General features: G+C 45.7%; 1 protein-coding gene across 30 annotated transcripts; it reads left to right on the forward strand.

The window, feature by feature from the left end:
- Positions 1-7,103: 7,103 nt before the first annotated feature.
- LOC146772278 (uncharacterized) lies at positions 7,104-226,503 on the forward strand. 30 transcript variants are annotated; one of them, XM_085636720.1, is made up of 20 exons: positions 7,104-7,342; positions 28,892-28,992; positions 30,905-31,960; positions 65,796-65,918; positions 90,387-90,821; positions 94,586-94,694; positions 110,748-111,286; positions 111,686-111,800; positions 116,511-117,382; positions 124,589-124,786; positions 125,152-125,349; positions 131,947-132,144; positions 134,369-134,566; positions 145,307-145,504; positions 145,824-146,021; positions 196,289-196,492; positions 199,499-199,581; positions 206,079-206,191; positions 216,271-216,375; positions 226,294-226,503. In XM_085636720.1, exons 2-19 carry the CDS (start codon positions 28,899-28,901, stop codon positions 216,338-216,340), a joined length of 5,001 nt encoding a protein of 1,666 aa, XP_085492846.1. In that variant the 5' UTR covers positions 7,104-7,342; positions 28,892-28,898; the 3' UTR covers positions 216,341-216,375; positions 226,294-226,503. The 30 variants fall into 30 exon arrangements, with proteins under 30 accessions (XP_085492846.1, XP_085492850.1, XP_085492849.1 ...); XM_085636724.1 differs by having other exon boundaries at positions 196,331-196,492; XM_085636723.1 differs by having other exon boundaries at positions 145,349-145,504.
- The last annotated feature ends 46,204 nt before the right edge of the window (positions 226,504-272,707 follow it).

The following is a 272,707-nucleotide window of genomic DNA, read 5'->3' on the forward strand; positions in this document are numbered from 1 at the left end:
TTCAATAAAGGTTTCTTTCCCTATATAGGTACAGTTACCAATAGTAAGCTGATACGTAGATTAACCAGAACCCTTGAAGCAGTAGTGAACGAAACTATTTCCGCCTTAGGCAATTTAACAGAAGAGCAGTCTGCTATGCGGATTGTTGTGCTTCAAAATAGTCTTGTCCTTGACGTTATCCTGGCCGATAGGGGCGGAGCTTGTAGGGTCATCAAATCAAGCTATTGCATTTTTCATACCAGAAAATTCGCCATCTGTATATAAAGCCATAACTCGCCTTCATAAGATTGTAAGCCAGATACACCAGAATCCAGGCACCTGGACTTGGTCCGGTTGGTTTTGGAGTGTATTATCTACCTTTGGATGGAAGGTCCTATCCTTCCTAGGTATTGGCCTTCTCATACTATTCAGTTGCTGCTTATGCCTGCAATGTGGACCAGCGATTTGTGGTCTGTGTGCCACATCGTGCATTCCACATCAAGATTTTCATTCAAGATCCCGGAAGAAGAAAGAAGAACAAATGATGCTATATGAACAGATCAATGGATCAATGAAGATTGATATCTCTTGACGGGCAAGTAGGGGACAAGGAGGGAATGTGGAAATATGGATTTTTCTGGTCAGTTATGTCCCCTATCTTGGACCCCAACGGTTCTATGTGCATGTTACAAGTACATGTATGTTCCCTCCAGTTCCAGTTATGAAGACGCAAACACATGTGCGTCCACCGTCAACATGTCCTCTGTCAGATCCGCCATGAATAGGCCGGATATTCCATTCCTAAGTATGAAAGGCCACCGGCTTTATATGGTTCACTTATGCCATTTTACAGTCCAGGCAAGTAGGCCCTGATTCTGTCATCAAACTCTTCTTGCCTTCTGCCTCTGAAAGCTCCAGTCCGAGCCTGCATCTGTGACCATGAACTTTGTCTCATTCTCTGCGCGGCTCACGAAGCCTGACATCAGCCTATTCTCTGCCAAGAACTGTATTTCACCTTCGAATTATCTGCTTCCCCCTCAGCCGATGCATTCCTGCCTAGTAGTTTAAGTAAACATTCTTCCAGTTACCAAGCAAAAGGCCCGGCTTCTCTGTCCTCATGCAAGTAATTCATAGCCCTGTTACCATGGAATATTCCTACCCCCTCGCATTTAGTGTAGACACTTAGACGCTTGTACACGCACGCACAGGCAGTATAGAATAGATTCTGTCCGAGAGTCCTTCTTTTGTGGATAACATAGTTCTTTAAACATAGGATATTAGATATGATTTGGGATTAGGTTGACATAACCCCAGACTTTTGTCTCCACATGTAAAGCTAAATGTCAAGTCCCTTTCTCCCTCTAGTTGCACGTCTATCACACGTCATGCGACTGCGCACGCATCTCTGCCAAATATTTCTGCTGACATTGCAGGATTCTCCAGGTATCCACCCACACATGACAAATTACCCATTATCATCAAGTGGACGCCCACATGGACGCCCACCTTCACGCCTACTTACACGCCCACATGCTCTTATCTCATTCTCTCTTGCTCTCTTGCTTACGTACAATTGAGAAATGTATATATACTGTACTGTGTGAATAATGTTTTGAGAATATTGAGAATACTTTTCAGCCCCGTCCAGATCCAATTTTGGTGATGGAAATATTCTCCCTTTGACTCGAGTTATTGGAATAAATCCCTTTATGAACCTGATACCACAGACTCAGCCTCTTGCTTTATGCATGATCTTATTGATATCTGAAAAATTATGACAGCGTGATATTTTATTTACCACAAAAGAAAAGAAGAACGTAACAACGTTCCAGAAGCACTCTCGCCCACAAAACAAAAAAAGCTATATCCGCTACTAGAAATGGAAACCAGGGAAAATCAATTGTCGTCAAGCTAATCATACAAAGGCCCTTCAGCGTCACTAATGAGTTCCAGCAAAGAAGATGGGTGTGCGCTGATTATGTCTACCAAAGGACGGCGTGCACATGTGTGGTTGGCTGCCTGTAAAGATAATCGCAATAAAAATTGTTTTTAAAAATAACCAAACAAAGCAGGAAATTTCAGTTGGACCTCACTGAATGATCACCCAATAACTTTTATCAGAGACAGTAGTCCGTCGATTAATATCATGTATGTGAAAAAGTTTTACGGATTATCCCCTGTGCCTCACCTCACTCAATCATGCACGAAGGCATACACCATTCCTCTTCTGAGCCACTCCAAAGTCGAGGGTCGTTCATAGCTACCATGTGACACAAAAACACATCTGTGCAAGACAACATTCTTGTTCTACAAGGGACTTTGTTGAGCTCCTGTTTGCTGAGTTTTGTCACTGCTGCTGACCTGAAGTTAATATCCATCAACTACAATCTCGGTGCTCAGTCTGAGATCACAAGCCAATACCCACCTTTGTTGCATGGCATGGGAAAACTCAAGAAAATGAAAGTACAGCTTCACATCAATGAAGACATTTGTCCTGTGGCTCAGCGACACCATGGAGTTGCTTTCCATTTACAAGAAGCTGTAGAGAAAGAGTTGGAAGTGCTTTGAAGGCATGACTTTATTGAACATTCCACAGGCCCCATGCCATGGGTTTCGCCCATTGTAGTAATACAAAAGAACAGTAGTGGAGCACTGCGCATCTTCTTTGGTATGCGCCAGGCAAACAAAGCCATCGAGAGGGAGATACATGCTGGTCCACACATAGCAGACATGATCAACCAATTGAAAGGAACCAAAGTGTTTTTCTGCTTCGACCTTAATAAAGGATACCATCAACTTTAACAGGAAGAGACTGAGTTTTGAAGTATCCTTGGCTGCTGAGATATTTCAGAATGTTATTTGTCAAGTTATCCAGTCTGTTACTCATGCTTTCAATTACAGTAATAACATACTGATGTTTGGCAGAACAAAAGAAGAACATGATAAAGCCCTTACCCAAGTATCCCAGTTACTTGTTGATGCGGTCTCGCTCTGAATACTGCAAAGTGAGAGTTTCACAAAACCAAACTAAAGTTCTTTGAGCACATACTCTCTCATGGGGGAATGACTCCTGATCCAGACAAGGTGCAAGCATTATCATCCTCATGCCCCCCCTGCTCCCCAAGATGTTACCATGCTGTGATCCTTTCTAGGCACAGCCAGTTATTGCTCAAGATACATTTGCAACGTTGCTACAGTGAACGCCTCGTTAAGAGACTTGACAAAGCAAGATGTATCGTTTCAGTGGTCTCCAGAATGCGACAGGAGTTTCCGATACATTAAACATACTATTGAAAATGAAAGTGAAAGGGCCTACTTCTACCCAAAGTTGCATACTGAAATACAAGTTGATGCAAGCCTATGGCTGTGGCCAATCCTTGCTCCACACAATGGCCATCCAAACGCTCAGACACATTGTGGCCTATGCTGGTCATAGCCTGTCTGCGACACAACATGTCTAGGCTCAGCCGGAGAAGGAGAGGCTGGCTATGGCGTGGGCCTTTGAACATGTATTCCTCTACGGAAAACGATTCACTGTCATCCCAGATCACCAGGCGTTACTCACAATTTTTGGGAACCTGAAGGCTAATATGCCCCTTAACATAGAGAGGTGGGGGTTAAGACTACAAGAGTACGACAATGAGATTGTGCACAAACCGGGGAAGGATCAAAACCCAGCAGATTATTTTTCACGCGTGCTGCTACATTGTCACAATTTGACATCTGAAACGACTGAAGCATATCTCAATTTTATCATGAAATCCAGCACACCAGCAGCTCTAACAGTGGACATATCATTGCTGCCACCAATGCTAATAAAGAAATTACCATTGTTAAAGAACATATTGGTACACAATCATGAATGGGAAGTACTCAGCTTCTTGCTGATGATGCTGAATTCCAAAAGTTCAAAAATGTTCAGAACGAGTTAGCCGTCACCCAAAAAGGCTTAACATTGAGAGGCTCAAGAATTATCATACCTGAAAGCCTAAGACAGAGGGTCCTCGAGCTGGCCCATGAAGGACAGCATGGTATCGTAGCCACCAAACGAGCCCTACAAGATTGAGTGTGGTTCCTTCAACTAGATGAGCGAGTTGAGAAGGAGCTAAAAATGTGCCACAATTGCAAATGCTTGTCTCCTACGGTTACGCAACACCCAGTGACAATGTCTGACCTTCCTGTTCATGCCTGGTAGAGAGATGCAGTAGACTTCTTTGGAACTTTAGGGAAAGGACCCCATCTCATACTAGTCATTGATGAATATTCACGTTTTTCTTTGGTGGATGACCTATCTTTGACAACCCATCACAAGATCATAGAATGACTTGGACATATTTATTGTTGTTGTAGTAACTTTATTCGATATAAAAATATCATAAAAGTATAAAACATTATAAAAACAGTGTTTAAAAAAACCAAAATAAAAAGGCACATTACAAAATGTTTTACAACTATACATCATAATTCATTACCCCCAAAAAAGGAACATATATTGAAGTAGGGGTATCAAGGGAGGGGGGGAAGAGTGAGATAATAGATGTTATTACTAGGGATTGGGACAGAGGTGAAAAGAAATGATATTCAGCTCAATAATTGATGCTTCTTGAGGATCCTCTGCCTTATCCTCCAAGCCCCCCCCAAAAACTTAGCGGTCCCATAAATGACACTGGGGACTGTCGTCTCATAAGTTAGGATACGCAAGGCCACTCTGTGCGACCTGCATCCCAGGTTGGCACAAACTGGTTTCAGCCATCTAGATCTCACTTGCTTATAGGCCCGACAGGCAAACAGAAAGTGGCTGATAGACTCCGTGGGAGAAGCATAGCCTGGGCAACCTTTAACATCCTCCTTCCCACCCCTCCATCCTGTTGGAACTCGTATAATGGTAGTGTACCATACCTTAGTTTAAGGTAGAGTGACCTAGCACTAGGAGATTCAATAAGGTCCAGAAACGCCTCCAAACTGGGAGCGGGTTTAGCATCTAAAAAAATTTCAGTGAGGATGCCTCTCTGGGAGCTTAGAGTAGCAGCGTTGACCCAGTCCCAATAGATGTTTTTCACAATGGATTTAGATGGTGGTTGCTGATTCTCCCATGCCTCGCCCAAGCCTAGCGCTAGTACCAGTTTTTGTAAGTTAGAAACCCACGGTATCTTATGGCTTGCTCCAATTTATAATATGTCATTCAAAGCGGCAGCATATTGACTTAGAACCGGGGACCTTCTGACCCTTACCCGATACAATAAAGGGTGCAACCTGGCCACTTCATTTATGGGGTGTCTACCAAGGTCACTACGGAGAGGAACTAATGGAGTGGACAGAGGAAGCGAGGCTATGTCTCTAAAGAACTTATTTTCAGATTTAGTCAACTCTGTTAGATTATCAAATCCCCATAGTTCCGCCCCGTAGAGGGATGCTGGTAGGGTCTTCCCCTGATAAACCTTGGTTGCAGCGGCTATTGGCTGGCTGTATGATAGCCTCTGATGTCTAGCTATGGCTCCTGCAGCTCGTTTGTGGTTCAGAAGCATTTTGGACAAATGAGGGGCCCATTTCAGCTTGTTATTAATCCTCACCCCAAGGTAATCAAAGGCTGCCACAAGCTCCAGATTGCAATTGTACATCCTGATGTTCCTAAATCTTTTAGAGGGGGACATAGCCATTAGCTTGGTCTTAGATGTGTTGATCTTCAAGCCCCTGGTGTTGCAAAACTCAGTGAAGCGGGACAGAAGTTTTTGGAGACCCATGGGACTCTTTGAGATCAGCAGCGTACCATCTGCAAAGAGTAGAGTGGGCGATTTTTCCCCGCTCAGTGTTGGGGACATATTTGCAACGTGAGGCATTCTCGAACTCCTAAAATCTGACAAATACCCCCCCCCCCCCCCCCCCCTTAACAGCAAAGAGTTTCTTGTCCAACTCAACATCAAACACCAAAAGAGTACACCTCTCGGGCCCCAAGCCAATGGTGTAGTTAAATGATTCATAGGCACCCTCAAGAGAGTCCTCTAAAGAGCGCCCATGGAAGGGATTGATTTTAACCAAGCCATGTACCAGGCCCTCCGGGCCTATCGATCAACTCCTCACTCCACAACTGGTGAGAGTCCAGCCACCTTGCTATTTAAGGAAGACATCAGAACAAAACTACCTCAATGAACCTCGGATCAATCGGTGAATACTGGACACGTTCATGAGTGCGACACAACTCTGAAAATGAAACCTGCCAATCCGAGTTGTCGTGCCCAGAAGACAGTCTTTGACAAAGGAGATTGGGTACTGGTTAAATGGAAACAAACAGAATACTGGCACTCCTTTTGCCACTGATCCCCCTACAGGTAGTGGTGAGCAAGGGACATACGATAACAGCACATAGTCCTGGACAATCTATCATTCTGGACATGTCACATTTCAGACACCTACTGCGATGCTAGTCAAGTCCTAAAACCATGAGTGAAACAGTTCTATTAGCTGGCCCAGCTCAAGCACCTGAGCCTATAACACCGTTGTCTGAGGGTGGACCTCAATCATTTCGGATCAACTGGTCTGGACGACAAGTAAGAACACCTCGCCGACCGATGGAAGAAATGTGATGTTCACCACCTTTTTAATTTAAGGAGATGCAGCATATTGACCCTCGTGGTTCGGGGGTGCACTCTGAACAGATACTATATCCTATGCGGGAAGGTGTTAGGGTGTGGTTAATGTTGAGTATGTGCTGTGTGTAGGTGTATGCTGAGGAATAATAAAGTTTTTGACTACAGCTCCTGTGTGGTGTATTTCATTCGCATGCTGCAGGGCTGGAAAAGACGGTATGTCACCCATAACGCAGTACTCCAGTGCTGTGCCTTCATTTTACATATCAGATGTCCTAGCTGAAGTAACAGGACTACATCCCCCAGAATGCAGCAGAAAGGAAAGAAGCACCCCTATGGTCACTCCCGGCATTGTTGACGCTCTTCTCTGAACTCCCTGGTCTATTCTTCCACATCTGTAAGGGTAGATGCACCACCTTCTTCCTTTGGACGCTGTCGGCTCTGCGCCTGAGGTGGCTGGCCCATCACTTCCAGGTAAAAGAGAGCTATCTCCCTTTGCTTCTGTAGGAAAGAGTGATTACTTCCGGGTTGGGGGCCGCTGCTTTTCCGGGTCGAATGCTTCTAACCAATCGCAGCGTTCTACGGGGGGGAACACTACAGCCGATCGATCTCGTCTGCGCCCCTTAATCTGCCAATCAGTGTGAAGGCGCTCTCCCATTGGCTGGCCCCAACTCCTCTCCGGAAGTGCCGTGGCCTCCTTCTGGGGGAGAGTCGGTTGTAGTCGGTACCTGAGCAGATGGTGTGGGGTTATTGACCGGATTAATTTGTGGCTGCGGGAGGTAAGAGCCGCTTCCGGCAACATAACTCCAACCCGGCACGAGAGTATTGTGTTAGCAACACGCATCGCGAGATGCTTGGTTCTTCGAACAGGATCGCGCGAACAAAACCTCACCGGGCAGCCCCTCGCAGTCCTACACATCGCTACTTATATTTATTTTTGGTAACTTTATATTCCTCAAACATTATCCAAGGGCGTTAATAAAGTAAATCATGACATAAGGCCTACAAATTAGATCACCCAAGCGTGTTGAGGCATTGAAATAGACAGAGTAGTAAAGTACCGTATCAGTTGCGGCAGGGGTCCTTTAACTTTTGATTTCTGGAGACCCCCACTGAACCAGTACTGTAAGCCGGGGTCCCCCGTCCAAGCGATTTCTATGATTTGAAACGCAAAACAATACACAAAACATGATATATTTGAGTTAATTTTCCAGCAAAGGGAAAAAAATGTGTGTCTCTATATATGCACACACACATAGCCATTTCTATTTTAATGGTAATGTTGTATATTTCAAAATGTAGTTTTATTTCTAAATGTGGAAGCGCTATGCCAGACTAGCAGATGGGTACTCGCAAACATTATCCCAGTGGCCACACATTTGGTGTGATGTGACCTAGGGCCTCATTGATACCAGCAAGGTGGCGGTCTAGGTTTGTGATGAGGTGGGTGTATAGGAAGCTAGGTGTATTCATCTAGTGAATGACATTGCACATTATGAAACCACAAACTTGAGATTAATCCTGGCCTCTCCTCTTAACCAAACTGTGCGATCCCAGGAAATTATTTCATTTAACTTTCCCTCCTTTTTCTTTATTAGCACATAAGGACCTCGAAATACATTACTTCAGGGTGTGCGCTGTACAAAGCCTTGTCGAATGTTTGGTTTAATAAACTATAAGTTGTTTATGTATAGAAGCCCCAGCCCACTAAATGTGCACATGACCACTGACTTACCTCTTCGTACACTACTGAATTGTTATTAGGATGCAGAGAAGAATGACTTTCTCAATTTATGTTTTAAAACAATAAATAAAATAAAAAATACTTCAGTTCACTGATAATCTGATGTATCAAGGTGAAATGGTTCAGCATGTTAATGAATTATTATTAACAGACTTTATCATACTTTTACTTCAAGATGTTTTTATAAAGGATGGTGCTCCTAAAGTTTAGTGGTTTAGGACCCTCTTTCTTACTTCCTTTCTTTAATTTCCATTAACCTTTAAATAAATGCTTGCCAGTTTATTTAACATATTTTTTATGTTCGTTCTGAGTTACGTAAACAGTAGCCCAGTGCAGCTCTTAACCAGGGGGCCTCACATAAAGATCAGGAGTCCCCCGGGCCATACTTTAAGTATCACTGCTCTACTATATCACTTTTTATTTATTTTTGCAGTTTTACAATAACGCAAACCAAACTTAAAGGTATTGGATTACTTTACAAAAGCACCAGCTGCCTTATTCAAGGACATACATAGAAAATAGTTTGTTGGAGGAAGTTAAGTTATTTGCCCAGAATCACAGGATGTTTAGTCACTGCGGAGACTCAGTCTGCCTTTTTTGCTGTTAATGCATGCTCTCTTTTTGTCCATGAGTAGCAGTGCCTCAGTTGAGAGTGCCATTTGATCATACAGGGCAGCAGCAGCCTATGATTCCGCTGCACCTGGTCTGTGTACATTCAAAACCTTTCCGAAGAGATTGGTACCTCTCTGCCTGTTTAGAGCATATTTTCTTAGGCTGCTTCCAAGCACTCTTAATAACAATGACATAGTAGGTGACGGCTATTATCTATACACCGAAAAAACACAAAATCTACGCAGACACCAGATCTCCAAGAGACAGCAGCAGAATTTTCAACATATAGATTTGAGATTCCACTTAAGCGAGAATGGTGTTTGAACTTGCATATTCACTAACTCATCCACCTATACACTCATCTCAGTGACTTAAGCACGCACTCCAGAGCACCGTTTTAACCAACTTGCCACTTGTGACTTAACCGGCATGTTATGTCAGAGTTGAAAGCTAGCAGTAGTCTGTCCTGCTGGTTCTTTTTTGTGGGAAATTGTAGATGCCTGTATGGCCTTCTGTGAGAGCGGGACACTTGCTTTGCTTGATACTACCATACTGTACATCTTCCGTGAGGATATATAGTTTGCACTAATGCTGCCCAATTTGTACATCTCCTGAGATGGGAGAAACTTGTGCTGATGCTACTCTTGCTGTACCTATTCTCTGAAATTGGGAAGCTTGCACTGTTTCTTTCCAAGGTGTACCGGTTTTATGAAGCGGCTGTTCTGTGATATTCCATCTGCCACCTATCATTAACTTATTTTTGTGGGGAAATGTTAAGCGGCTGGTGTTCTTGTTATACCTATATTGCATTGTGAATTTATTTATTTGAAAAGTTTTATATAGTGCGAACATGACCCCTGGGGGTATCAGGGCGCTTTACAATTTGGCAATCACGAAGGTACAGCAAGTAGTAACATTAAACCAACCGAATCTTAGTATAAATCTTTCCCCTAGTCATAACAACGAACAATTCATATTGCCAATGCTTGTTTTAACAAATTATGTAAGATCGAACCCTTTGGTTTTACGCATGAAACAAGCAGGTTTTTTTAATAAAGTAGGTGACTTTGTAAACTTTAAACACATAACTGACTAGTGGCTCCCTGTCTTCCACAACACCTAAATTAACGGCCCTGTGGGTGAGAAGGCAAAGGTAGCCAATCGGATGCAAATGCCAGCATATCTCTGCTATTGGGTTAACATTAACACTCCCTGTTAAACAAAATAAGATGTTATGTTCTAGACCAATGCAAGAAGCAGCATTTAGAATGTTTGGAGACACAGAGAAAGGACAAATATTACCTTGTCAGCCCCTGTTTCCAAGCACATCCTCCGCCTAGAAGTTGTTGCAGTTTAGTTAGCAAGCAAACAAAACCACTTACAATGCTTTAATTTTGCAAGCAATCAAGGACCCACTGAGTAGACTTCTCAGACCCCCCTCACCAGCCACCGACTACATATTAAGAAACATTGAATTACAGGAATTATAACTATTAGTGCTATGATATGGACAGCTGCTAGATGCAGCAAGTAAGGTATAAGTGACAGTAATCCTCAATATTGAGTGATAGGATGTGGACATGTGCAGGAAAGTGTGTAATGAAATTGAGGGAGAGATGTAAGTGCCATGTCAGCGGTCAGTGCAAAACGTAAGCCATCTAGGTGTGGTAAGGAGAAGAGAGATGAACTAAAATGCCTTTCATAAAGAAGGGTTTTCAGTTCAGATTTAACGATAGCCTGCCAAGTAGTTGGGTATAGGTTCGTAGGTAGGGAGTTCCAGACCTGGGATGCCATATTGTCTGTAATAACACTTGCAACATTTTCCAAATTAACAACATTTCACATTATGCAATTGTGCATTAATTTTTTCCGTTTGGGGGATTTTTACAAGCAGACAACGTACTGTCCAAAATATGTTTTCTGCTTGAAACAGTCTGCAGTTGCTGCCTGATATAACTTTTTTGCTTAAGTTATTCTTCCACTTGAAAATTTTGCATATGTTACTGGTAAACCATATTTCGTTGCATTTGTGTATACTTGTTGTATAAAAGGCCTCTAACGGAAGCGTTGTCTTTGACATGGTGTAAAGTGACAATCCCAGCTGCGTCCATGTGGACTATGTGTTGTGTGAAGCTTCAGATGCACCTGGTAGTTTAAAAAAAAAATGTTTAATCTAACAGCATTTTACGTTCTGTGAGACTGTGTTTTACATCAATAGGTACATCAATAGATGCAGTCAGGTTGAGGGTACCTGCTGTTTTGAGGTCTCGCCTGGCGTTGCAGGGCGCATGCGCTGCTTGCTCTTCGAGTGCTTTTTGGAATCGATACGGTTTGAGAAGGGGACTTTAAGCCACGCCCTTCTTTTTAATTGGCTTGCGTCAGCGTTTGTTAAACATTGGTGTGTGATTAGCGATTGGGCTTTTTGGTTACCGCCTTGTCCTCTTTTAGTACGGCCCATGTCGACAGGCCGACGCCATCTTTGTTCCCGTGACGTAGGAGGGTGTGCTTCTACTTGTTTAGTTAGGAACATTTACGTGCAGCTGTTAGGAACATTAGCATTGCGTAGGGATCGGCACGAAAGGTACACAGGTGAAAACTAGACAGTCATGGATGGCATGTCTTCAGTGTGCTGTTGTCAACTGCATTGACGTTGGCGCAGATGAAGCGATTTAAAACTGATTTTGGCCGTGTTTTAGAAGCTGCAATACTTCTGAAATCACTGTTTGAGTGCTCAAATTTGGTTGTTTTTGCCAAAGGGATCAAAGGCTAAAGCTCGCCTTTTGAAGGGTTCATCCTAATAGTTAACTAATTACGCGCTTTCAGATAGATTAATGCGTTACACCTTTGACACAGACCACCGTCTGGACTGTGGTGGAGCGAGCTTCTGCGCGCCATCTCCTGAACTGCTTGCATTTTCTGTGCGCCCCCACGCCCCTCCCCAGCCGGGCAGGTTCTACTTCTTGTCCTCAGAGGGGCCACTGCCCCCTCCACCCCCAGAGACTGGGAGGCTGCCCGGTATCTGAGGCGGGCTGCGGAGACAAAGGCCTCCTACTCGGCACCCCCGGCCTTTCCTTTCATCCTGCCGGGGACTTCACACCTCAGTCTGGGGCATTGTCTGGGCGAGAGCGGGAACTGACGGGGGCCGAGACAAAGCGCCCGCCATAAAATGCTAAAGGCAGCTCTTCCTGCGTCTTTCTTCTTATCTGTCGCTCTCCCGTTCTTTTTTTTCTATCTTACCTTCTCCTTAGTTTGCTTCTCAATCTTTGTCTTGTCCTTTCTTTTACATGTACTTTATCTTTATATGTTTCTGTGGTTCTTTCTTTCCAATATTCTTTATGTATTTATCTTCATTTGTTGTTACTTTCCTCTCTTTTATGCCATATTTCCCTCCATTGTTCCTCTTTGTCTCTTCCTTGCATCTCTTTTGTGTCTCAGACTCGAAGGTGAAAGCATCATTCATCTTATCATTGACTTGTGTCAGTCTGTCTGACATGCTGACTTCTGATTCGAAAATAGGACTGCTAGTCTCTTTAGTACCGCCGCCTCTTCATTTGTCACCTCCCATGGCGACGGGCACCTTTACTTCGTTTGTTACAGGGTGCGTATTATTTAGACTGTGAGCACTATTTTCTTCACTTTCTTTTACTGCAGGCAGGACGTGCTTTGGTGCCTTGCGCCCCTCCTGTTGTCCGTGCCTTCTGCCAACCCCAGCCCCCTGTCGTCGGTGCCTTGCATTTGCAATGCGATGGGTCTTGCATTTAAGCCAGTTTGAGCTAATGACAATGCCTTTTATTTATGTGTTGGCTTTTAAAACATATATAAAACGCATTGTCATATCCAATGCCAATAGCTTAAACTCGAGAAGAGGCGTGACCTATTGCATTGCAAATACTTGTTTCATTCGAAATGAATACCTCCACTGTTTAGAAGGGGTTACATACTTTTAATCGGCGAGTACCAGCACTTCTTGTTGGTAGGTAATCTAGGATAGTGAGCACCTGCAGTATATTTTTCCAGCGCATTCCTGAGATTTGAGGTTTGAAGTGGAAATTTGGTGAGTTCTACAAAGCTCCTCAGTTTCTGATCAGAGTGGAATAGATGTGGTTTCAATGTTGCTCTGAATTTCCGGTGTTCTGGTATCTGGCGTCATGGTACAAATAGGCATACTAGTTTCCCGCAGTTTGATAGTAGATAAGGGAGTCCCCCAGGGATCGATTCTCAGTCCCATGTTTTTTTTTTTTTTAAAACATGTTTTATTTGTCGATTGCACATAAGTTACAGGACCCTGAATATTAGAGTCGTCAACAAAATCGCATTGCAGCATATCACTATAGAAATCTATTTGTACGCTTGCCATCCAGCAATGCCACCAGTCCCATGTTTTTTAACCTCTATGTGGCTCCTTTGGCCAAGGTAATTAGATCTTATGGATTTTATATAGTGTCATATGCTGATGACACTAAGTTGTTCATCACTCTCGGTCCTAACCCAACAGATACTAAAATCGGATATAAAAGTTGTATGACACACACAAACACCTGGATGCAAACTAACCATCTTCAGCTCAACGCCAGTAAGACCAAGATAATATTATTTGGAAAAGCACAAGAACTCTGGTCCAATTACTGGTAGCCTGCGAGCCTAGGCCCCCTGTCCACCTCCTAAGTCCATGGTACGTAATCTTGGAGTAAAAATAGATGACAAATTGTCCATGAAAGACCAAGTAATACATGTCATGTGCACCGGCTATGGAAATAATGCGAGCCCCACGCAAAATCATCCAATAGATTCCAGTGGAATCAAGGAACCCTCTTGTCCAGACGGCTGATTATTAGACCCTGAACTATGGAAATGCACTGATGCCTCCTATCCATGAAGAGCTATAAACCAGACTCCAGGTGTTGCAGAACACCGCTGCCAGATTGGTTTGAATCTCCCATCGCGGTCTACGTCCGCCCCCAGTTTAAAAGCTCTACTTGCTCCCTATTAGGTAATGTGTTAGTATAAAATCATCTGCCTTGTACATAAGACCATGCATGGAAATGGGCCGATCTACCTGGCCAAGAAATGTAACTGGTATATAACAAAAAGGAATCTTGAGTCAGGAACAAAACATCGACTCACCCTTTTCAGAAATGGCAGAAGATCCTTTTCCCATTTAGCGCCCCTCTCCCAGAATGAGCTTCCAATGCAACTCTGAATGATCACAAATCACAAGTTGTTCAGAAAGAAGCTTAAAACACAGCTGTTTTGAATGTTTACCCCCCCCCCCCCTTTTTATGCTGTGAACCTTTACGTTTATTTGAACTCACTATAGTGCCCCCGGGTGATATGTGCGCTCAATAAAAACCTTATAACTTAACATCATGTCATGGGGAGGTGGACAGGAGTTCTAGTCTGCAGCTTTGGGCTCTAATGATGTTCCCTTGTGTAGCTCATACTTCATTTTATGGAGGAACTGTATATTAAGTAATACTGACCTTGAATGTCTGGTCAGCTAACACTGGGGGATTATTGGGGGGCTTGAACAGTAGTGCTTTGATTTTAAGTTTGAGCTTCTCCAGTTGGTATCCAGAGTCAACAGAAGGACCCTCCCCATCTGTAAAAAGAACTTTTGATGGACAGAATGCAGAACAATGTCATACATTCACCCCAGTACAGAGATCTGGGCCTCAATCCATCGTTTTTTTGCTCACCATGCCATTCCAGTTTGGACCAAGCCATATGCAAATCAGTCTTGACCCTGTGCCCCATGGGAACAGTCCAGCCCGAACTGCCAGGCCCTCCCTGGTCTGGAAACAAGCATACTAGGACCGTTTTCGGGGTTTCCCTCTCTTCAGCCAGGATAACTTGATTCCAGTCGCATGGAGAGCACGGGACTCACGTCTGAGCATACCCGTCCCACTCGGGGTGACAAATGCAAAAAGAACTATGGATGGACAGACATGCTTTGGCCATTGCTTGGAAGGAGGCGTATTACCCTTACAGAAAATACTGAGCATTACAAAGTAACTGCTGGGTTACAATATGGTAGAATACAAAACAAATGGCTAGTGCCAGAAATTCCATCTTTCATTTCTGTTGCTAATGCACTGCATTCGGAGATGGGATTAAGCTTTTAACTCTGGTGGTTTGTCAGTTTTCTAAGGGATTTGCGTTATCGCTGTGTGCATCAGAAGAGACTACTGTTGAAGCTGCAGAGGAAGGACTTTTTATGCAAAACCCACAGGAAGAAGAGATTTGGGATTGAGTTGTAAACATGAGTACCAAGGATATGTTGGCGATGAAAAAAACTCAATCCAGGTTGCATACCTTCTGTTCTGGTGACTGGTGATATGCCTGAAGGATGCACGTGCTTAATGACACCGTCGTGAGTAAGATCTCCTTTGTACAGGCGCTGAAACTATTTTGTTCAGTGCCCAGTGCTGACAGCTGCATTTTGACCCAGTATTGCCCCATGATCAAAGAGCTCACCTATTAGCTGTGTTTGAGGACATAAAGGAGAGGGCTGCTCCTGCTCTGTGCGTTAACCGCACATTGTCAGCAGATAATCACTGTCACTCAGGTTATCATTTTTAATGGCCTGGTCCAACTAAAGATAACGCAAGTTAAAAACCAAAACGTTCAATATCCTGATAACTCAACTGACTTCGACAGTGAAATAGTTAATTTCAGTACCACAGCTCAAAACCCCAGAATAGTTGCATGCTTGTGATAGGCACTCCTAGGTTATCCTGAGCAGTGACGGTGTTTATTGTCAGCATGAGGAAAATCAGCGCATAGTGTCCATGCTTCCTGGTAACCCTTATGATTTACAAATCTGTTATTTATGCCCGTTCTTCCTGCTTCTGCTTTTGAACTCTCCATATTACTGCCAGGAATCTTCTTTTAAGTTTGCTTTGCTGTTATTCTACATTTATTGGTTTTTTTACAGAGGGAAGGGGTGCTGAGTTGGACCTAGCAGTAGTGCATGGAGACCCACACATGGGTTTCTTAAGGAAATATTTCGGTGGTTGTACAAAAAGGGTTTATTGTTTTGTGAAGTGTGGGCCAAATTACCCTGTACAGGCCTGCAAAGCCTTCGGACTACTGACTAGGTTTCACTATAGAATTGCCACATACATACAAACCATTAATGTTGAGCTCTGGGCGCGTCTAGAGGCCGGCTGTGTAAACTACTTTCCATTAAGCAAGTAATTGTACTCACATTTTAGTGCCTCTTGGCTAGGGGTTGATTATTGATACTTAACAGAACTTTGTTAAGGTTCTGCGATATCCTGTCTTTGTATGGCTTAAATATGATAGTTTTTGCTTCAAATGAAAATTCTGTAAAAGTAGATGTTCCTGGTGGCTCATTTCCAGCTTCTGATCTTATTGCCTGCTACAAACCGCACTGAACTTTGAATATTGAGGTGAAAAGATTGCCTACAGATTGTAGTATTTGAGTAACTTGTGCCTCTTGTTTCCATGTCATTGTGAAATCAGTTTTTCTACAAAGCATGCTTGACTGCAAGGATGATTCACTAAAAGTACATGTAGCTGTATTTTTTGTTCTAATCCACAGTGATGTTGTCTTCCCCCATTGTGCGACCTGATATTAGTTGTGTGTGGCTGAAGGGGACACTGTGCACACTTGTTTCTGTAAGGAATCCTTGGCTTATGCTGAGTCTTGCACAAGCGGATGGGCTTTATCCAGCGAAAGGACATTTGGTAAATGAACAAAAACAACGCTAAAGCTAACGAATAATTACAGTCGAATTCTCAAACCATGTATTTTGTAGCAGTTCTGATGTAGGAATAAGGAGATACTCAAAGAATGGATGCCAATCATTTCTTGTGTTTATACCAGTTTCTACTGTAAGAATTTAGACACAAGTTTTTTTTTTTAATGGAGTTTTATTTAGTTTGAACTTGACCCGAAGGCATTGGTTGTCAGAGCGCTTTATACGAGTGCCAGTTGTGTTACATGAGGACAGATTCATTTTTGTTAGGCATGGGGAGATTACTTTATATGCCCAGAAACACAGGATGTTGCGCGTCCTTGCCTCGAACCCGGTTCCCCATATTAGAGGTCAACCGCCCTAGCCGTTAGGCCAACTCAGAACAAGTGCTTTAGATGTGCTGTTTGAAACTGTCACTGGTGAACAGGAGAACATTAGTTTTTCAACTTGAAGAAAAGAACTCAACGCAACTGTCTCCGTAATCGTGGTTTGTCAATAGGAATGATTAGTCATCCCTAGGACTGCACTTTCCTGAAACCCCTTTTCTCCCATGTTCTGTTTGTCGTTTTGAGTTGCCTAAGGACCATATACACGATTAAGGAAGAGAGTACGAACCCTTTCCCGATCTGTACCTTATTCCCTTCACTCCCCCCCCCCCCCCCCCCTTTGTTTTACCTCTTCACCGTTCTCGCCCAAAATCACCTGTAAATACAAACACCCTCATAAGAAAGGAGGGAAGCACAATTCTCACGTGGTGTTGCGGTGATGGGATACAACCTTGGCACATACCATATACGTTACTGACAGCCGTCTTTTCCTCTCTCCTATGAGCCTCCCTGGGACGAATGTGGGTCCGGATATACAACTAGGAGAAGAATCTCCCAAAGGACTCGGAGCGGTCGGAAGGGGCGGAGAACCATCGGTCGAAGGACCAGTAACAGAAGAAGAACCACAAGGGACTGTTGAGACATTAATACCACCCTCGTGTGGCCCAGTACCTGTCATTTCGAATAAAACTCGCAGAGCATCTCACTATATACAGCCTCCTCGTCTGATTATCCGACCCGCCCTCCCACACCCTATTACTGTCATATGACCCAACATACGCCGCTAAAACATATGTGCCAAATTGAGGCATCCCACTCGGACCCGTTCAGAGATCCAAGGGTAAACTCCAGTTCTTATATAAAAATAACCTCACTCGATCCCCCACCACTATGTCTGCCTCAGATGATTCCAAGCCACAGCTTAAATGCATTCTTCTCAACTGCTGAAGAGCAGTACAACATTGCTGCCCTTATCCTTGCTCATGATCCTGACCTCTTAATGCTGATGGAAACCTGGTTAAACAATTCATCTGCACCTATTCTCGACACACTAGTGCCTCCTAGCTACAACATCATTAGGCTAGATGGATCTAGTGGACAAGGTGGAGACATCGCATGTATACATCGTGGCAATTTATCAGTTAGACAATTACAGTCTGCTTCCTTATCGTCATACGAATGAATATCTGTGCACTGATGTTACATGTAACGGGCGAGCATGCAAATTCCACGCGCTCTACCGCCCTCCACAAGATAAGCTCCCTTTCTTAGAACAAATCATGTTAATAATCTCAACTAACGCAGTGTCATGGCACCCAGATCTTCCTCAGAGATTTTAACCTCTACTGGAATGACCCGAATGACTCTGCAGTTAATAGCCTCAAACCCTATTTAGTAGACCTCAACTAAATATGTGACAGCCCTACTCGCATCAAGGGAGCTACCTTCTTTCATCTGTAAGGTCAACTCCATTCATCTTTTATCTGTTGTTCCTTGTTACTGGACTGACCACCATTGCATCACCTTCCTCATCACAGAATCTGTGAGAGTTAATAAAGTTCAACGAAAGAAACCAAGGCACTGGCAAAGAGGTCTGCATAACATTAACTTGGATGATCTGACTTACCTCAGTGATAACCTCCTGCCCACTCCAGTGGACATATTTGCTGTCCATGACCTTACAGACTATTACTTTCTCTCCATGGCAAACATTTTAGACTCAATTGCGCCTCTACAGTTAAAAAGAATGCCCTCCAAAATCTCATAACCTTGGTATAATGGTAGTCTAAATACAGAAAGAAGAAATCTGAGACTAGCGGAACGATTGTGGAGATCCTCTCCCTCCCTCAACCATCTCAATCAGCTGAGATCTTTGAAAAATATATATAACAAACGCATTAGATGCTCTAAAGCTAGTTACTTCAGAAACCAACTAGAACTATCCAAAAACCGACTTAAAAGATTGTTTGATCTCGTCAAACTTCAAACAGTCAATCTAACCATTCCTCAATGGAACTCTGTCCGCAGCCTAACTGTGAGGAATTTGCCGCTTTCTGTGAAAAGACAACAAAGAGCAAATTGGAACTGTGGTTAGCTTTGGAGAATCTACCAACTACACCACCTAACACCCTCCCTCCATCCCGGTTTGGAGTGCCCCAATGGCGGTGGTCTCTCCCCCCCCCCCCCCCCCCCCCCCCGCCCCCAAACCATGCCTCCTGGAGACTATTCAGAACTTTGGATGAAAGCACTATTCTCACACCTCTGGCTGCAATAAAACCATCCAACCACTTCAGTGATCCCCTGCCATCGAAATTATTTTATATGTTTATTTTTTACGGAGTTTCATCTAGCGTGAACCTGACCCAAAGGTATCAGAGCGCTTTACGTAACACCAGTTGCGTTACATGAGGACACATTCATTTTTAGGTCTAGCCTGAGCCAGCGCCCATGCGCTGCTCTGCGAGACTTTTTGTAAGGGGGCTTCATAATCTGACCACACGCTTGTGCGTACGTGTGGTTTGTTTTTGATCAGAGGCTATTCGCCTTTGCGTGCGTCTTTGTAAGAAAGAGAGCACGCAATTGGGCAAAAGCGGGTGCATATCCTGCCTTTGCTCTGCCCACAGCCTATTGCTTGTGGTTACCCGCACAGGCACCGTCTGTTTTGAATTATCTACCCAGACGCGTGCTCGATAATTCAAAACAGATGTCTTGCTGTGGCACGCGCTCACCACTTGCATGCTTGTTTTTGTTGGTGACGTCTTCCCTTTCACGCCGCTTATTCTTTAAATGTGTTTCAACATGGCGCGCGGTTTAAATCTCCATATTGGACTTGTTTGGAAATACTCAGGGACGCATCTGACTAAGTTAAGGATTGGCCCTATACGGATGCGGCTTCTGGTCATTAGATCTACGGTATTTTGGCACTCTGCAGTGTATGTGTTTACACGTAGTACGTAACGTATGTTATTTAACATATGGTTACCTATGGCAACGCTGAATAAAGTGGCTTCATATTTGGGATTGTGCAACACTTCATAGCATGCCGCATTTCTTGAGATTTAGCCTTCCCTATGTTTGTGTGCGCAGTACGCCGCATTACGATTTCCATTAATGGGTACTATTTCTTCCGTATTCGGATGCGGGGTCTTATTTCCATCATGCCGCATCTCTTAATGAGGAGCCTTTACTACGGTTACGTGCACAATATGCCGTTTGTGATTGAGCACTGACTACGATCCTCCCTACTGGGGATAGCCTTTAATTCAACTGCTGAGCACTGTGGTCACCCTAGCTAAATATAGAGCGTTACATCTATGTGCTTGAATAGATTATATCACATTTCTTAATATCAACTTGCTAATGGTGCTTTCATCTTTTTTGTCTGCCTCTCGTATTCAGCCCTCATACCGCCTACCTCCCGTTCCCACCCGTGTCCGTTTCTTCCCTCGTTTCTCGCCCTGCCTTCATCTCTCTTCCACCGGCGCTTTGTTTGACCTCTTTCCGCCATCTCACATTCCCCCACCACTACCACTCCTTTTGTTCTTATGTCAAGCCTTTAGTCCCCCTCTTCTTGACTTTTGCAACCCACCTCTCACCCGATCATTTCCTCTCCCCTCAAATCCTGCATGCCCTCTTACCCCTCCAATATAACTCTTCCCCAGCTTTATTTTCTCTGCCCCTCCCCATAACTATTTTCTACACTTCTCCTCCAACTACCTTCAGTGTTGCCTCTCCACCTTCCTTCTCTTTTCCCCTTTCTTATCTCCCATTCTCTTTTTTTAACCCCTCTCCACCACCGACTCTTTCCCCTTCCCTCTCATTCTCTCTCTTCACTTCTCCCTCTTATACACTTCTTTCACCTTTGCCTCTCTACCAACCTTCTCTCTCATTTACACTTTAGCTTCTTGCATGTCCTACCCAGGAAGTCCGCCTCCCTCCACCATCCCTTCTCTATGCCCTACTCCGCTTTCCCTCCTCTCCCCCTTCGTCCCCATCTATCCCTCTCTTTTTTTCTAATACCTCAAAAGATTTCTAATGTATGATGCAATGGCTCTTTCTCGTAATATAAACTACCTAATCTTATCTCACTCAGCCCCCGCCCTTCCACACACTCACCTATTGCAAACTAACATTGGCAAAAATAGAAAAGTCTTTGTAATAGCTCCCGTCAGTCATACATATTTTAGGTGTGTTGCAAAGCGCCTAATGGCTCCTTCCGGTACCTTCTGAGCGCTAATATCTACACATATACGTGTATTTCAACGTTACCAGGAAACAGTGGCACAGCAAGGAAAATTCCTCCCACTGCAGCTGTTTTGGTCGTAAAACAGGCCTGATTGGGGGTGCTGTGGGCCCCTCACGCACCATTGCCCCAGGGCTGCAGCACCTGCTGCACCAATGAAAGCCGTGAATCCGTTCAGTATTATGAATGCGCTCCGTCGCTCTAATGGGGTTTCGTGATCTGGGGCTTGACCTGTCGTGGGTGCAGGGGACTGCTACAGGATACAAGGCTTTGGTGTGGTTTCACTGTCACTAAAGCAGCCACGAGCAGCCATAACTGGCGGGGACTCGACTGAGCAGTCATGATGTGTCGGGATAGACTGACCAAAACAACCAATAGAACAGGCAGGAAATAGTTGCCAACATCCCCCGCCCCCCGCCCCCCCTCCCTCCAAAAAGAAAAAAAGAATCATTTTTATGTTCTTTTTTTTTTTAATAAGGTTGTTCAGTTATATATATCATCTTAATTATAGAATAGGTAACAAAATACTTACAACACTTTTTACTATAACTTCGCTACACTCAAGCCACACTTATCTACAACATAGCTTAAACATATTAGCAAAGCGAATAGGTCTAGCTAAACACTTACAAGGTCCCAAAGGTGAGACCTATTGGCTATGCCAATGCTTGTTTTGTTAGGCACGGGACAATTGACTTGCCCAGAATCACATGATGTTCAGCATCATTGCCAAGACTCGAACCCGGTTCCCCAGATTCGAGGTCGACCACCCTAGCCGTTAGGCCAACTCCTCTCCCTATTCATGTGAAATACACAAAAGCGAGTGTGGATAAACACGGCACGCAGCTAGCCACATGTGACTGGCACTGTTCTGATCAACTCACCTTCTTGACATTGAGTCTCACAGTCAGATTTTCAGTCTCCAATCTTCCCCGTACTTTCGCATCATCGAGATCAGATCATCCAAACTCCCACTTTGGATGAAGATAATTAATGCCTCTCTACTTCACTGCTCTATTCCAGATTGCCTAAAGGCTGGGTAGGTCATGTGAAAAAGTGCCCTCTTTCTGCATGGTTGCCCCCACTTTTGCTAAACTGCTGATGTGCTTTGACTAAGTGTGCCCTGGGCTCCTGCCAATCAGGTACCCAGGGCCTATGTTCTTTCCCTAAAACTGCATTGAAAACTAACCCAATTGGCATCTCTGGCCACAGGTCAGCCCCTGGTAAATGGTACCACAGGTACTCAGGGCACTGTGACCAGGGAAGATCTCTAAGGGCTGCAGCACTTATTGTGCCACCCTAAGTGGCCCTGTACCATTACACTCTCACACTGCCCTTGCAGGCTGCATGTTTTGGTGCAGAACAAAGTGAAGAGTTGGCATGGCACACATCCCTGTGTGCCATGCCTACAACCCACTGCCCTGGCATAGACCAGTCACCCCTCTAGCTGGGTGCACTATACCAATGGTGAGGGTACAGGTGCATGAACCCTGTACCCCTACAGTGTCTAAGTCCATTCTTAGACATTGTAAGTGCAGTGCTGCCATTAAGAGTATATGGTGCTAGGAGTCTGTCATTATGAACTCCACAGCACCATAATGGCTACACTGAGAAGTTTTGTATCAACCTTCTCAGCACATTAAACCCACACTGATGCCAGTGTGGGATTTAATGAAAAATGCACACAGAGGGCATCTTAGAGATGCCCCCTTAAAAATGACCTACCACTAGTTTCCAGGCTGAGAGGCTGCTTTCAGCTGCCACCAACAGACATGTTTCTGGACCCCTGGGCCGAGAGCCTGCTGCTCTCGGGGGCCTGAAACAATGCCCATCCTGGGACGAGGTACCAAGCCCCTCCCCCCCCCCCGGAATGGGCAGGCTCCATAAAGGGGATTTGTGAGCTTCCCCAGGCCACTTGCTGCTTTCAGCAACTAGTTCCCACTGGTTCTGACCCCACTTTGGGCGGGAGAACTGGCGGGAAAAACAAGTGAGGAAGAGAGGTGTGCCCACCTCTGCCAACTCCACTTCTCAGGTGGGGGAGGTGAGGTGAAGCACAACTCTTAGCCCCCGCCATCTTGCAGATTCGGGAACCCAGCCAACGAGGGAAAGGCTGATGCCCCCCCCTCCCACTGGAGGATGGCATAATAAGGGGTGTACCCACTGCAGGGAAGGGACCCATTGGTCCCAACCTTTTACTTACTTGTATCGACCCTAAATCTAGTATTTAGGGACACCCCTGAACTTTGCTTCCTCAGACAAGAAACCAGAAGAAGAAAAGGAGGGCTGAACAGCCGGGCCAAAGCTAACAAGAGCAGAACTCCTACTGACTTGGCCCCAGCCCTACCGGCCTGTCCCCACCTCGAACCTGCAGAAACGAAACTCTGGTGTGTCCTGCAGCCAGCAGCCTCCAGAACCCCGAGAACCTGCCCTGCCTACAAAAGAAAAGACTGTCTCCCGTGAACTTCGGATTTGTTCACCAACAGACTCCATGTCTGCCAAAGTCTGCACCCGACGCCCACGGCCAGCGTTTGAGGGGCCCAACACCAAGAGGAAGTCTCCCCAGCGATCGTGGCCCGAAATCCGGCAACCCCTGACCTGCCTCAAGCCTCCAGCCGACGCCTGCAGCCTCAAACCAGAAGGTCCCCCCAACCGCGACCAGTAGCTGGTTATACGATCCGACCCTAAAAGGCACCCCTGCACCAGACGCCCCACAGCCTTGGGTGGCCCAACTGACACTGCCTAACCAAACCCAGCATCCCAACTTACCTCACCAAGTGGTGGACGCACCCAGAAGACCTTTGTCCCCGAGCCTGCAGTGTGTTTGCTAAACAGAGAATCCCCATTTAAAGCTACAGCGCCCCCAACGCCAAAACAGCACTCTACACTCTGCAGCTGGCCGCCCCAGTGCTGCTGAGGGTGCACCATTTGTGCTGGCCTAAACCCCTATTTTCCCTGTGCCAGGAGTTTTGCTCCCACAACCTAGTGGCCTCCTCGTAAGCAGCCATCAACCGGAGGCAACCTATTGCCTTAGCACTCTGCACCCGGCTGCCTTATTGCCGGTGAGGGTGTAACAAGAGTGCATCCTTGACCCTGGGGTCACCCCTTGAGTCTAACCCCAGAATACCAACTCCCACAACCGAAAACTTACCTGTGAACCGATAACCCTATTTTTCTCCATAGGCTAACATTGACTGTTTTTCTATGAAAGGTTTCTAAGTGTAGAGTTGAAAAATCTATAACTGTCTTTAAAACTGTCACTAAATAACAAAAAAGCTTTCTTACCTGTTTACAGGAAATTTCCCAGTGCAGTATCCAAGTATACTGCATTGTGTAAGAAAAGCAATCTACTTGACATTCTACTAAAAAGCCAATACAAAGTATATGTACAGTATATCAAAAGTATTGCATTACTCTGCAATTCAAATTGTTTACGAACTGCATTACTACTGTAAAGTGTTTATTGCTTACTTGTGCCAGGCTTGCTTGGTTCAAGAAAATAAAATAACTAAAAGAATATTTTTATACAAAACCAATTGGTCTGAAGTTCAGTCTTTGAGTGTGTTGTATCATTTACTGATTGTGTACAGCAAATGCTTAACACTACCCTCCTATGCAGCCTTACTGCCCGACCAAACTACCACAAATAGAGAGTAAGGTGTTATCTACTTTTACCTCTGCCTACCTTTGGGGTTCCACTGGACTCTGTGCACACTATACCTCACTTTGGTATAGTATATACAGAGCCAGCTTCCTACAGGTCACCCCTCTTCTGAAAAAACGGACTCCGGATCTCACTAACCTTCCCAATTTTCATCCAATTTCCAACATTCCTACTCTGGCAAAGCTCCTTGAAATGTGTCCACACCCACCTATGCAACCACAGAGAACAATTCCGACTGCTAGACTAATTACAATCCGGCTTCCGTCAGGGTCACAGCACTGAATCTGTTTTCACTTACATTGCAGATGATGCGCTAAGAATACTGGATCAAAATGAATCGTGCCTTTTGATCCTCCTCTACCTATCGTCTTATTTTGATACTGTTAAACATGACAGCCTAATCGATCTACTGGAACACAGGATGGGGCTATCGGGGTCTTTGCTAAACTTGTTCTCCTCATTTCTACTCAATAGAACCCAAAGATTCAAGGTGAATTAGTCTTTGTCTAATCCCTTACCGCTCACTGTGGGGGGTGCCACAGGGGTCCAGGCTCTCACCCACTCTTCAACTTGTTTATGGAGCCTCTAACAGCAATTCTGTAACTATCCAACATCCACTATCACATGTATGCTGATTACACCCAACTATACATGAAAGTCTCCTCCCTGGAGGACCTCGGGTCTCAAATCAGAATTCCTCTTAATCGTGATAATTTTCACTGTTGGTTCGACCTAGAATACTAATCATTCTAATTATCAAACTTCATAGGCTTACACACGGTGGACCGCACCATTACGGGGGTTTCGCCGGGTGCCCTTCTCGCTGCACCTACCCTAGACCATGTGTGCCCGATTCGGGACATTAGAACGATTAGAATTCTAGTTCGAACCAGCAGTGATAATTATCTTGTGTAGGTACCACCCCATCAGAGGGAGACCACATGGGTTTGACTCACTATCGACTCACATTTCGTCTGGTCCTGATGAAGCACCGAGGATCATTTTGACCATTTTAGGCCCGAAACATGTCGACTTTTCTTTTTAGCTAATAGGGGTCATCATTACCCCAATAGTAACACTAATCTACAGTTTTTTTTATTCTGACAGGGGAATCCATCTATTAAAATCAGTGTGATATCCCCTAGCCAGTTTTACTTATTTAGCTTCACTTTCACTTTTCACTACCCCACTAGGACACACTCGCACGCAGCAAATGGATCTCAGCCAAAGTGACACTTCTGTGGGGACCCGTAGGGCATTGCAGCGCCGACACGACTAGGAGCACCCGCCCGATGGTGAAGCATGACATCCTTAGGAATGTGTGAGGGTAACAAGAGACAATCTTGTTGTCTGTCCCCTAACAACTGGTGCAGTACCTAGTAACTTATTCTCTTTTCTTTCTCTTGACACCCTCAGTGTCTTATTAGGAACAGTAACTGAATTAGATATTATCTTTTGGACCACAGGTACTGGACCTTTATCAGCTCCTTGTCCCCCTTCTTCTTTATACAATAGACTCAACCATATAATGCTAGGTTGGAATTGCCCTACCATTTGAAGCGCTGTAGCCAGTTCACTTTAAACCATGTCCCGTATTTAAAACACCGCAAACAGATACTTTTTCATCATGTTCTGTTTGTAAATCCGAGTATTTTCCTGCCAGCCTTTAGCACTTCATGGCTGACTTACCTAATGGCAGTTTTACTATTTAATGTTTCATTTTCACATTCCAACACCGAGACCTAGGCCAAGATGTGGTCCATTTCCTTTGTTTTAGTCACCTGTGTGGGTGGCAAACAAACTGTGGCCTACATGGAGAATCTGCTTTTGTGTCACTTCTGCAGTTTTCCGGCACTTTAGGTTGGTCAAACATAGGATGCAAACATGTCACTTTGGATAACCAAGTTTATGGGTGAAAAGCACTTGCAGTTTCAACCTCTTTCAGACCAAAAATCCAAATTGCCTGTAATCTAGGTCTTAAAAACTCCTAGGAAAAACACAAAAAAGCGTGATTTCTGTGAGACTCACAGCAAAATCCAAGGCGGTTCTAGGTGCAAGAAAATCTAGATGACAGTAGGCGACTATTATGTCATTTCAAGCTATAAATATGGAGCTAAATGTAACGTGCGCTAAAAACCAAGCCTAACAAAAAAACTTTTTAGTGCAGCATTAGGAATTTGGATGGTCTTTTCTGACCTTGATCAACCAACTGATTTGACTACCACCCACAAACTTTCACTAAAATGCTCCAAGTATAATATCCTTGTGCTGGTACCGCATCCTGTAGTTCACCACATACAGTAACATTAACTGTTCCATGTTACAGATCGGGGGTATTTTCTACCCATAGAGGCGAAAGTTACAAACATAAAAATTTGAAGACACATGAAAAAAGTTTTGGATCTTGTAAAGCATTACAATAAAAAAGGTGGGCACTTTAGTTGATCGTTCCAGAGAGAGGGAGAAACGTTTTTTGTAAGAGCTTCTTACAGTTCTTCTCACTCATCATTCATTTCACAATGGAGGTAATGGTCTTGTGGGGACTTGGCAAAATATTTATAAGACTAATGGGGAGGCATTGTGTCCAGTTCTATTGCGAGCTCCCACTCTTGAGTAACAAGAATTCACTAGTACTTTCTACGTGGACCATAGTCCAGCATCCCGGCCTCTCATAAATGGAGAACAGAAGGGACTCCACTTTATAAGGGAAGTACATTCCCTTTAACCGGATACACATATGGGGAGAAGTCTTGCCTGTTTTGCTAGTGGGGCAACTCCTTGAATATGCTTTCTCTTCAGTGGCATAATATAGGTCCCCGCAGCCCCAGTGGTGCGGGGGTGCCCAAGCTCCAGGGGGCCCCCTCAGCACAGTACCCTGGCATGAGAGCTTCAGACTGACTCCATGTACTTTGCAGGGGGTCCCCCTCAACTTTTGTTACACCACTTACCTTTTAGATGAACCCTTTCCCAAGAGTTTTAACAATGGGTTTATGATGATGTTTTCCTTTTTGCAAAAGTATTTCTGCACTCCAAGGAGAAGCCAGAGCAAGTATCTGGAAGTTCAAGCAAGCTTGTTACCCATAATCCACCAGCAGCCTGCCGGTGTCCCAGAATCCTTGTGCTATGAGCATCCTCTCACCACCTGGGAGACTTCCGCACCAGGAGGCAAGAACGCCTAGAGAAGGACCTCTGCAAAGGGGAAAGGGGCATCATCTGTGCGTGACAAAATTGGGTGCTGCACCAGAATGTTGAATAAAAGCAGGGCCAGATAAGGCTAAATGGAAGACGCGGAAGTTGCTAAACTAAAGCTGGAGAAATGGGAAGAAAGACCAATTACAAACTAAGAGTGGGGGTCCATAGGTCCTGATTTCATTTTGAGTTTTTCATAGAGACAAGTTGTCTCTCACTCAGATTTGCATCTTTGGTTTCAGTGTCTGTGTCAATTAATTGCCATTTGTGATTAGTCACCTAACCTACCCACAGATGTCCAGTCACTGCTGATGACTGATAGGACTCTGTTTTTCCGTCACCTATTTGTGAGTGACTCACACAGAGCTTCTGCTCTGCCCTTGCTGTTTAAGTGTGCTGCCTTGGATCCTGAATGGATAGCTCCATATCTCTGAGTGTCATGGCATCCGGGTCAAAGCTTGCTGTCGGATTTAATTATGTCAGCTTTGGGGGGGGGGGGGGTTCATTTCTCGATGCTTTTATCACTTGCTCCTCTTCTTCCATTGGTTTGAGTAGTTCATTCTTCAGTTTGGTCTCGTTGTGGGCTTGTCAGCCTGTTTTTATTGAACTCACTTCCAGCAGCGATACATGGACAGTGGCCGTGATCCTTTCACCCTGAAGTGCCTCATGAGTCCCCCAAAGAGCAAGGTTTGGGGAGCTTTCTTTCTTCTTTGTCCATTTGAAAGCCATTCAATAAGACATCTAAAAGCAATCCAGATTCCTAACTAACCATATTACAAATATTAGTAGTCTAGCATTTTTTCTAACTTAAGTTGTGTTTATATTTTTCCAGGTGAAAAATGGACCGCGTACCAGATGACATTTTCAATGACTTGATGTTGGATGTGAGTGGAAGTAAGAAATGGCCAACAATGGCTGCTTCGGACCTGCAAGGTATTGTCACTGAGGTGACCGACTACGTGCAATCAAACAAGACAGATTAATGTTTTTTACTTGTCGAATACAGAGTATGCTTGATGCATATGTTGAAAGACAATGGAGAATTTCATATCCTAACACATTTTAAATATTCACCGTGAAATAATATTTAGTGATGAAAAGGGTCCTCTCAAGTGACGAGAATAGAATCCTCTTACAGAGCAGACGAGCAAACGCCTTAGTAAGCATTGCCATACATTAGTTGCCCTGAGTAAGACCTACTGCATATAGCTTTAGTTTAACTGTTGAATATTATTTCTCTGCAAATATTTTTTGGGATAAATTGGATATGAATTGCTGAATGAAAACCACATACTCAACTGTGTTTTGTTCTATTGTCGTCTTATATTACATTTTAGTTGTTGAGTTTTTACAAAAGTTTTGTGCGTGAGTCATGCATTTCAGTTACTGTCCTAATCCGAAATAGGCGTACTGAGAGGGGGTTTCTATCAAGTCCATGACTTAGAATTTACTGCCCTGAACTCGCTAGTTGGTCTTCGAATCTAAACATTGAATGTTTCAACACACGACATATTAATTGTTTAGTTAGAGAAATTGTTTTAGCAGTTAATTTAGTTGTGTCAAAGACTATAGAAAACAGTGGTATCTCTAATCCCTATGAGGAAGAAACTTAAACTGTGATTGCTTATAGTTTATTCCATGTACAAGACTGCCATGTTACATATAGTTCTAATATGAATGGCCATAGCAATTTATTTGTTAACCTGTTTTAGCTTAACGGCTTACTGGTAAAACCTTCTTCAGGGCAATCACTCAACAGCTCTCATCATTTAGCTCTGTGCAGACTATTGATGGACCTGAGCGGCTTTCAGTCTGCATTCATACTCATCACTTCTTCATCCACCTTGTGCTCCCTAGATGTAGGATTTTTGTAGAATGTCTGAGTTTTTGTGCATTTTCCCGAAGCCATTCTAGGTTTGGTTCACCGGTCCAATATGGCCACCATATTGTCTGTCAACTCCCCAGGCAATAGCTGTAAATAAAGTGCTAGTGCGTCTGAAAGCTCCATTGATCTGTGTGTCTCAGTTTGTGATCCAGAGGAGGGCTTCCTGCCTTAAGCCTGGATTTATTGGCCAATTCTCAATGTGCCATGTGGTCAGAGGCAACAGTGATGTAAATGTCTTTTCTCATCATCCTCCAAGCAATAGCAATAATTTAATATCGGATCATGGGTAAACTTTCTCCTCTAGCATTCTGGCCTCAGTCTGACTGGCGCTGTTTAGTAGGCCACACTCCACTTAGGCGTGGGATAGGGCGTCCATAAATCTTCCAGTAAGGCCACCATGGGAGTAGGTTGAGAAAAACAAAATCGGGTCCCTGTGACTCCTAGCTTTCCAAAAGCGTCATGGAGGGTGCACAACCCCTCATCTCTGTAAGTTTCTGGGACCCTTCTGTAAACTTAGGATCGCAGAGCAAGTGGGGATAGTGAGCCCTGGAGAAAGGAAGCAATCCTGAGAGATTGCAAGGTATTCCTCCACCCACGGTATTCTTACAACCTCCGATAACCAAGCTATACAGATCTCTTGATCAGGAATATTCTCCTGCTGAACAGGAAGCTGGAATCAGTGACAGAAGGTTGATGAACATATATGCTCATGGCAAAGAATACCTGATGTATCCACTGTTGAATAAAGCATCTCTCTTCTTTTGGTATGGCCTACGTTGTGACCCTCTACTCTGGACATTGTTTGCGCCAGACAGGGAGCTCTGTTTAAGTCCTTCAGATAACTTATTTCCCGACCAGGGATGGGGTATCCTTTTCATGCACTGCTTTCTTATTGATTTTTTTTTTGTTAATTTTTTTTAATTATTAAGCCTCATCCTTTATTGTCTCTTTTACCAACAGGCCTATCAGGACCCCAGCTCCAGGTCTGCAAGTCAGATTTTCTGGGTAAAGAACAGCGTCCTTCAGTTGCAAACAGGGGCCTGGTTCATCAAAACGAAGGCTCTACTTCATATGCACTACGCATTGACAGTCAGCGGTCTGGCATCCATATGAAGAGTAATGAAAAAGTCTCCAACAGCCAATCACTAGCATCAGCTAAGGATGCCAAAAATGACGTAATTTTTCTAGGGTATGCTAGTAGGACACAGTCTGGAAACCCTTCTGAAAATATCAAACAAGCCCCTATCAGCCCCTCTGTGCCCTGGCGCGTGGGGTCTAAACAGAATGCTCGTTCCGTAAAGCTTCCTGTCAACCCACAGTTGGGATTTCCTTCTCTGATTAAGGACCAAACCTCCAGCTCCATTGAAAGCAGCAAGCAGGTCTCCAGCGGCCACCCTCCACCCTGGCGCCTGGATTCTAGACAAGACCCACCTTCCCAAACACATACTGGCTACCCAACATCGGGCTTTACTGCCATCAGTAAGGGACCAACCCCCAACATTTATTCAACGCCTTGGAGTATGGATCGCAGTAAAGGGGTCTCTTCCACACAAGATACCCATTTTCAGAAATCTGGCTTTCCCGCTATGAGTAAGGGACAAACCTCCACAACATATCCTTTGTCCTTGAGTGGAAATAAAGGGGCTTCTTCCATACACGTCACCCACATTCAGCACTCCGTTATGCCTCCTGGGAGTAAGGGGCAAGCCCCCAGCAGTTTCCCAATGGTTATGGGTTTGGATAGCAGTAAAAGGCCCTCTTCCATAAAAGACACCAATGTTCATCAGGTTGGCCTCTCTGGTGAAAATAAAGGACAATCCTCATTGGCTTTGAGCTTGGCAGTAGCTAAACAGTTATCTTCAATAAAGCAAGCAGTACCTCTGCAACCAGGCACCCTTACCAAGAGCTTGACACAACCTTCCAGCAGTCGCACAGAGTTGAAGGGCAAGGATCATGTTCAAGTCACGTCGTCTTCTGGACTCACTGACCACCGAATATCTGATAGCCCTGCACCAAGTAAGATTAAAAGCCTCTGTTGCTTAGAGAGAATGAATACGATGAAAATCCATGTGTTTTTGAGACGGAAGTCACTTTGAATGTTTAGGTCTCGCCTGGCAAGTTACTGACTTGCTTCGGAAGGGCGACAGGAGATGGGCACGCGCAGGGGCGACTGGAGGTTGTGAACGCGTCTGTGAACACGCACGTACAGACAGGTGATGTGCACATCTCCTGTCCCCCTTCCGTCCTCGCAAGCCTCATGCAATTTAATTTTTTTTAATGCGCACACGCGCTCCAAGCGCGGCGCGCTTTACACGTACAGCATGCCCCACTTACCGGCTCCTGTACATTGGCGCTGCAGATCTGTACGATGCTGTTAAAATCCCGGGAGGGGGAGCGCTGCGGGTCCAAGTGCCCGTACATGGCGGCGGTAGTGTGTCTGCTTTTTCTCGCTGCTGTGAAGGCTTCCCAGGTGCTACCTCCTTCGATCCAATACGGTGATCTGACTTGCACCGGTACTGCTCTCAAGCCCTCTCCACTGCTCCGGCCTGCACCCTAGCGTTAGGTCCCTATAGTCTGGTCTTTGAACTTGCCCCAACTGTCAGCCGCGTACTCAAACACCCATACCACGCATGCGCCACACGCAGAGCAAGGCACGCCTTCCGGCGGGCGCACTCGATCCTTACGTGCTACGTCACAAGGGCTTGTTAAAGTCCGTTAATTCGCTTACTTGTGTAGTCGTGACTGTGATTTACAGTTCTTTGTAGCATTTTCTATAGGTGAGATCGTATCTTCTACGTTTGTAATTAATACACCTGTTTGTACAGACACCAGCAGGTGAGTTCTTGGACTCGAGGGAGGGCAGCAAGTGGCTCTTTTGTTCACCCTGCTCTGAGATGGTGTCCAGTTTGGCAGGAGATATGTTAATAATTTTCATGCGTGTCAGTGCGTGCCTGCGCGTGGGTCTGTGTATTCACATGCACTGTGCACACACGAGAGAAGACCGTGCTGAGTAAGCACGTTCTGTTCACTTTCGAGCTGTGTGTTCTTGGTCGCACAGAAGTTCTCACCTCCCCACAGCGCTACTATAAACTTGACATTGTTTTAATCTGATAACGAATGGCTCTCAGTCCAGGTTCTTTTCAGGGGCTGGCAGCACATCTAAACCTGTGCTTTTTAGGTCTCGCCTGACCCAGCGCATGCGCTGGTCTGGCGAGACTTTTAGTAGGGCTTCAAAAAATGCTACCGCCGGCTACAGCTTGCAGTGCATGTGCGCTGGCGCGCCATCACAAGCAGAGGCGCCATATCGTCATGCTCAGTAAGTGCGCGCGCACACACAACTCTCGGCCGGGCTTGTCTCTATTATTTCTTGTGTCCGTTGTTTTGGTGATGCAGTTTTTGAGTTCTGAAATGTTACGCAAAACCCTTTTTCAGCATGAACCCGCTGTTGATTGATTTGCTTAGCACACGCCTGCCATCTAGTGGGTTCATCAACTTTAGTTTTACATTTTTTTTAAACCTTGCTCTGCCGTGTCTGCACCACCCTGCAACCTGTCATTCCACCCAGCCGTCATTCCCTTTGTGACCTTGCACCCAGCTCTTGTACCAATTTTCATCACTCTGCCGCCCTATTCGCTACACAACTGCCACCCTCTGCCATGACCCCCTTTGGCCCCTCCTCCCTTTTCCGGATGTTCTCATTGTCTGCACCCTCATGTTGTCACTCCTGCGCCCACCTGCCAGTTCACCCTCTGCAGGGAGACCCATCTTTGACCCAGCTCTGTTAAAGTGCATCACCAATGAAGATAAGTAACCTTCATTTCGAAGGACGGAGTTGTCACGTCACCTTGTTGAAAACATATCTATCTATTCGGTGGAGTGAGGAAATCGCAGTTTCTCTTTGGAATATATGCATATTTCGTGAGCCCCTGGTTACTTTAGGTGGAGTTTTGCCTTTTGATGCAGTTTTGCGGTGGCCCCAGCCGCTGAAAAATGTCGGACTTGTGGGTTCGGGAAGTTGCAGAGTGATTCATATGGCCTGCTCGTGTGTTCTTGAATGAATCCTTGTCTCAGTTCTTTGCTCTCATCCGTTTAGTTTTTAATTTATGTGGGTTGTGCGAAGGTTCCATAAAATTGCTACATAAACTGTTTTCATGTCTTCCAATCTTGACTAAGGACAAAACATCGCTAATTACTGGGTTTTGCAACAGTGAATGTGTGTAAGCTCTGTCGGTACTTACATTAGTCACAGAACGTTATTTTTGTCTTCTGAACTAAGTGAGCAAGTCATCCAGATGCCTCTGGGTATGAAATGGGCACCAAGTATTTTTTTCCAAATGATTTAAAATGTTCAGAAGGCAGGAAGGTCGGAAAGATGGCTTAGCTCGTTTTCTGCATGCTGTAGACATGTGTTGGCCTGTTTGGTTTATGGTCAGTCGCTTAATTTATAAATCCCGGGTAACACTTTCATTAGTGGGGAATGGTGGTCACTGAAATGAGTATCACTGTAAGGCATTAACGTCTATTATGCGTGTTTATTGTGTGACGACATAAAGCTCTTTCCTAAAGCTGGGTGAAACCACAAGACAGGCGGCCAAGTGGTTTGTATGTATTATACACTTATTTTAGGACAGTTTAAACAGGTTCATTTTTTAAAACGGGAAAATGTTTATTGAAAATGTAAGAAGAATAGTGTGCCATTTTTTTGTGGTTCTTTTTGTGTGTAGTAAAGCAAGAGCTAATTACTGGATATATAGTTAATAATTTCAGAAAAGAAACCAATCCTTTGCTAAAAAACAAATTCTGTATTCAGAAGGGAGACTTTAATACAGGTCTTGCAGCCAACCAACATCACTTATCAGAATGAGGGGGCGAGCGCCGAGCTCACTTTAGGCGTCATAATAGGGCCATAGCGAACTGGGATCTGTCGCCTCTAGCCCAGTTCCTTGTGGCCTGGAGTGCATTGTTAAATGCCACCGGAGCTCTGGCTCGGGGCTTATATGAGGCATCGCTTATGTTTCTCTGAATGCAGCGAGAGCATGGCTGCATTGATACTCTAGGGGGCCATTGCTACACCACACCCGCTGCCAGATCTTACAGCTGTGGCGTTATTTCATTTCACTCAAGCTGTACAGTTATTGCAAGGTTTGTTTTAGTAGTAAATTTGTGTCTTTTTCTAGGGAGTTTAAGGTTTTATTTAGTAGGCCACCTTTTCCTCGCTGAAAATGCAGCACTGGCGGGCTTTTCGTCCACACACAATATTCATGTTTTTGTGATGTGCAGTACTGAATCAGCTGTTCACACTTCATGGCCAGTGGCGGGTTCATTGGACAGTAGCGGTTGGAAACGAGCTGCATAGCCCACATTAGGGCCAACTTGGACCGCATGAAACCAGAAACCTGTAGCCGAGGTTGTTAATTTGGCGCACTTTTGAACCGAACAAAAGAAATGCATCGTATTTTGTTATTTATGTGTAAATGCTGGCTTTGCGGCTTATTGGCGCTTGCAAGCTGATATGAGGGTAATCCCTATACAATGAAAATTACCATATCCTTATATGTTACTTATCTTGTTTGCCAAATACGGTGCTTTTCAAAATCGAGCTACAAAAATCGATTTGCAAATTAACATTTTTACACGCTGGTGAGTCAGTATGACAAGTAGGTGGTGGTATGATCCGCACCCTTCATAGTTCCTGTCATGTCGGGCCCATTGAAATGTACTTTTGTAGCTCAATGGGCGTCTACAAAAATCATTTCAAGGTTGTCGTACGGATGTAAACATATCATGCTGGTAGGTGCTCCATGGAGCTGCGCTGAGCAGGCATTTATGGTACCATAGCTAGAAACATTCTGTTGCAACTTCGAGAAAGCTTTGAAGTAGATGAGAGGATGTGGCCTAACAGCAAAGCGGTCGACCTGGAAGCTAGGGAACCGGGTTCGAGTCTCTGCAGGGACGCTCAACATCTTGTGATTCTGGGCAATCCCTTAATTTCCTTGTGCCTACCATAACAAGCATTTTTGCAATGCAACAGGTCTCGCATTTACATGAGTTTTAGCTATTGGCATTGTAAATGACCATGCCATTTATTTATGTTTTGGTTTTTGAAACATAAATAAAACGCATTGTCGTTTACAATGCCAATAGCTTAAACTCGCGTAAATGCGAGACCTATTGCATTGCAAGTGCTTGTTGAGGGATTTATGATGCTAAATCGTGCTTTGGCAATCTCGGCGCATCCTCGAGAGAATACTTAAAGAGCGATTAATCACTGTTCCGCACTGAGTGTGCAGAAATGAATGGGGAAGCTGCGTGTCGCACCTCCCAAACAATTAATCTCACAACCCCCCTCCCCCCCCCCCCCGTATTCTAGCCAGGTTTGTCTTGTAGATAAGTCAGGGTACAAAACGGCCCCTAATTTATCAATGTATGCATGCCATGCAGCATAAAGGCCCCATTTATTTGTGCTGCTCGCTCGTCGGCTGCAGCAAGGCGCGCCAGGGGCTGCGCCGTCTCCGGATCCTCTGCGCCTCGGCGCACAGATTAAAGACGGAAGCCGCTTTATTGGACACGTCTGGTGCAGTCACCGCGCATTTCCTCATCCACTCCCTGGCGTTTTTAGTGATTCTGACATAAATCAAGGCGCTAATCATAAGTCTAAGTGACGGCAAGTCATCGCCTTGTTTTGAACAATGACAAAACACATATGGCTCCGGAGACAGGAGGGTGCTGCTCCGCTATTTATGTGGCATTACAGCCTCTATTCCGAATTTCATATTAATTGCAATGGCTTGATGGGCGGCGTGCAGCGCCCCGGGTTTACGGCCAAAGGATTTCTTTTATGCCTTCACCGCTGCACGTGCTCTGCTTATTTTTATAGCCCACCTGGATCCGCGAAAAGCTATTGGAACTCTCTTTCTTTTATGGTTTTCACTTTAGAAGGGAGGGCTGCAAGATTGGGCGCGTTTTCACTTTCTGTCCGGCAACTTTTGGCGCATGGGCGTATCGTATGTGCTAAGGTGCGGCTTCAACCGTTTCCATTGGGGGTGTGATGTGTGTGGAGTGGGGTGGCGGGGCGGGGCGAGGGTGTACTAGCTTAGATTTACAGACTCCTTGCACAGCTATTGGTGCAGCAGACTGAAACCAATCACCCATTCATTGGGACGTGCCTGGCACAGAGGACGCGCCACGACAGGAGAGAGTGGTAGACACCAGCACCAAGATGGCACAGTGATGACGTCGTCATAGAGGGAGTGTTCATATCATGGAAACCTTGGCGAGGCCCAGGCATCCGTGTAATAGCTGATGGGCATCGCAAATCATTCTGTGATTTACAACCAGATTTTGGTAACCCCCATACCCGGAAGTGGATTTACCGTCCGCTACCCGGAAGTGGAGTTCTCGCCAGCTACCCCACTACTTACAGGGTCGGCTAGATCACCAGCCAGGAGACCCCACACAGCCAGTAATCCATGCATTACCTACAGACATGGGGGTGAGGGGGCATGAAAAGGCATGGTTTTGGGCCTATTATTGGACAGAAATGTTCACGTCAAATACCATAAGCTAAAAATCTGGAGCGAAAACCGACTTGAATATTCAGAAGAGGAATGGGGTGAGTTGCGTAGAAGGCATTAGGGGCTGCAGGTAGCGAGGGCGACGGTGATTTTTTTTAACATATCGCATAAATGGCGTTGCGATATGTGCATCAAGGTTGAGCTCACCTTGCTAGGAGTACTGGAGATGTAGGCGACAGGATACTGACAGTACATATCCGGGGGGGGGGGAGGGGTGCGTCAGATGGAGTCGCTACTATGAGAATCTGAAAGAGGAGGGGGGGACACCTATAAATTCACATATAGCCTCACTCCATAACATGTCAGGCCAGAGGTGGCCTTTTCACCGATAGCACCCTGGCTAAAGCAGAGTATTGTGCCTCCTCCCACCTGCTGTGCTGTCTTTGTGTTGGAAGAACGGAAGCGGTGGGGAATCTGATGGGGGGCACGAGGTCAGAGCGCCAGGAGAACAAAACCCCCCAAAATGGAGTACAGGTGCCAGCGGCCTTGAACAGTGGCTAGCAGACGTAATTTAGAGCCAGATCAGAGGTAAACTGCTGTAGACCGCCCCTGTGCTCTTCCGCAGGTCGGCCCCCTGGGCATGGGCCCAGCTCACCCAAGCTGAAGCTAATGTGCCAGACATCTCAGAGGGGACCCTGAGGAGTTGAAGATGGTTCTCTGCATCGATGGCAGCATTGAAAATTGTCTTCCAGAGACCACGGAGAACTGCTGGAATCCCAGTTTATGATTCATGGCGCATGGAAATAGTTGACATTTCCACATTTTAAGTGGATCTTATGGCTAAACTACCAAACGCTCACATTTGAGGAACTATGGGGTCATTTTTAGGTTTCGCCTAGCGACGCAGCTCATGCGCTGCTCGCCTTGGCGAGATCTATTGTCGTCTGGTTTTTCGTCAGAAAGGGGACAGGAGATGTGCACTCCGTACGCGTGCACATCTCCTGTCCCGCGGCTCATGGCGTTTTCAAGACAACGCGCGTATGGCACGCTTTCACTTTCCCTCCCTCTCCCCCGTGATCTCCTCCCCGTCAGAGTCTTTTATGCCACTTAATCTTGTTTTATTATCTGCGCGCCGTGCGTGCTTTTACTTTCCTTTTTAGGTCTCGCCTGACCCAGCGCATGCGCTGGTCTGGTGAGACTTTTAGTAAGGGCTTAAAAAAATGCTACCATGGCCGGCCTACAGCTTGCGTGCATGTACGCGGGCGCTTACGAGCAGAGGTGCCATATGGCTTTCCTCTTGCTCTCCAGCGCGTGCGCCTCGCTCTGCCTATCTGTCTTGCTCGCCCCTCCCTCTCCACAGAGTGCGTCTCGCGGCCGGTCGTCTAGCGAAATCGCGGCCAATGGTTGTTTGTTGTTATTACATGTAGATGGTTTCTGTTTAGTCAGTTGCTAAATAATACACCTACAGGAACTGTGCCAACCTCCCCAAGCACTAATTGCCATATACTGTTTACAGTCGCAAATGATCGGGCATGGAGGTGGCGGACGGACTGTAATCCTATTTAACCCTGGCAACCATTGTTTTCATCTCACTCAACAAGTAACATCCTATAAATGCAGGCAAAGTCACGCACTCACACTTTAATGCTATTAAACAGAGATTCCACTAAGGTAATCCTGGTACCCTTTATTAAGTACTCACAGCCCTACCGCCCCCAGTCCACTTAGGCTCGCAAATGAAGCCCAGATGTGCCCAATACAAGCGATGAGATGTAAACAAAGAGCAGCTAAGGGACGGTGGCCTGCAGTATTTATGTTCCTCCTGCTCGCCCTTCCGTGCGTTGTCTGTAAACCGCGTCCTTGAAAAGCGCACCTGTGCCACTATTTTGGCAGTAAACAAGCTCACTCTCGCAGCAGATGTGTTTGCGACTCTCTAGGGTCGTTGATGGGCGCCGGGTCGAAGGCATAGTGCAATAGCTATTCAGGAGGTGAATGGAGCCGTGTGACTGGCTGGGTGAATGCTGCCTGTCACTGGTAATCAGATGTACATTTTTGTTGAGTTGAACCTTTGTTCTTTTATGCATAGTAAGTGTGACGCAAGATTCCCCCTGTGTCTTTGTCCAGTATTGTGTGCCCTACACGATGCTCTGAGCCCTTTAACAGCAATGACTTGGTCAGTGACCTTGGACTCCCCTGCCTTTCTTTCTTGTTTTGATAGTGGGGTGAGGGTCATTTATCTTTGAAAGCGCAGCACACGCAGGGTTAATAGTTTGCTGGAGGCTATCCTTGTTATATCTAACGCTGCACTTCCCATTCCTACTATTGGCTGTGCTGAAAACAGAACAGTCTTTAAATGTTAACATACATACTCCCGCTTTCCACTGACAAACATTTCATTGTTATTTCTACTCTACCTCAAAGTCTAACTGCTTTAAAAATGTAATAGCTTGCATCTCATCTCCTCCACCATCATCCCGTTCAAAATTTTGGAATGTAGGTTATCAGGTACTTGTGTAATCTTCTACTCGCCCATATATCCACAGAACAACTCCTTAGGCATTAAGACACAAGGTAACCCTGAAATAGCCAATAGAATAATATTTCTACCACACAACATGCAAGCCTACATTCTCCTCGATGTTCTCTCAATGAAAACCCCATCCCATTTAACATGCATACGCCAAAATGTATTCTCTGAGCCTTTGAGACGGGATGTCACCAATATTAAATACTTTCTTTTAGCCTTAAGATGAGGGAAAATAATCAGCTAAATGTTAACCTGGCAAAAGGCATGTAAGGCAAGTGGGTCGTCAGCTTGTTTGTCACCGGTCATGTGCATATGTACATCATGTTTCTGCTGACTGGTATAGACACATCAGCCAGTGTATTGATGGCTGACGTACTGATAGCTGTGGTACTCACTTGTAAACTAGCCAGCATAATGTCTTCTGGCATGTAGGCCACTGCACACTTGGCTGGAATGTCAACAAGTGTGCTATCATTTGATAGATTGACTAGTGTGTGGGTGGTTTGCAAATTCCCTTGTGTCTTATAATCAGCTCGATGACTAGTGTGCTGCCGACTGGCAAGTATGCCAAGGAGCTGGAATGTTAGTCCACATGTTATCCCACAACATGTTAGCTAGTGTGTAATTGGCCGACATGTTGGCTAGCTTGCAACAGGTGAAATGGCAGAGTGCTACAGGCTTATATAAAACAGAAAGGTATGTGCTTTTGAATGCTATGGAAACAAGCATTGGCATAGCCAATAGATCTCGCTTTTGGGACCTTATAAGTATTTAGTTATGCAGCACAATATCCTTGGTGCAACAACATCAACTGTTGCATGGCTAAACACTTATAAGGTACAAGGTTTAGCCATGCAACAGCAGATGTTGTTGCACCAAGGATATTGTTCTGCAAAACTAAATACTTATAAGGTTCTAAAAGCGAGACCTATTGGCTATGCTAATGCTTGTTAACAATGGCGGCTGCCACCACCACACCATCCATGGGATGCTGCCCTTGAGATAAGTGACTATTTCTTCTATTTATTTATTTGTATTATCGAGGGTGTTTTCACCGGGTCTCTCACTTGGCCACTTCTTTGTTAGTCTCAGGGTGCCGGGCAGAAGAGTGTTTTCCTGGGTCTCTTCCCCTGTCTACTCCCACACTGTCTCTTTGTATCAAGCTGGAGAGTGTTTCCCCAGGTCTCTCTCTCTCCCCCACTACTCTCACACTGTCTCTTGGTACTGAGCTGGAAAATGTTTTACCCAGGTCTCTCTCTCCTATGTCTACTCTCGCTCTGTCTCGTGGTACAGAGAGGGAGAGTGTTTCCACTTGTCTCTCACTGTCTACGCTCACTCTGTCTCTTAGTACTGAGAGTGTTTCTCGAGGTCTTGTTCTCCCCTCGTTTCTTCCTCTTTCTCTTGGTGTTAACCTCTGTTTCTTCCCTGGCCGCTCTGCTCCCCGTATCTCCGAGTAGTGAGGCCGTGCTGCACCTTGAAGACCGTGAGAGTGCAAACAGAAGAAGCTGCAGTTCGGGAAGCACTGGCCGCTGCAGTTTCCTGAGGCTCTGGGGTCCAAAGCACACATAACGCAGTAACTAGTTCTCTAGAGCCTATGATGGCTAGAGGGATCAGGTAAACCTTTAATGTCTGGTGAACACAGGCCTTTTTAGGACCTTGACGCTTGACTGCAGCGGCACAGGCCGCTGCAGTTCCTTGAAACTGCTTTAATCAAGGAGCACAAGCCTTGGACAGCTCACTGAAGTCCTTGCTGCTCATAAAACATACACTGCTGCAGTTCCTTGAAGTTCTTGTGGGCTAGAGAGCACAGGCCCCTTACTCCTTGTGTCTACCAGGGAGTACAAACCGCTGAAGCTCCTCGAAGCTTTTACTTCCTAGAGAGCGCAAACCACGCAGCCTCTTAAAACCCATGTTGCAGAAAGAGCATAGGCTGCTGTGGCTCTTTGAAGATCGTGCTGCCAGGAGAGCACCAAACATTGCAATGCAATAGGTCTCGCATTTACAAGAGTTTGAGCTATTGACATTGTAAATGACAATGCCTTTTATTTATGTTTTGAGAACCTGCAAGCGGTGCGTAAATACGGACTTAAACACAAGTTAAAGGTATTGTCATTTACAGTGCGAATAGCTTAAACTCTACAAAATGCGAGACCTATTTTATTGTAAATGCTTGTTTTGTGTACTGTCTGAGTTGCTCCTTAACTGAGTTTGTAAGGAGCTGACAGGCTTCTGATGAAAAATTTGAATCAATTGTATCTGTTTGTATGTGCCTGATATATTAAGGGATGCTGAGAGCAAACACCCCTAAGTGAGTTTCGGCCAAACTGGACTAGGTCTTTGAGACGTTTCTTCAATACTGAGACACAGCGAGCAAAGGATCTACGGACAAGATGCCGAATTTCACTGACGGTGTCCATTGAGGCCAAAACGCTCCTAGGGATGCTGGTGTCCTGTGCAGAGGGAGATGGGCAGTAGTTTGGGCCAGGCTGCTGCTTTTGGGACATGTTTGGAATGAGTTGTCATGGGGTATTTTCATGTCTACTGGGATTATTCAAATCTACTGCTACGGCATTTTTCGCATAATTATGTATTTGCTACATTTGTCACACAATCCATCATCTTCTGCATAATCTTTAGATTTTAGCAAAATGGATCAAACGTTACTAAAAAGAGAGCAACACACGATATAGCGTAGTAGGCGGCCCTTTGCATATATCGACTGGTATCTTTTATGATGCTTATTGCTGTGTGGGTGTTAATGTGGAAGTAATGAAGTGAAGAAGTGAAACCTTTGCCCAGACAGTGTTAACATGTGTACAGATGACAAAAGAATGAAGTAATACAATTGCAAAATGTGTCACATTATGCTGCATAATTAGCATTTTGCTGCTGCATACCTTAATATACTTCAATCAAGACTGCTGTATACTTTGGTCCTTACATGGCATGGTCAAGGGTATTTTCAGTGCTTTAGAAGCATTATCTCATGGTTCCTCTTGACGCATATTTTCTTGCGTTGCAGCTGTTGTTTGTGTCTCCATTAATTGTTACCCTTTACGCTTTTGTTATTTTTGACATCAAAGATGCAGATGCGGCTATAGTATGACAAATGATGTAGCAAGTGTCACTGGTGTTTCTGCTTTCCTTATGGTACAAGAAAATGTGGAAGGTGAATGTAGGTACATTTTTGGCAAACAGTGTTCCTTTTGGTCACTTCGCTAGTGGCTGACGGATCTGGGCCAGCCCCCTTCACCCTTCTCCATGGTGAGGAATCTAGGTAGAAGATTAGAACAAAATCTGTCTTTTGCTTCCTAGATTAACCCAGATTCTGCCACATTCTTTACTCTTCTCAAAGCACGTAGGAAAATCCTTCCTCTGTGCTGTTTCGTCTCAGAAGACAGTTGTCAATGCCTTAATTAGATTTTGGTTAGACTACTGCAACTCCTGTTAACTGAAGCTTCCACATTACCTGTTGAAGTGGCATCAGGTAGTCAAAAATTCAGCTCTTGGCCCAGCAATCTGTCTCCTCTCACTTGCAGGCGATCCACTAGTTTCCTATATGCAAGCGATCTATCTTCCAGGGACTTTGATGTTGATATTTAAGGCCTTGTCCAGTAAAGGTCCCACTCACATTCAAAAGCTCATCCAGCCTGATTTGCCTGTTTAATCTGATCCTAGAAATTTCCGGCTCCAATTCAACATGTACCCCCACTTCAGACGGGCACGAATTGGTGACTGTTTTAATCTGCTTGGCCTCTAAATATTGTAACACCTTCCCACTCTAATTACATCAGTCATTATCAGGTAGACACTTAAAATCTGTAATTCTAAAACACTCTAGATCATATGCACAGCCTGGTAATTCTTCAGCGCTTGGACACCCACTTGGGTAATAGCAGTGCCTCCAAGAAATAATTGCAAACAAGTTTCCCTAACATCTCGCTCGTATCTGGTCTCTGTCTTCGTTCCTTGCATAAACTCTGTGCCATCGAGTATAAATAGGAAAGTGGGCAAATGTGGTAGCAGTGGGGTAACATCTGTGTTCATAGTGTTTCTATTACCACTGCACAGCATCCATTTTGTAACCTTCAACATTTTGGTCCTATTGATTGGATCATGGAAAGGCTGGTGAAATGCATGCATAAATCGATAGCAAAAGGGAATTGTGGCTGCTTTTGCATATCAGCTTTCTTGCATACAGTATGAGTGGCTACGGGCTCTGACACAGCATCTACATTGGTTGATTATGGGAAGTAGTTGTGCTTAGATCAGGTGAAGAGTTTCCTGAAAATGATTTCAGGTTAAGACTTTCCTGAAAGAGATCTGGCAACCAGACTCTTTTAGATAATCAAAGCTTTTTGTCAAATCGGGTAGCGTTCAGCTGTGCCTTTCAATTCTTTCAGAAACGCAGTGAACAAAAATGTACATTTAATGACATTTTACTACATTACAAATAAAGGAAGGAGTTACTTGTCCATGGTACCCAAACAAAAATAATGAATTTGACAGAGTAAGGAGAAAACCATCAAACATATGGCATCTGTAAGGTATTCAGAATATATACTGTAAACCTACAAAGTTGACAATTTCTGCATGAAAATGCGCTGTATGTTAAATCTTTCACCGGTTGGAGGAACTCTATACACACACTAGAGACCTAGCAAAAACCACCAGGAAACACCAAAGTTCTTACCTTGCCATGGTGCACAATATAAATTGTATCTGGTGCAGTAATGCTGATTTGTTGAACAGACGCTCAAGTTTTTTCTGAAAAGGCAAGACATCAGCAGGATCGTTGACCAGTCTGCTGGGGTTCTTGTGCCTGCCAGTCTTGATGTTTGGCTGTGAGCTGTGTTCCAGACTTGCCTTCAATTGCCTGAACGATGTCACTTCAATACAGGTAATTGGAAACCCAGGAGCACAAATGAGGATTTATTCAACCCTTTTCCTTTAAGAAAACGAAAACATCACAAATTGATTCTCCTGCCTTTGGGGGGAGAATTTATTCTGTAGTGTTGGGAGTTTGTTGAACTAATGACTGTCTCACTGTCTCTTGGTGCTGTTACAAGAGCCGCCTGCCCACTCAGCCAGAGTTGTTCTATAGCTACAACCAGAACCAGAGAAAAAAGTGTTGGACCTGCACTCTTTTGCCATTCCTTGTGTCATTTTTTGCGGTTGCTTTCTACTGCTGCTGATGCACAGAGAGACGGTCCTTTAGGCAGGCTGGAGCTGGTACAGGCATCCTACAGATCTTTAACTGCAGGGTGGTTTCTCTCTTCCTTGGAGTCTACCAGGTAGGAAGTGTATTTCCCTCCTTGGATTAGTTCATTTAAAACTTGCCCTAGTTCTAACTGATCTGGATCCAGACACCATCCAAGCCCAGCCTGTATAAAACCAGAAGGAGATTAGGAACAAAGAAGACTGCCAGTGGCTCTCTTAAAAGTATAATCCTAAAAGAGAGACGAAGTGGCCCGCAGCTGTCCTGCATTGCCAAACTTACCTCCCCTCCTATATATCACCGTTACCGTCCTAGAATTTGACATGCGCTTAAAGATAAAGGAGCACCAGCCTGCTGAGAATCCCGTCTGAGCCAAACAGAAGTACGCCGTGCTATCCCCCACCAGTGCTTCAGCTTGGTAGAAGAGGTTTATAGACATGATCTCCAAAAATTATGACCCAAAAAGTAAGACTTGCTGAGGGCAGGTATATGTATTACTCTGCCAAAGTAAATGTAATACCTAGTCTGTAGTGTTCTACATTCTACAATAATTAGTAGAGATCGGTGAAGTTGTATGGGGTTTCAGTCTTAGTACTTGGAGGCCCTTGATTTTCAAAGCTTTTCCCTTCGCTGGTGGCAGAGCTCTTCTAACATTGAGGTGTGAGAAATAGGACAATCATTTTTTAAGTCCACTCTGTTTTCAAGTGCATCAAATAAAGCTCAATGCGTTACCAAGGAGTAAACATTTCACTAGTGTTCTGGACTGTTTTATTGATGACTGTAGCAGTGTGAGAGCTTACCTCTACTGCTCTGCAAGTACGTACCAACAGCTCTTGTATTTGAAAGCCTTTATTGAAGCTTATAATCTCAATTGCATCTCACTGGCCTCTGCCCCCACTATTTTGCTTCAGTTGTTCCTCCAATGTTTTCTGGTTCGTAAGTAATACCTTTTGATCTATGTACGGTATTTCTATACTTAAGCTTTAAGTGGAAAAAAACATACAAGCTTTGGTTGAGTTTGCCTTCAGAAAGAAAAATGTGGCTTTTGTACTAGTTCTACCTGAATCCTTTCATTATGTGTATTTTTTAATGGTACCCGGCCCAGGGGCGAGGCTTATCTGAAGTGACATTTTTATGGCCACCCGAGTGGAAGTTCCAGAGTGGAAAGAAAGAGGATCACGTGATCTGTCAGCTTCTGGAGGGAGGGTGTGTTTGCCGGGTGGAGTTAACTCACTGACCTTGAACCTGGCTGATGAGTTCCACCAGTACTTTCCATTGTTGCGGGCATAGGGATAACACATCCCTACTGCCTGTCGAAGTGAACTCTGGAAATTCAAAATCTACCTAACTCAGGAAGGGAACATTAAACTCTTCTGAATCTTGTCCAAGATGTCCAGCACCGTTGAATTTTTGTTCCAACAATCACAATTTAACGTTCAGTAAATTAATAGCATTGGCAAAGAACATTGGTCTTCCTTCAATTTTCAGTTACATTTCATACCAAGAGCTAATTCTGGTCCAATGTCCGTGCTCCAATGTAGACTGTTAAATCAATGAGGACATTGTTCCGGGTTGGAGGTGAGAGATACTATTATAAACACCTGCTCAACTAGGAGATAGAAAGATCAGAGAGTTGGAAGGAAAAAGGGGGGTAGAGAGAGAGTGGAAGGTGGAGAGAGGTGAAGGTGAAAGAGACAAAGAGGTATCCCCGGTATCAAGGACCCAGTCCCGAAGGGGAAGGCTCAATATTGCCTCTCAATTGCCCTCACACACCCCGAAGGATGTCATGCTTCATCATCGGGCTTTTTTTGCTCCTCGTCGGGCCGGTGCTGCAATGCCCGACGGTCCCCCGAAGGGTCTCTTTCACGGAGATCTTTTAAAGAGAAAAGCCGATAGGTGAGTGCGAGTGTGTGGGATAAAAAAGGGAGGGGGTTGGTCCAAAAAGTTAGTGATTACGTGCGTGCAAAGGTATGTGGATAAAATTACCTAGGGGAGTCCAAATGAAGTTATTTAATATAGTGGGACCCCTGGTTGAATAAAAAGTCCCGGTGGTCAGTGAGTCACTCGTGGGCGCAATGTGCCCGTGTAACTCAAAATCAGGTCGACATGTTTCACGCCTGCTTAGCCTAAAAAGATCAATGGCGTTTCTTCAGGACCTAGCTATTATGGATGGTTGTGCACGGTGTAAATGGGGGTTCCGGGTTTAAGTAAGGTAACCCGTGTGAGTGTGAAGGTGTGCTTGGGTGGAGACTGCGAGGTTCAATGACCTAGTGTGCAGTCTATGTCTAAGTTAAACTTCTTAGAATGACCCAAGACTCGTGATACCTGGTAGGGATATAAAAGAGCGGAAGGGAGGAGACAAAGATAAAAAAAATATATATATATATATATATTCACAGAAAAAACCATAGGTTTCAGGCACGTTATAGTTAGGAATTAGCATTTAAAAAACCTCCGAAATTCACTGAAAAAACCATAGGTTTCAGGGGTGTTCTAGTTAGCTGGACTTTTCACTTGTACAAAACCATTGAAATTCCCCCGTTATAGTTAGTTCAGCTAACTATAACTCGCGCGCCCGCAATGCACTGCTGATGACGTCACATATTACATCACTCATGACATGGTCAGTGACATCACTCATGACATAACTGATGACATCTCAAATGACATCACTGATGACATCACTGATGACATCATACAGTGAATGTGTGTTTTTCTTAAAATTAAATATGTTTTATATATGTATATCTCAAGGTCGATGGAAGAATAAATCGGTATATAAGTGTCTAAATGGATGATTTGTTTTTGAAAAATTGATTGTGTAACTGACTGATTAAGTGTATCATAGTGAATACATGGCTTAGTGAGTAATGTTTAAATATGTAAATATCTGTATCAGTCTCTCACTTTGTGTATAAGTGGCTGCATGGGTTGGTGAGTAGCTACATGGGTGTCTATATAGGTTATTAGTTGGTTTTTTGAGTATCAGTCTGAGTGTCTGCATGGTTCGGTGGGGGGTATTACGTAGTGCATAGGTGCATGAATGAGTGACTCACAGTTTGTATGTGTTGAAGACAGCATGTGTGCAGGACTGTATGGGTGGATGAGTGTGTGTATGGGTGTGTTAGTGAGTGAATGACTGTCTCAATAGTGTCTTTATGAGTAACTACATATGTTTTAAACTAATATATGTGACTATTGGTGTATATAAGTGAGTATATGTGAGAGTTAGAGATTGAAAGAGTTCCTGTATGAATAAGTATGTGTTTCTATAAGTGATTGTTTAAAGACTAAGTATGTGTAAGTTTCCGTAGAAGTAAGTGTGGTGGTGTGTGTATAACTGTATATGCAAGTAAATGTATGTTTGATTCTTTATTAGCATGAGTGACTATGTGTGTGAGTAACTCTATGGATGAGTGGCATTGTGTAACAGGATGTATAGGTGTATGAGTACATATGATGAGTGAGTACATGTATGAGTGACTGTATAGGACTGTTGGTGAATGAGTGGATGTGTATGTGGATCTTAGAATTACTGAAGAGGTTATTGTAACTGGTATTGGTATGTCCATTGTTTTGAAAATTTTAGTCTCTATTTTTGAATGTGTGTATCAAAGGTTATATTAGGGTGAGAGGAGGTCTGCCACTCTATCACAAGGATGATGTCATCAGTGATGTCATTTGAGATGTCATGAGTGATGTCACTGACCATGTCATGAGTGATGTAATATGTGACGTCATCAGCAGTGCATTGCGGGCGCGCGAGTTATAGTTAGCTGAACAAACTATAACGGGGGAATTTCAATGGTTTTGTACAAGTGAAAAGTCCAGCTAACTATAACACCCCTGAAACCTATGGTTTTTTCCGTGAATTTCTGAGGTTTTTTAAATGCTAATTCCTAACTATAACGTGCCTGAAACCTATGGTTTTTTCTGTGAATTTCAAAGGTTTTTTAAATGCTAATTTCTAACTATGCCTACAGAGATAGGACATGTGAAGAAAGAAGAAAAAATGCACAGAAAGAAAAAAAAAGTAGTGCAGAAAGAAGCAACAGAAGTCCTCAAAGACGAAGAAAAGTGCAGGAAGAAGGATAACGTGCAGAAAGAACAAAAAGAAAAGCAGAAAGAAGCCTTGTTGCAAAATCATCCTGTACCCTCAACTTTTTCAGACGGATACTGGTGGTAACTGAGTCTGACTAACCAGTCCTAGAGCCAGTGCTATGTTAAAAGACACTTAGAATACAGTGAAAACACCTACATACACTAGGAAACATTATGCGTTGGGGTCCCCCTGTGATTAGCATGACCTCCTCTGTAAGCCCCTAGTATATAATAGGGCAGGGGGATTAAAACTACCTCTTAAAACAGCCCACAGGGCGTTTTTGCACACGTTAACTCAGGCCCCGTCCCCTCCCTTCACCACTGTGTAAACACGCCCTGTGTCCGTTTTTAGTTGGGAGATTAAGTTCATTTGAATCCTGAGGGTCCCTAGGGTCCAACTAGCCCACTAGGTACCTCCAGTAAGTGCCACAGAGCTGCGTTGCAGAGAGGTGTAAAAAGTGGCACGGCCTGGACCACCTCTGCAATGCAGCTCAGTGGCGCTTACTGGAAGCACTTGGTGGGCTAGTTAGCCCCCAGGGGCCCTCAGTATTGAAGGGAAATTATATCCCCAATTTAAAACGTGCCATAGTGCGTGTTTGCACACGTCACCTCAGGCCCCGTCCCCTCCCTTCACCACTGTGTAAACGCACCCTGTGGCTGTTCTAAGTTGAGAGATTAAGTCCCCTTGAATCCTAAGGGTCCCTAGGGTCACACTAGACCACTAGGTACCTCCAGTAAGCGCCACAGAGCTGCGTTGCAGAGAGGTGTAAAAAGGGGCTTGGCCTCAGAACACCTGTCTGCAGCGCAGCTCCCTGGCGCATACTGGAGATGCCTGTTGGGCTAGTTGGCCCTCAGGGACCCTCAGTATTGAAGAGGAATTAATTCCCCAACTTACAATTCGCCAGGGGGCGCGTTTGCAGAGTGCTGCAAGGAGGGGGCGTGGCCTCCGGCAAGATGCCAGTCTTTTATTTATTTTAATTTTTTAAGAAGGGGGGCTGTGTGGTTCCCCTTCTTATTTTAATTTATTGGCCCTGATGACCCCATCCCCCAGGGCCTGTCTCCTAATTATATTTTTTTGACCCCAATCCCCAGGGCCGGCCACTGTTTTTTATTATTTTTAAAAAATATATATTTATAGACACACCTAGGACATGCTGGACAAACCGTACGTACCTATCACCATGACGATTTGCGTGATATTCATTAAAAGGCGACTATGCATACAATGAATCCACGTGGAATGTATTTACACCACTAGTGAAGCTCTGACATGTCTGATGCCCTACCGTGCCTAATCCCGGTAGACACCCTTGTCGTTTATTTATACAAACATGGGTAGCTATTGACGGGCACATTTAATACACATGCACACCAAGCCATTCAAAGGGGATTCGACAAAAATTCGACCAAAACTATGCAAGAAACCCCCCTCACGGTTAATAAAACACACATCCACTGCCGGATGTGTAATACTTTTTATTTTACTCTCTGGAAAGGGGACGAACATCACTTGAGAGTCACAGCGCGCTCCTGGTAGAGCCCAATGCTGTGTTACACCCACCATTGCCTGCTGAGTGCCACACACCTCTGTGTTGTATTCCACTAGCTAGTGCATATGCTATGACACTCTCTAGCCCATGTGCACTGTAACACCACCCCGTGAATGTCATGCCACACTTGTCTTCGCACGGGTTATATTGCCCCATCTAACGTGCCTTCCTCGATGCCTATGTTATAACGCACAGTGCTATGCCATACATATTACAATCTGGGATCCATATCTTTGTCACAGTGCATATGCAACGTTACACTCCCCAGCACATATTTTATATTACAACTTTAGAGACTAGTTAGGTTACACAACACTGCCCTGTGCATATTACACTCCAAGGCGCATATCGCATAGCACGCGCTAGTGCCTGTGCTATCTCGCGCTCTCCAATGAATCTGTAATTGCGCACAATGTATTGCATATTATATTTCATGCCGGTTTATCTTGTATCACACTTTTTGGTGCATAGTTTATACCATACACTATATCTAGTTTTCATTTTCAATCGTGCGCTCAGGACTATGTTCTATATAACACTGTGTTCACCTACCCTTTTCACGGGCATTACATTTTGCGATAGGGGGTGGAGGGTCAGGGGGTGTTTCTGCCAAGTGAGCCCGGAGTCACAGTCACAAACGTCCTCTTCTTCCTGAATAAAAGTGAGATTATGCTGCATACTTGTTCATATTTTAAGTAGTTCGCGCACACACACGTTTTAAAAACAATAAAGTTCCTAATACCCGCCTTCTCTGAACAGTTAGCTTGCTGCCCCATCCCCCTCCTCCCTATCCTCTGTTGTGTGAATCCATGGATTAGCCTCCTCCCTCCTGCCATGCATGGTCTGATGTGCTGCCAATGCCCTCAATTTAGTATGATGTACCAGTCCACTCCTCCTGCCCTCCATTGCCCAATTCTATGCCCCATCATTGACCTCCTGCTTAAACTCTGTGCTTAGCTTGCTGCCCCTATTCTCCTTCCCCCTGCCCTCCGATGTCTTTGTGCATGCCCCTGCTCCATCCTTTTTGCCCACCATGTTCCATGGACCTGCCACTCCTATCTACTCTGAGTGTTCTGTTGAGCTGCCACTCCCCTCCCACCTGCCTAGCATTGTCAGATGACTGTAACCTGTCCCTGCCACCTCCACCCTGCCTGTCCACATGCCATGCCCCTATCCTCTTCCTCCTGTCCTACATGGTCCATTGTACTGCCACACCCTTCTGCCCTCCCTGGTCTGTTGTGCTGCAACTGCTCCTCCTGCCTGCCCCGTGCGGTCTGTTGTGAGGCCCCTTCCCCTGAACTTTCTTGTCTGTGCACAGGTCCTGACCCTCCCTTCTATCCTCCATCGTATTTGTGCATGCCCCTGCACCCTCCTTCTTGCCCATCATATCCATTGTGCTGCCACTAACCCCCTCACTTGCCATGCATAGTCTTCTGTGCTGCCAAGACCCCTCCCACCTTCCCTGTGTGATCAGTTAGCTGCCCCTGACCCCCTCCCACCTTCCCTCCATGGTCTGTGTGTATGCCATCACAGTCTCAGTGTTGCTCTTCATGGTGTGTCTTGCTTCTAGTGCCCATCCTGCCTGACCTCCATGGCAATCTTGCTGCTCCTGCCCTGCCCCCTTGCCCCCAGCCCTCTGTTTACATGTGCAGAGCCCTACTCCCTCCCTCCTGGCTTGTCTGTTCCATTGTAATGCCCCTGATCTGTCCCTCCTGCCCTTTATGGTCTGTTATGCTGCAGCTTTCTCTCCTGTCTGTCCATTATGGTCAGCTAGCTACCATTGCCTCTTGCCCCTCTGTTCTCTGTTGTCCATGTGCATGGTCCTGTCCCCTCCCTCTTGCTTTCTATGGATTGTTGTGCTGCACTCCCGTCCCGCATGCTCTGTGTGGTGTATTGTGTTGCTGCAAACCCTGATGCCTGCCCTGCAGGGTCAGTTTGGTGCACCTCTCCTTGTCCCTCCTGTCCTCTGTTATCCAAGTCCATGTCCCTACCCCATTTCCTTCCATGATCCAATGTACCATACTTGCGAACATTTTGAACTTGGTAAGAGGGAGATTTTGAACAAAAACTGGGGTATTGATTTTCCCCTTTGAGTTACATTGAAAAAGAGGAGATTGTAGACAGGAGACAGATCAAATAAAGCCCATTTGAGCTTAAAAACATTGGACGTTTCCTGGCTGAATCGGGTCTGTTGGCATGTATGGTTGTACTACCATTGCCTCTTCCTTCTGCCCACAATGGTCTATTACATTGCCACAGCCTCTCTTGCAAGTCCTTTATTGTTGGTTTGTTGCCCCTGCCCCCCTTTCCACTGCCCTCCATAGTCTGTTGTGCTGCCACGGCCCTTCCTGCCTGCCCAGTGTGGTTAAATTGTTGCCTTTGCACCCTCCTACCTGCCTTCAATTTTCAGAGTCCGTGCCCTTGGCCTCTGCCTCTCAACAGTATCCTAATGAACAACTAGATTGCTAACATTCTATATTTATTACAAAAGTGTGGAACGCCTGACGTCATCTTGATGTAATCAAAACTGTAATACCTAGAGCATTTCCTTTAGAAATTACATATATGAGAGGGTCTTATTGGCATCAAAATTATGGTTAGTGCTCTAAAAGACTAAAATAAGGACATATTTTCTGAGTTTTCAAATAGCGACAAAGCACTTTTAAATTATTTGTTATCTTTATGTTTTTTTATCCAGTTGACCACTTGATTAAATGTTGCACTTAGGGGAGAGGATGTGGTGTTACTTCCAGAACTGCAGACTTTGCAACTGGGGAACCATGTTGGAGTTTCTGCTTCAGCTTGACATTCTGTGATTCTGGTCAAATCACTTGATCTCCCCATGTCTACAACCAAAATGAATTTGTTCTTGTGTGATGTAACCAATGCTTATGTAAAGCACTCCAATACCTGACAAGTCTGCACTATATAACACTGCAAAAACACAAAATAATAAGTGTTTTGCACACTTCTGTCATTGGGCTATATTTGGGCTACATCTGGGTGATATTTGGGCTACATTTGGGCTCTTTTGTCTCTGGTGGCCATCTTGGGAGACTTATTTGTTATGAAGTTTCCTAATTTCCTCATTTACTGCAGTCTCCTCAGTAGGAAATACTTTCAGTTTTTTACTTTGATTCCATCAAGAAGGCATTCAGATGTGTCACACATTTCCCATAAATTCAGAATGTTAGCACTATTTTTGCTCATTAGATCACTGTAGTAAAGCTACTGCTCACCAGGGAAAACTGCTGCTGGTATTGAAAGTGCATGTTTCAGTCTGCATGTCAGAATTTTTTAATGAAATAGAAGAGGATTTGAGAAGTCACTCAAAATGTGCCCTAATTTTTCTTTCTGCAGCACTAATCATACTTTTTATGGAAAAATGAACCCCCTCATTTTGTTCCTTTTTAAATTAAATGTTTTAAGAGTTACCACTTTAATCCAAGCAAGATGGCTTCAGGTGTGCCATATGTTTATCATAAGTAGGACTGTTAGCGCTCTAGTTGTTCTTTGGAACACTCTGGGAAGCTGCAGTAGAACACAAAGGAATCAACTGACAGTCTCTGCCCTTGTTGGATGTACATGTTTTACTGAGAATGTCAGACTTCATTCTCACATGACTGAGAAAGATAATGTGAATTTACAGAAAATAAGCTCTCAGTTTAGCTTATAGATCACCTTCCAAACCTCTGTGGGAAAAGCATGAAAAAATACTTTTCTCTCAATCATGATATCCCAGCAGAAGGCTTTTTCACATGGTGAAATCACCTTAGAACATACCACAATTCCTAAAATGAGTATGGTACCATCAACAAATGATTCATAATGTAACTAAAGTCTTAAAACCTTCTATTAACTGCAATGCATTTTAATGAGGTGCTATCATGTATATTGGTCCCAAGATTTCTGCCAACACTTCTTGGATGAAGTGCTGACAGCCAATCAGATCTCAGGATGAGATGTGTGGTTAGGCTCCGCCCACATATATATATGATTTTACTTTTGATTTTCTCAGGAACTACTGAACAGATTGACACCAGACCTGCAAAAGGCACTTCCCTGACCTGAGGACTACCTCTCTGCCAAATTTCAAGTAATTCTGTTCAGCCGTTCGGGCTGTACCTTGGACTAAAGGTCCCTATGGAAAATTGCATGGGGGAAATGCGTTTTGGGACCCCCCTTTTGTCTCAGCCCCCGCTTGACGAATCCCCCCGAGACTTTCAGGGTAGGAGCGGAGCGGAGCGCCCCACCTATTTTGAAAATTTCGCGAGGATTCGTCAACCGGCGCCAAATTTATTCCAAATAGAATGTTGCGGATTTCCTATGGAAACACGGTCCTAACTATAACTATCTACTGGCGACCGCCAGTAGATTATATATATATATATATATATATATGACCACAACAGGTAGAGGGGGTTATAATCATGTATCTGGTGACGTGTGGCAAGAGTTGTCCACACCCCTGACTGCCATCCATACAATGATGTCCCAGTCAGTCACATGATGGCTTAAAAAGTAAAAAAAAGAAAATAGTACCACATAGAACAAAAGACATACATACCAAACATAAATTGCCTGATGATGAAGCATGACATCCTTCGGGGTGTGTGAGGGCAATTGAGAGGCAATATTGAGCCTTCCCCTTCGGGACTGGGTCCTTGATACCGGGGATACCTCTTTGTCTCTTTCACCTTCACCTCTCTTCCCCCTTCCACTCTCTCTACCCCCCTCTTTCCTTCCAACTCTCTGATCTTTCTATCTCCTAGTTGAGCAGGTGTTTATAATAGTATTTCTCACCTCCAACCCTGAACAATGTCCTCATTGATTTAACAATAGCTTAAGTATATCCCATCTGTCTTTGTGACCATTGCAATACAGGATCCCATATTGCCAGTCCTTTTTTACGTGGCCCTTTCTTTTATAGATGGCTACCTCTAAACTACAAGTAGCCAACAATCGAGATCTCTATTGTTGAAACACCGGCGCATTTGTATCCAGCCATGCTGACGCAATACATATTCTAAAGGCAGCCATTGAAACAAATATCAGCCCTTGCATGTATTTAGGTCTTTCAATATTAGCTACACCTAGCATAATCTCCTCGACGGAGATTTCTATTCTTGTATTAAATACATCCGATAGAAAGGCTGAGATATCGTTCACTACCTTCGTTAATTCCGTGCAAGTGGCGAAAATATGAATGCTGTCAGCTTCGACTAAATCACATCTGGGGCCTGTGGTTCCTTTCCCTGTCCCCCATTTAGCAATCTTATAGGGAGTATAGTATAAAAAGAAAAAGGTTTTATAAAATTGAGCCTGCAACTTAGTAGCCATTAAACTAGACTAGTATAATGCGAAGGATTGATGGACGATTTCAGCCGAAACCCCGAGTTTAACCTGCCATTTGGTTATATATTTATCCAGATCATCAGGGTAACAGAAATTAAATTGTTCGTAAATTCCTCCAGTTTTAACATTAGTCTTCTTAGACAAGTTCTCCATTAATTGAACCATTTGAAATGTTAATCCCCCCCCTCTTTAAGAGGAAATCCTGAATTTGCAAAAATTTGTAAACATCCAGATGTAGATTATATTCCATCTGTAATTCCCCAAAAGATTTAATTCCTAATATCGTATAAAAACATCCAAGTTGTGTGATCCCATTCTGTAGCCACCTTTCCATACATGTCATTAAAAATCCCAGGAAGGTTACTTTTTTTATGGATTGGGGTGTAGTAAGATAGTCGTCCAATACCGATTAATTTGCGCACGGAATTCCAAACCTTATAGATACCAAATATAGACTTAAATTTCACTTTTTTAAAGTAGCTATCATTGAGATGATGCCATAAGCAACGTCTAGATTCATTTCCTAATAAGAGCTCTTGTAGTGTTGGAATATCCCCTTCACTGCTGACTATAGTAAATAGTAACCTAATACAGTATTTTAAGGTGGTAATGATTCGTAGGGCTCTTCGTGGTTTCTTATACCCCCATAAGAACCTAGAAAACATACTATCCATATCTTGAAATAATTGCGGTGGAAATTCCAAACAAAATGATCTAAAAAAAAATATAAAAATCTAGGCAAAAAAAGCATTTTTATCAAGTTGCACCGGCCCCCGATAGATAGATTAAGATAGTTACACCGAATCATATCCTTTTTTGTACGTTGCATTAATGGAGCAATATTATCACTAACTAAATTCTCTATTTTGGCAGTTATACTTTTCAAATGTAAAAGAGAATTATGCAATTGTGCAGCCGTGGCGATTTGTTTCTGCATAAATATGGATTGTAACAAAAAAAATTGTTTCTATCTCAAACGGTTTAAAAGCTACTAAAAACACAATGACTTGTGTTGCCGCGCAATGAAACAGCCTTTGCAAAGTTGATTGGTTACCTTTCTGTTGTTTATTGCTCTTTTTGGGTGTTAGCCTGGTACTAATGAGCTGCAACAGATGCCCAGATGGTGTTACCAAGTGTAAAAATGAAAAAAGAATGAAGTAATACTTTCACAAAATGTTGCATGCAGCCGCATAATTTGCCTTTTCTTGCTGCATATATCACTCAACCCTACTACATAATCTTGCTGTGAGAAAGTGCCATCTTCCTTGCATGGTATGCCCCCACATTTTTCTGAATTGCTGAATGTACTTTGACTGAGTGTGCCCTGGACTCCTGCCAATCAGGTGCCCAGGGCCTATGTTCCTTACCTAAAACCCAAATCGGCAAACCCTGGCCACATGTCAGCCCCTGGTAAATGGTACCCTAGGTACCCAGGGCCTTGTGACCAGGAAGGGCCTCAACGGGCTGCAGCACTTATTGTGCCACCCTTAGAGGCCCTGTACCGTAACACAAACACACTGCCCTTGCAGGCTGAGTGTCTAAGTACAAGACAAAACAGAGAATCGACATGGCACACATCCCTGTGTGCCATGCCCACAATCTACACTGCCCTGGCATACATCAGCCACCCCTCTAGCTGGGTGCCCTATGCCAGTGGTGTGGGCACAGGAGCATGAGCCCTGTGCCCCTACAGTACCCGCGTGTGGTGCGCGCGCACTACATGGAATGTTAAGTATGCAGCTGGCACCCGGCTGCGCTGCTGCTATCTCCCGAGAACCCTAGGCCATGGGAGTCAACATTTAGAGAGAAGGCGGGACATGATCCTGCCTTTGGCCAATTGTAGGCTTTAAATTTTTGAAAGCCACAAGCAAAGGCCAATGGAATGTGTGGGAGGAGGCCGACCCACACGGAGAAGTCTCTTGGAAGCTGGAGTGATTCCAAGAGGCCCTCTGCTTAGGGCAGCGCATGCGCGCTGCGCTAGGAGAGACCTAAAGATCATGTCGGAGGGAAAAAAGAAAATTGTAAACACAATTACATGCAGATCGGTAGTATCATTTTATGGTCATTATCTTTATTTTTATTTTTACTGTCATTAAATAGAATAAGACAGAACAAAAACAAAATAATCCCAAATGACCCAAATGCGAGCCTGACTGCATTCACAAAGTTACACTGCACCATCAAAGAAGAGTTATGAACTCTAAACAGAAATAGTAAGCGCGGAATGCGGTGAAGTTTACATGCACAAAATATTGCATAACCAAAGGCTTGGAGGGTGATCTACCAGAGCTGGGGATACCCCAGAAAGTGGGAGAAGGTTCGGGGCCAGAGGATAGCGTACAGAGGACTAGAACTGGGTACCATAGAGAAATTAGTGTTAAGTAAGAGAAGGGGGTTAGAGCATATTTTGAATTGTATCCTGTAGTGACAGTTGTACACATGTATGCCATGAATGATAAATCGAGAATGTTTTAGGCTTCTCTCCTTAGACTATCAGTCGTGACATTGACTGTATGATCCTGTCCGTATATGCTGAGCAACTGTTTATTAATGCAAAGTTTTCAAGAAAAAAACAAAAATATTGCATATGAAATACTTTTGAGGACGAGCCAGGATTTTTACTTTTGCTTTTTAAGAAAGCGTGCACATCTTCACTTTGAGATTTAGGAGAACAAAAACAACTATAAATACAGCAGCATTTCAGGACAGCAAATAAAGGCGAATGAAGGCACAAGGTTGATTAGTGCAAAGCGTAGTGTTTTAATTTTGTGACTTAGGCATTAAAATAGTAATCGGCAAAGCCATAAATCAGCAACCTAGATGCTACTACGCTACGTTTTAGTTTCAAGCTGCACATTTCACCTGCAGTTAAATCAAGCATTGGCAAAGCCAACCAGTCCTTTGTTACTCATTGGCTTTACCAATGGTGTTTAACCATGCAGCACAGCATGTTTGATGCAGTGCTGCATGGCTAAAGTAAAAGTATTACAAAAACACCACCTTTAACACAGAAACCTGTGTCATTTTGTAGACGTGCCCAACTAAATGACGCCTATGGTTTTTTTCTGAGTTGGATCAGTAACTAAAAATGGAGAAAAAAATACCACATAGAAGAGCCTTGCTCAGTCTTTACCCAAGAGCAATAGGGTTTTCCCACTTGCATCTAAAGAGTACCAGCACAGTAGGAACACCCAACAGTAGTAACTCAATATTTAAAATGCAATTACCAGGTGCAAAGTATGAAAATTCAGTACACATCCAAGTATTAAACAGCAACAAGACAGTTTCCATCTCATAAACCCTAGGATGTCTAAATGGGGGCAGCCAGGTAAAGCCAAAATCTAAGAAGCTGCTTGAGATGCCAAATCAAGAGACATCCTTAGGCCTTTTATAGTCTCTTTTTACAATGGGCATCCTATATGCATTTCGCTATCTCCAGAGTTGCAGGATGGGTAGGACAGCACACGCCACTGCCACCTACACCCATTGCAACATTTCCCACATTAGCTCGTAAGAAACGGATGGCACAGAACTTGCTTTTATACTTTTATCTAGATCTGTAGAAAATCAAACCCATTCAGTACAAGTTATCTTTTACTACCAATTCACGCAGCCCAGCAGACTGAGGCCCACAAGCAACCTATCCAAGAGCAGAGTTATCCGTTCATTTGATAATATGCAAAATAACTATTGGATTTCAGTAGACAAATTTATGACTTGGACCCTACTTAGATGAGCTGCCTCATTGGCATAGGGAGAAGAAACGAACGAGCCACCAAAGGCAGTGCAATTACACCTTATATTGGCAGATGGCATAGGCAGGAGAGCTATAACCCTGTTCAATGGGACCCTGCTCCTGTTTCTATGCAGGTATCAACACACTAAAGGAGTAGCGGGAAGCTAAGTTAGGCAGGGTTATTGCCAATAGGGAATGGAAGAAATAGTTGTGATACAGGAAAAAAAAGTCTATGGAAACTCCAGGTTTAAATTCACCCAATTCAATTACCTGCACCAAGCTTGTCTCTGAAGCGACTTAGTAGCATATAAACGGGTTTGACTGACCTCTGCCCTAACTACCAAACATGGGAGGAGGACGTTTATCATCTGGCGTGGGAATGACTACAATTGGGGACTACTGGAAGGAGGTAGTGACTCGTCTCATAATTGACGGATAGGCGTGTTGCCCGGGTTGCACTCACTGCCTCTTGGGGCTAATGTTTAGGTCTAAGAATCTCCTAGTGACACATAGATTTGTTGACCTTGCACTGGCAATGAGGAAGACAACAACTAATTGGAAGGCACTACTCGTGCCACTGGTTGTCTGTTAGTGACTTGAGGAAGGAGCCACTGCTGAGAACAGCACACTCCGAACCCTGCAGAAGCAGCGACACGGTAGAGTGCAACACGTGGGAAACGATCTGGTGGTCTACGGTTGACAAAATAGAAGATAGTCCAGCATGGAAGAACTGGCAGACTCGCTTCCTGTTTATAACTGCAAGTTGACACCGCTTAGGGGCCTGGGAGAGCTGGGTAGCTATGGCTGTTACAATCAAAGATGTTCCTCTGTAGGTAGGTCATGTTGGTTTATGATTACATTTATTAGGAGATAATACATGACATCTGTAACCTATAACGGAGAGTAACTGCCATATCAATGCCCCACCAGGAGTCGCCTCCTGCTGCTCTGCCAGCTCTCTCCAATTGATCCCTCAGGTACACATAAACATACTATGACATCACACACAGAGGCGGAGCAGCAGGTATCATGGCAATCAGGGAGAGAATGCATTAAATCAAATACAGGATATAACACATTTCCCCCCTTAAACATACATAATGGGCATCTTTCAACCCTAGTCCAAGAAGTCAGCAACGGGTATTTCTCAACCCACACGCATCTCAACGTAGGGCATCTTGTGAACAAATAAAAGGGTCTCTTTCAACTATACAACAGGTGGCAGAGGGAAACTACACCCCCCGCTCATCCTTACATTGGGCACTACATAAGCTAAGAAAATGTCTCTTGCACCCCTCCCTCAAGAACTCGGGCAGTAGGCAAAGGGTATATTTGAACACTCGCTAGTCCCTAAATCGACAGGACACTACTTAAACTTATAACCACTCATCCCAATCTAAGGTACCTTCTCGCTACAACAGTAAACAACGCAGGACCAGAGACACAGACAGACAGACCCCCCCCCCCCCCCCCCCCCCCCCAACCATACGCAAATTAAAAAACTACAAATTCCTCACGGCAACAGACATTATCAGTAACCTCCGCATAGCATTGCACAACTTGCCACCACTATATAAAAACTCCCTACTAACAATTTCTTTTAAACTATAACAAATGGTAGCCATCTCTTAAATTTGAACAGGAGAATGGCAGCAACCCAACATGGCATAAAACCTAAACATAGCAGGTAATACAATGTCAACTGGTGAGTGATATCACACCAGTTCCTTTCAGGAGACAGGCAAGAACCCCACGCTGCAGAAAATGAACTTAGCTGTGCTCTCATGTGACTTTAATGCTTCTTGAAATTAACCCGATGCCTCCGGTAGTGCCGCTCATCCTTAAAATGAGTGGCAACATACACGCACTTCCTGGTGATAACGCATCACCATCAGTGCACCGGATGCTCTGCATCATAATAAAAGTCTTGCTAGAGCACACTAGAGGAGTACATGTTCCGGCCTTCCTTTCCCACATATTAAATATGTAATCTTTGTCACGTTGCCATGACACCAGCCACACTCTTTAAAGTTTTACGACTGTGACGTCACAAAGTCGGCTTGAATCCTTGGACGGAGAGCACGGCAGCCTCTCGTCTCTTCTAAAATGCCGCACTTCGCAGGGGCTTGAATCGCTCCACCAATACGGCAACAGGCATCCGTCACGCGCACCATAAATTCTTGGGGGAAATGCGGCACATGGAAGCCTCGCAGGCCCGTTCAAATGGCGCAGGACTCTCTCACTTCAGGCTTGCAAGTCTACTGGAACGCCGCACTTAGTCCTCACACTCTAATTGGCGGTAATCGCACATGGCAGCCTCGCAACATCCCTTGGCTGTATGAAATCAAATGCTGCAACACATAGTCGTGTTCCCATAGTACATTATTTCAGTCTTCCCCGCCAAAGCATTACACTTGGCCGGCACACAAACACCTCCCTTGGCACCACGCTTCACAAACAGTCCCTGATAATGTTAAAACAGCTGACCTCCAATCGTTTAGCATGGGGTGGGGTTAAAAACACCCATATAAAGATAATCACAGTGGTGGCATACATGCAAAGAAACAATATCCTTGCCCTTCGAGTGTTTTGCCTCCTATACGCACTGTCGGTACAATTTTACTTGCTGCACGAAAGATAGCATACACTTTAAAATCACGCAGGTAAATGCCCTCTTGCCACCAGTTCATTCCTCTATGAAATGTACTGCAACACAATGAAATGCTGAATATGCCAAGTTCTCCTGTGTTGGCACACAGGTCCTAGAGAATCACAGACCCTTAAATAAGGCTGATGACTGCAGGCTCACTCACCAAAATGAAAGTCCCAAACAAGCGGCATAGGAAATCCATAAAGGAAAGACAGATGGCGCCTGATAGGGAAGTGAATCGGCAAAAGTGAACGTAATCACACTCCAGATGGCGCCTCGGGTGCTGAAAGCTGGCGACTGCGTGCGTGCACGCGCTCGTGACCACAAGTGATAGGCCAGTAGAAGCCTGGGGTAGCACTTTTAAAAGCACACTACTAAATGTCTCGGTGCAGCGCATGCGCTGGCTCAGCGAGACCTAAAAATCTTACCAACTGTGAAAACGTAATTACTTACCTGTCTTAGATAGATGTCCCAGTACTGAGCCTAGGAGCCCAGCACTGGATTACAAAAGTAACTTGAACATACTTTACCCGTAACTCGAATTTTCTTCCATAGGAAACCATTGACTGTTTTTTCTGTGAAATTTCTTTTAAGTGTCGATTTTGTAAACTTATAAATATTACTTTAAAATCGCCTGTATAACTTAAACGCAGTTTCTCAACTGCTTACAGGTGGTACACTAGTGCTGGATCCAGGATCCAACACTGACCTAGAAAAAGTAACCATAACCCCACTTACCTACTAAGTGAATTTCCTTCCATAGAATAACATTGGCATCTTGATCAGAAAATGTTTCTGTCAACTTTTAAAATAGCAAAATGTTGCTTACAAATCACAACAGTAACTAAAAAGTATTTACTCACTTGTTTCCGAGAACTGTCCCAGGGCTGAATCTAGGATCCAGTCCTGGAGTTAGAAAAGTAATCCTGAGAGTAATCAATTGCATATAACTTAAAATTCCCATTGAGCTCAATGTATTATTGTGTTTGAAATTGTGTTGCCTATTGCAACAAACTGTAACTATTGCATTCCAAGTCAATAGTCTTTCGCAAAGTATTTAACTAAAGCATCTCATTCTGAGAAAGTATATTTTGATACCTATTGTTGGTTCTAAAATAAAACAACCATATATTTTAATATATAAACCATTGGCCTAGAGTTCAGTTCTTGCGTGTTTGAGACCATTTGCTGACTGAATGTGCACAACAAATGCTTTACACTGTCCTCTGATACTGCCTTACTGCTTGACCAAGCTACCACTTTGGAAAGTAAGGTTATATCTAACTTTAGCCTCTGCCAAACCTCTGGGGACTGTGGACTCTGTGCACACTGTACCTATTTGGGAACAGTATATACAGAGCCACTTTCCTACACCTGCCTATATTGCATATCGATGGAAGCATAGTGGTGGGACTGTACTACTCTTCTGAGCTGATCTGTAATGCAGCTGACAAATTCTTAACGCTATGGCTGAAGGGCGTTCACCGAAGAGGGCTGATGTAAAGCTCCCTCTGCAAGCATTTAAGACGTGGTTGGCTGCGACAGACCTAACAAAAATAATTTTAGCTAAGAATGTAAAATAAGCATTGCACCAATGTTGTTTGGTGTAAGTTTTGATTTTCTGGTAATGCTCCGCGCGTTCCACTGATATTGGCACAGGTCTATCAGAGGTTCTGCTTAAGGCTAAGTGAGCGTCTTCTGGGTTGCTTTGGGAGCCATGTAAAAGTATGTTGGGCTGATGAAAGGGAGCATGTTTGGAGGAAAGGTGCTATATAATTGTTGGGTGCATGTAAATGTTACTTGGGAATGGATAAGTGTCAGTTGGGGTGGATAAATATAATTTAGGGACTGAGTAAATGTCTTTAGGAGCTAGTTTAATACCTGACCTGGGTAAATGTCTGTCCAGTAGAGGCAGAGTAAATGCCTGTCGGGGGAGGGAACTGGGTAAATGTTTGTCAGGGGAGTTGGCTGGGTAAATGCTAGTCAGCAAAATGGCTGGGTAAATGCCTGTCAGGGGATCAAGCTGGGTCAATACTTGTTGGAGGAGACTGGGTAAATGTCTGTAAGGGAGACTGGGTAACCTCCTGTTGAAGGGGCTGAGTAAAATGTTTTTAGTGACTAGATGAGGTTACTTTTGGGATGTTTTAGTGTCATTTGCATGGAGAGGGTGAAAATCATTTGAACAAGGCTGTTTAGGCACAGTCTGTTGGGAACCATGGGAGAAGATGGAAACTTGTAAATGCCTATTGAAGAGACACAAGAGGTTGGTGGAGGCTATATCCATGTCGGGAGGAAGCTATCTGAGGATCTGTATGAGGTATTGCAAGCCCTGTGTTGAAGGCTCGGAAGATGTCTGTTAGAGGCGCTGTGGTTACCTCGAGGCTGTGTTAGAGGGCATTGAAAGCTAGATGATGAGGTGTTGAAGACTACATTAGGATGTGTTAGAGCAGTGGTCTCCAACCTCTTGTGTAATAAGAGATACATATGTTCTGTGAAATCATTGCGAGCTACTAATATTACGAGTGTTGTCGTAGTGAACCCACCAGACAAGATGACATTGGTTGCCTCCATACATAGGATTACTAGCAACGATCACCTTAGTGCCTCTGACAGGGTTCCCAGCTGTAATGTAAAAAAGGCTTTGTCAAATTGGACTGCCTCCACATCGGTAATACTTAACAGCCACCGCTGAAATTCTCCTAGCGCAAAACTAACAATAGTAGTAATAAGTCTCGCCACATGATTTATCACTCAAAATCAGCTTTAAATATATTTTGGAAATCTTGCTATTTTTCTCAGAACATCAGCTTATGTGTTCTGAAAATACACGTTTGCTTTGAATACACAATATTGACATATGTACATTATTTCAACCAAGCAGAATGGTCTAATTTAGTAGGCTGGGCTGCACACAGGAGAGCTGCTTACAAGTAGATGGAGACCTACTAGTCGGGCACAAGTAGCCTATGTTAGCAGTTATGTGGGGTGAGTTTGAGGCTTTTTGAGGTTTATTTGCTGCTTTCTTAGGGTATGTGGTGTCCTGTATTTGAGGTTGTCGGGGGCTGTGTGAGTCTGTTTCAGTGCAACATTTTGCAGTCTGTGAACTGTATGTGGAAGAAATTAGAAATGTTTCGTTATCACTGATTTTTCTGAAATCTTTAAAAATTAAATTCTATTTTAATATTCCATTTCCTTTGTAGGAATGGCAAAAGCGGGACTAGCGCATGTGATGTATGAGACGATAATGCAAGAAATGGTGGGAAGTTATGAAGTGACTGAGGAGAGTTTGGCAAAGATGACTATTCTAGGAATCCCAGAGCCAGGTAATGATGTGTTCCTTTGCCAAGATCACTTGTCACTGTGGTAGCATGAACTGAGCTGATGCCCTTAAACTGGTGTAGAATTTCAGATGAGTAAATGCCCTGTAGTGGAATGATTTACTTCAAACTGCCTCAGTAATATGAATGACCCCTGCATTGAGATGATTCAGGTTTTACTATATTACAAACCCCTTAAGTAAATAAAAGTAAAAAATAGATGTGGTTTTCTTATCAATGGCTCCTCAAAGTGTCCCTAGACTGCAAATATCATTTCCAGAGTATATATTTTGTGAATTAGTGTGCGCTTCCCGTTGTCCATCCTCCTTTTTAGGTCGAGCATTTGAGACCTGTTGTAACTTCTCTTGTGAGCTTAAAGCCACCCCCTACTTTTGATTTGCTTTTTTCTGTGTCCATTAAAAATCCTTGCTCGCTAGTGGCGAGTACTGTCTCTTTGTCCCTCCTTTTTCCTTCCGTTCCTCCCACGCAGCAGGCACTAAGTACTGTCTCATAACCTTATGGTTCTTCATATGTTTTTTGGGGCAGTATTTTTTTTTGGGGGGGGGCGTTCCTGCTCTGTTACTGTTTGTCTGTGTTCAGCTTTGGCACCATAGCTGTTGACATTTAATTCTAATTAAGCCCTCCCACCTCATCTGAAATGCCACAGTTTTGTTACTGCTGCATCCTGTGTGGTGCCTCCCTCCCCTTGCCTGTATTTGTTTGAACCTTATTGCACTTTTTGATGTCCACCGTCAGTTGGGCTTCTTTTTGATGGGGATTAGGCTTGTTGAAATGCTCCTGGGGCACTGGTTTGAAAACAGCAAAGTGCTACACACGACGATGCTTTATTACATTGAAAAACTGTCCACATCATAACAATTAAAACTAAGTGGGGCGCAGACGTTTGTCATACTAAAAAGAGTGTCAAGACTGGCTGATGGCGAATTGGTATTTTGGTTAGTAGCATAGGGTGACCAGATTTTGAGGACCAAAAACCGGGACAGTCTAGAAATAGAAGTAGGACTAAAGCCTTTAGTCTTACTTCTATATTTGGCCAGTCCCGATTTTTGCATACCCTTGTAAATATGTGCCTATATACAGTAATACAGTAGACTTGTAAGTGTGTGTATGTATATATGTGTGTGTGTGTGTGTATATATATATATATATATCCTCACACAGTGCAGATTTATTGCAGACACAAACGTCCTACGCGTTTCGGAGTGGAACACTCCTTCGCCCGTGACGAAGGAGTGTTCCACTCCGAAACGCGTAGGACGTTTGTGTCTGCAATAAATCTGCACTGAAATAGAGGCCACGGCTCCTGTGTGATTCCTTTGATCTACTTGGGAAGGATTGCGCCGGACTGTACGTGTGAGAATTTTGGGGGTGGCTACCCCAGCCGTGAGCCCGCCGAACCAGAGGCTTGGGAACAGCTACAAACTTTGTGTTCATATATATATATATATATATATATCTATATATATTACACACTCGCACACAATCAATCAATCAGGGGAATTGTAAGCTCGCTACTCACCCGCGAGGGTTTCAAGGGGTGTGAGGGGGGGGGTCCGCCGTTCTGTTTAGCCGAAGAGCCAGGTCGAGAGTCATCCTGAAGGTGTTCAGGGAGGGGTGGTGTCTGATGTCTGCCGGTAGCTCGTTCCAGGTCTTTGTTGCAATGTGGGAGAAGGATCTTCCACCTGCTCTGGCTCTGTGGATGCACGGGATTTCGGCAAGTGCGAGGTTGGAAGATCGGAGGTTTCTTTTGGGTACGTGGAAGTTGATTCTGTTGTTGAGGGATTTGGGTCCGTTGTTGGGTAGGCATTTGTAGGTGTGGGTGAGGATTTTGAAGGTGATTCTTTTCTCCACGGGGAGCCAGTGGAGCCTTCGTAGGTGTTGGCTGATGTGTTCTTGCTGGGGGATGCCAAGGACGAGCTTTGCAGCGGTTTTCTGTATGGTCTGGAGTTTGCGCAGTAGGGACTTGTTGATGCCGCACACATTCAAGGCTCACTCCCTTTAAAGTGCAGAGCAGGGTCACACTGGTGGCTCGTTGTTGAAGAAAGAGAAGGGAAATCCAGAGAGAAAAGTCTCTCTTTGATAGATTTCCCTTCACGGTACAACGCTCACCGAAGTGATGTCACAACATAACGTATCCTTCTGCAACATGGGCTACAATGGTATGCTCAATACAGGCACTAAACAAAACAAAAAGCGGAATATTTCTTTGCTTCATCCAGGCATTACACAAAAACTGGGAAATGTTTTGAATTTTTGGGAAAGCTTCAGGACTCCGGGACACTTCTCCAAAAACCGGGCTCGTCCGGGGAAATCCAGTACGTCTGGTCACCCTAAAGTCTCATGTTCCTGAGCATGCGCAGCCGTTATTCAGTAAAAGTCATGGGAGAGAGCAGTACCTTATTACTGTGCGATTGGTTAACCATCGCACGCTTCACGCAGCCCGCCTCCAATTGCGGTGCATGGATGCACTTCCCAGTAAACAACCGCACGAAAACACCACTGGTGTGAGCAGCACCTACTCATGTTCTGGCAGTTAGTGTTAGTACTGACCACTTGCACAGTGGCCTACGCCACTGCACTTGCGGTAACATTGCTGCGCACGGTGGGTAATTAAGCGATGCTGCGTAATTTATGGGGTTTGCCTACCAACCATAACGCCTTAACCATACCTTAAACATTCATCACTTACTGCCCATAGATATTTCACTTAACCAATCGTTGTCGGTAGTCCCACCCGCTTTACTCTCCCCAACCACGGGACACGGTCACTTTAATCAGCCATTGCTTCGCCCATTTCACGGTCTGCACCTCCGCAGAGCCATTTCAACAGTCACTGTTGAAAGACACATTCACATCTATTGAAATGTTGCTTTGTGTGATTTTGTGCACTTTCACCTTGCTGGCAGTTGTCACTATTCACAGGCACTTTCACCTCCCTGTAGGGTGAGGACAAAACACTCCCTCCTTACCTGTCACTGTTCTGAGACGCTTTCAGACTCTCTGCATCTCTCTCCTTCCTCTCTCTCTGTCTCTGTCTTGCAAATTCTGGATAAATATCGGTATAAGGCGCTACAAACCAGACTTCTGCCCTTCCCTCCTATAGTTTGCGCCTCAAGGCGCTTTCCCTGGGCCGGTCTTTGTGTGACTTGTTTACTGAGAACCCTGACCTTCCGCGCTTTAAGGCTCTGTGTCCAGGGCATGTGACTCTCGATGTAGCCTACTGCCCATGCGCCCTCCGGCTGATGACTACCAATCACCTAAGTTAGTGCTCACAGGCAGCCGTAGATGCCTCGAGGCGCGTGACATACGCAGTCACCTCTATAACAGGACAAGGCGACACTAGGCCAGTGCGGCCCGCAAGGTAGCTCTGGGGACTAATGTCCTCACTGCAGAAAATTATCGGCTCAGTCTCATATCCCCACCCCTACCCCCAAGGACAGGAAAGGAGCAATGTTGGATTGTGACCTTAGTCAAGAAAAAGCCTCCTTATCACCAAAACATTCAGACCAACACACCTTTCACACCAAGGGGATGAGGATGGACAGCACAAGCATAAAAACCAATAAGAAGAAATAAATCAGACAAATTTATTAGACAATGTATAAAATAATATACAGATACAAAAGATGTACAGAGTCAAATAGTTAGTAATGAAACAAAGACAATGTCATCATATCAATATACAATAGACAGTCTAATCTTAGTCAAAGATAAGAGAGACCTATACAGTAGTAGACAACACAGCACATAAAATTGGGAACAGCATAAAAGGAAAAAATAATAATAATCCTATTGACTTAAGGAAATCACCAAATCAAGAAGTTTATCAATTGTGACCCAGATTAATATCCCTTTCGAATATGTGTCACACAGACCAATAATCATAGATTTTGAGTGGTTTCCTTTTTTAAAAGCATCAATTTTTACAGCACCTTGAGTCTAAGCTAATAATTGGACTCTGTTACAATACTAATGAGACATCTCCGTTACCTATGAGGGGGAGTGCTTCTCCTATCTACCTAACCCGTCAGTCTACCTATGAGGGTGAGTGCTTCTCCTGTCTACCTAACCCGTCAGTCTACCTATGAGGGTGAGTGCTTCTCCTATCTACCTAACCCGTCAGTCTACCTATGAGGGTGAGTGCTTCTCCTGTCTACCTAACCCGTCAGTCTACCTATGAGGGGGAGTGCTTCTCCTATCTACCTAACCCGTCAGTCTACCTATGAGGGTGAGTGCTTCTCCTGTCTACCTAACCCGTCAGTCTACCTATGAGGGTGAGTGCTTCTCCTATCTACCTAACCCGTCAGTCATAGTCTTGTCTCCTTGCAGGGCTGTCTTACCCTTTAGCCTTCTAAGGTCGATAAAATAAACACGCTAAATTCTGATAACATGTAACACTGAACATTATGATTATTTTGATTGTAAGCTGGAGATGTCACACAGACTCTAAGACAACCCGTTTACCAGTGGAGGGGGAAGTCAGGACTCCATGCATTCACCATCATAGCGTAACATGTGCTTATCTGCATCATACTTTACTTCACCCTGCAGGCACAATTGCAACCCACGCCTTTGTAGCTCCACAACCATTCACTTGTTTTTACAACCACGCACACCGAAAAGGGCAGGCGTAACTGATGTGAATTAGAGCGCCTCTTATCTCCTAAGGCGATATAAAGCGCTATATACATTTTCCAGTAGACTATATATTGGGTTACTTCAAGAGTTAATACCAGAAGTTTGATTCTTTGAAATTCTAATAAACGAAAGAGGGGCTGCTCTGCACGTTTTGAGAATGGGGAAGAACAGGAGGGTCTGTGCTTAGTAGGGTGGGTTCAGTGCCACGGTGCACCCATTCCTGCGCAGAGGCAAATCCCACAGCAGACGCTCTAGTGTAGGAGGCGGGTCTAATAGGTGCGTGGCTGACTTCAGAATTAGGTGCCTTAAAAAAAACTGCTGCGCATTGTGTGGTCCTGGTCAATCTACTGAATATTACTCCTGTACTTCTTTTCGCTGCCGGCGGCTGATGCAGTTTGATCACAAGTGAAAGGAGTGCTTCAAGGCCTGCATCCCTACTCCTCCACTGTGATATCTTAGCTGTTGTTTTGTCTCAGCCCCCTCACCCCCTCCTCTTTCATAGATGGGATCTTGTTGCTGGCATTGGGTGCCTGCCTCGCTTCTTTGCTCTACAGCCACTGGAAGTCGGGGAAACGAGGAAAGCTCCCATCAGCAAACTTCACATTGTAGCACTGTACTGAGAAGTAATTATTCAAAGTGATCATTTTTAAACATGAACATAGAACCATTGTGCCCTCGCCCCCATCCTGGCGACAGTGCCATTATTGAACTACCAGGCACATGGCTGAGTGTGGCCCAGATTCTTAAACAAAGAGCAGCCATAGGTTTTGTGCAGCTTGTAGTCTAAACATGCACATATATGAAGGTGCTTTCATATGCAATACGGAAGAAAAAGAATCTCGGTAAAGCACATTATTTGCCAAAGATCACACAGTTTTGTTAAGCACGGAAGCTGCAATTAATGCAGGTTTTCTGGTTTTACTTTGTACAAATCCGCCAGACATTGGTCTCTTTTTTTTACCTCACAGGTTAATTCTTTATTTTTACCTCTGTGTATGACGGTAGAACGAGGGAAAGGCAGCTTTGATAGCATTATCAGCACCCCAAGGAAAGTCTTGTTTTTCATGTAGTCATCCTTCCATGTTAAGTGGCCTGTTCTAGGACTCCTAAAGAAAAAAAAATGGCTGCAGCAGAAATGGCACTACTACTGCTTCTTGCTTTTTAGGTCTCGGCTAGCGAAGGCTGCGCTTGCGCAGTCTCGCTCGCGAGATTTAATGTTTTTAGGTATAGGACTTGAACCCGCCCCTCTTCTCCATTGGCTGGTTTCCTAAACGGAGGCCAGCCAATGGAGGAGAGGGGCGTCTGTCCATTTAAGCCCTGTCTTTTTCGGATTCGGGGCGTGTTTTTTACTTTCTTTCTCTCCTCTGGAATGTAAACATTCCAGCCAATGGCAAGAGGAGAGAAAGAAAAACACGCCCCCGAATCCGAAAATGCCGCTGCGTTTCTCCGATGCATTTCTGCTTGACCTCGGGGAAAGGCGGCTGTGTTCATGGCGATTCCCTCAACGACTGACGTACTTCCCTTGACCCGGAGCTGCACGCAACCCGAGGATCTTGAATGGAAGCTGCCTTTCCACCAGCCGTCGCTAAAATGGAGACTCCAAGCCCACTGGCAGCGCTGCCTCCCGAGGACGAGCTTGATGAGGACGATGACGAGGTAGGGAATGTACAGGAATGTACAGGAGAATACACGGTGTCTCTAATACACAAGAGAGGAAGGACTGCCACTCAATAAATGAGAAAGGCATTGAACAATATATTGGTTTTGTGGTCTTCGGTATGACGTTTTTTTGTCATCCGAGTCAGTAAAATTGTTTTGTGGTGGCTCCGCTGTACAGTGCCCGTTGTGTGTGGTCGTGCAGGGCCTGCAAAGTGTTTTATGATAGCGCGTGGCTCAGCAGTGTAGCATTTGGCAGTGCGAGGGCAGCACGGGTTCGGTGTTTCCTTTGTGCAGTCTCTGGGCAGTGTCTTTAAAAAGTAATACCTGTACAGGGTCATGCAATGTCTGTCTGTGCAGAGTATGTGAAGCGTCTGTGCAGTACGCGCACAGTGCGCGCGCAGTGTCCACGCAGCGCATTTGCAGTGACTGCCAGTTTCCATTCTGTGTTTTTCATGCTGTGAAACTCTCGGTTAACGGAAAACCCCTGGCAGGTCTTCCGTCCTTCCTCCTTCACGCTTCATTGTTTTTTTTAGAGCATTCTGCGAATCATCATGTTTTTGAGCGATCTGTCAAAGTTTAATTTTGTCTGTTAAGTGATAACATATTGTCCGAGCGACAGCTAAGACAAGAACCGAAACGTTTCTTTCATAGCAAACCGAAACCAACAAACCGACCCACTCCCTGGACTCCCACGGAGGGGTGAAAAACAAACTAGGGGAGAGGGGGGGGGGCTGTAACGCGCCTGCAAAGAAGGGGCCACCGTGCCCTTTTGAAGTCTCGGCTTTAGAAGTGTGCTGCAGTCAGGCTGAAGGAGAGAGGGACTTCACTCGGGCGCACGTAGGCCTGCGGGGGCAGCAGCGGCGGTAACGGCGGCAGCGGTGACAGGTTCCGATCCGACCGCCACCGGCGACCCCCCTCCTCCCCACTTTTTTTTAAGCTTAAGCTTTTTCCTCCGCTCCACACCGCCCGATGCCGCCAGCCACCCCCCAGTAGGGGCAACAGCTCAGCGCCGCCCGGCATGGGCAGCACGGCGATTCCGAGCCCTTTTGTACCTGTGCTGTGTCCGCACTACTCACGAGAGGTCCTCACATCCTGGCCGCTAACCCACGAACATGGGACTGTTACTCTGCTTCTAAGGACGTTCTTGGGAGTAGAACTACACAGTGTAAATGGCATTTGTCCCTACATACAGCATACATGCCAACATTTCAGAAGAGCAAAGTGGGAGATTTTAAAAAAAATCGGGAGAATGGGGCCTTGAATCGGGTTACTGTCATGTATGGGCTTTGGAAGTGTGCTGCTGCAGGACTGGACATTTGAAACGCAAATGCACATTTATTTCTTACCTTTCAGAAGCATGGAGCGCAATGGCAGGCAGAGAGAGGGTGATGCAAGTGTTGTGCACTGGCCTGGAAGGTTGCTGGCAGTGCATACACCAACCCCCTCCCCCCACCGTGTGTGGCACCCCGGGCACACACAGAGCCACCCCCGAGTACTTCACAGGTCTTTAAAAGACCATTCTCTTGTTAATGGGGCTTTGTTGGTTTTTCACCCCTTTTAGAGCCCCTGCATCGCCACTGACTATTGCTGGAAGAATTAGCACATTACACAATACCAAGCCCTGGCTGCTGAAACCCCGAAATCGGTAGTCTCCCGCTCCAGTGTGGGTGGCTCTGTGTGTATGGCTTTGTGTGTGTGGCTCTGTGTGTGGGTGCAAATGCAATAGGTCTCGCATTTGAGAGAGATTAAGCTATTGACATTGTAAATAACAATGCCGTTTCTTTAAATGTTTTAAAAACAAAAACATAAAAAAAATAATGTCATGAGCAATGCCAATAGCTCTAACTTTAACAATGCCGAGACCATTGCATTGTAAATGCTTGTTGTTTAATGAATTTCTTTTTTGTCTTTTTTTGTTGTCTTTTATTCGTGATAGAGCACATAGTTATGTTGGATGTCTGTTTACGGTATCTCGCTAGATGTGCCAGTGTTGTTCCTTAGTGGTTTTAAGGTCTTCTTTTCATCCCTGCTAAAAACAAAGCACAGTTTATTCGAGTTTGGATCAATTTATTTTTTGATCAAGATGTGTACTCATTATACATGCAAGGTATTGCCAGGTAACTGCGTCAGATGAAGTTGGTGTTAAGTTGTATAAATTCTAGAGTGTAGTCATTTGGCTTGATGAATTATTTTTTTCCTCTGAGGTCCACCTCCATTGGTAAGATGATCTGCAGCTTTTTTTTTCTTTTAAATTCGTTTATTGACATTTTCAACAATACACTTTCAGCTTGCTTTATCAACTCTGAATATCGAAAAGGCAGCATTGTTCCAAATGAGTGAGTGATCAAACAAAAAAACGTAACAAAGAGAACCCTGTTTAAAACGGACAGGAGGGTTAATGCATATCACCGCGTTGGATACAATAGACAGTAGGCCGGGCTTCGCAGAGAACACAGCACATCAAAATTCCCAACTGTCACTCCCCCCGACCCTGCCATGTTCAGTCTGCATATGCCAAGTGTCATCAGCCATGTAAGAGAGTTGATCTTATATGAGTACTCCACTACATGTGCTTCTAGTGCCTGTGTAGTGCCAGCTGTAGCTTGGACGAGATTGGTTGGATCAACTTCCTGCAGTGTTTTTAGCCAGTCTAAGAATGGCCACCATATATCTTTTGGCCTGGAGGCTGCAGGCATCAGCTCCCAGTAAATCAACAGTTGAGTATGACTGAAAGTGACGTCATGAATCCAAGCCGTTACCGCAGGTGATCTTTTGTTCCCCCAGTGTATGGACACACTGCGTTTAGCCATCAATAGTAGCAATGCGTGTAATTTACGGTGCTCGGCCTTAGTGTCTTTTACATAACCTAAAAGCCCAATGATCGGTTGTGGCTTGCTGGGCACATCCAATGTGTCATAAATCTTACTGAAAATGGCAGTCCAGAAGGAGGCAATGAGTGGGCAGTGCCAGGACATATGTAAAAAGGTGGCAGGGGCATGTCCACAATTCCATCACCTCTTATCTGGTCTCAACCCCATGCGGTATAGTTGGGGTGAGGTTCAATAGAACCTGTGCAGGTATTTGAAGTGTATTAATCTCAATTTATAATTGGGTGATAGTAGCTGGAGTTGGCCGCAGCAGAAGACCCATTTGTCGTCCATCACCTGACAGTCAAGCTCTTCATTCCAGTCCCGCTGGGCTTTGGGTATGAACAAGGGTGATGTGGTTTGCATAGAGCAGTACATCCTCGTTATTCGCCGACGGGAACCTGCTGTGCTTATCAACTTCTCGAGTACTGGTAATTGATCAGGGGGTTTGGGAAAGGTGGCATGTATTTGCCTTCAAGTAGCTCTAATTTTAAAATAGAGAAATGGCGCTGAAAATTCCTTTGAACCCTCGGCAATGGATTCAGGTGGAGTACAGAACGTGTTTATGGGGTACAGGTCCACGAATGTTTCGAGCACCATTGATTTAGCCAATGCCACGTTTCCATCGTCAGCCAAGGCTGGGAGCTGTGGATTATGAGTTAGAGGGGCAGATGAGGCTTATAATGTCTCCAGGCCAGCTCAGATGCGTAACCTGTCCCAGGCCCACCACAGAATTTTTAACTGTATCCATCCCGTCCCTGGGCCTACTGTATTTTGTATAGATGGCTACCTGAAGGGGAACAGGGGCTGCTATGTCTGCCTCGACAGCCACATGTGGCTGAAATGGGACGGGGTGCACCCAGAAATGCAAATACTGTGCTTGTGCACAATATGCATATAGTGGTATTTCCGGAGCTCCTAGCTCACCCTACTCGGAAGAGTAAGTGCCTCCCAGGTTATGCATGCTTTTTTCTCCGTCCAGAACAGGGAAATCATGAAAGAGCGAAGGGTCTTAAAAAATGCTTGGGTTAGTGGAAGTGGTATATTGATAAATAAAAAAATGTGGTCAACACGACCATTTTCACGATGGTTATTCTACCGGCAAGAGAGATCGGCAGTCTAGCCCACACCTTTATTTTCCCTTCTAGCCAGGAGATAGCCAGGCCGAAATTCAAGCTCCATATCTCTTGCTCATCCCCGCTCAACCAGATGCCCAAATACTTGACTGGGCCATCCGCCCATTTCCGCGGGTATTCCTGGTCAAAGGACTTAGTTGCCAGTGTGAGAGTAAACATGGTAGAATTGGACCAATTTATAAATATGCCTGAGAGGCTGCCAAATTTTGTGAGTTCCCGGAGTAGTGGCGGGAGTTTGACCTCTGAGTTATTAATATACAACATCATATCGTCGGCATATAACGAGATTAATAGCCCCCTGGTGCTGAACCTCAACCCTCTGCTGCGTGGTGTTGGTGGATCCTGGCCGCGATCAGTTCCATTGCTATAGTGAATAAGAGCGGGGCACCTTTGTCGTGTCCCACTAGAGATGGAAAAGGGGTTTGAGATTATGCCGTTCATACGCAGTCTCGCCGAGGGTTTTGTGTACAATAGTCTTATTGGTGCTATGAAATTTGGACTGAATCCTATCCTCCCCAATATGGTGAACAAATAGCGTCCAGAAACGCCACAAGCGCCTTGGCTTCAGGATTCAGCTAAAGTAGTACTGTGAAAAAGGTGTGGATCTGCCGGGAATAAACACGGACGGATCGGGTCTCACGATCAAGGGAAGTAGGGCCTGCAACCTATTGACCAGCAACTTAGCATAGATTTTGGCATCGATATTGATTAGAGAGAGTGGCCTATTAGAATCCATCTCCTGGTTAGGTTTCCTGGGTTTCAGCAGCATCAAAATTATCGCCTCACGCATTGAAGGGGGGAGGTTGCCAGTATCTTGAGCTTCCTGGAATACCGCCTGCAGATGAGGCGCAAGTAAATCCGCGTAGGCATTACCCGTCTGACCCAGAGGCTTTGTCTGCAGGCAGGCTGCCGATCACCTGCAGTATGTCATTGGAACTGAAGAGCTCAACCAGATATTCCCTATGTGCTCTACCCAGCCAAAGTAGCTCTATAGACTCAAGAAAGGGTTGGAGCTCCTCTGGCACAGTTCGATGCGTGGCAGTGGATAATTTGGTGTCGTACTTTGTGAATTCTTCTAGAACCATCCGAGGGCCTCTTATTACTGACAAGTCGTCACCTATAATTTTGGGGATATACGTAACTGTGTTTGGAGTCCGCAGCATATTTGCTGGTGTTTTTCCAGGCCTGTCACCCTCCCCGCCACCTAGCTTGTGAGTATTTTCACATAAATTTTACCTCACGTTGATCCTCTTCTTCAAACTCAGTGACGAGCTCCCTAATAGTAGGCAAAGTGGTAGGGTCTGCTGCGTTGTAATAGTTGGTCTCTAGATCCCTTATACAAGTTTCTAAAGAGGCCAGTGTGCCGCTGATGGCCTTGAGCACCCCTGCATGGTGTGATATACCCTTTCCCTTACTACCACCTTAAATGCCTCCCAAAGTGTTGTGTATGTGGACACAGATCCAGCATTTGTTTAAAAATATTCTTCAATGTCCTTACGTGTCTCTTCTCTAAAAGTGGAGTGGGCCAGTCTCCAGCTAACCATGTGTGGTGGGGAGTCAGGGATCGTACATTTTAACAGGCAAGGGGCGCGGTCCGACAGCGTCCTGGGGAGATGCGTGCTATCAGATATCCAGGTAGCGATATCACGCGACACCAGCCAGAAGTCTAACCGGGACCATGTCCTATGATACGCCGACACACACGTTCCCTCCATAAACTTTGGGTGTTTCGTCCTCCAAATGTCTGTCAACCCTCCGTCCTGCATCCGCTCAGTTAGAGTCTTAGGGGGTATGCTGCGAGATGCACCCTTCCTGTCTAGTGTGTCGGTCAACACACGATTAAAATCCCTTCCCCATATTATCGTGTCGCACCCCACTGTTGTACTTTTGCCCATACATTACTGAAGAATTCAGGGCAGTCTGTGTTTGGACCATAGACTGCAAACAGCATCATTTTCACTTCTCCCAGCAGACCATAGAGTATCACTTATCTGGCGTCAGGGTCTAATTGCGATTCTAACATATTCCAGCATAGCCCTTGTCGAATCAGTATTGCTACGCCTCTTGCATAGTTAGAATAGATGGAGGAGGTGTGTCCCCAGTGCTTGTGGTGTCGTTTTGCATGTGGCAAACTGTTTAGATGGGTCTCCTGAATCATGCATATATCTATGTGATGCCTATTTAGGTACGCATGGACTAGTCAAGTTTTCCTACTATCATTCATGTGAATCATGCCTTCCATGAATCAAGGCACGTCCGTAACCGCTCCGTCGTGCAGCTAAATGCGACGGAGCAGTTACGGACGTGCCTTGATTCATGGAAGGCATGATTCACACAAATGGTGGATTTTCATAACAATTTATCGTTACTCTTGAGAGTCTCTCGCCGCTAGATGCAAGCGGCTATCTGGGGATTTACTCCCTACTTTGTGGACGTTTTCATTACGACCAATTGCATTTGACTTCGGAATTGTGATCTGCAGCACACCATTGACGGGTTGCCCACCTTACCGCCGGGGGCGCCACATCCTTGAACTTAGGTTCCCCTATCCCTGTCCTGAGGAAGACCCGTAGCGGAGGAGACCACTCATTTCTTTTGCGTCTGGGTCGAAACGTCGCATTTCCCCCCCCCCCCCCCCCCCCCCCCCCCAATTGGCCTGTACTCTATGTACCCCCATCCCCCAACCATGATTACGCATGAAGTATCACTGTAATCGGACTGAAAATAAGAATAACTAAGCTTCTGAATGACATTAGGGGCAGGCCTATCAATCCTAAGGACTTGGGCCTTAGTGGATGTTCTTAGACAGTGAAATCATTGTATTCTCAATTACTTTGACTCTTTCCTTTTCACACGAGCACCAATCCTTCACCATCTTCACCTTACCTGGGAGTAAACTCCTTCTTTTTGAATTAATTGGATGTTTTGAATTGAATTAAATATTACCTCGGCATAATTACAAAAAAGAGGGTACTGTCTCATTTTTTGAATGTATTTGGCTTTGTGTCTTCTCTCTTTTTTTTCAGGATTCAAACATGTTATGAATAAGAAAGATTACTATCATTGATTGTATTATGTAAGAATATGGTCTAGGACCACTTGTTTTCTGTACTAATTGATACCCAGGTCCTTTTGACTTTTTCAGGTCACCCCATTTATATTAATGGTTTTCCATTTTAGCAATGGCCGTTGTCTCAGGAATTCCCATTATGCGCACATTATTACGCCTGGACCTGGCTTCTAAATCGTCATTTTTGGCTCTGATCAGTGTCAAGACTTTGTCCATTTGCAACAACAGTTCTTTGGCCTCCACCTAAAAATCAAGGGCATCCGAGGAGTGATTCTTTAATTGGTCCAGACTAGTTTCATGCGTGTCAACCTGTTTCTTGACCTGGTCCAGTTGTGAGGTAAGCACGTCAAGTTGGGTGTCTTATGGTCTTAAGGCTGGACCTCATTTCCAGACGAAGCGCGCATAGGTCCTCACCTCGATCCTCAGAGTCTACTGTGGGTTGGTTAATTCCTTCGCCTTCAGTCCCAGAGTCTGTTTGTCGTCTGTTGTCTAATTACAATTTTGACTGTTTGGGATCTGTTTTCCCCATCTCTGTGTTGGGCTGTGGCTCTAGTTCAATATTGGCGATAGTCTTTTCCACCTGAACAGCACACTGCAGGATGTTCCACGCGGATGTCCTGACGTCTCACTGCCCGGCAGAGTCTTCAAAAGTAGCTATGCACTTCTACATGCGGTGCTGCATCCCCCCTAAGCGCTGTAGGATCATTGGTGTTTGGGCATGGGAGGGGCCCCGGTTATGCCCGCGAGCTTAGTTTCAATGAGGGTGCAATCCTCCAGCACACTCGTTAATGCCCACTCCCAAACGTGTTGGCGCCTGCGGTGTCTTACGCCGCAGCAAAGGGGTTGCCCTGGCCTCACAATATTGTACTGTTCTGTAGTAGGGGATCTCTGTGTATAGTCATAATCTAGTGAATAGTCCCGCCCATGTGCGCGGACCCCGGAGCAATAAAAATAATCTCTTAAGGTGTCAAATCATGCAAACCTGCATCCACCTTTAAGAGAGAATTTAATTTAAAGACAGATAATGCAGCCTATACCCACAGGCTACACTGTCCAGTACTTCAACTAGAATTCCTCCAACATCCACAAACAGCACTGCCTGTCCAGCTTTTCTCCACACAGGAAAAAACCCTGCCTCTACCAGCAAAAGCCTCTGGAATGATAGAGAGGAAGGAATGGACAGACAAGCCCCATAGGCTGCCATTATGTGGCTGAGAACAGGATACTGTGCCTTTAAGAAAACTTTCCAGATTTCCAGAACCTTCCCAGTATCCCAGAATGCACAGCAGGTCCCTTCTACCTTCAGTTCTTTTTGAAGGCGTAGCACGCCAGACCTGTAGCATTCCTCACATGAAGAATTATCTCTCCACCGGGGAGGAGGGCGGGCGCTTATGACTATCACAGAGATACCCCTACTACAGAACTGGAGTTACAGAAAAGAAACTACTCCTTCTGTAGTAGGGGATCTCTGTGTATAGTCATAATCTAGTGAATAGAATGGCAAGCCCATCCCCACACAAAAGCGGTGGAGAACACACAAGACACTACCACCACTGGGCGAACAAATTCCGCAGCGAAGCCTGCCCAACCTGAGCATCTGCCCTGGCATCCGTGTCCAGACAGTAATGCGCAGCAAAGGTATGGACCGACTTCCAAGTGGCCGCCTTGCAGATTTCCGCAATCGGAACATTTCGCAGCAAAGCCGTCGTGGCAGCTTTGCCCCTGGTGGAATGAGCCTTAGGTTTACCCCCTAAGGTCTTATTAGCCTTTTGATAACACAATTGTATGCAGGACACAATCCACCGAGAAATGGACTGCTTAGAGGTCGCAAGACCAGTCCTGACTGAGCCATAATTAACAAACAATTGGTCAGACCTACGAATATCCTTGGTCTTATCCAGATAAAATTTCAACACCCTCCGAACATCCAGGGAATGGAGAGACCTTTCCGCTGGCGAAGAGGGATTCTGAAAGAACGTAGGTAAAGTTATGGTCTGGTTGACATGAAAATCAGAGATAACCTTAGAAAGAAATTTAGGGTGAGTACGCATCACAACCTTAGCAGCATGAAATACAGTATAAGGTTCTTGACAACATAATGCCTGAAGTTCACTCACCCTACGGGCCGATGTAATGGCCACTAGGAACGCCGCCTTCCAGGATAGGTGCTGCAATGAAGCCTTGTGAATGGGTTCAAAAGGCTCCTTCATCAGTCTGGACAGCACCACATTCAAGTCCCAGGAAGGCGAGGGAAGTCTGACAGGAGGAAACACTTTCTTCAACCTTCCAAAAAATCCTTGACCACAGGGATCTGAAAGAAGGAAGTCTGTGAAGGGCATTTCCTGTAAGCAGTCAAAGCAGTCAGATGAACCTTAATGGAATGGAAATTAAGGCCAGACTGCGCCAGATGTAAAAGGTATGGAAGGATGACATCTTCCTTACATGTTGTCGGATCAAAGTTCTTGGACTTACACCAGATACAGAACCTCTTCCACTTGTAAGCATAGGATGTCCTAGTGGAAGGTCGCTTAGACTCCTTCAGAATGTCCATACAATCGTCTGGTAGCTTCAGATGGCCATATTGCACTATTTCAGGAGCCATGCCGCCAAACTCAAAGACGAGAGGTTGGGGTGCACCATCCGCCCCCCGAACTTCGTGAGAAGGTCCGGCCTGCACGGCAACCGCATGTGAGGAAGGAGAGACCGGTGAAGAAGGTCCATGAACCACCACTGCCTGGGCCACTCCGGGGCGATCAGGATCATCCGCGCCCTGGACTGGGACAGCTTGATGAGCACCGCCGGAATCGGGGGAATGGGTGGAAAAGCGTACAGAAAGCAGTTCGACCAATCGATCCATAGCGCATTCCCCAGCGTCCCCCGCTGGTAGTACCTGGATGCGAAGTCTCGGCATTTGCTGGTTTCGGCGGTGGCGAACAGATCTACGTCTGGAGTCCCCCACCTTGCGAAGACTTCTCCTAGTACTTCGTCGTTTATGACCCATTCGTGGTTTTCCTGAAGCAGCCTGCTCAGTGCTTCCGCCTGAGCATTCCGCACCCCTGGCAGATGCGTGGCCGTAATCGTCAGCCCTCGGGCCAGAAGCCAGTGCCAGATCGCCTGCGCCTCCTGCGACAGAGTACGCGATCTCGAACCCCCCCCGCTTGTTGAGGTAATACATAGTGGTTGTATTGTCCGTCCGTATCAGCAGCGAGTTGGTCTGGAAAGACGGCAGGAAGGCCTTCAGTGCCAGGAAGACAGCTCTGAGTCCCAGGAAATTGATGTGGTACGTCGACTCCAACGGGGACCACGTTCCCTGAATCTGCTAGTCCCCGGAATGCGCTCCCCAGCCTTGGAGAGACGCATCCGTCACGACACCTTTCGTGGGAATGACCTTGTGGCAGGGAACCCCCTGAGGAGGTTTTCCACCGAACACCACCACTTCAGAGACTGAAGAGCATGTAGCGACAGCCGTATCTTGTCGTCCCAAGAAACCTGTCCTCTGATCCCACCGATCCTCCAAGCCCTCCAGCAGTGGCCTCATGTGCAGCCATGTGTGAGGAAGATACATGACGCCATCGATCCCAGCAGCGAAGACACCTTCCTCACTGTTGTCGATGGAGCGGTCATAGGGGCCCGAGTCTTCCGAAGGAGTGACACTCGTCCCTCCTCCGAAGGAGACACGCTTACTGACAGCGTAGAGATGGAGGCCCCCACGTACTGTATGCCCTGGACCGGCGTCGGGACAGACTTGGACACGTCGATGTGCAACCCCAGCTTGTTCAAGAGAACGCACGTCTTCTGGAAGTGCGCTTGTGCTTCCGAGAAGGAGTTTGCCTTGATCAACCAATCGTCAGAGGCGAGACCGGCCCCACCGTAGGGGAGGGCATGATTATGAGAACTCGAGCCTTCCGAAGGATCGAAGAGTGTCTCCCCTCCGAAGGACACACAGTTGTTGAGCCAAGACAGACCTCGTGAGGTTGGTGCGGCGGCCCAAACGAAGTAAGAGAGAGAAAGTCCGAGTGAAATGCAGGCGCGCTACCTGAAAGTAGCTGCCTTGATCAACCAGTCGTCCAGAAACGGATAGACAAAGACACTGTTACTCTCATATGCGCAGCCACTACGTCCTTGCGTATGGAACATTCCGAGGTGTTGGCTTCAGGCCGAAAGGAGGCACAACGCAAAGATAATGGTCGTTGCCCACTGTGAAAAGCATGAACTCGCGATAATTTCCCCGCCAGGGGTACGTGAGAATCTGTGGCCTCCAGATCTAATGCGCATAGTACGTCTCCCTGATGACGTTGAGGGGAAATCTAATGCAGGGACCTCCACCGGAATTTATTACTCTTTGACCCCACGAGTCGGCTTGTCGCCCGCCAAACACGGGTCCAAACTCGGTCATGTCTCCTTTGCACACTAGAAGGAACAGCGAGTACCATCCCATTCCATTCCGTCCCCGAGGAGCCGATCCTATCTTCCTTTACTGGAAGAGGGTGGTGGCCTCCTTCTACAACTCGCGCATCTAGCGCGATTGAGTTGGAGGGGCTGGAGGAGAACAGGAAGAGTCGCATGACATTCAGCACCTGAATGATTCAATGGCGGCCCGAGACCGCAGAAACAAAATCTGGGAGGCATAACGCCGCTGGAGAGGGCAGGCGGCCTTAAGCCGTTCTCCATGCCCCTCCCCACCTACAGCCTTCAAAGCCTCTGCCTCGGCCTTCATGCGGGCCACCTCGCTATCCGCATGGGAGCACAAGAGTTGTGGCAGAGAGCGGGAGATTAGAAACACCCTGCTGTGCCGCAGGCTTCAGAGATGTCAGACAAAGAGAAGTATGTCGCCGTAGAACAAAACCATGGCGACGCCCAGGTTTCGCCTGAAGCGAAATATCTGCTGCAGAGCCGAAGAAGATATCCCATCATGCCCTCTAGACTATCCCTGTCTCTGGGCAGGAGATCCACCCTCTGGGGAAGGACCTCACACAGGGATTTAGCACAACGGCCCAGCAAGAGGTTTCATCTGTAGAGTCTTACGCATCACTGATGTCAACTATACAGGCGGCTCCGAAGCCAGAATCCACTGGCCGGTGACCGCATACGAAATTTCCTGTACTGGAAGTCAAGAACCACACACCAGTGAACAACCCGCTAAGGGGGAAATTCGTAAGAGCAGGAGAGCCCCTCTCCCTACTCACGTAAGATGCATCCCTGGCATGCCTGACCCGAGACCTTCCATAACGGTGACGACGGGATCATATGGAAGACAGCGAAGTCCATGGGACCGATGCCGGCTGAGGAGCCACAGGCCCCTCGGAGAATGGGAGATGAGCCGGAGAGAATTCTGCGGCATCCCCGTGGTATCACCCGTGGGGGCGGAGCAGGAGGCGACCTAGATGGTGAGCCGGTACGCAGACACTCCCAACTAAGCGAAGGGACCAAAGTCCCTCGCTTCTGAGCGGACCACGTATAAGTAGCCCCCGACTCCGAAGGGTTCCTCTGCGTCCAACCCCAGCTCAGCGTCGAGAGTCGACGTTGCCGGGAAAACGAAGTCCCCGCCTATGATGATAGGCTCCCTACGGAGCGAGGTCCAGAACGGGACCTCCCCATGACATCACCATCACTGCGACGTCACCACCACAGCGGTGTCGACCCTCACTTCACTGCGCCTCGACGCCGAGCATCACTGCGCCTCGACGTCAAGCATCGCCTCGACGTCAAGCATCGCCTCGACGTCAAGCATCACTGCGCCTCGACGTCAAGCATCGACGCCAAGCGTCGCATCGACGTCAAGCATCGCCGTCAAGCATCGGCGTCGACGTCAAGCATCGCCGTCGACGTCAAGCATCGCCGTCGACGTCAAGCATCGCCGTCAAGCATCGCCGTCGACGTCGACGTCAAGCATCGGCGTCGACGTCAAGCATCGCCGTCGACGTCAAGCATCGCCGTCGACGTCAAGCATCGCCGTCGACGTCAAGCATCGCCGTCGACGTCAAGCATCGCCGAAGTCGACGTCAAGCATCGCCGACGTCGACGTCAAGCATCGCCGACGTCGACGTCAAGCGTCGACGTCAAGCGTCGACATCAAGCGTCGACGTCAAGCGTCGACATCAAGCGTCGACGTCAAGCGTCGACGTCATAGCATCGACGTCGGCGTCAGGCGTCGACGTCATGCATCGACGCCCTCGACGTCAAGCCCTCGACGTCAAGCCCTCGACGTCAAGCCCTCCTTGACGTGGGCTTTTTCTTGGGGCGACGGAGAGCCTTCGGTGTCCTACCTGCTCTCGACGTCACCGTCCTCGATGCTGACCACAGCATGGGACGTGGTAGAGGAGCTACCCTCTCCTTACCCAGAGGCTGAAGAAGATGCCTAGACAGGTGTCAAAGACAGAAGACACAGGCAAGCACAGAAGACAAACTCTGTGAGCTTCAGCTGTGGCCTTTATCTCCTACCGCAGTCAAAGCCCTTGTATAGAGGCAAGACAACTGCAGAAATTCTGCTAAAAAACCACAGCAGAATGTAGAAAAAGGCCAAAGACGTCGAGTGAAACTTCAAAATCCAGAAAAAAAATCACTAAAAATGAATAAAAGCTCCAAAAAATGAAGAGCTAATGCTCCAGGGTCCTGCTAGCAGGAGCCGGAAAAAAGAACTGAAGGTAGAAGGGACCTGCTGTGCATTCTGGGATACTGGGAAGGTTCTGGAAATCTGGAAAGTTTTCTTAAAGGCACAGTATCCTGTTCTCAGCCACATAATGGCTGAGACTATTCACTAGATTATGACTATCACAGAGATACCCCTACTACAGAACTGGAGTTACAGAAAAGAAACTACTCCTTCTGCGCCTTTACTGGTGGCCAAATCCCGAGTGTCGCCGCCCACCGCAGACGGACCTTTATTTCGGCCCGATGTGCCTGCAAATAAATAACGTGCAAGCTTCAGCTGGACCCTCGCACTCGTCCGCCACCCAGGTGAGGCCAGCAATCAACTAGCCTCCCTCGTAATAAGCTCTGCGGGGGACTGCCGAGAAGGGAAGGCCCACGCCAGGTCCAGGGTGTTGGTCAGAAGGGGCCGGCCACCGCCCCCCCTACTCACCCACCCACCGCTCTTATCCCACCCCCGTTACCTGTTCTTGATGCTAGACTCTATTCGCGGGGCGGTTCTAGCCAGCCAGCGCGATACACACTTGTCGTATTGCCTGCTACCTCGTCATGCCCCTTCACGGCGATCTGCGCTGCTTGGTGTTCGTGCCTTCCTCTTTTCCGCACCCCAAGATGGCGGCCTCAGTCACGGCGAGAGCTGGATCCACTATATTTCGTCCAGACCATCGACACGGCGCCCCGGTGCACACAGCAGGGCACTCCTCTTAGTGCCTGACACTAAAACCACGCTCCCCGGGATGTCACCACAGACTGTGGCTGTAGCGTGATCCGATGTTGTCTCCGTCGGAGTTCACGGCCAGCGGGTCTCAGCACTGGGTCAGTTTCAGCGCCCACTCTCCGCAGCGTGTCCTGGTCTTTTCTCTCTCAAAGCGACATCCATATGTTCCGCGCGAGGTCAGGAAACTAATGTCTGATTCAGTTAGCGCCACTGGTGCAGATGAGGAATGGGATCTTATAGGATTCTGTCTCTGCGGGCAGAGCACACTCAAAGAGCGGCCATCTTGCTGCTTGGGGAGACCATGCCCCTCAAGCTCTGCAGCTTTGAGAGGTTTTGTTACACCCTGGGCAGAGGCTGGCTGCATGATTGGCTGAAGCCATCTCTAACCAGCTGCCGTTATAAATGATTGTTGAATGTTCTGATGTTGTCAACAGTTTCGCTTTGCTAACATTTGTTGTTGTTTGTTAACATCCAGAGAGTAGCGCCTAACTACTGGTAGGTTTCAAACGGTATGTTGAAGTGTTTGATCTGGGAACTATTTTCCTTTTTCCATGAGCATGTCGAATGTGTATGTTTGGTATGCAGCTCCTTACTTTGGTCTGAAATTGACAACACATTTATGCTTTTGTGAAATTTTTCAGTGGAAGCAATGTGTTTTAGTTTTCAGAATTTGTGCGCAATGAAAGGCCACCTTTCTTTGTAATTATGTTTCATCATTAGGGCTCGCGTAGCGAGAGCCCTTTTGTGTGGAGTTCAGAAACCGAGCCTGGAATTGCACATGGTCGTGCGTGTTCTTTTCCTTTTGTGGCCCGCTATTGGCCTTTGTGTGCATGTTTTTTACTAAGACAGCACGCAATAGGCCAAAGGCAGTCGCATTGCTCCGCCCATGGCCTATTGGTGTCTGTTACGCGCACCAAAGGCCATGTGGTTTCAATTATCATGCCCAGACACTGGCGCGATAATTGAAAACACATGTTCGCGGAGGTGCGCGCGCACCACTCGCAGGTGTAAAGAAATAGATGTTTTTTTCTATTTCTTTACTTTTGGTATCATCGCGGCACCCGCGCTTTACTTATAACATTCAAAGTAAAGCGCCGGTGCCGCGATGCTTGTTTTTTCTGCATTGTCGTATAGCTCAAACTTGACCCAAAGGTATCAGTGCACTTTACACGACCACCAGTTACATTACAGACGGACACAATACATTTTCAGGCTGGGCAAAGGCTGAGACTCTAATCTGGTTCTCCAGCTTCAAGGTGGGCCGCTCTGTTAATTACGCCACATCCAACCGATGCTCCCTCGTCTCCTGTTCCCCCCTCTTTCCTCCTCACGTTGTAACTCCCTGTGTCCGTCCATGTTTCATTTGCGCCTTCCATAATTTGCCATAGGATGGTTCAAATCCAGTGCACTTTTAAATATTACCAAATTGGATTTACTGCGTGCTTGGGTGTTTTTTTCTTTTTGCCCGTCCACGTTTCATTTGTGCCGTCTATCTTTTGCTGCCCATGGAGAAAGGCGGAGGCAACGGGTCACGGCGGCAGCGTGGTTTGCTCGCTCTTTGACTGCTCGACCCGTATCCATAGAAACGGCAAACAGTTTCAAGCGAGACATAAGCACATGCTAGAGAGGCTGCGCAAGATTCCAGGAGTATACACAAAAACAACAGACTAGAGTTGTGGCCATTTTGGAACAGGGGATTTAGTTCATGACAAGGCGAGCATCGGTTCTGCAGTAACTTTGCAATAGGATGTTCCAAATCCAGTGCTCTTTTAAATATTAACATATTGGATTTACTGTGCTTGTTTTTTTTTTTTTTTTTTTCCTGTCCATCATTGGCTGCACACGGAGAAGGACGGGGGCTACGGGTTACGGCGGCGGTGTGGTTTGCTATCTCTCTTGGGCTGTTCAACCCCTATCCATAGAAACATCAAACAGTTGCAAATGAGTCAGAAGCGCAGGTTAGAAAGGACACCAAGACTCCAGGAGCATACACAACAATAACAGACTGGAGTTGTGGCCATTTGATATGGGGGATTTAGTTCATTACAAGGCGAGCATCAGTTCCTCAGTAACTTTGTGATCGGATGCGTCAAATCCAGTGCACTTTTAAATATTACCATATTAAGGATACCCACCAGCACAGGATTTGCTTAATAATCTGGCACAGTTTATCTTTTCAGACAGTATCATGCCTGAGATTGGGGAATGGCTTTTATTTTTATTAGAGTGCATCTGATTAACGATAATCTTGTTTTTTCTGAATCGCATTGCATACCATGTGAATTAAAACACAAGCGATGTTTTCAATATACCATATTTGAGAAGTTTTATCCTAAGTTCTCGCTTAAAAAATTAATTTCTTAACCAAAACCTGGAATATAGTCATAACAACACTCCTGACCTTTTGGGTACCTCTGAAAATGTTCGTGTCACAGTCCCATACCATTAATCATGTATCCATAAATTCAGATCTTTCAGCTGATGTATGAATGCTGACTACTCCCAAGCAACTCCTCACTCTCTCCTCTCCCTGTATGCATCAACTTCCTCAGCTCTTTCTTTCATCCATTCTGCTATAGTCTCTTCCTTATGAATTCACAACTGCCCTCTGTTCCTCACTCCCTTTCCCCTGCCTCATTCTTCTCTAACCATCCCTTTCTCCCTGTCACTCAACTTCTCTGTAAACCTTCATTTGCTCTCTCTCGCGTACATATCCTGCTCCGGTATCACGCGATCTCTTGTCCTGCATTATCCCGACCCTTTTAAATCAACTCCTTACCTATTTTTTAAATTCCTTTTTCCATTGGTGTCCTTTATTTTCCACCTCCCTCCCTCGTAACCTCCCAATTTCTGGTTCTCCAGTGCCACAAGATCATATGAATGGCAATAGCGCTATGCAAATGTGATCACTCCACTTTAAACAAAAGTAAAATAACATTGTCAGTTACGACAATAGCTATAACTTTCGTAAATGCAAGCCCGAGTGCATTGCAAATGCTTGTTTTTAAACTTGGGAACACAATCCACATGAATACTCCCCACATCATGCCTCATAATTCCGGTCTGCTTAATTTTACTCCACGCCACACTTCCAGCCAGCAAATTCAGCTCTACAAATGTCCATTCTTCACCACATAACTCAACAACAAATCACATAATTCAACTCAACAACACAATTACACAACACAACAATAATACATCCAATCCACACCACAGAATTTCACCACATGCCATAAAATTCAACAGCACACTACATAATTACCCTCTACTACATACCACTCCACAACACAAAATAACACTCCACATAATTTCAGTACACTTAATACCACACAATTACTATCTGCATAATTCCACTGAACATAATGCCACATAATTTCACTACACAAATCCAGCCCCACATCACACAATTACATAGCTAACAATTCCAATCTAATCCACATAAATCCACTCCAAACCAACAAAATCCACTCCAAACCAAAACGCAGGGGTAAAAGACATTGTGATTTATAATGCCAATAGCTCTAACTCTCATAGATGCTAGACCTACTGCAGTGCAAATATTTGTTCCTTTAGTACCTTGAAGCATTTCAGGGATTTTGTGGCCGTGTGGTTAAAGTTGGTGTTCATGTTTTTTGGCTATATGTGCCACGTTTAACAAATGTGACCGCTATTGTAACTGTTTATTTCTAATTTGTTTTGTATTTTGTTTATGTACAGATCCCACAAGGCCTGCCAGAAGAAAACCTTGCTCGTCCAGCCGATCTCGTTCTCGACCAAGGTCTTCAGGGAGAGATGGTAAAAGTTCTCATTCGGCATCATATCGCCGGCGGTCTCGCAGTCCCCATTACAGAAGTAGCTATCGCAGTGACTGGGACAGACGCAGAAGGCGCTCTTCATCATCAGGCTCATTAAGTTCTGAAGGTCGTCGTCGCAGAGATCGCCGGTATCGGAGCAGAAGCAGAGGCCGAAGCTCCTGGCGAAATCGTAGCCGAAGCAAAAATCGTAGCCGAAGCAGAAATCGTAGCCGAAGCAGAAATCGTAGCCAAAGCAGAAATCGTAGTCGAAGCAGAAAGAAAGCTGATAACCATGACAAAAAGACTAAAAAAAAGGAAGCAGCGCCCCCAGCAAAAACACCTTTTATTGCGATGATAGGTACGTAAGGCTGAGCAGTTGTTCTTGCAAAGTAAAGACCGGTAAGCAGGGGAGGATCACCACCAAACTATAGGCAGCACTTCACCAAAGTAGAGAGCAAAGAAAAAATGAAATCATCAGGGCTGAAGGTGAAACAGTGTCCTACACGTTACATATGTTCCTGAAGTGTTACAAACTGATAGAAACTTGTTCTCGAGGAACTAGCTCCAAAGACATTCTTCAAGAAATTTTCTAATGTATGCATTCTCAAGTATTCTAATCCAACCTGTTAAAGGCCTTTTATTTTGCAAAATTGTCTTTATTCCCCAAGTCTCTTTTAGGATTATGGAGATCATTTGTTTGCCATTTATGGGCAGTAACCCGCAGTACACCCGCTTCACTTGTTGTGCTTGGCGGGCTTGCCCCTTCTCTCCGTACTCCCATTCTTCTCTTTCTTTCCATTGCATACCCCATCCTCTTACCGCTCATTTTATTTACTGATCTTTACTCCTGTCCGCAACATCAGCTGTATTCTTTTCCAACACCACTCCTTTCCCAATCCTAGTTATCAGCATGCCTCTGTGATGTCCTACTGTCCCCACGTATCTTGCCTCTCCTATTTCCTCTGCCTGTATCAGTATTTGTAGATTTATAAAACAGACTGCAGCAAACATTTTTACATCACCCAAAAGCCTCTTTTGTCCCTTTTTCTGGCAAAAAAACTTAAACAAATATTGACCAATCATCAATACTTACTTTCGTGAGACATTTGTGGAGAATCTTATGGCTTATCTGCCTTTCAAAGCCTTTGTGTAGGACTCTGCTTCTGTATAGGAGTGGTTCCTTCCTGGATCATCACCACTCTCCTCACTTAACATATCATACATGAAGCTTCAGTATCAGTCCAGGATGCTCCAGACCTATTGGGTAAGCACATGATATGCTAGCTGTTTGCCAGTCCTCCATAGTCACTGTACACAGGAGGAGAGGATGCCTGAATGACTTCCGAGCAGGACTGATGCAAGGAAGTGACGTGTTAATAGGCAGAATCCATTTGAAGTGTGGACTGTGTGGCACATCATAAGCAGAAGCTGACTGAAATGGAAGAAGCATAAGTGGATGTATCCAAAAAACAATTGACATACAGACCAGTTTCTCAGCAGTACAGCAATCTTATGATAGAAAAGGCTCCAAATAGCTCAGTGTTTAAGTGACTGTTCAAGTTCCCATAGTTAAGTGTTTTTCGATCTTGTCTACTAGACAGTGCATGCACTGTCCTTAGCGAGACATATTGTGGTCTTACCACAAACCTAGAGACTTGGAGCCCACCCATTGCTTACTATTGGTCAGCGTTCCTGTCTTTCTCATTTGCCTGTTTCCTGTTTGTATCCCAGCTTGTCAGTTGTGGGGTTTTCCTTCCCATGGAGCATTGCCTCTTTACCATCACCATCATCTGGCCCCTATGCTTCCCCTGTTTGCTTTTCAAGCACTACTTTTGAGGGGGGGGGGGGTTAAACTCCATCTTATCCTTGCACACAACGTGTCTAGCCTACCTCAACAGCCACATCACATTCCACCAAACACCTCCGCCCAGTCGGGCATATACTCGCACACATCCTTTGCATATCCAGATCCGGCAGCCGTTCCTTCTCCTACATCATTCCTAAACTGTCATGAGCTGCCGTTTTATTTTAGAGCTGCCTCTTCTCAAATTCCTTGACCAGCTGAAGGCGTGGCTCTTCGAATCGGTCTCCCAGCATAGCCCTGGGTCAGACAAGGTTCGCCCCTGCTTCAAGCTGCATGATACCCTCCCAGGTAATAGAGCACTCTATAAATACACATAACATAACAGGGGAGTGCACATGCTTTCCAGCTATCTCCCTTGTGCATTTCCCTTCCCACTCCAGGTTGCTGTCTGTCACCCGTGTGCTTCTTCCCCACCACTCCACACCACATTGCTCTCTCACCCATTGCTTCTTTTCACCCACCCATTGCTTCTTCTCACCCACCCACACCCTCATTCTTTTCTCACCTGTAACTTCCCCCCAACCCCACCTACGGTGCTTCCATCCCACTCAGTATTGTTTCCTCCACTTGCTCCCTCCCGCACTCCATGTTCTTTTCCACCACCACACTCTGCAGTGTTGCATCCCCTTCCGCAGCACTCCATGTTGCAACCACTGCGTCATAGCATCTTTGTCCGTTTTTCTTTTTTTTGCCATGCTGCACAAATTGGTAAAGCCAATAGTGCCCAAAGATGAGACCTATTGGCCATGCCAGTGCTTCTTGTTGTGGTCTTGAGTGATTGGCTAGCCAAGTTCTACGTTAGACTCCTGGGTGGGGACTCTTTTCAGGTTACCATTGTCCTGGGCAGACCAATGGGTGAAGCTGGTGGTTTCAGGGTCTCTATTGTCATCTATATTCCCTCATTTCAGTTTCTTGACTCTGAGAGCCCTTTCATACAACACCATCACATCGCCCTCTCTTTCTGTCCCGCACATGTGGAGGTTAACTTGTTACGTCTCTAATCAAGTAGATGTCAGAAGGTCACATCTTTAAGAGTGTGCACGGGGCATTTCATGATGATGAGGGCGGGTAATTTGTGGGAAGGGCATAGCCAGTACCCTACTGCATCTTGTGTAGGGTTGTCAGTAGCTGCATTATTTTTCAAAGACACTCAGTCATGGTGCCATGTTTCATGGGGCAAGCCCAGAGTGAAGGGCATGATCGAGAATCTACCAGAGACTTGTTTTTGTCATTTTCCACCCATCTATTACCTTCAGCATATCTGAATGAGGAAACTCCATTACAGCTGTTCTTCTCTTTCTGTTTGGCCATCTGGCTTCCCAGTGCTTTTTTTTGAGTATTCACCTTTTGCTGGTACGCCACAAAGAAGTGTTGTTTGAACAGAGCTTGTCTGAATTTTCTGATGGCAGCTATATTCGCACAGTTGACATCTCTGCATAATGAGTAGTCTATACACGCCTTTGCTGATATTGCAACTTAAAACCTGGACCATGCCTATGTCTCTCAGGGATTAGAGTGTAACTTTGCCTAATATATACTGCTTCTGGTAGAATTTGTTCAGGAATCGCAGCTAAAGTTGAATCTGTTTGTTTCAGTGGGAAAAAAATGAATTCGCTGGCAGTTGACCAAACGCCATGTTGCTTCACATTCATCTTTACTCTGCTGCACTTCTAGGTCATTAATAATTCCTTCCTTTGCCATAGCCAACCTTCCCATCACAAAACGTCATGGATATTCTTTAATTTTAATGTTTCCCTGGTTTCTTGTTCGTCCATCCCATGCTCATAAATCTGTATGTTATCGTTGCAAAGTAAAGCCAATGACATTCCTTTGTTCTGATCTAGTTGTCATGCAATCTCCACATTTCTCCTTCCAGTGAGGCGAGGCTGGTATCATTCACAGAACTGCGTTTGTTTCCTTTGGTGTGTGTATTATGTGGCACATTACCCCAATATACTTGGGCATTACTTCACTTTACAGAAGAAAGTAAAATATAGCGTCGCATAAAAGGAACATTCAATGATAATGTAACCCCGAAACCTGAATATTGTAGGTAGCCAAATGTGCAACAAAATGTAATTGTAAGTCTGTGGAGCCATGTGGGAAAGAATGCAAACTCCTCCCCCCACAAGCCCCTTGCTACCATTGGTTCTTCCAGAAAGGTGCAATGATGCTCAACGGTAGTAGGCTTGTTTGCATGCAAGCGAGCTGCTGACCTCATATAATGGTGGTTTTCTTTTCTTTTCTTTTCTTTTTAGGTAAAAGGCCCGTGGATCCTGAAGTGGTGAAGGTGATTCGCACTCTATTAGCGTACAATTTTAAGACCTGGAGAGTGAAGGATTATCAAGGAGAGAAACCAGAATTTTGGTAAGTGAGATCCAAGAAGTTAAAGCCCAGTGAGTGGATGTTTCCTTTGTTGTTTGGCAAGCCAATATGCATGATGCTGTTATCCTCGTCTTTATAAATGGATCTTCTCTTGCTTCATGGGAAAGTTTTGCATTTTCTTGTGATGTGTATTTGGATACCTTCTGTCATTAATTCTCTTTTCGATGAGTATGCATGGAGATTTCGCCTTTATAACGCCTTATGTCAATGGTCCCATCTATATTATCTGTGAATAAGCTAGATGTGTTTTATTTTGGAATCCAATCATTCTCCCCCTTCTAGGTGGTATTTCCTTCCTGTAGATAAAACCTCTAAACCCGATTTCTGGTGGTGCGGGCAGCTGTCTTCGCTAATCATAGCTACTGCTAATTTGGGAGTAACTGCAGTACTCGTTTCACCTCTGCCGAGGTGCTACCATTTAGTGTTTTTTCAGTAGACAGAATCTTTTAGGTTTTGAAGTACAGATGTCAAATTCTCTCTTTAGGGGGACTGGTAGGCCATGCAGTTTTTATTCAGACTGTAAAAAGTGAAATTCCTGTGTAGAGCCTTGATGGGACGCCAAAATGTTGGTATGGTATTGACAGATCTGATTCCACTCATGGAGAGATGCGAGCTGGGTAGTGTGAGAAAGTGCCATCTTTCTTGCATGGTATGCCCCCACTTTTTGCTAAATTGCTGAATGTACTTCGATTGAGTGTACCCTGGGTTCCTGCCAATCAGGTGCCCAGGGCCTATGTTCCTTCCTTAAACCACACAAACTCCAAATTGGCAAACCCTAGCCACATGTCAGCCCCTAGTAAATGGTACCCTAGGTACCCAGGGCCTTGTGGCCAGGGAAGGCCTCTAAGGGCTGCAGCACTCATTGTGCCACCCTCAGAGGCCCTGTACCCTTACACACACACTGCCCTTGCAGGCTGAGTGTCTGGGTGCAGGACAAAACAAAGAGTCGACATGGCACACATCACTGTTTACCATGCCCATCACCTACACTGCCAAGGCATTTGTCAGCCACCCCTCTAGCTGGGTGCATTATGCCTATGGTGTGGGCACAGGAGCAGGAGCCCTGTGCCTCTACAGTACCCAGGTCCATTCCTGGGCACTGTAAGTGCAGTGCTGTCAGTTAAGAGTGCATGGTGCTGAGAGCTTGTCAAACACGAGCTCCATAGCACCATATTGGCAATACTGAAGCCTGGGAAGTTTGGTATCAAACTTCTCAGCACATTGAACCCACACTGATGCCAGTGTAGGATTTAATGTACTAAGCACCCCAGAGGGCATCTTAGAGATGCCCCCTTACAGCTAACTTACAATCCACGTCTGCTCTGAGGCTGCCCAGGCTGCCACGCAGCAGACACGTTGCTGGACCCCTGGGTGGGAGAGCCCCTGCTCTCCCGGGCCTGCAACAATGCACATCCTGGGTGAGGTGAGAAATCTCCTCCCCCAGGATGAGCAAAGGGAAGCTTCAAAGGCAGGCCGCCATTTGGAGTTTCCCTAGGCCACTGCAACCCCCCACTCTGGCGGGAAGCTTGGCCGGAAACCCCATACAAGGACAGGGGATGTGCCAGCCTGCCCACCCCACCCCTCAGGTGGGGGAGGCGAGGTGAAGCACATCTCCGGGCTCTCGCCATCTTGAAGATGGGAGGCCCTACCCTATCAGGATTAGGCTACTGCCCCCCTCCCACAGGAGAGAGGCAGGATAGGGGGTGTACCCACCCCAGGACAAGGACCCATTGGTCCCTGGACTTCACCTACCTGTAACGCCCCTAAATCTAGTATTTAGGGGCCCCCTGAACCTTCCTTCCTTAGATTCCAGATAGAAAATTACAAGAAGAGCAAGAAGAACAAAGACCTGCCCTGCAGCTGCTAAAAAGAGAAGACACCAACTGCTTAGGCCCCAGCCCTACCGGCCTGTCGACTCTCGAACCTGAACCAGCGCGGCATCTCTCGTGGCCAGCAACCTCACCAACCCCGGAGGACCTGGCTACCTTTTGGCTCTAAGCCCCTGGGACTCCCATGAGAAGAGGCTCTACTCAAGAAACCTATTTTTAACCCCTGGCAGCAGCCCGGAACCGCGGACCCAACACACTCTGCACCCGCCAAGCCTGGCCAGTGCCGGAGTGGACAAAGACCCTGAGGACGACCCCACGGCGACTGTGACCCCGAGTCCGGCACCCAAGGACCCCCCTCGACATCCCGGAGGAAGCCTGCAGCCTCAGAACCAAGTGCCACCCCAACCGCGATCAACCAGAGGGTAAGATTCCCGACGTCAAAAGGCACCCCTGCACCCGGCGCCCTGCGGCCCCCTGTGCCCTGCGGCCCCCTGTGCCCAATCCCGGGGTACCCACCTAACCTACAACTACCCAACTTACCTCTCGAAGTGGTGGTGGCACCTGAAACATCCTCGTCCCCGAGCCTGCAGCCTTTTTCCAAACCGGAACATTCCCATTGATTTCCATTGAGCGCCCGACGGCTCAAAAGCACCCTGCACCCAGCCGCCCGAGTGGCCCTGGCAGTGCCCTCTCTACACTAACCTACTTCCCCACTTGCCCTGAGTAAGTGACCAGGAGCCCAGCTCCCACAGCCGCGTGGCTTGCCAGACAGCAGCCACCAACCAAGGCCCCCCTATCCCTCATAGGATAACATTGGGCCTAACTCTCTCTGCACCCGGCCATCCTGAAACCGCTGAGGGTGAACCAACTGTACCTACCTAACACTGGGGGACCCCTGAGTCCATGCCCGGAATTTCAACTCTGCCAGTCGAGTACTTACCCTTAAACCGCTAACATTCTTTTTCCTCATAGGGTAACATTGACTGGCTTTTTCTTCAAAAATCTTCTAAGTGTGAACTTTTCAAAACTGCAAAAATTCACCAAAAATCAGCCAAGTGACAAAAACGAATTTACTCACCTGCTCCTAGGTGAGCTCCCAGTGCTGGATCTTGGTGCCCAGCCCTAACCCTGAAAAGTGTTCACAACTATACTTACCTCTAACTCATTTTTCTCCCATAGGAAACCATTGTCTGCTTTTCTGTGAAATTTCTTCTAAGTGTCTATTTTTGCAAATTTGAAATATTCTTTTAAAATCGTACCATTTCTGCAAACGAAATTACTTACCTGCTTTTGATAAGGACCCCAGTCCTGGGTCTAGGTACCCAGTCCTGGATTACTAAAGTAACGATAAAGTACTCTACCTGCAATTTGAATTTCTTGCCATAGAGATCCATTGAATGTTTTCTTTGAAATATTTTCTAAGTGCTAACTTTTGAAATAGCTAAATATTATTTAAAAATCATTACAGTTATTAAGTCGACTTTTATCACTTGATTCTGAATACTGACCCCAGGCTGGTTCTAGGAGCCAGACCTGGAAATTCCAAAAGTAATCTGAAAAGTAATTTATTACAAATAACCTGAATTTACCATTGAGCTCAATGCATTGTTATGTTTAGGAAATAGGATTGTTTATTGCAACCAACTGTGACTGTTTACACAAATTTATTGCTTAAGACAAAAGTATTTATATTCAACCTCTCATTCTGAGAAAGTATATTTTTACCCCCTTTGTGGTTCTAAAAATAAAACAAGCATATATTTTATATATATAAACCATTGGCCTAGAGTTCAGTTATTGAGTGTGTGAAACCATTTGCTGACTGAGTGTGTACAATAAATGCTTTACACTGTCCTCTGGTACTGCCTTACTGCTCGACCAAGCTACCCCGTTTGAGAGTAAGGTCATACCTAACTTTGACCTCTATCAGCCTCTGGGGGACTGTGGACTCTGTACACCCTGTACCTATTAGGGAACAGTATATACAGAGCCACTTTCTCACATTGGTGGATCAGCGGTGGGATACAAACTTGCATTTGTTGACTACTTGGTTACCATCTGATCACACGACAGAACTCTTAAAAATTGCCTTTAGAATTCTGATTGGTTTTTCCAAAATTACTAAAAGTCTTGCTAGGGCCTTGCTTAAGTCCCATTAGAATTTTAGAAAAATAAAAGTCACTATAGTCCGGGTAGAGGGTTAGAACTGTCAGGTTAGAATGTCTCAAATAAACCCAGCTATTAGTGATAATAATAACATGGACCTGGTGGAGGAGCTCGACCTCACACCTTACTTACACTTGTCTTTCAAGGAATTGAGGTCCTTATGTAAACTCAAAAATTTACAAATGGGTCTGCATCCAACCAAACAAGGGCTCCAGGAGCTCCTGGCTGAGTATGCTAAAGACCACCCATCTGAACATGGTGATGGCCAGTCAGATGAGGAAAGGGAAACGGGGGAGGTGGACAGCAACCTCCCCATACTATTCCCTAGGGAGGAGATGGCACCCATACCCTCCAACTCAAGACATAGCATCTGGGCACCTAGAGACCACACAGGTGGCTCTGGTCCCAGAGACAACACTGGGGGACCCCCCAGTGAAGAGGACAGCCTTGTGAGGCTGGCCAAAAGAATAGATCTAGAGTCCAGACTCCTGGCCCTAGAAAAGGAAAGGAGAGAGATGGGTTTAGCACCCATCAATGGTGGCAGCAATAATAAAAACAAGGATAGGGAGGAAACTTCTGACCCTAAAATCCCCAAAGGGATTGTCCCTAAATTTGAGGAAGGTGATGATATCACCAAATGGTTCACAGCCTTTGAGAGGGCTTGTGATATCAGGAAAGTAAAGAAACCTCTCTGGGGGGCACTCCTGTGGGAACTGTTCTCTGGTAACTGCAGGGACAGGCTTCTGACTCTCTCTGGGCCAGAAGCAGGATCCTATGACCTCATGAAGAAAGCTCTGATTGAGGGATTTGGATTCACCACTGAGGAGTATAGAATTAGATTCAGGGGGGCTCACAAAACCCAGACCCAGTCCTGGATTGATTTTGTAGATTACTCAGTGAAGACACTGGATGGTTGGTTAGCTGGACATGGTGTGCAGGATTTTACTGGATTGTACAACTTATTCATGAAGGAACATATTTTGAGTAACTGCACAAATGAAAAGTTGCATCAGCATTTGGTAGACCTAGGTCTAATTTCTCCCCAAGAATTGGGAAAGAAGGCGGACCACTGGGTCAAGACTAGGGTGACCAAGACAACCACTGGGGGTGACCAAAAGAAGGTGGTCACAAAACCTCCCCAGGGGAAAGGTGGTGAGAATCCCCAAGATAAAAAGTCTGAGTCTTCCAAAGGGCCCCAAAAACCTGTTCAGGTGGGTGGGACCCAAACTACTCCCTATGTGCCCCAACCATATAGGGGGAAGAACTTTGATCCCTTAAAGGCCTGGTGTAATACCTGTAAGAAGCAGGGACACCTAACTGTATCTTGCCCCCAAAACAAAGCCCCTAAGGCACCCAGTACAGCCACTCCTGGGGCAGCAAGTATACAAATGGGATCAGAGGTGTACCCTGAGCAAATCTGGGAACACACTGAAGCAAGTTTAGTCTCCTTGGGAGAAGTGGAGTTTGCCACTGTGGCTGTGTGGCCCCCCAACTTAAAGAAATACTTACAGTACCCCTGGGTAAATGGAACTAGGGTAGAAGCTCTGAGGGATACAGGTGCCAGTGTCACTATGGTGAAAGACACACTGGTTTCCCCTGAGCAATACTTGATTGGGAAGTCTTACCCAGTCACCAACGCTGACAGTGTCCCCACTAGTCATCCCATGGCCATGGTAACATTAGGCTGGGGGGGGGGGGGGTTACTGGCCTGAAACAGGTAGTTGTCTCTCCAAAGTTGCCAGCTGCATGCCTGCTTGGAAATGACCTGGAAACCTCAGCCTGGGCTGAGGTTGAGTTAAAGGCCCATGCAGCCATGCTGGGCATCCCTGAATTGGTGTGTGTGCAAACCAGAGCACAGAGCAAGAGGATGGGTGAAAAAGTAGGTTTGGAGCCTGGAATAATGGCCCAACCAACCAAGAGGAAGGGCAAGAAGACTGGGGGACCAGCTTCTGTACAGCCAAACACTCAGAACCCCTCTCCCCCTGGAGAGGATGTAGATACCCCTGCGGGAACTGAGTCCATGGAGCTTGACCCTTACCAGGTTGAACTCTTGGGCCCAGGGGGACCCTCTAGGGAAGAGCTGTGCCAGGGTCAGCGAGACTGTCCCACTCTCGAAAGCCTGAGACAACAAGCTGCTTCAGAAGCCAGGGGAGATGTCAGTGGTACCCACAGAGCTTATTGGGAAGAGGGATTACTGTATGCTGAGGCAAGAGACCCCACTCCTGGAGCCACCAGGAGGGTGGTAGTGCCACAGAAGTACAGGGAGTTCCTCCTAACTTTGGCTCATGACATCCCCCTAGCTGGACATCTGGGGCAATCCAAAACTTGGGAAAGGTTAGTGAGTCACTTTTACTGGCCCCAGATGCACCAAAAGGTGAAGGAGTTTGTCAGCTCCTGTGTTACCTGTCAGGCCAGTGGCAAGACAGGTGGCCACCCAAAGGCCCCCCTCATTCCACTACCAGTGGTGGGGGTCCCCTTTGAAAGGGTAGGTGTGGACATTGTGGGTCCACTTGAACCTCCCACAGCCTCAGGGAACAAATTCATTCTAGTAGTAGTGGATCATGCTACTAGGTACCCTGAAGCAATTCCACTTAGGACTACTACAGCTCCTGCAGTAGCCAAGGCCCTCCTGGGTGTCTTCACCAGGGTGGGTTTTCCTAAGGAGGTGGTTTCAGACAGAGGTTCCAACTTCATGTCTGCTTACCTAACACACATGTGGAAAGAGTGTGGAGTGCAGTACAAGTTTACTACACCCTACCACCCACAAACCAATGGCCTTGTTGAGAGGTTCAACAAGACATTGAAAGGTATGATCATGGGACTCCCTGAGAAACTCAAAAGGAGGTGGGATGTCCTGTTACCATGCTTGCTTTTCGCTTACAGGGAAGTGCCACAGAAGGGAGTAGGTTTCTCACCCTTTGAACTTCTGTTTGTTCATCCTGTAAGGGGACCACTGTGTCTTGTAAAAGAGGGCTGGGAGAGGCCTCTTCAAGAACCCAAACAGGACATAGTGGACTATGTGCTTGGCCTAAGGTCCAGAATGGCTGAGTATATGGAAAAGGCATCCAAGAACCTTGAGGCCAGCCAGGAGCTCCAGAAGCACTGGTATGACCAAAAAGCTGCACTGGTTGAATTTCAACCAGGGCAACAGGTGTGGGTTTTGGAGCCAGTGGCACCAAGGGCTCTCCAAGACAAATGGAGTGGCCCTTACCCTATCCTAGAGAGAAAGAGTGAGGTCACCTATCTAGTTGACCTGGGCACTAGCAGGACACCCAAAAGGGTCATCCATGTGAACCGCCTTAAACTCTACAATGATAGGGCTGACATCACCATGCTGATGGTGACTGATGAAGAACAGGAAGCAGAGAGTGAGCCACTCCCTGACCTCCTATCCTACAGCCCAAAAGATGGGTCAGTAGATGGTGTGATTTTTTCAGACACCCTCCCTGCCCAACAGCAGACTGACTGCAAGCAAGTCTTGCAACAATATGCTAGCCTCTTTTCCCTGACCCCTGGTCTGACAAGCTGGTGTACCCATGATGTGGACACTGGTGACAGTGCACCTGTCAAGAGCAAAATCTATCGACAGTCAGATCAAGTCAAGGAAAGCATCAAAGCTGAGGTCAGCAAGATGCTGGAGTTAGGGGTCATTGAGCCTTCAGAGAGCCCCTGGGCTAGCCCAGTGGTTCTGGTCCCCAAACCTCATCAACAGGGTGAAAAGAGAGAGATGAGGTTCTGTGTGGACTATAGAGGGCTCAACTCTGTCACCAAGACAGATGCTCACCCTATCCCAAGAGCAGATGAACTGATAGACAAATTGGGGGCTGCCAAATTTCTCAGTACCTTTGACTTAACTGCAGGGTACTGGCAGATTGGCATGGCCCCAGGAGCAAAAGAAAAGACAGCATTCTCCACCCCTGATGGGCATTACCAGTTTACTGTGATGCCCTTTGGGTTAAAGAATGCCCCTGCCACCTTCCAGAGGTTGGTGAACCATGTCCTGGCTGGGTTGGAGTCCTTTAGTGCAGCTTATCTTGATGATATTGCTGTCTTTAGCTCCACCTGGCAGGATCACCTGATCCACCTTGGGAAGGTTTTAGAGGCTCTGCAGAGTGCAGGTCTCACTATCAAGGCGTCCAAATGCCAGATAGGGCAGGGCACTGTGGTGTACTTGGGCCACCTTGTAGGTGGAGGCCAGGTACAGCCCTTACAACCCAAAATCCAGGCCATCATGGACTGGATAGCTCCAACAACCCAGACCCAAGTCAGGGCATTCCTTGGCTTGACTGGGTACTACAGGAGGTTTGTGAAGGGGTATGGGTCCATTGTGGCCCCCCTCACAGAACTCACCTCCAAGAAAATGCCCAAGAAAGTTAACTGGACAGTTAGTTGTCAAAAGGCTTTTGACACCCTAAAAGAAGCAATGTGCTCAGCACCAATTCTAAAAGCTCCAGATTATGCCAAGCAGTTCATAGTGCAGACTGATGCCTCTGAACTAGGGATAGGAGCGGTCCTATCCCAGACCAATGATGAAGGCCAAGACCAACCTGTTGCTTTTATAAGCAGAAGACTACTCCCTAGAGAGCAGCGTTGGAGTGCCATTGAGAGGGAGGCCTTTGCTGTGGTTTGGTCCCTGAAGAAGCTGAGGCCATACTTGTTTGGCACTCACTTCCTAGTTCAAACTGACCACAGACCCCTCAGATGGCTAATGCAGATGAAAGGGGAAAATCCAAAACTACTGAGGTGGTCCATCTCCCTACAGGGAATGGACTTTGAAGTGGAACACAGACCAGGGACTGCCCATGCCAATGCAGATGGACTTTCCAGGTTCTTCCACTTAGACAATGAAGACTCCATAGGACAAGGTTAGTCTCATCACCTTTCGTTTTGGGGGGGGGGTTGTGTGAGAAATTGCCATCTTTCTTGCATGGTACGCCCCCACTTTTTGCTAAATTGCTGAATGTACTTCGATTGAGTGTACCCTGGGTTCCTGCCAATCAGGTGCCCAGGGCCTATGTTCCTTCCTTAAACCACACAAACTCCAAATTGGCAAACCTTAGCCACATGTCAGCCCCTAGTAAATGGTACCCTAGGTACCCAGGGCCTTGTGGCCAGGGAAGGCCTCTAAGGGCTGCAGCACTCATTCTGCCACCCTCAGAGGCCCTGTACCCTTACACACACACTGCCCTTGCAGGCTGAGTGTCTGGGTGCAGGACAAAACAAAGAGTCGACATGGCACACATCTCTGTGTACCATGCCCATCACCTACACTGCCAAGGCATTTGTCAGCCACCCCTCTAGCTGGGTGCATTATGCCTATGGTGTGGGCACAGGAGCAGGAGCCCTGTGCCCCTACAGTACCCGGGTCCATTCCTGGGCACTGTAAGTGCAGTGCTGTCAGTTAAGAGTGCATGGTGCTGAGAGCTTGTCAAACACGAGCTCCACAGCACCATATTGGCAACACTGAAGCCTGGGAAATTTGGTATCAAACTTCTCAGCACATTGAACCCACACTGATGCCAGTGTAGGATTTAATGTACTAAGCACCCCAGAGGGCATCTTAGAGATGCCCCCTTACAGCTAACTTACAATCCACGTCTGCTCTGAGGCTGCCCAGGCTGCCACGCAGCAGACACGTTGCTGGACCCCTGGGTGGGAGAGCCCCTGCTCTCCCGGGCCTGCAACAATGCACATCCTGGGTGAGGTGAGAAATCTCCTCCCCCAGGATGAGCAAAGGGAAGCTTCAAAGGCAGGCCGCCATTTGGAGTTTCCCCAGGCCACTGCAACCCCCCACTCTGGCGGGAAGCTCGGCCGGAAACCCCATACAAGGACAGGGGATGTGCCAGCCTGCCCACCCCACCCCTCAGGTGGGGGAGGCGAGGTGAAGCACATCTCCGGGCTCTCGCCATCTTGAAGATGGGAGGCCCTACCCTATCAGGATTAGGCTACTGCCCCCCTCCCACAGGAGAGAGGCAGGATAGGGGGTGTACCCACCCCAGGACAAGGACCCATTGGTCCCTGGCATTCATCTACCTGTAACGCCCCTAAATCTAGTATTTAGGGGCCCCCTGAACCTTCCTTCCTTAGATTCCAGATAGAAAATTACAAGAAGAGCAAGAAGAACAAAGACCTGCCCTGCAGCTGCTAAAAAGAGAAGAAGACACCAACTGCTTAGGCCCCAGCCCTACCGGCCTGTCGACTCTCGAACCTGCACCAGCGCGGCATCTCTCGTGGCCAGCAACCTCACCAACCCCGGAGGACCTGGCTACCTTTTGGCTCTAAGCCCCTGGGACTCCCATGAGTAGAGGCTCTACTCAAGAAACCTATTTTTAACCCCTGGCAGCAGCCCGGAACCGCGGACCCAACACACTCTGCACCCGCCAAGCCTGGCCAGTGCCGGAGTGGACAAAGACCCTGAGGACGACCCCACGGCGACTGTGACCCCGAGTCCGGCACCCAAGGACCCCCCTCGACATCCCGGAGGAAGCCTGCAGCCTCAGAACCAAGTGCCACCCCAACCGCGATCAACCAGAGGGTAAGATTCCTGACGTCAAAAGGCACCCCTGCGCCCGCCGCCCTGCGGCCCCCTGTGCCCAATCCCGGGGTACCCACCTAACCTACAACTACCCAACTTACCTCTCGAAGTGGTCTTGGCACCTGAAACATCCTCGTCCCCGAGCCTGCAGCCTTTTTACAAACCGGAACATTCCCATTGATTTCCATTGAGCGCCCAAAGGCTCAAAAGCACCCTGCACCCAGCCGCCCGAGTGGCCCTGGCAGTGCCCTCTCTACACTAACCTACTTCCCCACTTGCCCTGAGTAAGTGACCAGGAGCCCAGCTCCCACAGCCGCGTGGCTTGCCAGACAGCAGCCACCAACCAAGGCCCCCCTATCCCTCATAGGATAACATTGGGCCTAACTCTCTCTGCACCCGGCCGTCCTGAAACCGCTGAGGGTGAACCAACTGTACCTACCTAACACTGGGGGACCCCTGAGTCCATGCCCGGAATTTCAACTCTGCCAGTCGAGTACTTACCCTTAAACCGCTAACATTCTTTTTCCTCATAGGGTAACATTGACTGGCTTTTTCTTCAAAAATCTTCTAAGTGTGAACTTTTCAAAACTGCAAAAATTCACCAAAAATCAGCCAAGTGACAAAAACGAATTTACTCACCTGCTCCTAGGTGAGCTCCCAGTGCTGGATCTTGGTGCCCAGCCCTAACCCTGAAAAGTGTTCACAACTATACTTACCTCTAACTCATTTTTCTCCCATAGGAAACCATTGTCTGCTTTTCTGTGAAATTTCTTCTAAGTGTCTATTTTTGCAAATTTGAAATATTCTTTTAAAATCGTACCATTTCTGCAAACGAAATTACTTACCTGCTTTTGATAAGGACCCCAGTCCTGGGTCTAGGTACCCAGTCCTGGATTACTAAAGTAACGATAAAGTACTCTACCTGCAATTTGAATTTCTTGCCATAGAGATCCATTGAATGTTTTCTTTGAAATATTTTCTAAGTGCTAACTTTTGAAATAGCTAAATATTATTTAAAAATCATTACAGTTATTAAGTCGACTTTCATCACTTGATTCTGAATACTGACCCCAGGCTGGTTCTAGGAGCCAGACCTGGAAATTCCAAAAGTAATCTGAAAAGTAATTTATTACAAATAACCTGAATTTACCATTGAGCTCAATGCATTGTTATGTTTAGGAAATAGGATTGTTTATTGCAACCAACTGTGACTGTTTACACAAATTTATTGCTTAAGACAAAAGTATTTATATTCAACCTCTCATTCTGAGAAAGTATATTTTTACCCCCTTTGTGGTTCTAAAAATAAAACAAGCATATATTTTATATATATAAACCATTGGCCTAGAGTTCAGTTATTGAGTGTGTGAAACCATTTGCTGACTGAGTGTGTACAATAAATGCTTTACACTGTCCTCTGATACTGCCTTTCTGCTCGACCAAGCTACCACGTTTGAGAGTAAGGTCATACCTAACTTTGACCTCTATCAGCCTCTGGGGGACTGTGGACTCTGTACACCCTGTACCTATTAGGGAACAGTATATACAGAGCCACTTTCTCACAGGTAGGAGTAATGAGAGTTATCACTGTGGTTGCCATTATTTCATCGACTCTGCTGCATTTATACACTGCCAGCATATCCAAGATACCTGGCCAACATTGTCACAGATGGATACTGTCCCTTCCTCTAAGCCTCTTACTGTACTATGTCTGCTCTGATAATTACTATGTAGGAGTCTGCTGGCCTCTGCAGGGCTGTGTGACTGTTTTCTTATGTTTTGTAAACAAATTAGATATTTGAACATGCCTATAGTTTCCCCTGTTTTGTGTCCGAAGAGTGACTTTGTAATTCCCGTCTTAAGATGTGGTGAATCCTGCAGGCGTTCCTTTAGTGGTGGTAGATGCATTATTCAGTAAAGCATTTGATGGTGCAGTTATTGCCAGTATGCAAGACAGATGTGAGCCAATGTGCTTTAGCCAAAGTATAACAACTACAATTTGTGGTTTAGTAGTAAGTTCATACATTTTGAATAAAAAAAGATTGCCACTTCATTACTTCACCAAAACGTCGTCTTATAATAAGCACATTGTTGTGCGTAAATTCAGTGTACCTGCATAGCATTAGACATCAATTTCCTTTTCACTGCCATCGACTAACTCATACTTAGCTATTATTTTGGTCTTGCTTTGGCACATGACTGCTGTGGCTCTCTTCAATGTAACCAAAAGCTGCTGTGACACAATCACTAGGGAAGTGTTTTCCAAATCATGTAGGGATATGGAAATTGCAGATGCAAGTAGGAAATCTGTTACCAATTTAGCAACCGTGTTCATGAAATCTGAGATACACACCCCTAATAAGTGTGCCACAGGCGTCTTTGTGCTTGTGTGCCGCATTGTAAACCTAAAGCAATGGAATATATATTCGCATATGGTTGTGTTGTTAATATGCTTATTATATCTGTTGGCTCTCTGGATACCTATATTGATAACATAGGTTTTGCTTGGGCGCCCTTTCAAGGTGAGGAGAGGTTCCGTTGAACTACTCCGCACTCGTGGGAATTGTTTAACCTTCAAAAAATTTGGTTTCTTCCTATTGATATTTTCCACTTATTTTATATATGCAACAGTGGTGAACATGACATAAATATATTATTTTTGTGCCAAAGAATCTTTGTATGTTTTTGAAAGACCAGGGAAACCCAGGGAATATGAAGGTACCATGGGTATGAGTATTTTGAAGGAACAAGGGTCCCTTATTCCGAGATGCCATAAACTATATTACAGAGAAATGTAATGAAATATGTCATATTTCCAAATGGAATATCAACTGTATTTATTAAAAATTATAAAGAATGAATACAGTGGGAAACCACCGAAACAGGTGAAGTAACAAACTTGTAGGCCCAGACATTCTACATGTGACTGCAATGAAAGTAAAATAATTGTCACATATGTCATACAGTACCAATGCTCATATACATACCAATAGGTTATTAGGGACATAATATTAGTATAATGAGGTTTGGGATTAGTCAAAGGAGGGATAGAGGAGGGAAGGGTCTAGAAAGTGTTATTTGGGAGATCATAGCAGTAAATTTAGGTTTGGGATGAGTCATCGGAGGAAAGAGTCTAAAAGGGCTATTGGGGAGATAATAGTAATAGAATGAGGTTTGGAATGAGTCAAAAGGGGATAGAGGAGGGAAGAGTCTAGAAATGTTTATTTTTGACATTATAGTAGTACAGTGATGTGTGGTATGAGTCAGGGTGGAGGTAGAGGATATATTGAGAGGTATAGGATGAGATATAGAGTAGTACATTGGAGAGAATTGAATGCCTTTTTTTGTTTCTACTGTAGGATTAAAGTAATAAACATATAGGTGCATAACTACATAGAATGGTATATATGCTTATGAACAATAATAGAGATATAGTTGTATTATAAAGTCTCATGTGCATGTATTGATAAGTAGTTAGTTAAAAACTCAGGCTGTTGCTGTACATATCTTTAATGTATTTGTATTAATATTTTGAGGAAAGTTTTATGCATTTGTTTTTTATTTATTTGTATGTATTTTATATTTCCCCCAATATTTCATTAGTGAAGCACTTACAGATGCAATTGTTATGATTATATTTACACATTTTGATAGATGAAATAAAATCCATAAGACCCATAAGCATCTAATCAAATAACCTTTATATAACTTAGCACACTTTGTGATAAAATAAATTAAGCAGAAATCCAGAAGCATATAATTAAAAAACGTATTTGTAAACTATGCGGTGACCTATATAAACGTAAAGCATAAATATGTATATATTGTTTTTAACCATAAGTAATGTATACATTTGTTAAGCAGACCTATAAGAATATCTATATATTTTTACACCATATATAGTATATATACATATGTTTGAAGAAATGCACATATCTAAATACATACATATAATCAAATGATACATGCTTACATTCACAGGCTTATGCTATTCATTTGTGTTTTAAGTATGGTGATCAAGTACGAAAGATCCAACTCTTGAGTAATCTTCTGAAGATAAAATAGTTTCCGTGGATCTTATATTTGAGGGTAATGAATTACATAGTTTGTCTGCTTGAACAAAGAAATATGTACCACCCATATTTTTTCCTTGTATGCTGGGGTTTTGGGGTGAGGTGCCAATTTTGAGCGGAGGTTCCTTTGTTGAATATATTTGGTGATTTTATTCCTGATGAAGAGCAGTCTAGTTCTATGTATTGCTTTGTGGGTGATACAAAACAACTTGAATCTTCTGGCAACCTGGAACCAATGTAGGGCTTTCGTGGCAAGGCAGATGTGTGATTGTGGATTTACATGTAAGAGTAGTCTGGCAACAGAGTTCTGAATAAGTTGTAGTCTTTTCATAGTTTTTACAGATAATCTGTGGTAGAGGTTATTGGTGTACTCCAGTTTAGACAGTACAAGAGAGATAGTAGCTTGGACCGTGTGTGGAAATCTTAGGAGGCGTCGTAGAGTTTTCATGGTAATGAAGCTTGAACTTGCTGATTTATCTGCTTTGGCATTCATTGATAGCTTGGAGTCTATGGTAAATCCAAGGTTTCTTACTTCCTTTGATTCTTAAGGAGGTGGTCCCAGGTCATCAGACCAGCTGCAGAGTGGTTCATAATTTTGCTAATCACCACATGCGAGTATTTCAGTTTTGGACTCATTCAGTTTGAGGTGACTCCATGTCACCCACTGATCAATGGCTCTGAGGCAACTGAAGAAATCTGAGTTTACAATGTCTTTGGGGCTTTCTAGTTTAAGGAGTATGTGCCATCAGTGTAGTTATAGCATGTGAGCTGAAATTCATTGATCATTGCCGGTAATGACTTCATGTAGATGTTTAAAAACATGGGTGAGATCGTAAAGCTTTGAGGGACCCCTGCTTTTGTGGAGAACGGTTTGCATGACAAAGCGGGGAGTTTGGATGACATTAGAAAGTAGATTGTGATCCAGTCAAGAGCAGTCCCCTCTACTCCTGCTTTGTAGAGTCTTTGGATTCAAGTGATCAACTGTGTTGAAAGCCGCTGAAAGATCCAAGAGAAGTAGTGCAGCGACCACTTTACGGTTTACTCTGTTTTTAAGGTCATCCCAAAGATTCTGTTCCTCTTCCTGAAAGGAATCCTGTTAGGACGTTGGAAAGCATGTAGTTATCTTCAATGAATTGTGACATCTAGGTGAATGTTGTACTTTATATCAGTATGCCCAGGAAAGGGCCATTTGTAATCGGTCTGTAGTTGTTTGAGTCATGTGGGACAAGGTTTGTTTTCTTTAATAATGGGCGTATGTATGCCTTTGCTCCTTAAATCTCTAACTACAGGAAAAACGAATTGGCGATTTGTTTTGACTTGTGCTGCAGCAGAGGTAGTTAAAACAATGTGCGTTAACATATCTCTGCAGAATTCATTTTTCTTTTTTTTGCCCTCACACTGATTTATTTTCTTGTGGCTTCTTCTCTTCTAGGTATTTATTCGATGAAAGTAGCGTGGAATACCAATATTACAGATTAAAACTGTCCGAACTGCAAAAATTGAAGAAATCTATTAAGGATGTAACGGTCCAGGCAGATTCATGCCAGACATCATCTGAAGATTTTTCAAACAAGTCAGCGAGAGCTGTGGCCCTTGCAAATGAACTTGCAGAACTAAAGGAAAAAATTGTCCAGGGCCAAATCATTCTGCAGAACGACACTGTAACAGCAGGCACGCAGACGGGCGTTGATCATGTAGTGCAAGAACGCCCAGCTGAAGTTGTGCAGCACTCCCAAAGTCAGTCTGTTCAGGAGCAAACAGTGCCCTGTGTTGAACAGTCCATTCACAGACAAGTGCCTGCTGAAGAGGCCAAGAAACCTGAAGTCCATTCTGTAGAGGCAGAGAAACCTAAAAACCACAATGTAGAGGCAGAGAAAACGAAAAACCGCAATGTAGAGGCAGAGAAGCCTAAATCGACTGCTCCTGGAGCACCTGAGGAGTCGACATCATTCCAACTGCAATTCCCAGAACGTAAGTGATATATTTTCTTGTTTTCCAGTAGGATTGAAGACTACTCTCCGGTTTTGTCAGCTGGAAGCTGATGAACCCTTAGGATTGACTCCAAAGAGGCACCTTCTTGACCTCTTAAGGGACCACTGATCGCCTGTATATCCCACTTATGTATGGCATAGTTGTGTTAGCAATCAAAATACTGTTAAGAGGCACTTTCAAGTCATAAAATTCAACCTTTTTCTACCAGGCTTGGTACCAATAGTTCAAAGCAACTTCCTAAAGTTTGATGGACACATACTACTGCTTTCTTGTGCATGCATGGCCTGTAATTACCATTACAAGCGGCAGTGATAGAAATGAACTAAGTTTATATCCCACCTGTCTTGACTTCCAAATATATTTTTGTTTAATTTTCAGTTGATGCAAGCACTAGAGAAACTGCAGAAAATCTGGCCCGGTTTCTTGTCGAAGTTGGACCAGAAATTGATGGCGGGTTTAATTTAGGCATTCTTTCTGAAAACCCAGAATTCTGGTACGTAATCTAGACATTCTACATGTAATTTCATAGCTTATAAGATGGTCAAGTCTCCTTATCCTTCAACCTGTGGGTTTTGCATTCAGCATCTATTTTATGTAACGTTGTGATGTTTTGGGGTTTTGTGCTGGAAACAGATGCGTCCATGCTGAGAAACAGCAAGTTATCAAGGTAGCCAAGTTAGCATAAATGAATGCTCATTTTATAAAAGATCAATACAATAAATAATTAAAGTGTGACATACTGTGGAGAAGATCTCTGAACCTGAAAAGGAGTGGATTGGAGACAGTTTATTGTGCTTTTAAATGTTTGAGTCCCTAAGGGCGTAGCACGTATGCAAGAGATTGGTCCGGTTTACCTCCATACTTTCCCAGTGCCACCTCACTGAAAGGACTGCACTGTTGTAACTGCACACTGATCATCAGCAACAATACACAGCAAGCATACTTTTTGTTTTAAATGTGTTTAAGTATATAATGTGCTTGACAAACACTTCACCTTGAACTTTCTTTTTGCTGTTGTTATACTTAACTATTTTGGTGTAATGCATGAATCATGAAGTGCTTTGGTTTCAGAGTTAATACAGAGCGCTCTTTGATAGGCTTCAGAGTGCTACCTACCCATGATGAAGGTAAAATGTTGAACTGAGTATTAAATCATCAGTTGCAAGCATTTACATCGCCATAATCTCTTCTCACAAGTAAACTACCCCTCCTGTGTAGATATGAACTGCTCCAGGTGTCATTAATGAGAGCGAATATTGCAAAGTATGCCCTTTGTTTCTGGATGCACAAGCAGTCTGTCTTGAGAAAATCAATTTTTTACGTATGAAGACATGAGCTTGGGCATTATGCCATATTTAATTATTTTCTCATGATGTACTTATCGTATTCACTCAGATCCGTTCACATTACTATCATGTTTGCACACATCAAAATATTGAAAGTACAGACGTCTTTGTTGTGATTATTGCAACCTCAACAACTACATATTCTGCAGACATGTCTTATAAACATGACCAAAAGCCCCATTTTCTTTTTCTAAATGTAGTATCTTCTTTCCTTGACTTAAAATGCATTCACCAATCATGGCAAAAGTATGGTACGACTCATCCTCATTCCAGTGTCTTTGCTTCATCTCTTTCCTCCTTGCCCGAAACAGAAAGCCACAGGCATGATGTGTGGCCATGCTTCCCTGATGATCATCAGTATGGAATAACATTTTTTTATTTATTCTGCTACCCCAGGAACTAAAACTTTACAAGGTGCTTCTATCTTGTATGTGTGTTGGGGTCACAAATGTGAACTTTAAGATCTTTCCATATCTCAAAGTGGCTAAGTTCAGTCTGGATATTTCTCAAAGCTCATTCCTTAGCCTTGAAACATCAAGCATCCCACCACTTTTGAGCCACAGCCCTCTTGAAAGATCTGGAATGAGTTTTACTTAAATGATCAAAGAAAGTGCCGAAAGGTGTAGTTTTCTGTTTTGTTATTGTTATGACTGGAATATCCCAGGTGTGTACCCCTCCCCTAAGTGCCTAATTATGAAATTGGAATCCTGACTTTAGGCTAATCTAATTCCTGTACAGAGGCCTCAGCTTGTCCCTGGGCATGCAAGATTTAGAAATAATTAAGTGACCTAGACAGGCGCACATAGTGTGCCCTCATAGCAGGCAGAAGACTACCATCTATACCCGGGCAGAGATACATAAAGCTGTGGTGGCAGTGTCCAGAGTTTTTGTGAATCTGTAGCGTGACCTCACTTTTTGTTCCTCTGAGTCAAAGAGAATGTAGTCTACTCTGCATCTAGTGTAAAGGTCCGCTGTTATATGCCCTCCCCGATCTTTGCACTGAGTGTGTGCATGTGGACTGATAGTATAGCACATGTATGGTAGTAGGGCGCTGTGTGGTGTCTCGGTACTGGGACCTGTTGGATCCTTTTTGGATGCCCCTAGATTAGCATGGAACAAGATGGAGGTCGGCTACACTACTTCCCCAGGAAGTAGAAGTGTATTGACTGCGTTCTTGGGCCTGTGGTGCGGAGAACAAGACACTGAAGTGAAGGAGGATAGAGATGGGGCTTCCCTTACAAATTCAGTGAGGTCCTTGTTAGAAAAGGGTGATGAGTTCTCCTGAGCACCGCCATTTGGTGGATGGTCAAGAGTGGCACAGTAGTTTCTGTTATTCAAGGTGAGAAAGTTCCCAAGCAGCATCTGTCGCTGATCACTGCTCCAGGAAGGCTCATGACAGGCTGGTGCAGAAATGTCACAACATTTTGCCCTTATAATGCATACTTGTGCTTTGAGCCAGTATCACAGCTCGCTGCTTTGACATCCATCAACATGCACAAAGTCTGTGTCTGAAGAAAAGCCAGAAAATGACATTTGAGATACGACCAATACAAACCGCTTCTGAAACTTTAGACCGTGAAATCACATGCTTTTTAGGAAATATGTATAAAAGTGGGATCCAAGAGGTGAGGGGACATCATTTGAAGTCTGCACTCTCTGTTGGAGGAGCTGAGGATCTGTCTGGGAGTATGTCTCCCTGCAAGAGGGAAAGAGTGTGCCTCGCCCTTCAGAAGGAAAGAAAGTCCAGGAGAAGAAGCCCAGAGTGTTCTGGTGTGGGTAGTAGCCCAAAAAATAACCCACTACAAGGGAATGGTGGTAGTAGCACCTCGTTTGCGGAAGGGATTCCCCGTTTTCCATGATCACTTACGTTCACAAACCTAATCAAGGTTGTATAAAATTGCAAGCATTGTGTTTGATCAGCAGTCCATCTTGGTTGAGAGACTGGTACTGCCACTTTTGTAATCAAAACACACGATTACCGAAGATGGTGTGAGAGTCCTGATAGGCTGAGAGGCGACGGCTGTTGAAGTCCTCCACCAGGTTAAGATTGGCCTGGAGGCTGCACCCCAGTACCAGCGTACCATCTACACCCGACTTAGAGAGATTGCAACTTCTGAAGATGTACACCCGACTTAGAGAGATTGCAACTTGTGAAGATGAAGGCTGCTGTGTAAGACAACGCACCAAAATCACCAGGCTTGAAAGTTCCAGACAAGGCCTCAGCAGCAGCTCCAACACTTAGAGATCCACAACCACAGAAGCAGGACTGCTACATGCTTCTGTTTTGCACCACCCCAAACTGCAACAATGGAAAATAGGCAGCCACAGCAACAGTAGTGGAACAGTAGATGGAGTAGAGAATTAATGTTAGGCTTTTACTTGGTAACAGCGGGATATGAAGAGGAACTGAACCACTGGGCACATCTATGCCTTGGGAGTGATCTAAGTGAACTGTACCGGTGTCTAACTAGTGCCCGAGTTATACCCCAGGGGTTATAGACACTGGGGGATTCTGTTGGTGGGGGGCTACTGACAGCTGTAGCGCTTCAAGGAAGTTTGCAAACAGGAATACAGTTCTGCATCTGATTTGCTTAATTGCAATGTGTAGTATTACTCTTTGCTGTGTGATAAAAGTTCTTTCTTTTAATTACGGAGATAAGCACTGTGCTGGGCAGTATGTTGTAGTGGCAATTGATTGACTGTTAAGTACAAAGCCCTTGCCCTATACCCTACTTCCCTGAGAAACATTTGATTGCTGACCCTCACTACCCTAAGTATGAAGCTTGGAAAGGGTGTACTTTTCCCTGTTGCAGAGCCATAGTAGGAGGGAAGCCCAAAGCAAATAACCTCAACTACCAAGTTGGGGTCCAGTTATCCAAGTCTGCCTTCTGGCACCCGCAAATGCCAAATGGCAGGTACCTGTATAGTTTTGGATTGACTGGCCGCAGCTTGAATGAATTCAGGCTCCCGGGCCACATTTTCATTGTTGATTTCTGAACCACTTTAGGTCTAAAATAGTGTGATTTTGCTCAGTTGACTCAGGAGTTGGAACTAGCTATATCACTGCATTTTCTGGTGTTTCTTAAGCTGCTGCCCCTGGGGTAGGGAGAGGCGATTGTCTAAAACCAATAACCAGCTTCATTTTGTTTGGGGTGATGGCAGTGTGTTTAGCTTCAGGAGCCATTATATTGTTTGTTGAGTCTGTCCGTAATTGGGCAGTTTTTTTGTGTCTGAGCTGTTAGAGGTGTGTAGATAGTGCTGTCAGCATAGGAGAGATTGACACAGTTCTAGCTGATGATCTTTTTCAAGCAGGGATAGATAATGAACAACATCAGTAATAGTGTTGAATCACTCTCGTAAGACTTGGCAAGATCCAAATGGAAAGGTCCAAGGTCGAGCAGTGTGAGCAGTTTAAGGTTCACTCCGAGAAAGCTTGCCAGACAGACAGACTTCGTAGTCATAAATGCTTCACCCCCTTCTGTCTCCCCCTGTGGAAGCAACAGTGTTTATAAACTTTGCTGAGCAGGCTATGATAGAATGCCAGTGTTGCGCCATAGAGCACCGTGAGATTTGAAGATTTCTGACTCCTAAACAAAACTGTCACTTCCTTGATATTCGATTGACTTTTCTTTGGAGCTCCCTAAATGTATCTGATTCTGCAGCCTTGCTGGAGTGTGTCTTGAGCTTCTACCCCAATGCTTCGCATAAAAACACGTATACTGCTTCAAAGCCAGAGACTGCGGTTTGACAATCATTTATCCTCTCTTTTCTTGACACCTCGCTCCAAATTAAAATCAACAGCGTGAAGCAATGTGAAAGTTTTTTAAAGCTAAAATACTTTTTTTTTTGCTTCATAGGTTTTTGAATGAAAAGGAAAGCCCAGCTTATAAATTCTATCATATGAAGCTCACCGCATTCTGTCAAAGCAGTGGTGTGCCCTATGATTCTATTGACTCTAGTAGCCGAAAAAAAGCTGCCACTCAAGATGCTGAATCCAGTAGCCGACAAAAAGCTGCCACTCGAGACGTTGACTCTAGTAGCCGGCAAAAAGCTTCCTCTCAAGATGCTCACTCTAGTAGCCGACAAAAAACTGCCACTCAAGATGCTAAACTGCAACCATCAAAATATCAGGATCCAGGACCTTCGAGTTTAAAGCCTCCAGCCAGTAAAGTTTATGAATCTGAAATTATTGAGATTCTTGATTCTGATTCTGAGGATTTGGGATCTCAAAAGTCTGACCACTATGATTCTGAACCTCTGGGGGCCGAATCCCAGGACTCTGAACCCGAAGAACTAGAGCCCAAAGTCTTTCAGCCAAAAGAGTCTAAGTCCAAAGAGTCTAAGTCCCTGGGCTCCGAACAACAAGCACCTGAGAACCAACCCTCTGAGCTTCAAGACTCTAGGCCAGATGTTTCTGATCCTCAACAACCTCAGCCCGATGAGACTGAGCTTTTTGTCACTTGTTGCTCTGAAGATGATCAGTCTGATTCTGAAGATCTTTCAGCATTAAAAAAACAACACAAGGTTGAGCTTCACCATGTTGTACCATTGGATGGAGGACTTCAGGCCATACGGCCAAAAGATCTGCATGAACAGCCGAAAGAAGGAGAACATAATCGTGATCTTCAGACCTCTCCACCGCTTGTTGTAGACCCTCAGTCCATTCCTCCAGAGGAATCAAAGAATCAAGCAGAAGTCCTCCAGCCTCAACACCTTGTTTGCTGTGATGGTAAGTGTGAAGGATAGGACAAGAACGTACAAGCCTCCTACCCCATGGTCTTGGGAATCTCTGTGGTTGTATTGTAAGCTGTTATGCCTGATCTCCTCCATTCGCATGATCGAAGCTGTAAGATTGGGGAATCCACAACATCAATATGTAGACTTGTAAACCAAAATCTCCCTAATTTCCTCTGTTACTTTACCAGGATTCGCTTCCAGCGCATGATCCGAATCATCAGCCCTAGTCTATACCCCCATCATCAGTCATAGTGTATAGCCTCCCATCCTTATAACCACAAGGCATAAAGCGCCTGTTCTTTCTTCCCACACATTTCTTGAGTCTCAGCCCCCTGCACCCCCATGTTACAAGCATCTATTACTTGAGCCCAGGTTTATCCTCCATCCTTTTCAATACCTTTTTCCCCCCAAGACTAAAGGCTAGATTATGTCCATAACCAAATGCAGATGTTTCAGCTCCCTCTCTTTTGAGATCGGATCTTAAACTCTTCTCCCCATCTTCCACACAGAAGTGACTGACGGCATCAGTCAGATCTTGGCAGGAGAAAAAAAATCTGGGTGGCCACCAGGAGAAAGCAGCACACTTGTCTTTTCATTTTTGCCAAAAGTTATTCTGCCATGTCCTTAGATGCATTTTTTGACAAAAATGCTCTGCCATCCTAGCAGTTCTCTAAATATGGTGGCTGGTGCTCTAACAGGTTAGGGGAGGTGACACTGAGGATTCACTAGCTACCCACCAGAACTAAGTACCCCTTAAGTCTCATGCCCAGGATAAAATGTTTGTGTCCTTTGTTAACCACGATGATCACAAGTAGTTACTCTTTTACCCCCATTGACCACAGCATCCACCTCTTTTACATGCAAGGCCAGAAAACCCAGCCACTTCTTCGCAGCGGATGTACATTCCTCAGCTCCATGTAAGGGTGCATTCCTCAGCTCCACCTAGATTTGCATGTCTCATCTCCAACCAGCCAAAAAATAGACATCTCTGCTCCTTGCATGGAAAATTGGAAACACCTTAACTCATTGTTCGAGGCATATGAGCTGCAGATTACACACTTTTGCATAGATCGCCATCTGGTGTTGGGGCCGGATGTTTGCAGTTTGTTTTTCCTCTTGGAAAGACTTTAGAAGTCACGAGGTCGGTGACTCCTCCCTTGGTTCGTATTGCGCATGGGCTTCGGCTCCATCCACAGATTGTTTTTTTCCGCCATCAGGCTCGGATGTAATACTTCGCGCTCCGGTTCCGAACATTTCCAGTTCGACGATCGAAGCGGAATCCTCGCTCATCGCGGTATTGTTCAGATCCAGATCTCCTCAATCACCTTTTCTTCGACACACCTTCGATTGCAGTTGTCGATGGCAGCCTTCGGGCCTATCCAAGCTCCGGTCCCGGCTGATGGAAAGAACTCCATTCAAGAAGTGCCTTCGATGTGGGTCCAAATTCCCCCACACCGGTCTTCATGAGGTGTGCAACTTCTGCCTCTCCCCTGAACACGAGGCTCGAGACTGTCCCGCCTGCAAGTCTTTTAGATCGAAAAAGACTATTCGAGATCGAAGGGCCAGACGAAACATGGCGCACTCCTCGACCTCCGTTCCAGTCGACATCTTCGGGGACGACGTCGGAGCTCCGGGACAGCAGCACACCGAAGAGGACCTCGTCAGTCCTTCCGAAGCCGACGACTCGGATGTGGAGGACATCACCCCGGCGCAGAGGGTCGTGAGTACTATACCCCCTCCCACACCCGCGCCGACACCCAATAAGGCTTCGGTCACGCCTTCGTCTCCGGGCCTAGGCAAGACCAAAGACACTGTTCCAAACACCCCACCTTCGGGCCCGGTGAAGAAGCCTAATAAGCCTTCCTGCGGCTCGGGCTCGAGCCAGCCTGCCAGCGGTGCCGATAAACACACTTCGGCACCGAAAAAGAGACCGGCCTCCTACCTTGACACCGAGCTCCGCACCAAAGTCCTCGGTGTCGAAACCCAGCCTTTCGGTACCGACTAAACATCATAAGGCCCTCGGCACCGACACTTCCGTGCCGAAGCCTACCTTGGCACCGACCAAAAAATCGGAGGTTCCAAAAAAGCACGGCACGGACAAGCCTAAAAAGTCATCGCCCCGAAACCTTCGGCGCCGACGGAACAAACATTATCTCAGGAACTGTTTACAGCGGATCCCTTGCAAAAGACACTTACCAAGGATCCAAAAACTGGACATTTGGCACTCTCTTCTAAAAAGAAACATTTGGACAAACCGGCTCCGCCTCCACCTCCAAAGAGGAAAGACTGTGCTACCTCCCCTTTCAGAGTGCCTTCTCCACCTCCTCCACCCTCTCCACCTCCACCCCCTCCGCCTTCTCCACCCCTGCCTCATCGCTCTCCAACCCCGTCTCCAGACCATGATGATCAGGGGGACCCATACTACGATCCAGGGGATGTGCCACAAGACCCCACCCCTACAGGATCCCCAGACCCATGGGACAATTATAATAATCCAGACATTCCAGATGTCCCACAAGATGACCTTTATCCATCCAGGCCATCTCCACCAGAAGACTCATTAGGTTTTCACCACCTACTTCAGAGGGCGGCACATTATCACTGGGTAGAGCTACACACTGACCCGGTAGAGGAAGATTTCCTCCTCGACACCTTTGATACCGCACATAGGTCTACTTCCATACTACCTATGCTCAAAGGGGTAATAAAACATGCGCCAGAGGTTTTTAAAGACCCAGTCAGGGCTAGGGTCATTAACCCACGCATAGAGAAAAAGTATAAAGCTGCCCCCGCAGATCCTGCCTATATCAAAGGGCCAGCGCCACTAGATTCCCTAGTGGTCTCCACTGCACGGAAGAGGTCAAACTCCCAGGCATCAGGCGAAGCACCACCACCTGACAAAGAGTCAAAGCTACTGGAAACGTCAGGAAAGCGCACTGCGTCACAGGCAGCCAATATATGGCGTATTGCCAACACTCAAGCGCTATTGGCCAGATACGACAGAGCGCATTATGATGAACTAGAAACCATCATGCACCACCTCCCAGAAAAATACAGAAATAGGGCCAATGAATTAATTCAAGAGGGTAAGACCATAACTAATACCTCTATACGCTGTGCCTTAGACGCAGCAGACACAGCCTCCAGGGCCAATAACACTAGCGTCCTCCTCCGTCGCCATGCTTGGCTGAGAGTTTCAGGCCTTGAACCTGAGGTACAGGCCTCCATATTAAATCACCCATTTGATCAAGAACATCTATTCGGCCCAAAGGTAGATGAGGCCCTCAAGAAGATGAAGGACACAGATACGGCGAAATCTATGGGAGCTCTGCAGTCACACCCTCCTAAGCGCTCCTTTCGCCGCTCTTCCTTTCGGGGCACAGCCAGAGGCTACTCCTCAGATAGCGCGTCCACTTCCTACAAATCCCCTGCTCAATACCCCTTCACAAGGGGTTATCAAAGAGGCGGCTATAGAGGCAATAACAATAAAGGCAGAGGCAAAACAAATACCGCCCGCTCTGCCACACCGCCTAACCAATGACTTCCCCCTGCTCCCTCCAGACCATCCCACTCCGGTCGGGGGCAGGCTACAAAATTTCCTTCACGTCTGGGAGACCATCACCTCAGACCAATGTGTGACCCAAATTATTCGTTCAGGGTACTGCCTAGAATTGACATCTACCCCTCCAAACATTCCACCCAGGCAACGCCCAATGTCACAAGAACATTCCACGTTACTAAAACAGAAGGTAATCTCCCTCCTACAAAAACATGCGATAGAACAAGTCCCCACCAGTCAACAAAATTTAGCGGTCTACTCCCTATATTTTCTGATACCAAAAAGAGACGAGACTCTACGACCTATTTTAGATCTCCGGCCTCTAAACACATACATACATTCGGACCATTTTCACAGGGTAACACTTCAGCAGGTACTTACGCTCCTCTCCCAGAACGACTTTCTCACCACACTGGACTTGAAAGACGCATACTTTAACATTCCAGTACACCATGCTCACAGAAAGTACCTCAGATTTGTAGTGGACGGGCAACACTACCAGTTCAAGGTGCTCCCATTCGGGGTCACAACAGCACCAAGGGTATTCACCAAGTACCTAGCGGTAGTGGCGGCACACCTCAGAAGACAGCACATTCACGTCTTCCCATATTTGGACGACTGGCTAATAAAAGCCACGTCCTACAACCAATGTGTACATCACACCGCCACTACCATCCACCTACTTCACCAGCTAGGTTTCACGGTGAACCACCAAAAGTCCCAGCTAATACCATCCCACACAAAGCAATACCTCGGTGCCACCATAGACACCTCAAAAGCCATAGCCTACCCCAATCCTGCCAGGATTGCAAGCATTCAGGCTTTGCGTCAAAGATTCATACATCAACACTCTCTCCCAGCAAGAGTGTTTATGCAACTAATAGGGATGATGGCCTCTTGCATTTTCATAGTGCCTCATGCAAGACTCCAGATGCGTCCACTCCAAGAGTGCTTAGCGCACCAGTGGAACCAGGCCCAGGGGCAACTGACAGATCTGGTGTTGGTAGACGGTCGCACCCATCGCTCTCTGCAGTGGTGGAACACCACAAATCTTTCCAGAGGTCGACCGTTCCTGGACCCGGTTCCACAGATAATCCTAACAGACGCATCGCTCTCCGGCTGGGGAGCTCATCTACTACACCTCACAGTGCAGGGCACATGGACGCCACAACAAAAGTTACTCCACATCAACCATCTGGAGTTACTGGCAATCTTTCTAGCCCTCAAATCCTTTCAGACACAGATTTTAGGCAAGGCAGTCCTTATTCGCACAGACAACATGACGGCCATGTACTACATTCAAAAACAAGGCGGCACACACTCTCCACAGCGCTCTCAACTAGCACAGAGCATATGGAGATGGGCAATTCCACACAAAATCTTTCTCCTAGCCCAACATGTCCCAGGAGTCCAAAACACCATGGCAGATCTGCTCAGCAGACAGATGCAGCAGATCCACGAGTGGGAACTTCACCCGCAGGTTCTTCACCCGTTCTTTCAGATGTGGGGGCATCCACACATAGACCTCTTCGCCACCCACGAAAACAAAAAATGCCCAAGCTTCACCGCCAGATACCCACACCCATTGTCCAAAGGCAATGCGATATGGATGAACTGGTAAGGCAAATTTGCGTACGCCTTTCCATCTCTCCCACTAATTCCATTAGTGGTGCAAAAGCTACAACAGCACTCCCTCACACTGATTCTAGTAGCTCCAACATGGGCCAGACAACCGTGGTACACCACGCTGCTGGTAGTGCCACACCAAAAGTTACACCTCTCACCATGCCTCCTAACCCAGAACCATGGAGAGATCAGACACCCGGACCCAGCTCAGCTCAACCTTGCGATCTGGTTCCTGAGATCCTAGAATTCGGATACCTTAACCTTCCCCCCGACTGTATGAACGTCATCAGAGAAGCAAGACGCCCTACTACTAGAGCCTGCTACGCTGCAAAGTGGAAAAGATTTGTTGTTTATTGCCATAACAACACAATCAACCCTCTAGACGCATCTATACAGCACATCATATGCTACTTACTCCATCTACGAAGGTGTAACCTAGCATATACATCCATTCGGCTACACTTTGCAGCAATTGCCGCTTACCTACAAAACAGACAGCACCTATCACTTTTCAGAGTGCCTGCCATTAAAGCCTTCATGGAAGGCCTCAACCGAATAATTCCCCCCAGAGTACCACCCTCACCTGTGTGGAACTTAAATATAGTTCTCACAAGGCTAATGGGACCGCCTTTCGAACCTTTGCATAAATGTGAACTGCAATTTCTCACATGGAAAACAGCTTTCCTTGTAGCCATCACTTCCCTTAGAAGGGTCAGTGAGATACAAGCACTTACTATACAAGAACCTTTTCTCCAAATGCACCCCAACAAGGTTGTCCTCCATACCAACCCAAAATTCCTACCCAAAGTCATTTCCCCCTTTCATCTAAACCAATCGGTAGAATTACCGTTTTTTTTCTCGTAACCTCAAACTGTTGCAGAAAGGGCTCTACACACACTGGATGTTAAAAGAGCCTTACTTTACTATATCCAGAGAACACAACCTTTCAGAAAGACAAAACAACTATTTGTCTCTTTCTCTCCACCACATAAAGGCAACCCCATCTCTAAATCAGGGATAGCTAGGTGGATTGTAAAATGCATACAGATTTGCTACCACAAGGCAAAACGCACGCTATCTGTTCCCCCTAAAGCCCACTCTACACGAAAGATAGGGGCTTCTATGGCTTTTCTAGAGAACATCCCATTAGATGATATCTGCAAAGCAGCCACATGGTCAACACCGCACACTTTCACTAAACATTACTGTGTAGATGTGCAAACCAAGCAACAAGCTAGTGTGGGCCAGGCTGTACTAAAAACACTTTTTCAAACCACTGCAACAGATACCGGTGGTCGCCGCTAGGGTTGGGAACTGCTGTATAGTCTATGCAAAAGTGTGTAATCTGCAGCTCATATGCCTCGAACGGAATATGCTACGTACCAGTATGCATCTGATCTTGACATGTAGAACTGCAGATCTACACACGCCCACCCGCTTCCCCGGCTACCTGTATCTGTTCCAGTCTATCTTATTTAGATACAACACACATGGGTTTCTTCACTGTTATTACTACGCTCCATATTTCCCTGTTGGCGAAAAACAATCTGAGGATGGAGCCGAAGCCCATGCGCAATACGAACCAAGGGAGGAGTCGCCGACCTCGTGACTTCCAAAGACTTTCCAAGAGGAAAAACAAACTGCAAACATCCGGGCCCAACACCAGATGGCGATCTATGCAAAAGTGTGTAGATCTGCAGCTCCACATGCCAAGAACAGATGCATACTGGTAAGTAGCATATTCCTTCCTCACCATCAGAAGCTTGAGACTACTTACCCTATAGAAAATGCTTTTGCCCTGCATGACATATATTCCATAAAGAGGATTGTGTGAGTTGTAACACTGCACCACAAAATCAAAAGCTCAAATACAAATATTGTAGAGCTGAAAGCCTTCGAGAGCATGTTTACAGGACTGACACCACGGGCACGCCGCTAGTCTACTATTCTGATGGCTGGGTCTTACACATAGTAAAACTCACCACCCTGTGTTTCAATCTTCTTATGTTGTAGGTCTTGAACCTATGACTGATGTTGTATCCTTGCAATTTCTAGAAGAAACTGAGATTGAATCAGCGGAGAGCATGGTTTCCGAGGAGGCAACTCGAAGTGCATCTCCTGCACAGCCTTTTCCACGTCTAAAAAGAGGTCGACCAGTGGTTGTTTCCCCTGTTCCATCCAAGAGGTTATGTGCTGAAAAGGAGACAACGGGTAAGTAGCCACATTTTCCATTCCACGTTAGTAGACTATTAAAAGTCTATGCCTTCCAATTACACACAAACACACACGTCATATATGTATATATATATCTGTGTGTGTGTATATACATGTGTGTGTGTGTATTTTGTATCCATGTTCTAAACATATTCACACAATGTAGCCTTAAACTACACTGTAAATTAAAAAAAATGAATAAAAATACAGATACTGTAGAGTTGAAAGCCTCCAAGGTCATGTTTACTGGTCTGACACCACGGGCACACGGGATGTTTACTATTCTGATGACTGGGGTCAATATTTTCATTTTTACAGATAGTAAAACTCAATATGCTGTGTGTCAATTCTCCAATGTTTAGACCTTGAACCTATAAATGATGATGTATCCGTGCAACCTGTAGAAGAAACTGAGCTCGAAGCAGCAGAGAGCACGGCTTCCGAGGATGCTCCTCAAAGTTCATCTCCTGCACAGCCTTCTCCATGTGAAAAAAGTGCTCGACCAGTGATTGTTGCTCCTGTTCCATCCAAGGACTTGTGTGCTGAAGAGGAAACAAAAGGCAAGTAGATACATTTTCCATTCTGAGTTAGTAGAATGTTAGTCTATGCCTTACCCGTACAATATGCAGTTAGGCATAAGAGAGAGTAGTGCTAAGCATTTATGTCCCACAGAAAGGCAGTAAGTGATACCACACTCAATAAAGAAATCTGACCACAATTTATTTAAAAGAAATAACACCTACTTGTGAGAAAGTGGGTTTCTGTTGCAGTAACCCCCCCTTTTTTTTTTTGCCTAATAGCTGATGCACTTTTCCTTGTTGTGCCCTGGGCTCCTGCCAATCAGGTGCCCAGGGCCTATGTTCCTTCCTTAAAACACACAAACTCCCAATTGGCAAACCCTGGCCACATGTCAGCCCCTGGTAAATGGTACCCTAGGTACCCAGGGCCTTGTGACCAGGGAAGGCCTCTAAGGGCTGCAGCACTCATTGTGCCACCCTCAGAGGCCCTGTACCCTTACACACACACTGCCTTTGCAGGCTGAGTGTCTGGGTGCAGGACAAAACAAAGAGTCGACATGGCACACATCTCTGTGTGCCATGCCCATCACCTACACTGCCAAGGCATATGTCAGCCACCCCTCTGGCTGGGTGCCTTATGCCTATGGTGTGGGCACAGGAGCAGGAGCCCTGTGTGTGAGAAAGTGGCTCTGTATATACTGTTCCCTAATAGGTACAGGGTGTACAGAGTCCACAGTCCCCCAGAGGCTGATAGAGGTCAAAGTTAGGTATGACCTTACTCTCAAAAGTGGTAGCTTGGTCGAGCAGTAAGGCAGTACCAGAGGACAGTGTAAAGCATTTATTGTACACACTCAGTCAGCAAATGGTTTCACACACTCAATAACTGAACTCTAGGCCAATGGTTTATATATATAAAATATATGCTTGTTTTATTTTTAGAACCACAAAGGGGGTAAAAATATACTTTCTCAGAATGAGAGGTTGAATATAAATACTTTTGTCTTAAGCAATAAATTTGTGTAAACAGTCACAGTTGGTTGCAATAAACAATCCTATTTCCTAAACATAACAATGCATTGAGCTCAATGGTAAATTCAGGTTATTTGTAATAAATTACTTTTCAGATTACTTTTGGAATTCCAGGTCTGGCTCCTAGAACCAGCCTGGGGTCAGTATTCAGAATCAAGTGATGAAAGTCGACTTAATAACTGTAGTGATTTTTAAATTATATTTAGCTATTTCAAAAGTTAGCACTTAGAAAATATTTCAAGGAAAACATTCAATGGATCTCTATGGCAAGAAATTCACATTGCAGGTAGAGTACTTTATCGTTACTTTAGTAATCCAGGACTGGGTGCCTAGACCCAGGACTGGGGTCCTTATTAAAGGAGGTAAGTAATTTCGTTTGCAGAATTGGTACGATTTTAAAAGAATATTTCAAATTTGCAAAATTAGACACTTAGAAGAAATTTCACAGAAAAGCAGACCATGGTTTCCTATGGGAGAAAAATGAGTTAGAGGTAAGTATAGTTGTGAACACTTTTCAGAGTCAGGGCTGGGCACCAAGATCCAGCACTGGGAGCTCACCTAGGAGCAGGTGAGTAAATTCGTTTTTGTCACTTGGCTGATTTTTGGTGAATTTTTGCAGTTTTGAAAAGTTCACACTTAGAAGATTTTTGAAGAAAAAGCCAGTCAATGTTACCCTATGAGGAAAATGAAGTTAGCGGTTTAAGGGTAAGTACTCGACTGGCAGTGTTGAAATTCCGGGCATGGACTCAGGAGTCCCCCAGTGTCAGGTAGGTACAGTTGGTTCACCCTCAGCGGTTTCAGGACGGCCGGGTGCAGAGAGAGTTGGGCCCAATGTTATCCTATGAGGGATAGGGGGGCCTTGGTTGGTGGCTGCTGTCTGGCAAGCCACGCGGCTGTGGGAGCTGGGCTCCTGGTCACTTACTCAGGGCAAGTGGGGAAGTAGGTTAGTGTAGAGAGGGCACTGCCAGGGCCACTCGGGCGGCTGGGTGCAGGGTGCTTTTGAGCCTTAGGGCGCTCAATGGAAATCAATGGGAATGTTCCGGTTTGGAAAAAGGCTGCAGGCTCGGGGACGAGGATGTTTCAGGTGCCACCACCACTTCGAGAGGTAAGTTGGGTAGTTGTAGGTTAGGTGGGTACTCCGGGATTGGGCACAGGGGGTCGCAGGGCACCGGGTGCAGGGGTGCCTTTTGACGTCGGGAATCTTACCCTCTGGTTGATCGCGGCTGGGGTAGCACTTGGTTCTGAGGCTGCAGGCTTCTTCCGGGATGTCGAGGGGGGTCCTTGGGTGCCGGACTCTGGGTCACAGTCGCCGTGGGGTCGTCCTCTGGGTCTTTGTCCACTCCGACACTGGCCAGGCTTGGCTGGTGCAGAGTGTGTTGGGTCTGCGGTCCCGGGCTGGTGCCAGGGATAGCAAATAGGTTTCTTGAGTAGAGCCTCTACTCGTGGGAGTCCCAGGGGCTTAGAGCTAAAAGGTAGCCAGGTCCTCCGGGGTTGGTGAGGTTGCTGGCCACGAGGGATGCCGCGCTGGTGCAGGTTCGAGAGTCGACAGGCCGGTAGGGCTGGGGCCAAAGCAGTTGGTGTCTTCTTCTCTTTTTAGCAGCTGCAGGGCAGGTCTTTGTTCTTCTTGCTCTTCTTGTAGTTTTCTATCTGGAATCTAAGGAAGGAAGGTTCAGGGTGCCCCTAAATACTAGATTTAGGGGCGTTACAGGTAGGTGAAGGCCAGGGACCAATGGGTCCTTGTCCTGGGGTGGGTACACCCCCTATCCTGCCTCTCTCCTGTGGGAGGGGGGCAGTTGCCTAATCCTGATAGGGTAGGGCCTCCCATCTTCAAGATGGCGAGAGCCCGGAGATGTGCTTCACCTCGCCTCCCCCACCTGAGGGGTGGGGTGGGCAGGCTGGCACATCCCCTGTCCTTGTATGGGGTTTCCGGCCAAGCTTCCCGCCAGAGTGGGGGGTTGCAGTGGCCTGGGGAAACTCCAAATGGCGGCATGCCTTTGAAGCTTCCCTTTGCTCATCCTGGGGGAGGAGATTTCTCACCTCACCCAGGATGTGCATTGTTGCAGGCCCGGGAGAGCAGGGGCTCTCCCACCCAGGGGTCCAGCAACGTGTCTGCTGTGTGGCAGCCTGGGCAGCCTCAGAGCAGACGTGGATTGTAAGTTAGCTGTAAGGGGGCATCTCTAAGATGCCCTCTGGGGTGCTTAGTACATTAAATCCTACACTGGCATCAGTGTGGGTTCAATGTGCTGAGAAGTTTGATACCAAACTTCCCAGGCTTCAGTGTTGCCAATATGGTGCTGTGGAGCTCGTGTTTGACAAGCTCTCAGCACCATATACTCTTAAATGACAGCACTGCACTTACAGTGCCCAGGAATGGACCCGGGTACTGTAGGGGCACAGGGCTCCTGCTCCTGTGCCCACACCATAGGCGTAATGCACCCAGCTAGAGGGGTGGCTGACATATGCCTTGGCAGTGTAGGTGATGGGCATGGTACACAGTGATGTGTGCCATGTCGACTCTTTGTTTTGTCCTGCACCCAGACACTCAGCCTGCAAGGGCAGTGTGTGTGTAAGGGTACAGGGCCTCTGAGGGTGGCACAATGAGTGCTGCAGCCCTTAGAGGCCTTCCCTGGTCACAAGGCCCTGGGTACCTAGGGTACCATTTACTAGGGGCTGACATGTGGCTAGGGTTTGCCAATTTGGAGTTTTGTGTGGTTTAAGGAAGGAACATAGGCCCTGGGCACCTGATTGGCAGGAACCCAGGGTACACTCAATCGAAGTACATTCAGCAATTTAGCAAAAAGTGGGGGCATACCATGCAAGAAAGATGGCACTTTCTCACACTGTGCCCCTACAGTACCCAGGTCCATTCCTGGGCACTGTAAGTACAGTGCTGCCTTTTACAAGTACATGGTGCTGAGAGCTCGTCAAACCCGAGCTCCACAGCACCATAATGGCAACACTGAAGACTGGGAAGTTTGGTATCAAACTTTTCAGCACATTAAACCCACACTGATGCCAGTGTGGGATTTAATGTACTAAGCACCCCAGAGGGCATCTTAGAGATGCCCCCTTACAGCTAACCTACAATCCACGTCTGCTCTGAGGCTGCCCAGGCTGCCACACAGCAGACACGTTGCTGGACCCCTGGGTGGGAGAGCCCCTGCTCTCCCGGGCCTGCAACAATGCACATCCTGGGTGAGGTGAGAAATCTCCTCCCCCAGGATGAGCAAAGGGAAGCTTCAAAGGCATGCCGCCAGTTGGAGTTTCCCCAGGCCACTGCAACCCCCCACTCTGGCAGGAAGCTTGGCCGGAAACCCCATACAAGGACAGGGGATGTGCCAGCCTGCCCACCCCACCCCTCATGTGGGGGAGGCGAGGTGAAGCACATCTCCGGGCTCTCGCCATCTTGAAGATGGGAGGCCCTACCCTATCAGGATTAGGCTACTGCCCCCCTCCCACAGGAGAGAGGCAGGATAGGGGGTGTAACCACCCCAGGACAAGGACCCATTGGTCCCTGGCCTTCACCTACCTGTAACGCCCCTAAATCTAGTATTTAGGGGCCCCCTGAACCTTCCTTCCCCAGATCCCAGATTCGAAACTACAAGGAGAGCAAGGAGAACAAAGACCTGCCCTGCAGCTGCTAAAAAGAGGAAGACACCAACTGCTTTGGCCCCAGCCCTACCGGCCTGTCGACCCTCGAACCTGCTCCTGCTCCAGCGCGGCATCTCTTGTGGCCAGCAACCTCAAAAACCCCGGAGGACCTGGCTACCTTTGAACTCTAAAGCCCCTGGGACTCCCATGAGTAGAGGCTCTACTCAGAAACCTATCTCTAACCCCTGGCAGCAGCCCGGAACCGCGAACCCAGCACACTCTGCACCAGCCAAGCCTGGCCAGTGCCGGAGTGAACAAAGACCCTGAGGACGACCCCACGGCGACTGTGACCCCGAGTCCGGCACCCAAGGACCCCCCTCGACATTCCGGAAGAAGCCTGCAGCCTCAGAACAGAGTGCCTCCCCAACCGCGATCAACAAGAGGGTAAGATTCCCGACATCAAAAGGCACCCCTGCACCCGGCGCCCTGCGGCCCCCTGTGCCCAATCCCGGGGTACCCACCTAACCTACAACTACCCAACTTACCTCTCGAAGTGGTGGTGGCATCTGAAGCATCCTCGTCCCCGAGCTTGCAGCCTTTTTCCAAACCGGAACATTCCCATTGACTTCCATTGAGCGCCCGAAGGCTCAAAAGCACCTTGCACCCAGCCGCCCGAGTGGCCCTGGCAGTGCACTCTCTACACTAACCTACTTCCCCACTTGCCCTGAGTAAGTGACCAGGAGCCCAGCTCCCACAGCCGCGTGGCTTGCCAGACAGCAGCCACCAACCAAGGCCCCCCTATCCCTCATAGGATAACATTGGGCCTAACTCTCTCTGCACCCGGCCGTCCTGAAACCGCTGAGGGTGAACCAACTGTACCTACCTGACACTGGGGGACCCCTGAGTCTATGCCCGGAATTTCAACTCTGCCAGTCGGGTACTTACCCTTAAACCGCTAACTTCATTTTCCTCATAGGGTAACATTGACTGGCTTTTTCTTGAAAAATCTTCTAAGTGTGAACTTTTCAAAACTGCAAATATTCACTAAAAATCAGCCAAGTGACAAAAACGAATTTACTCACCTGCTCTTAGGTGAGCTCCCAGTGCTGGATCTTGGTGCCCAGCCCTGACTCTGAAAAGTGTCCACAACTGTACTTACCTCTAACTCATTTTTCTTCCATAGGAAACCATTGTCTGCTTTTCTGTGAAATTTCTTCTAAGTGTCTATTTTTGCAAAATTGAAATATTCTTTTAAAATCGTACCATTTCTGCAAATGAAATTACTTACCTGTTTCTGATAAGGTACCCAGTCCTGGATTACTAAAGTAACGATAAAGTACTCTACCTGCAATTTGAATTTCTTGCCATAGAGATCCATTGAATGTTTTCTTTGAAATATTTTCTAAGTGCTAACTTTTGAAATAGCTAAATATTATTTAAAAATCATTACAGTTATTAAGTCGACTTTCATCACTTGATTCTGAGTACTGACCCAGAGCTGGATCTAGGAGCCAGACCTGGAATTTCAAAAGTAATCTGAAAAGTAATTTATTACAAGATAACCTGAATTTACCATTGAGCTCAATGCATTGTTATGTTTAGGGAATAGGATTGTTTATTGCAACCAACTGTGACTGTTTACAAATATCCATTGCTTATTGCAAAAGTATTTATATTCAATCTCTCATTCTGAGAAAAGTATATTTTTATTCCCTTTGTGGTTCTAAAAATAAAACAAGCATATATTTTATATATATAAACCATTGGCCTAGAGTTCAGTTATTGAGTGTGTGAAACCATTTGCTGACTGAGTGTGTACAATAAATGCTTTACACTGTCCTCAGGTACTGCCTTACTGCTCGACCAAGCTACCACTTTTGAGAGTAAGGTCATACCTAACTTTGACCTCTATCAGCCTCTGGGGGACTGTGGACTCTGTACACCCTGTACCCATTAGGGAACAGTATAAAAAAAGATAGTAAAACTCAATATGCTGTGTGTCAATTCTCCAATGTTTAGACCTTGAACCTATAAATGATGATGTATCCGTGCAACCTGTAGAAGAAACTGAGCTCGAAGCAGCAGAGAGCACGGCTTCCGAGGATGCTCCTCAAAGTTCATCTCCTGCACAGCCTTCTCCATGTGAAAAAAGTGCTCGACCAGTGATTGTTGCTCCTGTTCCATCCAAGGACTTGTGTGCTGAAGAGGAAACAAAAGGCAAGTAGATACATTTTCCATTCTGAGTTAGTAGAATGTTAGTCTATGCCTTACCCGTACAATATGCAGTTAGGCATAAGAGAGAGTAGTGCTAAGCATTTATGTCCCACAGAATAAAGAAATCCGACCACAATTTATTTAAAAAAAATAACACCTACTTTTATATGGATTTAAATGCCAAGATCATCGGTATCGAGTAAGTACTTTTCAAGTTGTGAATTTTTACAGTTTTAAAAAAAGAACACAGTGCAATTTCTGAAATGGTAATGTTATCCTCTGGGGAAAGACATACACTGCATACAGGTACTTCACAGCGACTTCGGGACCAATCTCCAAGACGTAAGGTACATATGGGGCAAGGTCCAAGGCAGCACTAACAGGTCAATTTAGAGGGCACTGGGTCGGCCGGGTGCAGAGGTGCTTTTCAGCGCAGATTGCCCAATGTTATCCTTGGGGGGGGGAAACATGTACTTCATTTAGGCACTTCACAGCGACTTACAAGACTAGTCCCCTGGACTTAAGTATGGTCCAAGTCATCCCAGAAGACTCTGGGGCATCTGGATGTAGAGGTGTGTTAAGGCATAGGGTGTCCCATTCACTTTAATTAGGGAACAGTCTGATAGCAAAGAGGCTGCATGGGATTAGGAGACCAGCCAGGCTGAACCAACAAGGGGGCTCAGGTCTCCCAATGCTCAGGGATGTGGGTTAACGTTTGGTCCTCATTCCTCAGGCCAAGGCGGCAGGAATCTGTTTTCCTGGTGCCTGGGGCTCACCTAAATACTAGATTTAGGGGCTTTGGGGTGTAGGGTAGTAGCCAATGGCTACCTACTACTGGGGTCACTATACCCCCGATATGAACCCTTCTGTGGGAAGTGAGCATAACCCTGGCCCAGAGTTCCTAATTCTGTTATCACCAAGATGGCAGACTTATACATTACGTATCCACATCAGGTAGCCCATCTTAGGGGTGGAGCTAGCATGAGGGTGGACAGGTCTCTTTGACTGCTGATTTTCCCGACTGTCTCAGCACCAAATGGGCCCTGGTCAGGGAAGTTGACATCCCTTCACCTTTGAGAAAAGCCAGATTTGCATACCAAGGGCAGTGGGCTCTTTGAAGCTCCCTACCTTGGAATGCTAATTTACCAGCCTTCCCGGAGGAGGTGTGAAACAACTCCCTCCAGAGTAGGCATTGTTCCTGACCTCCCGAGAGCGTAGACTTTCACCCCTGGTGGTCAGAAACTTGTTTGTGGTGGCAGGCTGGAGTGGACCAGTCAGCCAGTACACTAGAGGGCTGTTAGGTTTCAGGGGGCTCTGGGTGCATGTATTAATAAATCCATCACTGGAATCACTGTTGGTTTATTAATACAAGATATTTGATACCAAACACCATAGGTTTCCGCGAAACCATTATGTAGCTGGGGAACTCGTTTTGACCAGTGCCCAGTACATACCTTAAGATGGCTTCCCTGCTCACTTGTAATGTCTAGTAGTAGAACTAGACATTACTGGGGCCTATCTGCTCATGCAGATATGTCCTCACATAAAACATAATGCACCCTGCCTTAGGGCTCAAAGGCCCAAAATAGGGGTGATTTACATATTTAGCTTCAGGGACTTTGACATGGCACGCAAGAGTGTGTCATGTTGGTTTTTTTTTTTACTCCTAGTTTGCACTATTTCACTCCGCCTCCAATGCCAGTCTGCGTGGAAATTTATTGTGGGTGCCTTAAGGTGGTATAAGATATGCTGCAGCCTTTTGGGACCCTCTTTAGCCCTCATGCGCTAGGTATCTGTGGTACCATTTACTAGGGATTTACAGGGGTGCTAAATACCATAGCCAGTTGTGCCACAATTAGACATCACCTTGTTTTGGGAAAGGCGTACTGGCTAGCAGGCCTCAGTGCACTGTCAGAGTCAACAATTGGCATCTATTAGCTAAAAAGAGGGCAAAAAGGGAGGAGACCACTGCAACAAATACCTCGTTTCCTACATATATGTATTTTTTTTTTCCATGTTCTAAACATATTCACACAATATAGCTTGAACTACACTAAACCTGAATAAAAATACAGATACTGTTGAGTTGCAATACTTCAAGATCATGTTTACATGTGTGACACCACTGACACACAGGATGTTTACTATTCAGATGGCTGGGGTTAATAGTGTTGTTCTTACAGATAGTAAAACTCACCATCCTGTGTTTCAATTCTTCAATTTTTAGGCCTTGAACCTATGACTGATGTGATATCGTTGCAACCTCTGGAAGAAAATGAGCTTGAAGCAGCAGAGAGCACAGCTTCCGAGGAGGCAGCTCGAAGTGCATCTTCTGCACTGCCTTCTCCATGCCGAACAAATGATCGACCATTAGTGGTTACTCCTGTTCCAGCCAAAAGCTTGTGTGCTGAAGAGGAGTCACCAGGCAAGTAGACACGTTTTCTTTTCTAAGATAGTAGAATGTTAGTCTACGCCTTATTTTTACTTATGCAGGCGCACGCACACACACACACACACACACACACGTATTTTTAGGTCTCGCCTGGCGTTAGCAGTGCGCATGCGTTGCTCTCGCCATGGGAGGGCCTTTTGAAATCGATACAGATTCCGAAGTAACTTGAAGCCACACCCTTGTTTTCATTTGGCGCGTGATTGAAAACCGGGCTTTTGGGTTACTGCCTTGTCCACTTTTAGGATGGCCCATGTGGACAGGCCGACGCCATCTTTGTTCCCGTGACATGACCAGAGGGGAGCGCTGTGTGTCATTGTCGCAGTCGGCCCGGGAGCCTGAAAGCGCCGTGTGCCCGTAATCACCGCTGCCGGCCAAGGAGCCGCGAGAGCACTGTGACGCCGGCCACAGTCTGCCAACTTTAGAGCAGAGCCGTGTTGGGATTGGCGCAAGAGCAGAGTGTCACCCGGCAACGAGGGGCTCGTCCAAGAGGAGCTGTGCTAAGTTCCTGTGAACGCAAGGCGTCGCCTAACAACCTGGAGCTTCCAGCGCCGATCAGCTGTTGCTGCCAGGAAGAGCTGCCTTCCGTGTTTTCATGACCGTCCACTCAGCAGGCCCAAATGTGGTAAATGTCTCTGTAATATATGCAAACGTGGCAACTCTTGGTGCTTCATTCTCCTTCATAGCGCAACTTCACAAAGCCTCTAATCGCGCCCATTGGCATGTGGTACCAGGGCCGGACTGCAAACCAAAGTCAGCCCTGGCAGAAACGTTCAAACCAGCCCCACCAGGCAGGGAGACTGGGGGGGGTCTTTCATGGCGGGGGTCTTGGCAGCCATGGTGGCCTGAAGTGCAGCAGGACAGTGCCAGAGTGGTAGAAAGGCCAAAGCGCTGTAAACATGACTGATGAATTTGGATGGCTCAGAGAATTGGTGCCAATCAGACATTGTCTAGGACATCAGGTTGCAGTTGTGTCCCCGGTGGACTGGACATGGGGAGGCTGGTACCCCTCAAGGAGGGCAGAGTATTCAGGGTGAGGAAGGGTCCGGCAGCAGCCTAACGGGCGACTCTCTCCAGCTTGTCTACCATGTGCCCCTTCCGCAGGCCCGCTCCTGCCAGTTGCGCTTTGACCACACAGGCTGTGGGTATCCAGGTGCCCACCCTTACCAGGCCATCTTGACAGATCTCTAGAAAGAAACTTTTTAGTCCCACTAAGACCTGGTGCGCTCTGACCCATGCAGGGCTCATGGACTGTTTGGCGAGTTTGGGCCCCAGCGATAATCCCTGTTGGTGGCCAAGGCCAGAAGTCACATGACCACGAGAAGTGACCACCCAGAGCATGGTCTATACCCAATATGGACGGAAGAAACACCACCATCCTGGAAGTGACGGAGACAGACCACACTCCCCCGCCCTGAAATCCCTCTAAACATGCAGAAACATGGACATTGCAGGCTTTCCAATTAAGTAGTGAGATGGAAATAGAATGATGCAGAGCTGTAGTTTTCAAGTACATGTGTTACTGAGCAGTGCTCACTGAAGCCCACATGCTGTTTTCGCTGTCAGAAAGCGCTCACTGTGTACTCTGGATCCAATCAGAGCAAGAGACTCCTGCATCTCGCTCTACAACCGCTGCCGACCACACACAGTAAGTGCTTAATTTGGTGCTCGGCACCGGCAAATAATTATTAGCTTGGGTGGTCTGAAAAAGTTCGAATATTCACACTTGCAGGAGTGTGATGGTTAGTAGTTGTGTTACTGTCATTGGCAACGCTGGCAGGGGGCAATGTGTGGTGCAAGCTGCAATGGTCTCCTGAAGAGAGCCCTGGCACGTATATTTGTACGCATTAAGAAATGCACACACTGATATGTGAGATGGATAGCCGAAGCGGGCTAGGGGGAACGGGTCAAGAAAGAAAACCGAGGCACTGGATGTGACTCTACCTCGTCACTCTGCTGGGCACTGATGTCTGTACATTGGAACCAATATCTAAAGGCAAAATAAATCCTTAATAATCAAATCATATGCTGAGTGTTTGCTTGATTTTTAACGTAGTGAAAAAGTGCTCTACCTTGCACCTAACAGACCCCTGAATAGTGGCTTGCCACTAGTTGTCTGAGCTCTTGTCTGCAACCCCTTGGCTGTGTGAATTTTCCTATGCGTGTTACCCAGGATGGGATGGCTGCAAGCACCACAGGCACACACACACATCAGGGAGGCCAGTCCGTCTGGCTCCTGAGCTGGATCGGGCATCCACGTGCGCTACACACACATGGGCTGGAGTGCATATGTTTAACGCCCACAGAAATAAATGTAAACTATAATTATATGCGCGATCCTTCGTCCACTTTATCCACTCTTCCCAACATCCAGGGGGTGCAAACCCCCCTTGTCTCTTCTGGTTCCCACATCACAGTGTACCACTGAGTGCGAGGACTCTTGGGCTGTTCTTACAGGAGTCACAGATGGAGGCTGCAGGTGGTAGGATGTAAGGTACGGTCTTGTCGGAGTCGGACAGGGTAACATGGCTTTTGCTGATCCCCTTCCCTCTCCGATACTCGCTTTCCTCCCACCGTGTTCTGAAGACAGTTTATAAGATCCCGAATGGCCCTGAAGAAGCCCCATTTTCGACCGATGTGCAGACTGCATCCTTACCGAACGTTATTCCATGGTCTGCCTGCCGCGAATTTGATGTTTCATTTGCATCAAATTTACCTGTTCACACCGGTAACCCTCCCTCTTCCCTGCACCCTGCTGATAATATACAAAAACATCAAAAAAGCAGTAAAAAAACGAAAGAGAACAGTATAGTCTTTTCAGACTGCAAACTATATATATAGAGAAATTTAGAACTGCCTGATATATACAGACAAATGATTTAATTATAGTTGTTTTTTAAACTGTCTCTACCACGGTGTAATCATGAGGCAGGATGTGAAGAAGCAAGCTGGGCCATATATGAATACATTCTCATACATATTTATGTATGCATTGCAGCTGGTTAGGCCTCACATAGTAAAGGAAAGAACATAGACTAAATCTGTACAGTAAGACCAAAACTAAATTCAGAAACATAATATAGGTATTTTAAAATATGTCCTAGCAGAATGTGGTTTTCACTGTCAGGATAAGTTTGTGTGAGAACAATAATAATGCTTGCTGTTCTTCGTCTGCTGCTGTTCCAGAGATTGGTGACCTACATTTAGTTTTGTAGGAGTGGTCCTGGTATAAGAACTGTGTGCAGATTTGGCAACTCACACGGCACCACCGTGTGTCACACAATACTGGCTCCTTCACACGGTCACCCAGTGAAGAGCCGATGTCACACGCTGTTGACCCAATGAGATGGAGACCCCTGTAGACAGCAGGTTTCTGGATCACTGTGTGAAGGTTTTATACGCCGACATTCCTCAGGGATTTACAGTCTACCCAGGACACCGGTCAACCTTGGTAGCCTCTGTCATTTGTGGTTTTTGGGAAGAGGGAGTCTTCTTAGGCAGCGCTGGGCTTTAAGTCCCACCGATTGATTCGTTTAGCACTGACAAACAATCCCAAACAAGAAAATAGCAATAAATGCATAGATACTGAGGAATAAACAAATTAAGCATCAAGCAGCAGTATGCAAAGCTGTCATAGGTCCTGGTCTACACTATAGTTCCCTCCAAAGTCCAAACCACGAAGCTTTGCTTATTCGCATGCAACGGCAGTGCACATAGATATCAGATTTGATTTAAAGTGGTTATTTTTCGTTCGAGCCTGGGCAGCGCATTCGCTGCTCTGCAAGGCATACTGTTTTGAGAAAGGGACTTAAAGCTCCGCCCACTCTCCACCCGCATTTTTTATTGGCTTGTGTCATTGTCCACTGTAAACTGTGGCTGTTCATTGGTCAAAAGGCTTAGTAGTAGGGTTACCAGAATTTTAAAGCCAAAAACCGGGACATGTCACAAAAATAGAAGGACTACGATTTTACTTTAAGCGCGTGCACAGAATGACAGCGCTCCTCAGCAGAGAATTACAGAACAGGCAGTAAGAACATACATAAAATGAAATTTTTAAACCCAGTAGTTTACCTGTTAATTAAATTGCTTTCTTGAAACAACTACTAACTATCCCTGCTTTGTAAAACATAAAAAAAAACCTCCCGCCGTTTTCAGTCGACCCTCTCTAAAAACTGTGACATGAGCTAAATGTTCGAGGCATATGAGCTGCAGATCACACACTAAGGATAAGATCGCCATCTGGTGTTGGGCTCGGATGATTGCAGGTTGTTGTTGTCTTCGGAAGAAGTCTTAGGTCACGAGATAGGTGACTCCTCCTCTGGACAACAGTGCGCATGGGCATTCACTCCATCCTCAGATTGTTTTTTTCCGCCATTGGGTTCAGATGAACTTTTTTCCGCTCCAGCAGAAAACTTCTAGCAATCACAACAACTCTCAAAAATGTAAAACTCGACGTCGAGATCCCATCGGACCGGATCCGGACGCGGCTGATGAAAAGGACACCCTTTAAAAAATGCCCCCAATGTGGAGCAAAGTTTCCTTATAGTGATCACCACGAGGTCTGTAATTTGTGCCTCTCACCAGACCACAACGAATACAGCTGTCCAGCCTGCGCCGTATTCCGTTCTGTCTTCTGGTTCCGGAAACTATCCGGGACTGAAGAGCTCGACGCCATATCATGGCCAAACCGGTTCCGGAACCAGAAGACATCTTTGCACAGGATGTCCCTGACGACGACTCCGAAGACCTCCAGATCGTGTCCGAGGCCGACGATTCTGATCCGGGGCAGCCTGTGAGTACCAGCTCCCGTACCCCAACCCCACCAAAAATGACATCGGTCAAGACTCTGCCAGCTGGGCCCAGTCGCGATCCAAAATCATCTTCAGAAGCCCCGCCCCGGGCCCGGCTCCGAAGACAAGTAAGCCTGCAGGTGGCTCGGGCTCGAGCAAACCTCATATTATTGTTCCTATAATACCTTCGGCACCGAAGCAGGCTCCAAGACCGAAATCTCCATCGGCTCCGAAACGTCACTCGGCACCGACGTCTCCACTGGCACCGAAACGTTCTTCGGCGCCGAGGTCTCCACCGGCACCAAAAGGCTCGTCGGCACCGAAAGGTCCGTCGGCACCGAAAAATCCACCGGAACCGAAAATTTCTTCGGCACCAAAAACATCCTCGGTGCCGAAAAAAGTCCACAAAGAACCTGCCGATCTCACAAAATCAAGATCGGAACCAAAAAAGTCAGCGCCAAAGCCGCCTTCGGACACTGAGGAACTTTTTCGGCCAGATCCACAGCAAAAACGGATTTACATAAATCCTAAAACCGGACATGTCACAGCAGTGCCGTACAAGAAAAGGAAGCTTGACACAACACCTCCTCCAGCTCCACCAAAGAAGAAGGACTGTGCCACTTTACCCATACGTCCTTCCTCTCCTACATTACCTCCTATCCCATCCCCCCCACTCCCACCGCCTTCACCTCTACCATCTCCTTCTCACACACCACCTCCACAGGATGATGATGATTTAGGGGGAGGGGGAGACCCAGATTTCTTTAATGATCCTACTGATCCCTTTACACTCCCGGACACAGCACCAGTAGATGACTGGGCTTACCCTATGCCTGATATGCCTGATCCCACTCCATACCCCTCAAAACCCTCCCCTCTTGATGACCATTTAGGGTTTGGACAGCTTATAAACAGAGTGGCACTGTTTCATGGCGTCACCATGCACACCGACACACCGGAGGAAGATTTTCTCCTCGACACCTTTGAGCAGTCGCAAAAGACAGTTCACATTCTAGCCATGATTAAGGGAGTGATAAAGCACGCCACTGAGGTTTTTAAAGACCCTGTTAGGGCCAGGGTTCTCAACCCCCCGGATCGAAAAAAAATACAGACCGGCGCTACAAGATCCTGCGTACATCAAAGTGCAACTCCCCTTAGACTCACTAGTCGTGCTAAATGCCAGAAAACGGGCGAACTCCCAAACAACCGGAGACACGCCGCCCCCAGACAAAGAGTCTAAACTCTTGGAGGCTTCCAGCAAAAGGGTTGCCGCACAAGCTGCTAACCACTGGCGTATTGCCAATACACAAGCCCTATTGGCTCGCTATGATAGGGCTCATTATGATCAACTAGAGGACCTTTTGCAACACCTGCCTGATCAATACAAATCACAGGCCAATGACCTCATCCAAGAGGGTAAACTAATATCAAATGCCTCCATCAAATGTGCATTAGACGCAGCGGACACCGCCTCTAGGGCAGTCAACACAAGCGTATTGCTTAGACGCCACGCATGGCTACGCATTTCCGGCTTTAAGCCGGAAGTACAAACCACCATTCTTGCTCAACCCTTTAATCAGGAGCAACTATTCGGACCCGCAGTAGACACTGCCTTAGAAAAAATGAAGAAAGATAATGAGACTGCCAAATCAATGGGAGCATTGCAGTCTACTCAACCCAGAGGCTCCTTTCGTCGCTCCTTTTATAGAGGAGCTTCCAAAAATGTGGGAGCAGACACCTCTTCCACCTACAAAACATCAGGTCAAACATCCCCTAACAGAGGATATTTTAGAGGAGGTTACAGGGGAAACAATACGAAAGGCCGAGGACGGGGCAACAACAACACCCGCACCTCTCCAGCCACTAAACAGTGACTTGCCACCACTCCCCCCAGACCATTCCACTCCGGTCGGGGGAAGACTTCAACAGTTCCTACCTGTCTGGAATTCCATCACAACAGACAGGTGGGTAAGACAAATTATCCAGTCTGGCTACTGCCTCGAACTCATAAACACCCCCCCAAACATACCACCCAAGCACCGTCCCATGACGTCTCACCACCTCACGCTCCTCAAACAAGAAATTCAGTCTTTGCTTCAAAAACACGCAATAGAACCTGTTCCACTACAACATCAGGGCACAGGAGTATATTCTCTATACTTCCTCATTCCCAAAAAGGACAAGACCTTAAGACCCATACTAGACCTCAGACTACTAAACCAGTACATACAATCGGATCATTTCCACATGATCACTCTACAACAGGTCCTTCCATTACTTCAACAAGGCGACTTCCTTGCCACATTAGACCTCAAGGACGCATATTTTCACATCCCTATGCATTCCGCTCACAGGAAGTATCTACGATTCGTGGTCAGCACTATCAGTTTACAGTTCTCCCATTCGGAGTAACAACCGCACCCAGGGTATTCACCAAATGCTTAGCAGTTGTGGCAGCATATCTCAGGAGACAACAAATCCATGTCTTCCCCTATCTGGACGATTGGTTCATCAAAGCCAATACCCTAGACAGATGCGTTCTCCACACTCACCGCACTATTCAAACCCTACACAACTTGGGATTTACCATCAACTATCCAAAATCTCAACTACAGCCCTCCCACGTACATCAATACCTGGGAGCCACCATAGATCCATCCAAGGCCATAGCTTATCCCAGCACAGCCAGGATAGCCAACATACAAAATCTCATCAAAAAATTTCAAACACAACACTCTTCCAGCAAGAGTGTTCATGCAGCTCTTAGGCATGATGGCGTCATGCATCTCCATAGTACCCCCACGCACGCCTTCAAATGCGTCCCTTACAGGAATGTCTAGCACAACAGTGGAACCAGGCCCACGGACAACTTACCGATCTGGTGTTGGTGGACAGCCGCTCACTTCGTTCACTGAAGTGGTGGAACACCATCAACCTGTCCAAAGGGCGGCCGTTCTTAGAGCCTCTTCCACAAATTGTGCTGACCACCAACGCATCTCTCACAGGGTGGGGAGCCCACCTCCTTCAACACACCACTCAGGACAGGTGGACCACTCAACAAAGACAGCTCCACATCAATCACCTAGAACTTCTGGCGGTGTTCCTAGCACTGAAATCCTTCCAAGTGCATCTAAAAAACAGAACTGTCCTCATCCGCACGGACAATATGACCACAATGTATTACATACAGAAGCGGGGGGGGGACACAATTTCTACAACTGTCCCAACTTGCACAACAAATCTGGAGATGGGCAATTCCCCAAAACATCTACCTGCTAGCAGAACACCTCCCAGGGGTTCAGAACCAGGTGGCCGACCTCCTTAGTCGCCACACAGCAAATACACGAATGGGAATTACACCCCAAAGTCCTACTCCCATTCTTCCAAAAGTGGGGACAACCAGACATAGACCTGTTCGCCACACAAGAAAACGCAAAATGCCCAACCTTCGCCGCCAGGTTCCCACACCCACGGTCAAAGGGCAATGCAATATGGATGAACTGGTCAGGCAGATTTGCGTACGCCTTTCCGCCTCTCCCACTCCTTCCATTTGTGGTACGCAAACTGAAACAACAGTCACTAACACTCATCCTAGTAGCTCCCACTTGGGCATGTCAACCCTGGTTCACCACACTTCTGGAACTATCTCTAGTTCCACATCAAAAACTGCGTCTCTCCCCGGATCTATTAACCCAGAACCATGGAGAAATCAGACACCCAGATCCTCAAACACTGAACTTGGCAATCTGGCTCCTGAAGTCTTAGAGTTCGGGTACCTCAACCTTCCTCCAGACTGCATGAATATCATAAAAGAAGCCAGAAGACCTACTACTAGGGCATGCTATGCTGCAAAATGGAAAAGATTTGCCATTTACTGCCCTACAATAACATACAACCACTGGATGCTTCCATCCAAAACATCATTTGCCATTTACTACACTTGCAAAGATGCAATTTAGCGTATTCCTCTATACGTCTACACCTAGCGGCATTAGCTGCCTACTTGCAAAATAGACAACACCTGTCCCTCTTTAAGGTACCCGCCATTAAAGCATTTATGGAGGGTCTTAAAAGAATTATTCCTCCAAGGTTACCACCTTCCCCAGTGTGGAACCTTAATATTGTTCTAACAAGGCTCATGGGTTCCCCATTTGAACCAATGCACAAATGCGAACTGCAGTTCCTAACATGGAAAGTGGCTTTCCTTGTCGCAATTACATCCCTGCGAAGAGTAAGTGAAATACAAGCCTTAACTCTTGAAGAACCCTTCCTACGACTACATCGTAACAAAGTGTTTCTTAGGACAAATCCTAAATTTCTCCCTAAAGTCATCTCCCCTTTCCATCTAAACCAGTCAGTCGAACTGCCAGTCTTCTTCCCTAATCCAGACTCAGTAGCTGAGAGGGCACTTCATACCTTAGACGTTAAAAGAGCCTTGCTTTATTACATCGACAGAACCAAACCTTTTCGAAAAACCAAGCAACTGTTCGTTACTTTCGCTCCACCACATAAAGGCAACCTTATTTCCAAATCGGGTATCGCCAGGTGGATAGTTAAATGTATCCAAATATGTTACCAGAAAGCTAAACGTACTCTTACAGTTCCCCCTAGGGCGCACTCCACGCGTAATATAGGGGCTTCTATGGCATTCTTAGGGAACATCCCCTTAGAAGACATTTGCAAAGCAGCCACATGGTCTACTACACACACCTTCACTAAGCATTACTGTGTTGATGTGCAATCCAACCAACAAGCTTCAGTAGGCCAAGCTGTCCTAAAAACTCTATTCCAAACTGCTGCAACGGATACAGGTGACCACCGCTAGGGGAGACACTGCTATATAGTCTATCCTTAGTGTGTGATCTGCAGCTCATATGCCTCGAACGGAATATGCTACTTACCAGTATGCATCTGTTCTTGGCATGTAGAGCTGCAGAGCCACACACGCCCACCCGCCTCCCCGGGACCTGTATCTGTTCCAGCATTGTCTTAATTAGACACTACACATGGACATCCTTTCTCTTTACTTCTTATACACTCCATCATTTCCCATCATGGCGAAAAACAATCTGAGGATGGAGTGGATGCCCATGCGCACTGTTGTCCAGAGGAGGAGTCACCTATCTCGTGACCAAAGACTTCTTCCGAAGACAACAACAACCTACAATCATCCGAGCCCAGCACCAGATGGCGATCTTATCCTTAGTGTGTGGCTCTGCAGCTCTACATGCCAAGAACAGATGCATACTGATAAGTAGCATATTCCTTCTAAAATCTGCCGGGACAGCTGGTGAAAAACCGGACTGTCCTGACAAATCCAGGACCCCTGGTCACACTGGTTAGTAGTCCCTCCTTAGTACTGTCTTGTCTCATTTTGTAACCTCCCATGGCGACACCCCCTGTTATGCGTGTTGTTGCTCAGTAGGCTTTAATTTCAGCCTCCGAGCAATATTTTCTCAAATAGCGTTGTCCTGTTGTAGGTAGGACACGCTCCCTCCAAACGCTTTTTATTTATTTTTATAGCACGCATTTGAAATGCAATAGGTCTCACATTTGTGAGAGTTTAAGCTATTGTCATTGTAAATGACAATGCCTTTTATTTATCTGTTTTAAAAACAACACATCTAAAAGGCATTGTCATTTACAATGCCAGTAGCTCAAACTCTCATTAAAGCGAGACCTATTGCATTGCAAATGCTTGTTTTATCCATGTTCTAAATAAATTCACACGATAAACCCTTAAACTACACTGTAAATGAATACAAATTACTAGAAATACAGATACTGTAAAGTTGAAAGCTTTCACAATCTTGTGTGACACCACTGGCTCACAGCATGTTTACTATTCTGATGGCTGGGGTCAATATTTTTGTTCTTACACATATTAAAACTCACCATCTTGTGTTTCAATTCTCCAATGTTCTAGTCCTTGAACCTATGACTGACGTGGTATCCTTGCAACCTGTAGAAGAAACTGAGCTTGAATCAGCAGAGAGCACGGCTTCCAAGGAGGCAGCTCAAAGTTCATCTCCTGCACAGCCTTCTCCACTAAGAAAAAGTGGTCGACCAGTGGTTGTTGCCCCTGTTCCAGCAAAGAGCTTGTGTGCTGAAGAGGACACAACAGGCAAGTAGACACATTTTCTATTCCAAGGTAGTAGAACGTTAGTCTATGCATTACAAACAAACGCACACATACGTATTTTTTTATCCATGTTGTAAATTTCTAAACAAATTCACATGATATAGCCTTAAACTACACTGTAAATGAATACAAATTAATGAAAATACAGATAATATAGAGTTGATAGTCTGCAAGGTCATGTTTACAGGTCTGAAACCACTGGCATGCAGCATGTTTACTATTCTGATGGCTGGTGTCACTATTTTTATTCTTACACATAATAAAACTCACCATCTTGTATTTCGATCCTCCAACGTTCTAGGGCTTGAACCTATGACTGATGTGGTATCCGTGCAACCTGTAGAAGAAACTGAGCTCGAAGCAGCAGAGAGCACGGCTTCCGAGGAGGCAGCTCCAAGTTCATCTCCTGCACAGCCTTCTCCACGTCAAAAAAGTGGTCGACCAGTGAATGTTGCCCCTGTTCCATCCGAGGGCTTGTGTGCTGAAGAGGAGACAGCAGGCAAGTAGACACATTTTGCATTCCAAGTTAGTAGAGTGTTAAAGTCTATGCTATATATATATAGATATAGATATATATATATATATATATGTTCGAGGCATATGAGCTGCAGATCACACACTGAGGATAAGATCGCCATCTGGTGTTGGGCTCGGATGATTGCAGGTTGTTGTTGTCTTCGGAGAAGCCTTTGGTCACGAGGTTGGTGACTCCTCCCCTGGACAACAGTGCGCATGGGCATCCACTCCATCGGTAGATTGTTTTTTTCCGCCATTGGGTTCGGATGAACTTTTTTCCGCTCCAGCAGAAAACTTCCAGCAATCGATTTAACTCTTTGATTTGTATTCCATCGACGTCGACATCAACTCGGACCGGTTCCGGAAGCGGCTGATGGACAGGACACCCTTCAAAAAATGCCCCCAGTGTGGAGCGAAGTTCCCCCACAGTGACCACCACGAGGTTTGCAACCTCTGCCTGTCGCCGGAACACAACGAGTCCACCTGTCCAGCTTGTTCCGCTTTCCGTTCGAAGAAGACCCTCCGGGACCGAAGAGCTCGACGCCATATTATGGCCAAACCAGCTCCAGAACCGGAGGACATCTTTGCTCAAGATGTTCCCGAAGACGACACCGAAGATCTCGAGATCGTGTCCGAAGCCGACGATTCCGATGACCTCATCACTCCAGGGCAGCGTGTGAGTACCACCCCCCCTGCCCCTGCCCCATCCAAAAAAGCAGTGGTCAAGACTCCGCCAGTTGGGCCCAGTCGCGACCGGAAATCCTCTTCAGAAGCCCCGCCCTCGGGCCCGGCTCCGAAGACATCTAAGCCTGCGGGTGGCTCGGGCTCGAGCAAACCTCACCTAATTGTGCCTTTAACACCCTCGGCACCCAAACACTCATTGTTGGCACCGAAACAGGCTCCAAGACCGAAATCTCCTTCGGCACAGAAACGTTCCTCGGCACCGAAGTCTCCACCGGCACCGAAACGTTCTTCAACATCGATGCCTAAAAGTCCATCGGCACCGAAAACTCATTCGGCACCGAAACCTCAATCGGCACCGAAACCTCAGTCGGCACCGAAAAATCAGTCGGCACCGAAAAATCAGTCGGCACCGAAAAATCAGTCGGCACCGAAAAATCCATCGGACCCGAAAAAATCATCGGAGCCGAAAACTGCGTCCCCGCCGAAACAAGCTCATAAAGACCCGAAGCGGACGTCACAGACACCACCTTCGGAGCCAGATGATCTTTTTCGACCAGATCCTACTCAAAAGCGGATCTACATCAATCCTAAAACGGGACATGTGACTGCCATCCCATATAAAAAGCGGAAGCTGGACACTACACCTCCCCCAGCTCCCATACGGAAAAAGGACTGTGCTACTTCACCACTTCGTCCTTCCTCTCCTGTTTTACCTCCTAACCCGTCCCCCCCTCCTCCTCCTGCTTCTCCTTTACCTTTACCTTTACCTTTACCATCTCCCTATCATTCACCTCCTCCACAGGATGATAATGATGACTTAGGGGGAGGGGCGGACCCTGATTTATTTGATGATCCTGCTGATCCAAACGACCCTTTTACGTTCCCAGACCCAGCACCCATGGATGACTGGTCTTATCCTATACCTGACATGCCTGACCCCACTACCTACCCTTCCAAGCCCTCCCCTCCTGATGACCACCTAGGGTACGGCCAACTTATAAATAGGGCAGCAACATTCCACGGCGTTACAATGCACACAGACGCCATTGAAGAGTACTTCCTCCTTGATACCTTTGAGCAGTCACAAAAGACTGTCCACATACTGCCCATGATCAAAGGGGTTATAAAGCATGCTACTGAAGTCTTTAAGGACCCTGTTCGAGCTAGGGTGCTCAACCCACGCATCGAAAAAAAGTACCGACCAGCCCCGCAAGACCCTGCATACATTAAGGCCCAGCTCCCTTTAGACTCCCTAGTCGTATCAAATGCCAGGAAGCGCGCTAACTCTCAGACAACTGGAGAAACGCCTCCCCCAGACAAGGAGTCTAAGCTTTTAGAAGCCTCGGGCAAACGGGTCGCCGCGCAGGCGGCTAACCATTGGCGTATTGCGAATACCCAGGCCCTGTTAGCCAGGTATGATAGAGCGCATTATGACCAACTTGAGGACCTTATGCAGCATCTGCCTGAACCTTTTAAGTCCCAGGCCTCTGACCTCATCCAAGAAGGCAAATTAATATCTAATGCCTCCATTAAATGCGCCTTAGATGCAGCAGACACTGCTTCTAGAGCGGTCAATACTGGCGTCTTACTCAGACGACATGCCTGGCTCCGTATTTCCGGTTTTAAACCGGAGGTTCAAACCGCAATTCTTGCTCAACCTTTCAACCAAGAGCAGCTATTTGGCCCTGCAGTGGATACTGCATTAGAAAAAATGAAAAAGGATAATGAAACTGCCAAGTCTATGGGAGCACTGCAGTCTCAACAGAACCGGGGTTCCTTTCGTCGCTCCTTTTATAGAGGAGGCTCCAAAAACACATCAACTGAGACCACGTCCACCTTTAAAAATTCTGGACAAACATCCCCCAACAGAGGTTACTTCCGGGGAGGTTATAGGGGAAACAATAACAAAGGTCGAGGACGGGGCAATAACAACAACACCCGCACCTCACCAGCCACCAAACAGTGACTTGCCACCACTCCCCCCAGACCATTCCACTCCGGTCGGGGGACGACTCCAACAATTCCTGCCTGTCTGGACTTCCATCACCACAGACAGGTGGGTAAGACAAATTATCCAGTCTGGCTACTGCCTCGAACTCATACAATCCCCCCCAAACATACCGCCCAAACAACGTCCAATGTCCTCGCATCATCTCTCTCTCCTCAAACAAGAAGTTCAATCCCTGTTACAAAAACATGCGATAGAACCAGTTCCCCTTCAACATCAGGGAAAAGGGGTATATTCTCTATACTTCCTCATTCCCAAAAAGGACAAAACACTAAGGCCCATACTGGATCTCAGACTACTAAACCAGTATATACATTCGGATCATTTTCACATGACCACTCTCCAACAAGTCCTCCCACTTTTACAACAGGGAGACTTCCTCGCCACATTGGACCTCAAGGACGCATACTTTCACATCCCTATGCATCCCGCTCACAGAAAATATCTACGATTTGTGGTAGATGGGCAACACTATCAATTTACAGTTCTCCCATTCGGAGTAACAACAGCACCCAGAGTGTTCACCAAGTGCCTAGCAGTCGTGGCAGCGCATCTCAGAAGACAACAGATCCATGTCTTCCCCTATCTGGACGATTGGCTCATAAAAGCCACTACATACCAAAAATGCGTTCTCCACACTCATCGCACGATTCAAACTCTCCACGATTTGGGATTCACTATCAACTACCCCAAATCCCACCTACAACCTTCCCACTTACATCAGTATCTAGGAGCAACCATAGATACATCCAAAGCCATTGCCTATCCCAGCACAGCCAGGATAGCCAGTATACAAAATCTCATCTCTCAATTTCAAACTCATCCATCTCTTCCAGCAAGAGTGTTCATGCAGCTCCTAGGCATGATGGCGTCGTGCATCTCCATAGTCCCACACGCACGACTTCAAATGCGTCCCTTACAAGAATGCTTAGCACAACAGTGGAACCAAGCTCACGGACAACTTACCGATCTGGTGTTGGTGGACAGTCGCTCACTTCGATCACTGAAATGGTGGAACACCATCAACCTGTCCAAAGGGAGACCGTTCTTAGAGCCTCTTCCACAAGTTGTGCTAACTACAGACGCATCTCTCACGGGGTGGGGAGCCCACCTCCTCCACCATACCACTCAGGGCAGATGGACCAGCCAACAAAAACTGCTCCACATCAACCACCTGGAACTCTTAGCAGTGTTCCTAGCACTAAAATCCTTTCAAATTCACCTAAAGAACAAAACTGTCCTCATACGCACAGACAACATGACGACAATGTATTATATACAGAAACAGGGAGGGACACACTCTCTCCAACTGTCCCAACTGGCACAGCAAATCTGGAGATGGGCAATTCCCCAAAACATCTACCTGTTAGCAGAACATCTCCCAGGGATCCACAATCAAGTGGCCGACCTCCTAAGTCGCCACACACAACAGATCCACGAATGGGAACTACACCCCAAAGTTCTACTCCCCTTCTTCCAAAAGTGGGGACAACCAGACATAGACCTGTTCGCCACCGCCGAAAACACAAAATGCCCAACCTTCGCCGCCAGGTTTCCACACCCACAGTCGAAGGGCAATGCCCTATGGATGAACTGGTCAGGCAGATTTGCGTACGCCTTTCCGCCTCTCCCACTAGTTCCATTTGTGGTACGCAAACTGAAACAACAGTCACTAACACTAATACTAGTGGCTCCCACTTGGGCACGTCAACCGTGGTTCACCACACTTCTGGAACTATCTTTAGTTCCACATCAAAAGCTACGCCTCTCCCCGGATCTATTAACCCAGAACCATGGAGAAATCAGACACCCAGATCCTCAAACACTGAACCTAGCGATCTGGCTCCTGAGGTCCTAGAGTTCGGTTACCTCAATCTCCCTCCAGACTGTATGAATATCATAAAAGAAGCCAGACGACCTACTACTAGAGCGTGTTATGCCGCTAAATGGAAACGATTTGCCATCTACTGCGCTAATAATGACATACACCCGTTGGATGCTTCCATCCAAAACATCATTTGCTATTTACTACACTTGCAAAGATGCAACCTAGCGTATTCCTCTATACGATTACACCTAGCAGCCTTGGCAGCCTACTTGCAAAATAGGCAACACCTGTCCCTTTTTAAGGTACCAGCCATCAAAGCGTTTATGGAAGGTCTCAAAAGGATTCTTCCCCCAAGATTCCCACCTGCCCCAGTGTGGAATCTCAATGTGGTTCTAACAAGACTCATGGGCCCCCCATTTGAACCTATGCACAAATGTGAATTGCAATTCCTAACATGGAAGGTAGCCTTCCTTATCGCAATCACTTCCCTGCGCAGAGTAAGTGAAATACAAGCCCTTACACTTGAAGAACCTTTCTTACAACTACACCGTAACAAAGTGGTTCTTAGGACAAACCCTAAATTTCTTCCAAAAGTGATTTCCCCTTTCCACCTTAACCAATCAGTAGAACTACCGGTCTTTTTCCCAAATCCAGACTCGGTAGCTGAAAGGGCCCTACATACCTTAGATGTTAAAAGAGCTTTGCTTTATTACATCGACAGAACAAAACCTTTTCGAAAGACAAAACAACTCTTTGTTGCTTTCGCGCCACCACACAAAGGCAACCCGATCTCCAAATCAGGAATAGCCAGGTGGATAGTTAAATGCATCCAAATATGCTACCTCAAGGCTAAACGTACACTCACAGTTCCCCCTAGGGCGCACTCCACGCGTAAAATAGGGGCTTCTATGGCCTTCTTAGGCAATATTCCCTTAGAAGACATTTGCAAGGCAGCCACATGGTCTACCACGCATACCTTCACTAAACACTATTGTGTTGACGTACAGGCCAAACAACAGGCCTCCGTGGGCCAGGCTGTCCTAAAAACTTTATTTCAAACTGCTGCAACGGATACAGGCGACCACCGCTAAGGGGAGCACTGCTATATAATCTATCCTCAGTGTGTGATCTGCAGCTCATATGCCTCGAACGGAATATGCTACTTACCAGTATGCATCTGTTCTTGGCATGTAGAGCTGCAGAGTCACACACGCCCGCCCGCCTCCCCGGGACCTGTATCTGTTCCAGCATCCGTCTTACTTAGACATTACACATGGACATCCTTTCTTTCTTTTCTATATACTCCATCTTTTCCCAACATGGCGAAAAACAATCTACCGATGGAGTGGATGCCCATGCGCACTGTTGTCCAGGGGAGGAGTCACCAACCTCGTGACCAAAGGCTTCTCCGAAGACAACAACAACCTGCAATCATCCGAGCCCAACACCAGATGGCGATCTTATCCTCAGTGTGTGACTCTGCAGCTCTACATGCCAAGAACAGATGCATACTGGTAAGTAGCATATTCCATATATATATATATATTCACTGAAAAAAACATAGGTTTCAGGGACATTCTAGTTAGAAATTAGCTTTTAAAAAACCTTAGAAATGCACTGAAAAAAACAAAAGTTTCAGAGACGTTATAGTTAGTTGGACATTTAACTCCTATAAAGCCAGAGAAATTCGCCTGTTATAGTTAGTTGAGCTAACTATAACTCGCGGGTTCACAATGCACTGCTGATAACGTCACAAATTACATCACTCATGACATGGTCAGTGACATCACGGATGACATCATCCAGTGAATGTGTTTTTCTGTAAACTGTAAATATTTTTCTTATATATCTATGCCAAGGTCTATTTTAGAATGAGTCGATGTATAAGTGCCTGAATGGATTATTTAGTAAATGCCTGACTGACTCTATAAGTTACTGATTGAACATGTGTTACTGAATGCATGGATTAGTGACTAAACTGTATGAATGTCTATTAGTCTCTCAGTTGGTGTGTAAGCAGGTGCATGGTTTGGTGAGTAGCTACATCAGTGTCTATATGGGTTTTTGATTGTTTGTATGAGTATCTGTATGGGTGTCTGAGTGGGTGGGAGGTGTCTGTGCATACACATCTGAATAACTGTTTCACTGGTTCTATACATTCAAAACTGCATCTCGGAAGGACTGTATGGGTAGCTGTGTGTACAGGTGTGTTGATTAGTTAATTGATGTCTCAGTTGTATATATGTGAGTAACTATATATGTTTTTAGACAGTATATGTGAGTGTAGGGGTATATAATTGACTATGTGAGAGAGTGATTGCAAGAGTGTCTACATACACGAATGTGTACTTGCATTAGTGATTGTATAAGAGAGTAATGTATGTGATAATATCTATATAAATAAGTCAGGTGGTGTGTATATAGCTGCATAGGTGAGTACATGGGGGTGTGATTGATTTTTGGCATGACTGAGTAGATGTGTGAGTAACTCTATGGATTAGTAGCACTGTGTAAATGTATGTGTAGGTATATGAGTGGATATTATACTGATGTAATGATGAGTGACAGCATGTATGAGTGACTGTATCAGTGTATGTCCGCCTCACAATATATAGATAGGAATCAGTGGATGGGTATCTAGTATCGGTGTGTCTATGGTTTAGAAAATGGTAGTCTGTATTTTAGAGTGGGTGTATTAAAGGTTATATTAGAGTGTGAAGAGGTGTGTCAGACTATCACATGAATGATGTCATCAGTGATGTCATGTGAGAAAGTGCCATCTTTCTTGCATGGTATGCCCCCACTTTTTGCTGAATTGCTGAATGTACTTTGACTGAGTGTACCCTGGACTCCTGCCAATCAGGTGCCTAGGGCCTATGTTCCTTCCCTAAAATCACAAAACACAAATTGGCAAACCCTGGCCACATGTCAGCCCCTGGTAAATGGTACTCTAGGTACCCAGGGCCTTGTGACCAGGGAAGGCCCCTAAGGGCTGCAGCACTCATTGTGCCACCCTTAGATGCCCTGTACCCTTACACACACACACACACTGCCCTTGCAGGCTTGGTGTCTGGGTGCAAGACAAAACAAAGAGTCGACATGGCACACATCCCTGTGCGCCATGCCCATCACCTACACTGCCCTGGCATACATCAGCCACCCCTCTAGCTGGGTGCCCTATGCCAATGGTGTGGGCACAGGAGCAGGAGCCCTGTGCCCCTACAGTACCCAGGTCCATTCCTGAGCACTGTAAGTGCAGTGCTGCCAGCTAAGAGTATATGGTGCTGGGAGCTTGTCAAACACGAACTCCACAGCACCATAATGGCAACACTGAAGACTGAGAAGTTTGGTATCAAACTTCTCAGCACATTAAACCCACACTGATGCCAGTGTGGGATTTAATGTACCAAGCACCCCAGAGGGCATCTTAGAGATGCCCCCTAAAACCTAACCTACAATCCACGTCTGGTCTGAGGCTGCCTAGGCTGCCACAGCAGACATGTTGCTGGACCCCTGGGTAGGAGAGCCCCAGCTCTCCTGGGCCTGCAACAATGCACATCCTGGGCGAGGTGCTAAATCTCCTTCCCCAGGATGGGCAGGGGGAAGCTTCAAAGTAATGCCGCCTCTGTGAGCTTCCCCAGGCCACTGCAACCCCCCACTCTGGCGGGAAGCTTGGCCGGAAACCCCAAATCAGGACAGGGGATGTGCCAGCCTGCCAACCCCACCCCTCAGGTGGGGGAGGCGAGGTGAAGCACATCTCCGGGCTCTCGCCATCTTGAAGATGGGAAGCCCTGCCCTATCAGGACTAGGCTACTGCCCCCCTCCCACAAGAGAGAGGCAGGATAGGAGGTGTACCCACCCCAGGACAGGGACCCATTCGTCCCTGCCCTTCACCTACCTGTAACGCCCCTAAATCTAGTGTTCGAGGCATGTGGGCTGCTGAATTCATATCTGTGCATAGATCGGCGCCTAGTGTTGGGTCCGGATGTTTGCACGTTGTTGTCCTGGAAGAGTCTTCGAAGTATCCTGAGATAGGTGACTCCTCCCCTGGACCACAGTGGGCATGGGCATCCTCTCCATCCCCAGATTGTTTTTTTCCGCCATTGGGTTCGGATGTGCTTATCTTAGCTCAAGTTAGGAAAAATGTTGTTTAAGGCCAAAAGGCCTTTAGCTTTCGTCGGTACTGTTCCCGCTCGGTGTCGACAGCTTTCTTACTTAGTTTAGAAACGCCACACTTGGTTACGAATCTCCGGATTCAAACCAGAGATTCAGAACAACATCCTCAATCAGCCAGTCAACCCCGACTACTTATTCGGACCAGAAGTTGACACCACCTTAGAAAAGATAAAAAAGGACACTGACACTGCAAAGTCAATGGGGGCGCTGCAAACGCAGACATTTCGTAGTGGCTCCTTTCGTCGCCCCGGGAATAGGGGAGCAGCTAGAGGACAGGGGTCACAGCAGCCATACAATAAAGGGGGCACACAGAGCACCTACGATAAAACCAACAGAGGTGGATGTCGTGGCTCCAGCGCCAAGGGCAGAGGACGCGGTTACGGCAACACCAGGTCCTCACCCAAGAACAAACAGTGACGCCCTCTCCCTTCCCCCGACCACATAACACCTGTCGGGGGGAGACTCCAGCGGTTCCTGTCCACGTGGAAAGCCATCACCACGGACAGGTGGGTCAGGGATATTATCCAGCACGGTTACTGTCTCGAATTAACCTCCACTCCACCCACAATACCGCCAAAACACCGTCCTATGTCCGCAGAGCACTTAACATTATTGCAAAACGAAGTGCTAAGTATGCTGCAAAAAGGTGCGATAGAGGTCGTGCCCGTCAACCAGCAGGGGACAGGGGTGTACTCCCTGTACTTCCTCATCCCAAAAAAGGACGGGTCGATCAGACCTATACTAGACCTCAGACCCCTCAACCACTACATTCTGTCAGAGCATTTTCATATGCTCACCCTACAGCAGGTTCTCCCGCTGCTCAGACAGGGAGACTACCTCGCCACACTAGACCTCAAAGATGCGTACTTCCACATACCCATCCACCCATCACACAGGAAATATCTCGGGTTCACTATTCAGGGACAGCACTATCAATTCAAAGTCCTCCCCTTCGGCGTGACAACAGCACCCAGGGTTTTTACCAAGTGCCTAGCTACAGTGGCTGCACATCTACGGCGACGACACATTCACGTCTACCCTTAACTGGATGACTGGCTTGTTCAGGCAAAGTCAGCCCAGCAATGTGCCAGCCACATGTCCCTCACCATTCACCTCCTTCACAGTCTGGGATTCTCACTAAATTACCCAAAATCACATCTACAACCCGCACACGTACAACAGTACCTGGGCGCGACCATAGACACTCTGGCAGCCACAGCTCAGCCAAATTTAGTGAGGATCAACAGCATGCAACTGCTGCTCTCAAAGTTCAAACCACAACACTCCCTTCCTGCGAGAGTGTTCATGCAGTTGATAGGCATGATGGCCTCCTGCATTTTCATAGTCCCGCACGCGAGACTACATATGCGCCCGCTTCAGGAGTGCTTAGCACGTCAATGGAATCAGGCTCACGGGCAATTAAAAGACCTAGTGTTGGTGAGCGGTCGGGCATACAACTCTCTCCATTGGTGGAATCCACAAAACCTTTGCAAGGGCCGACCGTTCCAGGAGCCTGTTCCACAAATAATACTGACAGCGGACGCGTCTCTCCAGGGATGGGGAGCTCATGTACTCAATTACACAGTGCAGGGACTATGGACAACACAGCAAAGGAAGATGCACATCAACCTTCTGGAACTGATGGCAATCTTCCTGGCAATGAAGGCATTCAAAGTACACTTGTGCAACAAAGTCGTGTTGATCCGGACGGACAACATGACTGCCATGTACTACATACAAAAGCAGGGAGGAACACACTCTCCACAGTTGTCTCATCTGGCTCAGAGCATGTGGAAGTGGGCCATTCAGAGGAACATGTTCCTCATGGCGGAACACCTCCCAGGCAAGGACAACCAGATGGTGGATCTGCTCAGCAGACACAGCCACCAGATGCACGAGTGGGAGCTGCACCCATCAGTACTCCAACCGTACTTCCAACAGTGGGGTCATCCAGAGATAGACCTATTCGCCACAAACGAAAACGCAAAATGCCAAAGCTTTGCCGCCAGGTTCCCACATCCACAATCGCAGGGCAATGCGATATGGATGAACTGGTCCGGCAGATTTGCGTACGCTTTTCCCCCAGCGCCGTTAATACCGCTGGTGGCACGCAAACTGCGACAGCCCTCACTGACGCTCATCCTAGTTGCTCCAACATGGGCGCGCCAGCCATGGTACACCACCTTTCGGGAACTTTCCGTGGTGCCGCATCAACGGCTGCGGATAAAACCTGCACTCCTAACGCAGAGCCATGGCGAAATTCAGCACCCAGATCCGCAACAGCTGAACCTGGCAATCTGGCTCCTGAAGTCTTAGAGTTTGGCTACCTAAACCTGCCACCTGACTGCATGGAGATCATCAAGGAGGCCAGGAGACCCACTACCAGAGCTTGCTATGCAGCTAAATGGAAACGGTTTGTCATTTACTGCACCCACAATGACATCAACCCGCTAGACGCATCCATTCAAAACATTATCTGTTACCTCTTACACCTCTACCGATGCAATCTGGCATACACCTCAATACGCATCCATTTAACCGCAATAGCAGCCTATCTCCAGAACAGGCAGCACCTCTCTTTATTCAGAGTGCCTGCCATCAAAGCTTTCTTGGAGGGACTTAAACGAATAATTCCCCCAAGACACCCACCAGCACCAGTGTGGAACCTCAGCTTGGTCCTCACCAGACTAATGGGTCCACCCTTTGAACCTCTCCACTCATGTGAGATTCAATTCCTCACCTGGAAAGTAGCTTTCCTAGTCGCAATCACTTCGTTAAGAAGAGTTAGTGAACTCCAGGCACTAACCATTCAAGAGCCATTCATACAGGTTCACGCAAACAGGGTCGTACTGCGTACCAACCCCAAATTCCTCCATAAAGTAATATCGCAGTTCCACATGAATCAAACTATTGAACTGCCCGTTTTCTTTCAGAATCCACAAAATGTCGCTGAAAGAATGCTCCATACACTAGATGTAAAGAGAGCCCTCATGTACTATATTGACAGAACTAAACACTTTAGGAAGACAAAACAACTTTACGTTGCCTTTTCTCCACAACACAAAGGCAACGCCATTTCCAAAGCAGGTATAGCCAGATGGATCGTTAAATGTATTCAAATTTGCTATCAAAAAGCTAAACGCACATTAACGATTCCCCCACGAGCCCACTCAACACGTAAGTTAGGGGCATCCATGGCATTCCTGGGAAACATTGCTTTACAGGAAATATGTAGAGCAGCCACATGGTCCACTATACATACATTTACCAAACACTACTGTGTAGATGTACACTCAAAACAGCAGGCAGCTGTGGGACAGGCTGTTCTCAAAACTCTTTTTCAGACCGCTGCAGCTGGCACTGGTAGCCGCCGCTAATAGGAGGTACTGCTATGTATTCTATGCACAGATATGAATTCAGCAGCCCACATGCCTCGAACTGAATATGCTACTTACCAGTATGCATCTGTTCTTGGCATGTAGGGCTGCTGACATTCATATCGCCCACCGTCCTCCCCGGCGCCTGTAGCAGCTGCAGCTCTCAGAATTACTGTATAGCATGGTCATCACTTCCTGTATCTACTCCATCACTGCCACAATGGCGAAAAACAATCTGGGGATGGAGAGGATGCCCATGCCCACTGTGGTCCAGGGGAGGAGTCACCTATCTCAGGATACTTCGAAGACTCTTCCAGGACAACAACGTGCAAACATCCGGACCCAACACTAGGCGGCGATCTATGCACAGATATGAATGTCAGCAGCCCTACATGCCAAGAACAGATGCATACTGGTAAGTAGCATATTCAATTTAGGGGCACCCTGAACCTTCCTTCCCCAGATTCCAGATTCCAAAATCCGAAGAAGAGCTAGAAGAAAGAAGACCTGCCCAGCAGCTGCTAAGAAGAGGAAGACACCAACTGCTTTGGCCCCAGCCCTACCGGCCTGTTGACCCTCGAACTTGCTCCAACCCGGCATCTCATGTGGCCAGCAACCTCACAAACCCCGGAGGACCTGGCTACCTTTTGACTCTAAACCCCTGGGACTCCCATGAGTAGAGGCTCTTCTCAAAATCTACTTCTAATCCCTGGCAGCAGCCCGGAACCGCGAACCCAGCACACTCTGCACCAGCCAAGCCTGGCCTGTCCCGGAGTGAACAAAGACCACGAGGATGATCCCACGCCGACTGTGACCCCGAGTCCGGCACCCAAGGACCTCCCTCGACACTCCTGAAGAAGCCTGCAGCCTCAGAACCAGGTGCCCCCCCAACCGCGATCAACAGAGGGTAAGATTTCCCAACACCAAAAGGCACCCGGCGCCCTGCGGCCCCCTGTGCCCAATCCCGGGGTACCTACCTATCCTCCAACTACCCAACTTAACTCTCAAAGTGGTGGTGGAACCTGAAGAATCTTCGTCCCCGAGCTTGCAGTCTTTTTCTAGACCGGAGATTTCCCATTGAAATCAATTGAGCTCCCGAAGGCTCAAAAGCTCCCTGCACCCAGCCGCCCGAGTGGCCCTGGCAGTGCAACCTCTACACCTATCTACTTCCCCACTTGCCCTGAGTAAGTGACCAGGAGCCCAGCTCCCACAGCCGCGTGGCCTGCTAGTCAGCAGCCACCAACACAGGCCCCCCTACCTCTCATAGGATAACATTGGGCCTAACTCTCTCTGCACCCGGCTGCCCTTGTGCAGCTGAGGGTGAATCAACTGTACCTGCCTGACCCTGGGAGACCCCTGAGTCTATGTGCATAACCTTAACTCTGCCAGTAGAGTACTTACCTTTAAACCCATAACTCAATTTTCTTCATAGGGTAACATTGACTGTCTTTTTCCTGAAATTTCTAATAAGTGTGGACTTTTCAAATTTTAAAATATTCACCAAAAATCAGCCCAGTAGCGAAAACGAAAATACTCACCTGCTATTAGGTGAGCTCCCAGTGCTGGATCTTGGTACCCATTACTGACTCTGAAAAATACTTACAACTGTACTTACCAGTAACCCAATTTTCTCCCATAGGAAATCATTGACTGTTTTTCTGTGAAATCTTTTTGTCAACTTTTAAAATAGCTAAATATTGCCTAAAAATCATCACAGTAATTAAGTCGACTTTTATCACTTGATTCCAAGTACTGACCCAGGACTGAATCTAGGATCCAGTCCTGGAATCCCAAAAGTAATCCTAAAAGTAATCTGTTGCAAATAACTTGAAACTTCCATTGAACTCAATTCATTTTTGTGTTTAAAATTGTGTTGGCTATTGCAACCACTTGTAACTTTCTACAAAAGTCAATTGCATATTGCAAAAGTATTTATATAAAGCATCTCATTCTGAGAAAGTATATTTTAATACCTATTGTTGGTTCTAAAATAAAACAAGCATATATTTTTTATATATAAACCATTGGCCTAGAGTTCAGTTATTGAGTGTGTGAGACCATTTGCTGGCTGAGTGTGTGCAACAAATGCTTTACACTGTCCTCTGATACTGCCTTACTGCTCGACCAAGCTACCACTTTAGAGAGTAAGGTTATATCTAACTTTAGCCTCTGCCAGACCTCTGGGGACTGTGGACTCTGTACACCCTGTACCTATTTAGGAACAGTATATACAGAGCCACTTTCTCACATGTCATGAGTGATGTCACTGACCATGTCATGAGTGATGTAATATGGGACGTCATCAGCAGTGCATTGCGAGCGCGCGAGTTATAGTTAGCTCAACTAACTACAACAGGCTAATTTCTCTGGTTTTATATGAGTCAATTGTCCAACTAACTATAACGTCTCTGAAACGTATGGTTTTTTCAGTGAATTTCCAAGGTTTTTTTAAATGCTAATTTCTAACTATAACGTCCCTGAAACCTATGGTTTTTTCAGTGAATTTCTTTTTTTTTTTTTTTTTATTTGAGCAGATTCGAGAGATACAAAAGAACACATATTGCGAGATTCGAGATAACAAAGCGTACAATAGAGTTTTGAGGATGATCAGATAATAAAGTCAGCGTATTGTAGATTCTACTTTCGTTCCTTTGAGGCATTAACATAAGAGACAAAAAGAAAAAAAAAAAAGAAAAAGAAGAAGGTTCTTTGAGGTAGGGGAGGTCAAAGCAAAAGAGTTGTATATGTAGACCTTAAGCATTAACTTGGAGATATATTTAGGCCCTTTGCTGCTCATACCAATTTGCTAATGGTGTCCAAATTTGCTCCCCATATGACCGTGATTTTTTCCCTCTAGTTCTGTAGATAGCAAGTTCTTGTTTGTAATATTGCTAATAGTCTGTTAAGCCATCCCTGGAAAGTTGGAGCGTCAGAATCTTTCCATCTTGCTGCAAGAATAATTCTATAAACAGCAGTGCCTATGTAAATGGCGGGAATTTCTAAATTGCTAAGACCTAGGGACTCATCATACCCTAGCAAAAACAGAGTGGTTGATGTTTTTATTTCATATCCAAAAATTTCGGCCCAGTACTCTGTAATGCTTTTTTTGATCTGACCCAATTTGGGGCATTCCGAGAACATATGTATAAGGTTAGCGGGTCCGAGTGTGCATCTGGGGCATTTATCATGTGTTGTCTTACCCCAGGTAAATAATTTGAGCGGTGTGTAACACAGATTATATATAGTTTTGTATATTTGGGCCTTAAGGTTGGAAGCAAGTAGGACTTTGGAAGATAGATGTAGAGTCATATCTATATCAACATTGGCGTTATTCAATTCATTAACCCACCGAGTTTCTGTATATTCAAGGTCATCGGGGTGATTTCTTATGAAGATATCGTATATATTGCTGATTCTGGTTGATTGTTTACCTATAAGATCTAGAAGTGGTATAGGCTTAAGATCCATATATAGTTCAGTATGTCTAAGAGTTGTATAAATTTGAATACATTTTAAGTAGTCTGAAGGATGGATTTGATATTTGACGTATATTCTGTCAAATGTTGTTTTGCCATCGCTATCTAGCAAGTCGCCAATAGTTATAATACCTAAATTCTCCCAACGTCTGGTAATGTTATCGTTAAGGTAGTGTGGTATTACTGCGCTATGCCATAGAGGTGTGTATTTGGTATACTTTGAGATTTTCAGTGTTTTAATGATTCTATTCCAGATTTTATAGGCGTCTGTAATAGCTTTAAATTTTATCTTTTTAAAGTAAGAAGGTTCTACTTGTTTCAATAACAGGCCTCTGGCTTGGCTACCCATCATTAGCTCGTAAATTGATGGTAAGGATGGTAGGGATTGACCTTGGTCGTTATTATTGTTGGGACAAGATGTAAGTAAAACCGTCATTTGTTGTAAGATGGTTGCCCATAGGTAGTATGTTAAATTAGGAATTGCTAAGCCCCCTCTAGAGGAAGGTAATGTTAACTTAGTAAGGGCTCTCCTGATCTTCCCGTAATTCCAGATAAACGAGGATATTGCTCGGTCTAATGTTTTCATTGTATCGTTGCGAGCAAGAAGGGGGATAGCTCGAAACAGATATAAAATCTTTGGTAGCATCGTCATTTTAACATAGTTTCCTCTACCGATTATGGAAAGATGAAGGTTATTTACTCTGAGTAGGTCTGTTTTTATTTTTTTAATTAGAGGGTCATAATTAAGCTGATTAATTTCATTAATTTTTGGCGAGATGTTGACTCCTAGGTATTTTGCATTACTAACTCTATATTGGCTTATAAAGGGTGTATTATCGGTACATATAACCATGGTTTTGTCTTGATTTAATGAATAGCCTGAGTATAGTCCAAAAAATTGTGTGATTTCTTCAATTTCAATTATAGCCTGTGTGGGATTAGTTGTTACAACCGCTATGTCATCGGCATAGGCGAGAACTTTGGTGCTATAAATGCCTGCTTTGATGGGTTTAATCACAAGTGATGTTATTAGTTTGAGAATTAGTGGATTGATATATAAAGCAAATAATAATGGAGAGCACGGGCAGCCTGGTCGCGTACCTCTCTGAATGTTTATATTTCCAGACTCGCACCCACCGGTCATTACTCTTGCAATGGGGTCAACATAAAGGGCTTTAATAGATTTTATGAATACCGGTCCGATGTTGTTAGTGGCTAATATTTCCCAGAGAAACTGCCAAGAGACCCGGTCAAAGGCTTTCTCAGCGTCTAAAAGGATCATCGACATCTGGCCGCCCTCTATCCCCATGATGTCAAAGAGGGTGATAACTCTGCGGGTATGGTCTGTGGTACTCTTGCTTGGTATGAAGCCATGTTGCCAGGGAGAGACCAGATGTTCGATGATCCTGTTCAAGCGATTAGCAAAAATCTTGGCGTATGTTTTTGAATCTGAGTTGATCAATGATATTGGCCGGTATGAGGTTGTTAATTATGGCGGTTTATCTTTTTTTCTAAAAATGGCTATATTCGTTTGTTTCCAAGATTCGGGGGGTTTGCCATGCCATTGTATCCCGAGAAAAAGATCATGCAAAAACGGGATGATTAGGTTACCCAGAATTTTATAGAGGTCTAGGGGGATTTTATCTGGTCTGGCTGCTTTTCCTAGCGCTAATTCGGCTAGAGCTAGCTCTTCTTCTGTTATGGAAATTTCTTTATCAAGTTCTTTTTTTGTGTCTTCGTCTATAGTTCTAGCCAAATTTGTCTCTCTAATCCAGTTATCTAAGAACTTCTTGGTATCAGCAGTTGTCCGCTTATCTTCATTCTGATATAGTTTTTGGTAATAGTCATGCAAACATGAGGCTATATCCTCTTGGGTGGTATGTTTCCGCCTGCCATATTCAATGGTTTGGATGGAATTACGAGACTGTGATTGCCGAGTTCTGAGGGCAAGGTGTCTTCCTACATTCTCTCCAGTCTCATAGATTTTGTTTCGATTTGCTTGGAGAATTTCAGCTGCTTTTTGCGTTAGGTCGTTATTAATCTCGGCTTTAAGCACTAAGATCTTACTAAGGGTGTCCTCAGCCTGAGCCCCATGATGTAACTGGTTAGCGTGTAGATGTTCTAAATCTATAAGCCTATTTGTTAGTTGTGTATGTATATTTTCTCGTTCTCTTTTGCGGCTAGCTACAAAAGTAGCTGTCTCGCCCCTTAATGCGGCCTTGAAGCTATCCCATACATTATACCGAGATGCACTATATTGGTTGATGTCAAAAAATTCTTTGGTCCATTGTCTGATATGAGTTATGTATTCTTGATTAACAAGAAGTTTACGATCAAATGTCCATTGTGGATAAACTTTCTTGTAGCTGGGGGCCTCAAATATTATACAGAGTGCATTATGATCTGATATTGTCTTAGGGGATTTAAATATAAGAGCATTTAGAGCAATGTCCATGGTTGTAAATATATAATCTATACATACGTATTTTCTATGAGGATAGGAAAAGTATGTATATCCAGGATCTATTCTGTTCTTGAGAGGCCATATGTCTTGAAGATTATAGCTGAGAATCAGATTTTGCACTGCCCTGAATACTCTGGGTTTTCGGCCATTGTGGGTGTATTGGGTTGATTGATTGAATTGTAGTTGGCCTATCGTTAGATTTAGGTCATCACATAAGATTAAAGTACCTGCCCATGATGCTAGTTCTAATTCTAGTTCAATGAATAGCATAGGATCATCGAGATTAGGGCCATAGATAGAACAAATAGTAATTCCTATATTGAGTTGAACAATGGCCCATCTACCATGGGGGTCAGCTTTTTTACGAGTTGAGGTACCCAGTCTTGTTTTTGCTAAAATTGTAACTCCCCTCGTTTTAGAGGTTTGTGTAGTTGTGACCAATGTATTAAAGCCTGGAGTTTTTATTTGATTTATCTCTCCTATAGGAATATGGGTTTCCTGTACACATATAATATCCCATGCGTTTTGAATCATTAATTGAGTAAATTGAGCCCTCTTTCCCTTATCGTTGAGTCCGGCCACATTCCAGCATCCTAATTTTAGCTTCCCCATTTTGTTGTTCTATGCTTTAGACAGTATACGTAGATCATAAATAGGGTTTGGCTGTTTCTCAATGTTCCTTTACAATGCATTTTTGCCACCCCCCCCTCCCTTCTCTCCTTCCCCACCCATACGCCAACCCGCCGCCCTCCCCAGTCCCCAGGCACCCCCCACACCCCCAAAAAAGGCAACAAGACTCCATAAGAGTCTATGATGATGGATTAGCATTGTCTGACCAAAACTATCGAAGCATGCAACCCGAAGAGGAGAAAAAAAAAAGAAAAACAGAAGAATTATGAAGGGAGGGTAATAGTCATAACGAAGAGGTTTGAGAGAAAAAAAAATCTAGTGATTCTCTATGACATAGGCTATTGTAGCGTAGTATACAGTTTGATGATTCATTTTAAGCTCTCTAGGTATTCTTTGGCCTTGATTTCAGAAGTGAAGAACTTCATTTGTCCACCGTAAATTACTTTTAGTTTGGCTGGATTGTTCAGGTATACCACTGCTTTCTTTTCTTGAAAGGGTTTAATAAGCTGTCTGAGTCGCCACCTTCTTTCGACTGTGAAGTGGCAAAAGTCAGGGCGTACGAAATATGAGATAGAATCCTTACTACGATGTTTATCCGGCGTAGCTTTATCAGATATAGCTTGTCGAAGCAAAAAATTCCCGAAATAGACTAGGATTGCACGTGGATATTTGCCTACAGCTGCTGTGGGTTTAAAGGTTAGGGGAACTCTATGGGCTCGCTGTATCTCATTGTTCCAATCCCAGGTGGCAAGTTCGGGGAGGGTATCACGTAGCAGCTGTATAACAAAAGATCGACAGTCTTCCCCTTCTGCTTTTTCAGGCACGCCAAGGATGCGGAGGTTATTTCTTCGAAGCCGGTTTTCATAGTCTTCCAGTTTCCATCTGATATCCTGAATTTCAGCTTCATGTGCACCCACTCGCTCATTTGTTGTAGCAGCTTCGGTTTCATTCAGCACAATCCGGTCTTCTATATCATTTAATCTTTCAGTAAGAGCGCCCATCGTTTTTGACAGCTTGCGAACTACGCCTTGAACTTTCTGTAGTGCGACTCGTGCCTTACGACTGTCTTTTGATGTCTCTTCCCGATGAGATGCAATAGCTTGTAGTACTGTTTCCATAACTTGAGTCAGTGTAGCCCCAGAAGCCCCAGAAGAGCCAGACTGTTCGCTGTCAGGGACTTGGTTTGAAGATGAAGCTTGAGGCGTTGTGTTCAAATTCTGATTTTGATTTAAGGTCAAAACAGTCGGACTATAGTGCCATGTCAGTTAATTTGCTTCTTGATGGTCTCCCCTTTTCTTTTTGAGTATCTTATATTCGAGTCAAGATCATTCTCAGCTTCATCAATCTCATCATCTGTAAAACCTGACAGGCTGATATCCTCTGAAAAGGAATAAAAATCAGTAATGTCCTTATCAGCTTCCAATGACTCGATGGGGTGAGTTGGGTGGTCGTTTATTGCGCTACTGGATATTTTTGCGCCTTCATTCCAGGTTGAATCTGCAGCCTCCTTCTCAATCAACTTCCCCTCAGTCGTTATTTGGAGCGTATTATTGCACTGCGATAAGACTTGATTTGAATCAGTAGTTAAACCCGTGCTTAGGGGGGTAATATTTGTATTGGTATTTGTATGCAGCTCCTTAATCAGCACTGGTATATAGCTGTTGCTATTGCTGTGGGCGCTGGCAGGCCCAATTGAACCGCTTGGCCCAGCGATAATATCTAGAGTTTGCGCCAAAATCTCTGGGGGGTCTAATGTCTCTATGGCATTTGTAGCAATATCTCTCACCCCCCCTTGGGACGCACTAGCACGGGAAACAGAGGCAGAGGCAAAAGCAGAGTGAACCGTTTGTCTTACCGCATTAGTCGTAGTGTCCGACCCATCAGGAGTGAGAGCAGCCTCTTGCCTCTCTATGTATTCCGGTGGATTCGGGTTGTGCGCTACCTCCGTCTGTTCTGTGGTGAACGTCGATCCATCCGATTTCTCTGGCTCAATGCCGGCTACTGGTGTAGCGGTTGCTTCGGCAGTGGCAGCAAGTTGCTCCTTCGACAAGAGTTGCTGTGCTGGGTTACCGTGAGGTCTCTGGCTAGCGGCGTGCTGCATCAATGAGATCACAGTAGGGACTGTCAAGACAGGGGCAGAGCCAAAGGAAATTTTGCTGAGAGTCGGACCTCTCAAAGCCGGCGTTTTTTTTGTTGAACCACTGGGAGGATACCTGCTAGTCGCGTCTTGTTCGCGGAGGGCTTGGCGCGCTGCTCTTGTCTTGGCCGCTGCAACGGCAGCCGCGTTCTTTGGGGCCATTGTACCCTGGGTGGCGGTTCGTTTGGCTTGTTCAACGTGCTCTGTACTGCTCTCAGGGTACAACGGTGAGAAGGAAGGCTGCGTACCTGGAGAACGTGGAGAGGGGCGGTTACCGGCCAGTATCCGTAGTGCAGCGTATCCGATGATTGAAGCGAGCAGTGAGAGCGGCGTTTTCAGGATCACATACCCGGTTGGTACAGTTACAGATTCGGCGGGTTCAACAAGTTCAAGAGGCTGCATAGTTCGGTCCAAGTTTTAGCACTAAAAATTCATTCTTCCGTTACGATAATTATGGTTTCTTAGCTACATCCCCCGTAGAGCTGGTCGAACGCTGCTACCGGCGTCTAGCCTGACGCCGCCATCTTGCCTTTCAGTGAATTTCTAAGGTTTTTTAAATGCTAATTTCTAACTATAACGTCTGTAAAACCTATGTTTTTTTCAGTGAATTTCAAAGGTTTTTTAAATATCGAACTACTATTGTGCTATTTGTCATTACTACTGTTTTTTCCAACTTTTCAACTACATAAAATAAACTGCTAAACTACTATGTAATGTAATATATTTCACAAATTACAGTGAGTTTTTAAATAATACAAAATTAACATTCAGAAAACAATTTTTCTCCCTTTTTTTGCTGTCATCAGCTACTACTTAACTATTCACAGTGATGTCAGAGTAGTTTCATCATAAACAGCAGGGAAAAAAAACAATCAACTAGATTGTTAAAAAAAAAAAATCCCTAATTCTCACAAATATAATACAAAATCAACAAAAATAACACATCCAATACTATTTCCAATCTTTAAATCTTACCTTTACTTCATAGTTTCTGTGAACATTTTCTCAATACACCAAATAATGTATCAAAGATTTCGCTTTGAAAGCATCCAGAATGAATTCTTTAAAGTATCTTTACACCTTCCCACAAAGCCGAATGGTGTATCTAAAATCTTTGTTTCAGAAATATCAAGTAAGGATGAGTTGGGTAATTCATAAGGCAATCTCGGTTTCATTTCCAAGTGTGTATCGTTGCAGTGACTCCAACCATTATTACACTTTAAATAAACTGTATAATGTCCACTTGTGATAGTACTTCCAGCATGGAAAACAATAGCAACTGTTGCAAAAGTTCTTCCAGAAATAGATACTTGACTAGCAACAAAAATTGTAATTTTGGTTTCCACTTTTCTTCCAGTTGGTCTACGGCGTTGTAACATTATAATCAAATATTTTCCATATCTTTGAAGGCATAATGTAGATAAAGCATTGTTGATTTACAACGAGAACAGATCATCTCATGATCTGCTTCTTTTAGTAATTTGGAAAATGGTACAGATTTGCAGTCGGGTATTGTCAAATATGGAAATCGTTCTGTCAACTATAGTGCTTGAAGTTAACGAACACTGTTCATATTTATGTTCCCATTTGTACCTGAGTCCAAATAAACTCTCAATCTGAATTCCTTCATCTTCCAGTATTCCAAGCATAACCATCAGAAATTCTTGTGCATCTTGTATATTAGCGCTGAACGTTAAAGATCCAGTACATGTATCCAACAGTTGGCGAATACCAGAAGCAGAATGGATCTTACTTCTATCAGTTCTCAATTCTTGAAATAAAGTATAAAGTGCCGAACATAATCTTTTTTCCTGACTTTCCATAATTTCACCATAAACATCTTCAAGATAAAATATAACGTTTAGAATAACATTACCATAGCAGTTGACACCAGAAGCATTTTCTAATTGGTATCCGACAACATCATCACTTGTTTGTATTTTCTGCTTCTTTACATCTTTTCTCTTGATTTTGTTTCTCCTTTCCAACCATAGTTGATTCTTCACCATGTTTGCGTTTTGAACACACAACACGTTTCTCATAAATAGGATATTCACCTAAACTTGGAGCTTAAAGCCTTCTCAAACGATTATATTCTCTTACACAATTAACATCAGCACTAACCTTGTTCTCATCAAAATCAATTAAATACAAACCAGACAACATTCTAACTCGAGATAATGCAGCATATGACATTCCCTCTTTAAACACAGTTCTTCCTACATTTATCAAAGCATTATCTACACTTAAACATTGAGATTTATGAATAGTTATTGCATATGCTAAACAGAAGGGAAACTGTATTCTATGAACATACAAGTCTTTTACAAGCAAAAAACGTACAGCACAACGCGCAATCTGTCTTACCTCTGTAATCTGATCAAATTTAACTTTCAAGAATTCAATTCCGTTTCTATTTTGACATTTGACAAAATCAACAACTTTCCCTATTGCTCCATTCACTAAACCTTCTCCAACATTCAGATTACGCCTCAAAATTACCCAACAGTTTAAACATACATCTAAAAAAAATTCTACGCCAGCTGTTTTTTTTTTTTTTTTTTTTTTGAAACCGTTTATTACAAAGTTCAAAGAATATACATAGATGGGCCTACAACCTTCAGGCCGGCCGCTAACAAACAAGAGGAGCATAAGATACACACAGTAGAACGCAGGCAGCGGCAAAGGGAAACATACAGGAGTTAGCCGCGTTGATGGCCACACCATACGGACCCCACATGACGGTTTCTTTTAAACATAAATAACAACAAACAAAATCCAACCACAAGGCAACCCACGATCGAAAACAGCAGCATGTGCTCCCCTAGAAGGGGGACCCTACCAAACCATAGGAGTATCAAGGGGGGGGGAGAAGGTCAGAACAGGGACTGGGTGGACTCAGTGCCCGGTACCGGAGAGCTAAACCGGCTAAGGGGACGGGGCAGGCGATGGATCGGGCAATAACGGCGGGGCGCAGATTCCACCACGGTAGGCGTTCCAGGGGCTACTCCGGCTGTTTTTGATACAGACTTTTCCAAAGAATACAATTTAGTCTGTAGTTTTTCCTGAAAGAAGAGTTATTTCTTGCTGATCGATTTTATCAATAGCTTCAATGTGCACTATTTCTTCATTTTCCAATTTCATAAGATCTCTATTTAATGTATAACACTCTTCCACTGTAGGCATAAAGCAAACTATTGACTTTTTTCTTTCATTTTCTTGTACATTACTTCTGCTGGTGTGTTTTCATTTGTAAACAAGTTCTTTAGTAGACGACTTTGAAAAGCTTCTTTACCATGTTTGCTTAGAACACCAATTCTTACATCTTTTAGAATATTTCCATAATCTTCATCTCTTGCATATTCTGAGTGAGTTCTTTATATTCAAAATTTAACTACAGATTCACATTTCCAATACTTCCCAGAGATTTCTTTGTGTCTTCATGTAGAAGAGTTTTAAACACTGGTTCTCCTTTTACAGGTGTTAGTTGTAGCAGATCTCCAAATACAAATAAATGTTTTACTCCAAAGAGAACGTCATAATCTGTTTTTAATTCCTGCTGCAATCTTAAGTGTACAAAAGCAAGCATTAAGTTTGAGACCATGCTCACCTCATCAATAATTAATAGTTTCATTTTCTTCAACACTCTTGACACTTCATGAGAAGCTTCTCCAGACAACTTCTGATATTGTAATTTACTATCATGCTCAACTGGTAACATCAGTAATCTATGCAAAGTAACTCCTTTAACATTGTGTGCAGCTAATCCAGTTGGAGCTGGTACCAAAGAACATAAATGTGAACCAGTAGTTTTTTGAAGATAACTGGTCAAAACTTTTACCTGTCCCAGCTTGACCACTGATGTACATCAGAAGAGGTTTAAAAGATGCACACACATTCTTTTTTTTTTCATGCAGCAAACCATGTTCTATCTGTTCTCTCACTTGTACATGTATTTCTTTCTGTTCAACATTTAGTTGTTCTTCTAACTTTTCCAATGTAATATTTTCCTCGTGTGCTTGTTGCATTGCAATTTCGACTTCATGCATAGCAATCGCTGCTTCATTTTCCAGTATTGGTTGTCCAAGAGGATCTTGACTACATTGACCACTACTTTGACTATCTTGAGCACGTTCATTAGCTATTTCAGCTGTAATAGTCTTTTCTTGTTTAACTTCATCATTCAACATTTTTAAATATGTAGGGAAAATTGTACATGCAATGTGTGGTAAATAAAAATTCCTTTACCGGGACTGAATTTGATACAGAAACATTATAAAATAGCTCAGTAAAATGAGAGGCAGAATCCGTGATATTAGAGTTTCGGAATGGGCTTTATTCCGGTGATCGATTATAATCGGATGCTTCAAGTTCCATCACCACGGGGGTTCAGGAAGTGAAGTACATACTTTATTGACAAGAAGTAACTTTTATAGTACATACATTATAATGAAGTGAATACAGTAGGCGTAACAATTGATAAGGACATTGACGTTTGGTCTGCGTAACCGAAAATGGGTGTAATAATGAGTAAAAAGGAACATGATTGGTTATGATGTCATACATAGGTGGATCTATAAGATAATACTTGGCCTAAATGCGCGCGCAGCAGTATGACGTGTAATTGACGTGTAACTAGGGGGTGACGGGGATTTGACATTTAGCTCTATATGTGGAGACGAGAAGTCTGGGGGGTCAAGTCAACCTAATCCCAAATCATATCTAACATCCTATGTTTAAAGAACTATGTTATCCACAAAAGAAGGACTCTCGGACAGAATCTATTCTATACTGACTGTGCGTGCGTGTACAAGCGTCTAAGTGTCTACACTGAATGCGAGGGGGTAGGAATATTCCATGGTAACAGGGCTATGAATTACTTGCATGAGGACAGAGAAGATGGGCCTTTTTGCTTGGTAACTGGAAGAATGTTTACTTAAACTACTAGGCAGGAATGCATCGGCTGAGGGGGAGGCAGATAATTCGAAGGTGAAATACAGTTCTTGGCAGAGAGTAGGCTGATGTCAGGCTTCGTGAGCCGCGCAGAGAATGAGACAAAGTTCATGGTCACAGATGCAGGCTCGGACTGGAGCTTTCAGAGGCAGAAGGCAAGAGGAGTTTTGATGACAGAATCAGGGCCTACTTGCCTGGACTGTAAAGTGGCATAAGTGAACCATATAAAGCCGGTGGCCTTTCATATTTAGGAATGGAATATCCGGCCTATTCATGGCGGATCTGTCAAAGGACATGTTGACGGTGGACGCACATGTATTTGCGTCTTCATAACTGGAACTGGAGGGAACATACATGTACTTGTGACATGCACATGGAACCGTTGGGGTCCAAGATAGGGGACATAACTGACCAGAAAAATCCATATTTCCACATTCCCTCCTTGTCCCCTACTTGCCCTTCAAGAGATATCAATCTTCATCAATCCATTGATCTGTTCATATAGCATCATTTGTTCTTCTTTCTTCTTCCGGGATCTTGAATGAAAATCTTGATGTGGAATGCACGATGTGGCACACAGACCACAAATTGCTGGTCCACATTGTAGACATAGACAGCAACTGAATAGTATGAGAAGGCCAATACCTAGGAAGGATAAAACTCTCCATCCCCAGGCTGATACCGCATTCCAAAACCAACTGGACCAAGTCCAAGTGCCTGGGTTCTGGTGTATCTGGCTTACAATCTTATGAAGGCGAGTGATGGCTTTATATACAGATGGCGAATTTTCTGGTATGAATACGCAGCAGCTTGATCCGATGACCCTACAAGCTCCGCCCCTATCAGCCAGGATGACGTCAAGGACAAGACGATTTTGAAGCACAACAATCCGCATAGCAGACTGCTCTTCCGTTAAATTGCCTAAGGCGGAAATAGTCTCATTCACTACTGCTTCAAGGGTTCTAGTTAATCTACGTATCAGCTTACTATTAGTAACAGTACCTATATAGGGAAAGATGCCTTTATTAAAATCTACATACTTGTCCCATGCCGTCTCAGTGTAATCGACAATGGGGAGATCTCTCCGTTCTCTGTTGTGTACTAAATGAATATTTCTGTAATAATCAGGAGGAGCTAGGAAAACAGGTGGCAAAAGGAATGCAATGTAGCAGGTACCATCCCAATCTAGAGGTAGACGCATATATGCAGTCTGACCACATATAAAGTAGGAGTGGCGGGAAGCTCTAAATGAAGATTTTCCTTGATCACTGAATTCTACTATAGTAGTGCATTTACTATGGCCCATATGTATGGAACCAACCTTTCTTACACACAATTCACCCTTCGCTGGGAATACTGACATGGTGGGTAAGACTAGTTCAACCTCGGATACGACATTTAGAATCATGAGATTAGGTGTAAAATTTCCTAATCCATATACTTCATTTTCTAGATCAGTTCCTGTTCTTTTGGGGCGACCCTCCTTGTCAGGGTAACAGACCTTGAGTAAAGCTAGGTTCAGATTTCCCCATACCCAATGATCTTGGTAAACTGCTGTGTCTGAGTCTATGGAATTAATTAAACTAAACCATGCTCCACAGGAGCCATTATGTGTAAATGGATGTGGAAAGAAAGGCAGGACTCCTTCATAATTCTGATAGGGAGGGAGTCGGCCACACACCCAACAATTGGTGGCATTACTAGTCTGATGGGAATGATGTAACATACTAATGAAAGTGTTATTGCGCAGCGCAAGTCTATGAGACAATTCATGCGGAGGTAAATCACTAAAAGAATGTTCAGCAGCAACATTATAAACATGTCTAGAAATAGGGTAATATATGTGCAACAACATACTTGTAATGATTATTAAAAGACTCAATAAAAACAAAATTAATAATGTCACTATGCAGTGGCTACGCAGTGATTTACAATACGCCTGTCGTTTCAACATTTTTCGGGTATTTTCTCTACTCAGGTCCAAGGGATACATGTCAGAGACAATTCAACCGCTTCACCTTGGAGAGGACTTAAACAATCAAATTGCTCGACTTGGTGGGCCTAAGCTTTAGTTTGTAATTTTCAGATTTGTTCGGTTCAACAAAAGGGAGTTTTGTATCAGTCTGTGAGGGAGTGCAGGGCACAATGTCTATATCCGAGGATAGTCCATGAAATTTCTTGATGTGGCTTGAATGAATCCAGCCCTTGCGGCCCTCGATCTTCACGGCTGTTCTTGTGGTCAACAGGACCAACTTGGGTGCTTTCCACCTGGGCTCCAGCTGAGTCTTTCGGTCGAAATTCCTCACAAAGACAAGATTACCCGGAACAACGTCATGGGGTTTCACCTCAGTGTTGTCGGGAAAGGCTGCAGCTACCTGTGAACGAGAAGATTGTAGTGCAGACATCAAGGAAGCCAAGTAATCTGTCAGCATATTACAGTCAATATCAGTTATTTTGCGTGGTATAGGCGTCCCCCACATATTCGGTGGTCTACCGAAGATCACCTCATACGGGGATAGCCCTGTTCGAGAGTGTGCTACCATTCTCATGTAAAAGAGTGCAACTGGTAACGCTACTACCCAGTCGACACCTTTCTCTCTGCATATTTTGGACATTCTAATTTTCAGTATCTGGTTATGTCTTTCTACGAGACCTGCTGCCTCGGGATGTCGGACACAGTGGAATTTCCACTGATATCCTAACAGAAGTGAAACGTGTTTCATTAATTCGGATGAGAACGGCTGGCCGTTATCTGAGTAAACAGCACGTGGTAAACCGTATCGTGGGAAGAATTCTCGAACCAACTGTTTGGCAGTAGTCGGGGCAGTGTAATCTGAAACCGGGTATGCCTCCGTCCAACGGGACAGAGCGCAAACAACTACGAGAACATATTTGAATCCTCGACATCGTTCCATCTGGATATAATCCATCTGGAGTACTTCAAAAGGATGATTAGGGGTATGAAATCCACCCTGTTCTACGGGAACGCTTTTTCCTGGGTTGAACTGACAACAGATCATACAGGTACGGACCTTTTGTTTTGCTGCTGCTCGTAAATGTTTATTGAACCAAATGTGTTGAATGCTGTCTAGCATAGCTTTTTCTCCTAAATGTGCTGGACTATGTATAGTGTTAATTATGACTTGGACCATTGAATCAGGAAGGAACCATACAGACTTTTCCTTCATCATCCATCCTTGGTCCGTTTGGATCCCTCCTAATTCAGTCCATTTCTTTATTTCGTCTGGTGTAGCATGTGTCTGTATGTCAATTACGTCAAGAGTAGGATCTTTAACTGTCATACAATGTGTCGGTGTCGGGACTATTGTCTTTGTCATATCAGGGGTTTGAGTTTGAGCAGTCAGTTTAGCTGTTCTGTCGGCTAGATCATTGCCTTGGGAAATGATATCAGTAACCTTTGTATGGGCCTTACATTTCATAATTGATATTTCAGTGGGTAGATGTATTGCATCTAATAATGCATGAATGAGGGGTCCGTGCTGAATGTGGGCACCGTGGGAAGTTAAATAACCTCTCTCTCGCCACAGCACGCCGAAGTCATGTACAACTCCGAATGCATAACGTGAATCAGTGTATATGTTGACTTTTTTATTCATGGCTTGAATACAGGCTTGTGTCAGAGCGATAAGTTCTGCGGCTTGAGCTGACAAAGTATTTATACGATTAGTTTCAATGACTTCAGTATCTGTTGTGACTGCGTAGGCGGCTACTAACTCTCCTGTGCTTGTTCTCATGCATGAACCATCTACATACAAGGTCAGGTCTGGATCTGACAATGGGACATCGGTTAAGTCTTGTCTGGGTTTTGTTGTTATTGTAATAACTTCAATACAGTCATGGGCTAGTGGGTCTGTTCCGACTACTGGTAAAAGTGTGGCAGGATTCAATGTGTTACAGCGTCTGATTTCTATATGTGGCTGAAACAATGTAAGCTCGTATCCTGTAAGTCGCGCTATAGTCAAGTGTTGTGTTTGCGTTCTATTTACAAGAACCTCTACTGCGTGTGGTACTTGAACTGTCAATGGATGTCCTAACACTATGGCGTCGCTTTGTCTGATTGCTAAAGCTGTTGCTGCTACTGATTTTAGGCATGCAGGCAAAGCCTGAGCTACGGGATCTAATGTACTAGAAAAATAAGCACATGGTTTGCGTGCTCCTGCTTGTTCTTGTGTGAGTACTGACAAGGCAGTACCTTCGCGCTCTGTAACAAAAAGTGTAAACTGTTTTCTGTAACATGGCGTTGCTAAAACGGGTGCTTGACATAAAGCTTTCTTTAAGCTTTCAAAAGCTTGTGTGTGTTCCTGAGTCCAAGGGAGAACAGTCGATGTGGCTGCCTCCTGTGTGGTTAACTGAATGAGTGGTTTTGCTAGAAATGCATACTGAGGGATCCACTGCCTACAATATGAAGTGAGGCCTATGAAAGCCCGCACCTCCTTTTGTGTCTTGGGTATTGACATGTTAGCTATTAACTGAATGCGGTCGGGTGTAAGCTGCCTTCCCTCCTTGGACAGCGAGTGTCCAAGATAAACAACTCGCTGGACACAGAATTGCAGCTTAGAAGGGGACACCTTGTGCCCTTTTTCGGCTAGAAATTGTAAAACTGTCAGTGATGCTTTTTCACATTCGGGTTCGCTTCGGGCGGTGATCAGCAGATCATCGACGTATTGAAGCAAGGCGGTGTTAACTGGCATGTGGATACTGTCAAGTTCTCGTTTCAGTGCTTGGCTATAGATGCTGGGGCTTTCTGTAAATCCTTGAGGTGCGCGGGAGAATTTAAAGCTACGCCCATTTAAACTAAATCCGAACAAATATTGACTTTCCGGATCTATTGGGACGCTGAAAAAGGCATTTTTGAGATCAATTACAGTAAAGAATGTGGCTTCGGAATCAATAGCTGTCAATAATGACGAGATATCTGGGACCACAGGAAATTGTGGCACAATACATTTGTTTAACTCGCGCAGATCAATAACCAATCGATATACTGGCGGAGCTGTAGGATCTGTTCGTTTAAGAATCGGAATTATCGGTGAATTACATACATTGGAGTCTGTTTCTACAACTACTCCTTGGGCAATGAGCTCGTCAATGATTTGTAGTAAAGCCGCTACAGCATCTGGTGGTAGCTTGTATTGTCGCATTCGTGGTAGCACCACTCCTGCCTTTAGGGTGACTCGATATGGTGTAATATTCATGCAACCAACATCAGTAGGGCCTTGTGCCCATAGATGTGTAGGTAAAGTCTGCAGTCGGGGATCCATGTCTCTAGATACATAGTGACCTTTAAAATCACGTAAAAACAACCTTACTCCTTCCGGAGAACAACATATTATGGCTCCTAGGGCTTTCAACGTTTTTATTCCTAACAAGTTTTCTGGACATGATTTAGTAAGCAATAGATCTGTAGTTCGGGTCAGAGGTCCTATCTTAAGTGGAAGAGGCTGTGACACTTCATTAACAATAGGTTTTCCTGAAAAACCAAGGAAAATATTCTGTGAGCCTGAGAGGGGTGCCCCTGGGACTTCACTTCGTTTTATAGTTGTTCGACTTGCCCCTGTATCGAGTAAAAATTTTCTATCTTGACCTAATAATTCACTATGTACATAAGGTCCTTCTTGATCTACAGGAATCTCGATAAGGGGTAAGTCAACTTCCCTCTCTAGGCTAGTTCATGCGTAACGTTGATACTCCGGATATTCATACTGTGCAGTCTGATACATTTGTCGTGTTGTTGTCTGTGTGGCAGCAGCAGGCAACGGTGGTGCAGCTGGCACAAACTGTATTGGCTGTTGTGCGGCTGGCATGGCCTGGGCATGCTGCGTAGCTCCTTGTTCATTCTGATCTTGTCTTAGTGGCCGTGATCTTTCTTGTGTTTTACCTATGGCGATATTATGTTTTAAAACTGGACAGTCGTGTACGTAATGACCTGGCTTTTTACAATAATTGCATGTCCCTTTTACAGGTCCTGCTGAATCGGAATGTGTCATACCCTTTTTATGTCCTTCAGCTGGAACTGTCTGGGAAACTAGCATTTTCATTTTCGTGTCTCTCATGCGTCTGTGTTCATGTTCTTGTTCCTCTTTAATTCTATTGTGGTGGTACTGTAACATTTGTAACATTTGTGTTGGAGTGTTACCTTGCCAGGTACTCTCGAATTTTAATACTCTATTCTTTACTTGGGGCAGGGCATTTTCCACTAATTTTGTTACAAACAGATGCGGGTATGATTCGCTACTTGCTCTTATGCCACTATTTATACCAAAACATTTCTCGAATCGGGCATAGTAATCGCTAGTGTCTTCATCTTGCTTCTGTTTACAGGCTGAAATTGTACCCCAATCTTCCTTTTTCGTAGTTAATAAACGTGGCAGTACCTGTACTAGTAGACCTGGTAGTGCTTTAGTTTTGTCCCCAAGCCCCGAACCTGGACCTCGGGCCCTTTCTTCTGCTTCTAATGCTGACCATTCTATCTTTTGATCACCTACCTCCCACTCTTTTTCCTTGAGTTTCTCATAAATGCCAGCAGGCATCAACACCTTTAATATTGTCATGATGTCGGGGTAGGTATACTCTCCCATGAGTAACATGTCTTTAATTTCTCGGTGAAAACCCGCTGGGTCTTTGTCATGACTGGGTACCACTTTCTTCATTTCTAACAATTCTATTTTCGATATGGGCGTATATACAAATACGCGTTTAAACTGATTGTCCTCGCCTTTTATTGGGTGTACTTCTCGTAAGGGATTCTGTCTATCCAGGTGATACGTCGTTCTTTCCTTGACAGGCAATGAGACATGCTCTGAGCATACAAAAAGAATATACTGTTTTCTAGATACTAGAATTTCTTTAATTAATTTGGTACCTGGACCTCTCCATTTATTCATAAGCAATTCAGTCAATATGTCAGGTAAGGGACCAGGGTCCGAATGCTGACTCTGATATAGTATAATGAGTTGTTGAATCATATAAATCCCAGCTAACCTCTGCTCATCTGGGGTGAGATTCAAAAATGTGCGTACTACTGTCTCATCACTATATTTTCCGGGACTGTCCACCCAATGAACAGCTGCCCTCGCTAAATCTTGTTCATCCATAGAATCGAGAAAATGATAACCCCTTCGTTCTCGGAGTAGTTTGTCGGCGGTTTGGAACGAATGCTCGTTAGACCTTATGTTAATTATAGGTATTTGGAAATTCCTGTCATTATCTGGACATATTGGACGTATTGGGTCAGTATGCCATCTAGTCTGATTCCTATTACAAGATCTTCCTCTACCTACATAGGCTATGGTGTCCGACTGTCCTGCGGGCAGTCCTGACCCTTCTTCCTCGCTTTGTTCGAACTCGTCTGTCTCTAATCTCTCCTCGTGTAGGCGTTCTATTTCTTTACGGATCTTTCGGCACATGGCTATTATACAATTTTGCTTATCGTGTCTCCCTTCTGATATATTCTGGCTCCATTTTGTAAGAATTTTCATTGCTTCCGGATCTACCCCCGGTCGGTCTTGATTTCTGATCACACAGTTTATGAGGAAACGTAACAGTTCCCCCTGTATCTCTACTTTCTGGTATTCCATAGCTCTGTTAATACATTCTGGATCTCGCCCTGTTTGAACAAAATGATATATTTTATCTAGATACGCAGTCATTCCTGGTAGCGTCGCTAAATACCCTGCGGCTCGTCTGATACGTAATGATGCCAGGATCATTTCGTCCTCTTTACCGAGCACCGGGTCATATCTACAATCTATAAGAAGTTCCTTAAGCGTACGATCACTTACGAATTTGGGTGTACGTGAATGCGCTGACTCTTGGAAAATAAGTTTATTTATTCTAGGTGGCGTAGAAAAAATATTGGTAGCACCTCCCGTGGCCCCGTCTGGGGCGTCGGGTGTGAAAGGATTCGTCGAACGTGACACAGCAACTATAGGTGTGGACTCAGCTATAGAAGTACCTGTAGGAACAGATGCAGAAACAGATGTGCTTGCCGGAACTTGTGACTCGATTTGTTGCTGCAGGGATACGGGTGCTGGATCTTGGCGTTGGACCTCCCTGGTATGCGGTCTACGTGGGACGGAATTAGCATACTCGGGAGCTGCGTCATCTAAATATGAGGAAAGAAAAACATCTTCTGCGGTTCTAGGATGCCCCTTAGGATGTACCTTGATTGGGAATAATGGGGGTGGCAAGTCTTTCGGTATCTCGGGAGTAGCCTTAGGTAATCCTTCGGCCAGAAGGGGATACATACCATTCATAAGGGCATTTCTTTGTCTGTCCACTTGTTCTGATTTCACTCGGATACCTTCCTTAATTAATAGATTGTCTTGAACTTTGCTTGAACTTTCTTTACTCTTCTCTTCCTGTCTACGTGCTTTTTCCGTACGTCTATGAGATTCTTTACGCCATAACTCAGCGGCGTCTTTCTGTGACTGTCTGACTTTCCTTTTCCATAACTCTTCCTCGACTTTCATGATGCACTCTGCATCCCAGGTTCCCGCTGCGGGCCATCTCTGACTTTCTGGTAATCCCTTGGTGTAGTCTACCCATAAATCAAGAAATAATATAGCGTCTAAGCCATGTTTGTGATACATGAAGTGCCCTGGAGTATCCCTAGGAGGAATAGGGACGGCTTCTTCAAGTACCCCTTTTCTAGTAGTGATCTGTCTTAATTTCGAAAAGAGCGGCATATTGACAACTGATCTGATACTTAATCTTGAACACACTTAATAAAAAAGCACACTTAATGAACAACCATTCATACCACAATATGCAGGACGTTTAACACATTTAACATTAAAACATTAAACCTTTAACTGAAACAACAATGATGATCGTCTGCATAACTAATCACCATGCTTAATTCTTGACAATAACTAGATACTTCGGAATACTTGATATACTGCTAAACAGTACAGATACACTGCTAAAACAGTGCAGACCGGATTTGTGTACCCAAACCCGTCTTGACCGGCACAACCTATGTGCACGTCAGAAATGCCTCCCCAGTAATGGTACTCACCGGGTAGCTTCGGAAACGGAAGGCCTCGGTAACTTGAACTTGAACCGGACTGGACTCGACTCGACTCGTCGGAAACTGGGCTTGATTTCGAACTGGTGGGTCTCTGTATACCTCGGATCTTGCTCTCTCAGCTAGGCTCTGGTCGGGATACTTCGCACTTCTCACCGCCTCGTCTGGGTGTTGATCGCAGTCTCAGTCGCCCCCGCTTGACCGGAGGGAGATACAGGAAATCCTGCTGGTACGCGTTATTGTCCGTCCAGCTGTGGCAGGAGACCGGGCCTGCAACTCACCGCCGGCGCGTGAGATAAGAAAGTGTCCCTATTCGGGCGCCATCATGTGGTAAATAAAAATTCCTTTACCGGGACTGAATTTGATACAGAAACATTATAAAATAGCTCAGTAAAATGAGAGGCAGAATCCGTGATATTAGAGTTTCGGAATGGGCTTTATTCCGGTGATCGATTATAATCGGATGCTTCAAGTTCCATCACCACGGGGGTTCAGGAAGTGAAGTACATACTTTATTGACAAGAAGTAACTTTTATAGTACATACATTATAATGAAGTGAATACAGTAGGCGTAACAATTGATAAGGACATTGACGTTTGGTCTGCGTAACCGAAAATGGGTGTAATAATGAGTAAAAAGGAACATGATTGGTTATGATGTCATACATAGGTGGATCTATAAGATAATACTTGGCCTAAATGCACGCGCAGCAGTATGACGTGTAATTGACGTGTAACTAGGGGGTGACGGGGATTTGACATTTAGCTCTATATGTGGAGACGAGAAGTCTGGGGGGTCAAGTCAACCTAATCCCAAATCATATCTAACATCCTATGTTTAAAGAACTATGTTATCCACAAAAGAAGGACTCTCGGACAGAATCTATTCTATACTGACTGTGCGTGCGTGTACAAGCGTCTAAGTGTCTACACTGAATGCGAGGGGGTAGGAATATTCCATGGTAACAGGGCTATGAATTACTTGCATGAGGACAGAGAAGATGGGCCTTTTTGCTTGGTAACTGGAAGAATGTTTACTTAAACTACTAGGCAGGAATGCATCGGCTGAGGGGGAGGCAGATAATTCGAAGGTGAAATACAGTTCTTGGCAGAGAGTAGGCTGATGTCAGGCTTCGTGAGCCGCGCAGAGAATGAGACAAAGTTCATGGTCACAGATGCAGGCTCGGACTGGAGCTTTCAGAGGCAGAAGGCAAGAGGAGTTTTGATGACAGAATCAGGGCCTACTTGCCTGGACTGTAAAGTGGCATAAGTGAACCATATAAAGCCGGTGGCCTTTCATATTTAGGAATGGAATATCCGGCCTATTCATGGCGGATCTGTCAAAGGACATGTTGACGGTGGACGCACATGTATTTGCGTCTTCATAACTGGAACTGGAGGGAACATACATGTACTTGTGACATGCACATGGAACCGTTGGGGTCCAAGATAGGGGACATAACTGACCAGAAAAATCCATATTTCCACAAATGCTATCTTTACATGTATTAACCCCTTGTATGCTCATAGCTGAAAGAAACACGTTAGTTAGATTCCTCACCTCAGAATATCCCCAGGCGTCAGGCTGGATCCGGAAAGATTTTTCGTCAGCAATACCATTTGCGCGTCTCTAGGTGTCGTCTGCGGCTCCGCGTCCGTCGTCGTGTGCCGGAATGACGTCGTCGGAGTATTTGGACGCCTCCCTCGCCCACCGACGTCAGTTTTTTTTTTTTCCGCGCCAGACAGTGCCGATCCGGGAAGAGCTTACCTTTTTAGTCATTTTTTGACTGACCTTTTTGGACACTTTTATCTACTCTTGTCGACTCGATACTGGTACCTGTAGGATGCCTGGTTTCAAAGCCTGTGACTCCTGTCACCGACTGATGTCGGTAACGGACCACCACCGCCGGTGTCTTTACTGCCTCGGGGCCGACCACGATGCGGACTCGTGCCTCGACTACCGGACCTTGACCTCGAAGGCTAGGTGGGAGCGGTCCCGCAAGCTTGTCGAGCTCTGGCACTCGGCGCCGTTCAAGGTCCCGGTCGAGGAGGAGGTCGAGGGACTGGTCACGGAGCCACAGCCATCATCACCGCTCGTCAGGTTCCAAGTCTTCGGGTAAGTCGTAGCATAGTAAGAAGTCCAAGAGACGACATCGCTCTTCAGACTCCCCTCGCCGGTTGCGCGACTCGGTCGAGGGTCCGGGTGGTACCACCCCTGCGGCTCCATCGGAGCCGCGTCCGTTCCCATACCCGCTGGTCCCTGGGACTGACGCGACTCCGGCGGAGATCAGTGCCTTCCTCTCGGCCATGAGGGGCCTGGCTCTGCCGTCGACACCTGCCGGTGCGCCTTCGGGCCCCGCGGGCTCGACTGGGAAGCCTAGCAAGCCGGCGGCTCTGGCCCCGGCGCCGTCGTCGACTCCGGTCCCAACGCTGCAGGTCCCCGCGGGATACAGGCCTAGATCTCAGTCGGTGCCGGTCGACCTCACGACCCCTCCTCTGCCGACACCGGTGCCACCCCTGGCGCCGTCTCCGGAAGACGCCGTTCCCCAGTTCAGTTCCGGTCCGGGCCCGACGCCGGTGCGGCGCCGTCCGGCGCCGCATCCGACGCCGATGGGTGACCATTTCATCTTCTGCCCGGCTCCGATCATTCCCCCTGTTTACCAGGAATCGGATGATGGTGGCGACTGGGAGGGGTCTGATGACCCTCTGACCCGCCAGGGTCAGTTATCACAGGACTGGGCAGATGAGCCAGGGGATGCCAGTGGCCTTGACATCTCCCCTGACACTGGCTTCATCTCTCCACTGACTGTGGCTTCGGAGGAAGGTGCTACCTTTTCTGTGGCGTTGTGTAAGGCGTCCGAAGTCCTTGGGCTGGAGCTCCCTACTGTGGCCGTGAGGACTAACCACCTCACTGAAGTGCTCCAACAGTCAGCAAGCTCCCCGGAGCCTTTGCTGCCGTTTAGCGAAGCACTGATGGACGTTCTGAAGTACACCTGGTCCAAGCCCTCCACAGTACCTCCTGTGGACCGGAACATGGCCCGGCGACACCGCCCTGCACCGGGCGACCCCAGTTTCCTGTCCCAACATCCCACGCCTGAGAGCCTGGTTATCCAGGACTCTACTTCCCAGACCTCCTTCCGGTCCGCTCCCCCGGATCGGGAATCCAAGAGACTGGAGCAGTTTGGTAAAAAGCTGTTCTCCTCCCATAGTTTAGGGCTGCAGTCTATTAACACCGCTTGTCTCTTGGACCATTACTCCAACTCTCTGTGGGATACGGTGGAGGACGTGCTGCCCCTGTGTCCGGAGGAGGCCCGGACGCGGCTTGCCCAGGCTCTTGCCGAGGGGCGGGATGCAGCGCGGTATGCCATCCGATGTGGTTTGGACACGACGGACTCGCTAGGCAGGGCAATGTCGTCCACAGTGGCGCTTCGTCGTCACGCCTGGCTGCGGTCCACGACTTTTTCCGGGGATGTCCAGAGTACCCTCATGGACATGCCCTTTGATGGCAGTCGCCTCTTTGGCGACAAAGCGGACAGTGCGCTGGAGCGCTTTCAGGACTCCAGGGCTACGGCCAAGTCCTTGGGTCTCTCGGCCCGCGTCCCCAAACTTCCGCTTTTCACCCCTTTCGTGGCCAAGGAAGGGGCGCCCCCTCACGTCCGCCTAGCCACAGGCCGCAGAACCAACCTCCACGCGGACGTGGATTCCACCAAGGCGCGGTACAGGGGGACAACGTGCCGGTCCATCCACATCCACCCCAGCAGCATCCGCCTGAAAGCCCTCCTAGTCCGTGCTTTCAGGCCCATTCCATGCCAGTGAGAGGCAGAGTTCACCATCACCTGCTCCACTGGCGTTCCATCACTTTGGACAGGTGGGTGCTGCAAATCGTCCGAAGGGGCTACTCCCTCCCCTTCGAGGCGACCCCTCCAGCCATGCCACCGCAGTACCACCGTATGTCGGGGGATCACTTGAATCTTCTACAGGAGGAAGTTCCTGGTCCAGAAGTAGGCCATGGTTGTTATTCCCACTACTTTCTGGTTCCCAAGAAGGGCAAAGGGGGCCTACGCCCTATCTTGGTCCTCAGGAGCGTCAACGCCTTCCTCCGGAAGGAGAGGTTCAAGATGCTCACCTTAGCTCAGGTTCTGGCTGCCCTAGACCCTGGAGACTGGATGGTAGCGTTGGACTTGCAGGACGCTTATTTCAACATCCCCGTCCTGCCGGCCCACCGGCGCTACCTGCGGTTCACGGTGGGTCAGGAGCATTTTCAGTTTACCGTGCTCCCCTTCGGCCTCACCAGTGCCCCTCGGGTGTTCACGAAAGTGATGGCGGTGGTCGCAGCTCATCTGCGCAGATCAGGGGATCCAGTCTTCCCCTATCTTGACGACTGGTTGTTGAAGGCGGGCTCGCCCCAGCAAGTCGTCTCACACCTCCAGACTACGGCCGACCTCCTGCATTCGCTGGGGTTCTCCATCAATGTGCCGAAGTCACATCTGAGTCCCTCCCAAACGCTCCTCTTTATCGGGGCGGTTCTGGACTCGGCGCAGTTCCGTGCTAATCCTCGGGAACAGCGGTTCCGGGATATTCAGGCTCTGCTTCCCATCTTTCGGCCTCTATCCCGGGTTTCGGTCAGGTTGGTGCTGTGGCTTCTGGGTCTGATGGCCTCCTGCATCCTGTTAGTGCATCACGCCAGGTGGCGAATGCGAGCTCTGCAGTGGGACCTGAAGTTTCAGTGGGCCCAACATCGGGGCAACCTGTCCGACCATGTCTTGATCTCGGAGGGCACTGCAAGACAGTTGCAGTGGTGGCTCACGGACCGCGATTGGGTCAGTGGCAGATCCCTCTCCCTACCCCAACCGGAGCACGTAGTAGTGACGGATGCGTCCCTCCTGGGCTGGGGGGGGCCATGTGGGGAAGGCGGAGATCAGAGGACTCTGGTCTCCGGCGGAGTCTCAGCTCCATATCAACCTTTTGGAGCTGAGAGTGATCTGACTTGCACTGAAGGCATTCCTTCCCGTTGTCCGGGGAAGTGTAGTGCAGGTGTTCACGGACAACACCACCGCCGTGTGGTATTGCAACAAACAGGGCGGGGTGGGGACGTGGACCCTTTGTCAGGAGGCTCTGCGCCTCTGGACATGGCTGGAACGTCAGGGCATCACCCTGGTGGTTCAACATCTGGCGGGCTCTCTGAACGCCAGAGCAGACGAACTCAGCCGCTGGTGCATGATGGATCACGAATGGCGTCTAAACTCGAACGTGGCGCAAGGCCTCTTTCGGCAGTGGGGAGAGCCTTGGTTAGATCTATTCGCCACCGAAGACAATGTGCAATGTCAGCAGTTCTGCGCGATGGAGTTTCCAAGGCGGCACTCGCTCGGGGACGATTTTCGGCACGAGTGGATTTGCGGTCTGTTGTACGCCTTTCCGCCTATACCACTTTTGCCCAGAGTGCTGAAGATTAGGCGCGACCGAAGTCATCTTGGTGCCTCCGGATTGGGCACCAATGGACTGGTATCCCGAGCTACTCAGTCTGTCGATCGATCCCCTGATGCGACTGCCTCTTCGGGAGGACCTTCTGTTGCAGCAGCAGGGGACGGTCCTCCACCCGAACCTGTCCAGTCTCTACCTCCATGCGTTGAGATTGAGCGGCGACAGTTGATGCCATTTGACTTGCCTCCTGAAGTGTGCAATGTGATTCTGGCAGCCAGGCGTCCCTCCACAAAATCGGTATACGCCTGCAGGTGGAACAAATTTGTGGCATGGTGCACAGCAAAGGCTGTGAATCCCCTTTCCGCCCCTCTTTCTGAGGTTCTCCTCTTTCTTCTTTCCATGGCCCAGCAGGGCTCTGCTCCGGGCACTCTTAAAGGTTATCTTTCGGCTATCTCTGCTTTCTTACGGCTTCCTGATCAGCCTCCTCTTTTCAAATCCCCTGTTGTTTCTCGCTTCTTCAAGGACATTACTCACATGTTTCCTCCTGTCCCTTTCGTAATGCCTCAGTAGGATTTGAACCTGGCATTGACATATTTCATGTGCGCTCCCTTGGAGCCACTTCATAATTGTCCCCTTCGTCTTCTGACTCTTAAGACTGCTTTCGTGGTTGCCTTCACTTCTGCTAGAAGGGTGAGTGAGCTCCAGGCTCTATCTTCTAAGCCTCCTTTTCTTTCTGTCCATCCGGACAAAGTTGTTCTCCGGACTCGTCCCTCCTTTCTTCCTTAGGTGGTAACTGCCTTCCACATCGGGCAGTCAGTCACGTTGCCCACCTTCTTTCCGCATCCTTCGAAAGAGGAAGAGAGGCTCCACCGTCTGGACCCAAAACGGGCGCTGTCCTTTTATTTGGACTGCACCAAGCAGTTCCGGGTGGATGACCAGCTCTTTGTGGGCTAAGTGGGCGATAAGAAGGGTAGGGCGGTACACAAGCGAACCATCTCCCGGTGGGTCGTTTTGTGTATCGAGGCCTGTTATTCCTTAGTTAAAAAGGAACCTCCTGTAGGGCTGAGGGCCCATTCCACTCTGGCCACAGCGGCGACAACTGCCCTGGGTCGGGGAGTCCCCTTGCAGGACATCTGTCAGACAGCAACGTGGGCCTTGCTGCACACGTTTGCCAAGCATTATTGCCTGGACAGCCAAGTCCGTAGAGACTGCTTCTTTGGCCGTTCTGTTCTCCAGGACTTTCTGGTGTGATCTTGGTTCGCAGACCCACCACCGGGGTTGGTATTGCTGGGGTATCTATTCTAAGGTGAGGAATCTAACTAACGTGTTTCTTTCAGATGAACAAGTTACTTGCCTTCGGTAACGATATATCTGTAAGAAACATTAGTTAGTTAGATTCCTCACCGACCGACCCATCCTCCCCGTTCTGCGAACCGACATCTAGGGTTAAGGTTATCCTTTTCAGGGCCCTAGACTTTTTTTGGCACCAGTGTCGGTCTCTTGCATGGCTCTGCGTTCCTGGCACGGAAAGCTATGTACAAGAACTGACGTTAGCGCGCGAGGGCGGCGTCTAAGTACTCCGTCAGTCCGGCGCACGACGACGGACACGAAGCCGCAGACGACGCCTAGCAACGCGCAAAGGGTATTGCTGACGAAAAATCTTTCCTGATCCAGCCTGCCGCCTGGGGATATTCTAAGGTGAGGAATCTAACTAACTAATGTTTCTTACAGATATATCGTTACCGAAGGTAAGTAACTTGTTCGACGGCTCCCGGCCGTCATGCATCACGGTGGGCGTGTGCGCACGACGGCCGGGAGCTGTCCAAATCCCGCCCACCGTTTATTTCTCCCGCACAGCGCGGAAAATAAACCCGCATCCAAGGGGTTAAAAGAATGTTCGGAGCAGTCAAAGTCTCCAAGTAATTCACTTTCGCTATGCCATGGTTTAAAGAGTTGAAGTGCTAAATAGTAAAATTCTCTCTTATCTGAAGTTTCACAACTGAGTTTCTTGTGGTTTATAAGATTACCCTTTGCATATTTTACTAAACAACCATGACATCCAACTACATATTTTCCTTCTTTTAAATTCTGTTTAACATTTCTTTTGAAGCTGTAATGTTTAAGTACTTCATACAGACATAGCTGTTCCACATGTCGACTCCTTTTCGGATAGTATGTGTCCAACATATTAGTTTTAAGAATGTACTGTCTGGTTCAATTGCTGCTAAGTATTCAATTTCTTCTAATGATTTCAACATTCCATTCCGTGAGCAGGCAAGACCTAAATTTACCCAAATGATTCCTTGAGACTTTGAATATAAACTTGAAGAGCACAAGCGGTCTGAACATTCATAGGATTCAATTTCTCGGTGGGAAAGCATTTTCAAAGTAAAGCTGTACAATTTTTTGCTAACGCTTTTCTCTTGGACAATTTCTTCCCACATTTGTTTCATCTCTGTTTTTTCTGATTTTGTTATGTACGATATAACATAATGGGCAACAGCAATTGAGTTATCTGCAACATACTGGATGTCCATGTTCGCATTCCACATTTTTAAAATGACTGGATTGTAGTCATTGATATACTTTGACACTTCTGTTCTTTTTAAGTTGTAGGTATTCTTTGGAGATTTCCGAGTTATTGTGTGCCTTACAGAAGAAAAAAAAGAATTTACTCTTCCTTTACAATTGAATGGACGTGGAAAACCAAACCGACATTTGGTGTAAAATTTTCATTTAGACTTGTATTTTCTTCTACAGTACTTTCCACAACGGTGACTTTGGAAACGTAAAACTTGATGTCTCAAGCTTCTATCGCCTTCTTCTCTCGGAATCTCACGTCACATACTGTTCGATGAAAGACAATACTGTTTCATCAGAAACTGTTCCAAATTTAGGTGCATCCTTGACCCATAGTAGCTTATGTATATGAGGTGCACCTCTTGCTTGGTACTCCTTTCTCCAAACGAAATCGGTAAGTTCTCCAAGAGGTGGATTCTTTTTATTACAGATAAAAGACATCCTAGCTTGAAACCTATGATTAAAATATCTGCACACATTTACAGGATCCAATGAACACAGTTCACCAGGAGTCTTTATTTCAATAGTTTTAATATTGAAATTCACTTCTCTTAGAAACTCAAGCAAATCTTCCCATGCATACTCTGCACAGCTAAGTGTGACAAACCATGTTGGTGTACCTAAGTTCCATAACATAAACTTGAGTTCTCCATGACAACAATACCAATACTCATTTGTTCCACGTTGACTTGCCATCAAATTGATTAACTGTGCTTCTAAATTTTCATATGTTCTTTCAACTTTCTCCATAAATTCTTTCGCAGAAAGAAGTGATTGATGAACTCCAGTTTTAAGTATGTGGTTCACTGCATACGACAGAGAAGATAAATCACTTTCAAACAAAAGGTGAAATATGTATGGAATGCACTGTCGAAATCTAGGATCTTGAGAATATAATCTTGTTGACCGATATTCTGAAGCTGGAATACGTACAGGTCGGTCATCATATTGTCCACCTTCTCCAGTAGGAAATGGCTGTGGAAAACAATAAGCTTCCAAGCTCTTCTCCCATACACTCATTGGAGTTCCCTGTGCTTTTTTCATTTGAAATAACTCAATGCTGCTTCCTATTACTTCTTTTGAATGCAAAGGACATATTGTCTAATGATCATAAATCTCTTCAGTCTTTGACTTGTCCACTTTCTCTATTTGACCACTTGAAATTTCACATTCATCTTCTAAACGTATTACCTGTTCATCCACATTTATAGTTTTGTAATAAATATTGTTCTCTAGAAGATATAAGATAGCCTTTTCAACTTTATTAACATCCACAAATTCTTGCCATATTTTTCGACTCTTTGTAGGTACACCATTTACTTGAATAACTACTGCCTCATTTTCCTCTCTCACTCCAGCAATAGTTTCAATATTTTTCTTAAAATCCAAAGGTAAGTACACCACTCTTTCTTTCAGCCCTCTTTGCAAGTCTGTTGGTGGCAGTTTACCTGTTTTAGGCTCCATCCGAATTATAGTTTGAAAAGGATGAACAGATTGAATTAGAACCGACTCATATGTATTCAATTTTGCCAGTTCCTCCGGAATAGCTACTAATTCTAAGTTATTATGTACTGGTCTAGCAGGCATTTTGTTCTCTTCTAATTTGTTGTAACAATATTTACATGTACGTTGATCACTACCTAACTCAAATTGACCTTTCACCATTAAGTAAGTTGCAAATTCTTCCCACTTACTATTGTTCTCCTTTTCACTTTTCAAATACAAATTAACATTCCTAGTTTGACTTTTATAATGAGTACGTCGAAAACAAACACAAACATAGTTTGGTATTTCAGAGCACACTACATTAAACCTTCCAATTTCTTCTTCAAACTGATCAGTGCTAATCACTTTCCCATCTCCTTCAACATCTGTAATTGTCAAACTTTCACTTTCTATTGACTGCTCTTCTGAACCAAAATATTGCATTTTAATATCACACTTTTTTTGAACATCTAATTAAGAACCATATAAAAGAGCTGTATTCAATTCACTTAAACATAATGCAGGACTTTTTACATAGTACAGTTTCCTTACAAACTTCCGCATTTCTGAATGGTGAACTGCTAACATCCTCAAGTGATGAAAAACACTTTTACACACTTTCCTTGAAAGACAAGCCAAAGAATGCCCATGTTTCTCAGTATATTTTCTTACATTACATGGATCTAGTCCTTGCAACAACGTAATCTTCTGTTTAATACTTTTCTGTGTAAGTTCTCATAGCAAATTTCGCATTATATCAAAAGATTCCTGTTGAATACTACAAATACTGCTACATCCCCACTTATACACAGGAGCTTGTGTATGTTTCCCTTGCACTTCTTCAGCTATTAACTCTTCTGCACTTACCAACCAATTCCTCTTTTGGGAGGAGACAACCATCCTGAACTTCGTAGCAACGACCTCCAGTATCAACTGCAAATGGTAAACTATTTTCCTGGAAGTAACTTTCCTCATTAAAAAAAGGCTCACTACTAGAAGTATGTGTCCAATGTCCACTAAACATTTTGCAAAAGTTGGTTCTGATTACAAATCTTTTTCTTCTACTTTTCTCTTTCAACACTTTGATTACTTTATATAATACTTTGATCCTCTTCAAAATCACAATGAATAACTTCTGTTTTAAAGTAAAAGCAGTATCCACTATACTTTCGATACGCTGCTTCTGTTTGGATTGCAGCACTTTCTTTTTATATTTGCAGCATGTTCTCATTAAATTCTGAATCACTGTACTTCGAAAAAGTCTCTGACGAATTTCTTGCAAATTGTTTTTGTCTCCAGGTAACAGATATTGTTTATCGTTTTCTTTTCCTTGTATTTGAAATTGAATTCTCCTTCTCCTTAATTGAAAAATTCTTCTTTTTCCTTTGTGTGATGTTATTTTCATTAAATGTTTGTAATATTTTTTTTCAGAAATTGTCTAGTGTTTTTACCAGAAGAAACTGTTTGTGTAGTGCCCTAATTTTTTTGTAATTCCAAATCTTTTCTTTTCTGAAAATATAAATGCTTCTTTTCTCGTCTTTTTTTCTCAGTTCTTCTAGGCATTTTCACATTTTTATCCAAACGAAATAATTATCTGGAGAAAAAAAAATAGATTCAATTATTTTTTACATCAGTTCAATAATAACATACAATTACATAAATTCTACTGACGGCTTCCAGAGTCAGTGCTGCAACGTGATGGAGCACGGCAGGGGAGCAGTAGGATGACGGGTAGTGCCATAGAATATACAGCAAGTATTGACTTATTTACATACGCCTTTACAATTTACTTGTAACTGCACTACCTCATACTTTTCACCTCTCCACCGCACCACACACAATCCCTCTGCAACCCACCGCAGACAACTTTATAGATAATATTTTTCCAAAATTGTAATCTATCTACTTAGGATGATATTGCCAACCAAACAGCACACAGACAAATTAACATAATTAGCCTAACAATTTTATCTACAACTTCGCAAACATAACACTGCACCCAAAGCTTTAATTGGAAGTGAGGGAGTCTGAGCACAGGCAGTTTGTTTTTGGGGGCCTTGAAACGGATCTCTATGGGACTCTATTTTCGGGCCTTGCAAAGGTAGTCCTTTTTTTTTTTATTGGCTGTAGTGAGACAGTGAGACCATGCACATTGCTCACTACTAAAAAGTGGAGACATCATGCCAGGTGAGTCGCGTTGTAGGAGAAAATAAATCCTTTAAAGAGAGCCATTTTCTCTCACGATTTCCCTTCTCTTTTTGCAGCGCAGGAGGAACATCAGCGTGGCGTTATTAGCAGAGAGACCACCATGCGCACAACGCCCATTGCCCCGGACTCTCTGAGACAGCTTCCCAATAGCACACACAGAGCTGCACCCGAGTACATCACAAGTCTTCAAAAGACCATTTGCTTGTAAATGATGCTCTGTTTCTTTCCACCCCTTTTTAGAGCCCCTACATCCCCACTCTGCCTATTGCTGAAAGAACTAGCCTCCCCCGAAATGTTGCTCTGGTTGCGCCTTTGGAGACGACTACACGCAGCCATCTCCAACACAACCCTGCTCTCACCTTTCACAGGGTGTTGTTGTAGTGCTATGAAAACACACGCTTTGCCTGGCTCGCTTAGGGACATATTATCAAGAACGGCGTTAAAATTATCGTCGCTTTAGCGGCAGGAAACTGCTGCTAAAGCGCCGATAATTAGCTTGATAATATGCCCTTGTGAATTCCCATAGAAGCCCAGCTTCACACCACAACCTGGCCGGCTATGGGCATTGACAAGGGCATATTATGAAGCCCATTATTGACGCTTTAGCGGCAGTTTCCTGCCGCTAAAGCGGTAATAATTTTAACGCCGTTCTTGATAATATGCCCTGTTATCTTTCTAAATTAACGTCCTACACTGAAAAGCTGCTTTACATTTCTTTCCCTACATCAACCTTTGTTTAAAACACCACCAAAGAAGGGTGGTGAACTCTGGTCCACAAAGAGCAACTCAAAGCTTTCTTGTTCTTTATCAGAAACTTCATCCGCCTCTCAATGATTGCCAGCCTTTTCGGCCCCTTAAGACGCTGGGTGGATGAGTATAATACGCAGTATTTAGGATCGGCGGTGGAGAGTGCACGAAAATAAGGACAGATAGTTAAATAAAGGGCGACTGGATGGATGGCCAGATGGATGGATGGCCAGATGGATGGATGAATGGATAGCTAGATGGATGGATATATGGATGGATGGATATATGGATGAATGGAAGAATAAATGGATGCATGGACCAGTACTTAGGATACACGGGTGGACCGATAGACGCGTAGGATTGGTTCTGGGGCAGATGTATGTATGAATATCTGGGCGTATAACTGGATGGGTGGCACAGCGCTTACCATAGGCGAGTGGGCTGATAGATACTTAGAATAACTGCAGGGCCAGATGTATGTATGTAGGTAGGACTGTCTGAATGAATTGAAAGATAGTTGGATGGCGCAGTGCTTAGAATGAATGGATGCAGGGCTTTAAGTGGGCCGGCTCTGTGCACCGGCAGTTATTTTCAGAAAAACTCGAAACGCGTCTCTATCTCGATCGGGCTCTATTTCCGGCCCTCGCAAAGGTAGTAGTTTTCATGTTTTTTTTATTACACTGCAGTCAGAGCATGCACATCGATGTGCACATGCTCATTTTGCTCACTACTGAGAAGTGGAGACATCATGCTACGCGAGCCACATTGTAGGAGGAAGAACAATCCTTTAAAGAGCGTGTTTCCTGAACGTAGGATAATTAGAGGGGATTTTCTTAAGCACACAATGCTATTTATCTTCATGTAGACCACGCCCCTACTTGAATAGCATACACCCCTTTAACAGGTTTGCCCAGCCCCTTTCAGAGCACCCCCAGTTTTTTTCCCACTTAAAGCCCTCACTGCACCATAGTAACAAAGAAATGATCCAAGCTTCCATTTAAATGTACAATGGCACCAAGTTTCATAATTTGCCATCAACGCTGGCAAGCCTTCTACCACAGAGCAAGAGTGTCTATCAACACGAAGATTTGTTATCCACAGAAATGTGTGATTTGCGTAGCTGTCTGCTGGAACACTCATCACCAAAAGGTATTAAAACATGCGAATTTGCAAGAAAAACGTATACCATACCATAAACCGCTTCATAAATGGGCCCAGTGCCACTACACCACCCTCATTCCCATTCTTGCTTAACCTTACGAAATCGAAGAAAGAGCCCGGAAACCTTGTAGAGCCAATATAGTAATACAGGGACTTAATTTGAACAAGTCTCTGCCGGAACACCCAGCAACAAAAGGTATTAAAACATGCAAATTTCCAGATAAAACATGTACCATGCCATAGAACGCTTTATAAATTGACTCAGTGGCACTACATCACCTTTACTAGGTACACATATGCATGTTACAAATGTCTGTGTTATAATCAGCAACTTACCCACCTCTCCCACCCCCACCCCTTCCCTTCCCTTGCTTAACCTTACGAAATCAAAACAATAAGCCCCAGCACTCCTGTTAGCGCCACTATAGGCATACATAGCCTTAATTTCAACAGGTGTCTGCCGGAACGCTCATCAGCAAAAGGTATTGAAACCTGCAATTTTCCAAGTAAAACATACACCATACCATAAGGCGGTTTATAAATAGTCCCACTACTCCTACACCACCTCCACACCCGCCCTTGCTTAACTTTAAGCAGTAAAACAAAGAGCCCCAGCAAACCTGGAAGCGCCACTATAGCCATACACAGGCTTAATTTCAACAGATATCTCCCGAAACACTCATCAGCATAACGTATTAAAACATGCAAATTTGCGAGTAAAACATATACCATGCCTAAGGGCGCTTTATAAATGGTCCCAGGGGTACTACATCACCTTTAGTAGCTAGACATCTGCATGTTACTAAAGTCTGTGTTTTAATCACCAACATACCCACCTCCCCCACCCCACCCCCGCCATTGCTTAACCGTACGAAATCAAAGAGAAACCGCCACCATTCCTAGTAGCGCCACTATACCCATACACAGGCTTAATTTTAACAAGTGTCAGCAAAAAGTATTCAAACATGCAAATTGGTGGGTAAAACATAAACCATCCCATAGCACGGTTTATAAATGGGCATCAGACTCTACGCAATACCTCACTTAGTTTCCGAACCCAGCACTTTCAGACCGGTAGCTATGAGTAGTTCGCTTCGCAGCCCCTCTATAGCACACCCTAAACACCCTCACAAAGGTTACATTGCTCCCACCGTCCTCTTTCCTACTTTTTTCGCCCTTTTTTTCCCCTAACTCGCTTCAACGGAATCACAGAATGGCGGCCAACACTTCCTAGTTGCAATCGCTCGCTGCGCTCCCAACCAATAAGCAGCAAGCTCGTGCTCGTAACGCCTTAGCCAATCAGATGGCAGAATTCACAAATATCGATATCTGTAAATTTCGATATTTCTCAAACTACTCAACGGATTTACACCAAAAAAGCATGCTTTCTAGACCAAGACCCTTCTCCCTGCCAAATTTTGGGTAATTCCGTTCACCCATTCGACCTGTAGCCTTGTCTAAAGTTTCCTATGGAAAATAACATGGAGAAAACCCGTTTTGGGACCCTCCCTTTTTTCTCGGCCCCCCCTTGATGAATCACCCCCAAACTTCCCACATAGGAGCTGATATGAACAAAGAATTAGTTTGGAAACTTTAATGAAGATTCATCAAACGACGCAAAAGTTATAAGCAAATATATATATATTATCTATGTTATAAACAAATTCACGTTATAGCCTTAAACTACTCTGTAAATGAGTTCAAATGAATACAAATACAGATAATGTAGAGTTGATAGTCTTCAAGGTCATGTTGACAGGTCTGACATCACTGGCATGCAGCATGTTTACTATTCTGGGGTCACTATTTTTATTCTTATACATAATAAAACTCGCCATCTTGTATTTCGATCCTCCAACATTCTAGGGCTTGAACCTATGACTGATGTGGTGTCCTTGCAACCTGCAGAAGAAACTGAGACTGAGATTGAAGCAGCAGAGAGCACGACTTCCGAGGAGGCAGCTCAAAGTGCATCTCCTGCACAGCCTTCTCCACGTCGAAAAAGTGGTCGACCAGTGAATGTTGCCCCTGTTCCATCCAAGGGCTTGTGTGCTGAAGAGGAGACCGCAGGCAAGTAGACACATTTTCCATTCCAAGTTAGTAGAATTTTAAAGTCCATGATATATATATATAATTTTTTTTTATTTTTATTATCTATGTTATAAAGAAATTCACAAGATATAGCCTTAAACTATACTGTAAATGAAATTTACGTATACCTTCTACCTTCACATTACTGACCGGACTACAATTCATGTGTCCGTCACTCTAAGCATCATTAAGAAGCTGCCAAGAAAGCACATTTGGAATGCATACAGGTTATTGATGTCAATAGCAACCTTTCATATTTGCTTAGTTAGGATCATTTGTATGGCACATACTCTGCTATTGATATGGCTTTGAAGCACTTTCAGCAACCCTAGTGACATAATATTGTGGTTTAGAGGTTTCCTTTGTACACTGGAGTCTGGTTCATCTTAACTTGATCTTTTTAGAGTTTTGCCTTCAGTAGTGCTCCTTGGTTATGAGGTTGCTTAAGCCTCATGCGCAAGAAAGACTACAGCGTTTCTAGCATATAGTCCCCGGCATGCTGCCTGGACCCCAGTCACCACCGAAGATACCTCCACGACCATGAAGAAGCGCCCATGGACCCCTGCACACCCACACATCTTCCACAGAGCCGCCGCTGCCATAATTCCCGAGCTATGACGCACCATCAACGAATCCGACACTTTCCCCGATGACTGAAAACCCGCAGAGGTCAAGCCCCTCCTCAAGAAACCCTCTGCAGACCCAACGGACCTGAAAAACTACCGACCCATCTCTCTCCTTCCCTTCGCAGCAAAGTCACCGAGAAAATCATCAACGCCCAGCTGACAAACTTCATCTAACAGAACGCCATACTTGACTCTTTCCAATCTGGATTCTGCAGTAACCACAACACCGAGACCTCCCTCCTCGCCACCACACACAACATCCGCACGCACCTCAACCAAGGTCACACCGCGGCCCTCATCCTACCAGAACTCTCCGCTGCCTTCAACACCGTCTCCCACTGTACTCTCGCAGCCAGACTCCACGAAGCCGGCATACAGGGAACCGCCCTCGACTGGCTCTGCTCCTTCCTTGCCGGCAGAACCCAAAGGATCAGACTCCCGCCTTTCCTCTCCGAACCCACAGAGATCAACTGCAGAGTATCCGAAGGATCATCGCTCAGTCCCACGCTCTTCAACATCTACATGGCCTCCCTCGCCGCCATCATCAGACAGCATGGACTCGGCATAGTATCCTATGCCGACGACACCCAGCTCATCCTCTCCCTCATGAAGGAATGAAAGACATCACAGCCTGGATGAGCAGCAGCTGTCTGAAGCTCAACTCAGAGAAGACAGAAGTCCTCGCCCTTGGACCCACCCCCTCAGCTTAGGACAACACCTAGTGGCCCACCGCCCGCGGCAACCCCCCACACAGACCACACCCAGAACCTCAGCATCATACTTGACTCCTCCCTCACGGTGACCCACCAGATCAACACCGTCACCTCACCTGTTTCAACACCCCCCTCATTCCTTTTTTCAAGACCTTCAAGTGGGTCCCCCCCGAAGCCAGAAAGACCGCCGCCCACGCAGTCATAACAAGCAGACTGGACTACAAAAAACACCCTCTACGCTGGAATCAACAAATCCCTGCTACGCAAACTTCAGACCATCCAGAACACCGTGGCCAGACTCTCCTTGGCATCCCACAACATGAGCACATCACCCAACACCTGCGATAACCTCCACTGGCTCCCCGTCGAGAAGAGAGTAACCTTCAAGCTACTCACCCACGCCTACAAATCTCTCCGCAACACCAGACCCAAATACCTCAATGAAAGAGTCTCCTTCCTCGTACCCAAAAGAAACCTCTGCTCCGCCGACTTCGCCCTAGCAGAAACCCCATGCATCCACAGAACCAGAGCGGGTGGAAGAGCCTTCTACTACGTCGCGGCCAGGCCTGGAACGAGCTCCCCGTCAACATCAGACACTCCCCTACTCTGCATACTTTCAGGGAGAACCTCAAGACCTCTTCGACTAATTCGGAGCTGCATCCCCCCCCACCCCCGCGCCTTGCGACCCTCACAGGTGAGTAGCGCGCTTAATAATTCCCTGATTGATTGTCCTTGCAGGTACTATATGCTAGAAATACTGTAAATAATATTTGAGATCTTCTACCACAGAGGAGTATGTCCCTCTTGTGTTTCTCCTTATGTTTAATTATCTAGATAGTCCGTTGGCGACATTTAGCAATGTCATAAAAAACTCTCAATAAATTAATAAAATTAGGCAGCATTGTTAAATAAACCCTTTCAATATCATTCCCTTAAAAACATAAAAACTTCCATAAATAGTACAGCTTCATATAAAGAAAATCTACACTGTCCTCTCAAGTCAGCACAGTGACAGCTGACCCCTCGTTTCTTTCCCTGAACATAGGGCTAATGCCTGTTATCTATTTTTTCACCTTTATTTTTTTCTGAAGGTTTTTGGCTTCATAAATTTTTACCCTCAGCTTGAATTTCTTCTGGTAAATTATGTTTTGGATTGTGCTGAACACCTGCTCCGCTTTCTGATATGAAGACCACTCTTTCGCTTGGGGATTTATGTCAAAGACCTACATATGAAACAGAACTGTGGGATGCTACACTAAAGGCACATCAGTGCGTGCTGTCGATCAAAGTATAGTCCTAGCAACATATTTAAAGGTATTGCTGCTTTGTACCCTTCGCCAACCTCGTCTCATACCAAAACTGAACCACCTACTTACTCACCAGTGTAATTCTTCATTTCCCAGTGCTGCTGTTCCCTTGTGTATTTTCCAATCTTTTTATGCCTGTTGCTCCCCACACTTTCTGGGAAACAGTTTTATGCAGTCACCAGCCTTCAGTTGGACAGGTATTTCCTAATTTTATTTACGTGATATTGTATAGCACAGCACTTGAGTACTTTCATGGTTTAGAGTGCTGATATTGTTTCTTATCCTTTTAATTGTACTATTGTTAGTTGTTCTCTGATTTTAACTTTGGTAAAATTTTAGACGTCATCATGGTCAGTGATGTGGATGAAGAGTCGAGCGGTACTTTGGACGAAAAGCCAAGTGGACGAAAAGTTGTAAGAAAGGTGAGATAAACACAAGTTATTTTCTTTCTTTCAAGTTATTAGTCTTTTTTTAGGTCTCATGCTAGGCAGTGTAAGTTATATGATTATGGAAAATCTATTGTGGGCTTATCAAAAATGTACAGTTAATTTACAGCCTACCCACTCTTTACCCATTGGTTGGCTTTATTTTCACTCCCATATGCTTGCTTCTTATTCTATGGCTTGCCTTCCTCTTGTATTTTTGCTTCCCCTGGGCATAGCCTCGTTGTCATTCGTTTTATTGGCTGAATTGTATATTTCCACTGCTCACTTTTAGGGAACTTCTTTTTTCCTATTGGGTAAGCATTCTGTGAGACCGCATGTGTTTTTGTTATCCAGCTCTCTCTCCCACGTGCTTCTCCCCTGACAAATACTCACCATGCTGTATCGCTCTCTCTCTCCTGTGCGATTCTCCCACTGCCAACATTTTCCATACTGAGTTGCTCTCTCCCATGTATTCTTTCCCCTGCCCCTCTGTGTTACTCACTCCCTTGTGTTCTGCTTTCCCTTCCTGTCTTTATCTGTATTTTAACTTCACCCCCTTCACTCACTCACGTTGGCCCTTCTCATTAGTCCCCTCTCCACCACAATGATCCCTTTTTTTTTTAATGAATCTTTTTGAAATTCAGGCACCAATTTGCTGCTGCCCCTCTGCCTTCCAAAAAGTGCTTTTATTTATTTATTTTAAACTGATCCATCTTGGATCGGTAAATTAAAAAACATGGCATCCATGTTATTTGTTGGTGCGGCATATGTGGTGATGCATGTGTGAATACAGGTCATTGCGCATGCCTACGAAATGACGCTGTTACCACCCTGCACCATTTAAAAAAATATATCTACATATTTGCCTGATCTATAGCATTGATGACAAAATGACTGATTTTGTTTTTAACCCAGCTGTCTACCTCCGTTTATAGTCTAGTTCTTATACCCTAGTATGTCCACATATACCATTTTACCTTGTCCCTTGCTACGTTCTTATGCATTTCGACACCACCTATGCACTTGTACATCTATTGCGACTTCTAATCTAGCCCCTCTCTTCCCACTGTACCCTAGACCCTCTCCTTCTTCCCTGGTACCTCTAGCTTTGCCTCTGCCCCAGTACCTCTTCCCTAAAGTACATCTTAATACCTCTTCATCTAACGTGTTACCTCTTCCTCGCCTCTGTCTTCCTCTATCCGTTATGCTTGCTCTCTTTTATCATTACATATTTTCTTTTCCACGGTTGCTGGTGTGATTGCTGTCAAATTTGCACTCGTTATTTCACCAAGAGGTTGGTTTTTTTCCTTTGAGGGAATTAGCCAAAGGTGACCGTCACTATCCTGACCGATCCCTCTGCATTGGTCTCCAGCTCAGTCTTTGGAATATAAATCGGGTACTAAGTAGATCAATAAGTTCACTATTAGAGCCCGCGCAAGCATGTAGTCCTAAGGCGCATTAATGGAAGATTTTCTCTTGGGCGTGTAATCTACAGATGCATGGAACTGCTCCATATAAATGTATATTTTCTGGGGTGGTAAATAAAAATAATAGAAGTTTTGCAGATAGGAGGCCTGCTGACATCTTTACATAAAGGTCTGTACGAGGAACTTTATGCAGTTGTCTCCATTTGTCTGCAATGTTCAGTGAGCTGACATGCATAGACGCAGCAACAGGTATGTTGGTAATCTCATAGTAATCCAATAGTATTAGGTATATTCCGGAAATGTTTTATTGATATCTAGCCTCACCAGAAATTATTATTTTCTATGTGGAAAATTCACTTTTTCACATTCCCATACTTATTAGATGAGAAAGATCTTTATGAGAGGTGTGACAACAATTGTTCTAATTCTAAAGCTGATGAGTTAAGATATTACATGCCTCACTCTTGAGCATAGCCAAATCCCTTGTTTGAATTTAGTACATATATATTTGCTAAGCAAACAACTGGCTGGTTTTCAGCATGTCTTGCCTAGCCTCCCTCTGAAAGTGTTTCCACTGTGGATAAGTTTCAAGTTCAAGTGGATAAGTGTGTCTTAACATATATGCAAAAATATGTTTCACTCTCTTATTTTAAGATAGTTGAACAGAGGATTTTATATCTCTAGAACACTGATTTAATTTTCATTTAATTGTTTGGGGTCACCATTGGACATTTACTGGCCAAATTTATTCAGATGAATGTGCGATTTAAGAGGCGTTCAGATGAAATCTCCCCTAAGAATGTTCTGACAAAATGTAGTTCAATTTTGGGGGATTTTCCCAAATACATATTTTGTAAAAATCCATCGTTTGTAGAGATTGTCCTATGGGGTATCTCCTGAAAGAACCCAAAGATGTATAGAGTGTGACAGTCCCCATAGCACTATTTCTCTGTTGTGGAACAGTTTATCAGAAACTTGTGTTACAAGTACAGATAGTGGGTGCAGAGTAAAACAAAAACCTCTGTGCTAAAGTACAACATAGTACTCTCTCATTCATTGAATTACAGCCAACAGAACGTTAATTGTAAATCCTGTACCAGCACAAACAGCACCACTTTTTCATGCAGTGCAAGGTGATGTATTTGTGTCGCAGTTTAGCATTTGTGAACGTTACTTCATAATATTTGTGCAGGTTTGAGGCCACTGTATCTTTCTGCTCACTTTGCCAGGGTGGATGGATAATATACAGGTGGTGCTTAATATAGCAGATGAGCAGCTTAACATGGAAGACATGCTTCTCGTGGTTCAAAAGGTACATTATCATTTTGCTAGGATATTGCTCGCAGTGGCAGGTTGCTGATCAGCGTGCCCTGCTGCCGTTCAGTATGTCACTGTGTTGCACCATACATCAAGGAGCGGCTAAAGAAGTGTATATCATTAAGTCCGACTGCGGTGAAATATGGAAGGGCTCATTAGTGCACCAGGGGTCCCATTGGAAAGGACCGGGGTAGTGACTGGGTCCTGCAAGTGGCACCGTTGTGCGGGTCTCTTTGTCCATCCCTACCATTTCCCCAACCTTGAGACTGTGGCCTGATGCCCTGTGAAGTTGGTGACAGGTTCCTACTATGGTCTTCTGTGTGTAGCTTTTCAGAATTGTATTGTTGGTTCTCATGGTCAAGCTGCTCACATGTTCAAGCTGCTCACATGTTCCTGGACATCAAACCCAGGGAGCCCATACAATGCGTTTTGAAATGGTTTTGCAGGCTCCATTGACGCACACAGTAAACTTCAAGCCTACCCTTTACAAGGTGTATTAGAAACAGGGCTTCGCGTAAGTGCATTCAACAATTATGAAACACAAGTCACAATGGATATCATGACAGGCTTGTTTGGTCTGGGCTATAGATAACATGTTATATGAAAATACGAAAGCTTAGTCGCTTCTCCATTTCCTCTCTTTAGTTTCTGGCCATTGGGAATGACGTTCTCGAGCTCACTCTTATGAAACTTTGAGGACAAAAAAAGAACTAGTTGCAATTACAATTCAACTGTAGATCATGTGTGATATACATTGCACTTCATAGATGTGTTCTTATTGTAATTGTTATTTTGTCAGTCTTATTGGGCAGTGACCTTATTGACAATTAATACTGGAATATGTAAATTTCATGTCTATTGGAATTTTGGTGTCTCTCTTGTCTGTCTTACTCAAAACATGCAAAACCTTGTTTTTCCTCATTGCCTAACCTTTTACTTGTCTGCATTTTGTAATTTAGCAATGATGTTCACTTACCACAAAACATTGATCCTACATGCAGTCTACCACTTGCTGTTCGAGTTCTACATAAACGTCCACCATTGCTCCTCAGTTTCATGAGCGTTTCTTCTTACCTGGTGAGGAAGTGAAACGAGAAAAAGAACCTTTTCGTCTGAAGGATGAGTTTTTGACCAAGGGCGAGATATAAAAAGATCAACATTCCTAAACCTTTGACCTGGATATTTGGATGCCAATTTGGTTAACGATCAACGTATACTCTTCAGTGAATTGGAACATATGGACATCTAAGGACCGCAGTACTTGTTGCTATCTCCTACATTTCACAAATACCATACGATCTCCGTGTCTGATTTTGTTTGGCCAGAGGCCGCAGACTGAGAATATGGATGAACTTGCAGTACTTTAAAATTCACGTTCTTTAGCTTTTTTTTTTTTTTTTAACAACTTCCCTTGACTGATTGAACTATAGGTGATATGTTACCTTTATCGGAATTTGTGGATAATGCCTGCAGGCTTGCTGATCTTTGTAAAGTTTTAATAAGAAAGTATTATGACTACCAAACACTTGTGTTGCAGAAATTGATTTGTTTCTCTGAAACCAACTTGTCAATATTGTAATGATGAAAACAGAATATGTTTCCTGGACATTCTAAGCTCATCAGTTCGAAATTGAAAGGCTCCACTTAAAAAAAGAATATGAATGAACCGTTACTTGAAAGATTCCAATGACTTAATCGGATTGATAGTGGAGGACTCAGTATTGAGTGCAGGAGGAGGACTTCAGTTGCTGCCACTGCTGACCAGTTTTGCGTCTTGGTTTAACTGTATTTTCTTTTTAATTCAAGATTAGATTTCAGTGTTAGCCGCTGAAATACAAATATTTAATAGGTTTGTCTTTTTGTGCTGGCCAAGGACCTTGTTTTCTCTGCATGCTGACATTTATTTAATATTCTTGTGCTTAACAGACTTAGTCTGTTCACTTTGTACAGAAACTTATCTGTGCTGCACAAAGCAGTGCTATTCCATGGCTTACCATCAGATTTATAAATATAAATTCACTCTGAGTGCTGTCTATCGATGTAAAGTTTTACATCAAATAAAATGCCTTTTTGGGTCTCACTCCACTGATTTGATTCTACTTTAATGAGTCTAACCTGATTTTGGAATTCAAAACTTCGCTATTAGAAATTATTCCCTTGTCATTTAATTGTACTTTTCTTTGAGTTTGACAAAGTATTGTCCCTTGCGACGCCATGTACAAGTCTTTAAATATATATCCAGCAGTAGAAACAACTGACGACTCTCATTCCGTTCATTTCTCTTTCTTTTGGTCTCCTTGCTGAGTGTGTGGTGCGTCATGGAGCTGCACAGTGGTCACTGTGTGTTTGGTTAGGGGAATCACCTAGCTGCACACCAGAATACGTTCTTGCATTTGGGTTTTAATTTAATATTTTACAGGCTTAGAGATTAAGCTGTCTAGCGAGTCTGCAGATGTAGCGTTTGTTTTGTTGCTCTGATTGCTGCTGCTAACAAAATGTAGAATACTCTTCTTCCTCCTTTGGATATAGGACTTGGGCGGATAAGCTACCTTTTTGGCAGACTCTAAAAAGAATCCTAGGTACAAAATGGACTGCTTCTTCGGCTATTACGTATTGGTATTATGAGCTGCAGAAGGTCCTTAACCAATGGTGCACATTTTTCATGCATTAGGTCTGACATATCTTCGATATACCTCTAACTATTTCAACAGTCGGTGTGTGGGCAGTTAACTAAAATAACGTGCCTGTATTCGTGGTTGATATTTCAGTGATCTAATCACTGTCCCTAAATAGTGCCCGTGCCTGCGGCATTACTCATGGCTCAGGATGTGTCCTTTAAGATTGTTTTTCAATAAGGCCTTGGTGATATAGCGTATAACGAAATGGAACAGTTGCTTTCCAAAGTCCTGTGTGTCAGCATTTAATGGTGATCTTTCTGCTAGAGGCTTTATTAACTGAACTATTTGCTGGACTGAATTCTTGGCCGAAGTGAGGATTTCCAACTAATGAAGAAGCAGAGGTTTGATGGCTATAAACCATAACTTCTGTTTCATCAGCATGGACTAGCTTGTTTGACTCCATTTGAGTCATGCAAGAAGAAATTGGATGTAAAATGACATGTGGATTTGCGCTTTGTCTACTTCATCTTGTAGAGTTTGAATAATATGGACTTTTACACATTGCCGCAAGTAGTCTCAATCTTGGATTAGCTGCTGGCACCTTGGAAACGACATATTCCGTAAATATTTACTGTTGGACGTCATTTGAGATTTACTGAAAGGAGCTAAATTTCTAGTGCGGATCGTGAAATGTCGGATTGCTTTAACTGTTAATCGCGTCCTTCGTTGAGATTCTGAACCCGCTGTAACTCCTTGAGCGCCCATTTTGGTTTTTGCTCATTATTAGTAATAGTGTCTACTATAAGATATATAGAATTCTTTTTTGTTGGCAGTAGTTTTAATTTACATGGAACCAGCCTGTTGATATTCTAGGGTCAGAAACTCCAGCTTACCTTTCTTGGTTACAATTTCAGCCTTCAACGCCGAAAAACCTTGAATGACATACCATTGTTTTTTTTTGTTTAATTAGCAATGTCTATAGATTTAATTAAAACTAGAATAATGTTCTGCTTGCTAGAATATATTACATCATTATGTGTACAAACGATTGTCGAACATGTGAAGGTGAGACAACCCACCAAGATGGCATCTGTTAAACATAAACATTAACTTTTGTATTTCCACTTTGCAGAAAAAGTTGAAACAGGCAGTGCCACTTGGCACGAAACAGACCAAGAAAGAAGCAGACGTTTCGGAAGGGAGCTGCGAAACTGATGAAGAGACAGCTAAGGAGCCTGTCAAAGTGTAAGTTAACTGGCTTACAGTAAGGAAAGACCTCAGGGGCCTTTCAGTTAGTACAACTTCTTGTTTCCTATAGAGACTCATCTACTCCTGTTTCTTAGGGCTCCTCTCCAAGACATTTGTGACATTCTGTCTACCGGGCAGTGCACCAGAGCACATTTTGCACAAATTAAAACTAATTTGGAAATTGGGATCCAGTGCATACTTGTAGCCACTCCCAGCTTCTGGTTCTTCTTGCACCCAAGTGCTCTCCATACCTCAGCCCTTTCGTCTCTATTATGAGACATCAGCTGAATGTGGATGGTGAGCAGCAGCTGATATTTCCTCACATTTAAACATTTATTTTTTAGGGGTTTTATCTTGACATTTAGGTGGAGCCGACATCCCAAATGACAGTGATCAGCCTCTACAGCTACTGTACAGGTAATGTTTATGAGCATGTGGTACTTTGATCGTCTCACTGTAACCATCCACATTCCTCTGCCGAAGTCATCGCACTTATTTCATAAAACTCCAGAATCAGCAGTCAAGAACTTTGAAGATTGTTTGTCTGCGTTGAGGGCAAACAAATCTCACAAAGTGCCTGTCCTCTTTTTAAAGACCTCCCACAAACCAAAATATTGGCTTCCAAGTAATGGTTTGAAAATGAAGAATTGGGAAAAGTTTTTTTTCTGGAAACCAGCCAACCTGGCGGGAACTGTTAGGCGTGTACTTTTTGAAGGCTTGCTAGAAAAATTAGATGGAACTAACATTTTCTCCTGGAGAAAGGGATTTTGAAAAGGCCTTCTTTGTCTTCATGTTTGCCATTGGTAGCTATAGAATAGTTGGCTTAAGAGCCTAAGCCTAAAAAAGAACATTTAAATTCCAAACATATGGAAATAACAAGGAATAATTAGGATATCTTCAAAATGCTGATTTACAACCACTTTCCATAGGCAAAAATATTATCTTCCGAGTGCATGGTGTTGTAGATAGAGACTGGATGAGGAGTGTTCCTGGATAGCAGACCTGCCCAGATGAGTCACAAATGTGAATTGTAATCTAGAGAACAAGCAAAAAAGTTGATTGTCTTAAACCACCAACAGAATTTATGCCATGTGCATTTATATTCTGTGGTAGAGAGCTTCCCAGCTGCTTGAAGGATGGCTGAATTGTCTGAGACGACTAGAGAAAACCGTAAACTAAGCCTTCAGGAAATGAGCTGTCAAGTACAGCTGTTGGGGGCCAAGATGAGAGAAAGGCCCTCCTGTTGAGTGGAGTTCCCCTCTGACAGACAAAAAGGAGCCTTTATATAATCTCCCACCAGGGTCAAAAACATACTGGGACGTGACAAAAGGTCACCTAAACTACTCTGCAATGTACATTTCGACTTGAGTAGAAGAGTGAAGGCTTGAAAAGGTGCCTCTCCAGTCTAGAAGCAAGACATCCCTAAAGAAACAAGATCCTGGCTCTTAGGGCATGAACTTGGTTTTCCGCTTGGAGATGAAGATCTAAATGGCTGTGGAAGACCAGCCTGTTCAACTCTCACTTGTGAGGGACCTAAACCAATGTTTTGTATCTGGATGTTACGACTTTCTGGAGGAAGGATAACTGGGAGAGCGAGATGCCAATGTCACGTTTGTCTAGCGAGGGCACCCATGAGTGAAAAGTGTGTTACCCTGCTCTATTACATTAAACCGCACATTAGAAGTGCATTCAAAGAGTAAACATGTTTTTGCTCATCAGAGATGTAAATACGTTTAGTTCTTCAGGGTGTGTGAAGCAGTATCCTGAAGAGATCAAGTTTGTTTTCTGAGTAGGCAGAAGCCAAATATAGCTCCTTGCCCATAATCAGATGCGTCATTTATGATGGAAATTTCTCCGCTTGATTTCAGCTATTGATTTTTGAAGATCGCTCTCCTCCTCTTTCACATTCCATGACTTTAAAAAAGGCGACTTTGAGCCTTTTCCAGTTGTCAATGGTTTTGTTCAAATAACTTCATTGACTCTCAAGCCCTCCCGTCAGTGGTGCCATAGGGGCACCAAAAACCAGTCCCATAATATAGCATTACGGAAGTGTGGCTCTGCACATCCTGAGGTGGCTGCCAGTACACCAAAGCCTATTTGAAACGATGTGAAGGATCAGAAATGCTCGGGAGTCGACTTTAAAGCCTACATCCTTTTTGCTAGATCAGAGACGTGAACCTCTCCTGGTAGTCTCCTCTGTTTTAATAACGGACAACCAGGGCACGTCTACACAGAAATAGATGTTTGCACATTTTAAGATCTTTATAGAAACTGAAAGAGTTTTCACAATGCGTTCAAGAGTCACATTCAGTGCAGCATGCATCCTTGTGGTGGGCTGTGTTATTCAGTCCCTTATGGAACTGATTAGTGGTTACAGGTCAGCTCCTTATAGCCAGCGACACTGAGTAATTGATCACCCCCCACCTCGACTGATGCTACTCCGATGGTGCAATTCTTAGATTACAGAATAATAACAAAGAAAGGGACCACCCAGTTTATTAGGGGAGATAACTCCTGTGCAGTGAGATGCTGAACACAGATTTGAGAAACCGCAGTTATTGGAAATTTATAGTGAGTGTAAATTAGAAAAAGGCTAAAGCCTGCGAGGCTATACGGTAGCAGCAGTTACAAAGTAGGCTGTGTTCTCCATTGAAATCCTCCAGCCTGAACTAAGCCTCTTGCACTGAGACCTTCAGTTACCCGTGATGTTCTTTGTTCTGGTCTCAGCTCGGTGGAAAGTAATGTGATGGTCTTTTGCAGGTACTTGACCGTGATCTTCTGGGACTGGTCTAATTTCTGTTTTAAGTCCGGACCTAGAGTATTTGTGAAAAGTGCTTGAGACGGGGCCTTTAAATGATCTAGCGGGCGGGCGCTCTTTCCAACTTCTAGCCGCCCGCCTGTGGAATAGTTTGCCCCCTTATCTTAGGATGGTTCAGGACCTGGTTGCTTTCAGGAGACAGTTGATAACTTGGCTTTTTAGCCACTATGCCCTGCCCTGCTCTAGTGTGCGGGCTTCAGATCCCTGATTTCTCTGTTCCCTAGGTCCAGCAGCGCCGGGACACTCCTTGAAGTAGCCGCGTGCTTTATAAGCTCCAATTTTCATTTCATTTGGGCTTGACCTCCGCACCAACTTCCAAGAAACATCCAAACAATAGGAAAAAAGACCAAATGGCAATAAATGTCTTCTACAACCTATGCACAAAGATATTTAAAGTTTCTCTCCTTATTTCATTTTTTTTTCCTGGTACAGAAATATGAAAAATATTCCTCCTCGAAGGCAAACTTCGCTTGAGTCTGAAAAACTGATATTTTGGAGTGAGCATCTTGGAGATAGATAGCACAAACTATGCGCATCTTCTGAAGTGTTAGGTTTTTTTTTTAAAGATTTGAAAGGATTTCTTTTAAGAAGAATGATCCCCACAATGGTAAGCAAAACTCCAAGCTTCTAGTCTACCTTCAGAGAAGCTGGAGTAGAAACCATGGTTGATTTCCAACAGAGGTACTGGCTGTTTAAGGTGTTGGATCGCAAATACAGCTCCAGGCAGACGGGTGTCCATGATGGAGGAAGAGGGCAGAGGGAGAGAGGACTGAAGACTTCCACCTTATACCAGGGGAGCTCCTGTGAGATGTTTTTTCAAGCATTCAGGTAACTAAGATAAACTCCTTGTTAGGGAGTGGTGGCTTTGGTCTGCCAGCAGATGGTGGCCACTTCTGCTTTATTTACAGGTTGGCGGTGCCAGCAGCTAAGAAAACCCCTGTGAACTTCTGCTTTTTTCTCTAACCCGTAGTAGACCAATCTATGCTGTTTCAGCAAAAAGAAAACCACAGAAATTCATGCAAGCCTCTTGTCCTGCCTGGTATTGAAGAGGATTAGGAGGTGTTGAAATCTTTCATTCAAATAACGCCAAGTACTAGCAGTTACAGCTCCAAATTATGGGTTGTCAGTTTTCTGTAAGTAGATGCTGTAAAAAGCTACTCATAACCACCTTCTGAGCCTCTAAGGAAAGGTAAGAAAAGTGCCGCTATGGATACCATCTCACAGAAATGCACACATGCAATCCACATGAGGCTGTGTAGCTGTCAATCAGCTCCAAAATACACTATGAGAGTTTAGTTGTTTATCTTTAAAATGTACCATAAGCTTTTGTCTTTGGTGGGAGTTTTTTGTGTGTGAAATCTACAGCCTCTTGTGCGGTGTGCGGCGGCAGCCCACGTGGATAGCAGCTACATTGGCTTGGAAGAAGTGCAGTGACTTCTCAGAGTTACACTTTTTTCCGTAAGAGAATGGGGTTTGTGGAGTGGTGCACTGTTCGTTATTATGACAATAGTAGTCAATTAGTCAATGAGCCTTGATGTTAGTAAGTCTTTAGTAATTATTTATTTTCCAAAAAGAGGTTGCCAGCCAACGCGTTTCGTTCATGAAATGAACTTCTTCAGGGCATGTGTAAGCAGTCTTAGTTGATCAGAGCAGTAAGATAGAAAGTATTCCGTGGTGGGGGCAGCCTTGATAAGGGCCTGTGTGCGCATAATCTGGAAGGCGGGCTGAAAGTCTAGCTGTCCGCTTCCCTTTCAGCCCGCCTTCCAGATTATGCGCACACAGGCCCTTATCAAGGCGGCCCCCCAGCGCGGAATACTTTCCATCTTACTGCTCTGATCAACTAAGACTGCTTACACATGCCCTGAAGAAGTTCATTTCAGGAACGAAACGCGTTGGCTGGCAACCTCTTTTTGGAAAATAAAGAATTACTAAAGACTTACTAACATCAAGGCTCATTGACTAATTGACTACTATTGTCATAAAAACGAACAGTGCACCACTCCACAAACCCCATTCTCTCATCTTTCTGCACAGCAGTTGGCACTCAACGACGGCGAGTGCTGGAGCCCGTTTGTGCACGCTCAGCCCGTATTTGACTACCGGTTTACAAATAAGGGAACAACACAGGAAAGTGCGGTCATTGTGTCCGCCGTTGTCTGGAACCACAATTTTGCACTTTTTTCCGTAAGCATCAATTCATTTTGCATCCTTGCTCGTAGGATAAATTGTGGATGGAGATGGATTATGAATTGCCTAAATGAAAATAAAAACAAAAAAACCTATTGGATACAATGACCTTAATGTGAAATGAAAGTGTATTCAGGTAATATGCATTGAAAACTGTATTTGTAACTGTTCTACGTGACTTTCTAAAGCTTATTCTGTAAAGATGCTATACATTTAATTTATGCATGTCAGTTGAGATGAAATTCTGTGACATCCCTGCTGTGATTAGACACAAATATTCCTGTGTAAGACGCCATGTTAAAATTAAATAGGAAGGTTTCCAAGGTTAAAAGGTAAGGCAGTAACATGCTAAGAGGACAGAGAAATCAGTCAAAAATAAACATGGCCCAATAAAACGTTACTTAGAGCAACTGCGCTAATAAACGCGCTTTTATTAATACAGTATCACAAGACTAACCTTAGAAAAACAGTTTTCTGCCTCACAAATAGGTTGAAGCACGTTTACACAGGGAAACAACTCTTTGCATAGGCACCAGGGCTCTCCAATGTGATTTTGTTTCGCTACACACATTTAAACCCTTGTATCCTGGTTAAATATTTTTTTATAAACAAATGTATATTAAAAACACCATGTATAGATGTGCAGGGAATAACATGATATTTATTACCATTTTTTGAGGAAGGTGAGGGGCATCAGGACCCCCTCAAGGCATTCTCTCCTACGAGTCGTGGACCCCCCGCTCAACATTGCTAATGAATAGCATAATACAGCATGCACATCTGCTGCAGAAATATATCTTCATTTACCGGACATTCTGCTGTCCTAAACAAAGTCCACTTGATGGTTAACATGGCATCTCTTCTTTCTTCAGTGCTGGTACAAATGCTTGTGCAATGACCGTGCTCCTCTAGGGGCATTAATCACACGTCTTACCTGCTCTGCAGATCCATATTCGATGGAGGCATGTGCCGGTGAACCCTCCTAGTGCAGTTAAATAAAGCAGAGTCCGGTCACTAAATAGGTAAAAACACTGTCCCACACTACACTTTATTTTCCAGTGTTCAGTCTTGTTATCCCCGCTCTATGATGTCAACGTAGTGCAAAAGAAAAGCTTGCTATAGACATCACTTTATTTCCTCGCAGTGCTGCTTCTCATTTCAAATTACACTTCCAATAATACACATTGTTTCATGGAAGCAATCATTTAAATATTACCACATCTTTATTCCATAAGAAAAAAAACACATTTCTCAAAACATTGACAGATGCACCTGCTGTCTCAGGTAAACAATGACTTCTAAAAAAGAAAAGGGGATGCCGCTCAGCTACACCAGATCTTTGTAAAGAGTCCTAACACCAATGAATACATCATGAACTCTAAACAATGCAAAACTAGTTACCCATGTGTCATAGTCCTTTAATGGTGTCCCCGTATTCAGGTGACATTTATAAACCACCCGTCCTGCAAACTAGTGACTTAGCGTGTTACCAAAACCCCTCCATGGCAACATAGGACGGAATTGCACACTAACCTGTAATGTATTGTCTAGAATATTACACAACATTTTCGGTGCACCTAGTCCCTCGGTTAGTAGAGGTGTTTGCGGCGGCGCTGAAAAGGGAGAACTGCCGAAATCCATGCGAGAATCCATAATCGTGACGTTCCTCAAACCACATAGGGACCCACAGCGAATGGCCTCCTACCGTCCAATATTGCTATTGTCAGCCGATTGCAAACTCTTCGGGAAGACACTGTCGGATAGATATGTACAAATTATACGCTCTCAGGTTCACCCGGATCAGTGCGGATTTATACCCGGCAGATGTACGTCCCAGAACATACGTTGAGTCTTCCACATTCAGGATCAGGTACGGGGATATACCCTCGAGCGGCCTGTCTCATCTTAGATCTTGGGAAGGCCTTCGATTCCCTCACATCGCAGTTTTTGTTCTCGGTGCTGCAGCGAGTAGGCATTGGGCCCACCCTCCTAGCCTATACGCGCTTACTGTACACCGGGCTGACCTCGCGGGTGCGCCTAGGCCGGTACATATCGACGGAGTTTGCGGTTCAGAGGGGCACGAGACAAGGCTGCCCGCTGTCCCCTCTGCTTTTTGCTCTGGCGGTGGAGCCTCTTGCCATACGACTCCGGCGGGAAGGGGAGAGCTGGGGCATCCCGATAGCAGGCACAGTGCATAGTGTTTCCTTATACGCTGATGACCTGCTGATCTATGTGCGGGACATTACGGACGACCTGACACCCCTCTGGGAAACTTTGAAGGAATTTACCGCGGCCTCGGGACTGTGGGTGAATTGGGATAAATCCACAATTTATCCGCTGCATCCGGAACTGCCTCCGCAGGAGTTTCACATAGGAGCTCAGCGAGTGCCCTGGAGCGCGGAGGCCCCCCGATACCTTGGTATTCGTCTCTACCACTCCTCCACAGATATGTTCGAGGGTAACCATTGCAGGGCACTGGCGAGTATTAGGGCTACGATCGGATTTTGGAAGAGCCTTCCATTGGCTCCAATTGGGAGAGTGGCGTTGGCCAAAATGATCATGGTTCCGAGATTGCTGTTTTCTTTACCAACCTGCCAGTAATCCCGCCCAGAGCCTTTTTTCGGGACCTAGACTCCCTCCTCAGTGCGCTCATTTGGGGGTCCGCCAGGCACAGAATAGCCCTGACAAAACTACAACTGCCCACCACGCAGGGTGGCTTGGGAGCCCCTTCATTCGAAGCCTACTTCTTGGCAGCACAACTGCAATGGCTGTCTCATTGGACGGCAGACAGGTATAATGTGGAAACTCATACCATCGCAGGACAGGTATCGGTTCCGGAGATCCGTCGCTTGCTCCTCCCTGGCACTCACCCAAAGCACATGTACCCTTTGCAGGTGTTGGTTGCACGTAAGTGCATGTTGCGGATACGCCACATGTCCCCGGGGACTCCGTTGTACTCCCCTCTACTCACTCTGGTAGGATGGCCCAACCGGGAACACTACTACACAAATAGCGCGCTTCGCACATGGACGAGGTGTGCCTTAACGGAGGCGGAGTCCCTTTTCGAGGACGGGCAACTAAGACCGTTCCTTAGCTTGGTGGAGGAGTACGATCTTCCCCCAGGACAATTCCTGCTTCACCGCCAACTCCTAGATAGCTACCGACCGCATCAGGACCTAAGTAAAGGGGAACCACATACACACCCAGTGCTCCACACGATCCTACACATGGGAGCAGGACGCCATCTAACTACATGGCTTTATAAAGCCATACGGGAATTGACTAATAAACCATTGGAGACCCTCCAGGCCACCTGGGAAGCGGAAATCGGGCAGGTGCTCCATGAGGGGGAGTGGGAGAGAGCTTTGAGGTACCCTAAGAAGGTCTCCAGAAACGCACGCTTTAAAAACATCCAATATTACATCCTACACAGGGCCTATCTAACACCTGCACGCCTCCAACGATTCTACCCTGACACTCAGTTCCTATGCCCCAGATGTCATGAGCAAAATGCAGACTTCCGGCATATGTTTTGGAGCTGCTCCGTCATTCAAATTTTCTGGCACCACATTCACACTGCTTTGGGTACCCTCACTGGGCTAACTTGCATGAACACTTGGGAGGCCAGTGCCATAGGCATCTTTCGCGTAAGTAAGCAGCACAAGGTGCAGACTCGCTTCCTCTCCTTAGCGGTGCTCTTGGCCAAACGCAGCATAGCCATGCATTGGCGTTCCCCCACCGGTCCTCCGGTGGCGGCGTGGGTGGGAGCTACGCACAAATGGGCGGCGGCGGAGGAGGAGACATTACGGGAGGAGGAGGTGAAGGGGACCCGCAAGCATCCTATATCAATGGAATGGGCCATGTTATTGTACCAGTTTAGGCGACTCTCCCCGGGGGCGGACCCACCAGACGACGCATCTACACAGCTAATCCAGAGTACACAGTCACAGGCCCTGCCCAACTGATTCCGCAGACTCCCAACCGCGCGAGCTCTTAACAAGCCCTAGCTTCAGGCACACTATTACGATTCTCGGTCGCACCAACTAGGATAGGCAAACATGAGTATCAGAGGTGCCTTACCCTTACGACGCTACACACCCTCACTAGTGTAATTGGATATATTCTTCCATATCCGTCCCCTAGTTTATGCCTGTATTAAACCCCAGTTCCTTTGCCATATATGGAACCCGAGACAGCAGGATACAAACGTCACGATATCTGTATACATTGTTTATGCTTCCTGGTTACGAATCATCAATCAGTACAGTTGTTAAGTACCATTACAGGATGTATAATCGGATACGACCACTTGAAGAATATGAATGATGTACAATGTATGAAATATGAAAATGGCAATAAAAATAAGTTTAAAAAAAAAACCTGTAATGTATTGTCTGTGTATATAATGTGCGTATTATAATTGTGCTCCAATTTGTATATATAAATATAGTTATGAACTTAATATTTATACTGTATACCTATGGTACAATGAGCACACATATTACTGGTATAATGTTTACATTCTTATACATATATCCATAGTTTGTTTTAATCACATATATAATTGATCTAAATAAGGCCTAGATATATCTGAATAACGCACACAAAATGCTTTGGTGTCTCACACTTCTGCATTAATCTCTGATTTCAGGTGTTGCTGATTGACACCACATATTCTGCTTTTAACAGTTTTTAGACATTTTTGTTTTTCTAAAAGTGGTAAAGGCTGCTTGACATTCTTGCTTACACAAGTGCAGTAGTTCTGCCATGAAATGAACCATGCTTTAAAGCATGTAAGAATGCATTTTAGCTGGTCACTATAATAGATTTTATTCAGTGCTTTGATTTCCACTCCATGTTCTGAAGGTAGGTTTTAGTATGGCAAAAAAACCTATATCGTATGTTGTGCTTCCATAGTGCTCTTGATACATTATTAGCAAATTGGTAAGTATGATTCTGCCAGTTTGAAATTAATCCCGGACTGGTCAGTGCTAGAATGTTTGTTGCCTAAAAACCATTTGCTTTGCTGGGAAAAGGCTAACTGTGTATTTGATTCTACTTGATTCTACAGTGCTGCGTCCCCTGGAAAGGGTAAAGCGAGTGTAACACGGAGGCAATCTGGCCGCTCTGTTAAAAAGTGAGAATGCGCGAGGTGTCCCTCATCGCAGCTCATTGGGTATGTCCGCTGTCCATGATTGTTGCATATTAGGTGTATTTGAGAAATGTTTTGTGTTAAGAAATGTGTTGTAAATCGAACCATTTACTTGGTACATAGCTGCCCAATAGGTCTACATAGCAGCTTGCTTCCTCAGACGTCCTAGCAGTTCACGTGGCAAGTTCTTGTTGTGTATGGGCAAAGAGGATGGACCGTGCAGAAAGTTTACATGACCCACAACAGACATCCTATACAAACTGTCTAACTTTTTTGTGGTGGCTTAGAAGATGTACTTGTGGGCAAAAAGAGTAGTGTCGGGTGGTTTCCCTGGGTGTGGTAGAGGTAATCAAATTGGATCTGCTCCAGTGATAGGGCATCAGTCGCGATCCGTATGATAGCCCAAAAGCTCAAAGAACTACAGTGCTCATTGGTCGCAGCTGACTTCTCTTTCACCAGTAACATTTGAGAGATTGAATATCAGATCTAATATGTGTTGGTTATTTTGTATGGCTATGAAAGAAAAGAGGTGTACATAGTAGAGGACATAAATAGAGTTCCCTACCCTCTATAGGACCATGAACCTAGGAGAATGATAGAAAACAAGAGAATGGGGTAGCTGCAGGGAGTTTAGACACAAGTCACATCACCAACCAAATGGAACATGAATGTACCCCTCGAGTTTCATTTGACAGGATTGCAATCTTGTATGCCCGTTTCACATGAAATCCAAGACTGTTTTTGTACACTAACAACTATTTCCATACAGCTGGTGTGATCTTGTGTACATGGAAGTGCAGTTCATAGGATTTTATGTATAGTTCGTGGGATCTAGTTCTGAAACCGGATTCAGAACTAGACTTTGGATAGAACTGTATTTGTATATTATAAACAATTAAAGAACGCACGGTGCCCCCATAAGATTTTGTGATACTTGGGTAACCTGCACAAGGTGGCAAGTGCATGCTCATCAAACTTTATTCACAATTGGTGCATGTTAGTATGCTGAAGAAAAAAAAGAGTGAAAAGAAACAAAATGGGGAGTAGAGAGGTACCACTCAACAAGAGTAGTGGAGGTGGATACACCCTCCCGAACTTAAGTTTATAAACATAGGGATCCACCCTCAGGTATGTATGTACGTCAAATCCTCCCAGATTAAGTATGTATCCCTACAGTGGTGGGAAATACACACAAACGTAGGTCGCAGCACGCCCCGTCCCGTAGAATGGCGGGAAGACCCCTATGATAAGGCATGACACCAAGGGCCCTTTTGGTGTGTGAGGGGTATTTAAACAACTTGTGTGTATTTCCCACCACTGTAGGGATACATATTTAATCTGTGAGGATTTGACGTACATACATACCTGTGGGTGGATCCCTATGAAAAAAAGGGGTGACCTTTCTGAATTTGGGAGTGAGAACCAGCAAAATAAAACTTCCTTTTCTTACATTTCATAGCATAGAAACCGCAAGAACCTACAGGCTGCATGATTACAGTGGGCATAGTTGTGAGGTTTACATTAAGGAGTATGATAGCTACCCTGTGACTTGAGTGGCTATCAATGCAGAGTACCTTGAAAATGCATCTCTCTTTGATGGCCAGTGCACTTTTATTTTAAAGGCCATTGCAAGACTGAATTTGGCATCTTTACACAATAGTCTGGCTGTTACAGACTGTGCATTTTGACTCTGGGTCAATAAACGCAAGTCGTGGACAAACATGGCATATGGCTCATTACTGGCTGAAATGTGATGGGATGACGTGTAACCCAAGCTGTCCTCCTGGCTGTGACCCTATAGCGTAATTTCGAATCATTTACCTGCTGTAGGAGCCATGAAGGGAAATGGAAGCCATTAAACATCGGACCGTAACACTGGTTAGTGTGTCGGAGCAATACAGATACCATTAGGCCTAACAGTAGTCAAGGGTATGGGTTCCAGAATTAATGGGTGGCTTAATAAACAAAGCACAGCCTAGGAGGGACAGAAGCTCTAAGGTGTCCTGTGCTGTTCCACTGAAGAATACTCTTTCCACCCATAGAAGCCCCATTCAGGACCATCTGAATGGGGGAAAGCAAAAAAAGAACCATTAGGTTAATGAAAACCTCTCTTAATTTTCCACTGTAGGTTGCTTGAGTCTAGCCCCGTTTGTGGCGACAATACAGTTTAATTGTTATTTCAAGTTTTGCCCTAAAGCAACCTTTCCTCAGTTGTGTGTACGTTCAGGGAAAATCTGGTGTTGTATAGTGGCAAGAACAGACCTGGAGCCAGTTCACAACTGTGATCAGAAAGTTGAGGTCCTGAAACAGAATGAGGTCTTAAGTTTCTACTCCGTGTTTTGGTGGCTAGCCATCACATAGAAACCTAAAGCTGACTTCTAGAGGGACAGGAGTACATTGGAAATTTTTCATAAAAATATGCCAAAATCTTTGAGGCAGAATCACCTCAGTAGATACGTGGAACTGAATCCACTTCATGGTGAGTAAGGCCATCTAGCCATATCAGCCTAGGGAAATGGTCTGAGCAGTGGGCATGTTTAAGGCTGGCCTCTCTGACCCAGATAGGATGGACTCTAGTGCTCAATCAAAACAGACTTACTGTGCACCTTAATATTAGAAATACACATTCCCTTGTGATTGCGACTTGGTACTCAAACAGCCCTCCCTGAGATGTCTTCCACCCCTGGTGGATGGAGTCATCTCTACCTCGCTACAAGACGTTTTCTTAGCCTCAGAACTGCAGCATTAACCCAGTAGCCTGTTCAATAAAAACAAAGCGTCTTAGCAGAAGGAGGCTAAAACAAATTTCATTTGAGGCATAGCTCTCTAGTAATTCACAACAGCGATAACTTTCAAATCTCCATGCTCTCATAAATTTAGAATCTCTTGAGAGCAGGCACGTTTCATTAATAGCAAACACACTGCTCCATGGGGACTTGAACAACCTTTCTCCAGAAGACATTCTGTCTAGCCTGATAAAGTGACTATTTTACCCACATTTCTTCAATAATCTTAACAGTCACGCTGATAAATTTGTTAAGAATCTCTTGATGGCATATAAGTGCAAACTAAAACAAGAGAGTGAAAAGCATTAGCAGAACGATGTGGAGTATTGGCATCATTTCACAGGTAGTAGAATTTTTGCTGATCAAGACATTAAAAGAGCATCTCCAAACATCAACACTGCACCGCCTACTTTAGACACAGAAATGTTTATTTGTGTTCGAGGCATGTGGGCTGCTGAATTCATATCTGTGCATAGATCGCCGCCTAGTGTTGGGTCCGGATGTTTGCACGTTGTTGTCCTGGAAGAGTCTTCGAAGTATCCTTGGATAGGTGACTCCTCCCCTGGACTACAGTGCGCATGGGCATCCTCTCCATCCTCAGATTGTTTTTTTCCCCCATTGGGTTCGGATGTGCTATCTTAGCTCAAGTTAGGAAAATATTTTGTCGAGGCCAAAAGGCCTTTAGTTTGCGTCGGTACTGTTTATCGATCGGGTTTCGATACAATCTTGTTAGTTTACTAACTTTCAGCACCGACTTTTTTCGCATTTACCTGTCCATCGACTACTTCGACGATGGAATCGAGGACGCCGTTCAAAAGGTGTCCGGTATGCAATGCGAAGTACCCACACATCGACGTCCATCCGGTGTGCAACAAATGCCTTTCGCCGGACCACGACGAATCGACATGCATGGCCTGTGCCCGGTTCCGTTCCAAGAAGACTCTACGGAATCGACGAGCGGCGAGACTCGAGGCGCAGCACGCGGCACCGGCCCCAACAGACATCTTCGACGAGGCCGAAGACGTCGAAGAATTAGAAGTCTTGCCCTCCAGTCCCGTTTCCGAACACGAACCCGGATCGGACGAGGTAGACGAGTCACTCTTCCACAGAGGTGAAGACGACACCGAGGTAGGAGACGACGAGGAGGCCTTAGGGGCCGAAGAGAGTAGCTCCAATGATGAACAAGGCCTACCTGTTCAAACCGAAGAAACACCAGTGCCACAGCCTATGGCTCCGGTCGAGGGATCGCCTTCGGGCCTTACCCGAGACCCATCCCGCAGTTCTTCGGCCCCGCCCTCGGGCCCGGCCTCGGACGTTCAGCGGCAGCCATTACTGCATAAACCAGCTGGTTTCCCTACCGCAAAACCGAAACCGAAAGCTGCTCCGGTTCCTACGAAACCGAAACTGAAAGTGGCGCTGGTCGGATCGAGGCCTTCCACGCCTTCGACGCCAGCGCAACGCGTCGGCACCGACCGCACCAAGAGGGACTTCGGTGCCGAACTTGAAGCGGGCGACGTCGGAGTCGACAAACGGAAAAAGGCCATCGGCACCGACAAACCTGCTCGGCTACCGGCACCAACGACACCGAGGGCCGTACCGCCTGCTGCGTCTCGCATCGCTCCCTCTACGACGCCTAAGCCTCACGTATCGAAGACTTCGACGGTGATCTCCGCACCTCGACTCGATGAACCGCCGGCGCCGAAAAAATCCACGGCCGCCTCTACGAACCTGGCCGGTGCCAAAGCCTCAAAGGCGCCCCAAGTACGACCTGGTGCGACGCAAGGCAGTAAAACCACGGCTGCCCTCCAGGACCCGTCGGGTTCCGGTTCGATCGGAGCTCCAGCAGCCTCTTCGGTGCCGGCCAACATTACCTTCAGCTTGCCTCCGTCGACAATCCCAAAAATGTTCCAACTCAGGACACGGGTCACCCAAACTACGGTCACACCTGCTGAGACGTCTCCGGCACGTGTCATCGACGCCGACACTGGCAGGATGATTCTCCACGACCGAAGGATAACTTCGGAGCCGCCATTGGACCCTTTCAGGATCCCACTAAAAAGGAAGTTGCCTGTAGAATCAGAACCTCTCCTTTATGAACCTTTCCATTCATCCTACCAGGATCCACACCGGTTCTCCCCCACACGCTCCGACACGGATGCATTGGAGGACTACATGGATGACCAAGTCCCCTACCATGTAGACACAGACCCTGATGACCAGCAGGACCCTGATCAAATTTGGGGCGACCCTGCAGACCCCAGTGCACCTCTCGATGCACAGGACCCGCAACTCTATGGGGCAAAAACATCTCCCACGGAGGATACTGCGGCGTTCAACGCTCTTATTGAACGTGCTGCAAATAACCATGGGGTACAGCTTCACTCTGATACCATCGAAGATGACTTTCTAATGGACACCTTTGCATCCTCAGAAAGACATGTAAAGACTCTGCCAATGTTGAAGGGGGTCCTCAAACCAGCCAAGGACATTTTCAAGGAACCCACCAGGGCACGAGTGATAAACCCCAGGATTGATAAGAAATACAGATCAGCACCTGGGGATCCTACTTACATCAGAGGCCAATTACCACTCGACTCCATCGTCGTAGCGAATGCTCGCAAGAGGGCACACTCGCAAACGACAGGTGACGCTCCTCCCCCGGACAAAGAGTCCAAGGTGTTAGAGACCTCTGGCAAGCGAGTTGCCGCCCAAGCTGCCAACATATGGCGCATAGCCAACACTCAAGCGCTCCTTGCTCGCTATGATAGAGCGCACTATGACACACTGGAGCAAATATTCCAACATCTCCCTGACCAGTTCAAGGAAGGCGCAGAAATGCTCATCAGAGAAGGACAGCTACTCACGAATGCTTCCATCAAATGTGCACTAGATGCTGCAGACACGGCTGCCAGGGCCATAAACACAAGCGTCATGCTGCGACGACATGCCTGGCTACGGATCTCAGGATTCAAGCCTGAGGTACAAAACAATATACTCAACCAGCCCGTCAACCCCGACTATTTATTCGGGCCAGAGGTTGACACCACCCTCGAAAAGATAAAAAAGGACACGGACACTGCAAAGTCCATGGGCGCCCTACAAACTCAGTCCTTTCGGAGCGGCTCCTTTCGTCGCCCCGGAAACAAGGGAGCAGGTAGAGGACAGGGGTCACAACAAACGTATAGCAAAGGCAATACACAGACCACCTACGATAAAAACACCCGAGGTGGATATCGTGGCTCCAGTACAAAGGGCAGAGGACGTGGCTACGGCAACACCAGGTCCTCCCCCAAGAACAAGCAGTGACGCCCTCTCCCTTCCTCCCGACCACATAACACCTGTCGGGGGAAGGCTACAAAGGTTCCTGTCCACGTGGAACTCCATCACCACGGACAGGTGGGTCAAAGATATTGTAAAATACGGTTACTGTCTGGAGTTAACCTCCACTCCACCCACAATACCACCAAGAAGCCGTCCTATGTCCTCAGAGCACTTAACGCTCTTACAGCAAGAGGTGCAAAGTATGCTTCTAAAAGGCGCTATAGAGGTCGTACCCATCCACGAGCAGGGTACGGGAGTGTACTCCCTCTACTTCTTAATTCCAAAAAAGGACGGGTCGCTCAGACCTATATTAGACCTGAGACCCCTGAACCAGTACATTCTTTCAGAGCACTTTCACATGCTCACTCTACAGCAAGTCCTTCCGCTTCTCAAGCAGGGAGACTTCCTAGCCACACTGGACCTCAAGGATGCGTACTTTCACATACCCATCCACCCCTCACACAAAAAATACCTCAGGTTCACTGTTCAGGGGCAGCACTATCAGTTCAAAGTCCTTCCCTTCGGCGTGACAACAGCGCCCAGGGTTTTCACGAAGTGCCTAGCTACGGTGGCAGCACATCTACGGAGGCAGCATATACACGTCTACCCTTACCTAGACGACTGGCTCGTTCAAGCGAAGTCAGCCCAGCAATGTGCAAGCCACATGTCCCGCACCATTCACCTTCTTCACAGTCTGGGATTCTCACTAAATTACCCAAAGTCCCATCTCCAGCCCGCACACGTACAACAGTACCTAGGTGCGACTATAGACACTCTGGCGGCCACAGCTCAGCCAAATTTAGTGAGGATCAACAGCATACAACTGCTGATCTCCAAGTTCAAACCCAATCACTCACTTCCAGCGCGAGTGTTTATGCAGTTGATAGGCATGATGGCCTCCTGCATCTTCATAGTCCCGCACGCGAGATTACATATGCGCCCACTTCAGGAGTGCCTAGCACGTCAGTGGAATCAGGCTCAAGGACAGTTGAAGGACCTAGTGTTGGTGAGCGGTCGGGCATACAACTCTCTGCATTGGTGGAATCCACAAAACCTTTGCAAGGGCCGACCATTCCAAGAGCCTGTCCCACAGATAGTACTGACAGCGGACGCGTCTCTCCAGGGATGGGGAGCTCATGTACTCCACTACACAGTGCAGGGACTATGGACAACACAACAAAAGAAGTTGCACATCAACCTTCTGGAACTGATGGCAATCTTCCTAGCCATGAAGGCATTCAAAGTACATCTATGCAACAAGGTCGTGTTGATCCGGACGGACAACATGACCGCAATGTACTACATACAGAAACAGGGAGGAACACACTCTCCACAGTTGTCTCATCTGGCTCAGAGCATGTGGAAGTGGGCCATTCAAAGGAACATGTTCCTCATGGCGGAACACCTCCCTGGCAAGGACAACCAGATGGCGGATCTGCTCAGCAGACACAGCCACCAGATGCACGAGTGGGAGTTACACCCATCAGTACTCCAACCGTACTTCCAGCAGTGGGGTCATCCGGAGATAGACCTATTCGCGACAAGCGAAAACGCAAAATGCCAAAGCTTCGCCGCCAGATTCCCACATCCGCAGTCGCAGGGCAATGCGATATGGATGAACTGGTCCGGCAGATTTGCGTACGCTTTTCCCCCAGCGCCATTGATACCGCTGGTGGCTCGCAAACTCCGACAACACTCCCTGACACTCGTCCTAGTTGCTCCCACGTGGGCACGCCAGCCGTGGTACACCACCTTCCTCGAACTTTCCGTGGTGCCGCATCAAAGGCTGCGGATCAAACCCGCGCATTTGACGCAGAACCATGGAGAGGTTCAGCACCCAGATCCGCAACAGCTGAACCTGGCGATCTGGCTCCTGAAGTCCTAGAGTTTGGCTATCTCAACCTGCCACCTGACTGTATGGACATCATCAAGGAGGCCAGGAGACCCACTACCAGAGCTTGCTATGCAGCCAAATGGAAAAGGTTCGTCATTTATTGTGGTAATAATGACATCAACCCGCTGGACGCATCCATCCAAAACATCATCTGTTACCTCTTACACCTATATCGATGCAATCTGGCGTACACCTCTATACGTGTCCATTTGACCGCAATCTCAGCCTATCTGCAAACCAGGCAGCACCTCTCTCTATTCAGAGTGCCTGCCATCAAAGCATTCTTGGAAGGACTCAAACGAGTCATTCCGCCAAGCCACCCACCAGCTCCAATGTGGAACCTCAACTTGGTCCTCACACGCCTGATGGGTCCACCCTTTGAACCTCTACACTCATGCGAGATTCAATACCTTACCTGGAAAGTGGCCTTCCTGGTAGCGATCACTTCCCTACGAAGAGTTAGTGAACTCCAGGCACTAACCGTTCAAGAGCCATTTATACAGGTTCACGCCAACAGGGTCGTACTACGTACCAACCCCAAATTCATGCCCAAAGTAATATCGCAGTTCCACATGAATCAGACTATTGAACTGCCAGTTTTCTTCCAAAACCCACAAACTGTTGCAGAAAGGGCACTACATACACTAGATGTACGGAGGGCCCTCATGTACTACATCGACAGGACTAAACCCTTCAGGAAGACAAAACAACTGTTCGTTGCCTTTGCCCCACACCACAAAGGTAACGCCATCTCCAAAGCAGAGATAGCCAGATGGATAGTTAAGTGTATTCAAATCTGTTATCAAAAGGCAAAACGCACATTAACTATTCCACCACGAGCCCACTCAACACGTAAGTTGGGGGCTTCCATGGCCTTCCTAGGAAATATTCCCCTGCATGATATATGCAGAGCAGCCACATGGTCCACTACACACACATTTACAAAACACTATTGCGTAGATGTGCAGTCAAAACAGCAGGCAGCTGTAGGACAGGCTGTTCTCAAAACACTTTTTCAGACCGCTGCAGCTGGCACGGGTAGCCGCCGCCAATAGAGGGCACTGCTATGTATTCTATGCACAGATATGAATTCAGCAGCCCACATGCCTCGAACTGAATATGCTACTTACCAGTATGCATCTGTTCTTGGCATGTAGGGCTGCTGACATTCATATCGCCCTCCCTCCTCCCCGGCGCCTGTCGCAGCTGCAGCTCTCAGAATTACTGCAAGCATGGTCATCACTTTCTGTATCTACTCCATCACTGCCACAATGGCGAAAAACAATCTGAGGATGGAGAGGATGCCCATGCGCACTGTAGTCCAGGGGAGGAGTCACCTATCCAAGGATACTTCGAAGACTCTTCCAGGACAACAACGTGCAAACATCCGGACCCAACACTAGGCGGCGATCTATGCACAGATATGAATGTCAGCAGCCCTACATGCCAAGAACAGATGCATACTGGTAAGTAGCATATTCATCTGTGATGCTGGCACTGCGTAGATGTCAGCAACTCTTCCAGAATCGAATTCAAAAAAAGAAAACCGGTCATTTGGCAAGCAAGCATCACAAGCCTAGACTTGTTGCCTTTATATTGAACTGCAGAGGATTGATAACTTAATGTGTGCATGATTGAGATAACTTAGCTGCAAACGGCCTTAAGGGTAACCTTCTAGACCTCTCTGTCTAGATGGTGAAAACATGGTGCAGTCACAAGTTGGACATCTTTCTTGTAGATCTTGAGGAATTCAAGAAGCATTCCATTTTCAGTTTTGTTAAAGGAGGCAGAGATATCTTTTAACTGCAGCATGGCTGCTACAGTTGTCTGAGTTTGTCATCATTTCATTTAAAGTAGTTCACACTGTAAATTGAAACAGAATATTAAATATGTCAATGTTATTTCTTAAAACATTGCTCACTTTTTATGGTTTTGTTGCAGATGTCCCCATGAAGACTACTGTTGGTGAAAAAATATGAATGTTCTTTCAACCCTGTTGAAGAGTTTGGTTCAGACACATTTTGGCTTACGCATCTTGTTTTGTAATTTTGTGTTGTTTGTTACATGCCGCAATTAATTCTAGTGAAAGATACCAGTTCTGATGTACGACAATGCAGTTTTAATAAAACTGAAAAGTAAAAAAAAAAAAAACTTGCGTCTGCAAATCTGTTCTTTTACTAACTATTGAGAAAAATCAAGAAACTTACACCCACATTACAGCTGGCCAGATGAATTCCGATGTATGTTAGCTTGTTTTAGTGCACATGTTGCAGTTATGTTTTGAATGTTAAGCGTCTAACTCCTCTGTGTTAAGAGTAAAAATAAAATCCAGGTAAATAATGTGACGTGGATTTTGGTGCAGGAAGCATAAAAACCTATGCTAAGTTTAATTTTTTCGCATCCCCTGCCGGGTTTCAAGGGACGCGCTGCCAAGCAATTCAGAGCTAACATAATGCCTGAGGATTCAAGGAAGCTCTGGTTGCTCCTTTTAGTAATTTTGTGAAGCAGAAGAGGTCTGCAGTAGAGGAATGCCTTTGATTGGCTCCTTTCTTGATTTGTCCTCGGCGTAAAGACTCTAGGCATTGATGTTTTGATTGACTCTGAGGGAGAGAGCACGATCTATTTTTATCATGTTTCTAAGATAAATTTTCTTAAACAGGCTGTACACTCTTAGTTTATAGCCCTGATGAAGCCCCCACGGTGATGTTGCATACCCCCACGTGTATATAGGGGGGCGAAACATCGACGTTAACTGCACAAGTGTTCTTTGCCCAAATAGACACATTTATGCTTGGAATGAGAATCACATATCTATCTATGGTGATAAAGTGTATATGGACGCTGAAATAAGTCTATATGTATTATTTATGATTTTTTATTTTTGTTGATATTTGTGTAATTTTTTTGTCACATTTTTGTCACGATTATGTATTTTTATATTTCCTGTTTTGTTCTGAATTTGTACGTGTATTAGTCTTATCATTCATTATTGATATGTTTGTAAATCACATACGATATGATTTTTTTATATATTGTACGCAATCTTTTAAGTCAAATTGATTTTTAGTCATTTGTATTGTGTTAATATTTCGGGTCAGCTGTGTGTTTTCATGCATCATTAATTGATAGTCATACATCACTGATGACAAATTGATCTATAAATGAATTTCCTTCTTTGTGGCAAAACCTCTGTCCGTATACTGTTGATACTGTTGACAAACCCCAGGTTCTGCATGTTACTAGGGCACCCTATTGTTATTGATGTTTCATTTTTCAGGCATTAATATTTATTGGGCACTACCACATCTGTTAAACTACTATCACTGTAGTTTCGTATATATCCGGTGCGATTAAAAAAATAAAATATATATAAATAGCCTTTTCCAACCCAACTGTAAGCAGGGCCATTGTATTTAAGAAATTGTCAAATAAGGAGTTATATAACAGAATTCCTCAGGATCATTTGCTGATCTGGGCAACCACAAAAAGGTAGCTGGAAATGTGTAATTTCTTGTGAACGTAATAAAGTTGGTGAGATAAGAAATTAATTAAGCATGGTTAAGCAATGCAAGGGCAATCTGAAAGAAACACGTAGTGATAGATTCCTTACCTTAGAATTACCCCAAGGCGTCAGGATCCGGAAAGCTTTTGTCAGCAGTACCCCGGCGCGTAGGTAGGTGGCGACGTGCGGCTCCGCGTCCGTCGTCGTTGTGGTCGCTGGGATGACGTCACGGCAGCTACTTAGACGCCGCCCACGCGCTGACGTCAGTTCTTTATTTTTCCGTGCCAGCAAGCGCAGATCCGGGAAAAGCGGTACCCCCAGTCAATTTTTGACTGACTTTTTGAGGCCTTTTGTCTCTATTTTTTCATTGAGTCTTTCGACTCCTGGTACAGATAGGATGCCCGGTTTTAAGTCCTGCGAGGACTGTCACCGTATGATGTCGGTGACGGACCCGCACCTCGTGTGTCTTTAAAGCCTGGGGCACGACCCCGACCCCAAGTCGTGCCCCGACTGCCGGGCCATGGCGCCGAAGTCTTTGTGGTAGCGGTCCCGATGGTTGCTGGAAGCCCGGCAGTAGGCTCCGCGCCGTTCGACGTCCCGGTCCTGTGGGAGGTCGGGGGACCGTGCGCAGAGTCATCACCATCGATCTTCGGGATCAAAGTCTTCGCACTCGGGTCAGGTAAGACAAAGCACAAGAAGTCGAAGAAACATCATCGTTCTCTGATTTCCCATCGCCGGTCACGTGATGCAGCTGAAGGTGCGGGTGGTGCCTACGCAGTTGCCCCCGGCCTACCCTCCCTTCCAGGCCTCAACGCCGCAGGACCCCCCTGGATCCCAGTTGACGCCGGTAGACCTTGTAACACCTCCACCTGCGTTGACTCCACCGGCACCACTTCCGACGTCGCCCGCTCCTAGGGACGACGTCGGGCCCCGGTTTAAACCCCGAAGTGGACACGGCGTCGGCCCTGCGTCGCTCAATGCCGTTCTCAACGCTGCTCGGGGATTTCTATCTCCATGTCCCTGCTCCTTATTTTAGGCCTGTAAACGAGCCTGAGGAGAAAGGGGGAAACTGGGAGGGGTCTGAGGACCCTCTCGCAGCTGACTGCGAGTCCGAACAGGACTGGGCAGAGGAGTTGGGGGATGCCAGTGGTCTGGATACCTTACTAGATCTTGACATGCTGTCTCCTCCTACCTTGGCTACGGAGGAGGGTGCTAGTTACGCTGTGGTGTTGCATAGGGCAGCCGAGGCCCTATACCTCTAACTCCCTACAGTGGCTGTCAGGACCAACCTCCTGACAGAAGTGCTTCAGTCAGCAGCTACTTATGGGGAGCCGCTGATTCCCTTTAATGAAGCACTTTCTGACGTTCTTTTGGGCACCTGGTCCAGGCCCAACACAGGGGCTCCTGTGGATCAGAATGTGGCCCGACACCATCGCCCGGCTCCAAGTGACCCAATTTTCCTCTCCTAACACCCCACCCCCGAGAGCTTGGTTGTCCAAGCCTCTGCATCCCCAACTGCCTTCCCTTCTGCACCACCGGATAGGGAATCCAAGAAACTGGAACAGTTTGGGAAGGATATTTTGTCTTCCGCCAGTTCTGCGCTGCGGTCTGTGAACACCGCATGCCTCTTGGGCCGTTATTCCCACTCTGTGTGGGATACGATGGTGCCTCAGTGTCCGGAAGATGTCCGGACAGCTCTCTCCCAGGCTATTGCAGAGGGGAGAGACACAGCTAAGTTTATGATTCATTGTGTCCTTGACACCGCTGACTCACTGGGCGATCGATTGCAATGACGATGGCGCTCCGGTGCCACGCCTGGTTGAGAACCACTGGAATTTCGGGGGATGTCCAAAGCACACTTATGGACATGCCTTTTGATGGCCGTCGTCTCTTCGACAACAAACCGCTCCAACGCGCTGTCTGCTTTAAGGGCTCACGGGCTACGGCCAAGTCCTTGGGACTTTCTGCTACCTGCCCTGCTCTGCCTTCTGCTTTTCGCTCCTTTCATGGCACTGGAAGGGGCGTACCGCAGCGTTCGCAACAGAGCCACAAGCCTGCGCAGCAACAATCGCAGCGCGGCTGCATATGCAGGTTCCACCGTGGTAGACCAAGGGGCCAGCAGGCGGGTCAGTCCACCTCCAACCCGGCCACCACTGCCTCCAAACCTTCCTAGTCCGAACTTTCAGGCCCGTCAAACGCCAGTGGGTGGCAGGTTTCGCCATCACCTCCCCCACTGGCGCACCATCACATCATGTCAGGGGATCATTTGGTGCTTTTTCAGCAGGAAGTTGCGTCCCACTTTGCCAAGGGGACCATCGATCGTGTTCCTGTGCCAGAAGTAGGTTGTGGTTGTTATTCCCACTACTTTCTGGTACCCAAGGAGGACAAGGGTCTGCGTTCTATCTTAGATCTCCGGACCGTCAATCGCTTCCTCCGCAAAGAGAAGTTCAAGATGCTCACTTTAGCTCAGGTCTTGTCTGCCCTTGATCCACAAGACTGGATGGTAGCGCTAGACTTGCAGGATGCCTATTTCCACATCCCAGTCCTGCAGGCCCACCAGCGCAGGTCAGGGGTGTCAGTCTTCCCCTACCTCGACGACTGGCTGGCTGTTGAAGGCGGGTTAGCCCCAGGCAGTTGTCTCCCACCTCCAGACTACGGCCGACCTCCTGCATCTGTTGGGGTTCTCCATCAATGTGCCGAAGTCGCACCCGAGTCCCTCTCAGAAGCTCCCTTTCATCGGAGCGGTTCTGGATTCGACGCTGTTTTTGGCTTATCCTCCCAAACAGTGAGTCTGGGATATTTAAGCTATGCTTCCACTCTTTCAGCCTCTATCCCAGGTTTCAGTCAGGATGACCCTCTGGCTTCTGGGCTTGATGGCCTCCTGCATCCTGCTAGTGCAACATACCAGATGGCATATGCAGGCTCTGCAGTGGGACCTGAAGTTCCAGTGGGCGCAGCATATGGGCAACCTGTCCGATCATGTCCAGATCTTGGAGGGCACCGCACGGCAATTGCAGTGGTGGCTCACGAATCGTGATTGGGTCAATGGCAGATCCCAACTAGAGCACACAGTAGTGACGGATGCGTCCCTCCTGGGTTGGGAAGGCCACATGGGAGAGGTGGAGATCAGAGGCCTCTGGTCTCCGGCAGTGTCCCGGCTCCATATCAACCTTTTGGAGCTGCGGGCGATCCGGCTTGCACTGAAGGCATTCCTTCCCACTGTCCGGGGAAGTGTAGTGCATGGACAACACCACCACCATGTGGTATTGCAACAAACAGGGCGGTGTGGGGGTCATGGACCCTATGTCAGGAGGCTCTGTGCCTCTGTACGTGGCTGGGACATCAAGGCATTACCTTGGTGGTTCAACACCTGACAGGTTCTCTAAATGCCACGGTGGACAAACTCAGCCGCCGGTGCATGGTGGATCACGAGTGGCGTCTGAACTTGGGGAGATCCTTGGTTAGATCTATTCGCCACCGAAGAGAACGCGCTATGTCATCAGTTCTACGCATTGGAATTTCCAAGGCGGCACTCGCTCAGAGACGCTTTTGGTCTCGAGTGGAGCCCCTTCATAACTGTCCCTTACGTCGTCTTACTCTCAAGACGGCTTTCCTGGTAGCTATCACCTCTGCCAGGAGAGTGAGTGAGCTCCAGGCTCTTTATTCCAAACCTCCTTTCCTTTCTGTTCATCTGGACAAAGTGGTTCTGAGGACACGTCCTTCTTTCTTGCCAAAGGTTGTCACGCCCTTCCACATCGGGCAGACCATCACTTTGCCCACCTTTTTTCCGCATCCTTCAAGGGAAGAGGAGCGGCTCCACCGTCTGGACCCAAAACGTGCGCTCGCATTCTATCTGCAGTGTACACAGCAGTTCCGGGTGGATGATCAGCTCTTTGTTGGCTACGTGGGCGCCAAAAGAGGTCGAGCGGTGCACAAACGGACCATCTCCCAGTGGGTCGTTCAGTGCATCAAAGCCTGTTACTCCTTGGCCAAGAAGGAGCCTCCTGTGGTACTGCGTGCCCATTCGACCATGGCAACTGCAGCCACTACTGCCTTGGGACACCGTGTCCCCTTGCAGAATATTTGTCAGGCAGCTACGTGGGCCTCGCTGCACACGTTTACCAAGCACTACTGCCTTGACAGTCCGGTCCGGAGAGACGGCTTCCTTGGCCGTTCTGTACTCCGTGACTTTCTGGTACAATCTTGTTCGCAGACCCACCACCGGGGTTGGTATTGCTGAGGTATCTATTCTAAGGTAAGGAATCTATCACTAACGTGTCTCTTTCAGATGCACAAGTTACTACTTGTGTAACGATATATCTGTAAGAGACATTAGTTAGTGATAGATGCCTTAGCGCCCCACCCATCCTCCCCGTTCTGCGAACTGATTACTAGGGTTAAGGTCATCCCCTTTTAGGGCCCTAGTTTTATGCACCAAAGGTCCGTTTCTCACATGGTTCTGTGTTTCGGCGCGGAAAGTTGTGTACAGAACTGACTTTAGCGCGCATGGGTGGCGCCTAAGTAGCCTCCGTGATGTCATCCCAGCGCGCACGATGCCAGTGACGGGCGTCGAGCCGCACGGCACCACCTACTGGCGCGCAGGGGTACTGCTAAGCAGAAAACTTTCCGGATCCAGACTGACGCCTGGGGAATATTCTAAGGTAAGGAATCTATCACTAACTAATGTCTCTTACAGATATATCGTTACACAAGTAGTAACTTGTGCCGTTCAGACGACGTCACTTAGGGTGGGCAAAAATACGCACATTCTCCAGCAGGCAACTGGCTGGGCCTCAAAGATTTTTGTCCTTCCCTTATTGACTATAAAATAAATGTTTTGTCTCATGAAACTTTAAAGCCCATAGCACAAGCACTGTCAAAGCCAATAGGTCTGGCCATTCGGGTTTAGGAGTTTTTTTCTGCCAGTGTTGTTCAGCATGGGCAAACCAAATTGGTATTACGGACGCCGAACACCATCAGCAAAATAAAAGTTAGAAAAATGCTATGATGCATACATGTGTCTCATCATACTCAGCCCTACTGTCACCGTGCATTGGCAGGGATGTGCCATGATGCTCCGCAAATTTTATGTTAGAGGCATATGAGCTGCAGATTACACACTTGTGCATAGATCGCCATCTGGTGTTGGGCCCGGATGTTTGCAGTTGTTTTTCCTCTTGGAAAGTCTTTGGAAGTCACGAGGTCGGTGACTCCTCCTGTGGATCGTATTGCGCATGGGCTTCGGCTCCATCCTCAGATTGTTTTTTTCCGCCATCGGGCTCGGATGTGATCTTCGCGCTCCGGTTCCGAACAGCTTCCAGGTCGACGATCAACGCGCAATCCTCACCCCAACTCGCGGTATTGTTTTCGATCGCGATCTCCCCATTCGACGCGCCTCTCATCGGCACAAACCTTCGATTCCGGTCGTCGACGACGGCCTTCGGGCCTACCCAAGCTCCGGTCCTGGCTAATGGAAAGTACTCCCTTCAAGAAGTGCCCTCGATGTGGGTCCAAGTTCCCCCACACCGATCTCCACGAAGTATGCAATCTCTGCCTCTCTCCTGAACACGAGGCTCGAGATTGTCCGGCGTGTAAGTCCTTCCGGTCCAAGAAAACCATTCGAGACCGAAGGGCTAGAAGAACCGTGGCACACTCGTCGAAAATGATTCCGGACGACATCTTTGGGGAAGGCGTTGACTCTCCAGAAGAACACCATACCGACGAGGGACTCGTCAGCGCCTCCGAAGCCGACGATTCAGATGTGGAGGACATCACTCCGGGACAGACAGAAGGTCGTAAGTACTAATCTACCTCCCCCCCCCACACCCTCGCTGGCACCGAAAAAGGCTTCGGTCACGCCTTCGCCTCCGGGCCTAAGCAAGACCAAAGACATTGCTTCCCACACCTCACCTTCGGGCCTGGTAAAGAAGCCGATTAAGCCTTCCAGCGGCTCGGGCTCGAGCCAGCCCACCGTCGATGCCGATAAACACTCTTCAACACCGAAAAAGAAAATGTCCTCCGCTTCGACACCGAGCCCCGCACCGAAACACTCGGTGTCGAGAACCAGCTCCAGCTCCTCGGTGCCGATACCATCTTCGGCACCGACAAAAGCACACAAGGCCACCGGCACCAATACTTCGAAGCCGAAATACACCTCGGCGCCGACCAAACAATCAGACTTTTCCAAGCATAGTTCCAAACGAACCAGCGCGGATAAAGCCAAAAAAACAACGGCCCGACGCCTTCGGCGCCGACGGACCAACCAACATCACCAGAACTTTTTACAACGGATCCATTACAAAAAACACTAGCCAAGGATTCTAAAACCAGACATTTGATGCTCTCCATCAAAAAGAGACAGCTGGATAAACCTGCTCCGCCTCCACCTCCACCTCCAAAGAGGAAGGACTCTGCTACCTCTCCTTTCAGAATACCTTCCCCACCTCCACTGCCTCCTCCACCTTCCCCTCCTCCACCGTCTCCGCCCCCACCTCATCATTCCCCAACACTCTCTCCGGATAATGATGATCAGGGGGATCAATATGATGACATGGAAGACGTGCCCCAAGATTTACCTACAGGGGACCCCACTCCCACAGGCTCCCCAGACCCATGGGACGATTATAATATCCCTAACATCCCTAACGTCCCACAGGATGATCTGTACCCTTCCAGACCTTCCCCACCAGAAGACTCTCTGGGGTTCAACCATCTACTACAAAGGGTGGCACACTATCACTGGGTAGATCTCCATACCGACCCCGTGGAGGAGGATTTCCTCCTCAATACGTTTGACAACACACATAGGACTACCTCCATATTTGCCTATGCTCAATGGAGTTATAAAACATGCGCCAGAGGTCTTTAAAGACCCAGTCAGAGCCAGCTTCATTAACCCGGGCATTGAAAAGAAATATAAAGCCGCCCCTACAGATCCCTCCTTCATCAAAGGGCCAGCACCACCAGATTCTCTGGTAGTGTCCACAGCAAGTAAAAGGGCCAACTCCCAAGCGTCAGGCGAAGCACCACCACCTGACAAAGAGTCTAAACTCTTGGACGCATCAGGCAAGTGTACTGCATCTCAAGCTGCCAACATATGGCGTATCGCTAATACACAAGCGCTACTAGCCAGGTATGACAGGGCCCATTATGACTAATTAGAAGCCATAATGCAACATCTCCCTGATAAATACAAACCTAGGGCCAACGAGCTAATTCAGGAGGGCAAAACCATTACTAATACCTCCATACGTTGTGCCCTAGATGCATCCTTTTGACCAGGAACATCTGTTTGGCCCAAAAGTGGATGAGGCCCTAGAAAAGATGAAAAAAGACACGGACACGGCAAAATCCATGGGAGCTTTACAATCACACCCTCCCAGGCGCTCCTTTCGCTGCTCTTCCTTTCGGAGCACATCCAGAGGCTACTCCTCCGACACCGCTTCCACTTCATATAAGGCCCCTACCCAGTCCACCTTTACAAGGGGCTACCAAAGAGGCGGCTACAGGGGCAACAATAACAAAGGCAGAGGCAAAACAAACACCGCCCGCTCTGCCACCGCACCTACCAAATGCTTCCCTCCACTCCCCCCAGACCATCCCACTCCGGTCGGGGGCAGACTCAAAAATGTCCTCCCTGTCTGGGCCACCATCACCTCAGACAAATGGGTAACACAAATAATTCAGTCAGGCTACTGCCTAGAACTAATATCTACCCCCCCAAACATTCCACCCAGACAACGCCCAATGTCACAAGAACATCTAACACTACTAAAGCAGGAGGTAATCTCCCTCCTACAGAAAAGGGCGATAGAACACGTTCCTACCAACCAACAAAATATGGGGGTCTACTCCCTATATTTTCTCATACCAAAAAGGGACGAGACTCTGCGGCCCATCCTAGACCTCAGGCCTCTAAACAAATGCATACACTAAGACCATTTTCACATGGTAACGCTTCAGCAGGTACTTCCACTGCTTTCCCAAAACGACTTCCTGACCACTTTAGACCTAAAAGACGCTTATTTCCACATTCCAGTGCACAACGCTCACAGGAAGTTCCTCAGATTCGTAGTGGACGGCCAACACTACCAATTCAAAGTACTCCCGTTCGGAGACACAACAGCACCAAGTGTATTCACCAAGTGCCTAGCAGTAGTGGCAGCACACCTCAGGAGACAACACATCCATGTCTTCCCATACCTAGACGACTGGCTAATAAAAGCCAGTTCATACAGCCAGTGGGTACAACACACGCATGCCACTATCCAGCTACTTCACCAACTGGGCTTCACAGTAAATCACGCAAAGTCCCATCTACAACCATCCCACATAAAACAATACCTCGGTGCCACCATAGACACCTCAAAAGCACTAGCCTACCCCAATCCTGCTAGGATTACAAGCATTCAGGCTCTACGCGCAAAATTCATAGCACAACACTCCCATCCAGCTCGAGTGTTTATGCAACTAATAGGGATGATGGCCTCTTGCATCTTCATAGTACCTCACACAAGACTCCAGATGCGTCCTCTCCAAGAGTGCTTAGCGCGCCAATGGAACCTGGCCCAGGGTCAATTAACAGATCTGGTGTTGGTAGACGGTGGCACCCATAGCTCTCTGCAGTGGTGGACCACCACCTTTCCACAGGTCGACCGTTCCTGGACCCGGTTCCCCAGATAGTACTAACCACAGACGCATCGCTCTCCGGCTGGGGAGCTCATCTATTACATCTCACCGTGCAGGGCACATGGACACCTCAACAAAAGTTACTCCACATCAACCATCCGGAGTTACTAGCGATCTTCTTAGCCCTAAAATCTTTTCAAACACAGATTTCAGGCAAAGCAGTCCTAATCCGCACAGACAACATGACAGCCATGTACTATATTCAAAAACAAGGCGGCACACACTCGCCACAGCTCAGCTAGCACAGAGCATATGGAGATGGCCCATACCCCAGAAAATCTTTCTCCTAGCTCAACATGTCCCAGGAGTCCAAAACACTATAGCAGATCTGCTCAGCAGACAAACACAACAAATCCACGAGTGGGAACTCCACCCACAAGTTCTACACCCGTACTTTCAGATGTGGGGGCATCCACAGATAGACCTCTTCGCCACCCACGAAAACACCAAATGCCCAAGCTTCGCCGCCAGATATCCCCACCCATTGTCCAAAGGAAATGCGATATGGATGAAATGGTCAGGCAGATTTGCGTACGCTTTTCCGCCTCTCCCACTCATTCCACTAGTGGTGCGCAAACTACAGCAACACTCCCTCACACTAATCCTAGTAGCTCCAACTTGGGCCAGACAACCGTGGTAAACCACACTGCTGGAACTATCTGTAGTACCGCACCAAAAATTACGCCTCTCTCCACACCTCTTAACCCAGAACCATGGAGAGATCAGACACCTGGACCCAGCTCAACCTTGCGATCTGGCTCCTGAAGTCCTAGAATTCGGTTACCTAAATCTTCCCCCTGACTGTATGAACGTCATCAAGGAAGCTAGGCGACCCACCACTAGAGCGTGCTACGCCGCCAAGTGGAAACGTTTTGTTGTCTATTGTCACAACAACTCCATCAATCCCCTAGATGTCTCCATTCAACACATCATAGGCTACTTACTCCACCTATAAAGGTGTAATCTAGCCTATACGTCCATTCGCCTGCACCTTGCAGCTATAGCAGCTTACCTACAAAACAGGCAACATCTATCACTTTTTAGAGTACCTGCCATTAAAGCCTTCATGGAAGGCCTTAAAAGAATAATTCCCCCCAGAGTGCCACCCTCACCTGTGTGGAACCTAAATATCGTTCTCACCAGACTAATGGGGCCTCCCTTCGAACCATTGCACAAATGTGAACTCCAGTTTTTCACCTGGAAAACCGCTTTTCTCGTAGCCATCACTTCCCTCAGAAGGGTCAGTGAGATACCAGCATCTACCATTCAAGAACCTTTCCTACAAAGGCACCATAACAAAGTTGTTCTCCGTACCAACCCAAAATTCCTCCCTAAAGTCATTTCTCCTTTTCACCTAAACCAATCTGTAGAACTACCAGTATTCTTCTCACAACCACAAACTGTTGCAGAAAGAGCTCTCCACACACTAGATGTCAAACGAGCCTTACTCTACTACATCGTGAGAACACAACCTTTCCGTAAGACCAAACAACTGTTTGTCTCTTTCTCTCCACCACACAAGGGCAACCCCATCTCCAAGTCGGGGATAGCTAGGTGGATTGTCAAATGCATTCAGATTTGCTACCACAAAGCAAAACGAATGCTATCCGTTCCCCCTAAAGCCCACTCTACACGTAAAATAGGGGCTTCAATGGCTTTTCTAGGAAACATCCCATTAGATGATATCTGCAAAGCAGCTACATGGTCAACACCGCACACTTTCACTAAACACTATTGTGTAGATGTGCAAACTAAGCAACAGGCTAGTGTGGGCCAGGCTGTACTCAAAACATTATTTCAAACCACTGCAACAGATACGGGTGGTCGCCGCTAAGGGTGGGTACTGCTATATAATCTATGCACAAGTGTGTAATCTGCAACTCATATGCCTCAAATGGAATATGCTACTTACCAGTATGCATCTGTTATTGGCATGTAGAGCTGCAGATCTACACACGCCCACCCGCCTCCCCGGCTACCTTTATCTGTTCCAGTTTATCTTATTTAGATACAACGCACATGGGCATCTTCACTGTTATTACTACGCTCCATCTTTCCCTGCTGGCGAAAAACAATCTGAGGATGGAGCCGAAGCCCATGCGCAATACGATCCAAAGGAGGAGTCACTGACCTCATGACTTCCAAAGACTTTCCAAGAGGAAAACCAATTGCAAACATCCAGGCCCAACACCAGATGCCGATCTATGCACAAGTGTGTAGATCTGCAGCTCTACATGCCAAGAACAGATGCATACTGGTAAGTAGCATATTCCTTTCAGTCTTAATTTATTTTTTAAAGATGGCAGATGCTCATTTTAGAACGGCAAATAAAAATATATAAGGTGCACCAATGCCTTTTTTTAATTATGTTTTACAAAAGAGTGCCCAGGCTGCAATTTCCAGTTGCTGAGTCCTCCTAAAAAGAAAAAAAACAAGAAGCAGGCGGCGGAGGGATTGGTGCAGTCAACGGTGGCAGCAGCGAGTGCTGGAGCGACGAAGGACCTTGGGGAAGGGGAAGAAAAGGTGAAAGGAAAAACAAAAATAAAGCAAAACAAATCAAGGAAAAAAGTGAGCAACTTAAAAGGGGCAGGGAAGGAAGTGGGGAGCAACACGCACAGCGTAGGACGTGGAATGGCGAGATAAGCAACAGACAAGTAGAAAGGAAGGTGAAGCAGCATACGAGGGCGAGAGCAAGAAAACTCATTCACTTGCACAGAGTGCTGGAAGAAAAAGGGACGAATAGTTCCCTGATGATGAGTAGTGAAAGAATACCATCACAAGGATGGTAAAAAAACACGCTACAGGGGAACAAACGGGAAGATTGAATAAGAAGCAAGCAAATGAAAGGGACTAGAAAGCCAACCATTGTAAACAGTTGGCTGGCTGCAATGCCACTGTACTACTTTTTTTTGGTGTGGTCCACAAGAGGACTTTTGGCATATAAGACCTAAAAAGACCTTAGATTGACAGTTGATTTCTGAGGTCGGTTTGCCTTCCCAAACCAATAATATTTTCTTACCTGACAGAGAAGGACCTCTTGTACGCAGATTGAGCTTTTCTCATTTCTGCAACTGCAGAGTCTTAGTTCGGATCTCCACGAAAGACCACCATGTCTGACACAGTATAGGAGGGAAGATATTGGCAAAGGGGGCGCCAAGAGAAAGAGGAACATACTGCAGAAAATGCAGGGTATCATCAACCCTGCCATCATGTGCCTGGCACATTGTGGAGTGGTCCAGAACATCTCCATCCTCCTCTATGAGGAGACCCATATACTCAGGATTTTCTGGGAGAACGTGATCCGAGACATCATCCCTGAAACAAAGCATCCAAAAGAAAGACCATCTCAACCTAATCCACCTGATTGGGCTAGAGTACTTTACTCTGTCTTCAAATATTTTGAATCTTGAACTATATTATCTTTTTGGAGAGGATCTTTAATACTTCCAATATATAAGAACTGAAAATGAGAATGGTAGCAAAAATTATTTTCCCTTTTGCTGTGCTTAACATCGCTGAGAAAGGGTTTGCGAGCAACCTTAGGGAAGCCTCAGCAGATTGGGTAGCAAATAACTTCATTTCCTGTGAACAGTTGGAGTTTTGCCTAGGTAGATCGACGATTGATCATATAATGTTATTTTGATTTGTATAGCTTACTAATCACCCCAAAAATACTATGTTTACAAGAACATTAATCTATATGTAGCAGTCTCTCTCCGGCCTTCGATCAGGTAAATCAAGCAACATTATGGTCCAAATCGTCTAACTGGGATATTGCTCCTGTTTTATTAGCTATGTTTATCCAACTCGCTCAAGTATTTGGATCATGGTTCTTTTTACACCTCCAATAAGTACTCAGGAAAGATATATGTGGACAGTGGATTCAAAACTGATGTTTTTGCTTCTCTGCAGTTTACGTTTTACATAGCCAGCGTCTCACAACATCTAGAATACGTAGACTCCCCTTCCCCACATTAAATAGCTTTCAGAAATACATCAAACTCGTGTCTCTCTTAATATACATCATGAAAACTAAGATCATGATTTTTAGGGTCAAATGCGTTCCAATTTTATTTAATTAGTATGTTAACAATCAAGTACTGGAAGTAGAAGCACAAAACATCTCTCTAGGGGTTTTAATTTTAAGCAGTTGTTCTACAAAGTAATTTGCCAACATACAGGCAGGTAATGCTACAAGTGTTGGCTTGGCAATGGCCTGGTTGTTCTTTAGCTCCTTGAGCAGACAAAAATCGATGCATTTATAGAACAATTTATAGCACAAAAAATCCTTTTATTTTACTGTATGGTTTTGAATGCTGTAAACTAACAGATTATTTATCCTATACCAGATTTTATGGTTTGGAAACACTATCTGATGATAAAGAGATGTTCGATGGAATCACTAAATTTAGAATTAGACATGGGTGGGCTTTGGTATCCGGGATCTGGTCAAACTATGTGGATGTGGCTTTATTTACAAACATGCGATTTGGGGTCATATGTACAAAAAGTATGAATTGAGATTTCCCAGTTGAGATTCTTACTGAATTGCAATTAGGAAATAGTTCCTAATGTAAGAAAACTTATGTTTATAAAATTGGGATTTCTACTCAAATGCAAATCGACCTACCTTCTGAACATTGAGGGAGGTCGCAATTTGCGACCCATTAGGAATTGCAAACTTTTATCAGACTTACCTGTACGAGGCCTGGTTTGGTTCTAAAAAATAAAATGTAACAAAAAAATATTTTTATACAAACAAAATTGGTCTGAGTTCAGTCTTTGAGTGTTCCATAATTTGCTGACTGAGTGTGTACAACAAATGCTTAACACAATCCTGTGATAAAGCCTTACTGCTCGCCCACACTACCACAAATAGAGAGTAAGGTATTATCTACTTTTAGCTCTTCCTACCTTTGGGGTTCCACTGGACTCTGTGCACCCTATACCTTGTTTGGTATAGTATATACAGAGCCAGCTTCCTACACATTGGAAGGATAAAAGGCCATCCCAGGATTCAGATCTATGATTTACAGGATGCTCACAGATATTTACAGTGGGTACATTCACTTGCTATCCTATATCAATATCAATTAGACACGAGTCTGGTGGAAAAAAGGTGGAACATCTGCATGAAGCACTACATATATTCTAATTTTAATTTGTGGCACCTGGAAAGTTGCTTTGGTGATAAAAATGTTGTTCAGGCATTACTAATAAACGATGTGTGTTGTAGTGATATAATCCCTACCATCGCCCCTCTCCTGGTAACCTCACCACCTAGGTGCTTATGTGTCTTTCTGACTAGAATAGATCTAATTCTGCAGGAGGTGAGAGACTCGAAGAGATCTATTGAGCAACAAATTGGTTCCCCAACAACTGGGTTTACCCTCCTGAAAGCAGTTCACACTAAACTTGCCGCCACTGTCAAAGACCATAAACTCCCCCTAGCAGAGCTGCTATCACAGCACAAAGAGCATGCAGCGCCAGGTAACCGGGCTCCAGGACAGAGTGGATGACACTGAAGGGAAACCCGGCGGAACAATGTCAGAGTTATAGGCCTGCCAGAACGCAGTGAAGGACCAAATGCTACTAAGTTCATGGAACAATGGTTTCGAGAGCACGTGGCCCCAGAGGGCTTATCGGATTTCTTCTGCGTGGAAAGGGCGCACAGAATCCCCACTGGCAGACCGACGGCTGGGCCTTGACCCCGTCCTATGATCGCCAGAATATTGAACTTTAGAGACCGGGATGTATTGTTGCAAAAGGCGAGGGAACGGTCTCAAATTCAATGAGAATCAACAAGTGTCTCTATAATACAACGCAGGCGATCCTTATATCAAGAGATTTAAAAAATGCTCAGAGCACTAGACATTAAATACGCTCTGCTGTTCCCAGCCAGACAGTCCTTCATAACCAAAAAACAGTTCTTTGACACCCCAGAAGAAGCAGAAGAATGGCTAGAGAACATGTTTCACCCAACAGAATCTGGGTCCTCCTCGCAATGCATCCCCTGGTGCCCAAGAAACAATTGGAACTGACAATCGCATCACAACAAATTAATCAACAACTCTCAAGCCAGGAACCCCACACCGGAGCAAGCTCACGAGGGGCGCGTGGAGGCGCTGGCAGCAACAAGCACGCTCCAACACTGTAACCATCACACAACCTCTGACTCCTCAGATGATAACACTGTTCACTCCGACTCAGAGAGCAGCCTAGCGCTATTTAGAACTAACGCCTCAAACTACTGATGGTTTCCAGGGATAACGTGGCACCAGATGGGTAGGTCTGTAGTGCATAGACAGAATACTTGTAAGGTAACTCCAGATTAACCGCCAGTAGTGGCGCACATACCCTCCTTCATTCCAGAATTGGAAATACTGGGTAACATACCTGGTCCGGGCCGCGGTGAGCTCGAAAGTCACTCACCACACTAGTAAGGTCATTAGAAATCACCCCCTAATGGCGAAAGCAACTACTAAATTGTTAAATGTTCACACTGTTGTGAACCTAGTTTGGACCAGCCCAGTTCTAGTGCTGGACTGTGTATTCAAGGTTATAGTTAGGGAGTTCTTGGCATCTGGCCCACCCCATATACTACACCACGCGCTGTCGACTCTGGCACACCCAATGCACAAGGGTAGCAGGATACAGCCACACGAACACATGCAGGGTAATTACAATATAATCACCTGGAACGTGTGGGGGCTGGGGTCCATACATAAGCTCCATAGAATACATGCGTTGTTGAACAGATGAAAAGCGCACGTAGTGTTCATACAGGAGTCCCACCTCACTGAAGATGAAGCCGTTGAATTACGCGAGAAATGGAGAGGCCAGGTATTCTCCACATCATATGAAATAAAGAAACCTCTATACTGGCCTATTCAATTTTAGGAATGACCCAAAAGGGTTCTAGGTTACTGACCAAACCTACTGCATATCATACAACATAACATATGATTTTAAACATCAGTTTATTAATCTTTTTGTAAACATTTTTTTGTTTTATATAACTTCATGTGCCTATATACAGAGTTTATATATCACAAGCGATCTGATTAATTTTCGCACTATATCTTATTGTGAATGCTTAATACACCAATTTTACAAAAGACATCCTATACATATAAAAACATACTAATGACCCTTCATTCAAAACTACTTTCATACTCACACATACTTCCATTCATATCTAACATTTTCAAAACATGCTATTTAAGAAGAAAAAATTAAAGAAAAAAGAGAAAGGGGGGACCCCTAAGTTTGCTCTCAAAGATATCGTCTGGTGGACTTATTCATTCATTTCTTAAAACCATCATTGCTGAGGGTACAAATCTCCAACACCACTTTTTCTTGAAACAATTCGCGGTCTACTCGCGTTTCAGTGGAAGACCACCTTCTTCAGGACCAAAAGGAATGTGTTGACATACATTTAAAAAGTTTTTCTCAGGATGTCTGTGAAGAAAAGGAAATAATGATATTTAGCAGGAGGTATGGTTGTATATTTAATTTGTACAAGGAGATACTTCCTAATATTTACATGCAACCTCTTATGACTCATCTCTTTTCTGCTTTTGGTGCTCCGTTACCGGTAGGTGTAACCAAATGCTATGGTGGATTTATTTTCCGATAGAAGAGGTATTCAAAGGGTGAGAAAAACAAAAAATTCCTATTTCAAGTGGAGATAAAAAGATTGAGGAAAGGTGAGTTGAAACTAGTGATAAAGATTACAACCCAGAGTTAGAATTGAATTTAGAAGTAAGACCTGCTACAATAGATAAAAATTCATTTTTGCTAACCTTAGAGAGGGATGTAAGACCACATATAATCTTTACAGGTAACCTATATTATATCTGAGAAGTATAGGGTTCTGGAAGAAAAAGACATATTTCCGTAGAAACAGTTATTTTTTGTACCCAAGATAGCAAAGTTTAGTTGAAGAGATTTTTTATATACATAGGGACTGTACCTCCAGCAGCTATACGGAGGAAGTCTGATTAAATGATTTCCAGGCCAGGTTTCAGTAGGTCAGTGGGCAGACCGCTGCAAACATGCTAAAATAAATTTATATATCATGTGAGCATGAGTAATATCTGTCAGAAAAAATGTTAGTAGTCTTCTTCCGTTTTATTTACCCCTGGTAGGCAGAGAGCCTCCTTCCTTAGCACAGGTCTGAATTGCACAGTCTCTCGGTAATATTCTTAATTTCAAAACGTAGTACTGTATAAGATAATCTTCTTTTGTATTTTTTCTTTTGTACTATTTAAGGAAGAAAGACGAAGAAATATCCCGAGTTTGAGATACAGACAAGTCTCAATCTGTTTATATTTCCCAACACGATCATATCTGTGTGCTAATTATGATGTTTAATGGATCCCAAGGAGAGATTTATATTTTAATGGGTTTATGACTGATTGTTACACTGACTCACACGTCTAATCTGTATCGGCATAGGCAAATTATTAAAAGTGTGCTTATATGGATGCAAATTAGCTGAGCAAAGATCCACTTAAAAAAAATATATATGCGGGGATGTAGCGCTTCTATGTATTATCGACATTTAGAAAGGAAGGCCGGCGCTAAGTAACGCTGAGCAATAATGGAAGACCTACATTGGACCCAATAATGGTACTTATTCTACATGATGTTTGCATGCGGAAAGTTCAGAGGAATGCTGAAGTTAAAAACTCAAGAGCTAAGAGTGGTCACAGTGTCTACTTACTGAACGCACGTAGCACAAGGGTTCAATGAACAACTAAGAGGTGTCTACCTATGGGGCCCCCCGATAGTCACGAGCGTCGTTTAAAGAAGAGAAACAAACACCGGGGCACACTAGATCTAGGACCAGTTACTGTGATCAATCAGCATACCTGTTTCAGTGGATCTCCTGCCGCTACCCGTTGTTCAACTTGCCGAAGAGATCCGGGTCACTTGGAGTGTTTTTTTATATACAAAGGTCTTGCATGAGTGTGAATGACTGAAACCGGAAATCGCGATGTCATATACATAATGAGCCAGTTTGGGCGCCATCTTGAAGAGGTAACGGGAAAGCCCTCAAGCATAGAAACATGCTTTAATTACTTCGCGTGAGTGTGGCCATAGCCAGAACTCGCGATATGTGTTATCCAAAATTACAGTGGATCAATCGCCGCCGAGCACCCTATTTGTGTGCTAATATGATGCCCCTCGAATGGTTACAGCGAGGAAGCAGGGGAGGTGTCTAAGTGTTCTCTGTGCGATGAGCACAAGGTGCTAATTTTACATTTTCAGAGATCGCCCGGTTACTGATAAAAACCTTTCAAGGATGCAAAAGTGGGCGCCATATTAAGATGGTAAACGTCTCATACACAATATACGTAAGGGTACCAATTTGCAATTTCCTACCTATTTGTTAACATTAAGCTATTCCCTATCTATTTTTTAGCATTGAACTTGCATGCAGCAATAGTAGGGATCTTTGGAGGATCTAACAGTATGGTAAGGATAGAAATGCTGACAAAAAGCTATCAAAGATGCAGAAATACGCGCCATGATGGAATGGTAAAAGTGCCATATTGGTCAATTATAAGGGGACTCGTATTCAATATCCTACCTGTTCTTTAATAGTAATGTTACATAAAATAATGCTAGAAGTCTTTAGAGGACCCAGCAATTTTATAAAGATGGAGTTAGGTATCTATTCCAATCAGAGGATGCATCTGATAGGAAGTCTTAAAAGGCATAAGCTCTTACATGGAGGTATAGGTCAGTCTAAAAATTAGACTACGGTCCATCGTTAACGTGTGCTGTTTATGTAATAATCCAGGTGATATCTTCATTGAGACCTCTATGCACAGTATCACAGTGGAAGATCCAAAAAGTCTCCCTATTTTTTCGCACTTTAGTAGTGTCTTGGCCTGGTTTATGAATTATTTTTTCTAGAATCAGCCATTTGAGATCATGCTCACCATGATTTTGATCCATAGAGTGTTTTACCATAGGGGCTTGTGTTTTGCGCGTTCTGATGGCAGATTTATGCTCTGATAGTCTTATGCGGAATTCTCTACTAGTTTCACCTATATATCCAAGGCCACAAGGGCAGAGGCTAAGATAGATTACTTTGTGGCTTCTGCAATTAGTGTGGTTTTTGAGCCTACCTTTCTTGGTGCCATAAGACCATTCTTCTGTAGTGATGGCTGTTGGACATGCATGACACGTTCCACATCTGTGATTTCCCAAAATCTCTGGTAATCCATCAATTGTGCTTTATTCTAAGAAGCATAGTTTGTCTCTTAGGTTAGGGTTTCTTCTGAAGGCCACTATAGGTTTCTTAAGTGCCACACTGTTTTCATCAGCGTTTAGAATTTTCCAGTTTTTATTTAGGATTTGCTGTATCTTATTGTTATAGCATGTGTGATTAATCACACATACTATTCTTTCCAAAGGTTTTTTCTCCTTTCCAATTATCAAACTATCTTGATTGTAGTACTTGGCACGTTTCATAGATTGTTTGATCAAGCGTTTGGGATAGCCTCTAAGTAGTAATCTACTTTTTAGTTGTCCTGCATGTCTCATGAAGTCCTGCATATTGGTGCAGTTCCGCCTGATTCTAAGAAATTCCCCAAAGGGAATTGAATTTTTTTGACATGAGGGGTGGTAGCTGGTATGTTGTAGGACTGTGTTTTTGGCAGTTGGTTTTCTGTACAGACTGACCTCAATACTCTTTTCTCCACTTTTAATCCAGATGTCCAAAAACTCTACTTTGTCTTGCCAATATTTAGCAGTGAATTTAAGATTACACTTGCTATGATTAAGCCATTCAATAAACTGGTTTAGGTTCACCTCATCTCCTGTCCACACAAAGAATATATCGTCTATAAACCTGTGCCATGTTATATTCTCATAGAAAGGGGCCATTTCATTGTAAATGTGCTTTAGTTCGAACCCTCCCATATATGTATTGGCTACACTCTGTGCACATGAAGCACCCATGCTGGAACCTTGTGTTTGTTTATATAGCTTCTCCTTGAATTCAAAGTAGTTATGATGTAGTACTATGTCTAAACATTCTAGAATGAAAGTATTAGGTCTCTCGCCAGGTACTCTGTCTAGGAGGGCTGCCACTGCCTCCATAGCTAGATCCTGGGGTATGTTCGTATAAAGAGATTCTATATCTAAGGTCACAAGAAATTTAGTTTCTCGATTAAACGGTGCATGTTCCACAGTTGTTATCATGTGACCTGTATCCCTGATGTATGATTGATATAGTTTAGTGAGAGGACATAGAAATGAGTCTACATATTGAGAAAGTGGCTCCGTGCAAGAATTAACAGATGAAATTATAGGACGCATGGGAGGATCCAATATGTTTTTGTGAGTTTTTGGGACGCCGTATAAAGCTGAGGTTACTGTATTGTTTTTATTCAAAAATTCCAGTTCCTTTTGGCAAATAAAACCATCTATAAAACCTTTCGATGTACTGGCTTCTATTTTATTCTTTAGGTCTTTCAAGGCTGATCTTCGGGCTGGTTGGTAGTGTTCTGGTATTAGTAACATACTGTTCGAGGCATATGAGCTGCAGATTGTACACTTAGCATAGATCGCAATCTGGTGTTGGGCCCGGATGTTTGCAGTTTGTTTTTGTTCTTTGGACAGTCTTTGGAAGTCACGAGTTCGGTGACTCCTCCTTCGGTCCGTACTGCGCATGGGCTTCGGCTCCATCCTCAGATTGTTTTTTTCCGCCATCGGGCTCGGATGTGATACTTCGTGCTCCGGCTTCGAACTTCTACGGTTCCAGCCTCGACGGAAAATCCTCGTTTTCTTCGAGTTTCTTCATCATCATCTTCATCTCTCGAAGCGGCACTTTTCTCCATCCCGTACATCGGCACCGGCCTTCGGGCCCTCCTCGACTCCGGTCCCGGCCGATGGAAAGGACTCCGTTCAAAAAGTGCCCAAAATGTGGGTCTAAATTTCCCCACACCGACCTCCATCAGGTGTGTAACCTTTGCCTCTCTCCAAAACACGAGGCCAGAGACTGCCCCGCCTGTAAGTCTTTTCGATCAAAGAAGACCATCCGGGATCGAAGAGTTACACGCACCATGGCGCACTCATCGTCCGCAGCTCCACCGGACATCTTCGGAGACGGCGCCGAAGCTTCGGGGCAACTACACACCGAGCAGGAGGACGTCGTCGTCAGCGCTTCCGATGCCGACGACTCCGACGTGGAGGACATCACACCGGCGCAGCGGGTCGTGAGTACTGTACCCCCTCCCACCCCCGCGCCCAAAACCAAAGAGACTCAGGTTACACCCTCGCCTGCAGGCCTGGGTAAAACCAAGCACAAAGCTTCTATCACCCCACCTTCGGGCCCGGTGTCGAAGCCTCAAAAGTCTCACGGCAGCTCGGGCTCGAGCCAGCCGACGCCTGGTGCCGAAAAACAGCATCCGGCACCGAAGAAAGTAATACCCAGCTCGACCCCGAAGCCACCGGTGCCGAAGCCTGGACTCTCGGTGCCGACCAAACACAAATCCGTCGGCACCGACGCTCCGGTGCCGAAAACTCCTTCGACGCCGAAAAAACCGGAAGCCCCAAAAAAGCATGGCGCATAGAAACCATCGAAGCCCTCGGTTCCGAAATCATCGGCGCCAGCGGACGATTCGGCGCCACTGGCTCTGTTTACACCAGACCCTTTGCAAAAGACTCTATCTAAAGATCCAAAGACTGGGCTATTGACTTTAATTATCAAGAAAAGACGCCTTGACACACCGGCTCCTCCTCCACCACCCAAACGGAAGGACTCTGCTACTTCTCCCCTCAGAGTGCCCTCCCCACTACCTCCTCCTCTTCCTCCTACACCTCCTCCCCCTCCCAGGTCTCCGCCACCTTTACCTCATTACTCCCCGACCCCGTCCCCAGATCCGGACGACGGGGACCCGGATTATGACCCGGCGGACGCCCCAATGGACCCCACTCCACCGGGGACCCCAGACCCATGGGAAGACTACCACAACCCTGACATACCTGATATGCCTCAGGACGACCTATACCCATCTAGGCCGTCTCCTCCAGAGGACTCCTTGGGGTTTCATCACTTAGTGCAGAGAGCAGCACACTACCATGGGGTGGACATGCACAGCGAACCAGTGGAAGACGACTTCCTACTGGACACATTTGACATTCAGGACAAATCCACGTCTATTTTGCCCATGCTTAAGGGTGTCGCCAAGCATGCTGCAGAGGTGTTCAAAGACCCTGTCAGGGCCAGGGTACTGAACCCTAGAATAGAGAAAAAGTACAAGGCGGCACCCACAGACCCTGCATACATTAAGGGCCCTGCTCCCTTAGATTCCCTAGTTGTCTCCAAAACTAGAAAGCGGGCTAACTCCCAGTCCTCAGGAGAAGCCCCACCGCCAGACAAGGAATCGAAACTTCTAGACGCGTCTGGCAAACGCACCGCCTCCCAAGCTGCAAACATGTGGCGCATTGCAAATACACAAGCGCTACTTGCGCGCTATGACAGAGCACACTACGACGAACTTGAGGCTCTTATGCAGCACCTTCCCGAAAAACACAAGCGCAGGGCTCATGAACTGATACAGGAGGGTAAACTAATTACAAACACCTCCATTAAGTGTGCCCTCGATGCAGCCGACACTGCTTCTAGAGCCATAAATACCAGTGTCCTGCTTCGTCGCCATGCATGGCTCAGGATCTCAGGGTTCAAGCCTGAAGTCCAGGCGTCCATACTCAATCACCCTTTTGACCAACAAACTCTCTTTGGGCCAAAGGTAGACGAAGCGCTGGAAAAGATGAAAAAGGACACAGACACAGCAAAGTCTATGGGGGCACTCCAAACACAAGCCTCTAAATGTTCCTTTCGACGCTCATCCTTTCGTGGCACAGGCAGAGGCTTCTCCACCGATAGCGCCTCTACCTCCTACAAGTCCCCTCCTCAAAATACCTTTTCAAAGGGCAACCAAAGGGGTGGTTACAGAGGCAACAACAATAAGGGCAGGGGCAAAACTAACACCACCCGTTCTGCTACCCCACCCGCACAATGACTTCCCTCCGCTCCCCCCAGACCATCCCACTCCGGTCGGGGGCAGGCTACAAAACTTTATCCACGCATGGGAGTCCATAACATCGGACAAATGGGTGACCCAAATCATTCGGTCAGGGTACTGTCTCGAGCTAACATCCACCCCACCCAATATCCCACCAAGGCACCGTCCAATGTCTCAAGAACATTCCACACTGCTCAAACAGGAGGTACTCTCCCTCCTCCAAAAACACGCTATAGAGCAGGTTCCCGTCAATCAGCAAAATCTAGGGGTCTACTCCCTATATTTCTTAATACCAAAGAAAGATGGGACCCTCAGGCCCATTCTGGACCTCCGGCCTCTAAATGCCTACATACATTCAGACCATTTCCACATGGTCACCCTACAACAAGTCCTCCCGCTCCTCTGTCAGGGAGACTTTCTCACTACCTTGGATCTGAAAGACGCATACTTTCACATTCCAATACACCCCTCTCACAGGAAGTACCTCAGGTTCGTGGTGGACGGGCAGCATTACCAATTCACGGTTCTCCCCTTCGGGGTTACCACCGCACCACGGGTGTTTACCAAATGCCTAGCAGTAGTGGCAGCACACCTCAGACGTCAACATATTCACGTCTTCCCTTACTTAGACGACTGGCTGATAAAAGCCGCGTCCTACCACCAATGTGTGCAACATACAAACGGCACCATCCAACTGCTCCACCAACTAGGCTTCACGGTGAACTACCAAAAGTCCCACCTCATACCATCTCACACAAAGCAATATCTCGGGGCCACTATAGACACCTCCAAGGGTATCGCCTATCCAAACTCAGCCAGAATCACAAGCATTCAAGCCTTACGCAAAACATTCCTTTCTCAACACTCTCTTCCAGCAAGAGTGTTTATGAAGCTCATAGGAATTATGGCGTCTTGCATTTTCATAGTGCCCCATGCAAAACTCCACATGCGTCCACTTCAAGAGTGCCTAGCACAACACTGGAACCAGGCCCAGGGTCAGCTGACGGATCTGGTGTTGGTGGACGGCCGCACACATCACTCTCTGCAGTGGTGGAACACAACAAACCTTTCCAAAGGGCGGCCGTTCCTGGACCCGGTTCCTCAGGTGATTCTAACAGCGGACGCATCGCTCTCTGGCTGGGGAGCGCACCTCCTACACCTCACAATGCAAGGTCTATGGACGCCACAGCAAAAATCGCTCCACATCAACCATCTAGAGCTCTTGGCGATATTTCTAGCCCTAAAATCCTTCCAAAAACAGATTTCGGGCAAAGCAGTCCTCATTCGCACAGACAACATGACTGCAATGTATTATATCCAAAAACAGGGGGGGACACACTCTCCCCAGCTCTCCCGCTTAGCCCAGAGCATATGGAGATGGGCAATTCCCCAAAACATCTTTCTCCTGGCACAGCACGTTCCAGGCGTACAAAACACCATGGCAGATCTGCTCAGCAGACAAACGCAACAACTACACGAATGGGAACTGCATCCACAAGTTCTTCACCCATTCTTCCAACAGTGGGGGCATCCTCAGATAGACCTCTTCGCCACCCACGAAAACAAAAAATGCCCAAGCTTCGCCGCCAGATACCCACACCCATTGTCTAAGGGCAATGCGATATGGATGAACTGGTCAGGCAGATTTGCATACGCCTTTCCACCTCTCCCACTAATTCCATTAGTAGTAAGGAAGCTACAACAACACTCCCTCACACTCATTCTAGTAGCTCCAACGTGGGCCAGGCAGCCGTGGTACACCACACTACTACAACTATCAGTGGTACCACATCAAAAACTGCACCTATCCCCATGCCTCCTAACCCAGAACCATGGAGAAATCAGGCACCCGGACCCAGCTCAGCTCAACCTTGCGATCTGGCTCCTGAAATCTGAGAATTTGGATACCTTAACCTTCCCCCTGATTGCATGAACATCATCATGGAAGCCAGACGTCCTACCACTAGAGCATGCTATGCCGCAAAGTGGAAAAGATTTGCAATTTACTGCCGTAATAATACAATAAACCCTTTAGATGCATCCATACAGCACATCATATGCTATCTGCTCCATCTTCACAGGTGTAACCTGGCATATTCATCCATACGCCTACACCTAGCAGCGATCGCTGCTTATCTACAAAACAGACAGCATTTATCACTGTTCAGAGTGCCCGCTATTAAAGCCTTTATGGAAGGCCTTAAACGATTAATTCCTCCCAGGGCACCACCTTCCCCTGTATGGAATCTAAATTTAGTTCTTACACGGCTAATGGGTCCGCCTTTCGAACCAATGCATAAATGTGAGCTACAGTTTCTCACCTGGAAAACAGCTTTTCTCGTAGCTATCACTTCCCTTAGAAGGGTTGGTGAAATACAAGCGTTCACTATACAGGAACCCTTCCTACAAATACATCACAGCAAGGTCATACTTCGCACAAATCCGAAGTTTCTGCCCAAGGTCATTTCCCCCTTCCATCTCAATCAATCGGTGGAATTACCTGTCTTCTTTTCGCAACCTCAATCTGTTGCAGAAAGGGCCTTACACACACTCGATGTTAAAAGGGCTTTGCTGTACTACATACAAAGAACGCAACCCTTCAGGAAGACTAAACAATTGTTCGTTTCCTTCTCTCCACCACATAAAGGCAACCCCATCTCTAAATCAGGGATAGCTAGGTGGATTGTAAAGTGCATACAAATTTGCTATCAAAAGGCAAAAAGAACATTATCTGTTCCTCCTAAAGCCCACTCTACAAGAAAGTTAGGGGCTTCTATGGCTTTTGTAGGGAACATACCCTTAGATGACATCTGCAAAGCAGCCACATGGTCAACACCGCACACCTTCACAAAACATTACTGTGTAGATGTGCATTCCAAGCAGCAAGCTAGGGTGGGCCAGGCTGTACTAAAGACACTTTTTCAAACCACTGCAACGGATACCGGTGGTCGCCGCTAAGGTTGGGTACTGCTATATAATCTATGCTAAGTGTACAATCTGCAGCTCATATGCCTCGAACGGAATATGCTACTTACCAGTATGCATCTGTTCTTGGCATGTAGAGCTGCAGAGTTGTACACGCCCACCCGCCTCCCCGGCTACCTGTATCCGTTCCAGTACATCTTATTTAGATACAACACACGTGGGTTTCTCACTGTTATTACTACGCTCCATCATTTCCCTGTTGGCGAAAAACAATCTGAGGATGGAGCCGAAGCCCATGCGCAGTACGGACCGAAGGAGGAGTCACCGAACTCGTGACTTCCAAAGACTGTCCAAAGAACAAAAACAAACTGCAAACATCCGGGCCCAACACCAGATGGCGATCTATGCTAAGTGTACAACTCTGCAGCTCTACATGCCAAGAACAGATGCATACTGGTAAGTAGCATATTCCTTCCATTTTCTGTGAGTATACATCACTATCCATAACCACTATACCTCCTGCTTTATCACTTGGTTTAATCGTGATATGGCTATTGTTTTCTAAAAAATTTAGAGCATTCATTTCCAATTTAGTAAGGTTAGGGGGGGGCTTACGAATATATTTAGTGATTTTTTTTCTACTTCTTTTATCACTGTTTTCTCGAAGATTGAAACTTCTGGACCTACCATCTCTAAAGTCGGTGTGAACTTAGACGGTGGTCTACATCCTGAATAGTTGACTTCTTCTTCCGTTGGTATCTTGTCAGACATATATTTTTGCAAGCAAATTTTTCAAAAAAACGAGAAAAGATCTTTATTCATAGTAAAGATATCTGGAGAAGTACTTAGGACAAAAGATAGTCCCTTACTAAGTAAGGTGATTTCTTCTAATGCCAATTGGTGGCTAGAAAGATTAAAGATGGGTATGCTATCTTCTTCTAAAAAATTATCATCTAGGACTTCCAGTACTGGTGGTTCCTTGTTCTCATATAGGGCTGTAGATGTGCTTGCTCTGTCTGATGGTAGTTGTTCCTGTCTTGCCTCTGGAATCGCGCTCGTCCCCTGCCCCTGCCCTGTTCTAAAAAAGGCGAGTGTCCAAATTGTTGGTAATTATGTCTTGGTCCTCTGCGGTTTCTTGGGTTAAACCCCGGCCCCTCACTCGTAGTTGGGCCATCATAATCCGAGTCTGATGAGTTGGTATCTGAAAAAGTCAGAATCTTTTGTCTCTTCTGGGGATAAGTGTTAGCCTGTCCTCCCTCATGACGTTCTTCTTGAAAAAAGTTGCTTTGAAGGTAAGGATACATTTTCTCTTGTGAGAACCAGCGTATGTCTTTTTTTTAAATTTTTCTGTTTTTTTCTTAAAGAGGTACTCCTCAAACTCCTGCAGTTCTTGATTAATACTCAGAAGTTTATTCTTCCCTTCTTCTACACTGGTATTACCTTTAAGTTTGTCTTCCAGTTCTGAGATTTCCTGGTTAAGGATTTGTATCATCTCCTTCACTGTCTCAATGATCAGAATCATCCAATCCCTGGAGCAGCGGTTCGCAATGTGTGACCACCGCTCCAGGAACTGACGCACCTCCACAAATAATGCTGGTATGTTTCTAACTCTTAGACCCGAGGGTATCGCTCCTGCTTATAGATATTCCAGCATGTAATGGGCATGAGACTCCATTCTTTTTGCTTTTTTCTTCAGATTTATCAGTTTGTTCCATTCACCATTATTTCCACTGGTGCCCTTTATCTGTCTCACAAGGGCTGAAAAGTCAGCATCTGTGAAACCAAAGGTTTTAAAACCTTCCTTGATAGTAAAAGTTTATTGAAGTAGAGAACAGTCCTGAAAATGACAATTGATGTATATAGATGTGGACAAATTTTGTCTAGTGTGTAGAAAAACACTTATTACACCCACCAAGTGGTACACCACCGTGTCCGAAGACACCAAAGGAGCAGAAGGAGAAAAAAGAAAACTATTTAAATGTATATGACAGCCTTCGGTAAAAACCGAGATAATAGTAAGAAAGGGCAAGAAGGCACTCCCTAAAGTAATTTGAGGCCTGTTTTGAAAATGTTAGATATGAATGGAAGTATGTGTGAGTATGAAAGTAGTTTTGAATGAAGGGTCATTCACAATAAGATATAGTGTGAAAATTAATCAGATCGCTTGTGATATATAAACTCTGAATATATGCACATGAAGTTATATAAAATAAAAAAATGTTTACAAAAAGATTAATAAACTGATGTTTAAAATCATATGTTATGTTGTATGATATGCAGTAGGTTTGGTCAGTAACCTAGAACCCTTTTGGGTCATTCCTAAAATTGAATAGGCCAGAATAGAGGTTTCTTTATTTCATACTTTGTTCCGACTCCCTCCTCTAAGGCCTCAAATTACTTTAGGGAGTGCCTTCTTGCCCTTTCTTACTATTCTCCACATCATATTCAGCTTTTTCCAGAGGGGCAATAATCTGGGTCAGGAACGGAGTCCCTTTTAAGGCACTAGAACAACCGACGGATTCACTTGGGAGATACATATTCGTACTGGGTAGCCTTTATGCCCCTACTTATGAACAAGAAAAAATCCATATGGGTCTCAACTCAGAATTAGCGAGCTGGGCAGCATACCCATGGATATTAGGTGGGGACTACAATGCTGTCATGGATATAAGCATAGATCGCTCACACCCCCCAATTCAAGGTGCAGGGTCCATAAAACAAGCAATGGTATTATGTAGATGGTCAGAAAGCTGGGCACTGGGGGACGTATGGCGCCTGAAAAATCCGGCCATCAGAGAGTTCTCGTTCTTTTCCCCGACTCATCAACTCCATACCCGGATAGATAGGATACTCTGCTCTGTCCTCCTTACTGTTCAGATTACACACGCCACATACCTAGGTAAGACTTTCTCGGACCACAACCCATTAGAGATCACCCTAGCTTGGGGCAGAGTCCCCACATGGAAATTATGGCCACAAATCTTGGAAGACTCCGTCTTTCGTAGCGCACTGGCTATAAGCATTACAAACTACTTCACAGGAAATACTGGTACAGCCTCCACACCCCACATAGAATGGGACGTGTTCAAAACCGTGATAAGGGGCATAGGCATAAGCACCACAGCTGGGGTTAGGCACGAAATACACAATAATCTCAAAACAGTAGAAAACACCATGAATAAATTGGAACAGGATGCGGTAGGTGACCCCACAAAGAGAACGTCACTACAGGAGGCCTGCATCAAGCAAGCAGAACTGCTAGAAACTCTTAGACAAATTGATTACAAATCGTACACCCAAATAAAGCATACCGAGGCTGATAAAGCAGGCCCGCTTCTGACGCGCCCCCCCCCCTTACAACAGTACATGCAATAACCACTCTAGGAGGGTACACTGTGAACACTCAGTGGGAAATCAATGAGGCCTTTTGTGAATATTATGAATCACTATATCAATCCCCCCACAATTAGCAGATGACTCCTTAAATGCATTCCTAGATAACCTAACATTCCCACAGCTGAATCGAGCAGCCCAAGATTACCTATCTGGCTCCATCACAAAAGCTGAAATGAAAGAAGCTATCCGGGATCTACCACAAAATAAGGCCCCAGGTCTTGATGGCCTACCAATAGAATTCTTTGCTACTTTCTCGGACGCCCTGGTCCTGCAACTAGAGCGACTATACCAATCTGCACTAGACATGGGAACACTCCCCGCCACCACAATGCAGGCCTCAGTAATATCCCTGCCTAAGCCTGGTCGCTTGGCATCAGATGTTTCAGGATACCGGCCCCTATCACTCCTTGCGACCAAGTACAAAATATTAAGCAAAATCCTATTGCGCTGCCTACTCTCATACTTACACAAGTTAATCCACTCTGATCAATTCGGATTTGTACCAGCGCGTAACACCTCACTGAATAACAGGAGACTTTACCTCGTAATGGAATCAATCCCTGCAGGCCACCATATAATGCTCAATCAATCAGGTGTTAAGTGCGACTACTCACCCGTAAGGGTCTCAAGGCGCAGGTTACAGTCCATCAAGGAGGGGGTCTGTCGAGCCAGGTTATAAGGTTTCTTGCGAAGATGGGGAGCGATGTTATCTGACTGTCGTTCCAGGCTCTGGCCGCGCGGAAGAAGGAGCAGCCTCCTGATCTGGTCTTTCTGGTGCGCGGAACCACGGCGCAGGAGAGCTGGTCTGATCGTAGGGTCCTTTGGGGTGTGTGGAATTTGAGTCGGCTGTTCAGGTATGCTGGTCTGGTGTCGTGGAGGGCCTTGTGAGCGTGGGTTAGCATCTTGAAGGTGACTCTAGCTTCGATGGGGAGCCAGTGGAGTGTGCGCAGGTGCTGGGAGATATGGCAAGTTTCTTGGCAGGTTGAGGACCAGTCTTGCGGCGGCGTTTTGGATGTTCTGTAGCTTGCGGGTGAAGTTTTTGTTTATTCCGGCATAGAGTACATTGCTGTAGTCGAGCCTGCTGGTGACCAGGGTGTGAGTGACAGTCTTTCTGTGTTCGAGGGGGACCCATTTGAAGGTCTTGCGTAGGAGGCGGAGGGTGTGGAAGCAGGAGGACGAGACGGAGTTGATCTGGCGGTCCATTTTGAGCTCTGAGTCCAGGAAGATTCCCAGGTTGCGTGCGTGGTCCGTGGGGGTGGGCGGGGGCCCACCAGGTGTCGTTCCAGGCGCTGGGGTTTGGGCCCATGATGAGTACTTCCGTTTTGTTGGTGTTTAGTTGTAGGCAGCTGTTTTTCATCCATTTGGCGACAGATTCCATGCCTTCTCGAAAGTTGTCTGGCAGTGTTGGGTTCCTTAGATAGGGAGAGGATGAGTTGGGTGTCATCTACGTATGACACAATGTTGAGTCCGTAGGTTCTGATGATGGGGGCGAGTGGAGCCATGTAGACATTGATGAGCGTAGGGCTGAGGAAGGACCCCTGGGGGACTCGGGAGGTGTAGGGTCCGAGAGGAAAGGGGGGAGTATGACCCACTGCGTTCTGCCGGAGAGGAAGGAGTGGATCCAGTCGAGGGCCTTGTCTTGGATCCCTGCGTCGTGTAGTTTGTGTATTAGGGTGCGGTGAGAGACTGTCAAACGCCGCTGAGAGGTCGAGGAGGATGAGGGCTGCTGTTTCTCCTTTGTCCATTAAGGTACGGATATCGTCTGTTGCGGCGAGGAGGGCAGTTTCCGTACTGTGGTTTTTTCTGAAGCTGGATTGGGAGGAGTCGAGGATTTTGTCCTCTTCGATGGCAAGTTGGCTGTTGATGGCTTTCTCGATGACTTTCACTGGAAACTGGAGCAGGGAGATGGGTCTATATTTTTTGAGGTCGTTGGGGTCCGCCGAAGGTTTCTTCAGGAGGGGATTGATCTCAGCGTGTTTCCAGTCGTCAGGGAATGAGGCGGTTGCCAGAGATTGGTGTGGCAGAGCATAGGTGTAATGGTGTTGGCGGCTCTGTTGAAAATGTGGTGGGGGCAGGGGTCCGTGGGGCCCCCGGAGTGGATTGACTTCATCGTCTACAGTGTGTCTTCGGTGGTGAGGACTGTCCAGTTGTCGCTGGCTTCAAGGTGTCGGGAGTGGTTGGTGAGGGTTCAGTGTGTGTGTTGGTTGTCTTCGTCGAAGTTGTCGCTCTTGATTTTGTGGTGGAAAAAGTTGCTGAGTTTGTCGCAGAGGTCTTGTGAGGGAGGGATGTCTGTGGACTCGCTGGTGGGTTGGGCGAACTCCTTGATGATGTTGAAGAGTTCTTAGCTATTGTGTGCATGAGTGGAGATTCTGTCTTCAATCGCTTTTTTTTCTCATTTTTCTGATGAGTTGGTGGTGGGCGTTGGTGTCGGCTCTGAAGTTGTTGTGGTCTTCTGTGGATTTGGTGTTACTCCAGGCCTTTTCGAGGTGGCGGCAAGTGCGTCTGGACTCTCGAAGTTTGTGGTGAACCATCTAGCTTTCTTGGCGTGGGTGTTGTTTTTCTTGAGGGGGGCTATGGTGTTGGCGCTGTCGGAGATCCATCTGTGCAGGGTTCGGGCTGCGGTGTTGGGGTCATCGTTTTCTGTGATGGTTGGGGTGGAGTTGCTCAGTGATGAGGTTAGCTGGTTGTCTGTAATTCTGGTCCAGTTTCTTAGTGGGAGCAGGTGCTGGTGTGTGTGGATGGTGGGTGTTCTGAAGGTGAAGTGGACGCATCAATGGTCAGTCCATGGTAGATCGGTGGTGTGGCTGAAGGTGATTGAGTTTCCTGTTGTGAAGAGGGGGGTCGAGGATTTGTCCTGCTGAGTGCGTGGGTTCGGTCACGATCTGGCGGAGTCCAATGTTGTGGAGGTTGTCCAGGAGGTATGTGGTGCTGGGATCCAGTTGGTTGTCGAGGTGGAAGTTGAGGTCTCCCAGTAGGGTGTAGTTGGTGGACGCGATGGCATGCAGGGAGATGATGTCCGTGATGGAGTTGGTGGAAAATCCGCGGGGTCCAGGGGGTCGGTAGATGAGGGTTCCCTGGAGGGTGGAGGTAGGGCTGGCCAGTATCTTGAAGTGAAGGTGTTCCATCAGGTTTGTGGCCTCGTCGGGGAGTGTGCTCAGGCGGAGGGTGGATTTGTGGGCGATGGCGATCCCTCCTCCCGGGCAGGTGGGGTGGTCCTTCCTGGAGATCTTGTATCCTTAGGGAATGGCGATGTCCGGTGCCGAGGTGGTGCTGGTCCAGGTTTCGTTAAAGAATGCTACGTCCGGGGTGGTGCTGTCGAAGAGGTCCCAGATTTTGGTGGCGTGTTTGTGGAGGGATCGGACGTTGAGGAGGATGCATTGCAGGGTCTTCAGTTCGGTTGTGTTCTTGCGGGCGGGTTGCGCTGGGTCCGTGGTCTTGGCGGTGCTGCAGGTGTGCCGGCCGCGGTGACAGCTGAAGGGTCCGTGGGTGTCAGCTGGTGATGCTAGCTTGAAGTTGTTGTTGCGGCCTGGGTTGGGCTGCTGGCTGCATTGCATTAGACCTGAGGCAGGCATTTGACATCCTCAAATGAGACTATATGGTTCAGGCGCTTGTAAAATTTGGCATAACACCAAACTACCTGAAGTGGGTAAAACTTCTATACTCGGTCCCTACAGCGAGAGCCCGCACTGGTAGCCGCATTTCTTGCACATACTGGTTTGGTAGAGTCACACAACAGGGATGTCCCTTATCCCTTTATTATTCGTGCTTGCATTAGAACCCTTGGCCATTAAGCTACGATTATCTGCAGAGCGGATGGGTATCAGGTTGGGTAACTCCACGCATATTCTATCCTCCTACGCAGATTATATAATTCTTTATGCTAAGGACCTGACCAATGCCTTAGAGCCGACACCAGAGATTTTCTCACAATTTGCACAGATCTCGGGCTTCACCATAAACGAGACAAAATCTCAAGCCTTTTTCTTCTGCCCTGGAGAACATCCAAATGCGATCCAGTTTGGGCAACTTTCCCTCTCTGTAGCACAGCACTCCTTCAAGTACCTAGGCATCCAAATTTATAGAAGCTTGCAAGATCTAATAGATGGTAACTTAACCAAAGCAATAATGGCACTTGGATCACAGATAACATTCTGGACCTCATTGCCGCTATCTGTGATGGGACAAGTGGCTATATCGAAAATGGTGGTCCTCGCACGGCTTCTATATTTTTTTACAAACTTGCCGGTAGTAATCCCCACTCCTGTATTTAAATCACTAGACACTCTAATATCAGATCTGATATGCGGTAATGGCCACTGCGGTGTGGGACTAACTAAACTACAACTAGACACAGATAAGGGTGGCCTGGGTGCACCTCATCTCCGTGCATATTGTTATGCGAGCCAACTTCAATGGCTGTTGTACTGGCTTGCAGGATGCAATCTGCACGAATTGGGATATATACAGCCCGAGACATTAATCGAGGTATCCTGCATACACTGCTGCTACCACTGGCTACAATACCTCCGGGTGCCCTGACATTACTGCGTACTGCGCTTACTTACTGGAAGAAGACACTGCATTTCACACGCAGATGCCCCTCATATGCAGATAAAACACCACTGCTAGGTATCCCCACTCCGGCGGGCCTAATCACTAAAAGGAGAATCCTTGCTTGGCCTGAAGAGGGGGGGGTCACCACAGTGGTGGCGTTGTTCGACAACTGAACCCTAATGGATCACAACAATTTCACCAGGCAAAATGGGGTACCAGGAAATCTATATTTAACACACGCTGCAATACACCACTATACCAAAAGGCACTGGGCTCAACTTGGGGTGATACCCTCAACACGCAAATTTGTGCGGGCGATTTATCTAATGGGGGAAGGACGCCACCTCACAAAATGGCTGTGGACCTTGAGAAAGAGCTAACCGATCAAGAATGGAGTATGATGGTAAAATACAAAAAAAAAAGTATCCCGCACTGCCAAATTTCAACTTAATCAGTATTTGATATTACATAGGGCCTACCTCACCCCACACCGCTTGCAACAAATGTTTCTGACTACACAGCACTGTTGACCTAGATGCAGGACAGCGGAAGCCGGCATACTACACATGCTATGCCCTGTGCTCACAGAATTTTGGAAACTGTAATCTAGAACATTAGCTCGGCGACAGGTTTACCAATACCGGAAACAGCTGGTAGTTGTCTGATGGGTATGACCCGGCGCTCAAAAACACATAAAGTGTAACTTCGCTTCACTGACCTAGCACTCCTTATAGCTAAGCGCTCCATAACAATGAGGTGGAAAAGTCCCCGACAGTTTACACATGGCACGGGGAGGTGGTGAGGTGGGGTAATGAGGAAAGTGCTGCCATCCTACGGGAAGAAGCCCGGGGTTTATGTAAAAAGCGCATATCAATGGACTGGGACCAAATAATAAAAGCATTTAAGGTACTTGAACCTACACCTGTCCCCACAGCTCAGGAGGAGTAGATATGGCCAATAGGCCAGTCCCCACACAAACAAAGCAACCCTGAGCATAGTTCTGCTGCACCACATTACTACACAAATATGTATTACCCCTACATGAGTTAATGGAAGGTCATGAGTCGTAGCCTATTGGCAACATTATGCGCTGGAGTAGGGCCAGTAAAGTTGGGAAGTTGGCTGGGGTGGGAGGGACAAACTATGCGGTTTCTTGTAATACTATTAATACACTTGTATAGGTAACCAGAAAACAGACTACAGCTACAATCGAACAGTCTTAAGATTTGTTGAATATGTTACAAGACATGTTTAGCGAAACCAATTAAAACCATGTTCGACTCTTAAATGGAACTGTACTGCATACTACTGTAATACATTTATTACATGTACCTATGTCTATATAAGATGCTAAACCTAAAAAAATCAATAAAGTGTGTTTTAAAAAAGAAACCGGTAGATATATTTTTTTATGCAGAAATCCTCCAAAGTTTATATCTGCTACTTTGGCACGTGATTTGAGTGTGTGAGAAAAATAGCAATTATGACAGCTTCATACTCCATGTTTGATAACTATTTTGCATATTGCTGGTGGCTTTAACATGGTAAACAAAATACCAATACCGATACCTTACTTGAATTTAAGAATCGGTCATTGTTTGCTTTGACCTATTGAGTGTCTATATTTGTTAGAATTATCTAGGAGTTTTGAAGTTGTTGTTAAACTCATGCACCTTAGGTCTTTTGTCTTTTTCAAAGATATTTTTCTAATGTCGTGTATGGTGAGGGAGTATGAAAGGTAGAATGGTTGTTTGGCTGCTGGAGTGAATGAGTGAAGGTTGGTTTATTGTGTGTAGATTGGGATGGGAAGCTAGTTTAAGACTAGATTGCGAGTATGAAAGAGTTGTTGTGAATATTAACATGTTTGAGATTCATTTTGTATGACAAATTATTGGAATGATTTTGAATATATTCATTTAAATGATTTTGTGGTCTAATAAATTATGATAAGAATCGAAAACTAAGATGAAATAGGTGAGTGGTCATTTTGTTTCGATCAATATGACTGATTCTTAAATTCTAAGTCAAGTTCGGTATCGGTATTGGTATTTTGTTGTTCATTGGATTATAGGGCTCTGCCTTACCGATAGAGAGCCCAAACCCTGTGTGTTTTACCTTAACATGGTAAACCGCATTACCAACGCATGCAAAACAACGCATGCCGTTACAACGCGGTCTTACGACGACCGCGTTGTGAGTTCGCATGCCGTTACAACGCAAGTCGGAACAACAACTTGCATTGTGAGGGGCAGGTGTTGGATTTAAAATCCAACATCTTCCCTACTGTCCACACAGACTGGAGTTGTAACATCCAGCGCCCCTTACAATGCAAGTCATTGTTCCGACTTGCGTTGTAACGGTATGCGAACTAACAACGCGGTCATTGTAACGCCATGCGTTGTAAACACATGCTTAATAAGGTGGCATATTCCTTTAACATACATACCCTTTTCATTGTACATGGCAGTCTGTTAGAAATGGGGGTCTCTAGTTTGCAGTGGTTGGTATCTTTGTCCAAGAAGGGATCCTTCTTTCTACTCTGGCTAAGAGAGATACACTCCTAAAATAAGCCCCTGGGTAGCTTGGCACAAGCTGTCACGCTTATCTCGGAGGCAGTGTGTAAAGCATTTGCACATAACCAACAGAAATACAGTGAAAACATTACAAAAGGACACCACACTAGTTTAGAAAAAAAATCCAATATTTTTATATATCCAAAACAAGACCAAAACGATAAGACTCCAAACATACAGTACTTAAAAATATATACTTTGCAAGTTATCCTTAAAATTGCAGAGATACCTCAAAAACACAGTTCGTACAAGTTGGTAGCTCCATCCGGGGCTACCGCAATGCTGACAACAACAGAGTCTAACAGTTCCAGCCAACCTTGTCGGTACGGGCCAATGAAAGCATTTACAGACTTGCTAACAGTACCTTTCTCGTTGTGGCTGGAACGTTGGTGTGAGCCGGTCGTGGCAACTGTCGTAGTTGCACTGCAAAATGGAAGCGTGCAGGTTGCAGTGCCCTCTTGATGTGGTGCAGGCAGCGGCTCAGTGACGATCAACCAGACGGCGTCAGTGAGACCAAGGCTTACGATGCAGGGTGAGGTGGTGCTTGTTGCGGTGCTGGCAGGATTTGGTGCAAGTGACAGTGCCAGTTAGCGGTAGCTGGCGTCGGTTGGCCCAGACTGCTGTGTGGGACGAGGCAGTGAGTCGTGATAATTACAAGCGGTGGCCCAGCCACGATGCAGTCACTGGTGTTGAAGTCAGCAGCAGCAATGGTGACGGTGAGACCAGGATGGCGAAGTAAAGTGAGACGGTGCGGAGTGCGGTGGTCACAGAGCAAGCAGCGGCTCGGTGGTAGTCGGTGAGACCAGGGTTGAGGTGCGAGATGCGGACGGTGACTTCTGCAATGCCGTCAGGACACAGAGCCAACGACGGAGTCAGTTGCATTTCCCTTCTCTGTGGCAACTGAAACAGCAGTTCCAAGGAACCCAGAGGTTTGTGAAGTCTTTGCAGTCCCTAATACTTCAGAACAGGAGGCAGGCTCTACTTCAAGCCACTTGGAGATACTCAGCACAAGTAAAATAAAGTTCAGTCCCATCCTTTCACTGCCCAAGGCAGAAGCAGCAACTGCAGGCCAACCCAACAAAGCAACAACAAAGCAAAGGGGCAGTATGCCTCCTTTCAGCTCTTCCAACTCTTCTTCTTAGTAGGTTCCTTGATTCCAGTGAGTTCTAAAGTACTGGGGTCTGGGCCCCAATATTTATACTCTTAATCCCTTTGTTCTCTCAGGTAGAGACTGTCTGTGCTTAGTCCAAACCAGTTTTGTCCTCCTGGCTCAGTTTCCCTGCATGAGGTGGAGACAACATTGTTCAAGGCAGACCAGGCCCATTCATGCAAGGAAATCTCCTCCCATTGCTCTTAATGCAACCCTCGTCTATTCAGCCCAGCCCTGACTCATCAAGGAAAGGCAGGACACACCTTGACTCCCCCAGTGGCTGTCTGAAGAGAATGCACATTCCCAGCCCTTGTTACTCCAAAGCCAGAGACTCGATCCACAAACCCAGCAGAGGCACACAGGATGGATAAGCAATACAATACCTAGGTTGTAAAAGTGGTATTTTCAAAACCAGAACATAAAATCATCTTTACTAAAAGATGTTTTTTTACATTCTGAGTCCAGGCATACTAAACTCCATTTCCCTATCTTGTCCCAATGGGAAGTTATACTTATAAGGTGTTATAAGTAAAACTCCCATTCTTTCCTATGGGACAGATAGCCTTGCAGTGGTGAAAAACGAAATACACTGTAAATCACCACCAGGACATGTCACATACACCAGTACATGTCATACCTTTAACATACACAGCACCCTGCCCACAGAGGTACCTTGGGCCTACCTTAGGGGCGACTTATATGTAAGAGAAGGGAAGATTAGGGCCTGGCAAGTGGGTGCACTTGCCAAGTGGACATGGCAGTTACAGACTACGCACAGACTCTGCAGTGGCAGGTCTGAGTTGCATTTACATGGCTACTTCTGTGGGTTGCACAATCGGTGCTGCAGGCTCTTTAGTAGCATTTGACTTACAGGCCTTGGCCTTCAATGTGCACTGTATTAAGGACTTGCTAGTAAATCAAATATGCCAATCATGGAAACCCCAATCCATAACACAGTTTACACCAGGAGCACTTGCACTTTAACACTGAACAGCAGTGAGAAAGTGCGTAGAGACACCAAACCAGCAAAAACAGAGTCAAAACCGGGAGGCCAGATTCCCAAAAAAGACAGGGGAAACCTGCCAGAAGATGCCATGTCTAATAGTCATATATATGTACTATCGCCTTTGGCAAAATCCGGTTAAACCTAGTTTAAATGAAAGTCTTGCTCTTTTGAAAATTACTGTGCATATTTTGATGTGAAAGATTCGATGCTGTAAAGGAAGAAAGTTTTCTTATTTAGGTTGTTGGGTGACAGGAAATTTTTGGGGGACAATTCACCTGAGATTGCACTGCCTAGAGGACAGTTTTAGTTTGGGATGACTACAAAGAAACAGTAAAGTGAATGTAGGAGTGCTTCATGGAAGACCCTAATGTCAAGTTGGAGAAGCACAGTTTCTTTAAGAGAAACAAATTAACATGAAATGGCTTAATGTGTTATGGCAAGATAATATTAGAAGACATATGTGAATTTGGAGAGACTAGTGACACTTATCTGAGAGACCAATTTGTCTTAAGTTGCTACTCATAAAAAATACAGGAAAGATGGCTTGCGTGTAGGAATCTCATTCCCATGGAAGTTTTAGACATTGCTAAGATGAGCGATCCACGGTTTCTGCTAAACCTTAGGTTTATATGTCTCAAATTGCTCCAATGTTGCGTCTGTCATGAGTGGCAGAGAGAAATGTAAGAATGACACAAAAAGGAGTGTTAGTTGTTATAGGTGTGGGTCAAAAGGCCATATGGGTTATAATCCCAATTGTCTTGCTTTGGGTAGCATTGTATCAAGTAGAAGAAGGTGGGACATTTCCGGAATGTATGTAGAAATAGTACAAATGCTGAAACACTTAAAATGAATTGTGTGGAAGAACTTGACCAGGAGGTAGTTAGTAATTTGTTATAACTATAGAAGAAAAGAGTAAAAAACACAATAGTGCGAGGTGTAAAGATCGATAGGCCATTGTACATAAGAAGAGAGTCAACTTGAATATAGCAGCTGACTCCGTATCTCTTATCAGTTTTTTTGTCCAATATAATATTCTGTTCAGTGGTGTTGGAATCATCTGGCTGAATCCTATCTCAATCTGATGGCTTTCGGTCAGCAATACATTAAAATGTTAGGCTACTTTGTGGTTAAATTGGAGTTATAAGGGCATTCATGTGTGTAGGAGAGTAGGGTCTGCTATCCTATGGTCACCCCAAATGTTTGCTTTTTGCTTCACTGGTTTTTGACATATTGAGGCTGTGGGCCTGCTAATCAGACCCCCAGCCTGCTGTTCTCTCTGCTAAATTGACACTATGCACTTTAGGTGCATAACCAATTGGAACTGGATCACCCTGGGAGCCCCTGTACCAGTGTACACTAGGTACCCAGGGCATTGGTGTATCTAAGGCCTACCAGGGGCTGAAGCATGTATTGTGCCACCCCTGGCCTGGCCTAGCAAATTTGACACAACTGGCTGATCACTCAGCTGGGGTAAGTTGGTGTATCCACCTCCTACTTAGGTGTAGTATACCTATACCTAACCTTAAATGGGACACATGTTAACCTATAAGTCACTCCTATGGCAGACCTTTACAATCCTGAAGGCAGAGTGCTTGGTTTCATGTGAGATGGTGCTCTGGCATGAGCTGAGCCTGTCTGCAGTAGTCGGAACAACTTCCTTCTACCGTTTCCAGATATCGCCATACCATATACTCTTAAGTGCATTAGGAACCTCGCGGTTAAATGCTATCTTTGGTTTGGCTTTATCAAAACATGTCGAGTAAGGTGTCATACGAATTGGAATACTAACCCCTCGCCAATTCTGGCGACGGGGTAAGCATTCCACCCTTCTAGAGGGACACGACATGTACAGAACCTGAAACCCGGGTAAAATCAGACATAGCCTCAGCTCCACAAAATGGACGCTGCCACCACAGACACAAGTCTGCCCTCCTGCTGCTGGGAGTCCTTCCAGCTTGGGAGACGTGGACAAAGGGTTTCCTGCCAGGGGAGGTGCGAGCACCACCCCAGACAGGATTTTGTGTATTGGTCAGGTACGGCTTGAATAGAATCAGACATGCCTGAGGCTCACAAGGAGCCTCGGTGCATATGCCAGTTCAAACCGGTCCTGGGGCACACCATCCCCGGACCTGGGGCGAGCTGGACAAAGGATTGGGGGTGTAACCACCCCCCTTCCTGGTCCCACCCTTAGGGAGGAACCTAGCAGGTAGTCCGGCCCCTAGAATCCGCTTAAAGGTAGGAGCTGTGTCCTAAGACTTCAGACATCCTGGAATCAACTTAACACTAAGAAGAAGACGGTAACTTCGACGTTCTGCTGCACAGAAGACTGAAGGAATTCTCCCCTATGGTCAGGGAGTGACCATCTTGCTAACGCAAGCACCAACCAGCGAATCAACGTCTGCTTTGCCGCCGCCTCCCGCCGGAGCCCGAGCCCAGAGACCGACAAGAACTGGACGTCCAGACCTCTCACCGCCCGATCCACAGTCCCTGCAAAGAAGGAACCCGTGGAGGCACTGAGACACGTGGAGCCAGCCATCTTGGAAGACACTCGACAAGCTGCAAGCGCGACAACAGAGGCTCCCTCCGAGTTGTGCTTTGGGTCCTGAGAAGCCCAACATCCGAGCAGCATCTGCACCAAAGGTGAGCCCTCCAGCATCTCCACGATCTGCGTGGGGCCCCTCTGCACTTTGCAACTCGACGCGCCTGCCCGGTCCCTGGCCCGTTGGCTAGTGGCAATCTTGGCAAACCTTTTTGAAAACTACGATGCTGGTCTGGTTGCTCCAGACTGGCCCCTGCTTCCCTCCAAAGGAGCAGCCCCTCTGACCTTGCTGGTCAGAGCTAACAGCTTTCTTCGATTCCTGCGACTCCTGCTTTTGCCAAGGCTTGTTTGCTTCTTCTGAGTCGCCGACACCGCCGACAGCGAGAGCCTGCGTGGGACAGCTCGTGAACCGACTCCTGGACGTCGTCGACCTTCAGGGACCACGTGGCTGCAGAGACAAGCTACACCTCTTCACCTGTTTGCACCCGACATCGCCTGGTACCTACCTGGTGCCACGCCGGTCACTGTGAACACTGTCCCCTCTGCTTACAGGTCTTCTACACTTCCGATCCATCCTTGGATCCACCGCATCTCTTCTGGACCGACCGCCTGCAGCATCTTTGTCGTCAGGCTCCATTGAACAGATAGACGAAACCCGACGCACTTCGAGACCTATGAACCCGCTTCCTGTGGGTGAGGTAAAGCTGGCACTCCGGTGCACAAGTGTAGAGTAACATCTCTAATGTCTAGGTTTGAAGTCTTGATTTCGTAGTCCAACCAGAAGACCCTTCTAGCAGTAACTTTTGAACATTTACGCACCCATTGAAAACCTATGGGAGCCCGCGTGTAACTTTCCTCACTGCACACGCGACCCGTGGACCTCCTGGTCACTAACTAAAGTTAGCTCCTTGTAGGCCCAGCTATTCTAGAGGCCCTAGGCCTTCTCCCTTTCCTGTTCGTGGTACTTATACCACTATTTTAGTATATGGTTTGAGCGGCCACCAGGGCCTATCCATATAAAGTGCAACTTCTGTATATTGTGATACTTTCTTGTTTAACGATTTGTGCTCCTGTGCTCATAAAGAGTCTAGGGGATACTTTGAGTAATAAATACATATATATTTTGAATATATATCTGTGTGGTGTCCTTTCATTGGTATAAAGGGGGGTTACATATGGTAAAACAGCTTGCTTTACATGCCTAAACGAGTTTAGCCTGAAAGACTGCTTAGCCTACGCTACCACTAGGGCAGCTGGTCCGAAAAGGTTGACTTACAACCACACCATAAGGGTTGCTTGGCATGGTACAAGGTGGTCACTTTAATTAGTGAACATCATATACCAGGCCAACTTCTCACAATGTGGCAGAGAAGGGACGTGACATTGTGGTCTTGCATGATTTGGGACGGCTGGGCATTACTTAGAGACCTGGTTCTGAGTGTCCTATTGCCCCAGGTGAGATGCCATTTTTGCCAATTGTAAATTTGGAAAATAGCATCGGTAACATTTTGAACAAAGACAAAAAAGTATTTGAATCCAGGATTGGGTGTGTGAAAGCCTTTGAGTATGTGAAAAAATTAAAAGGAGTCATTTGAGTGAAACACAAAGTTCAGCCGGTTCCACTCGCTTTTAAGGATAACTTTGAAGAAATTGCTACACACCGTATTTGCGGATGCTGATGGAGCAGGTAAAACAAAGATTTTGTATATCTCCTCTAAATTGCATGAAAGTAATTACGTAATCATTCTAAATCTAACTTGCACTAACTGGTTTGCAGTGAATTCTTACTAATCAACATTTACACCTTAATAAACACAAGATACACGTGGGACTAAATTGCTAATTGCATGGCAGAATAATCAATTAATTAATTATGGTACGCAAACTAACTTTAGATTGTGGTGAAATAGAAAACTGCATGATTTATGTTGCTTTGTGATTGTTTGTGCTTTCAGGATTACAAAATGGTAAGTATTTTTCCTTTAAATGTTGCTACAGCTAGGGAAATGCTAATATATATTGGGATTAGTGTGGGTTTAAACATTAGAATCTCCATTTCTATATTTTAATTACTGTTATGTCTGTTTTTGCTTACGTTGGCATTCGGGCCTACTAGGCCACAGTACCCAAGATGAAGTCTCCACCGTGAACGCCACCATGTGAGCGCGATGGTTTCTGCGCAGAATCGGATGGCTATGGAGATCGCCAAATGACCTCAGATCTGTGACACTGTGTTCCTTGTCAAGGATGAACGTGTTTGTCTGCCAACTGACGATGCTGTGAGAACAGCAGAAGGGACAATACAGAACCTGTGGAGAAATGTCTTCTCTTATTCTGAATGCTACATTTGCAACTTTCGCCCGGGTGAAAAAGGAAATTATACAAATTGCGCCTTCCTATGCCAAGTCTCATGGAGAACCAGTTACCCTGGGAAACTTTAGAAAAACTCTCAGTTAACCCTGAACTGTCCAATCAGAACATTTCTCTACCCCTAAATTTGTTGCACGTTAGCATGAAGTAATAGGGGAAAAGGGTATACAAGTTTCTCATCTGCCAAAGGGGGGTGTTCATCGGGCTGATCTTTTATGGCGTTGGGTCTGCATTGAGCTGGTGAAGATTTCCATGGTTTTCCTTGGGTTTCTTTGGTTTTTCAGGAAGTTATTTCTTCTGACAGTTTGATCTTTGCTGGGGTCGGACAGCTTATCCCGGATATGGTACCAGAGAATGCGATTAACTCTCTGTTCATTCAGAAAGTCGCTGACGCTTGCTAATTAATTAAATGCGCTTTTTAAATGTATGCTTCTTTACTAAATGTCTGATTTCTCTTTGAAAATAAAACTGAATTTATACCATGATCAGTAGTGCATAAATGCAAATGCTGAATTAGATAAACAAAATTTGAAATAATACGAAATGAGTGTGTGGTTCTTTAATTAATTACAGAAAATATCAAATGTTTCCTAGGCTTTAATTGTGTTTTAGCTGGTTCTAATTCACCATCAACCAGTCCAACTAATTGGTCCATCGACCAAGTGGTGGAGTGCCTTGATGTTAAGGTCAGGATTCTGAAGAGGTATATGTACAATGTGTAAATAATATAAAGAAATGTAACCCTGATAGGTAGTAAGGTACCCACATGTCCCATGCTTTTTCTCCTATGTACGGATTCGAATGAGATGAGTGCATGTTGGTGTTATGGGCCTCACCAATGAATGAATGTATGGATGCGTTGTTGTGATGATGAATCTGTGACATAGGGAGATTATGAAAATTTGACCCTTGCGCTGCATCAATGCTATAATAGAACCGTCTTACTCATTAGAATGGCTTTCTGCTGTGGTCGTAGCGATAAAAAAAAATATCTGGGGACATTTGGCTGCATGCCAATTTATGTTTACTCAGCAAAAACATTGTCATACACTTCCAAAAATGCACACAAAAAAAACGAATAAGAGGTTGGATTTTCGGCCTATTGTTCATTAATAAACCGTAAGTCGGCAGATCATCAGGTGTCCTCGTCTGATTAGTCATGATTTAACAAAATGTGTGGCTCCCTTAAGTGCCTTTAGTTATTAGGGGCTACCCTTTAGACTGGCCTCTGCAGGCAGTGTCTTTCAGAAACTGATGAATAAGTTATTTTAAGGCGTCAAGGGAGTGTAAGTGTCTAGAGATTACGTCGTGATTTATGCATGTATCATTCAAGGGCACAAAAAGATCCTACATAAAGCTCTAAAGATATCGAGTGAACGTGGTCTGCCCCCCATGAATAATTCAAGTTTTAAAGAATGAAGCGAATTATTTGGTTTCTTTAAATGGCACCAGTTATAAAACATTTGTCAGATGCTATTCAAAGATTCGCTCAAATCGCTGAACCAATGAGCTTTTCTCTTGCACCTTTATACATCATCGTTGACACTTATCATTTTAGAGTGACACATTACTCTGCTCTTGTGTAGTTCTCTACTCAAGTGCGA

The sequence above is a fragment of the Triturus cristatus genome, chromosome 12 (genome assembly GCF_964204655.1).
Source record: "Triturus cristatus chromosome 12, aTriCri1.1, whole genome shotgun sequence".
NCBI classification, from domain to species: domain Eukaryota; kingdom Metazoa; phylum Chordata; class Amphibia; order Caudata; family Salamandridae; genus Triturus; species Triturus cristatus.

Bases quoted from the DNA above. Each gene is read 5' to 3' on its own strand.
- LOC146772278 (XM_085636720.1), top strand. From the start codon at position 28,899: ATGGACCGCGTACCAGATGACATTTTCAATGACTTGATGTTGGATGTG. The intron at 31,961-65,795 runs GTAAGATTAAAA...TTTCCTTTGTAG, and splicing joins ATCTGATAGCCCTGCACCAA to GAATGGCAAAAGCGGGACTA. The intron at 196,493-199,498 runs GCAAGTAGACAC...GTAAAATTTTAG, and splicing joins TGCTGAAGAGGAGACCGCAG to ACGTCATCATGGTCAGTGAT.